At 46.2% G+C, this 238,387-nt stretch overlaps 5 protein-coding genes, 1 long non-coding RNA gene and 1 pseudogene across 17 annotated transcripts; 5 read left to right on the top strand and 2 right to left on the bottom strand.

Moving 5' to 3' along the window:
* Positions 1 to 28,205: 28,205 nt before the first annotated feature.
* Positions 28,206 to 96,551, bottom strand: LOC140385682 (phosphatidylserine synthase 1-like). 5 transcript variants are annotated; one of them, XM_072468085.1, is made up of 14 exons: positions 96,318 to 96,551; positions 95,860 to 95,951; positions 95,690 to 95,734; positions 92,621 to 92,745; positions 90,330 to 90,488; positions 76,689 to 76,840; positions 70,408 to 70,549; positions 64,463 to 64,575; positions 57,748 to 57,813; positions 51,312 to 51,411; positions 44,585 to 44,653; positions 41,420 to 41,498; positions 30,649 to 30,738; positions 28,206 to 29,632 (listed from the first exon to the last, which is right to left on the bottom strand). In XM_072468085.1, exons 1-13 carry the CDS (start codon positions 96,494 to 96,496, stop codon positions 30,695 to 30,697), a joined length of 1,365 nt encoding a protein of 454 aa, XP_072324186.1. In that variant the 5' UTR covers positions 96,497 to 96,551; the 3' UTR covers positions 28,206 to 29,632; positions 30,649 to 30,694. The 5 variants fall into 5 exon arrangements, 3 of the variants coding, with proteins under 3 accessions (XP_072324186.1, XP_072324185.1, XP_072324187.1); XM_072468084.1 differs by lacking the exon at positions 30,649 to 30,738 and having other exon boundaries at positions 96,318 to 96,547; XM_072468086.1 differs by lacking the exon at positions 30,649 to 30,738 and having other exon boundaries at positions 95,885 to 95,951; positions 96,318 to 96,476.
* Positions 96,552 to 96,893: 342 nt separating this feature from the next.
* On the top strand, positions 96,894 to 124,987 carry mterf3 (mitochondrial transcription termination factor 3). 7 transcript variants are annotated; one of them, XM_072468094.1, is made up of 8 exons: positions 96,894 to 97,033; positions 105,786 to 106,135; positions 109,744 to 109,896; positions 112,774 to 112,963; positions 116,493 to 116,640; positions 119,996 to 120,067; positions 122,384 to 122,545; positions 123,461 to 124,987. In XM_072468094.1, exons 2-8 carry the CDS (start codon positions 105,790 to 105,792, stop codon positions 123,653 to 123,655), a joined length of 1,266 nt encoding a protein of 421 aa, XP_072324195.1. In that variant the 5' UTR covers positions 96,894 to 97,033; positions 105,786 to 105,789; the 3' UTR covers positions 123,656 to 124,987. The 7 variants fall into 7 exon arrangements, with proteins under 7 accessions (XP_072324195.1, XP_072324188.1, XP_072324193.1 ...); XM_072468087.1 differs by lacking the exon at positions 96,894 to 97,033 and adding an exon at positions 100,372 to 100,415; XM_072468092.1 differs by lacking the exon at positions 96,894 to 97,033 and adding an exon at positions 100,518 to 100,616.
* Positions 101,614 to 103,556, top strand: LOC140385681 (jerky protein homolog). The gene has a single exon (XM_072468083.1). It carries the CDS (start codon positions 101,769 to 101,771, stop codon positions 103,554 to 103,556), a length of 1,788 nt encoding a protein of 595 aa, XP_072324184.1. The 5' UTR covers positions 101,614 to 101,768.
* Positions 112,958 to 141,781, bottom strand: LOC140385685 (uncharacterized). Of its 2 annotated transcripts, none has more exons than XR_011933420.1 (3): positions 141,720 to 141,781; positions 115,568 to 115,624; positions 112,958 to 113,261 (listed from the first exon to the last, which is right to left on the bottom strand). It is a non-coding gene; the product is annotated as an uncharacterized lncRNA (long non-coding RNA). The 2 variants fall into 2 exon arrangements; XR_011933419.1 differs by lacking the exon at positions 141,720 to 141,781 and adding an exon at positions 141,574 to 141,706.
* A 156-nt stretch (positions 141,782 to 141,937) lies between these two features.
* Positions 141,938 to 152,523, top strand: uqcrb (ubiquinol-cytochrome c reductase binding protein). The gene is made up of 4 exons (XM_072468082.1): positions 141,938 to 142,065; positions 147,313 to 147,384; positions 150,701 to 150,867; positions 151,562 to 152,523. The coding sequence occupies exons 1-4, from the start codon at positions 142,047 to 142,049 to the stop codon at positions 151,637 to 151,639; spliced, it is 336 nt and encodes a 111-aa protein (XP_072324183.1). The 5' UTR covers positions 141,938 to 142,046; the 3' UTR covers positions 151,640 to 152,523.
* A 38,314-nt stretch (positions 152,524 to 190,837) lies between these two features.
* LOC140385679 (growth/differentiation factor 6-A-like) lies at positions 190,838 to 201,800 on the top strand. The gene is made up of 2 exons (XM_072468081.1): positions 190,838 to 191,314; positions 200,126 to 201,800. The coding sequence occupies exons 1-2, from the start codon at positions 190,954 to 190,956 to the stop codon at positions 200,998 to 201,000; spliced, it is 1,236 nt and encodes a 411-aa protein (XP_072324182.1). The 5' UTR covers positions 190,838 to 190,953; the 3' UTR covers positions 201,001 to 201,800.
* Positions 201,801 to 206,260: 4,460 nt separating this feature from the next.
* Positions 206,261 to 217,432, top strand: LOC140385952 (histone H4-like; annotated as a pseudogene).
* The last annotated feature ends 20,955 nt before the right edge of the window (positions 217,433 to 238,387 follow it).

The following is a 238,387-nucleotide window of genomic DNA, read 5'->3' as shown; positions in this document are numbered from 1 at the left end:
TATTTTATTGAATCATTAACTGTTTAAACATACTCAGACTGTGGGTTAATACGACACTAGCTTTAACTAAAGACCTTTGCCTTGTCCTAACCAGTCGATGCACTCAGTACATGGTGAATGTCTGTGTTGCAGGATGTGAGCTCTGTCCTCCTAGCTAGCTGCAACTCGAATGAGCGGGAACTCTGATGCCCCCTGGCTTTATAGTGCGTGTGCTCTCACTGGTGATTGGCTGCGGTGTTGTGTGTGTTGATTGGTCCCACTGTGTGTCCATCAGTGTGTGGCTGCACCATGATATACTGGTGTATATTATGACAGTGAGGTTTAGGAAGGCAATTGCAGAGTTTAATTGAGCAATTGAACCAAGGATGTGCACAAGAGGCTATATTCATAAATTGAGACTACAACACGGAGGTGGCATTTTTGCCACTGTAGATTGTGGTAAAAGGTCATTGATCTGAAACATTAACCGTTTCTCTCTCCACCGGTGTTGCCAGACCTACTGAGTATTTCCATCATTTTCTATTTTTATTTCAGATTTCCAGCCTCCATGTTCTTGTGGTGTAGAAGCATTTTTGTTAGTTATAGAAAGATCTTACTGAAATCTTTTTAGACCTCTAGGAATGTGTTCAAGGTCATAATATAATGTATACCGGTTGATGTGCTAGTTTTTATATCACGCACACAGCCAGCATGCACACACCACACAATTAAACAACATTACGTAAATCAAAATTGTATCTCTTAACGCAGTGGCACTGCTTAATGAGTGTTCTGGACATAGTGGTAATATGCAACTTTGGCCTGCAGCACTTGCTCTTCCAGAGGATCCCTCTTCAAATACTAATTAGCCTTCCTTAGCTTAGAAAATCAGATAAGGGAAAAGTTGGGGTAAATTATAGGAAAACAACTGGCTTTGGAATCTGGCTGATCCTAAGAGTTAGCAGAAAAATATTGCACACCCCAACATTGATATGCCCCGCCTTTCTAAAGATGAAAAATACCAAAATTGTAAGTTTAAAAAATTATCCTGACAAAGATACAAGTAAACTGCTTTAATACATCATTTGCGGTTTTCTTAATAACTGTCATTCACTTTTAAAATAACAATTTAGCACTCTGCAATGAAACATAAGAAATAGGAGGAGTAGGCCATTAAGCCCTTTGAGCCCACTCCACCATTCATGAGATCACGGGTGTAAATAAGAATGTAAATGTTGCCACAGGACTCATAGGCAGCTCCCCCCATTTGAGAGCTGACTGGTGGTGATTTAACCTGAGGATCACTACACCTCAGGCGAGGTGCAAGGTTGAGAAGATGGGACCTTCATGAATAACCTCAGCTGGTATGGGATTGAACCTGCTGTGGTGATCTTATACTTCAATATCATTTTCCTGTACCATCCCCGTATCCCTTGATATTTTGAATATCTAGAAATCTATCGATTTCTAGCTTTGAACATACTCAACAACCAAGCCTCTACAGTCCTCAGGGCCAGAGAATTCCAAAGATTCAAGACCCTCTGAATGAAAAAATTCCCCCTCATCTCAGTCCTAAATAGCCTGCCCATTATTATGATACTGTGTCCCCTGGTTCTAGATTCCACAAGGCAGATGGCAAGCAGCATTAATGAAAAAACTGGAATGTGAACTGCCAAAGAGTATGCAATATAGATTATTCTTGGCATTATTTAAACAAACACTATAGCTGGGATAGTGCACTCTATGGTAGAATTACTAATAGCCTGTCTGCAATAAAATTTAAATTAAAAATGTGCAAAACTTCTGCTACTTAAAGGAAGCAACAGTGTAAATAATTGGAACTGCTCCTGGAGTTTGACTGAACTGCTAAGTTCGAGCTATGCTAACTGAGTTTGCACATTTCCAGCAGACTTGCCTACTTTTGTTGTGATAAATAAGATGCAATGGTGGTATGACCGAGGGCCTGATTTAAATATTAATAAAGGACAAACTTTCCTAACCATTTAAAATTAAATCTATGAAATGAAATTAGCACAATGGTTAGCATTGTAGCTTTGCAGTGTCAGGGACCCGGGTTCGATTCCCGTCTTGGGTCGCTCTCTGTGCGGAGTCTGCACGCTCTTCCCATGTCTGCGTGGGCTTCCTCCGGATGCACCGGTTTCCGCCCACAAGCCCTGAAAGATGTGCTGTTAGATGAATTGGACACTGTGAATGCTACCTCAGTGTGCCTGAACAGGTGCCATTGTGTGGTGACTAGGGGATTTTCACAGAAACTTCATTGCAGTGTTAATGTAAGCCTACTTGTGACACTAATAAAAATTACTATTATTGAAATGAAATCCTGAGTAAGAATGACGTCTGATAACAGTTCCATGTGTATTAAATTGGTTAATAGGTTATCAGTGTGAACATTGAGCTCAGGAGATTTGCAGAGACAGATTTTGAAATAATTGGATAAAGTGCTTCAATTGTGATGGAAAAACTATGAAGCACCTCAACCCAAAAATGTTACCAGAATCAGCAGGTTGTCTGGCTGTTTCGTACCTGCTCTTTAGTTGACACTCTTGGTTGAAATTATAAACGGGTCATGATACTTTAACTTCTTCTGTTTGTGAAACTTTTTTAAACATAGTGAGCATGATTTTCATCTCCCATAAAAGTCAGGAATAGGTGCAGGAATCGTCAAAATTGAAGCTGAATAACCATAAATGTCCCCCTCAAAAAGAGCCCACACAAACTTGCTTTGAGCAGGCAAAAGTTTGGGTTGCTACCCCACATGTACCAGCTGTAACATTGGGGTCACCATCGACAGACCTAGGGGAAATTTGTTTTTAACATTACATATTTTCATCAGATTGGGCGGGAATATTTTTCAGTGTAGTGTGAATGGTTATGTGTTTTATTAACAGCTTTACTACATTTTTAGAGATCTATTTTTATCAAGGCCATTTCAAAGCCTTTCTACTACTACTACATGGCTGGTAAGGGGTAGAGGATACTAGGTAACTGGCTATGGAAGATACATTTTTAAACATTTGATCACGGGATGTGGGTGTTGCTGGCTGGGCCAGCATTTATTGCCCATGCCTGAGGGCAATCGAGAGTCAACCACATTGCTATGGTTCTGGAGTCACAAGTAGGCCAAACCAGGTAAGGATGACAGATTTCTTTCCCTAAAGGATATTAGTGAACCAATTGGTTTTTTACAACAATCGACAAAGGTTTCATGGTCATCTTTAGACTTTTAGTTCCAAATCTTTTTATTGAATTCAAATTTCACCATCTGCCATGGTGGGATTCAAACCCGGGTCCCCAGAAAATGACTCTGGGGGGGGCGATTCTCCAAGCCCCGTGCCGGGCCAGAGAATCGCCACAACCGCGCCATGACGCCCTGATGCCGCCCCGAGGTGCGGAGAATCGGCGCCATTTGCGCCAACGCGTTTGACGCGGCGCCAGCCGCGGGCCCATTTGCCACCGGGAAGGGAGGCTGGAGTGGCGTGAACCGGTCCAGCGCCGTGCTGGCACCCTGTGGGGAACAGAATCGGTTGTACCCAGGCCCGTTTCGTGCCGTCGTGATACACGACGGCGTTCACAGTGGCACGAACACTTGGTCTCCATTTTGGAGAATCGCCCCCAGGGTCTCTGGATTAGTAGTCGAGCCACTACAACACTGCCTTCCCATGGAGACATGGAGGGAGCATGAGGGAGCATGAAAGAGTTTTGGAGTGTTGGGGTGCATGGGAGGCCAAGGGCATATGCGAGGATATGGGAATATGAGGGATATGGAGGGGAAAATGGGGTGAGTGTAGGGTGAGGCGTAAAGGCTAAGGGGCATAAGTTAACATGGTTAAAGGATGGTCACGACTGGGAGTTAAATATCCGAGGGTATCAAACTTTTCGGAAGGACAGAGTGGATGGTAAGGGAGGTGGTGTAGCTCTGTTATTTAAGGATGACATCCGGGCAACAGTAAGGGATAACATCGGTGCTATGGAGGATAAGGTTGAATCCATTTGGGTGGAAATCAGGAATAGTAAGGCGAAAAAGTCACTGATAGGAGTAATCTATAGGCCACCAAATAGTAACATTATGGTGGTGCAGGCAATAAACAAAGAAATAACAGATGCATGTAGAAATGGTACAGCAGTTATCATACGGGATTTTAATCTACATGTTGATTGGTTTAACTAGGTCGGTCAAGGCAGCCTTGAGGAGGAGTTTATAGAATGTATCCGCGATAGTTTCCGAGAACAGTATGTAATGGAACCTATGAGGGAACAAGCGGTCCTAGATCTGGTCCTGTGTAATGAGACAGGATTGATTCAGGATCTCATAGTTAGGGATCCTCTCGGAAGGAGCGATCACAATATGGTGGAATTTAAAATTCAGATGGAGGGTGAGAAGGTAAAATCAAGGACTAGTGTTTTGTGCTTAAACAAAGGAGATTACAATGGGATGAGAGAAGAACTAGCTAAGGTACACTGAGAGCAAAGACTTTATAGTGAAACAGTTGAGGAACAGTGGAGAACCTTCCAAATGATTTTTCACAGTGCTCAGCAAAGGTTTAGACCAACAAAAAGGAAGGATGGTAAAAAGAGGGAAAATCGACCGTGGATATCTAAGGAAGTAAGGGAGAGTATCAAATTGAAGGAAAAAACATACAAAGTAGCAAAGATCAGTGGGAGACAAGAGGACTGGGAAATCTTTAGGGGGCAACAGAAAGCTACTAAAAAAGCTATAAAGAAGAGTAAGATAGATTATGAGAGTAAACTTGCTCAGAATATAAAAACAGATAGTAAAAGTTTCTACAAATACATAAAACAAAAAAGAGTGGCTAAGGTAAATATTGGTCCTTTAGAGGATGAGAAGGGAGATTTAATAATGGGAGATGAGGAAATGGCTGAGGAACTGAACAAGTTTTTTGGGTCGGTCTTCACAGTGGAAGACACAAATAACATGCCAGTGACTGATGGAAATGAGGCTATGACAGGTGAGGACCTTGAGAGGATTGTTATCACCAAGGAGTGATGGGCAAGCTAATGGGGCTAAAGGTAGACAAGTCTCCTGGACCTGATGGAATGCATCCCGGAGTGCTAAAAGAGATGGCTAGGGAAATTGCAAATGCACTAGTGATAATTTACCAAAATTCACTAGACTCTGGGGTAGTCCCGGCGGATTGGAAATTAGCAAACGTGACACCACTGTTTAAAAAAGGAGGTAGGCAGAAAGCGGGTAATTATAGGCCAGTGAGCTTAACTTCGGTAGTAGGGAAGATGCTGGAATCTATCATCAAGGAAGAAATAGCGAGGCACCTGGATGGAAATTGTCCCATTGGACAGGCGCAGCATGGGTTCATAAAGGGCAGGTCGTGCCTAACTAATTTAGTGGAATGTTTTGAGGACATTAACAGTGCGGTAGATAATGGGGAGCCAATGGATGTGGTATATCTGGATTTCCAGAAAGCCTTTGACAAGGTGCCACACAAAAGGTTGTTGCAGAAGATAAAGATGCATGGCATTAAGGGGAAAGTAGTAGCATGGATAGAGGATTGGTTAATTAATAGAAAGCAAAGAGTGGGGATTAATGGGTGTTTCTCTGGTTGGCAATCAGTAGCTAGTGGTGTCCCTCAGGGATCAGTGTTGGGCCCACAACTGTTCACAATTTACATAGATGATTTGGAGTTGGGGACCAAGGGCAATGTGTCCAAGTTTGCAGATGACACTAAGATAAGTGGTAAAGCAAAAAGTGCAGAGGATACTGGAAGTCTGCAGAGGGATTTGGATAGGCTAAGTGAATGGGCTAGGGTCTGGCAGATGGAATACAATGTTGACAAATGTGAGGTTATCTATTTTGGTAGGAATAACAGCAAAAGGGATTATTATTTAAACGATAAAATATTAAAACATGCTGCTGTGCAGAGAGACCTGGGTGTGCTAGTGCATGAGTCGCAAAAAGTTGGTTTTCAGGTGCAACAGGTGATTAAGAAGGCAAATGGAATTTTGTCCTTCATTGCTAGAGGGATGGAGTTTAAGACTAGGGAGGTTCTGCTGCAATTGTATAAGGTGTTAGTGAGGCCACACCTGGAGTATTGTGTTCAGTTTTGGTCTCCTTACTTGAGAAAGGGCGTACTGGCACTGGAGGGTGTGCAGAGGAGATTCACTAGGTTAATCCCAGAGCTGCAGGGGTTGGATTACGAGGAGAGGTTCAGTAGACTGGGACTGTACTCGTTGGAATTTAGAAGGATGAGGGGGGATCTTATAGAAACATATAAGATTATGAAGGGAATAGATAGGATAGATGCGGGCAGGTTGTTTCCACTGGCGGATGAAAGCAGAACTAGGGGGCATAGCCTCAAAATAAGGGGAAGTAGATTTAGGACTGAGTTTAGGAGGAACTTCTTCATCCAAAGGGTTGTGAATCTATGGAATTCCTTGCCCAGTGAAGCAGTAGAGGCTCATTCATTAAATGTTTTTAAGATAAAGATAGATAGGTTTTTGAAGAATAAAGGGATTAAGGGTTATGGTGTTCAGGCCGGAAAGTGGAGCTGAGTCCACAAAAGATCAGCCATGATCTCATTGAATGGTGGAGCAGGCTCGAGGGGCCAGATGGCCTACTCCTGCTCCTAGTTCTTATAAGAACGATGTGGAGAGCTGACCCAAGAATCTGAAGACTGAAGTGGGTTTTACAACCATGAAACTATAATCGATTTTTATAAAAAAGAAACAGATGACTAATGCCCTTTAGGAAATGAAATCTACCATCCTTACCTGGTTTGGTTTATTTGTGACTCCAGATCCACAGCAATGTAACTGACTCTTACCTGCCCTCTGGAATGGCCTAGCAAGGCACTCAGTTCAAGGGCAAAAATTGCCGGCCTTGCCAGCAATGCTTACATCTCATGAAACAATCAAGAAAACATTAAAGCCAGAAGATCAAACAGGCTTCGTCAAGGGCAGGCAGCTCGCAAGTAATATAAGATGGCTGTTGAATGTGGTGTTGAATCTGTCGGGGCTCTGGTACCAGAGGTGGTGGTGTCCATGGATGCGGAGAAGGCTTTTGATCGGGTGGAGTGGCGGTACTTGTTCGAGGTTTTGGGAAGGTTTGGATTTGGGCCGAGATTTGTGGCATGGGTGCGGTTGTTGCATGTGGCACCAAGGGCGAGGGTGAGGATGAATGATATGAGCTCACAAAGCTTTGACTTACACAGGGGTACGAGGCAGGGGTGCCCGCTGTCACCGCTGTTGTTTGCGCTGGCCATAGAGCCATTGGCGATGGCTCTCAGGGGGTTGGCAGAGTGGCAGGGGATAATGAGGGGACAGAAAGAGCATCGGGTGTCGCTCAATGCCGCTGCCCTCTTGCGGTATGTTTCGGATCCGTTGGAGAGTATGGGAAGGATTATGGGCCTGCTGGGGAGGTTTGGAGGATTCTCAGGCTACAAGCTGAAGGTAAGGAAGAGCGAGGTATTCCCGGTGAATGAGCTGGCACAGCGGGCTAATTTAGGGGGGATGCCATTTACGGTAGCGAGGGAAAGGTTTAGGTATTTGGAGATTCAGGTAGCGGAGGAATGGAAGGGGCTCCATAAGTGGAACTTATCGAAGCAGGTGGAGGAGGCTAGGGAGGATCTTAAGAGGAACACTTAAGGTCCAAGTGGTGAAAATGAATATTGTGCAGAGGTTCTTGTTTATCTTTCAAGCTCTCCTGATCTTTATACAAAAGGACTTTTTTCAGAAAGGGGACATGATCATTTCTGACTTTGTCTGGGTGCTGAGGGTGGGGAGGACCCTGCTACAGAGGCAGGAAGAGGGCTGGCGTTGCCGCACTTGCTTCATTATTATTAGGTGGCGAATGTGGACAAGGTGTGGCAGTGGTGGGAAGGAGAAGGGGTAGAGTGGGTTCGGATGGAGGAGGACTCTTGTAAGGGGTCTAGTTTGAGGCCTATGGTGATGGCAGCTTTGCCAATGGCTCCAGATAGGTATTCAAGGAGCCCGGTGGTGCAGTCCACAGTGAAGATATGGAATCAGCTGAGGAGGCATTTTAGGGTGTGTCCGATCATTGGCGCGCATATGCAGTGCGGCTGCATTTTTTTTACATGTTCGTGGCCATTTTGAAGGCCGCTTGCAGCCGGCGTTATTAACAGCCGGCTGCTGCAGCTGTTGCGCGCTGATTTGCGCGATCGGGAACGCCGCGACGGATGGCTCCGCGACCCTCCCGACACCCGCCCACGACCCCGAGTTTGACAATGCCTGAATTAAGGAAATCCTCCTACCGCCAGTCTCTTCTTATTAGCAGCAGATGAGCCCTCTCCCACGTCAGGAGACATCAGGTGAACCCTGGTAACCACCCTGAGAGCTCAGATGGGAACGCTTTGGCCATAAGAAACAATGGAGGCCCTAGCAGCAAAGGCATTGTCTGCCCTGAATGCCCCTGGCACCCTCAGACCTCATTTGACCATAAAACTACACCCATAACCACGCAGTGATCATGGCCAATCCGCCTAACCTGCACACATTTGGAATGTGGGAAGGAAACTGGAGCACCTGGAGGAAACCCACACAGATACGGGGAGAATGTGAAAAATCCATACAAGGCGGGACTTGGGTCTCTGGCGCTGTGAGGCAATGGTGCTAACCACTGTGCCACTCTGTCCTGTTGTGGTAAATTAACTGGATGCATGAGAAGTATTGCAGGAATTGTACAGGTGGAATACCAATGAATATAATTTGAGCTGTAGATGAACAGGTCCAGACAAGGTAGTTTGAGAACAATGGCTGCAAACTCTAACACCCCTCCATCATTGTGGAAAATTTCAACCATTGGATTTATCACAAGCAAATATAGTGACATGTATATGATTATTTGTTATTTTTTTTGAAAATATGTTTATTAAGAATTTTTAACAGAATTTTCAACCATATAAACAACCCCCCCCCCCCCCCCCGCCCCCCCCCGGGTAACAAAAAGGAAGAAGAAACTCGCATAGCAAGACATAAACATGGCAAATCAATATGATACAGAACCTTGTACATTGGATTCCTCCCATACACATCAGTTTTCCGGATCGTTTATGTATTTTCTTGCTCAGATGCCCCCCCCGAAGAACCCCCCTTCCCTATCCCTCCCTCTTCCCCCCCCCCCCAGAAAGAGATATCCCCCCCTCCCCCCCCCCACCCACCTGGTTTGCTGCTGCTGTCGACTGAACTCCATCTAACGCTCCGCGAGATAGTCTAGGAACGGTTGCCACCGCCTGGGGAACCCCTGCACAGACCCTCTCACGGCAAACTTTATCCTTTCCAACTTGAGAAACCCTGCCATATCATTTATCCAGGCTTCCACACTGGGGGGCTTCGCCTCCTTCCACACTAACAAGATCCTTCGCCGGGCTATCAGGAACGCAAAAGCCAGAATGCCGGTCTCTTTCGCCTCCTGCACTCCCGGCTCGTCCGCCACTCCAAATAGTGCTAGCTCCCAACTTGGCTTGACCTGGACTTTCACCACCTTAGATACTGTTCTCGCAACTCCCCTCCAGAACCCCTCCAGTGCCGGGCGTGACCAAAGCACATGGACATGGTTCGCCGGGCTTCCTGAGCACCTCCCACATCTGTCCTCCACCCCAAAGAATCTACTCAGCCTCGCCCCCGTCATATGCGCTCTGTGAACAACCTTAAATTGTATCAGGCTAAGCCTGGCACACGAGGAAGAGGAATTAACCCTACTTCGGGCATCAGCCCATAGACCCTCCTCAATCTCCTCCCCCAGCTCCTTCTCCCATTTACCCTTCAGCTCCTCTACCAGAGCCTCCCCTTCTTCTTTCATCTCCTGGTATATCACCGACACCTTGCCCTCTCCAACCCATACGCCCAAAATCATCCTGTCTTGAATCCCCTGTGCCGGGAGCAGCGGAAATTCCCTCACCTGCCGCCTCACAAATGCCCTCACTTGCATGTACCTGAAAGCATTTCCCGGGGGGAGTCCGAATTTCTCCTCCAGCGCCCCTAAGCTCGCAAACGTCCCATCGATGAACAGGTCCCCCATTCTTCTAATCCCTGCCCGATGCCAGCTCTGAAACCCCCTGTCCATCCTTCCTGGGACGCTTTGGCCATAAGAAACCGGTGGTTATCTCTGATCGGGGACCACACCGAGGCTCCCATCGCACCCCTGTGTCGTCTCCACTGCCCCCCGATCTTTAGCGTTGCCGCCACCACCGGACTCGTGGTGTATCTTGTCAGCGAGAGCGGCAGCGGTGCCATCACCAGCGCCCCCAGGCTCGTTCCTTTGCAGGACGCCATCTCCAATCTCTTCCATGCCGCCCCCTCTCCCTCCATCACCCACTTACGGATCATCGCCACATTGGCTGCCCAATAGTAGCCACTCAGATTCGGCAACGCCAGCCCTCCTCTATCTCTGCTACGTTCCAGGAACCCCCTCCTTACCCTCGGGGTCTTACTCGCCCACACAAATCCCATAATGCTCCTGCTTACCCTCTTAAAGAAGGCCTTGGTAATCACAATTGGGAGGCATTGGAATACAAAAAGAAACCTCGGGAGGACCACCATTTTAATCGACTGTACCCTACCCGCTAGCGAGAGTGGCAACATGTCCCACCTTTTAAAGTCCTCCTCCATCTGTTCCACCAGCCGCGTCAAATTAAGTTTGTTCAGTGCCCCCCAGCTCCTAGCTACCTGGATCCCCAAGTATCGAAAGCTCCTTTCCGTCCTCCTCAGCGGTAGGGCGTCTATCCCTCTTCCCTGATCCCCCGGATGCACCACAAAGAGCTCGCTCTTTCCCTTATTGAGCTTATAGCCCGAGAAGTCTCCAAACTCCCTTAGGGTCTGCATGACTTCAACCATCCCCTCCACTGGATCCGCCACATACAGCAACAGGTCATCTGCGTACAGCGATACTCGATGCTCCTCTCCCCCTCGGACCACCCCCCTCCATTTCCCCGACTCCCTTAACACCATGGCCAAAAGTTCAATTGCTAATGCAAACAGCAGGGGGGTCAGGGGGCACCCCTGCCTCGTCCCTCGGTACAGCCGGAAATACTCTGACCTCCGCCGGTTCGTGACCACACTCGCCACCGGGGCTTTATACAGGAGCTTATCTCAACTAATAAACCCTCCCCCGAACCCAAACCTCCTCAACACGTCCCAGAGATATTCCCACTCTACTCGGTCAAAGGCATTCTCCGCGTCCATGGCTGCCACTATCTCCGCCTCTCCCTCCACTGATGGCATCATAATCACATTCAGCAGCCTCCGCACATTGGTATTTAGCTGCCTGCCTTTTACAAACCCCGTCTGGTCCTCGTGAATCACCCCCGGGACACAGTCCTCAATCCTCGTAGCTAACACTTTTGCCAGCAACTTAGCATCTATGTTGAGGAGCGAGATCGGCCGATACCACCCACATTGCAGCGGGTCCTTATCCCGCTTCAGGATCAAAGAGATCGTCGCCTCCGACGTTGTCGGGGGCAGGGTCCCCCCCCCCCCCCCCCCCCCCCCCCCTTGCCTCATTGAAAGTCCTTACCAGCAACGGGGCTAACAGGTCTACGTACTTTCTATCGAACTCCACCGGGAACCCATCCGGTCCCGGGGCCTTCCCTGCCTGCATGCTCCCCAGTCCTGTAACCAGCTCCTCTACCCCAATTGGCGCCCCCAAACCAGCCACCTCCTGCTCCTCCACCCTCGGGAACCTCAGTTGGTCCAAGACTCATCGCATCCCCTCTTCTCCCCCTGGGGGCTGGGACCTATACAGCTCCTCGTAGAAGGCCTTGAATGCCTCATTCACTTTCACCGCACTCCGCACCGTAGTTCCCCTTCCATCCTTGACTCCACCTATTTCCCTCTCTGCCATCCTCTTACGGAGCTGATGTGCCAGCATCTGGCTCGCCTTCTCCCCATATTCGTACATCGCCCCCTGTGCCTTTCTCCACTGTGCCTCTGCCTTCCCTGTGGTCAACAGGTCGAATTCCGTCTGGAGACTTCGCCTCTCCCTGAGTAGTCCCTCATCAGGGGCCTCGGCATATCTCCTGTCCACTCTTAAAATCTCCTCCACTAACCTCTCTCTTTCCCTACTGTGGTGATACACCACTGTACTTCCCTAGCATTGTACATAGTTATATAATAGTTGTGTGTAACGTGGCCCTGTAATCCTGTGTATTGTACTGTGTATTATCCTGTAGCTCTGTAGAGGTTCGGTCACCTGTATGTAACCTGACCTGGCCACGGAGAGCTCCGCCTTGGCCACTCCCCCGGGAGTTAGGTATAAGACCCAGCTTCTGAGAACCTGACCCATTTTGTCTGGGGTCGTCTGTGTCGGGTAAGCTTCCAATGTAGTGTATTAAAGCCTTGGTTAAAGTCTCACATGTCTTTGTGGTTCTTGACGCTTGGTGCATCAATTTAATACACTACAGTTATAATGGAGGCTGCTCTGAAACCCGACAAGCTCTCGCTCGACACCCACGCTCCACGCGCGGATCACCTTTTCAACTGCTGGCTCCGATGTTTCGAGGCCTACCTGGAAGCATCCTCCGCCTTTGCCAAAATGGACGCTGACCGACTCAACCTCCTGTGCTCACGGCTCGGTTACGGGCTTTTCGACCTCATCACGGGAACAACGACCTACGCCGATGCCATCATGAAGCTCAAAAGCCGGTATGCACGAACTGTTAACTCTATTTACGCCCGCCACTGCCTCGCCGCCCGGCACCAGCAGCCGGGTGAACCCCTATCCGTGTTCGTTCGGGACCTCCGTGCCCTCGCGCTCACCTGCAACGCGCCAGCAGTCTCCGCTGAGCAGAACACTGAGGCCCTGGCGCTCGATGCCTTTGTAGCCGGTATCGCTTCCGTCCCAATTCGCCAATTCCTACTGGCACAAACTACCCTGAGTCTGGACGCGGCAGTCACTATGGCAGAGGCCCAACAGGCGGCCTATGACAATAATGCGTCCTACACGCCTGCCCAAACTTCCGATGCACCTGCCCACGTTCCCTATGTGGCCGCTACCTCCCTGCCACCCGCCCAGCAACAACCCCTGCAAGTCACGGCCCACCCAGCCACACCAGCAGTAAAAATAATGCCTGGGCCCCAGTGTTACTTTTGTGGCCAGGCAAAACACCCCAGGAAACGCTGCCCTGCTAGAGATACTACCTGTTCAGCCTGTGGCAAGAAAGGCCATTCTGCAAACGTCTGCCGCTCCACCGCTGCCTCGGGGTCCAACACCGCGGCATGCTACTCCTGGGTGCCGCCATCCTCTGTTCCCGGCTCGCTATTCGACACGTACGACGCATGGGCACCGCCATCTTTGATTATCCCCGGCCCGGCTTCCTTCACTTCCGGTCCGCCGCACGTCACTTCCGGTCCGCCGCCGATCGTCGCTTCCTGGTCCGCCCCGCCGCCGATCGTCACTTTCGGACCTGCGCACTCGACCGAAATGCTGCAAACAACTGAGATGCAGCCAACGACAGCAACCTGGCCTCCAACAGCAGCCTACGACGCCGGGGCGCCGCCACCTTCTTCCGCAGGCCGCTCCCCGGATCCGGCACCCTTCTCCAACAGCTCCACCATCGCATCCATCGTCCTCGACCAGGACCGACCGCATCAGCTCGCCGGATCCACCATGGAGGTTCAGGTAAATTGTTTCACTGTTACCTGCCTCTTCGACAGCGGCAGCACGGAGAGCTTCCTCCACCCGGACACCGTGCGCCGCTGCTCCCTCAAGGTACTACCCACGCGCAGGCATATTTCCATGGCCTCCAACTCCCAGTCGGCCGAGGTTTCGGGCTACTGCGTCGTCACCCTCTCAGTGAACGACGCGGTGTTCCAGGATTTCAAATTCATGATCCTCCCTCACCTCTGCGCCGCCGCGATCCTTGGCCTGGACTTCCAATGCCACCTGCGCAGCCTCACCTTGCATTTTAACGGCCCCCTCCCCCCCCTCACGGTCTCCAACCCCCAGTTCTTCCCTGATCCCCCCCCGGGTCCCACCTGTAGTCTCTCCACGCTCAGGATCCCTCCCCATTCACTGTTTGCTAATCTCACCCCCGACTGCAAGCCCGTAGCTACTAAAAGTCGGCGTTACAGTTTCGGGGACCACCAATTCATTCGAGCGGAGATTAAGCGCCTTCTCTCGGAAAAGATCATTGCTCACAGCACCAGCCCCTGGCGAGCCCAAGTGGTGGTAGTCAAGTCTAGCGAGAAACACCGCATGGTCATTGACTACAGTCAGACCATCAACCGCTACACGCTGCTTGATGCGTATCCCCTCCCCCGCATATCTGACATGGTCAACCGGATTGCACAGTACCGGGTGTTCTCCACCATAGACTTGAAATCCGCCTACCACCAGCTCCCTATCCGCCCGGAGGACCGTAACTTCACGGCCTTCGAGGCGGACGGCCGCCTCTACCGCTTTCTTAGGGTACCCTTTGGCATCACCAATGGAGCTCGGTCTTCCAGCGGGAGATGGACCGAATGGTGGACCAGAACAGACTGCGGGCTACCTTCCCGTATCTGGACAACGTCACCATCTGCGGCCACAACCAGCAGGACCATGACATCAACCTCACTAAATTCCTCCAAACTGCCAAACACCTCAATCTCACGTACAACGAGGCAAAATGTGTTTTCGGCACCACCCGCCTCGCCATACTCGGCTACGTGGTGGAGAACGGTGTCATCGGCCCCAATCCCGACCGTCTGCGCCCCCTTCTCGAACTCCCCATTCCCACCTGCCCCAAAGAACTGAGGCGATGCCTCGGGTTCTTTGCCTACTATGCCCAGTGTGTGCCCGAGTATGCTGACAAGGCCCGACCCCTCCTCCGTTCCCCCTCATTCCCCCTCCCGCCCGAGGCCTGCCAGGCCTTCCACCTCCTAAAAACCGCTATCGCCAAAGCCGCCATGCATGCGGTAGACGAGTCTGCACCATTCCAAGTCGAGAGCGATGCCTCCGACTTTGCCCTGGGTGCCACCCTCAACCAGGCGGGCAGGCCCATCGCCTTCTTTTCCCGCACACTCCAAGGCCCCGAGATCCGCCACTCCTCTGTTGAGAAGGAGGCTCAGGCCATAGTGGAAGCCGTCCGGCACTGGAGGCACTACCTGGCCGGAAATCCATTTACCCTCGTTACTGACCAACGATCAGTTGCGTTCATGTTCGACAACAAACAACGAGGTAAAATCAAAAATGATAAGATATTACGGTGGAGGATCGAACTCTCCACCTACAATTATAGTATCTTACACCGGCCAGGTAAGCTCCATGATCCTCCTGATGCCCTGTCCCGTAGTACTTGTGCCCCGCAACCTCCACCCCGCTCCCTCTCTGCTCCCGTCGATCCCTCGGCCTGTTACTACTCCCCCCCCCTTGCCGACTAGCCATCTCCTATTTTAGGCCAGTCCCGTGCCTGCGTCTACCGCACCCTCCAGTCCCCCAGACGGGGAACCCCCGCCCCGACCACCTCTTCCATTTTCAGTTCCCCCTCGGCCATTGCAGCAGCAATCCTATTGTCCCCCCCTCTCACCACCTCCCCACCCCCCCTCCCCGCTAGATCCAAATCTAGCTCTTTTGCTCCCCCATAATACTTCCGTAAGTCAGCTGACTCCTGCTGACCCCGGCCACCCCCCCGCCTACTCGTTGACCCCCCCACCCCCCGTGTGGAAATCCCTCCTCATCCTTGCGCTCCTCCCTCCCCCCACCTCCCTAGCGCGGGAAAAATCCCGTGCTTTCCCAAGCCAGCTCCGCCCCCTGTGGCGCAGCTCCTGTTGCGGCCTTATCCTAATTCCCCCATCCCCGAGTCTCACCTCCCTCCAGTACCGACGCCCACATTCCTCACTGTCCCCCCATCAAAAACTCTTCCCCCATCCCCATCCATCGTCCCACCCGTGAAACATTCTTTACCCATACTTACAACCCTGTATACAGTCAACATCTCCCCCACTACCACATCCCCTTAGTTCGAGTCCAATTTTTCCGTTTGGATAAAGATCCAAGCCTCTTCTGGCGTTTCGAAATAGTGGTGGCTGCAGCATTCCGAATCTCACCCTTTTTTTATGCAGCACCGCCTTGGCCCGATTGAAACCAGCTCTCCTTTTTGCCAGCTCTGCGCTCCAGTCCTGATAAACTCGGATCACCGCATTCTCCCATCTACTGCTCCGCTCTTTCTTGGCCCATCTCAGGACACTCTCTCTGTCCGCGAAACGATGGAACCTCGCCACTATTGCCCTTGGCAGCTCACCAGCCTTGGGTCTCCTCGCCAGGACCCGGTGAGCCCCTTCTAGCTCCAGGGGGCTCGGAGAGGCCTCCGCCCCCATCAGCGAATGGAGCATCGTGCTCACATACACCCCAGCATCAGCCTCCTCCACTCCTTCGGGGAGACCTAGAATCCGGAGGTTCTTTCTCCGCGACCTGTTCTCCAGGACTTCGAATCTCTCGGCCCACCGCTTGTGCAGCACCTCGTGCGCCTCCATCTTCACCGCCAGGCCCAAGATCTCGTCCTCGTTCTCATTAGTTTTTTCCTTCACCTCTGGGAGCTCTACCGCCTGGGCCTTCTGGGTCGCCTTCAGCCCCTCGATCGCCAACAACATTGGCGCCAGCACCTCCTTTTTAAGCTCCTCCACGCAGCGCCTGAGAAACTCCTGCTGGTCCGGCCCCCATGCTGCTCGATCTCCGCTCTCCGCCATCTTGTTTTCTCCCCCTCGTTTCTGCCGCTGCTCCAAAGCTTCTTTTTCTGTCCCTCCACTTCTAGTCCCCTCCATACACGACGGAAGGGGGACCCTACTTCACCTTCCCACACGGGATTCGATCAAAAACGTTCCGTTGGGGCTCCTCCGGAGAGCCCAAAAGTCCGTTCTAGCGGGAGCTGCCGAAATGTGCGGCTTAGCTCCGCATCGCCGCAACCGGAAGTCCACGTATATGACTATTAACCATAGAGAGTAAACTGTTAATCAATAGGAGATTGTGTTTTACAATTACCATGCTCGTGTTCCCCAATTTGGCTGCAAAATCTACGGTCAGTTGTTGATATCCTCAATGTTTCAGTTTTGTCCTTGAAAACATAGTAGAGATGATAACAAGCCTCAAGGATCGGAACATGCAAACAATTCACAGTGAGCCAACCCTGGACTCTTACAGTTTTACTGAACATTTATTCACACCAATTACCATTTGCTTCCACAGAGACTGTGGAGAGGAAATGCAAGATGCACTCAGCTTCCACGGCTTTAGAACAATAACTTCTCTCATTTTATATTACCATTGTTACAAAGCATAAATTTATTTTATGTTACTGCCCCCTTTTCTTAATTCCACCGTACTCCAAAGCAAAAAATTTAAATAAGTAGAAGGTAGCAGAATAAAACTAATTGTAAACATATGAAATGGTTCAAGAAACAACTTTTGAGCAGTTATATTTTGCTGAGGTAATATGTTTCCAAGGAGCTGTTGGAATGAGCTTGAAATAAGCAGAGTGCTGTATCTACATTAACAGCAGGCCAGTGGTGTGCAGCATATGATGTGGAATTAGCCGGTGGTTAATGAGGGAGGTAAAGAATGCAGAAGAAAAAGATTAGAATTGTATTCTCCCCTGATGGATTTTATGTTTACCTGGAAGGTTGTATTTTGGAACGCATAGCTTTTTATTAATGACAAATGTCATGGCAGAGTTAAAGTAGACTATGTTGCTGACACGTTTCAAATACTTTTCCAGTAATGGCATTTATTTCAGCGGGCGATTTTTAAAATCATTGTCAAGGCTTCAGCACCCCCTAAAGGTTTGGCAAGGAATGTCAATGTGAAACATTGGACGCATTAAAAACACAAACATATTGGGTGGGATTCTCCACTCCCGCGCCGAAGTGGCCGCGCCGTCGTGAATGCCGTCGAGGTTCACGACGGCGGGAAACGGCCCCGATCCCGAACGATTCAGGCCCTGACAATGGGCTAGGATCGGGGCCGTGTCATCTACACGCGCCAGGCCTTGTCGCCCGCGTAAAGGCGGCGCCGCATAGATGACGCGGCCGGCGCCGCATAACTGGCGTCATCCACGCATGCGCGGGTTGGCCGGCGCCAACACGCGCATGCGTGGTTGCCGTCCTCTCTAAGTCCGCCCCGCAAGAAGATGGCGGACGGATCTTGCGGGGCCGCGGAAGGAAGGAGGTCCTCCTTCAGAGAGGACAGCCCGACGATCGGTGGGTACCGATCGTGGGCCACCCCCCATTTGAGGCACCCCCCGGTACAGGAGCCCCCCCCCCCCCCCCCCCCGCAGGCCGCCCCCCCCAGCGTTCACGCACTGTTCACGACGGCAGCGACCAGGTGTGGACGGCGCCAGGGGAACCCGCCGTTTTGGCCTGGCCGCTCGGCCCATCCGGGCCTGAGAATAGCGGGGGTGCCGGAGAATCGCCATTTTGGGTGTCTCCGGCCTGCGGCCCGCGGAACTCGACCGGGCCATTCCCGCCGCTTGGTAGAATCGCGGGAGGGCGTCGGACCGGCGTCCTCGGAAATTTTGACGGCCCAGGCGATTCTCCCAACCGGCGTGGGAGTGGAGAATCTCGCCCATTGATTTTCTGTTCGATATTCGTGTGTAAAGAAACCTTAATTATTTAAAATAACTTTCCTTATTATCAGTGATTTCAAATTTCTCATTGGAGCATGACGATAACATTCACCTCCACTGACCCCTTCAGCTAATTTTCACTCCCGGGGCTGGATTCTCCGTTTCAGCGGCTAAGTGCCGGCTCCAACAGAGAATTGACGGGCGCTTTACAATGCCAAAATTGGCGGCAAACCTTCAGCAATTCCGTGACTGGTGAGGGGATGACAGCAGCGCCACGTAAAGCCCCCGGTTTTACCTGCCGATACGGATGCTGAATGGCTGGGTCCATGGCCGCGCATGCGCGTCGCTGCCGTACAACATTACGCTGGCTGTGTGCGGCCCAGCCTGCCAAAACAGCCCCTCTGTAATCCCCTCGCCACACCCAGACCACCCCTCACCAGTAGTCCCTCCACCCCCACCAGTCCCCCCAGCCCCCGCTGAAGCCCCCCCCCCCCCCTGTCAGCGGAACAGCTCGACACACCCCTGACTGGCAGCGCTGGACAAAGTCCGCAGCCGCCATGCCAGGTGGCCCATCGGGAGCGGAACATCGGGAGGGGGGGGCCTCAGCTGCCGTCCTGAGGCACACGCCTCGAGTATGCCGTTTTTGAGGGGGCGGAGCATCGGAAAAACGGCACCGTCCCCGATTCAGGCGTAAAAATGGATTCTCCGGCTGATCGCCGAATACGATTTTGGTGCCGGCGGTCGGAGAATCCTGCCCCCTATCTTTCCAGTTCTCTCGAGTTCAGGGCCACGGGGAGTTGGGAGAGCGAGGAGCACCGTGGGTGTGCTCGCAAATATTTAAGCAGATGCATGGCAGAGCAGCCACAGAGGGAAGCAAACGGCACAAATACATACCTGTTCCATGTGGAAACACTGGCAATATTGTCATGCCCTGGATGAACACACGCACAGGAAGTGTCACCAGCTAAAAGAGGTGGAGCTGCAAAGCTTGAACAGCTGGCATCATTGCAGTGCATCTGTGAGGCTGAGATAGCCCGTTTCTAGAGGTGGTCACCCGCAGCTTTGGAGTGTTCAGGCATCGATGGAATGGGTGCCTGCTAGAAAGTAAAGCAGAACCAAGCACGTTGTGCTGCCATCCCGAGTGCATCTTACTCTCGATCGGATTTTCACTAAAGGATGTCACTGAGTAGCTATCGAACAATCTGAGGGGGAAGCCAGTGGTCGTGGTATATTTCAATATGACCGACATGGGGGTAGAAGGAGGGATTTATACTGCATGAGAAGAGACTGCCAATTGGTTGGCAAGTGGACTCAGAAACTTCAGAGAGTCGTGAACACCGCCCAGTCCATCACACAAACCTGCCTCCCATCAATTGACTCTATCTACACCTCCCGCTGCCTGAGGAAAGCAGGCAGCATAATCAAAGACTCCTCCCACCCGGCATACTCATTCTTCCAACTTATTCCATCGGGCAGGAGGTATACACACAAACAGATTCAAAAACAGCTTCTTCCCCGCTGTTACCAGATTCCTAAATGACCCTCTTACGGGCTGACCTGGTTATTACTACACTCCTGTATGTTTCACCCGATGCCGGTGTCTATGTATGTACATTGTGTACCTTGTGTTGCCCTATTACGTATTTTCTTTTCATGTACTAAATGGTCTGTTTGAGCTGCTCGCAGAAAAATACTTTTCACTGTACCTCGGTACATGTGACAATAAACAAATCCAATAAACAAATGCAATCCAATCCAAATCCATTGCCATTGGGAATGCACCAATTAACAAAGCTTGGCAGTAAACTGTAAGTCATGATTTCAATAAAATGTAAAATGAAAATATTTCTATTCTACCCTACACCTTTAAATCCATGACGACTGCTTCATTAAAGTCTCATGTCAATGGAAGACATACAATGGATGTGGCAGCATCCGAAGAAACTTTTTACAAATGTTATACTTTTCATTAATCTCTTCTATGAGATTTAATATACGTATCATCAACCACACCTGCGTCTTTCAGTAGGATCTTCAATCAGTGACAAGGCGAGTGAGCAGATTGTCTGCGTAAATTTGCTTTTTGGATTGGATTGGATTTGTTTATTTTTTAAAAAAAATATTTATTAAGGTATTTGAAAGTTTTTATAATAATAACAATAACAATGACATAAACATGGCATAATAAACATTTCACCCCATCCCAATCTTCACACACCCCAACCATAAAACAACAAACCGGCCCTCTCCCCCTTCCCCCCCACCCTTGGAATACTGCATCTGCTGACATTTTAATTTTCCCCGAGAAAGTCGACGAACGGCTGCCACCTCCGGGTGAACCCAACCTCTTAAGATGAACTTTATTTTCTCGAGACTGAGAAACCCAGCCATGTCACTAACCCAGGTCTCTACACTCGGGGGCTTCGAGTCCCTCCACATTAACAAGATCCGTCTCCGGGCTACCAGGGAGGCAAAGGCCAAGATGTCAGCCTCTTTCACCCCCTGAACTCCCGGATCTTCCGACACTCCAAAGATCGTCACCTCCGGACTTGGCACCACCCGTGTTTTTAGTACCGTGGACATTGCCTTAGCGAAACCATGCCAAAACCCTCTAAGCTTCAGGCATGCTCAAAACATGTGGACATGATTTGCTGGGCTTCCCGCACACCTCGAACACCTGTCCTCTACCCCGAAAAACTTGCTTATCCTAGCCGCTGTCATGTGTGCCCGGTGGACTACCTTAAATTGTATCAGACTAAGCTTGGCACATGATGAGGATGTATTAACCCTGCTTAGGGCATCCGCCCACAGACCCGCCTCTATCTCTCCTCCTAGCTCGTCTTCCCACCTGCCCTCAAGCTCCTCCACCGGAGTTTCCTCCGCCTCCGAAAGCTCCTGGTAAATATCTGAAACCTTCCCCTCTCCCACCCAGGTACTGGAGACTACTCTATCCTGTATCCCCCATGGCGGCAGCAGCGGGAAGGCTGGAACCTGCTTTCTCAGGAAGTCTCGCACCTGCAAATACCTAAACCCATTCGCTGCTGGCAATTTAAATTTATCCTCCACAGCTTTCAAGCTGGGAAAGCTCCCGTCTATAAATAGATCCCCCATTCTTCTAATTCCTGCCCTTTGCCACCTCCGGAACCCGCCATCCAGCCTACCCGGTACAAACCGATGATTATTATAAATCGGGGTCCAAACCAATGCTCCCTCCACTCTCTTATATCTCCTCCATTGCTCCCAGATTCTCAGAGCCGCCATTACCACCGGACCTGTGGAGTATCGGGCCGGCGAGAATGGAAGAGATGCCATTATCAGTGCTCCCAAACTTGTGTCTTTGCATGACGCCGCCTCCATCCGCTCCCACACTGCCCACTCCCCACTTCCTAATCATGGCTATATTAGCCGGCCAGTAGTAATTGCAGAAGTTTGGCAGCGCCAACCCACCCTCCCCCCGACTGCGCTCCAGCAACACTTTCTTCACTCGCGGGGTTTTACTCGCCCACACAAAGCCCGAAATAATCTTATTCACCCGCTTGAAAAAGGCCTTTGGGATGAAGATGGGGTGACGCTGAAAGACAAACAGAAATCTGGGGAGGACCGTCATTTTCACGGTCTGTACCCTCCCCGCCAATGATAGTGGGAGCATGTCCCATCTCTTCAATTCCCCTTTCATTTGTTCTACCAGCTGGGATAGGTTTAACTTGTGCAGTGCCTCCCATTCCCTGGATTCCCAGATATCGAAAGCGCTTTCCTACCATTCTAAGCGGCAGCTCTCCCAGTCTCTTCTCCTGTCCTCTTGCCTGGATCTCGAACATCTCGCTTTTCCCCATGTTCAATTTATACCCCGAAAACTTGCCAAATTCCCTCAGGATTCGCATTACTTCCCCTATCCCCTCCAACGGGTCTGAAATATACAAGAGCAGGTCATCTGCGTAAAGCGAGACCCGGTGCTCCACCCACCCACCCCCCGAAGCAGCCCTTTCCAGTTCCTAGAGGCCCTTAACGCCATGATCAATGGCTCTATGGCCAGAACAAACAGTAGCGGAGAGAGGAGTCACCCTTGCCTCAGTGTAGTTTAAAATACCCCAACCTCAGCCGGTTCGTACGCACGCTCGCAGGCGCCTGATAGAGCAACCGCACCCAGTCAATAAAGCCCTCACCAAACCCAAACCTTCCCAGCGCCTCCCACAGGTAATTCCACTCCACCCGGTCAAAAGTCTTCTCCATATCCATCGCTACCACCCCCTCCACCTCCTCTCCTTCTGAGGGCATCATAATAACATTTAAAAGCCTTTGAACATTGGCCTTGAGTTGCCTGCCCTTTACAAATCCCGTCTGGTCTTCCCCTATCACCCCGGGACACAGTCCTCTATCCTTGTGGCCAGTATCTTAGCCAGCAATTTGGCGTCCACATTTGGTAGAGAAATTGGCCTGTATGACCCTCATTGCTCCGGATCCTTCTCCCGTTTCAGGATCAATGAAATCGAGGCCTGTGACATTGTAGGGGGAGGTCTCCCTTCTCTCTTGCTTCATTAAATGTCCTCACCAGCAGTGGGCTCAATATCTCTGAAAACTTCTTACAGAATTCCACCGGATAGCCGTCAGGTCCCTGGGCCTTGCCCGACTGCATGCCCTCCAGCCCCTCGATTATTTCCTCAATCTCAATTGGAACTCTCAGCCCTTCCACCAGATCCTCATCTACTCTCGGAAACCTCAACAGATCAAAAAACTGCCTCATCCCCTTCACCCCAGCCGGGGGTTCCGACTCATATAATTTACTATAAAAGTCCTTAAACACCTCATTCACCCCCATTGGATCCAGGACAGTATTCCCGCCTCTATTCTTTACTTTCCCTATCTCCCTGGCTGCCTCTCTTTTCCTGACCTGGTGCGCTAACATTCTGCTTGCCTTGTCCCCGTACTCATAAATCGTCCCCCTTGCCTTCCTCACTGTTCCACCTCTTTCCCTGTAGTCAACAGCCCAAACTCATCCTGAAACCTCCGCCGCTCCCTCAGTAGCCCCGCCTCCAAGTATCTCCTGTCCACCTGGAGTATCTCTGTCACTAACCTATCCCTCTCAGCCCATTCCGCCTTTTCTCTGTGGGCCCGGATCAAGATTAATTCCCGTCTGACCACTGCCTTCAAAGCTTCCCAAACCGTTGCTGCAGAGATCTCCCCCATATCATTTTTTTCCAGGTAGTTCTGGATGGACTTGTTAACCCGCCCACAGATCGCTTTGTCCGCTAGCAACCCCACATCCAGTCTTCCCAGCGGGCATTGCCCTCTCTCCACACTAACCCGTAGATCCACCCAGTGTGGGGCATGATCTGACACTGTGATTGGCGAGTACTCAGCATCCACCATCCCCGGTATTAGCGCCCTGCTCAGAACAAAAAGGTCGATGCGAGAGTATACCTTGTGGACATGTGAGAAAAAAGAAAACTCCTTCACCCCTGGCCGTGCAAACCTCCATGCGTCTACTCCTCCCATCTGTTCCATAAACCTCTTCAATTCCTTTGCTGCGGCCAGCCTCCTCCCTGTCCTGGATTTTGACCGGTCCAATTCTGGATCAATGACTGGTGTTAAAATCTCCTCCCATAATCAGGTTATGTGACTCTAAGTCTGGGATCTTACCTAACACCCGCCTCATAAATTCCACATCGTTCCAATTCGGAGCATATATGTTCACGAGTACCATCCGCACCCCCTCCAGCTTCCCACTTACCATTATGTACCTACCCCACTTGTCTGACTCGATTCTCCCTGCCTCGAATGCCAGTCGTTTGCTGATCAAGATCGCTACCCCCCTGGTGTTTGAGTCCAGCCCTGAGTGGAATACTTGGCCAACCCACCCCTTTCTCAACCTTGTCTGGTCTATAACCTTTAGGTGTGTCTCGTGTAGCATTGCCACGTCTGCCTTCAGCTCCCTCAAATGCACAAACACGCGAGCCCTCTTGACCGGCCCATTCAACCCTCTGATGTTCCATGTAATCAGCCTGGTCGGGGAGCTCTAACCAGCTCCCTGCAAGACAAAGGTAACTTTAGCCATCAAAACAGCCCCTTATTACACATAACACTACTGATACTTATACAGCCCAGCACAACAAATCGCCACGACAGTACTCTTCAAGGCTTCAGTGTCTTTTAGTTCGCCTCCAGCCCCTCCAGCCTTTTTTCTTTAATAAAAGTCCATACTTCGTCTGGTGTTTCGAAGTAGAAGTCCTGTTCCTCATGTATGACCCACAGACGGGCTGGGTACAACATCCCGAACTTCACCCCCTTCTTAAAGAGGGCCATTTTTGCCCAATTAACCCAGCTTGCCTCTTGGCCAAATCCGCGCCCAGGTCCTGATAAATGCACAGCTCACAATTCTCCCCCTTGCTGCTCCGTTCCTTCTTGGCCCACCGCAGAAAGTGTTTGTTATCCAGAAATCGGTGAAAGTGTAGCACCACTGCTCTCGGAGGCTCGTTCGCTCAGGGCTTCTTCGCAAGGGCTCTGTGCGCTCTATCCACGTCCAGGGGCCGAGGGAACGCCTCAGCCCCCATCAACGTCTCCAACATGTCCGTCACATAAGCCCTCGTATCCGATCCCTCACTGCCTTCAGGGAAGCCGACAAGTCTAAGATTCTGCCTCCTGGACCTGTTCTCCACGTCCTCCAGCTTCTCCTGCATTCTTTTCTGGCGCTCGTTCATCATCTCCACCTTGATCTACAGCACGGTTATGTATTCCTCGTGCTCGATTGGATTTGTTTATTGTCACGTGTACTGAGGTACAGTGAAAAGTATTTTTCTGCAAGCAGCTCAACCAGATCATTTACTACATGAAAAATAAAATAAAATACATAATAGGGCAACACAAGGTACACAATGTAAATACCTAGACACCTGCATCAGGTAAAGCACAAGAGAAGATAAAAGAGAAAGGTTAGTGGTAGTGTTTGTGTTTTAATTAAAATTTAAGAGATTAGTACAATTATAGACGTAAAAAGAGGATCTATTTGAGAGAGCTCAGAGACTCGCCACGCTCCAACGCCATCTTGAGTTCTCTCAAGTTCTTACCATCTGATTCCATTGACCATTCCAATTAGAAATGTTGAGTTTTGTCAAGGGAATGTAATAATGCATGTATTGGGTAAAATGAAAATCTACATGTAATGTTCCTTGTATTGTCCTCCAAGATAGCCAAAAATCATAGTGTTTACAACGAACATTAAGCTACATATTTAAACCAAAGCTGGTTTATTTTACACTACTTGAAATGGTTCGCACACGCTACTGAGTAACAGCTAACAAAATAATAGTACTGAATCTATGTTACAGTAATTAATTATCTCTCTCTAATACAACCAACACTCTAACTCAACCTCACAATATCCTTCTCCATCAGCTTCTCCCAGAATGCTGAGATGCAGCCTTTTACAAGACTACTCAGTGATGCCATCTAGTGTTGATATACATGAACATCATCTTGTTAACCCTTTACTCTCCTTAGATTATACTTATCATTACACTACAGGTTTCCAAAAACAATTGGTTTATCATGTTCCATGTCTGTTATGGAAGGAGGGAGATTAATTTAAATAGCTCTGAATTTACCCCTCACCACCCATTCGTAAACAGAAAGGTGTTTTTGATTTCTCCTTTTAGAAGTGGTGACGTATTTTCCACAACACTTCAGTCTTGAAGTGATCCAATCCTCTGTTAATAACCCCACAGCAAACTTGAGATCAGGTAAAATAAGGTGGTTGTTAGCTGTTACTCAGTAGCGTGTGCGAACCATTTCAAGTAGTGTAAAATAAACCAGCTTTGGTTTAAATATGTAGCTTAATGTTCGTTGTAAACACTATGATTTTTGGCTATCTTGGAGGACAATACAAGGAACACCCTCACAAAACACAGGAAAGAGTTTTGCAACATCCAAATACTTTTGCATTCAAACAATAAAGGAGAGATAAGGGACAGAAAGCGGTATAGGGCAATACCACAATAAAGGTAAGAATTATGGTTTCACAGGAGTCCAGAGTCAAGAACCAGTCTAATGGTGTATTCCTTCAGGTTAACAGGCTGACACTGTATCAGAGTGATGTCTTTCCAGGAGGGAGGCCTTCCATGATGGAAGAAGGCACATAGCGATGAATTAGTCATATAGGTACCGATGCAGGAGTTTGGATGTTTCCAGTACTCCACTATCAAGAAAGATCAGAAAATCTCCCCCTTGATGAAGCCTTTGTCCATTTCAAAAATATGAATTTTTGTTTAAAGTAACATATATGGATATTTTTCTCCCTCGCTTCGGGATAAGAAAGTTTCATTTGTGCTTTTTCATGAAAGGTTTGCTCAGCAGCTATAGTATTGCACTGCAGACTAAATTTGTACTGATAAAGTGGCATGGAATCACGCTTTTCAGTGACCTCAGTGAGCGGTCATCACCAAACTTGAAATAAGAACTTTCATACTCCCTGATCTTCCTTTGATTACGGAGTGTATCTAAATAACATTTTAACCTATCTGTTCCACACATTGCCGAGAAGCAACCACGATCCAACACGGCACAGTTAAACAAATCTGCAACTAATACACTCATTACTGGATTAAAACATCTTGTGACTTGCACAATTCCCTCAGACTGATCATTATCATTACCTTCAGCTTCTGAATTGTGTGTGTCGTGCTCCACTTCAAAAACGCTGCCTTGGGCAGTTCATTACATATTGATATTTTGTGACACATCAATTCCCTGTTAATTGTGCCCAAGTATTCCTCGAATTAATTCATCTATTATTGCTACTCCCATACTGCTTTCTTCCATATCTGCGAGAAATGCCTTCCTCCTCATTATGTCTGACTGTACCTCTTCTGTTGTACTGACACCCATGTCCTGTATCTGAACACTGCAATCTTGCAAAACAATCACTGTTTTGGTCCTCACTTTCACCTCATTAATAGCCCGGAGATGAGTTCTGCTTGGGTGGAGGTCCCCTACTCCACCCAATACCTCGGCTTGGTTGGGGAGGCCTAATGTCTTTTTTACATTTGAAGAAGATTAAGTACACCATTTGAGGGTCATAGAAGCGTTCTACCCAAGATGGCAACCATTAATTTCTTTTTTAAGGAGCTAGTCGCCATCAACTGTTAGGGTGTTTAGGTGTTAAGTTAATATCTGCTTTTGCTTGGTTTTTTTTTTGTGTCACTTTGGTTGTATTGTACAATTGTGTTTGGTTGTATTGTACAATTGTGTTTATGATGAAAATGTTTGAGTCAACATATTTTAGAAAAAAATTATTGTGAGCAATGCACCAGAAGATCTACTTCCATATAGAACACTGAGAAAGGCAATGACAAATCAGCCAGCACTTAAAAGAATTAAAATAGTACATAATTCTCATCCATTGCTGCGCTATATGCATGTTTGAAGGTCATGCTTTGAGAGAAGCCCCAGCTCAGGGCAGCTTCCCAGTTAAGTTGGAGAAAGTCTCTTTTAACAGGAGGAATTGTGTAATACAATTTTTGAATCATCTGCGGGCGATTGTCATTGACAGCACAAGTGTCCCTCCTCTTCCTCCAAATCACGCACAATCATGAAAACATAATAGATTAGGCAACTTTAAAGACACCTTTAAATCGTTCATCAATTTGAATGCAAAATACAAAAAAAAAAATCACACATAAAGAGAACATGTTTTATTCCTCAAGTGTTTTATTGGAGCCACTGTCTATTTTTGTTAGTATCACAAATGTAACATTTTCCTGAGAAAAGACAGTCACAGTTTTCTTAAGAAATTTCATTTTATGACAAAGATTCACCATACAAGTAACACTGTGCATACTGCAGCAAATGAACAGTGTTGGGCTTTTGATAGTGTACTGTATCACCCAGTAATTCAAAAGTACACATGGTCTCAGATACAGATGATCATTTTATAAACAGATTCTGCATTATCCTGCATTTCACCAAATCAATCTAGTGTAGGATTATTCTCACTGCATATAAAACTTACAAAGGGATTGACCTAAAAACAAAAAAATAATCATCCGTACTCCACTTGGAGGAACAGTTTTATATCTCATTTTGCTTAGGATGGCAAGTTAACTTCATCCATGTCTTACTCTCATGAAAGATGGAGCAAGAATAACATTTATTTCATTCCCTTCAAAATAGTGACAAGATTGTACACTGGAATATATCAATTATTGAACACTAACACACAAAACTGACCAAGGATTTCTCCTTCTAACTGGATTGAAATGTACAGCAGTAATTGATTTGCATTGCACCCCTCTCTCAATTTTGTGTATATAATTTCTATTGGATAAAAATAGGGGAAATGTTCAAGAATTAGAAGAAATCATTTGGAGAAAAAAAATCAATCTGGAACTAAAGATTTTGAGTAGTTGGCAAGGGTTGTACCTTCATAAACCAAGCAGTATTAAGCAATTTTGGTCAATGAAAATTGGAATTGGTCACAACAGCAATTTGTACAATCAATATGTACACGTGAAACATGCTCTATGCAAAACAGTATGATTTTAATATATGGCAAATGTACAGAATAATAATGTTGCAGCAGATACTGGTCAGAAAGTGCATTAAGCATTTGCTTTACTAAATATTGCTCGTGAACTTTACATGCAAACTAAATAGAGGTCAATGTTTAGTTAACGTATTCAGTTACAGTAACTCAAAAAAAAAACTTCTGCAAAAACTTTAAATGTTTTTTTTAATAAAAATACAAAAAGACTGCCAGCATTTCTTCCTTACATTTCAAACCATTTTAAAAAAATGCAAGATCTAATGTGGAAACATGTTATGTAAGCTTATATGAATTGTTATCTGTAGCAAAACAGTGAAACTGCTTAGTCTTCAAGCACTGGCCCTTGGCTACTGAAACAATCGATTATTCCAGAGAGTCTTTTCCTTGTGCTTGTTGGCATCCAAATGTTTTTGGATCCAGCTCCAAATTTCCTTGTGCAAGGCGGTCTCCTGCCTGAAACCACCTTATTTCCTGCCAAGACCATTACTCACTTTACTTTTAGCAAAGACTTTTTTCCGTTTTGTTACACCCTTGTCTGCTGCTTTCAGGTGCAAGGCCTCAGAGTTTCCATCGCCTAGTTAAAGAAAAAAAAAGTGTTATGATTCTGTGGGGGGAAAAAAGGAAGATTACCTTTTGCCAAACTTGCATTACTCACTTTGCTTTGTAAGTGTACGAAGCATAAATATTTAAAAACTTGGAAGATTATACTTCTGTTCATAGTACTGTATTTAACTCAAGTTAATTGCTCATTCTACCCATCTTAAGTTATCAATAAAATTAAACAAACCTTGATCAGTTAAAGATCCATTCAAAAACAGAAAACCAATTTATTTACCGCCTTGATTTGCATAAATATACAGGTAGTAAGACTTAGGAGCAGAAGTAGGCCATTCGGCCCATCGAGTCTTATCCGCCATTCAATGAGATCGTGACTGATCTGATGATAATTCTCAACTCCATTTTCCTGCCATAACCCGAGGTTCCCTTACCGATTAAAAATCTGTCTATCTCAGCCTTCAACATACTTAGCAACCCAGCATCTAAATTTTTTTTAAAAAAAATCTTTATTGTTACAAGTAGGCTTACATTAATGCTGCAATAAAGTTACTGTGAAAAGCCCCATCCGGCACCTGTTCGGGTACACAGAGAGAATTCAGAATGACCAATTCACCTAACATGCACGTCTTTCAGGACTTGTGGGAGGAAACCGGAGCACCCGGAGGAAACCCACACATACACGGGAGAATATGCAGACTCCGCACAGACAGTGACCCAAGCTGGGAATCGAACCTGGGACCTTGGTGCTGTGAACCCACAGTGCTACCGCTCTGCCTACAGCTCTCGGTGGTAAAGAATTCCAAAGATTCACTACCGTTTGAGAGAAGTTCCTCCTCGTCTGTCTTCAATGGATAATCCCTTACTCTGAGATTCTGCTCTCTGGTCCTAGACTCCCACAAGGGAAAGCAACCTCCCAGTATCTACCTTGTCAAGCCTCCTATAAATAATATAGGTCTCAATAAGGTCGCCTCTCATTCTTGTAAACTCCAATGAGCACAGGTCTAACCTATTCTCAAGAAAATCTCTCCATACCCGGATCAACCTAGTCAATCTTCTCCAGATTGCCTCCAATGCCAGCTTATCTTTCCTTCGATAAGAGAACCACAAGAAAGGTCAAGAAAGCTATTAGGAATAAAAATAACAGTTAACTTACTCCTGGCACTCTCAATTTAAACTAACAATAGTTTAAAATCAGAAATTGGGAAGTGTCCATTATCACGGTCTTTGAATGTTTACATTTCTAATTCAAACATTTTGTGGGCGGCACAGTGGTTAGCACTTCTGCCTATGGCGCCGATGACCTAGGTTCGATCTTGGCCCCGGGTCACTGTCCACATGGAGTTTGCACATTCTCCCCGAGTCTGCGTGGGTCTCACCCCCCACAACCCAAAGATGTGCAGGTTAGGTGGAGTGGCCACGCTAAATTGCCCCTTAATTGGTAAAAAAATAATTGGGTACACTTAAATTTTTTTTTTTTAAAAAGCTTTTTGTATGAAATTATTGAGAAATACCCCAAATTCCTCTTTACAATATAGTTGTAACTGTGCCATTTGTTAGGAAACAAAGGTCCTTTTAAGGGATTTATATTTGTGTTGGTAAATATTAGAAATAAGGTATAGTTCTAAGTGAGTTTAATTTAATATTTCTGATGTTTCTGTGCCTAGAGGGATAAAACCTATAGTTAGATTCTTGTATGTATGGGGTTGGTTAAGCTCCAACTGTGTTTCTATTGTACTTAGAGAGGGCTCAGCATGAAAAATAAATACAAGGCATAAGCATGTGGGTGTTGCTTAGCAATTGAGCCTTGTACGTTAGAGAAGCTTTTAAGTTCAGCCAAGTTGATTGCAGTTGAAATATATAGTGAGAGAGAAGGCAGCTCTGCTAGAAGCAGTTGGGTTAGGAGGCTAGAGAGGGAACATCTCTTTCAGCTTTGCCAGAAGAAATGTCATACCATGGAGTAATGGTGAAGAAAACAAGGGCAGAGATCTGAAGAGCAGCTAGTTAAGGAAACTAGCGAAATGATGAGAAGTTTACAAGATGTCAGAGGTTAAAGGTACGAGAACAGAGGGCTGTCCAGTAAATACAGACAGAACTGAAGGAAAGGCTGAGACGCCAGAAAGATATCCGAAGTAATTTTTAGGTTTGAGAGATTTTACGACCGCCTATGGAACAAGAATTGAAATAATTATGAAAATCAGTGGCTGAGGCCAGAATTCTCTGGCCGTTCGCTGGTGGCGGGATCCTCTGGTCCCGCCGGCAGTGCACCCCTGCCTGCGGGTTACCCGGCGACGTGGAGTAGCTTCAATGGGAGCAGTGAATCATGCCGCAAGCGAACAGCGTGCCGCCACTCCCTGCCATGAAACACAAGGCTGGGAGGTTGAAGAATCCCACCCTGGATCTCAGAGTTTGTGTGGAAGGTAAGACAAAGGGCAGGATTACCGACCACCCCACCGCGTGTTTTTCAGCGGCGAGGGTAACTTGCCAGCGGGATCTAGAGCTGGATTTCTTGTTGACAGCACCCCTCCTCGCCGGGAAACCCATGCGCTGGCGTGGGATTGGTGAAGTGTTTTGATTATCAAATGACATCGCTGGCACTTTCAAAGGTGGTCTCCTTCCATCAAGATTTAAAAAGGATTAAAAGTTTTTGTTCTACTTTTTCTTTTTGTCTCTCAGCTCTCTTACTCTCAACTCTCTCCCTCTTTATTGCACTTTCTTTACATGATTTTGGATCAAAGTATTCAAACTTGTACTTCCAGATTTAGACACTATTTGGCTCAATAAGGATCCTTCTATCCGATTGATTGAAAAGACACTTGTTCTAGATACCCCGAAGAGGATACTGCACTGAAATTAATCTCTGGTAAGTGGCTGCGTAAAGTCCAGGACAGTTGGAAGCCTACCATTTGTTCACTTTTGACTACAGGGCCATTTAGTCCATTTGGCTGGGTTGTATTTGAACCAGTTCCCAGAGGTAAAAGATTAGAGTCCAACCCATTGAAGCTCCCGGTCAAACTGCAATTTCTGTTTCTGAACTCAGTATATGTTAAAACAAAATTACTTTAGTAATTGCGCAGGTCCAAGAGACACAGCTAGAGTGAGACACATCCAGAGTGGGGAATTTGAGACGTGGTAATTTGGTGCAGTGAGGTAATTCGGTGCAGAGTGGGAGAAGGTGCTTTGTCCCTACTGTTTTGTTCTCTCTCTTTCTTCGGGCCTAGTTTCGGGAGCCGTTCGGAGGAGGAGGAGCAGTCTCTGTGTGAGTATAAAAACCTTATGGTAACTTCCTGTTTTCCACTTTTTTTTCTTCAAAAGTGACATCAGAGGGAAGCTGTGATCTGATTGGTTGATAGCAAATCTGCCCCAAATTTAAAAAAACACAGCTAAACTCGTAAACTTAAATTAAACTAATTAATTAATTAGAGATGGCCGGTCAGGTGATGTGCTTGAGCTGCTTGATGTGGGAGCTGGCAGATCCCATTGCGAGCTGCAGCGACCACATCTGCAGTAAATGTTGGCTGCTCGAAGAGCTCCGGCTCAGAGTTGATGAGCTGGAGTCTGAGCTTCAAACACTGAGGCACATCCGGGAGGGGGAGACTTACCTGGACACTGTTTCAGGAGGCAGTCACGCCTGTCAGAGTAAGTAGTTTAAATCCTGCCAGTGGCCAGGGACAGCAGGGTGTGACTGCAAGTCAGGCAGGTAAAGGGAACCAGCAGTCAGGAACTCAGGAGCCTCAGCCCTTGACCCTGTCCAACTGGTACGAGGCACTTGCTCCCTGTGTGGATGGTGAACAGGGCTTCAGGAAGGATGAGTCAGCTGACCAAGGCACCATGGTTCAGCAAGCCATTCAAGGGGAGGGTGTAAATAGGCAAGTTGTAGTTGTAGGGGATTCTATAATCAGGGGGATAGATAGTATCCTTTGTGAGCAGGATAAAGAGTCCCGCATGGTATGTTGCCTGCCCGGTGCTAGGGTGCAGGACATCTCTGACTGGCTTGAAAGGATACTGGAGAGGGAGGATCCAGTTGTTGTGGTCCATGTCGGTACCAACAACATAGGCAAGTCTATGAAAGAGGACTTGTTTAGAGATTATAAAGAGCTAGGATTCAAATTAAAAAACAGGTCCTCAAGGGTCATAATCTCCGGATTACTGCCCGAGCCATGTGCAAATTGGCATAGGGAGGCAAGAATAAGGGAAGTTAACACGTGGCTGAAAGAGTGGTGTGGGAAAGAGGGGTTCCTTTTCATGGGACACTGGCATCAGTTTTGGGACAGGGGGGACCTATACCGTTGGGATGGTCTCCACCTGAACTGAGCTAGGACCAGTGTTCTGGCGAAAAGAGTAAATAGGGTGGTCAATAGGACTTTAAACTAGAGATTGGGGGCGGGGGGGGAGGGAAAGTCAGGGAACCAAGAGGTGAAGTAATCAATGGGAAGCGTAGCTGCTTAGGAATACAAAAAAAGCACGAAAAGACAGAACTCAGGAGAGGTTACGATAGTCCCCATCTCACAAAATATGACAAGTGTATGGAAAGGCTCAATAAACCAAGGTCCACCACACTAAGAAAACAAAAAGGGACGGCCAATAGAGAATTAAAGGTGCTATATTTAAATGTGCGCAGTGTACGGAACAAGGTAGATGAGCTTATGGCCCAGATTGTGACTGGCAGGTATGATGTGGTAGGCATCATAGAGACGTGGTTGCAGGGGGTTCAGGACTGGCATTTAAACATCCAGGGATTCACAACCTATCGAAAAATCAGAGAGGTGGGCAGAGGGGGTGGGGTTGCCTTGTTAATTAGGAATGAAATTAAATCAATAGCACTAAACGACATAGGGTCAGATGATGTGGAGTCTGTGTGGGTAGAGTTGAGGAACCACAAAGGCAAAAAAACCATAATGGGAGTTATGTACAGGCCTCCTAACAGTGGTCAGGACCAGGGGCACAAAATGCACCACGAAATAGAAAGGGCATGTCAGAAAGGCAAGGTCACAGTGATCATGGGGGACTTCAATATGCAGGTGGACTGGGTAAATAATGCTGCCAGTGGACCCAAAGAAAGGGAATTCATTGAATGTTTACAGGAGGGCTTTTTGGAACAGCTTGTGATGGAACCCACGAGGGAACAGGCCATTCTGAACTTAGTGTTATGGAATGAGCCAGACTTGATAAAAGATCTTAAAGTAAGGGAACACTTAGGAGGCAGTGATCATAATATGGTAGAATTCAGTCTGCAATTTGAAAGAAAGAAGGTAGAATCAGATGTAGAAGGTGTTACAGTTAAATAAAGGTAACTACAGGGGCATGAGGGAGGAACTGACGAAAATCGACTGGGAGCAGAGCCTAGTGGGAAAGACAGTAGAACAGCAATGGCAGGAGTTTCTGGGAGTAATTGAGGACACAGTACAGAATTTCATCCCAAAGAAAAGAAAGGTTATCAGAGGGGGGGATTAGGCAGCCATGGCTGACAAAGGACGTCAGGGAATGCATCAAAGCAAAAGAGAAAGCCTTAAATGTGGCAAAGAGTAGTGGGAAGTCAGAAGATTGGGAAGGCTACAAAAACAAACAGAGGATAACAAAGAGAGAAATAAGGAAAGAGAGGATCAAATATGAAGGTAGGCTACCCAGTAACATTAGGAATGATAGTAAAAGTTTCTTTAAATACATTAAAAACAAACGGGAGGTAAAAGTAGACATTGGGCCGCTCCAAAATGACGCTGGTAATCTAGTGATGGGAGACAAAGAAATAGCTGAGGAACTAAATAAGTACTTTGCGTCAGTCTTCATAGTAGAAGACATGAGTAATATCCCAACAATTTAGGAGAGTCAGGGGGCAGAGTTGAATATGGTAGTCATCACAAAGGAGAAAGTGCTAGAGAAACTAAGGGGTCTAAAAATTGATAAATCTCTGGGCCCAGATGGGCTACATCCTAGAGTTCTAAAGGAGATAGCTGAAGAAATAGTGGAGGTGTTAGTTATGATCTTTCAAAAGTCACTGGAGTCAGGGAAAGTCCCAGAGGATTGGAAAATCGTTGCTGTAACCCCCCTGTTCAAGAAGGGAACAAGAAAAAAGATGGAAAATTATAGGCCAATTAGCCTAACCTCGGTTGTTGGCAAGATTCTAGAATCCATCGTTAAGGATGAGATTTCTGAATTCTTGGAAGTGCAGGGTCGGATTAGGACAAGTCAGCATGGATTTAGTAAGGGGAGGTCGTGCCTGACAAACCTGTTAGAGTTCTTTGAAGAGATAACAAATAGGTTAGACCAAGGAGAGCCAACGGATGTTATCTATCTTGACTTCCAAAAGGCCTTTGATAAGGTGCCTCACGGGAGACTGCTGAGTAAAATAAGGGTCCATGGTATTCGAGGCAAGGTACTAACATGGATTGATGATTGGCTGTCAGACAGAAGGCAGAGAGTTGGGATAAAAGGTTCTTTTTTGGAATGGCAACCAGTGACGAGTGGTGTCCCGCAGGGTTCCGTGTTGGGGCCACAGCTGTTCTCTTTATATATTAACGATCCAGAATACGGGACTGGGGGCATTCTGGCTAAGGTTGCCGATGTTACAAAGATAGGTGGAGGGGCAGGTAGTATTGAGGAGGTGGGGAGGCTGCAGAAAGATTTAGACAGTTTAGGAGAGTGGTCCAAGAAATGACTGATGAAATTCAACGTGGGCAAGTGCGTGGTCTTGCACTTTGGAAAAAAGAATAGAGGCATGGAATATTTTCTAAACGGTGACAAAATTCATAATGCTGAAGTGCAAAGGGACTTGGGAGTTCTAGTCCAGGATTCTCTAAAGGTAAACTTGCAGGTTGAGTCCGTAATTAAGAAAGCAAATGCAATGTTGTCATTTATCTCAAGAGGCTTGTAATATAAAAGCAGGGATGTACTTCTGAAGCTTTATAAAGCACTAGTTAGGCCCCATTTAGAATACAGTGAGCAATTTTGGGCCCCACATCTCAGGAAGGAGATACTGGCACTGGAGCGGGTCCAGCGGAGATTCACACGGATGATCCCAGGAATGGTAGGCCTAACATACGATGAACGTCTGAGGATCCTGGAATTATATTCATTGGAGTTTAGGAAGTTGAGGGAAGATCTAATAGAAACTTACAAGATAATGAATGGCTTAGATAGGGTGGACATAGGGAAGTTGTTTCCATTAGCAGGGGAGACTAGGACCCAGGCCAGGCACAACCTTAGAATAAAAGGGAGTCACTTTAGAACAGAGATGAGGAGAAATTTCTTCAGCCAGAGAGTGGTGGGTCTGTGGAATTCATTGCCACAGAGGGTGGTGGAGGCCGGGACGTTGAGTGTCTTTAAGACAGAAGTTGATAAATTCTTGATTTCTCAAGGAATTAAGGGCTATGGAGAGAGAGTGGGTAAATGGAGTTGAAATCAGCCATGATTGAATGGTGGAGTGGACTCGATGGGCCGAATGGCCTTACTTCCGCTCCTATGTCTTATGATCTTAAATATACGTAAAATTTATTTGCAGCAAATATGGACATCTCAGGGCGGCACAGTGGTTAGCATTGCTGCCTCATGGCGCCGAGGTCCCAGGTTCGATCCCGGCTCTGGGTCACCGTCCGTGTGGAGTTTGCACATTCTCCCCGTGCTTGCATGGGTTTCGCCCCCACAACCCAAAGATATGCAGGGTAGGTGGATTGGCCATGCTAAATTGCCCTTTAATTGGAAAAAACGAATTGGGTACTTTAAATTTATTTTTAAAGATATGTACATCTCAATTTGTCAAGTCATTGAGAAGAAGCCTCCAAAACTCCAGATCACAGAAGGTTGATGTATCCCTCCCCATTTTTCACTTTAAACCCCTTCAATTTGTGACAAAAGAAAGTTTATTGCAAAAGCAAATTAAGCACAAATTGTGCAGAGTAAGCAAAATGACAAATGAGGAACAACTTGCTCACCTTTGGAGACGGGGTTCATAATGAGAGAGAGAGAGAGAGAGAGAGAGAGAGAGAGCGCGAGAGGAATTATAATTTGGGGGTGAGAGGTTGGGAATTTTCCAGCCGACCTCACCAGCAGGAATGTCCAATTCGCCGAAAGCAAACTCCTGTCGCATGTTGCGGGGGGTGAATGCAATGGGAAATCCCATCGACCGGGGCAAGACGAGGAGATCCCACCATTGGCCAATGGCAGGCTGCCTCCTGTCGCCGAGAATCATGCAGCAGAATATCCGCCCTTCACATTTTCACAGTAACTTCATTACGGTGTTAACGTAAGCCTACTTGTGACGAAAATAAAGAGTATTATACTGTATGCCTTTAGCCTTACTTGGCACGTGTGTAGCATTTCTGTTTTCAGATTACTTCTCACCAGTTTGCACTGACATGCACTTGTCCAAATGTCAATTATTCGGGACTTCCTAGTCTAAAGTAAGCCAAATTGGATTTCTCTACCATAACTGTGCCCTTTAACTCACCTTTCAAGCAAGTGCAATACCTCTTACAATGTCAGACTAATCACTAATTACAAATCTCCCATTTATACTCTCTTACAAGATTTTCCTTACTGTAATTTGTCCAATTATAGTAATTAAAATACATACATGCTGAATAATTATAAGATTTTAAATTATCCCTTTTTGAAAAAATGTTATTCATATTTACAGCAGCATTAGTCAAATCCTTAGTGTTATGGTTGAGTCTGGTGTCCCCCAAGGATCTATTCTTGGTAACCTCCAATTTCTAATTTACATCCTGCCCCTGAGCAATATCATCAGAAACACATCTATTTCCACATGTACAACACCCAACATATGTCACCACCACCTCTCTCAACCCCTCTGCCATCTCCAAATAATCAAACTGCACCAAATCCCGTTCACCCATCACTCTGGTGTATGTTGTTCCCGGTTAAACAATGCTTTGGTATTAGAATTCGTATCACCTGCCCATTTCGGAAATCTCCTCCATCTGGGACATCTCCAGCCCTATTGTCTTGCTGATTGAGGGGTTAGAGGGGGCAGTGGTGGTGCTCAGTTCAGTAATGTTGGTTAATCACATAGTTATATCAGAGCTTAACATTTCCAGGGTAAGTATCTGGGAAAGCCCTATGTATCCGGTAGATCAGTGTAAGAAGCATTCACGGAAAGTTAGCCCATTGGAAGTTTAAATTTTCCGGGTAATGCAGCGCCTGTGTGTGCACCAAGACTTTAGCTCGGCTGCAATGCGCATTACAGACATCAGTCCTGATTTCACCACTTGAGACAGACATCGGAAGATTCAGGCCTATACAACGCACTGAACTAAATATATTTGCAACCGGGTCAATAGTCACCAGTGGGCTCGTCACTGACAGGAAGTGGAGAAATATGGTCACCGAAGCTCAATTTTGTCCTATGAAAGTCATTTTTCTTTGTAAATTACTCCTGGCAGCAAGCCAGAATGTAGATAAAAGCTTTAAAATTAGATTTCAGCAAAAAGTACAGAAAAGACAGATTTAGTAGAAAATAAAATTAATTGAAGGCTTAAACATTAAAATTTGTACAGAAGTGTTTAGTTCAGTAATAAAATTACTCTTCATATTTATGCAGCTGGGTGTTTTAATTTAACACTACAATGATGGGAACACTTAAGAAACTAACTGGGAATGATGAAAGGTCTAAAGTTTAAAATGGCAGTCTCAAATATGAATTAAAAATTGCACTTTTTACTTTAAAGGCAATGCTTCATATGTTTTGTCTTTATACATCAACTGTGGCAGGAGGCAGTCATCGAGCCCCTCATAATCTTGCTCTAGTCCAACTAACAGGAAATTTACTCTAGATGGATCCAATGGTGACTTGATGGTTTTGCTGCTTCTTGTGAGGAGGTGCACTTACATAGAACATACAGTGCAGAAGGAGGACATTCGGCCCATCGAGTCTGCACCGACCCACTTAAGCCCTCACTTCCACCCTATCCCCGTAACCCAATAACCCCTCCTAACCTTTTTGGACACCAAGGGCAATTTATCATGGCCAATCCACCTAACCTGCACGTCTTTGGACTGTGGGAGGATACCGGAGCACCCGGAGGAAACCCATTCACACACGGGGAGAACGTGCAGACTCCGCACAGACAGTGACCCAGCGGGGAATCAAACCTGGGATCTTGGCGCCGTGAAGCCACAGTGCTAATCACTTGTGCTACCGTGCTGCCCCACGGCCAAAATAAGGTAAACGAAGATACACTGTAAATGAACCCAATGTCGTTATTACATAGTATGCCTCTGCTTAACTGCTTTTATTGCTTTGATGCACAGTAAATGCTGTATCAAAAAGAACAAGGGGGTGTTCTCCGAGCCCCGCGCCGGGCCGGAGAATCGCCGCAACCGTGCCACGACGCCCCGAAGCCAGTGCGCGATTCTCTGAGGTGCGGAGGTTTGCGCCAGTGCGTTTTGGGCCGCCGATTCTCCGGCCCGGATGGGCAGAGCGGTCGCACAGATACGACAGAGTCCCGTCGGCGACGTTCACCCTTGGTCGCTGCTGGCGGGAACTCTGCGCGAAGGGCCGGGTGGCGGCCTGTGGGGCGGGGAAAAGCGATCCTTCACCGGGGGGGGGGTCCTCAGATGTGGTCTGGCCCGCGATCGGGGCCGGCCTCTCCCCCCCCCTCCCCCGGGCCTACTTTCCTGCATGGTCTGCCCCTGAACACCGACACCATGTTGAGTCGGGGCTGGCGCGCAGAAGTCCCCCACGCATGCGCAGGTTGGTGTGGCCCATCTGCACATGCGCGGGTTGGCGCGGCGCCCATTTGGCACCAGGGAGGGAGGCTGGAGCGGTGTGAACCACTCCAGCACCGTGCTGGCCCCCTGTGGGGGATAGAGTCAGTTGTCCCCATGCACGTTTCGCGCTGTCGTGAAACGCGACGGCGCAAACACTGGTGCTCCATTTTGGAGAATCGTCCCCCAAGTCTTCTTGAATTTAAGTGTGTTCCTCTCAGGTTTTTGTGAAAACATCAGCCAAGAAAGCTTTGTAAAACATGGATTTTAAAACAAAAGTGGACAGATTTGTTTACTGGAGAAAATGGTCACTATTGTTCGGAGTTTAACAAGTGACTAACCCACATTTTGTGGTCAGCAGAAAAGCTCACCATTTAGCCTACTAAAAGATCCAAATATCTAATGATCTCTGTGGCCATTTGAGAGTTTGAATCTGGCACCTCGTCAACGGTGATATCATCAAGCAGGGTAAGCAGCCAATCGTTTTGCAGTATTATCACAGACAGCAAAACAAGAAGAAAAATCCACTGATTTTTTTTGTTTTACAGGGAACAAAATATATCTTTACGATACGTACATGGGATTAGGGTAGAAGCTGAAATTACCAAACAACTTTAAAATTTACTTTCATCATAATGGAGCAATGCAGTATCCTACAGATATAAAATTAGTTTCTCAAGATCACAGAGCAATTTTTAAACATAGTATGCTGTTAAAAAAACAATTGCATCTTAATCAACAATGTATAGTTTTCCAAGGGTTTTTACAGTAAGACTAATGGTATTAAGGACAGGCTCTTAACAATTCAGTGATTTCTACTTGACTGCAGTCTGGCGGGGCTGTCGAACCTCAACAGTATCTCCCATGGAGAAAGCGTTGAATCACTGACAGTAAATTCAGAATGCCCAGGTTTAATTGCACAGGTTTGGACTGTTTTGCGGTGATGACTACCAGAATAAATCTGGGCTCTCATAAGTAGGTTGACAGCAGACAACAAAATAACCTTGGTCCTAAGTAACCTGTAGTTAGTTAGCTTCTCCCTAATAACTAACAACCTAGGAAGAGAACAGCGTTTTCCACAAACCTTTAGCATTTGTGTCAGAATGTACTGGTGAGGAATCAGTACTGCTGATTGTCTCTTCGTTTTCACATTCAGAAAGGGTCTGAAACAAAGAAAACATCAAGTAGTAAAGTCAGTATAAAAGGAGTCCTGCTCGGTAACGTAAAGCATTATTGGTGTTGGTACTTTGCAACTTTGCAAGCAAGCGCAGGAAAACTCTGGCTGACCAGTCATCTCCAGGAGTGTGATTACTTGGCAACTACAGAACAAAAACAGGCCAATTGGCCCAACTGCTATGTGCATGTTCATGTCCCCAGAGTGCTTCCTCTCACCCTATTTACACCCTATTTAATCTAACTCTTAGCAGCTTATCAAAAACAAACAAGAGCTGAAGTAAAACACAATTAATTACAATATCATGGGCCAAACTTTAGAATTACCCCCCCCCCACCCCCCCGACTAGTCTCTTGTGGGTTCTGATGGATTCTGCAGCAAAAACTCTTTTGCACCTCAGCCAAGAACAATTCTTCACATGGGCTCCTTCACTATGGCTACATTTCCCTTTCTGGCATCATTTACATAACAATGATTACTGACTTCAGACAGACTCAAATGGAAACAGCTTGTTGGCATCTCATTATCTGTCACCTCATTGAACAGAACCTCAGGTGATCTAGAGAGCAGAATAGTTGTGGAAGAGGAGAACTGCTGAGGAAGTATACTACATTACAGTCGGTTAAACATTTACATATTTTACACATTTCAGTGATGTGGAGCTTTCATCACAAAAGCAAGGCCAATACACCTGTCTGCAAGATGCAAAAGTACCAGAAAAGCTCTGTGGGCGGTCACAGAACATCTCTAATGCAGCCTGATATAATGAATCCTCTTCTTCCTTCCAAGTAAGGAACTGAGTGAAAACAGGGAATGACAAACCAGTTAAATCTGATATTAGTCATCAGGAAAGTGCCAAAATCTATTCTTAAGGGGGTGGTAACAAAGAAACTTAGAAAAGCATGACATTATTAGGCAGTCAACTTGGATTTTATTAAGGGGCGGCGTGGTGGCGCAGTGGTTAGCACTGCTGCATCACGGCGCCGAGGACCCAGGTTCGATCCCAGCCCCGGGTCACTGTCAGTGTGGAGTTTGCACATTCTCCCTGTGTCTGCATGAGTCTGACCCCCACAACCCAAAGACGTGCAGGGGAGGTAGATTGGCCACACTAAATTGCACCAATAGAGGGAAAAAAATTAATAGGGTACTTTAAATTTATTTTTTTTAAACTTGGATTTAATGAAAGAAAACATGTTTGACAAAGCAACTAGCAGTGTAGATAAAGGGAAACAAAGTACTTTGCCTATTCGGATCTTCAAAAGGTATTCAATAAAGTGCTACACAAAGGATGTTGCACAAGGTAATGGGCGGGATTCTCCATCCCACCACACCAGTTTTCTGGTGCGGCGCACCCCCGCCAGCAGCGGGATTCTCCATCCCGCCAACCGACCAATGGGGTTTCTCATTGTGGGCAGCCCCACTCCGTCGGGAAATCCCTGGGCATGGATGCGCTGGCAGGGCAACGGGGAATTCTGACAGCGAAGAATCTAGGTCTCATGGGATTAGGGTAATATATTAGCATGGATAGAAGATCGGTTAAAGGACAGTACAGAGGGAAGAAATAAAGAAGTCAATATTAGGTTGGCAGGCTAGTGCGGTGCCGAGATCAGTGTTGAGCCTCGGCTATTTACAATCTATTTTAATAACTCTGATGAAGGAGCAGATTGTAAAGCGTCTCAGTTTTCTGAGGTCACAGGGCAATCCCAAAGGGAGGTTAGAGCACTTGGAGAGGCAGGGAAGAGGTTGGGGGCCTGGAAAGAAGGGTGAAGGTTGAGGGCAGTGGTTGGTGGACAGGTGGGAGAGTGTTAAGGAATGGGTTAAGAGATATTCCAATTAGATGTCTCATTGATATATAGTATCCATTAATTGGCACACATGTAAAGGGGTTGCAGGTGGCATTTGTTTGGTGTGGTGTGGTGATAGAGTTTTGTATAGAGTGTGTTCGAGGAAAATAAAGGTGTTTGGGAAAGAAGCAGAATTCTGGACTCTTTACTCAACAGCAGCCAAAAACTAACTTGGGGGGGGGGGGGGGGGGAAAGATGAGTACCTAACTGTTGCGGCTTCCCAGGTTGGTACCCTGGATTGGGCAAGTAGGTGTAAAGACACTCATCTCCTGGACTTTGCAAGCCCTGGATGTTGCTGCTGGGTCTGGATGTTGCTGCTGTGTTTTCCAAGGTTCGGGAACACCAGCCATTGACAGTTAAAGAGAAACGTCAATTAAAGCTGGATGGGAGGTTGGAGGCTGGCTTGCGTCAGATTCCAAAATTTAAGTCTTTGACCCAAGCCATTTTTGCAGTTCAGGATTAACCAGGCGTATGGCTTACTCTCCCCACTTCCTAGGTCTTATGTTCTTATGTCAGTTAAGCGGGTGACCCTCTCCAATTTATATCAACAAAGGTTCATTACAATCTAAATGGCAAGAGGAAAAAATAATAATTAAGTTTAGATGTTAAGGAATGACTGAAGTACGTTCTTCTTCATATTGCTGTATCCTTTTTAAGATTTCCTGATTTCATACTAGCTATCCTGAATGCCTTTTGCTTGGCATCCTGTATAACAAAGATTGGCATTCAAGCCTGACACCTCCTCGTATTAATATTAAAAACAAGCATCTCGGAGGCTGGCACTTCCAATAGCACTGGTACCGTGCCGACCACAAAAGAGAGGGGACAAAAAACACTTTCTGGCAAGGAGGAACGTACGCTTATTTTTTCAAGCTCGTCCAGTGTTGCCAGAGAAGGCAGTGGAAAATATTATTCTGCTGGTGTGAGGCTCTTTGTGCAAGCCAAGAATCACAGCGGAGGAGCAGAAACCCTGTTGACTATTCACCTTACTAGCCCAGGGGCATGAAGTTAAACTCGAGCATCGCCTGCAGCTGGCTTGGCAGTGATCAGTAAACTGAGAACAGATTGGGGATTAAGCCAGGAATCGTGCTCACTTCAACGGTTACATACATACGACATCCTAAACCCAAATATCCTCTTTGCATATAATGTAATCTTCATCACATGAAGCTTCGTTATTTGCAACATAACAAAGCTTAAAGGCGAGTGAACTTGCTGTTCAAAAATTCACCTGTTCACGTAGTCCAATATGTTCAGCAAACCATACCATCACCGCAAGACAAAGGAAGGTAATGAAAGCCTAAAATGACAAAAGGTCTAATTAGGTGATCCAAAGGCCTCACATACAACCTAACAAAACAAAACGCGGTTATCATCCAATAAGTCCGAATTCATTTTTGACACTTCACAAAACCGATGCAAGACCACAAAATTATATCTCTAGATGGAGAATAGGTGATCAGCAAACGGGATTGACCAAGGAGCTTTCTCAATTCTATGGCTGTGTACAGCACTTGTAGCAATAAGGCCCTGCTCATGCTGATTATAGGCATGATTGAAAGTCTTTGGTCAACTTGGAATAAGGCATATCCAGGGACCTTTAGATGACCTATCTAAACAAAAGTTTACAAAGTGCAAAAAAAAGGAACTTGTAACTAAACAAAACGACACCTGTAACCACAATGTCTGAATATTGGAAAACCAACGTCTGAAGGATCGACCTGTGGTTAGAAGAATGAGGTAATTTGGCCATTGTGCTCTTGGAATGGACATGACCCCTTCCATGGAACACGTACACAGTAAGGTACAAGAGGAATAAATACGCAGTTCTTGACTCATTTCTTTTAGCGTAACCTAGGTCCAACCTCGGACATACAACATCCTGAGTGAAGGACTCAGCGAACAGAAGGGACCTCCGAAGAAGAACTTGGCCAGTTCTGATAAGGTAATACCTACAAATTGTGATCATTTGTACAGCATAAGATTTGAATACAGTATATTTGATTGAGTTTAGTGAATAAAATTGTGTTGAATCATAAGTTCAGTGTAGAGTTTGTTTGATACGTAACTGTTTGACCTCTTGTAACAGTACAGAGGCCAGGAGGCTCAACACACTTCTTTAAAATGTTTTTTTTAATATCACTTCTCCCCTTTAAAAAATATACAATTGAATCGAATAAGTTAATCTGGTCCATATACACAATGAAAGTGATCTAACCATCAAACCAAGCACATTTTCAGAGACTTATCAGTAACAAAATAATTTTTAGGGAAATAACAAAACCAGTCAGCCTCTCTATTCAGTAAAGATGCCAGGGACAAAACCTGCTTGAAACAGGATCTTGCCTTTTCTCTGCATAGTTGCTCACTGACCTGTTGTGCCTATCTTGACATTTCTACTTTTATATATGATTTCCAGCTTCTGGAGATTTCTGTTTTGCTTTGTATTTATTTCACTTAGTGAACTCGGCAAATATTTTCCTTTGCTTATTACAAGAACAAAATAACACACTTTTAATACAAGGGCAGGAAGGTCATGCTGGAACTGTATAAAATGCTGGTTAGGCCACAACTAGATTATTGTGCGCAGTACTGGTCACCACATTTATAAGGATGTGACTGCAGTGGAGAGAGTGCACCTACCAGGATGCTGCCTGAGCTGGAGGGTTTGAGCTAGGAGGAGAGATTGGATAAGCTGGGGCTGGTTTCCTCAGAGCAGCGAAGGTTGAGAGGGAACCTGGTAGAAGTGTATAAGATTATGGGGTAATAGATAGGGTGGATAGGAAGGCACATGTTCCATTAATAGAGGGGCCAATGACTAGGAACATAGATTTAAAGTAAGTGGTAGAAGATTAAGAGGGGAGTTGAGAAGATTTTTTCCACCCAGAGGGTGATGAGAGTCTGGAACTCACTGCCTGAAAGGCTGGTTAAAAGGCTGAAACTCTCATAACATTCAACAAGTATTTAGATATTCACTTGTGCTGCCATAACCTCCAGGGCTATGGGTCAAGCCCTGGAAAATGGGAATAGTGTAGTCAAATCTTTGTTGTCCGGCACAGACATGATGGGCAGAATGGTCTCCTTCTGTGCTGTAAACATCTATGAATCTATTAAAATGTTGAGCACTTCGAATCCTCTAGGCCGAATTATTTAATTTTTTTTAAATGGTGGCATCGAGTAAAGCACAAAGTTTAAAATTAAAGCTAAACTGCCGACAATACATTTAATGTTTTCACCTTTTAGATCCAATACCAAAATGTTATTTTCATACATTTGTTTCTCCTAATATTCTCTCCCCTCATTATCCATGCTTCTGGATGCCTTGAGCCTTCTGTTTGGTAATTATTGGAATGTGCAGGGATTGAAGCATCCAGAGGGGGTATTCCTAGGCACTTAAGGTAGCTGGGGCAGAGAGGGCTGCCATGTGTGAATGCCTTGTGCATCTAGGGCGAAATGCAAACCATCATGCATATAATCGGCAAGTGGCCCAATGTGTTTCAGTGGCACTCTCACTGCCCTTCACTAGGCTGATGAGGAGGCTGCCAACTAGCTGAAGAATTTCAAATTTGACGTCTAGCTGTTCATCAGTGCATATGATAGTCATAGAATCACATAATCCCAGCAGTGCAGAAGGTGGCCTTTCAACCCATCGAGTCTGCACAGACCCTCTGAGCTAGCACTTTAACTAGGCCTAATCTCCCCCCCCACACGCACCCAATCATCCCTGTAACCCCATAATCCCACCTAACCTTTGGAATTAAGGGACAATTTAGCATGGCCCATCCGCCTAACCCACGCATCTTTGGACTGTAGGAGGAAACCGGAGCACCCGGAGCAAACCTACGCAGACACAGGGAGAATGTGCAAACTTCACACAGTCACCCAAGGTTGGAAATGAACTCGGGTCTCTGGTGCTAACCACTGTGCCACCATACTTCCCATATAATAGCAGTAATAGCAAAGTGCTGAGGAATACAGCACTGCTTCTTCTGCAACAGTGCAAGCGATGGCCCCATTTAGTACATGGCAGCACGGTGCACAGTGGTAAGGTGGGGTTACTGAGTTATGAGGAGAGGGTGAGGGTATTGCCCTAGGTAGTGTATTCTTTCGGAGGGTCGGTGCAGACTCGATGGGCCGAATGGCCCTCCTTCTGCACTGTAGAGATTCTATGATTCTATACAACCTACTTTGGATTTGATTTGATACGTCACATGTACCAAGGTATAGTGGAAAGTATTGTTCTGCATACAGTCCAGACAGATCGTTCCATACATGAAAAAACATAGGACATACATAAATACACAATGTAAATACATAGACACAGGCATCGGGTGAAGCATACGGAGTGCAGTACTACTCAGCAGAGAAGGTGTGTGAAGAGATCAGTTCAGTCCATAAGAGGGCCATTTAAGGAGACTTGTAACAGCAGGGGAGAAGCGGTTTTTGAATCTGAATAGTGCTGGTCTTGGACTTTATATCTCCTGCCTGATGGAAGCCCATTGATGCCGACAATGGCGTGCACGATACTTCGCTTCCTAAAGTCAATAACGAGCTCCTTATTTTTGCTGACACTGAGGGAGAGAATATTGTCGTTACACCATGCCACTAGGTTCTCTATCTCCGTCCTGTACTCGGACTCATCATTGTTCGAGATCCGACCCACTACAGTCATGTCACCAGCAATCTTGTAGATGTAGTTGGAGCCAAACTTTGCCATACAGTCGAGTGTGTATAAGTAGTATACTAGGGGACAAAGTGTGAAGCTCTGTAGGACCCCGATATTGAAGACTATCGTGGAGAAGTTGTTTATCCTTACTGATTGTAGTCTATGGGTCAGAAGTCAAGGATCCAGTTGCAGAGGGAGGAGCCAAGTCCTAGGTTTTGGTGCTTTGATATGAGCTTGGCTGGGATTATGGTGTTGAAGGCGGAGCTGTAGTCAATGAATAGGAATCGGACGTAGGAGTCCTTGTTGTCAAGATGCTCCATGGAGGAGTATTGAGCCAGGGAGATAGTGTCTGCTGTGGACAGATTGTGGCGGTACGCGAATTGCAGTGGATCTAGGCATTCTGGGAGTATGGAGTTGACATGCCTCATGACCAAACTCTCAAAGCACTTCATAATCATAGACGCCAAGAACGGTAGTCATTGAGGCATTGTTGCCTGGTTCTTCTTTGGCATCGGTATGGTGGTGGTCTTCTTGAAGCAGGTGAGAACCTCAGAACGGAGTAGAGAGAGATTGAAGATGTCCGCGAACACATCCGCCAATTGGTCCGTGCAGGATCCGAGTGCATGACCATGGACTCCGTCAGGACCCATTGCTTTCCGAGTGATCACTTTCAAGAAGGCCGATCTGACTTCAGAAGCTGTGTCGGTAGGTATGGGTGTGTCCAAGGTTGCTGGGGCAGTTGACAGCGGATTGATGGTTTTCTGCTTGAAACGAGCATAGAATGCATTGAGTTCATCGTGGAGGGGGGTGCTTCTGCGGGAGATTCTACTCGGCTATGCTTTGTAGCCCATTATGTTGTTTAAGCCTTACCGTAACCGACGAGAGTCCATGTCGTTAGTCTGTGACTCTAGCTTAGTCTGGTATTGTCTCTTGGCTTTGTGGAGGTCGTACCTGGATTTCTTGTCTAGGTCAGGGTTGCCGGTCTTGAACGCCTCAAACCTGGCCTTCAAGTGGGGAGTGAATCTCCCAATTAAACCATGGTTTCCAGTTGGGGAACGTACGTACTATCTTCTTTGACATCCAATCCTCTACACACTTGCTGATGAAGTCTGTGACGGTGGTGGCATACTCGTTTAGGTTGGCCGCTGAGTTCATGAATGTGGACCAGTCCACTAACTCCAAGCAGCCACGTAGGAGCTCTTTTGTTGCCTCGGACCAGCACTGCATGATCTTCTCAACAGATTCTCCCCCTTAAACAAATCCAATCCAGTTTCTGCTCATGGTCTGATTTTCTGAAGTGCGGTCGGGAGATGGATCGGTAGGCACCCTTGATGTTTGTATAGCAGTGGTCGAGGATGTCAGCGCCTTTGGTGGGACAGGAGATGCATTGGTGGAATTTTGGCAGTACTCTCAAGGTTGACCTGGTTGAAGTCCCCAGCCACGATGAACAAAGCCTCCGGGTATTCTGTTTCACTGTTATTTATAGCGGTGTACAATTCATCAAGCGCCTTCTTCACTTCTGCCTGGGGCGGGATGTAAACCACTGTGAAGATGGCAGAAGTGAAGTCCCGTGGAAAGTAGTATGGGCGGCACTTCACAGTCAGGTATTCCAGTTCCGGGGAGCAGTAGTTCGCCAGGGTCACCACGTCACAGCACAGGAGGAGTTGATGATGATATTAATGCAATGTCATCAATAAAAACAAAATACCAAGTCAGGTTGAACATTGGCCATGACTAGTGTTTGCTTCTCAAAAGCTATCTCCATGTCTTGACACAACTGTTGTTCAGCACCAGCAACACATTAAGTCAAAGAAAAGTATGTTTAAATGAATAATTCTATTTTAAAAAAAAACTACAGGCGCCTGGATTTTTCCCAAACAACGGGAGAGCGAGTCAGAGGGAAAAAGGTTAAAAAACCCTGCTCGTTCAGGCTGAAACTGAGCCATAAACAAGAAAAAATATTATTCAGTATAGATCAGAAAAATGAACGGTATTTAGTACAAAACATTGTAAAATGCAAACTTTGCCAGCTTGTCACAAATTCCTAAAATAATAAAATCACATCCTGCCCCACCCCACCCAATGAGGTATTTTCAACATTTATTAAAGATTGCAGGGAATGATTATTCTTCCCGTGGTAGACCAATGCCATGGAGTTATAAAATTCCAGTTTCTCTATTGGCAACAAACTGATTCTTGAGTTAAGCTCAGCTACATAAATATTGGTCCAAAATCGTAAAAAAGTGCACTAAAAGAAATCCAATTCCACAAAAACCCAAATTTCCCTCAATCATATTAAATGGCAAGTGATTCTGCTCCTTCTGCCCCCACATTGAAATAGGATCCGAATTAGGACTTAACACATCATTCATCCAATCACAAACAGCCAAATATTAGGAACGACTTAATGACTTTTACTCATCGGGAATTTTAAGAACAAACTCCATCTTCTTCCAACTGGTTCTCAAGAGGCGGGCTAGTTATTTGGAAATACTAATGAGGCTGCCTTTCAGATTCAACAGCTGTGTGCTGGGTTTCCCATGGGCTCAGTAAAGGCTCAGCTGAAGAGAGGCAGAGTCCGGTGGGCAAGTGCCTTTTTAGCAGCTGGTAGGGCAGGAGTGCTTCCACACTGTTCACAAACTAGTCTGCTTCTAACCTATCAACCCATCTGTCTGCTGGCTGGGACACAGAAAAAAGTATTTGCGGAGGTGCTGCCAGAAGGCAGAACTCCCCGATTACCAATAATAATAATATATAACAATAATAATAATTGTTATTGTGTCACAAGTAGGTTTACATTAACTCTGCAATGAAGTTACTGTGAAAATCCCCTAGTTGCCACACTCAGGCACCCGTTCGGGTACACAGGGAGAATTCAGAATGTCCAATTCGCCTAACTTCTTTCAGAACTGGTGGGAGGAAACCAGCACACCCGGAGGAAACCACACAAATACGCGGAGAAAGTGCAGACTCTGCACAGACAGTGACCCAAGCCGGGAATCAAACCCTGGTCCCTGGCGCTGTGAAGAATCAGTGCTAACCACTGTGCTGCCATGCCGCCATACTTCCCCACTGCTATGACACCCCACACTGTATATATCAGGGCCTTAGTTACCAGTCCTGGCTGAAAGTAGAATGTAAGATCTTGTTGGGACATGTGATTAATGAGAAATTTACCAGAACAGCACAGTGGTCAGCACTGCTGCCTCACAGCACCAGGGACCCGGGTTCAATTCCGGCCTCAGGCCTCTGTGTGGAGTTTGATTTTAACAACAGCATTGAAATTTCTTACCATGCAAATGAACCAAAGGATGACGTACAATCCCAGAGTTTTGGAGAACAAATCTTGACCAGACTTGATGCACACTATTGCTTCCAGAAAGGAAATGGCACTGTTAACATTTTTTAAAAGAAAAGTTAGACAGATCTCGTCAATTCAGTCCGCGTCACAGCCAGGTCCACAGCCTCATTCCTTTAGGATTAGTTTGAAGCTTTCTGGGCATCACAAAATGCATTCAATAAAAATAAATTTTAATAATCTTTTATTGTCACAAGTAGGCATACATTAACACTGCAATGAAGTTACTGTGAAAAGCCCCTCGGCGCCACATCCCAGCGCCTGTTTGGATACACAGGGAGAATTCAGAATGTCCAATTCACCTAACAGCACGTCTTTTGGGACTTGTGGGAGGAAACCGGAGCACCCGGAGGAAACCCACGCAGACACAGGGAGAACGTGCAGACTCCGCACAGACAGTGACCCAAGCCGGGAATCGAACCTGGGACCCTGGAGCTATGAAGCAACAGTGCTACCCACTGTGATGCCGTCCTGCCCTTGAAATTACTTCAAGCGAAGCCGTTTGATGTAACAGATTTCACTTGAATTGTTTATGGTGAGTAGATTTTGTAAAGGCGGTGTGGGATAGTTGGGTGAGCCTGGAAGCGGGAAACTACACAAGGAAGTAGAGGGTCAGAAGGATTTGGAGATTAGGCGAACTAGTATGTAGGTGTCAGCTGTGGCTCAATTGGTAACACTCTCACACAATGTACCCTCTCAGTGCATAGGCGCTTTGGTAAAGTGCGCAGCCACTTTCATTTTGCATGGCTGAATTACTTGGGCATAGCCTGTGCAGGAGCTTTTGGGTTGCCGTGCACCCGAGTTCTTCAGAGACAAAATTGCTCTTACCACCAAGTTGCAAGATCTTAGGTACCAGCACACTCCACGACTTGAGCACCAAAACCCAGTACAGACCAAGTATTGCGCTATTGGAGATGGCCCTCATCTTTCAGATGAATGTTGAACCGAGTTCCCTGGTCTTTCATTGTGAAAGCAAAAAATCCCATGACACTACTTCAAAGAAGAGCAGGTAGATACTCCCATTGTCCATGCCAACATTTTATCCATCAACTGAACAAGTTCTCTGGTTATTATGAATGTGTTCTTTGTAGGGAGCCTGCTGCTGCATTTTCTATATTACAACTTCAAAAGCACTTCATTGGGTGTAAAGCACTTTGGGATGTTCTGTGGCCACGAAAGTCACTACAGAAATGCATGACTTTCTTTTTTTGGTTCACTTTATACACTAGTCCTGTGTTGACACTATTCACAATAAGACTGGGTGCAAGCTGGGGGTAAACACAGAGAATGTTGGAAATACCTGTGGGTCAGGTAGTATATGTGGAGAGAGAAACAAGAGTTGATACTTCAGAATGATAACCTTGCATCAGAACTGGGGGTGTTCAGACATAACAGTTTTTAAAAGAAGGCAAACTGGGAGGGTGGGAAATAGCCAATGGAAATGTCTATGAAAGGGTGGAATGCAGGAAAGATTAAATAACCAAAGGGATGATGGTGAAAGGCAAAGAGAGATGGTTATGGAGCAAATGAAGGAAAGACAAGATGTGTTTAGAGATGTAAATGGGGAACTCTCACTATTAACAGCTGCTGTACAAGCAAAATGACAGTATTGCTAAACTCTATGTTGCGGGAGGCTTCCCGGTATGTGAAGAGAAAAAGATTGGTAAAGACAAACGTAGGCCTTTTATCAGTCAGAAACAGGGGGATTTATAACGGAGAACAAAGAAATGGCTGACCACCTAAACACATACTTTGGTTCAATCTTCACGCAGGCGGACACAAATAATGTACCAGAAATGTTGGAGAACACAGGGTTTAGTAAGAGGGAGGAACTGAAGGATATCAGTATTAGTAGGGAAATTGATGGAATTGAAAGCTGATAAATCTTCAGGGCCTGATAATCTACATCCCAGAGTACTTGAGGAAGTGGCCCTGGAAATAATGGATGCATTGTCGGTTATCTCCAAGATTCTACAGACTCTGGAACAGTTCCTACAGATTGGAGGGTAGCTAACGTAACCCCACTATTTAAAGAGAGGTAGAGGGTGTCATGATATGCAGACATGCACATAATGAGATACAGACAGGCAGCTAATGTGCACAGAGAACAGGACATAACCAATCAGCAGGCAGAACACTTGGGGGTGGTTTCCTACTAGAAAAGGCACGAGGCACTCACACTCCGCCTCTTTCCACGAGGGATATCTACAGAGTGAGTCCGGTGCATATATCACGTAACGCATATAGCACGTGGCTAACAGCTAGTCTGGTTCAGTCAGACAGCGAGATCACACTTAGGTTAGCAGAGAGTTGAACTCACAGTGAACGGTGCTAACTGTGTGACAGGTTCAATGAATCAAATTGAATTAACTTCAAGGTCTGGAGTCTATTTCAGTCATAGCTGCATCCAGTTGCAGCCCGTGTTATCTCAGTGTGCTTAACACGACAGAGGGAAAACAAGGAATTACAGACCAGTCAGCCTGACGTCGGTAGTGGGGAAAATGCTAGAGTCCCTTATAAAAGATTTACCAGCAGAAAACAGTGGCAGGACCGGACAGTCAGCATGGATTTACAACAGGCAAACATGGTGACAAATCTACTGGAATTCTTCGAAGATGTGATGAGTAAACTTGGGGGGGGGGGCAGTGGATGAGGTTTATTTACAAAGGCTTCTGACAAGGTCCTACATAAGAGATTAGCGTGTAAAATTAAAACGCAAGAGATTGGGATAGTGCACCGAAACGGATAGAAATCTGGCTGTCAGATAGGACACAGAGTAGGAATTAATGGGTCTTTTTCAAAATGGCAGGCAGTGACTAGTGGGGTACCACAGGGATCGGTGCTGAACCCCAGCTATTCACAATATGTATTAATGATTTATATGAGGAAACTAAATGTAATATCTCCAAATTTGCAGATGACACAAGCTGGGTGGGAGGGCGAGCTGTGAGGAGGATGCAGAGATGTTTCAATATGATTTGGCCAAGTTGAGTGAATGTGCAAATGTATGGCAGATGCAGTATAATGTGGATAAATGAGAGGTTATCCACTTTGGTAGCAAAAATAGGAAGGCAGATTATCGGAATTGCTACAGATTGAAGGAGTGGTGTAGCCACCTGGGTTGGCCACTTCCCGACTTAAAATGGAGAACCGTAAAGACTGAAGGGAAATTCAGCCAACACAGGCAAAGGCTAGCAAATACAGAAATCATGTGTATTGAAACCTGTAAGAAACCAGACAGCACTGAAACCAGCAGCCATCTGCACAGTAATGAGCAATTCCAATTGCAACAGTTAAGGTGAAGAAAGCCAAGTCAGACTCCTCGGCGCCAGCAGGAGCCAAGACAAAGGAAGGCCAACGGACATTTAGCCCAGCGATCAGGGAACAACTTCAGTATTGGAGAAATCGATCCAAATGATCGGAACGCAGACCAATAATTTGGAACCAGGTACGGGGTCCGCCCCGAAGGATGGGAAGCTCCAGGGGACTATGAAGTAAAGCCCCCAAGTTCAAATCGTCCTTCTTGACAGGGTCACTCAGCAACGAGAAGCAACCCGAGAGTGAACTGTCCAGCGGCCACCAACCAAGTAAGTCTCAAGTCAACGCTCGCTACGAGATAGGCGCTCCTAGTTACCAGTCCATACCAGCTTTTGAATCCGGCAGACACAGGACCTGAACGAAAGGCCATTTGTTCCCCTGACCTGGTGAGCCAGTCCGAAGCTAAGTATAGGCCTTTTAGTGATATGAATAGTCTAGAAAGTAGAGTTTGTGCATGAGTAGCGATTTACTGTGTATAATAAATGTGTTTTGATCTGAATCTTACTAATTGGTGTGTTGAGTTATTGATCATTACTTGAACTTGAACCTCGTGGCGGTATCAATGATACCTGGCGACTCTAGAGCAAAGGTTAAACAAACAGAGCAAATTACGAATTAAGAGCCAACCAAAAGTTAGCAACAGGGGAATGTGCAACAAGACTAGAGTGCCCTTGTACACCAATCGCTGAAAGTAAGTATGCAGGTGCAGCAGACGGTAAATAAGGGAAATGGTATGCTGGCCTTCATAGCGAGAGGATTAGAGTACAGGAGCAGGGATGTCTTACTGCAATTATACAGGGCCTTGGTGAGACCACACCTGGAATATTGTGTGCAGTTTTCATCTCCTTATCTGAGGAAGGATGCTCTTGCTCGGGAGGGAGTGCAGTGAAGGGTTACCAGACTGATTCTTGGGATGGCAGGATTGATGTACAAAGAGAGGTTGAGTTGGTTAGGATTATATTCGCTGGAGTTCAGAAGAATAAGGGGGGGTGCTCATAGAAACCTACAAGATTCTAACAGGACTAGACTGGGGTAGATGCAGGAAGGATATCCCCGAAGGTTGGGGGAGTCCAGAACCAGAGGTCACAGTCTACGGATATGGGGTAAACCATATAGGACTGAGATAAGGAGAAATTTCTTCACCCAGCTTGGTGAGCATATGGAATTCGCTATCACAGACGCAGTTGAGGCTAAAACATTGTATGTTTTCAAGCAGGAGTTAGATATAGCTTTTAGGGTAAAAGGGAACAAAGGATATGGGGGGGAAAGCGGGAACAGGATACGGAGTTGGATGATCAGCCATGATCATAATAAATTGCGGAGCAGACTCGATGGGCCCAATGGCATACTCCTGCTCCTATTTTCTATGTTTAAGTACTGAATCAATCAATTAGGTCCTGTTCCTTGATTTGATGCTGAAGTGAAGTCACTGTTGTGATGTAGAACATACAGTAGCCAAATTGCACTCAGCAACGTCCCACAAATAGCAATGTGATGATGACCAGCTAATCTGCTATGTTGGGTGATAGATAAATACTGGCCACAATAGCAGGGAGAACTCACCAGCTCTTCTTCAAAATAGTACCAGGGGATCTTTCATGTGCACCCAAGACAGGCTCAATGTATTATCTGGAAGACCAGTGCAGCACTCCCTCATTAAATCACTGTGGTGTCAGTCTAGATGTTGTTCTTAAGGTCGTGAAGTAGGGCTTAGACCCAAGGTGGCTCAGAGGTGACAGCACCACCACCGAGTCATTTCTGACACCTTAAAGTAATAAATCTATAAATCTGCATTTCTCTCTATGTTACATTATTAAACACACTATACAACACAATGGAAGCACTAAAGTAAGGTATAATTGTACTGCTGAAAGTTCACTTGAAAGCGAAAAACAAAGTTTAAAAATTGGGGATCGCTAACATCCTGGTCACCAAAATGTTTTGGAAATTCATGACGAACATACTGGGAATCATCAAGAACATTTGTGCTAGAGACGAATAAATTGCTTTGGCTTTTGACAATATCATTTAATTTGAAGAATCAACGTCCTCATTAAAATAAACTGTTTAACATTTTTATTTGTGGTAGCGAAAGGGGAAGCAAACAAATCAAAATAACTTCAGTTTAACTGTCGAGATGCTGATCTCAATAATGTAAGAATATCTCTTCGAACACAAGAAAACTGTGCTATGTTCTACAGTGTAGATGGGCTTTAGAGTGGTTTCACAGGTCGGCGCAACATCGAGAGCCGAAGGGCCTGTACTGCACTGTAATGTTCTATGTTCTAACTGTGAATAAGTTCCCAGTCTCCTTAATACTCTAAGCTCCCATGGAAGTTTCTGAATGTATTTTGAACAACTCTGAAGATTTTCACTATATTTCCCTGCTTCAGTTAAAGAAATTATCCGGATCCATTTGCTTAATCAAGGATTAGATTAACTATGCCTTTTAATATCTACCCCCACTTTTCAGTTCTATGAAGTGGAATTAGATACATCTCACAATGTTCTCGTCAGCAGCAATAATTCTACTGATTTCACAGGTTGATTATTGCAGAATGTTTTTAAACTTTTAAATAAAATATATAAATGATTAAAATACCAGCTATTGTACAGTTGCGCTCTGTGACTACTTACTTACAAAATGATTTCTCTCCCTCTTCAGGCCATGCAGGTCTTAGAAAGAAATCAAGTCATATGTTCAACATAACGTACATAATCAACCACCAGAGGGCACCCAAACTTATTTGGGTGGGTTAATCTTTAGTTCTCAATCTCTGCATTTCTACAGCTTTGGCCTAGTTGACATCAGTGCCCACACCGGTTCCTGATCTTTCAAATAACATGACAGGTAAGTGGTAGGCTTCGAGCAAGAATAAAAAGACCTCCTACTCACTTTCTGGGAGCTAACTGAATTGGACTGAATCAGCAATTCAATGTAAAGGTCATGTAGCTGATTAGCAGGAACATCTGATTTTACGTTTAGTCAATTGAAGTGTTAAATAACATAAAATTAACACAGCCGAGGAAAGAAGAAAAAAAGCACACTCACCCAAAAACCCAACACTGTGTCCCTACTCTTTTACACTGAGCATCAGTGAGATAAGCATAATACTGCCTGTAAAAAAAAAACATTGAACGATTACTTTATTCCCAAGAGTTCCACAAAATGCAAAGTACACATCACATCCATTTTTGCAAGTTAACCATCAACTTGTTATCAAAGGGACTGTTGAATGGCAAGTCAACACCAAATAACTCATGAGCATAAAGGAGCAGATTCTAGAGTGAGTTTTACTGCACAGAGAGAGGCTCTTCAGCCCATCGTGTCGTGCCCATCAAGCACCTACCCACTCTCATCCCATTTTCTAGCACTTGGTTCATAGCCTTGTATGCAATGGCAGAGAGTTCCATATTCCCACCATCCTCTGGGTGAAAACGTTGTTCCTCGCATCCCCTCTCAACTTCCTGCCCATTACCTTAAATCTATCCCCCCTGGTTATTGACCCCTCCACTAAGGGGAAATGTTTCTTCCTATCCACGCTATGTATGCCCCTCATAATTTTATACACCTCAATCAGGTCTCCCCTCCCAGCCTTCTCTGCTCCCAGAAAAACAACCCCAGCCTATCCAATCTCTCTTCATAGCCGAAACGCTCCAGCCCAGGAAACATCCTGGTGAATCTCCTCTGCTCCCTCTCCAGCGCAATCATATTCTTCCTATAGTGTGGGGACCAGAACTGCACACAGTACTCCAGCTGTGGGCTAATCAGTGTTTTACGTCACTCCATCATAACCTCTCTGCTTTTATATTCTATGCCTCGACTAATAAAGGCAAGTATCCCATAGGCCTTCTTAATCACCTATCTATCTTTCCTGCTGCCTTCAGGGATCATGGACGTGACCCCAAGGTCCCTCTAATCCTCTGTGCTTCCTCGGTGTATTCCCTTGCCTTGTTAGTCTTCTCAAAATGCATCACCTCAACACTTTTCAGGGTTAAATTCCATTTGCCAGTGTTCTGTCGATCTAACCAGCCTGACTATAATGTCCTGTAATCGAAGGCTTTTCTCACTATTTACCACACTGCCAGCTTTTTCACCATCTACAAAATTACTGAGCATACCATCTACATTCATGTCCAAAACATTTGTGTACACTACAAACAGCAAGGGCCCCAGCAGCGATCCCTGCGGAATGCCACAGGAAAAAAGGTTTCAGTACCAAAACCAGTTTTTGATCCAATCGAACAAATTGCCCTGGATTCCATGGGTTCCTATCTTCTTGACCAGTCCCCCATCCGAGAAAGTCTGACTGATGTCCATGTAGCCTGCATCAACTGCACTACCCTCGTCTACACAGTTACCTCTTCGAAAAAGTCAGTCAAATTTGTAAGACATGATCTCTCTTTGACAAAGCCATGCTGATTATCCTTGATTAATTCTTGCCTCCCCAAGTGGAGATTAATTCTGTCCATCAGAATTTTTTTCAATAGTTTCCCTCCCATCAGTTAGCCTCATTGGCCTGTAATTTCCTGGTTTGTCTCCATCACCTTTCTTGAATAATGGCATCATAAAAAAGGGAGCCTTTGCAATCGCTTGCCTCCCACAGCAACTTTGGAAACATCTCATCTGGGCCTGGGTGTTTATCCATTTTTAGGCTTGTTAAAACTATTAATACCTCTTCCCTCTCAATGTTAATTTGTTCATATGCATCACAGTCCTCCTCCCTGCTTTCTATACCTACATCATCCTTCTCCATAGTGAACTTCACCAACGTCTTCCCGCTCAACTCACAGATTGCCACGGAGGCCTTTAATGGGCCCTACTCTTTCCCTGGTCATCCACTTGCCCTTAATATACTTCGAAAACACCTTTGGATTTTCTTTTATTTTACCCACCGGTGTATTTTCATGTTCCCTCTTCACTCTCCTAAGTAGCACCCTGTGCTTTCTGTACTCCTCTAGGGCTTCTGCTGTTTTGAGCCCTTGGTATCTGCCATAAGCCTCCCTTTTTTTCCTTATCCTGTTCAACGGCTATCCATAATCAGAATTTTCTATCTAACACAGTGCTAAGAATAATGTTCTTCCAACTTTGATTATGAATAGAATAGTTGACGCATGACTCTCGGTTCAACAGGCTACCTCGTGATCCAGCAAACAATTGGGAATTGAGATAGAAGAGGAAAGGAGTGTCCAGTTGGGCAAAGTTCAAGTTCATCTACAACCTGCTGCAAGATAAGCAATTGAACAACATGAAGGATTGCAAAGTCAGGGGCAGTAGTGGGCAGGTAGAACTGGTGTCATCCACAATATCTAGGAACTGATTCCCTGGTTATGGATGAATACTGCATTTATTTATTTATTTTTAATGGAAAAAAGGCTGGGGCGCTGACAGTGATTGAGGCAGGGGCAGAGGGGAGGAAACACCAGTGTTGAAGCTGTGCTGGTTTTGAGAAAGAGTCACCCAGACTCGAAATGTTAGCTCCCTTTTCTCTCCACAGAAGCAGTCAGACCTGTTGAGATTGTCCAGTATTTTCTATTTTTGTGCTGGCTAGACTTGGATGGGCAACAATGGAGGTGTGCGAGGACAATGCTGAGGAGGCAGATCCCATAATCAAATGTTTCAGTTAAAAGAGGCAGTATGTACCATAGTTACAGAGGATGTCACTGGTGACTGTAATGAGAGTTTTGTGAATAGGGAAATAGGAGTGGGGATTTCAGGAGAAACAGTCAGAAAGCTAGCCTTTGACGCTTAGCCACGAATCACAGAATTGTTGCATCACAGGAGACCGCTCGAACAGTCATGTCCCCGAATGAGCAATGCGCCCAATGCCATTCCCCTCGTCTTCTCCCTGCAGTCCTGTACATTCCTTTTCAGATAATAATCCAATTCCCTCTTCAATGCCTTGACAGACGAGTTCTCCACTCCATTCTCAGGCAGCACATTGCAGATCTTAACCATTCGCTGCGTGAAAACGTTTTTCCTCACGTCTCCGTTGCTTCTTTTGCAAATTATCTTCAATCTGTGCCCTCTCATTCTTGATCCATCCACCATGGGGAAAAAATATTTTCCCCAATCTACTCTGTCCAGATCCTTCATGAGTTTGAACACCTCTATAAAATCTCCTCTCAATGTTCTCCAAGGAAAACAGTTCCAACTTCGTCATAAAGGTCGACAGCACAGAAAAGGCCTTTCGGTCCATTGCATCTGTGCCATCAAAAACAACCGCCCAAGTATTCTAATCCCATTTTCCAGCACTTGGCCCATAGCCTTGTATGCCTTGACATTGCAAATGCAAATCTAAATACTTCTTACTTCTCCAATCTATGCTGCTGAAGTTTCTCATCCCTGGAAACATTAGGGTGAATCTTTTCCACAGAATCCTTACAGTGCAAAAGGAGGCCATGAGGCCCAGCAAGTCTGCACCGGCCCTCCGAAAGTTCATCCTGCCTAAGCCAACTCCACTGCCCTATCCCCAAATAACACCTAACCTGCACATCTTTGGACTGTGGGAGGAAGCTTGAGACGCCGGAGGAAATCCACACAAACACGGGGAGAACGTGCAAACTCCACTCACAGTCATCCAAGGCTGGAATCGAACCCGGATCCCTGGTGCTGTGAAGCAGTGGTGCTAACAGCAGGGAATCGAGAGATCGGGGCACCATTTAAAAATGAAGGTGTTTGATAGCGGGACCATTGTAACGCTAAGGAAACACCCCACTAAACCCGCCCACAACGGGACTGTTTTTTCCTGGTTAAATCACATCCAAAGTCAATTGACAAGAAAGTCAAGGTATAGGGGAGTAGTTGAGGCCACAATCAAATCAGCCATGATCTTATTAAATAGTGGAACAGATGCAAGAGCGCAAATGGCCTAAACTCCTGCTCCTAATTCATACGTTAAATGTACTTTTTGCTGATGTCACCATCATCAATAATGCACCGTTACCTTTGTAAGGTTCTCTGTTCCTTCAGGACACACTGTCCTCACTTTTAACCTAACCGGTACTCTGTTTTACAACCTCGTCATTTTTCTTACTGCTTTTTTGACTTGGCAAAATATAATAGGGAATAAGGAAATTGCAGACACTTTAAACAAAAACTACGGCTGGAATTTTTCAACCCTTCAGACCAGTAGGATTTTTTTGTCCCGCCAACATGAACGGGGATTTCAACGGTTTGCCGCACCACCGCAGATTCCCCTGTACCGTGGGGCTGGAAAATTATGGCCCATGTGTGTGTCTTCACAGAAGATAAAGAAAACATTCTGGAACCTGTGGGGAATCAAGATTCTAATGAGAACGTAAATTAATTCTTATTGGTAATGAAAGAGAAATTAATGAGTCTGAAAACTGACACATTCTCTGGATCTGGTGGTCTGAACTGAAGGGTTTTAGAGGAGAAAACGCGAGGTCATAACTGCACATTTAGAAAATCATAATAGGATTAGCCTGCGTCAACATGGAAGGGAAATGGTGTTTGACAAGGGGAACTACAAGGGCAACTAGTGGATGTGGTATTTGGATTTTCAAAGCGCATTCAATAAGGTGCCATACAAGAGGTTATTACACAAAATTTGTGCTCATGGCATGGCGGCAATGTATTCACATGGATTGAGAATTAATTACTGACAGGAAGCAAAGAGTCAAAATAAATGGGCCATTGTTTTAGGGGTTGGCAGGCTGTAATCAACAGGGTATCACAAGGATAAATACTTGGGTCTCAACTCTTTTCAATATGCATCAATAAGATGGATGAAGGAAATAAGTGTAGGTTGCCAAGTTTGCTGACACTAAAAACTTAGGTCGGAAAATAAGCTGCGAGGGAGACTCAGGAGGCATATGGGCAGGTCAAGTGAGCAGACAAGAACATGGCCAATGGAATGTAACATGTGGAAGTGTGAGCTTATTTGCTTTGAGTATATTTTAAATAATGATAGGTTGGGAAATGTTGCTATTCCGAGGGACTTGGGCATCTTTGTACACGAATTACAGAAAGCGAACATGTAGATACAGCAAGTTTTAGTTGGCTTTAATTATAAGGAGTCTGAAGTATCAGAGTCAGTCTTACTTCAATCATATAGAGCTCTGAATAGATCACACTTTGAGTACTCTACAAAGTTTTAGTCTCCTTACTCAAGGAAAAGATATATTTGCCTTGGAGGGAGTACAACAAAGGTTCACTAGATTGATTCCTGGGATGAGGGGATTGTCCTACGAGTTATTGTGCAGGGTCTATATTCCCCTAGAATTTAGAAGAATGAGGTGGTGATATAATGGAAACATAGAGAATTCTTAAGGGGCTTGTTAGGGTAGACACAGGGAGAAAGCTACCCCTGGCTGGGAATCTCAAACTTGGGGATCACAGTTTCAGAATAAGTGGTCAACCATTTAGCACTGGGATGATGAAGGTTTTCTGCATTCATAGGAATCTGCATCTTTGGAATTCTCCACAACAGAAAGCTGTGGATGCTCAATCTATTCAAGACAGATTTTTGGTCACTCAAGGAATTAAAGGATATTCAAATACTATAGGAAATGAATAATCGCTTCTTGTCACAAGTAGGCTTCAATGATGTTACTGTGAAAAGCACCTAGTCGCCACATTCCGGTGCCTGTTCGGGGAGGCCGGTACGGGAATTGAACCCGCGCTGCTGATTAATTTCACATTTACTGATATTACATTGGCTTTAGTATGTGCTGGTACTGGTCAGGACCACAAATCTAAATCCACCACAACGGCAACAGGGTAGGTACCATTTGACCCAAAGGTTCACGGTCATAGTGTTGGCTCCATCACTGTGTCAGACAAGAACATGATAGCACTTAATTCTGCCGGCCAGTCTCCAATCCTGCTATCTACTCAGCTCAGCCCAGTTTGGCCTCCACAGCCTTCTGCGGCCAAGAGGTCCACAGATTCACCACCCTCTGGTTGAAGAAATTCCCCCTCATTTCTGTTTTAAAGGATTGTTCCTTTAGTCTGAGGTTGTGTCCCCTGCTTCTAGTTTTTCCTACAAGTGAAAACGCTCTCTCCACGTTCACTCTATCCACTCCTCGCAGTATTCAATAAGATCACCCCTCATCCTTCTAAACTCCAGCGAGTGCAGACCCAGAGTCCTCAACTGTTCCTCATAGAATCCCTGCAGTGCAGACAGAATGAGGCCATTTGGCCCATCAAATCTGAACCCTACCTAGGCTCACGCCCCCCACCCCATCCCTGTAACCCAACCCAACCTTTTGGATACTAAAAGACAATTTGGCATGGCCAATCCACCTAACCTGCTCAACTTTGGGCTGTGGGAAGAAACCGGAGCACCCGGAGGACATCCACGTAGACACAGGGAGAACGTGCAAACTCCCCACAGACAATCATCCAAGGTCAGAATCGAACCTGGGTTGCTGGTGCTGTGAGGCAGCAATGCTAACCACTGTGCTTTATGAGTTCTACTTTTAAATATGGCGAGACACAAAGTGGAGTAAATCACTAAAGGGACATAAATGAGGTCGAGAATATGTGGAGATAACAGTTAAAAGGCAGAATGAACAAAATAAAGAGTGAGAAATAAACAGGGAAAGAGAGATGGCATGTAAAGATGAAGAGGAAAGGCTAAGAGAAAAAGGTGGAAGACAAGTTGAAAGACAGACGGGAGAACAACAAACTATCAGCAGCAGCCAGAAATCAGAAAATAAACCATTTATTTTTATTCATGAGCAAAATACCACAGCAAATCAACAAGGATGTGTAAATACAAGTGATAAAGTTGCTTTACCGTACAGTTGGAGCTGTGATCACACCAATGAAGAGAATTCTACCGTAACTCAGCACATGGCCCGCTTGAAACACAAAGATGTGTTTCAAGAAAAAGGTGTTCAGTTCAGTCAACTAAATTTAAAAAAAACACAAACGAATGAATTCCAATAATGCTTTAGTTTTCTTAACATTACGAGAAAATGTAAATAATTGCACTGTACTGTGTGGAGATTTTAAAAACAGGTCAAATGTTTCACAACAGAAACATACTTGCATGACTTTTCGCAAGCTTCACCATGGATTGTCTATGGACCACATTACATAACTTGCTAAAATATTCAATAAAAGTGTCCAAGGTTTTCAAATGACAATTGGCAAGATATTTGTATAAGCTCTCTGATCAAATATCGTCGGGGGGGCACAAAACACAACACAAAACCAGTAATGATATAGAATCATAGAATCCCTACAGTGTAGAAGGAAGCCATTCGACCCATCGTGTCCACACTGACCCTCTGAAAGAGCACACTAGACCCACTCCCCCACCCTACCCCTGTAATCCCATATCCCCACCTAACCGTTGGACGCCAAGGGACAATTTAGAATGGCAAATCCACTTAACCTGCACATCTTTGGATTGAGAGAGGAACCAGGAGCACCCAGAGCAGACACGGGGAGAACTCCACACAAGTCACCTAAAGGTTGGAATTGAACCCGGGTACACCGGATAATATCTCATACTACATAAGACAATTCTCAACAACTGAATAATATAACAATAATAAGGAATGATAGAACCTTAGAAGGACAATGAAAAGGGGATGAACTTGCAAAAGAGGCAATAACCACATTTGCAAGAGATGATCTAATCCAATTAGAAACAGTGTAAAGATAGGAACTTCACCATTGAAAACTTAATAGTGTTGAAATCCTCAATTCAAGCTTCTACTTAGAGCCAATTGACTTTTTAAAAAAATAAACATTTTATTGAGGTATTTTTTGGTTTGACAACAACAACAAAATAAACAATGTACATGAATCTATAAACATAGTGCAAAAGCCATCTTCCTCCCTTACAGGTCCCACCTTTATTAACCCCCTACTGTAATCTAAACTAACCCGCCCCCCTTTCTGCTGACGATAATTTTCTGCAAAGAAGTCGACGAACGGTTTCCACCTCCGGGCGAACCCTAACAGTGACCCTCTCAAGGCGAACTTGATTTTCTCCAGACAGAGAAAGTGAGCCATGTCCGATAGCCAGGTCACCGTCTTCGGGGGCTTTGTGTCCCTCCAAGCTAATAATATCCATCTCCGGGCTACCAGGGAAGCAAACGCCAGAACATCTGCCTCTTTATCCTCCTGGATTCGCGGATCTTCCGACACCCCGAAAATCGCCACCTCTGGACTCGGTGCACCCTTGTTTTTAACACCGTGGACATGACATCTGCAAACCCCTGCCAGAATTCCCTAAGTTTTGGACATGTCCAGAACATGTGGACATGGTTCACTGGCCCTCCCACACACTTTGCACACCTGTCTTCTACCCCAAAGAACCTGCTCATCCGGGCCACTGTCATGTGAGCCCGGTGAACGACCTTGAATTGTATCAGGCTCAGCCTGGCACATGTTGTGGACGCGTTGACTCCACTCAACGCATCCGCCCATAGACCATCCTCTATCTCTCCTCCCAACTCCTCTTCCTAGTTGCGCTTCAGCTCCTCAGTCTGCATCGTCTCCGACTCCATACGTTCCTTGTAAATGTCAGAGACCCTCCCTTCTCCCACCCACCCTCTGGAAACTACCCCGTCCTGAATCCTCCTTGGTGGTAGGAGCGGGAAGGTTAAAACTTGCCGACGTAGGAAGCCCCGCACTTGCAGGTACCTGAATTTGTTTCCCCTCGCCAATCCAAATTTCTCCTCCAGCTCCGTCAAGCTAGGAAAGCTCCCCTCTTTAAATATATCCCCTATCCTCTCAATCCCTGCTCTCTTCCATCCTTCCCGGGGCAAACCGGTGTTTATTACAGATTGGAAATGAAACCGATGCTCCCTCTGCTCCCACAGGTCTCCTCCATTGCCCCCAGACTCTCACGGCCGCCATCACCATGGGACTGGTGGGGTATTGTGCCGGCGGGAACGTCAGAGGCGCCGTTATCAGCGCCCCTAGGCTGGTGCCCTTACATGAAGCCGCCTCCACACGCTCCCATGCCGACCCACCCCCCACCACCCACCACCCACTTCCTGATCATGGCTATATTCGCCGCCCAATAGTAGTTACTGAAGTTTGGCAGCACCAGCCCTCCCACTCCCTGGCTCTGCTCAAACATCCCCTTCTTTACTTGCGGGGTCTTGCCCGCCCATACAAAGCCAGTGATCACTTTGTTGACCCGTTTAAAAAAGGACCGCGGAATAAAGATGGGGAGACACAAACACAAACAAGAATCTCGGGAGGACCGTCATCTTCTCCGTCTGCACCCTCACTGGGACCTAGTGAGAATGGGAGCGGGTCCTACCTCCGAAAATCGTCCTTCATTTGGTCCACTATTCGGGCCAGATTTAGTTTGTGCAGCCGTTCCCATTCCTGCGCCCCTTGGATGCCTAGGTACCGAAAGCTACCCCCTACCACTCTGAACGGCAGCTCCCCCAGTCGCCTCTCCTGCCCCCTTGCTGGACCGCAAACATCTCACTTTTCCCCATATTTAGTTTGTACCCTGAGAACCGGCCAAATTCCCCCAGAATCCTCATGATTCTTACATCCCCTCTACTGGGTCCGATACATACAGGAGCAGGTCGTCTGCATAAAGCAAGACTCTTGTGTTCCCCCCCCCCCCCTCAAGCCCCTTGAGGCTCTCAGTGCAATTGCCAGCGGCTCTATGGATAACGCGAACAGTGGGGAGAGGGGGCATCACTGTCTTGTCGCCCGATGCAGCCTAAAATAGATCGATGTTGTCCTATGCATCCGTATGCTCGCCACAGGTGCCTGATACAGCAACCTGACAGTCAATTAAGCCCCGCCCAAATCCGAACCGTCTCAGTATCTCCCACAGATATTCCCATTCTACTCTATCAAAGGTCTTCTCTGCGTCCATTGCGACCACTACCTCCACCTCCCTACCCTCTGGGGGCATCATGATCACGTGTATTAGCCTTCTTACATTGGCCACCAACTGTCTTCCCTTAATAATCCCCGTCTGGTCCTCCCCAATAACGTCCGGAATACAATCCTCAATCCTAGAGGACAAAATTTTGGCCAGCAGTTTTGCGTCCACATTCAATAGGGATATCGGATAGGAATAGGACCCACACAGCTCCTGGTTCTTGTCCCGCTTCAGGATCAGCAAAATTGTGGCCTGTGACATTGTCGGCGGAAGCACCCCGCTCTCCCTTGCCTCACTGAACGTCCTCAACCACGGCCCCAATATTCCAGAGAACTCCACTGGGTACCCATCCGGCCCCGGGGCTTTACCCGAGTGCATGGCCTTCAGACCCTCCGCTATCTCTTCCATCCCAATCGGGGTCCCCAGCCCTTCTACCAGCTCCCCGTCCCATCTGACATTTCTAATCTTAACTGAGGAGAGGTGTCTTTCTAAGCAGGCAACTTACTGCGCAGAGCATTTAAGGTAACATTTTACTTTTGATTTTGATGGATACAGTAGCTTTATAGAGGTTTAACTTTTGGATTCTATGAGAACTAAGATTATGTTTCCCATGTTTGTCTAATCTTTCATGTTGCAATGTGCTTAGCCTACTTAAAGTATATGGCATGTTCAGATGTGAATTAATCACAAGAGCATCTTTTTAAGCCTGGGATCGCTTATAATAAGCCACTGGAGGTCAGTGAGCACAGGGGTGATAGGGGAGCAACACTTGTTGCAAGTTAAGACACTGGCAACAGTGTTTTGGATGACCTCAAGTTTACAGAGAGTAGAAAGTGGGAGACCAGGCAGCAGCGAGTTGGAAGTAGTCCTGACCATGGGCAACAAAGATATCAGCAGCAAATGACCCGAGAAAGGGGTCAACGAGTAGCATATGCGTGGTTTACATGTAAATCTTTCATTAGCTCTACAATTAACTCAATATTAAAAATAACCAGCGAAACTGAATAAGACCATATCTTTCCGAATTATCGTATGAACAGTCATTCCCAGTACTGCAAATGGGAAATGAAATGTGCTGCCGAAGAGGGTCGCTATCCTCACCTCAGTATAGAATCTACATTGAAAGTTGTGCATGTTTTGAAAGTACCGCTTTTCCTCTTCCCCAGCACCCTCAATTTAAAATTCAATCAATTCTTACTTGTCGAAAGATACTTCAATTATTGCTTCATTATTCCACCAGTTCAAGGCTACACATTCAGCAGAGAGCTGCTCAGTGGAATGGCAGTCAGAATTGCCATAGAGAACAACATAGGCTCACACACTTACAGTCCCAAGCACCAACCGGTGACCAAAATAGTAAATATCAGCAGAATGCTCAACAAATTTGTGCAATTCTCGTATCATGAGTTATAGTAAAGCAAAGTCGCCATAGTCCCAGATGACCATAGGCTGCTTTCCTCTGAGGGGGAGAGCTGACTGGTGGTGATTTAACCTGAGGGTCACCATACCTGAGCTGAGGGGGCAGGTTGAGAAGGTTGAATAACTTGAGGCGGTACGGGAATTGAACCCATGCTGTTGGTCTCACTCTGCATCATGAACCAGCTGTCCAGCCAACTGAGCTAAACCGGCCCCAGAGTTGTAGAAGTCAACAAAAAACAGCCTTCATAGCCATTATAGTTGCAGTCAACTGGTATGAGTTCCCAGGATGTTGGCTGAGTAGTGATGGCCAAAATGAAAATACTTATGGGGGTTACATATTTGTAGCTACTGTAAGATGGAAAGAGACTGGAGTGCAGGTCATAACGTAGACCAACCAAACTACTGGCATTGATTGAAAGGTGCTTTCTCATTCCCATTCCTCTCCTTGTATTATGTAATAGGCGTATAGAATCATTGAATTTACAGTGCTGAAGGAGGCCATTCAGCCCATCGAGTCTGCACCGGCCCTTGGAAAGAGCAGCCTACCCAAGTCCATACCTCCATCCCATCCCCACAACCCAGTAACCCCACTTAACTTTTTTGGACACCAAAGGCAATTGAGCATGGCCAATCCACCCAACCCGCACATCCCCGGACAGTGGGAGGAAACCGGAACACCCGGAGGAAACACACGCAGACACGGGGAGAACGTGCAGACTGCACACAGACATCGACCCAAGCCGGAAATCGAACCCGGGACCCCGGAGCCGCGAAGCAACCGTGCCAACCACTATGCCACAGAGTAGAGATGGAAAAGAACATAGATTGACGTGGTAAGTGGTGAATGTAATTTCTGACACAGTCAGAACAAAGGGACAGCACAACCAATGAAACACGACAAAGATCATTCGGCCAACTAAAATAATTTTAAAATGGTAATGCGAACCAGGCAATGAACAAAAGAAGGACAGTTTGAGAGCATCTCAATCTATTGCTATTGTAGAGCACAGCATGCGTGAGGCACTAACAATGGAAAAAGTGCAGAGCATTCATTCTGCATTCAAGTCACTCAGTTAAGTATTGGACGCACTGTAATACGTCAGTGCCCTGCTGCTAACCTAGTCACATGCAGCCCCACACTTTCACAACACCCAACCAACCCCATAATTTGGAAATCACCATGATTGCACAAACTATACTAAAACATCAGTTCAGTTTGACAATAACTGGCTAGCAACATAACAGCAAATCAAATTACAAATTGGTTGCAGAAATGCAAAGTGCAAAACAGGCGCTAGCAGCCATCTAAACAGCAGGGTGCACAATGGGTGGCTGATCTATTATTGCACATTTTACACCCTCGCCAAAGATGAATGCTCCACCCAATAAGTTACAAAGAAGTATCTTTATCAGATGAGAACTCATACATGCTTTCCAGATTTATTATTTACCTGCCAGATAATTAGGAAGAGGTAAATTCCAGCCACCCTCTGAAAGGAAGATTTTGGATCAAACCAGCGAACATACGTCCAACTGGCCGGAGTAAATTGCAGCACTGCTCGTTTCAGCTTTCCACTGGTAGTGTGAATTGCCCTGATAGAAACACATTTTATTAGTGTGGGTTTGACACAAAGCAGAAAGCCCTTCCATTCCCCAAAACAAAAATGCATTTTAACTTATTGCAAACCATTCTAAATAGCATCAATTGCAGTAGTTTTAATGCCAAGTGACCAAACTTGCAGGAAAGGTCACAATGAAAAACAAGTGTAAGGGAACTTTTAGGCTACAGCAATTTCAGCATATTACAAAGGTTGAGAAGGATGAGAATGGAACTAGGGAAAATAAGCACCAAACAATTATTGAAAAACAAAAAAAAGGCATAGACAGCAGTGGGAATCATTTAAAACGGTGACAAATAGACAAGAAAGAACTCCCACAAGTCCCGAAAGACGTGCTATTAGGTAATTTGAACATTCTGAATTCTCCTTGCGTGTACGTGGAATGTGGTAACTAGGGGCTTTTTACAGTAACTTCATTGCGTGTTAATGGAAGCCTACTTGTGACAATAAAGATTATTATTAGTCCAACACTTTGCTGATGATTGAGTGTAGACTGACGAGACGGTAGTTGGCTGTATTGGATTTGTCCTGTTTCTTGTGTACAGTAAATAACTGGGCAATTTTCCACATTGCTTGGTGGATGCCAGTGATGTAGCTGTACTATCAGCTTGGCTAGGGATGTGGCAACTTCTGGAGCACAAGTCTTTAGGTCTATTGCTGGAATATTGTCAGGGCCCATAGACTTTGCAGTATCCCTGGCCTTCAGCCATTTCCTGATGTCACGTGGAATGAATCGAATTGGCTGAAGACTGACGTCTGTGATGTTGGGGACCTCAGGAGGAGGCAGAGATGGGTCATTGACTTGGTACTTCTGGCTGAAGATTGTTGCGAATGCCTCAGCCTCGTCTTTTGCGTAGATGTGCTGGGCTCCTCAATCATTGAGGATGGGGATATTTGTGGAGCCTTGTTTAATTGTCCACAACCATTCACAGTTGGATGTGGCAGGACTGTTGAGCTTAGATCTGACCCATCGGTTGTGGGATTGCTCAGCTGTCTATTACTTGTTGCTCATGTGGTTTGGCACACATGTAGTCCTGTGTTGCAGCTTCACCAGGTTAGCACCTCATTTTTAGGTATGCCTGGTGTTGCTCCTGGAACGCCCTTCTGCACTCTTCATTGAAACAGGGTTGATCCCTGGCTTGGTGGTAATGGTGGAGTAGGGGATATGCTGGGCCATGAGGTTGCAGATTGTGGTTAAGTACATTTCTGCTGCTGCTGATGGCCCATAGCCCAGCTTTGTTGCTAGATGGGTTAAAAATCTATCCGATTTAGCACGGTGGTAGTGCCACACAACACGATGAAGGGTATCCTCAATATGAAGATGGGACTTTGTCTCTACAAGGACTGTGCGGTAGTTACTCCTACCGATACTGTGATGGACAGATGCATCTGCAGCACACAGGTTGGTGAGGGTGATGTTAAGTATGTTTTTCCCTCATGTTGGCCCCCTCACCGACTGCCAGTCCCAGTTGAGCAGCTACATCCTTTAGGACCTGGCCAGCTCGGTCTTTGGTGGTACTACCGAGCCACTCATGGTGATGGACATTGAAGTCCCCTATCCAGAGCACATTCTGTGCCCTTGCCACCCTCAATGCTTCCTCCAAGTGGTGTTCAACATGGAGGAGGAGTGATTCATCAGCTGACGGGGGATCGTATGTGGTACTCAATAGAATGATTCCTTGCCCATGTTTGACCAAGTGCCATGAGACTTCATGGGGTCCAGAGTTCATGTTGAAGACTCCTAGAGCAACTCCCTCCCGACTGCACACCAATGTGTCGCCACCTCTGCTGAGTCTGTCTTGCTGGTGAGACAGGTCATACCGAGGAACGGTGAAAGTGGTGTCTGGGACATTGTCTGTAAGATATGATTCTGAGATCATGATCATGTCAGGCTGTTGCTTGACTAGTCTGTGAGATAGCTCTCCTAATTGTGGCCCCAGTTGTTAATAAGGAGGACTTTGCACAGTCAACAGGGCTGGGTTTGTCGTTGTCACATCCGGTGCCTTGATCGACGCCGGGTGGTCCGTCCGCTTTCTTTCCTTTGTTTTCTTCACAGCAGTTGAATACAACTGAGGGGCTTCGTGGGCCATTTCAGAGAGCATTTAAGAGTCAACCACACTGCTTTAGACCATAGAACATAGAAGCGCAGTACAGGCCCTTCGGCCATCGATGTTGCGTTGACCTGTGAAACCACTCTAAAGCCCATCTACACTATTCCCTTATCGTCCATATGTCTTTCCAACAACCATTTGAATGCCCTTAGTGTTGGCGGGTTCACTACTGTTGCAGGCAGGGCATTCCACGCCCTTACTACTCTCGGAGTAAAGAACCTACCTCTGTCATCTGTCCTATATCTATCTCCCCTCAATTTAAAGGTATGTCCCTTTGTGCTAGACATCATCATCTGAGGAAAAAAGCTCTCTCTGTCCACCCTATCCAATCCTCTGATCATCTTCTATGCCTCAATTAAGTCACCTCTTAACCTTCTTCGCTCTAACGAAAACAGCCTCAAGTCCGTCAGCCTTTCCTCATAAGATCTTCCCTCCATACCAGTCAATATTCTGGTAAATCTCCTCTGCACCCTTTCCAATGCTTCCACATCCTTCCTATAATGCGGCAACCAGAATTGCACGCAATACTCCAAATGCAGCCGCACCAGTTTTGTACAGCTGCAACATGACCTCATGGCTCCGAAACTCAATCCCTCTACCAATAAAGGCTAACACACCATACGCCTTCTTAACAACCCTCTCAACCTGGGTGGCAACTTTCAGGGATCTATGTACATGGACACCGAGATCTCTCTGCTCATCCACACTGCCAAGAATCTTACCATTAACCCAGTACTCTGTCTTCCTGTTACTCCTTCCAAAATGAATCACCTCACACTTTTCTGCATTAAACTCCATTTGCCACCTCTCAGCCCAGCGCTGCAGCTTATCTATGTCCCTCTGTAACTTGTAACATCCTTCCGCACTGTCCACAACTCCACCGACTTTAGTGTCATCTGCAAATTTACTCACCCATCCTTCTACGCCCTCCTCCAGGTCATTTATAAAAATGACAAACAGCAGTGGCCCCAAAACAGATCCTTGTGGTACACCACTATTAACTGGACTCCAGTCTGAACATTTCCCATCAACCACCACCCTTTGTCTTCTTCCAGCTAGCCAATTTCTGATCCAAACTGCTAAATCCCCCTAAATCCCATGCCTCCGTATTTTCTGCAGTAGCCTACCATGGGGAACCTTATCAAACGCTTCACTGAAATCCATATACACCACATCAACTGCTTTACCCTCATCCACCTGTTTGGTCACCTTCTCAAAGAACTCTATAAGGTTTGGGAGGCACGACCTACCCTTCACAAAACCGTGTTGACTATCTCGAATCAAATTATTCCTTTCCAGATGATTATACACCCGATCTCTTATGAACCTTTCCAAGATTTTTCCCACAACAGAAGTAAGGCTCACTGGTTTATAGATACCGGGGCTGTCTCTACTCCCCTTCTTGAACAAGGGGACAACATTTGCTATCCTCCAGTCTTCTGGCACTATTCCTGTAGACAAAGATGACTTAAAGATCAAAGCCAAAGGCTCAGCAATCTCCTCCCCAGCTTCCCAGAGAATCCTAGGATAAATCCCATCCGGCCCTAGGGACTTAACTATTTTCACACTTTCCAGAATTGCTAACACCTCCTCCTTATGAACCTCAAGCCCTTCTAGTCTAGTAGCCTGAATCTCAGTATTCTCCTCGACAACATTGTCTTTTTCCTGTGTGAATACTGACAAAAAATATTCATTTAGCACCTCTCCTATCTCCTCGGACTCCAAGCATAACTTCCCGCTACTGTCCTTGACTGGCCCTACTCTTACCCTAGTCATTCTTTTATTCCTGACATATCTATAGAAAGCTTTAGGGTTATCCTTGATCCTACCTGCCAAAAACTTCTCATGTCCCCTCCTGGCTCTTCTTAGCTCTCTCTTTAGGTCCTTCCCAGCTAACTTGTAACTCTCGAGCGCCCTAACTGAACCTTCATGTCTCATCTTTACATAAGCCTCCTTCTTCCTCTTGACAAGTGTTTCGACTGCTTTAGTAAACCACGGATCCCTTGCTCGACCACTTCCTCCCTGCCAGACAGGTACATACTTATCAAGGACACGCAGTAGCTGTTCCTTGAACAAGCTCCACATTTCCATTGTGCCCATCCCCTGCAGTTTTCCTCTCCATCCGATGCATCCTAAGTCTTGCCTCATCGCATCCATAATTGCCTTTCCCCCAGATATAACTCTTGCCCTGCGGTATATACCTATCCCTTTTCCATCAGTAAAGTAAACGTAATTGAATTGTGGTCACTATCACCAAAGTGCTCACCTACCTCCAAATCGAACACCTGTCCTGGTTCATTACCCAGTACCAAATCCAATATGGCCTCGCCTCTCGTTGCCCTATCTACATACTGTGTCAGGAAACCCTCCTGCACACATTGGACAAAAACGGACCCATCTAATGTACTCTAACTATAGCGTTTCCAGTCAATATTTGGAAAGTTAAAGTCCCCCATAGCAACTACCCTGTTGCTTTCGCTCCTATCCAGAATCATCTTTGCAATCCTTTCCTCTACATCTCTGGAACTTTTCGGAGGCCTATAGAAAACCCCTAACAGGGTGACCTCTCCTTTCCTGTTTCTAACCTCAGCCCAGACTACCTCAGTAGACGAGTCCTCATCAAACGTCCTTTCTGCCACCGTAATACTGTCCTTGACTAACAATGCCACCCCTCTCCCTCTTTTACCACCTTCCATGAGCTTACTGAAATATCTAAACCCCGGCACCTGCAACAACCATCCCTGTCCCTGCTCTATCCATGTCTCCGAAATGGCCACAACATCGAAGTCCCAGGTACCAACCCATGCCGCAAGTTCACCCACCTTATTCCGGATGCTCCTGGCATTGAAGAAGACGCACTTTAAACCACCTTCCTGCCGGTACACTCCTGCAACTTTGAAACCTTACTCATGACCTCACTACTCTCAACCTCCTGTATACTGGAGCTACAATTCAGGTTCCCCAGCCCCTGCTGAACTAGTTTAAACCCTCCCGAAGAGCATTCGCAAATTTCCCCCCCCAGGATATTGGTAACCCTCTGGTCCAGGTGTAGACCCTCCCGTTTGTAGAGATCCCACCGACCCCAGAATGAGCCCCAATTATCCATAAATCTGAAACCCTCCCTCCTGCACCATCCCTGTAAGGGTGGCAGGTTTCCTTCCCTCAAGGACATCTGGTGAACCAGTTATATATTTACAACCATCCACAATGGCTTTTTATAGTCTTCATTAGACTTTTTGTTATTGAGTTTAAATTCCACCATCTGTGGTGGTGGGATTCAAATCCAGAGCATTACCTTGGGTCTCTGAATTACTGGTCCAGCGACATTACCAATGTGCCATCCACACTATGAATAGTACTGTTCTCCACAGTAGAAAAAGGATAGTGCATCAATCGATAAGGTGCAAAATGATTTAGTAGAACGATATCAGAATTGGGATACTGTGAATTGGACGTTCTGAATTCTCCGTGTACCCGAGCAGGCGCCGTAGAGTGGCGACTCGGGGACTTTCACAGTAACTTCATTGCAGCCTACTTTTGACAATAAAAATAAAGGTTAAGATTTCACAGCTTGGTGCTCTTTTCTTTAAAAAAAAAACTAAGAAATGACTTGATGGAGGTCTTTTAAATTATGGAAGGGCTTGATCAGGTAAAGATAGAGAAGGTATTTCTGCTTGCGGGAAAGAGAACTGGGGGCACAAGTAGGAGGCAGTAACTAAGAGATGCAGCAGGAAGTTCAGGAAAAATGTATTTACCCAGAGAGTGGTTGGCACATAAAACTCACAATTAAAAGGAGTAGCTGAGGTGAATAGCACAGATTCTTTGAAGGGAAGTTAGATAAGTACATGACATGAAAGAATAGAAAGATATGTTAATAGGGTTCGATGAAGAAATGTGGGAGGATGCTCATGTGGAGTATAAACACCAGCACTGAACTGTGGGCTGAATAATGTGCTGTTAACACGCTGTAATGTGCAACAAATGACAACCAAGGACACTTACTTAAAACTTCCCCAGTGATAGGTTCTCATTTCCAAGAAGCGGCAGACCACCATACCAAGCCAAATACCACCGCCATTGCAGAGCAGAATGTCAAGAATGACCTGATCCCACCAGCATTCAGCAAAATTGGGCAACAGATGCATGAAGAACAGCTAAAGGAAGATAAACAAAAAATAAAATTACATGACACAATGAGCAGGGAAATCAATTTTCATTTATGGCAGTTAAACAGTTGAAGGCTTTAAACATGGGAGCAGAGGAAATAGAACTGGAGTAGGCCATTCGGCCCTTTGAGCCTGCTCTGCCATTCGATATGACCATGGCCTGATCTTTATGTGATGTCTATTCCACTTCCTCGTCTTCCCCATAACCCTCAACTCCCTGGTCTATCAAAAGTCGAACACAGCCTTCAATAAATTCAAAGCCTCAGGTGCTCTCTCGGGAAAGAGGATTCCAGACTAACTACCCTCAGAGAGCGTTTTACCCCCTCTCATCTTAGTCTTAAATTATAAAATCAGACTGGTCAAGTAGAAGGCAAAACTGATTTACAGTATGAAATATGAAAGTATAATATTTACTCTTTCAAAATAACCTATCACACACAAACACAAAACCACAGACAAAAATAAAATAAAGGAATTCTGCCCAAAAGATTATAAAACCAATGGTTCAGGAGTAAAAGGCCAGATGGTGGAGTTTGTGAACTGGTGTCTGGGTTATATGGTTGATCGCTCAGCCCTGCCTGTGAAAGAATTGATAACTCTTGCACTGGGCGGACTTCACAGAAAACATGCAGTCGGTCGAATTCAGAACGCAAGAGTGACTTTGGAAACTTGCATTCACTTTCTGCTTTTGGCTGGGGCTGGAGTTCAGGTGTTGTCTTCTTTACCTCGGCAACTGATCCTTCTTTTCACCCCAAAGCAAAACCAGCCTGCCAGCTCTTAAACACAATTTTCCAAACATGTTTTTTTCCCTCAGAAACATAAACAACGGTGACTCTCTTGTAAACAGTCCACCAAGGTTAAGATGATCCCAGGTTTTTAAAAACTCCTTGATGACCTTTTCTTGTAAAGTGCTGTCTTTTCCAGGATCAGCAGCAACCAGTGTCCTTGCATCAACCCTTTATGGTACAGTGCCTTTTAAAAACACATTCTTCCAGAATATTATATGTCCTTGAAGATCACAGAAAATACAGTGCAGAAGAGGCCCTTCGGCCCATCAAGGCTGCATCAGCACATGAAAAACACTTGATCTGCCTACCTAATCCCATTTACCAGCACTTGGTCCATAGCCTCAAATGTTATGATGTGCTACGTGCTCATCCAGGTACTTTTAAAGGATATGAGGCAACCCGCCTCTACCACCCTCCCAGGCAGTGCATTGCAGGCGGTCACCACCCGCTGGATACAAAGGTCTTTCCTCACATCCCACCAAACCTCTGTCCTTCATCTTGAACTTGCATCCCGTGACTGAACCTTCAACTAAGGGGAACAGCTGCTCCCTGTCCACGCCCCTCATAACCTTGTACACCTCAATCAGGTCACCCCCCAGTCTTCTCTGCTCCAGTGAAAACAACCCACGTCTCACCATCCTCTCTTCATAACTTAAATGTTCTATTCCAGGCAACATCCTGGGGAATCTCCCCTGTACTCCTTCCTGTGCAATCATATCCTTACTATAATGTGGTGACCAGAATTGCAGTCCATGACCAAATGCATCAAGATCTGGACAATATCCAGGCTTGGGCTGACCAGTGGCAAGTTACATTTGTGCCACACAAGTGCCAGGCAATGACCATCTCCTACAAGAAAGGATCTAACCACCGCCCCTTGACATTCAACAGCATTATCATCGCTGAACCCCCCACAATCAACATCCTGGGGGTTACCATTCATCAGAAACTGAACTCGGCTAACCATATTAATACTGTGGCTACCAGGGCAGGTCAAAGGCTACAAATCCTACGGCAAGTAACTCACCTTCCTGACCCCTGACCCCCGCCCCCCCCCCCCCCCCACCCCCACCCCAAAGCCTGTCCACCATCCACAAGACACATGTCAGGGGTGCAATGGAATACTCTCCATTTTCCTGGATGAGTGCAGTTCTAACAACACTCATGAAGTTCGACACCATCCAGGACAAAGCAGCCCACTTGATTGCTACCCCTTCCACAAACCCATGCTCCATCACTGACGAACAGTGGCAGCCGTGTGTACCATCTACAAGATGCACTGCAGTAACTCACCAAGTTTCCTTAGACAGCACCTTCCAAACCCATGACCACTACCATCTAGAAGGACAAGAGCAGCAGATATCTGGATACCCCAGAGGTTCCCCTCCAAGTCACTCACCACCCTGACTTGGAAATATATCGCCGTTCCTTCATGGTCGCTGGGGCAACATCCTGGATTCCTTCCCCAACAGCACGGTTGGTGTACCTACACCTCAAGGATTGCACCAGTTCAAGAAGGCCACTCACCACCACCTTCTGAAGGGCAACCAGGAATGGACAATAAACGCTGGCCTAACCAGCAATGCCCACATCCCACAAATGAATTTTTTAAAAAAACATTGCACACAATACTCCAGATGTGGCCTCACCAAAGTTCTATATAACTCCAACATGACCTCCATGTTTTTGTAATCAATGCCTCGATTGATAATGGCAAGTGTCCCATGTGCCTTTTTCACCACCCTATATATATATATATATATATATATATATATTTATTTATTTTTAAATTGTTTTTATTAAAGCTTTTTTCAAACAGAATTTTTACATAACCAATAACAGAAAAATAAACGATAAATATTTAACAAAACTAGGTGGCTGTTATCATTATACAAAAAGAAAACATACATTAAATAGACAGTTCCCCCTCCTGAGCCCCCCCCCCCCCCCCGATTGCTGCTGCTGCTGACATTTTACCGCTCCCCTAGAAAGTCAAGGAAAGGTTGCCACCGCCGGGAGAACCCCAGCAAGGACCCTCTCAAGGCAAACTTTATTCGCTCCAGGCTGAGGAATCCAGCCATGTCACTAACCCAGGTCTCCACGCTCGGGTGTTTCGAGTCCCTCCACATTAGCAAGATCCGTCTCCGGGCTACCAGGGAGGCAAAGGCCAGTCCCTCGGCCTCTTTCGCTTCCTGCACTCCCGGATCCTCTGACACCCCAAATATCGCTATTGTTGGACTCTGCTTCACCCACGTGTCCAAAATCCTGGACATAGCCCTCGCAAAGCCCTGCCAGAATTCTTTTGAGCGCCGGGCATGCCCAGAACATATGGACATGGTTCGTCGGACTCCCTGAACACCTCGCACACCTATCCTCCACCCCAAAGACTTGCTCATTCTCGCCATCGTCATGTGAGCCCGTGTACCACCTTAAACGGAATTAAGCTGACCCTGGCACATGATGAGGAAGAATTCACCCTGCCCAGGGCATGAACCCACAGGCCCTCATCTAGCTCCTCCTCCCACTTGCCCTTCAGTTCCTCCACTGAGGCTTCCTCCACCTCCTGCAGCTCCTGATATATGTCCGACACCTTCCCCTCTCCTACCCAGATGCCAGACACCACCCTGTCCTGTATCCTTCGAGGGAGTAGCAACGGAAATGTTCCCACCTGTTTTTTGAGAAAGTCGCAGACTTGGAGGTATCTGAAGGCATTTCCCCAGGGTAGGCTGAACTTCTCCTCCAGCGCCTTCAAGCTAGAGAAAGTCCCCTCTATAAACAGGTCTCCTATCCTCCTAATACCTGCCCAATGCCAGCCTTGAAACCCCCGTCTATCTTGCCCGGAGCAAATCTATGGTTGTTCTGTATCAGGGTCCAAAGTGAGGCCCCCTCCTCCTTCCTGTGCCTCCTCCACTGACCCCAGACCCTCAGTGCCGCCGTCACCACTGGGCTGGTGGTGTCTCATGCCGGCGAGAACGGCAGCGGTGCCGTTACCAGTGCCCCTAGGCTTGTGCCTTTGCATGACGCCGCATCTAGCCGCCCCCTGCTCCATTACCCATTTCCTAATCATGGCCACATTAGCCGCCCAATAGTAGCTACAGAAGTTCAGCAGTGCCTACCCTCCCCCCCGGCCGTGCTCCAAAAACAGTCTTTTAACTCGCGGGGTCTTGTTTGCCCACACAAATCCCGTGATAATCCTGTTCACCCGCTTGAAGAAGGATTTGGGGGTGAAGATGGGAAGGCACTGGAAAACGAACAGGAATCTGGGGAGAACCGTCATCTTCACAGTCTGCACCCTTCCCGCCAGGGAAAGCGGGAGCATGTCCCACCTTTTAAAGTCTCCCTCCAACTGCTCTACAAGCCAAGATAGATAGATTGAGCCTGTGTAGGGCATCCCAGTTCTTAGCCACCTGTATACCTAGGTAACGAAAGCTTCTCTCCACCATCTTGAGCGGGAGATCCCCCAGTCTCTCCTCCTGACCCCTAGCGTGGATTACAAACAGCTCACTTTTCCCCACGTTCAACTTGTACCCCGAGAAGCTCCCAAAGTCCCTTTGGATCCGCATGACCTCCCCCATCCCCTCTAGCGGGTCCGAAATATACAATAGCAGGCCGACCGCGTAGAGGGAAACCCGGTGCTCCTCCCCCCGAACCAGCCCCCTCCAGTTCCTTGAAGTCCTCAGCGCTATGGCCAACAGCTCAATTGCCAGGGCAAATTGCCAGGGGTGCCTTGTCCCTCGGTGCAGCCTAAAATACTCCGACCGTAGCCGGTTCGTGGACACACTTGCTACGGGGGCCTGATACAGTAGTTTGACCCACCCTATGAATCCCTCACCAAATCCAAACCTACCTAACACTTCCCACAGGTACTCCATTCCACCCGGTCAAAGGCTTTCTCTGCATCCATTGCAGCCACTACTTCTGCGTCCCCTCCTTCTGAGGGCATCATGATAATGTTTAGGAGCCTCCTCACATGTGTGTCCAATTGCCTGCCCTTGACGAAACCCATCTGATCCTCATCAATCACTCCCGGGACACAGTCCTCTATTCTGGTAGCCAGAATTTTTGCCAACAGTTTGGCATTAACATTCAGGAGCGATATCGGCCTGTCGGACCCACATTGAAGTGGATCCTTCTCCCTCTTCAAAATGAGCGAGATCAATGCCTGCGACATCATCGGGGGGAGGGTTCCTCTCTCCTTTGTCTCGTTAAGGGTTCTTAGCAGGAGTGGGCTCAGTAGCTCCAAGAATTTCTTATAAAATTCTACAGGGAAGCTGTCAGGACTCGGGGCCTTGCCCGACTGCATACTTGCTAGGCCCTTAACTACCTCCTCCAACTCAATCGAGGCCCCCAGACTCTCCACCAGATCTTCGTCCACCCTTGGGAACCTCAATTGATCCATAAATTGCTTCATCCCTTCCCCTCCCCTCGGGGATTCAGACTTGTACAGTTTACAATAAAACTCCTTGAAGACTTCATTGATCTTCTCTGGGCTCAAGACCGTATTACCTTCCTTATCCCTCACTCCCCCGATCTCCCTGGCTGCCTCTCTCCTGCGAAGTTGGGTGCGCCAGCATCCTACTTGCTTTCTCCCCATACTCGTAGACTGCCCCTTTCACCTTCCTCAGCTGTGACTCCGCCTTCCCAGTGGTCAACAAATCGAACTCCGCCTGTAATCTCCGGCATTCCTTCAGCAGCCCCTCCTCGGGGTCTCCGCGTACTGCCTATCTACTCCAAGTATCTCTCCCACCAGCCTCTCCCTCTCCGCGCTCTCTCTCTGTGGGACCCAACAGAAAATAACTCCCCTCTGATAACCGCCTTCATAGCCTCCCCTTCATAGCCTCCCAAACTGTTGTTGCGGTTACCTCCCCCGTGTCATTTGTTATCACACAGTTTTGGATGCTCCTCCTTATCCGCCCACATACCGCTTCATCCGCTAGCGGCCCCACATCCAGTCTCCAGAGAGGGCGCTGCCCTCGCTCTGCCCCCAGTCGCAAGACCACCCAGTGCGGGGCATTGTCCGAGACCGCAATGGCCGAATACTCGATCCCCTTCACCCTCGGGATTAATGCCCTGCTCAACACAAAAAAAGTCAATCCGCGAGTAGACTTTGTGGACGTGGGAGAAAAAGGAGAACTCCTTCGCCCTTGGTCGTGCAAATCTCCATGGGTCCACGCCCCCCCCATCTGATCCATTAACTCCCACAGGGCTTTGGGCACCGTCAATTTCTTTCCTGACCTGGACTTAGACCGGTCCAGTGCAGAATCCAGAACAGTGTTAAAGTGCCCCCCCCCCCCCAATGATCAAGTTACTTGAGTCCAAGTCCGGGATTGTACCCAACATACGCCTCATGAATTCCACGTCATCCCAGTTCGGGGCATAAACGTTCACCACCACCACCCGGGCCCCCTGCAGCTTGCCACTCACCATTACGTACCTGCCCCCCCTTGTCCGCCACAATACTCCCTGCCTCGAATGCCACCCGTTTACTAACCAGAATTGCCACCCCTCTGGTCTTTGAGTCTAGCCCCAAATGGAACACCTGGCCCACCCATTCCCTCCTTAACCTCGTGTGGTCAGCGAGTTTTAAGTACGTCTCCTGTAGCATGGCCACGTCCGCTGTTAATCCCTTTAAATGCAAGCACATGCGGGCCCTCTTGACCGGCCCGTTCAGACCCCTCACATTCCACGTGATCAGCCTGGACGGGGGGGGGGGGGGGGGGGGGGGGGGGGGGTTGACCCCCCCCCTCCCCGCCGACTAGCCATCTCCCTTTCTCGGCCAGCCACCTGCCCGCGCTCCCCGCTCGCTCCAGCCTTCCCGCCGGAGGCCTCCCCACCCGACTCTCCATCCGTCCCCAACAGTTGGCTCCCCTTCAGTCAACAAAGCAGCACCCCTTCCACCCCCCCAAGCCAAGCCAAGCCCCCGCTTAGCACTGATTTCCCCCTCATTACGCTTCCGTAAGTCAGCTGACCCCGGCCACTCCCGCCTCTATCTCCAAACTTACTATTGTCTCCTCCTTCGGGCCCCCAACCCCCCCTCCCCCACAGGGTAAGAGGGCAAGAGCCATCCAGATTCTTCCCGTGCAATGAAAAACACAACCCGGGCGTTACCCCGCCCCGAGAGAAACACAAAAAAAAAGGGACAAAACCCAGAAAAAGAAAAGCGAACAACTTAAATTCTACTACCAATCTTACATCAGGCCAACAACCGGTTACATATCCCCGCCAGAGCGTTTCACCCACGTGCAGCTGCCCCTTAGTTCGAGTCCAGCTTTTCATGCTTAATAAATGTCCACGCCTCGTCCGGCGTATCAAAGAAATGATGCCTGTCCTGGTGCGTTACCCAAAGTCTCGCTGGATGCAGGAGCCCGAACTTCACCCCTTTGCTGTGGAGGACTGCCTTAGCCCGGTTGAATCCCGCATGCCTCTTAGCCAGTTCAGCTTCCAAGTCCTGGTATATGCGAATCTCGCCGTTCTCCCACTTACTGCTTCACTCCGTCTTTGCCCAACGCAAGACAAGCTCCCTGTCTATGAAGTGGTGGAACCTTATCACCATCGCCCTCGGTGGTTCGCTCGCCCTATTCTTCCTCACGAGGACTCTATGCGCCCCGTCCAGTTCCACGGGGAAGGCCCCCGCGCCCATCAGCGTCCCCAGCATTGTAGTCACATACGTGCTCGCATCCGCTCCCTCCGCACCTTCAGGGAGGCCCAGAATCCACAGGTTGTTACTCCTAGATCTATATTCGAGGTCATCCAGTCTCTCCTGCCATCTCTTGTGCAGGGCCTCGTGCGCCTCCACTCTGACCGCCAGGCCCAGGATCTCATCCTCATTATCAGATACCTTCCTCTCCACTTCTTTAAAATCGCCTTCTCCTGCACCTTCTGAGTCTCCACCATCTTTTCCATGGAGGCCTTCATAGGGGCCAGCATCTCCGTCTTCAGTTCTGCGAAGCAGCTTCTCAGAAACTCTTGCTGCTCTCCTTCGACCACTGGGCCCACACTGCTTGGTCCGCGCCGGCCGCCATTTTGTCCTCCCCGACATGCTCCGCTCGCTTCCCCGCAATCGCTCTTTTAACGGTCCCGTTCCTGGTTCCCTCCATACAGCAGTGGGGGGGGGGGGGGGGGGGGGGGGGGGAAGAACCTCTCCAGCGTCCTTTGCCACGCCGGGAATCAAAGTGCCGTTGCCGCTCCGTTTCAAGGCCTGAAACTCCGATGCCGGCGGGAGCTGCCGTGTGCGCGACCTATTCGGACATGGCCGCTACCGGAAGTCCTTTTCACCACCCTATTTACCTACCCTCCCACCTTCAAAGCTTTATGAACAAACACGCCAAGGTCCCTTTGTTCCTTGGAACTTCCCAGTGTTATGCCATTCATTGAATACTTCAGTGTCAAATTTCTCTTTCCAAAGTGCATCACATCACACTTTTCAGGGTTAAATTCCATCTGACACTTACCTTCCCATTTGACCATCCAGTCTATATCTTCTTGTAACCCAAGGCACTCAACCTCAGTGTTACCCACCTGGCAAATCTTTGCGTCATCCTCAAACGTTCTGATCCTACCCCCCCCCCCCCCCAACAGTTATCTGTCATTTATATAAATGGCAAATACACAGATCTCTGTGGTACGCCACTGGACACGGGCTTCCAGTCACTAAAGCAGCCAGATGCCATCTCCCTCGGTCTCCTAAAACTAAGCCAATTTTGAATCCACCTCATCACGTTACCCTGTATTCCATGTGCCTTTGCCTTCTTTATAAGTCTCCCATGTGGGACCTTGTCAAAGGCTTTGCTGAAATCCATATAAACTGCATCAGCCACACTATCATCGTCTACACATTTGTTCATCTCCTAAAAAAATTCTAACAAATTTATTACGCATGAACTCCCTCTGACAAAGCCATGCTGACCATCCCTGATCAAACCTGGTCTCTTCAAGTGGCAATATTCTCTACTTCAGAATTTTCTCCAATTGTTGCCCCTACCACTGACGCAAGACTCATTGGTCTGTAGTTCCCTGGCTCATTTCTACAACCCTTCTTAAATAGTGGAATACATTAGCTGTTCTCCAGTCCTCTGGCATCTCCCTCCGTGGCCAGAGAGGAATGAAAAATTTGGGTCAGAGCCTCTGCAATCCCCTCCCTCGCCTCCCACAGCAGACTGGAGCACAATTCAACGGACTTGGAAATTTGTCCACTTTTAAGACGACCAACGCCTCCAATACTTTGTCACTCCCTGTGTCAATTTGCTCAAGAACCTCACAGTTCTTTGCCCAAGTTCCATACCTACATCCTCATTCTCTTGGGTGGCGACAGATGTGAAGTATTTTTGGTGATTTATGAGTTTATGACAGTACCTCTCTCGGTTTCATTGCCAAATTTAACTACCATTATCAAAGTCATTTACGCTCAGTCCCTTTGTCAAAGTCATTTATATAGATTGTAAATAGTTGAGGCCCTGGCACTGAATCCTGTGGCACTGCACTAGTTACAGCTTGCCAACCCAAACATGCAGCTTTTCTGATCCTGGGGATTGGCAACCTTTAGTTCTGATGGATTTCCCAACACCGTTTCTCTGGTGACAAGCTCCTTCTTAAGTAGCTTCCCTCTCTCTCACCTCTTGATTTTCAAGTATCTTTAGGTGGGGTTTCTATGTCTTCTACAGTGAATATAGACACAAAACACCTGTTCTGCCATTTCCTTGTTTTCCTTTATCAATTCCCAAGATTCATTTGCTAGAGGGCCAACATTAGCTTTAGTTACTATGGGGCAGCACGGTGGCACAGTGGTTAGCACTGTGCCAGGGACCTGGGTTCATTCCAGTCTTGGGACACTGTCTGTGTGGAGTTTGCACGGATTTCCTTCGGGTGCTCTGGTTTCCTCACACAGTACAAAGGCGTGTACGTTAGCTGGATTAGCCATGATAAATTGTCTCTCAGTATCCAGGGATGTACAGGTTAGGTTATGGGGATAGAATGCGGGTGGGGGCCTAGGTATGGTGCTCTTTCAGAGGGTCGGTGCAGACTCGATGGGCAGAATGGCCTTCTTCTGCACTATAGGAGTTCTTTGATTTTACCATTTAAATACTTGTAGAAACTCTTGCCATTTGTTTTTGTATTCCTAGCTTACATTCTCTCAATATCTCTATTATTTTTAGTAATTTTTTGGTAGTATTTAAAATCTATTCAATCTTGTGACCTGCCATTATTCATTGCAGATTTGTAGTGTTTCTTTTAATTTGATACAATCCCTCACCTTCTTATTTAGCCACGGATGGTGCATCTTTCTCAAAGAATCTCTTTCTCATAGCGATAAATCTATGTCGAGTTATTAAACATCTCTTTGATAAGTCTGCCACAACATCTGTACTGACACGCTTTTTAACATAATTTCCAAGTTTATATTAGCCAGCTCTACCCCAAACTTCGCCCCTTCAAACTGAATGGAACATTAAATTCTATCATTCTATAACTGCTGTTACCTGGAGGCTTCTTTGCCATGAGGTTATTAATTAAACTAGTCTCAATACACATTACCAGGCCTAGAACAGCCTGGTTGGCTCCAGAATGTAATGCTCCCAGAAATGTTCCTGAATATATTTAAGGAACTTGTTTTCACAGTTACACTGCCAATCTGATTCACTCAATCTACATGCAGATTGAAGTCACCCATGGTTATTGTGGACCTTTCTTGCATGCCCCATTTATTTTGTATACTTTGTCTTACAGTGCAAATACTGTTAATGGCCTATAAACCACTCCCACAAGTGACCTTACCTTTCCTATTTCTTATCTTTCCAAATGGTTAACTTGCAAGCATGTCTCTGTTATGGCTGTAGGTCATACACATTTATTTCTACGCTGCGTCTGCTGCCAATGGCAGTTCTGTTTTACTCTGTATCGTTATTGCATGTACTGGAGTGAACAGCGGCCAGGAGCAGCAATACTTATCAAACAGTTATTAAAGGCGGTGATTAAAAATGCCCCACCTTCTCAGAGCCGGTGGAGCAAGGGGAAGAATGGATCCGGGAATTGGGATAGGGAGGGAGAGGAGGCTTCTGATCCACCCGGTGACGGCACATTTCCGGATTGCAACCTCCATATCGTTCATTTACAGCTCCAACAGGTTGAACCATTTCCTGATCCTGAAGCCCCAGGGCTGCAAACGCAGGATGTGGAAGTTGTAATCCGGAACTGCAGCTGTCACCACATGGATCAGGAGCCTCCCCGCCATCCTCATCCCAATCCTTGCAAACTGCTGGGAGGTGGCGGCCTTGGCTGCCCACCTGACGGTGGGGGGGGGGGGGGGGGGGGGGGGCACAGACACTGGGTGAACAGCTTCAAAATCTGAATAAGATCCAACAGCACTGTGTCTCCTTCAAATTACTCCACTGACAGATATCTGTGGTCATCTTGCATTGGCAGTAAACACAGTATTATTTCTATCTGTGCTAACAGCTCATCTATTTTGTTACAAATGCTGCACATATTCAGATACAAAGTCTTTAACATGGTCTTTTTACTATTTTTGAAATCACTGGCCTTATCTATTGGTGCTCTAAAATTCTAACGCAAGCCTTCCCTTTCTGCCACACTCTGCTCACCATTATCGAGATTGACACTCTGCTCTATTACCTCATTGTTTCCCTGATTTATAGCACCTCCTCTTACATAATCCCTCCCTCCACTATTTAGTTTAAAGCCCTCTCAACCCCCCTAGTCATAACACTTGTCGCAACACTGGCCTTAGCACGGTTCAGGTGAAGACTGGTCTCTCAACGATACAGATCCCACTTTATTCAGTTCTGGTGCCAGTGCCCCATGCATCAAATCCCATTTCTCCCACACTAGTCCTGGAGTTACGTATTCATCTCTCTAACGCATTTACCCAGACAGAATAGTATACATATCTCGTGATTACACCAGAATTTTCAAATAGGCGTGGAAAGAGAGCAACTATAAATCCCTTCACAGCCTCAAGGTTCCCGAGGCTGGTCATTAAGTGGTTACTTTGTCCTCCCCAATCTCTCACTGAAAAGTAACTATTCCTGCAGCATGAAAAACAGTTTAAGTGAATAAATGGGATCTTGCCAACATTGCCTATATCTTGAGAACAAATTTAAAAACCTGTACCCCAAGAACAAATTTAAAAACCTGTACCCCAAGTACATGTTATTCCATTACTCAATTCTGACAGAAAAATTGGATTAATTGCCACAGATAATACAAGGTTGAAGATTAATACTTACTGCAGGTCAAGAAACAATAGCTTTAGCAGGAAATGCAGAGCCACATAATACTCTCCAGGAAATAGCTCTCAGTCTTTCACTATGTGTTTGGTGATCAACTGTAATGTTGCCAGGACAATGTCTATTGCTCCTGTAACTCACCTGTAAACTCAACAACTACTATAGCCCATACTGGATTTAACTTTCTTCACAAAACGTAGTATGAAATAGAGTGCGAGCAGTATTCAAAGAAGCAAAACTAAATAGGGGTTTCAGAAATACTGCACATTATTCCTTATGATACGTTCCCACCACTTACATTGTTTTTAAAAACTTGATTTTCTCTCTCTCTCTCTATTGAGATGTGGGTGTCATTGGCAAAGCCAGAACTTGTTGCTCATCTCTTTGAGATTTGTAAATTCAACTGTTTTTTCTAATTTTCTTTTTAAACCATGCCAGGTTTCACTCCAACCTCCGAGCATACACTTACAGTAGGAGACTAGATTGCAATCAGGAACAGGGGCCGGAACTTTCCGGCTGTTCATTCCGCTGGGATATTTTGATCTTGTCAATGGCACACCCCCGCTCGGGGTTTCCTGGCGATCAGGGGGCATTCAATGGGAAACCCCATTGAACCCTTCGGGAACCTTGAAACCAGAAGATCCCACTTCTAGCCAATGGCAGGCCACCTCCACTGCAGTGGATTGCACAGAAATATTGTCCAAGGACTTTGATTTTACCCTTCCCCCGCCTATTGTGTGTTACAATTGTGTTCAATAACTGCAGTCCTGGTTGAAACCAGATTAATCAACACATATTGGGACGTGAACCTAGATCATTTCTCAACATATTCTACCTATTCAATGCTCAATCTTTAGATTTAATTCTTGTGGAAATCAAAATAGTATAACATGTGCCAACTGTCTGCCAGCCATATGGTTTTGAATAAGAACAGAAAATTCACCGTCACTTTGTTCCTTAGTTTGACAGTATGAAAGATGTTAATATCTTGGGACTGCAAGGAGGCGCAGTAGATGGCACTGCTGCCTCAAGGCGCTGAGGACCCGGGTTCGATCCCGGCCCTGGGTCACTGTCCGTGTGGAGTTTGCACATTCTTCCAGTGTTTGCATGGGTCTCACCCCCACAACCCAAAGATGTGCACAGTAGGCAGATTGGCCATGCTAAATTACCCCTTACTTGGCAAAAAAAAGAATTGGGTACTTTAAATTTATTTAATAAAAAAGATGTTAATATCTTACTTGTATTCTGTACCCTTCCTTACACAAAATGACCGAGTTGAGATGTCAATCTGTAGAGTCGCTCCACACCAGCGTGTTCATTTTTTTTGAAAGAACACAGCATTGCTCGCAATTGCTTCAGAAGCTTATGGAGGTATTGCCATCTGTAATTTGGTTTGTCCAATTTTAATAATTTACATTTGCAGTTATGACTCTGTTAATGACGTACCTCAGTTAACTCCCAAGTGATGCTAATGGTCCAGCAGAGCCCATAGCTACGTATAAGTAACGCTTTCATAGCCCAGCCCCAGAAATGTCCAAATGCAAAGATGTCAAAATGGCTAAGAATCCTCTCCCACGTGATGACATGGCAGTTGACTGCATATTCCTATTAAAAACAAGACATTAAAAGTTTAATCTTTCAAGTTAATCCTGATAAAAGACTGACATAAATAATTGGCTTATCCAGCACTCTTCACATATCATTTTAAGATCAGGGAAGAACGTTTTTGTCGCAGTGAAGCAGCCCACTAGCTAAAGCAGGAACAGTTATATCAAACATGAATGACATAAAAGGAATGATTACTTTATCTAGATTTCGGTTTATGTGGTTTGAAATCAGTTAACCAACCAACATAATAACCAAGTTAGCAACATTGCTGAGCTATTGTTACACACAGGTATCCAAACTAAACTAAAATGTTTTCAAAAGAACAATCTTATTGAACACCACACCAACTTCCTAAGATAAAAGTTTCAGTCAGTGTCCACTTCAAATAAGAACATTCTTCTGGCATCAATTACACAATCTAACACCGCAGTTTTCAAATAAGCATTTTGTTAAAAGCCATCCAACGTTTATTCATCAGGACAAAGTTTTTTTCCCTCCCCTCATCATGGAGAATGTAAACTTTCAGAAAACATGTAATGTAATTGATGTGCAGGGCATCTAAGGGATAGGGCATCTCTTGACCTGATGTATGTATATACAGCATTGCAACTGCATGGGACAGACTGATCATTTCCTATATGCATATGTAAAATGAACCAAGTAAAATGAACCAAGCAACCACAGAGAAAGACAGGAGTTGAATACCAACTTTAGAACAATAGACTTTCATTGTTTTTTTCTAAGCCATACCCTGTCTCTCCAATCAGAACAAAAACAACATTCATACTTTGCCATAAAAACTTTCATGCTTGATTGAGCCAACAAAAAGTGACTGCTGCAAAAACCATTTGCTTTCCTCACATCAATAATGCAGCTTTAGCTTTTTCCCTAAAATGACAATGGTAAAGGTCGGGGAAGCTGATCCAAAATGGGAAGAAAACACAAATTTAAAATATTAGCTGTGGCCAAGTTGAACTTGAGGTCTACTTGCTGGGAATTAACTTACGGTACAACTAACCAGTAATCTTAACCAAGTATTTCCAGAAAATTACTCTTTTGAAGGTTACTTATTTACAACAGAATAAGTAGGCCTCTAATTCCAAACTGTGCAAAATCCTTCTAGGCTTCTTATTAATAATGTCAAGATTTGCATATTAGATTTACAAACTTGACTTTTAATCTATTCATAGGAATGTGGACGTTGTTGGCTCGGCCTTCATTATTGCCTATCCTGACTGCCCTTGAGAAGGTGGGTGGTGAGCTGTCTTCTTGAACCGCTGCAATCCATGCAGTGTAAGTTATAAACCATTAAAGAATAATTAAGATGAACTATTTAAAATGGTTTAGCTTGCAATAATTGTTTTTAAAATTTAGAGTTCCCAATTTTTTATCTTTTTCTAATTTTAGGGGCAATTTAGCATTGCCAATCCACCTAACCTGCACATGTTTGGGTTGTAGGGGTTAAACCCACGCAGACATGGGGAGACTGTGCAAACTCCACACAGACAGTGACCCAGGGCCGGGAGTCTAAACCGGGTCCTCATCGCCGCAGTCCCAGTGCTAACCACTGCGCCACATGCCGTTGCTAGCTTGCAATAATTAACAATACTTGTAATTGTGATTACAAGTTTGAACTGGGTGTTACCATTTGTGTATCTCAGGCCATAACTGCACACCAATGTTCACTTATTAAACTGAGTTAAACAACTCCAGAAGATTTATTTTGCATAGGGCCGATTTGTCATTGATTTGATTTCCTGCAAAACAACATCATCAACTCTACTCGCCCATGAAGTAATATCATGACCACTTGAGAATTGAGCTTCGGATCAACTGAAACTATAAAACATGTGATGTTTACAAAAATAAGACAAGTCAAGACATTTCAGTGAAATTGAAGACAAATAACATCACGAATGTTCAAAATACAGTTGGATACTGTAAATAGGTGCATTATGAATTTAAATGGGGCAATGGTTTGAATGCATTCTAGACTTGTCTCCATATCTTAAAGACAATAAGGAACAACCAATAGAATGAAAACAAAAGTTCCAGGCTTTTAATCTTCATGAAAGTATTGCCACAACACAGACAATGTGATACTCTAGCGATATTAATGCTGTACATACCATCACATCTGCTTCACGAGTGGCATAACGTAGATTAGGGTCCAGCCAATACATAACAGATTTCACTTGTTCAAAATTCAGGAACAGCAGAAACACCAAAAAAAGGAAATACAGCACGCTGAGGCCTGGAGTATTACATAAAATAAAGCAAAAGGCATGGTAAACATTACATTGGCCAAGCTTCAGGGGAGATCATCACGTTGATTTGTGCACTGAACTTTTAGTAAATGCAATTAATGGGCCCTCTTATCTACCAAAGAACAAAATAGTTTAGTGAAAGGAAACGTTTCTGGATTTTCATGAAAAAAAACTGTCAATAGGGGAATTTTGAGCTATTTAATGACCACATAACTTTTTTTTTTAAATTTGTTCTTGGGATGTGGGCGTTGCTGGCTGGCCAGCATTTGTTGCCCATCCGTAAGTGCCCTTGATCTTGCCCATCGCCAAGTTCCCTTGAACGAAGTGGTTTGCTGGGCCACATCAACAGGGAAGTTAAGAGTCAACTACACTGCTGTGGATCTGGAGTCACATGTAGGCCAGACCAGGTAAGAATGGCAGAGTTCCTTCCCTGAAGGACATGAGTGAACCAGATGGGTTTTTATGACAATCGGCAATGGTTTTATGGTCAACATTAGACTTTTAATCCTTGATTTTTATTGAATTCAAATTTCACTATCTGCTGTGGTGGGATTCGAACCCTGGGCCCCACAGCATTACCCTGGGTCTCTGGATTACTCGCCCAGTGGCAATACAACAACGCCACGGACTCCCCACCAATATTTTTTTAATTACAAAAAGACTATTGCAAATTTTCTAACAAGCAATAGCTCAGAAGTAGAATTAAGTTTCACAATTGGAATCACCCGGTTTGCAGATGAGATGTACATTTGGGACATTTTGCCCAATATTTTCACATGACATGGCCATTCAAAGTTGTTTTCAGCTGCAGGTTACAGGACAGATTGATGCAAAAATTGGATAGACATCGGTACTCATCAGTGGAGAGGCCAAGAACCAAGCATGACACCAACAGTATGTGTGCCATAAGAAATCATTTTGCTTAAAGACGGAGATGTTAAATAATGCTCTTTAGGCTTGCTCAGATTGATATAAAGGTTTGCATGGTGTTATTTAAAGAGGAGTGGCAAAGTTTTCAGAGTACCTTTGACAAAATTCCTCCCTCACCTGAAGCCATCAAAATTATGATCTGGTCATTTACTTCATACTATTTATGGAACCTTGCTAGCTACATGTAAATTTGTTGTGCAATAAAACCTAGATCTTTGAATCATCTGCCAATATATACCTATGTGACTTAGAGTCTCATTTACACTCGAGTGACGTGCTTTGGGATGTTTTATTATGTTAAAGGCACTGTGTAAATACAAGTTGTTCTAAATGCTTTGGAATTCAAAGTTCTGAGGGCTTTCGTCAAGGTAAAACTATTTTCCACCAATCAGTAAGTTGGTAACTCAAGGGCATCAACTGAAATTCACTGCCAGAATACAAAGGGATTACTTGGGGAACACTTTTAAGCAGAGAACTGATATAACACAGAATAACCAAGCAGAATCCAAAATCTATTTTTTTTTTTTTAAAAAGGGAAGGGCATTAGTATTTTACAAAGCAGAACTTTAATGGGGAAAGAACGGGAGTTGGGGTGGAACTAATCAGGTAGTTCTTGAGAGCCAGTTCAAGTACGATGACCAAATGGAGGTCCTTTTTGCACAAAATAATTCTACAATAGTAACTACACTTCAATCACACTTCTATGAAGCACTTTAGCACATCCTGAGGATGTGAAATGCACAGCATAAATATATATTTTTTTATATTTAGAAACATTCTGATTGCAGCTTTGAAGCCAGACAAAACAGTGATGCCTTTTGTCAAAATGTCTTGGTCTTCATTGCAATGTTGTTAGATGGACCAAGTTAAAAGCTATTGTAATTATAAGCAGTTTGTCAGTTTAATTACTGTCAGACAATGAAGCATTTGTCTAGTCTAGTGCACATTGATTAACTGAGAAATGTACATCCTTGCCTCCTGGCCAACAATCAGGTGGAACCAATGCCAGGCTGATTTTCATTCGTTGAAATTACAAGATGGTACTTGGTAACTCTTTTTTGTGTTTAAGGACACGCAATAAAATGATTCAACTCACGTTGAATTGAATCAAAACACTTGCATGTAAGATCACACCAAAAAAGCTCATCACAGCGAACGAAACCCTTCAGCTCATTGGATAATCTCTCCTAATGCCAATGGGGGGGGGGGGGGATGAATAGCCCAATCGGGATCTGCACACTCTGCCACAGGTTTAGCAGATGATGTTTGATGAGGCGGGTGGGGGAGACCAGCACAGGCATGTTGGACTGAACAGTGCACTGTGCTGTATGATGCCACAATACTGGAATTTAGATTAAAGGCCTGTAATGGAGCTTAGTTTCTAGAACAACAACTTTCTAATTCAGGTGAGGCACCAATCAATCAGATCCAACTTTTGCTACAGACATTCACAATTTATTCATGGGGAAAATCAAACCAGCAACCTATGGCTAGTCATTCAGATTATCATAGAATTTACAGTGCAGAAGGATCGAGTCAGCCCATCGAGTCTGCACCGGCTCTTGGAAACAGCACCCTACCCAAGGTCAACACCTCCACCCTATCCCCATAACCAAGTAACCCCACCCAACATTAAGGGCAATTTTGGACACTAAGGGCAATTTATCATGGCCAATCCACCTAACCTGCACATCTTTGGACTGTGGGAGGAAACCCGAGCACCCGGAGAAAACCCACGCACACACGGGGAAGACGTGCAGACTCCGCACAGATAGCGACCCAAGCCAGTATCGAACATGGGACCCTGGAGCTGTGAAGCAATTGCGCTATCCACAATGCTACTGTGCTTCCATTCTACTTGCCAACTTTTCAAAAGCAATCACCCAATACTTTTCAGCCAAAATACTAATCCAATTGCTGGAGGAAAGAAATCCAAGTCCCAAATATCAGGAAAAACTTCAACAAATGCATAGTTTAGAATAAACAGGCTTTTGAGCTCACCAAAAACCATCCTCCATATTGCTGGATGTGGTCGGGTGAAAGGACCTGTAAAATTGAAATAAAAATCCTTAAACAATGTATCTTTAGATAAATAAATTGTTTCAGAATATGTAAAATAATATGCAAGAATTGTGATAAATCGCAATTCTCGCTAGTAACAAACAACTTACCATTAGGAAATGCTAAAACACTTACAATTAGAAAGAAGAACACCACAGAAAGAACGCCCTTCCATATATTATCTTCCGGACTTGTATCATCCCTAGATTTTAAAACAAAGGTAACATGTTGGGGATTTTTATTACAGGATTTAAGTCCAATCGAAAGCATTTGGGAAACGCATGAGTTTATTAGACACAAATTTTTACGGAGCAATAAAATTTCACAATCCACCCGCACTGATATGCGAGACAAAGTGGAAGGAGGTTTATTCAGAAGGAAAAATCGACTTAGAATCGAAACCGGGCAAGGAAGTTTACAAAAGTGATACGTTATAGCATAGGCCTAGCAGCAGAATCTCTGGAAAGCCAGCCTGGTACTCATGCCCTGATGTGAAAAGAGAGCAGCTGATTGAGAGAGAGAGAGAGAGAGAGAGCAGGCAAGGGGAGAGCTGGGCGCAGCCAGCTACCTGGTAAAGGCGAAATACATGACACTGATGATAGTGAAAGTGAGCAGAGTGATGGTGTGAGGCTTGTAGAAGAAGTCTATGGTGATATCCTCCACTTGCTGCTCGTTGATCATGCGGAAATGCAGTTTATAATTCACATCGTTCTTGCTGATTGTCCGACTGCCTATTCCGGACACCATGGCTGCAGCGCTCCACCCGACAAGTAGCGGCAGCCAGCAAGCGCCCAGAGAGAGACAGAACACTCCAACGTCAACCAGTCTGAGACAGACAGAGGGGGGGAATAACTAACCCTCAAATACAAAACCACCTCCTCCGGGCAACACTGGCAGGACATTGATCAGAGACACAACACCTAATCTTTTACATATAAGGTGGGATATTTTGAAATTGGGAGATGTTGTCCATTAATCGAAAAGAAAGATGTGTGAATAGCACTCCCTTGTTGTTGGTGGTGGACTATTCCATTCAGGCAGCAGCTACATTTTAGAACGTCCTTGGAGCACGTGGGGAGGGGGAGTATCGACAGAGAAAAAAGACAGCTGATAGAGAGAGGAATAGCTGAGAGAGAAATAGAGAGATAAATAGCTGACACAGAGAAAAATAGCTGATAGAGGGAGAGAGAGATACCTGATAGATGAGAAAAATAACTGACAACAAGAAGGAGAGAAATACTTTCCCAACCCAGCCTTGAGTCTGTCAGGAGAGGGGGGAAACAGGTAAGCAAGAGAAATAGCGAATACACTGAGTGAGAGTAAGCTGAGAGATATGTTGGAATCCTATCTACAATCTGCCAGGTGAGAGAAACAGCTGAGAGAGGAATGGGGGTGGGGGGCTGCCCCTGCCCCTGCCCCTGCCCCGGCTGCTCTGATCAGCAGAGTGAAGGTGCTGATGGATAAACCCTCCCCAGCCCAGTATCCTCTGATCAGCAGAGTGAATGAGCTGATGGATAGAGGGGTAAACCCTCCCCAGCCCAGTCTGCTCTGATCAGCAGAGTGAGTGAAGGAGCTGATGGATAGAGGGGTAAACCCTCCCCAGCCAAGTCTGCTCTGATCAGCAGAGTGAAGGAGCTGATGGATAGAGGGGTAAACCCTCCCCAGCCAAGTCTGCTCTGATCAGCAGAGTGAGTGAAGGAGCTGATGGATAGAGGGGTAAACCCTCCCCAGCCCAGTCTGCTCTGATCAGCAGAGTGAAGGAGCTGATGGATAGAGGGGTAAACCCTCCCCAGCCCAGTCTGCTCTGATCAGCAGAGTGAGTGAAGGAGCTGATGGATAGAGGGGTAAACACTCCCCAGCCAAGTCTGCTCTGATCAGCAGAGTGAGTGAAGGAGCTGATGGATAGAGGGGTAAACCCTCCCCAGCCCAGTCTGCTCTGATCAGCAGAGTGAGTGAAGGAGCTGATGGATAGAGGGGTAAACCCTCCCCAGCCCAGTCTGCTCTGATCAGCAGAGTGAGTGAAGGAGCTGATGGATAGAGGGGTAAACCCTCCCCAGCCCAGTCTGCTCTGATCAGCAGAGTGAGTGAAGGAGCTGATGGATAGAGGGGTAAACCCTCCCCAGCCAAGTCTGCTGTGATCAGCAGAGTGAAGGAGCTGATGGATAGAGGGGTAAACCCTCCCCAGCCAAGTCTGCTCTGATCAGCAGAGTGAGTGAAGGAGCTGATGGATAGAGGGGTAAACCCTCCCCAGCCAAGACTGCTCTGATCAGCAGAGTGAAGGAACTGATGGATAGAGGGGTAAACCCTCCCCAGCCAAGTCTGCTCTGATCAGCAGAGTGAAGAAGCTGATGGATAGAGGGGTAAACCCTCCCCAGCCAAGTCTGCTCTGATCAGCAGAGTGAGTGAAGGAGCTGACGGATAGAGTGGTAAACCCTCCCCAGCCAAGTCTGCTCTGATCAGCAGAGTGAAGGAGCTGATGGATAGAGGGGTAAAACCTCCCCAGCCAAGACTGCTCTGATCAGCAGAGTGAAGGAGCTGATGGATAGAGGGGTAAACCCTCCCCAGCCAAGTCTGCTCTGATCAGCAGAGTGAGTGAAGGAGCTGATGGATAGAGGGGTAAACCCTCCCCAGCCCAGTCTGCTCTGATCAGCAGAGTGAGTGAAGGAGCTGATGGATAGAGGGGTAAACCCTCCCCAGCGAAGACTGCTCTGATCAGCAGAGTGAAGGAGCTGATGGATAGAGGGGTAAACCCTCCCCAGCCAAGTCTGCTCTGATCAGCAGAGTGAGTGAAGGAGCTGATGGATAGAGGGGTAAACCCTCCCCAGCCCAGTCTGCTCTGATCAGCAGATTGAGTGAAGGAGCTGATGGATAGAGGGGTAAAACCTCCCCAGCCAAGACTGCTCTGATCAGCAGAGTGAAGGAGCTGATGGATAGAGGGGTAAACCCTCCCCAGCGAAGACTGCTCTGATCAGCAGAGTGAAGGAGCTGATGGATAAAGGGGTAAACCCTCCCCAGCCAAGTCTGCTCTGATCAGCAGAGTGAGTGAAGGAGCTGATGGATAGAGGGGTAAACCCTCCCCAGCCCAGTCTGCTCTGATCAGCAGAGTGAAGGAGCTGATGGATAGAGGGGTAACCCTTCCCCAGCCAAGTCTGCTCTGATCAGCAGAGTGAGTGAAGGAGCTGATGGATAGAGGGGTAAACCCTCCCCAGCCAAGTCTGCTGTGATCAGCAGAGTGAAGGAGCTGATGGATAGAGGGGTAAACCCTCCCCAGCCAAGTCTGCTCTGATCAGCAGAGTGAGTGAAGGAGCTGATGGATAGAGGGGTAAACCCTCCCCAGCCAAGACTGCTCTGATCAGCAGAGTGAAGGAACTGATGGATAGAGGGGTAAACCCTCCCCAGCCAAGTCTGCTCTGATCAGCAGAGTGAAGAAGCTGATGGATAGAGGGGTAAACCCTCCCCAGCCAAGTCTGCTCTGATCAGCAGAGTGAGTGAAGGATTGACGGATAGAGGGGTAAACCCTCCCCAGCCAAGTCTGCTCTGATCAGCAGAGTGAAGGAGCTGATGGATAGAGGGGTAAAACCTCCCCAGCCAAGACTGCTCTGATCAGCAGAGTGAAGGAGCTGATGGATAGAGGGGTAAACCCTCCCCAGCCAAGTCTGCTCTGATCAGCAGAGTGAGTGAAGGAGCTGATGGATAGAGGGGTAAACCCTCCCCAGCCCAGTCTGCTCTGATCAGCAGAGTGAGTGAAGGAGCTGATGGATAGAGGGGTAAACCCTCCCCAGCGAAGACTGCTCTGATCAGCAGAGTGAAGGAGCTGATGGATAGAGGGGTAAACCCTCCCCAGCCAAGTCTGCTCTGATCAGCAGAGTGAGTGAAGGAGCTGATGGATAGAGGGGTAAACCCTCCCCAGCCCAGTCTGCTCTGATCAGCAGATTGAGTGAAGGAGCTGATGGATAGAGGGGTAAAACCTCCCCAGCCAAGACTGCTCTGATCAGCAGAGTGAAGGAGCTGATGGATAGAGGGGTAAACCCTCCCCAGCGAAGACTGCTCTGATCAGCAGAGTGAAGGAGCTGATGGATAGAGGGGTAAACCCTCCCCAGCCAAGTCTGCTCTGATCAGCAGAGTGAGTGAAGGAGCTGATGGATAGAGGGGTAAACCCTCCCCAGCCCAGTCTGCTCTGATCAGCAGAGTGAAGGAGCTGATGGATAGAGGGGTAACCCTTCCCCAGCCAAGTCTGCTCTGATCAGCAGAGTGAGTGAAGGAGCTGATGGATAGAGGGGTAAACCCTCCCCAGCCCAGTCTGCTCTGATCAGCAGAGTGAAGGAGCTGATGGATAGAGGGGTAAACCCTCCCCAGCCCAGTCTGCTCTGATCAGCAGAGTGAAGGAGCTGATGGATAGAGGGGTAAACCCTCCCCAGCCCAGTCTGCTCTGATCAGCAGAGTGAAGGAGCTGATGGATAGAGGGGTAAACCCTCCCCTGCCCAGTCTGCTCTGATCAGCAGCAGTACCGAGGGGGAAGATCTCGAGCCTGTATTTTTATTTTATTTGGAGACCGTCCCTATTCTCGGCTCAGCCGCAGATCACTCCCCATGACCCTTGAGACATTGCCACTGGGTTTAAAAACGAATCTTCGCCTGATGTCGATGAGTGCATTCTGCCTGCTGAGGTACTGGCTTGTCGCGAACCCTGGGTTTGGGTGAGGCTGCGCTGTAAACACTTGGAGTTTTGTGTAAACAGTGAGCAATTTAATATGGGAGCGGCCAGTGCTGGCTGAGGAAGGGGCAGTCTGTGCGGTCCGCTGCTGTTTATCTTCCCCGGAGCAGAGTGCACACATTGCTGCGTGTGCTTCCCGGTCGGAATCATTAAGGTGGGTACCCGGAGCGTGTTCGATGACATTGTCGGAGAGGATTCGCCTCAATACCCAGTTATTCTGACTGGGTCTTTACTCCTTGGTACCATTCTGGAACATCTCTTCCCGCTCTCACAGACCTTCGTTTCCTTCCCCAAGCCCGCTGCTCAGAAATGGGCATAATACTCCAGATTTAGGCCAGTCAGGCTTGGCAAAGGCCTAGCAGCAAACTTATTTCCTGTTCTCGGGCCGGGGATCCCGAGTGCCTCTTTAAACAGACTTCTCGACCCACTGCGCCCCTTTAAGGACCTGTTTTTGTTCCTACACCGCTTTTAGAATAGCCCCATTTCATTTATATTGACTCTCGCACATCCTACCAGCATTGTACGTAGCCATTTACGACACAGAAGGAGGCCATTTGGCCCATCGAGTATATGCTTGCGCTCCGCAGAGCAAACCAGTCAATCTCCCCGCTCCATCACAAGCCCTGAAAGCCCTTTATGTGTCCATCTGATTTCCTTTTGAAATGATTGATTGTGTTTACCATCCTCGTGCAGCATTTGACTTTCACCACCCTTGTGTAGCATAATAAAGGAGCTCTTCACTTTTGCACTGCATCTATTGCTCAAAGTCTGTGTTCCCTAGTCCTTGTCTACCTTACCTAAACTGTAATAATCTTGTACACCTATTAACTTCCTTAACCTCTGTTCTACGGAGAGCAACCCCAGCTCCTCCAGCCTAACCTTGCAGTTAAAATCCCTCATCCCTGGAATTATTCAAGTAAATTACCTCTGCTTCTTCTCAAGGACACTTGCATCCTTTCTAAAGTGTGGTGACCAGAACTGTACACAACATGCTGTAACCTCTCCAGTCCCGAAATCTATTGTTTTGAAAGACCGCTTGTCCGGAAATCTTTTCCGCAAACCCGGGCAACTCACCGACTCGCCACTCGGCTGTTCGGGTGCTGCAACAAATCGAGAAGGCATTGCCTCACCTAATGTACGGAGGCACGGGAATTTGTGAGCTGAGTTACTTTGTCATCTCATGCTGTTTTTCCCATGTTACACAGTCAGTTTTCACTTGCCATTTGCTACCCTCTGTTGCAGAGGTGCTTTTGAGTGGACCTAAGTATTTCCAGGGTATAGTTTTTTTTAAGTTAAAACTGTCACCATGACATCTAAGAAAAATGCAACAAAACGTAAACATGTCACACTGACAATATCGGAAAAGGTAGAAATCATAAAGAAACTAGATAAGGGTGCTTCGGTGAAAAGTTTGTGTGAGGTGTATGGTGTGGGTCTTTCAACAATTTACGACATCAGGAAACAACGTGAAAAACTGTTTAAATTCTGTGCAGAAAGTGACACAGTTGAAGGAATTAGTGAGCGTAGAACACTGCATAGTGCTAAATCTGCTGACCATGATGGTGTGCTGTATGAATGGTTCCGACAGCATCGTAGGAAGGGGCTCCCTGTTTCAGGGACAATGCTTATGGAAAAGGCGAAAGAATTTCATACCGATTTGAGAATTAGTTCTGCCTGTGAGTACTCCCAAGGTTGGTTGCAAAAGTTCAAACATAGGCATGGGATTCACCTAAAAGCTACTGGCAAACAGCTTCTTGCTGATAGAAAGGCTGTTGAATGTTATGTAACTGAGTTTGCGAAGTTGATGAAGGATGAGGCTCTTAGCCTCGAGCAGATATATAATGCGGACGAGACGGATGTTTTCTGGAGGTGCTTGCCACGAAACACGCTTGCTGGTGCAGAGGAGGCAGTGATACGCAATCGCAAAGAGTCAAAAGAAAGGCTCACAGTGCTCACATGTGCAAATGCTGCTGGAACACACAAGTGTAAACTCTTGGCTGTTGGTAAAAGTGCTAAACCTTGTGCTTTAAAAGGGGTGAAAATCATGCCGGTGCTTTACGAGGCCAACAAATGGTCATGCGTCACTCAGGATATCGTGAGTAACTGGTTCCATCATCATTTTGTCCCCGAGGCGCGTGCACACACTCAAAAGATTGGGTTAGCTGCAGACTGCAAAATTGTGCTTCTTTTGGACAGTTATTCAGCTCACCCCCCTGTAGAACAATTAGATGCTGACAATGTCTTCCCTACATATTTACCCACTAGTTGCACATCTTTAATTCAACCAATGGACCAGGGAATTACTAAAGCAATGAAAAGCCACTACAGGAACAGTTTTTTGCGTCGTCTTGTGAACAGCTACAATACTGGTGGTGTTGATGCTTTTAAGAAGGCCGTCAATATCGAAGATGCTATTTTGTGTTTGGCAAATGCTTGGAACGGTGTCACTAGGAGAACCTTGCAAAATGCGTGGCATAAGTTGTGTCCTGCAAGTATGCTTAATGATGAGGATGCAGTGGAAAACATTGAAGGCTTTAATGTAAACAAGGCAAAGGCAGCTGATCTCTTGCGTTATGCCAAGCAAATGCAAAGTGTTGATTTAGACAAGCAAGATATTGTGACGTGGCTAAACGGTGAAGATGCTGCTCCAGGTGTGCAGCAAGCAACAGATTCAGAGATAATCGAGGGAGTTTTAGAGCCCCAGTCTGAGGATATTGACAACCGCAACAAAGAAGATAATTTTTCTAACGAGATTAATGTGGAGGAGGGGATAAATCTAGCCTCCCGCTTCATTCGCTTTCTAGAGCAACAAAGTTTTATAAGCCATCAAGATGTAATGCATGTGCACCGAATCCAAGAGAAATTAATAAAGAAGCAGCTAAACCACAAGAAACGAATGAGGTTGCAACAAATGTTTGATGAAGTTGGAAAATCCTGTGCAGGCACACTGTCAAAACCACCCAGTCCAATCCCATCAACCAGCAGACTGAATGAAACAAAGGAACCAGAATTAACTGCCCTTGCTGTTAATTATCAGCCGCTTTCTTCCATGCCCCTTCAAACTATTAGTGAAAGAAAGCAGTGTATGGAATAGCCTGTTCCCTCAAAGTCATTGGTAGAATTTTGGTACAGTATCTGGGAGGGGAAATGTGGAAAATACAATATTTGGACAAGTGAAACATTTAATTATTGCTTTATAACATTTTATCAATGTTTATGTTTCAGGTAAGTATTTGAATCTACAGTATTTTCTGATCACACACTTGTGGTTAGGCATTCTAATGTCATTCTATCTTCCAGAAAGTTCGGAAATCCAGAAAAGGCTTGATCCCAAGCATTCCGGACTGGAAAGGTTATAGTGTACTCTAGTTGTGGCCTAACCAGAGCTTTATAAATGTTCAGCAGAATTTCCCTGCTTTTTTACTCAATGCCTCTATTTTATGAAGTTCAGGATCCCACATGCTTTGCTAACCGCAGTCTCAATGTGTCCTGGCACCTTCAAAGATATATATACGTGCACCCTCGGGCCCATTTATTCCTGTACACTATTTAGAAATGTGCCATTAAGTCTATTCCTTCTTCCTATCCTGCCAAAATGTATCACCTCACCGTTTTATATATTAAATTCCATCTGCCAATTGTTTTCTCATTTTGCTAGTCTATCTAAGTCCTGAAGTGGTATGATCCTCATTGTTTGTTATCAAACTTGGAGGTGTGGCAGTGGCAAATTTCTAAACTTTACTCTGTATTCCAATATCTTAGTAATTTATAGAAAGCAAAAATAATAGTGGTCCTAGCACTGACCTTTTGGGGAAAACCACTATTGACCATTATCCAGTCTGAAAAATGACCATTTACCACAACTCACCGTTATTTTCTGTCCATAAACTAATTTTTTATTCAAGTGGACGCTGACTGTATGGAGTTTGCACGTTCTCCCCGTGTCTGTGCGGGGTTCCTCCGGGTACTCCAGTTTGCTCCCACAGTCCCAAGATGTGCAGGTTAAGTGGATTGACCATGCTAAATTGTCCCTTAGTGTCCAAAGGTTAGGTGGGGTTACTGTGTTACGGGGATAGGGTGGTGGCGTGGGCTTGGGTCGGGTGCTCTTTCCAAGGGCTTGTGCAGACTTGATGGGCCACATGGCCACCTTCTGCACTGTAAATTCTATGACTGCCCTATAACTTTTCTGAATTAAATATATCAGAGAATCCTGTGGTCTTAACACTGACCCCTGGGCAAACATCATTGCATACTCCCCTCCCGCCTGGAAGAACAGTTGTTTACCAGGACTCTACTTTCTTTTCCTTTGCCAATTTTGTGTACATGCAACTGCTGTCGCTTTATTCCCATGGGCTTCAATATTGCTAACATGTCTATAATGTGGTACTTTATTGTGCATTTTGAAAATCCATTTATATCAGCTGCATTACCGTTATCAACCCTGTCTGTTACTACATCAAGGAACTTAACAAAGTTAGTCAAACACGATTTGCCTTAAACAAATCTGTGTGGACATTTGTTTATTAATCTACTTGTTTCCAAGTGCCAACTCATTTTGTTTTATTTTTGTCTAGTCTTGTCATCAAATGCATTATGTGGCCTTCAGTTGTTGGCTTCATCCTTTTCCACAATTTTAAACAGGGATGTAATATTTCCAAGTCTCCTATCCTCTGGCACCACCCCCATATACAAAGAAGATTGGAAGATTGTGGCCAGTATCTCCTGTAATTTCTAGTAAAGCTTCCATCACTAATCTAGGGGCCAGCAGAACATCCTCCTCCGACGAGATCTCCTGCAACCCCCTCCCAACAATCTATACTCCCTCCTCCGCTCCCCCATGTACCTGTCGGATTCAATGGACCACAGCTGTGGCTGCTAGCCCTTCCGCAGAGAGATGGCTCATCCATGCTGATGGCTTTTTTGAGGTTAAGGAAACACTGATTAAAATGTGCATCAATGTCTCCTAACTGCATAGGCAGCTCCCACCCTTGACAGGAGTGGAGCGCCTTCTATTGGCCCTCCAGCCTTGGAAGCTTGTCTGCGGTCGGTAATTGGATGGTGAATGGACACACTGGCCACTTGTTAAAAATTGTGTTGGCCATCAGGGTCATATCATCAGGGATGTTGTGCGGGGACCTGAAATTATATCCACTCCAGGGTCGTGACCTCAGAAAATCCATTTCATATTTTGCTTTACTGTTTCAAATCTGTAAGTATTCAAAGGGGCAATGTTTTGAAACATTTAAAATTGTCTTTTAACATCTTTACCAAACATTTTATGGATTAAACTTGATGTTTACTTATCAAAATTTGTTGTTTACAGGATCATGGTAAATGGAACAAAAATGTCATCACTGTGCCATCGCATTTGTTACCGTTGGTCTTCATTGAGAATCACTGGACTGGTTTTCTCTTCAAAGCAAGAAACAAAGGTGTTGCCTAAAGCATCATACAGTCTTCGATCTTGGTCTGGTTTCAATACACATCCGTGCCTCTTAACTCAAAAACTCTGGAGGTTGGAAAATCCAAACTTGAATTCTTCAGCAGCAGACTCACCACCAAGTAAGGAAGATGGCACTGCAAGGTTCACAGAAAGCAGTATTTTGCTAAACACAAACCAAAACCTTGGCAAAACAGAACCATCTAGACTAGCCATAGACGTACAACCTGTGGGTAAGCAGATAGAAAAGCTGTATTTTTTGTCTTTTATAGTAACAAAAAATGTCGCTTGCATTTGATTTTAACCAACCGTCAGCTGGCTCCTGAACTCTGGAATTCTCTTCCAAAATCCATGTATTTTTCTTTTGTCTTCCATTTATCAAGTCTGTCTTCTGGCTCAGTGTCAAACCTTATCTGATAGCACTCCTATAAAACTCCTTGAAATATCTTATCCTGCTAAAGATGCTGTGTAACTGCTTCTTGTCAATGAGGCAACCTTTGGTTATCCATAATGAACTGGGAGTACAATTCAATTGTCTTCTGGTGCCTTGCCCAAATATCAGTTCTTTTTAAAAAAATAAGCCTTTCTGTTGAATATCCACGGACTGCTTGATTAACTGAGGCCATTGCAGCTGGGTATAACCCTCTTCTCACCTGGGATCTGTGCATGTGTTACTATCACTTCTGTATGGTCGTGATGTGGCTAAGTCCAAAGCAGAGACTGAACCTGTGCAGTTCAACACATACGAGAGGGCAGTTTTACAGATACATAAAATTTATATCGTAATACCTGCAGTGTCTCTGATTTATGTGAATGAGTGATGCATCATATAGTACTTTTACCCATTGAGCTGGAAGAATCGTGCATCTGCTGGTTCCAGTCATGTTCAACAGAGCTATGTACTTCAGTTAAAAGAACTTCCTGGTGACATCATCTGGCTGCAGGTCGAGAACAAATGTCAGAAAAGCCATAAGAAAAAGAAAACCAAGCTCTAGGCTTTATTTCTAGAGGAATAGAATTGAAAAATTGGGAAGTTATGCCTAACCTGTATCAAACCCTTGGTTAGATCAGACTTTGAGTACCGCATGCAGTTATGGTCACCATGTTATATGAAGAAACTATACAAAAACAATTTAGCACCTTTTAAAGTAGTAAAACATCCCAGGATGCTTCACAAAAGCATTACGGATGTAGAATGATTCCAGGAGACGTAAGGGAATATTAGGTCATCGTAGAATCCCTAAAGTGCAGAAGGGGGCCACTCGGCCCATTGAGTCTGCATCAACCCTTCGAAAGACCACCCTGCCCAGGCCCAATGCCCTGCACTATTCCTGCAACCCCATCCTAAAGGACAATATAGCATGGCCAATCCACCTAACCTGCACATCTTTTGGACTTTGGGAGGAAACCAACACATACATGGGACAATGTGCAAACTCCACACAGTCAGCCAAAGTCAGAATCAAACCCGGGTCCCTGACGCTGTGAGACAGCAGTGCTAACCACTGTGCCACCCGGTGAGATGAGCAAAAGCTTGGTCAAAGAAGTAGGTTTTAAGTGGTGTCTTATAGGAGGAAAGTGAGGTGGAGAGCACTGAAAAGAGTGAGAGAAGGTTTACAAGGATGATGCCGGAAATATGTGAGTATAAGTATGAGGAAAGGACCGACAGGCTAGGTCTCTTATCTCTTGAAAAACAAAACCAGAGGTATTTAAAATTCCTGAAGGTTTTAATAGAGTGGAGACAGAGAGAAAGTTTTCTCTTGTGTAGAAGAAGACAACTATAGGCCATCAATATAAGATAGTCACCAAGAAATCCAGTAGGTGATTCAGGAGAAATTTCTTTACTCAAAGACTGATGAGAATGTGGAACTCGCTACCACAGGGAATTGGTTGAAATGAATAGTGTACATGTATTAAGGCGAAACTGGAAAGCATATGAGCGAAAAGGGATTAGAGGTGATATGATTCATGATAGACTTAGATGGGGAAAGGAGAGGAGGCTCAAATGAAGCATAAACATTGGCTTGGGCTGAATGGCCCGTATATATTATGGCAGGATTTTTCAAGTCTAAGGTCACGACCTGCGGGTGGGTCATGGGCGGGTGTCGGGAGAGTCATGGAGTGATCAGTCATGGCCCTTCCGATTGCGAGAGAAGCACCCAACAGCCGCGGCCAGCTTTTACATTGAGAATGCCGTCCGCGTCTGCCAGCAGCCCAGCATTTTGCCTTGCTGCACCTATTTTATCCAATGGGTGATTAGCTTTCCTAATGTCACATCGAACGTCTAATTGTTCAGTTGACCAATAGGAGGAGGCGGGGCGGTACTTCCAGCAGTGGGACTGGTGGAGCTCGGGGCCTGTGATGGACACGGAGAGCGGCCGAGTGAGGTTTGTGTGAGGGGCGAGAATGGCGGGTCACAATGCTGGCAGTCAGCACCAGTTCACTGGCTTCCACAAGTACTTCAATGCCCACACCATCACAGAGAGAAGGAAGTATGTGATAGCTACATAAACAGGGATTACAGCAAATTGTTTGTTCTTAAGATCCAAGAAGCAGGCACCAGCAGTAATCACAGAAATTAAATTGTGTGGTTCTCCTTTGGGGCAGGGCAAGTGGAATTTAAGCACCAGCATGTGAAACCTGTGTGAATGTTTGAAACCTTGGCTATCATGTCACTGTAATGGTGTATTATAAGTTATCAGTCTTCACAAATAAAACTCATGGGACACAATGTGAAGTTTAAAGAAAAGAGAATGGCGTCCATAAGCATGCCCCCTCAGGCAGATCCAGCAGTGTACAGGCCCGTTGCCCAGCAGGACAGAATGCCACCTCCTGACGTCAGCGTGCTATCCCAGTACCGTCTTGTCTAAACGCCAGCACGCTGTCCCAGTACTGCCACCTGTCATCAGCATGCTGTCCCAGGACCAGATTTCTTCCTAAAAACGCCAGTCTTCGCACCAGAAGGGGTGAGAGAGCAGGTCACACGACCGGCATGTACACTGATGTCACGCGCTCCGTGCTTTGGCCGCAAAATCCTGAACGAGTAATTCCTCCATTTTGTAGCTACCAGCAATCAAGCAACAGGAGTGTGTGAAGATAAATCAGTTTATAATAAGGAAGAGAGAACCAGAGACACAAATAGGCCAGGATCTCACAACTGAATTTGCTGGAGAGAGCTTTTCAGGAGACTCCACGGCAGGACAAAGTGCTGGTGTGAGCTTCAGGCCCTCTGATGAACAACCCATTAAGAAGGAGCTGAAATCGGAAACATATCTGTAGAAAGATGATTTCTTGAGGTATGGCTTTATTAATTGTGCCATTACAAATCAGGATGCAATGACCATGTGCGTTATGTCCAGGGAAGTACTGGCAAATGAAAGATTAAACCCTCAACTTCAAAAGCATTTAAAGACTAAGCATGGCGAGTTTGAGGACAATCATCTTGATTTGTTTCAAAGGATGCAGTGAAAACTTAAATCATCAGCTGAAGCCCTTAGCAGAAATGTAACATTGAACGACAAAGCAAGTGAGATCGTGAGGAGCAAGCAGGCTCACCTGTCGCAAGGTAAGCAAAAAAGTCAGTCGCGAAGTTTGGAGAACGTGGGTCGCGAAGACTGGCTGGCCGGCGTGGGTCGCAAAGATTAGCTGGTCGGAGTGGGTCCCGAAGGAAGGCCGGTTGGTAAAAATGGGTCCCAGGCAAAAAAGTTTGAAAAATACTGTCCTATGGAATCTAATGTATGTGGAGAGAGAAACAGAGTTCACGCTTCAGCGAGAAAACCTTTCATCAGTTGCTCTGGAATTGTAATCTTTGGCTAATTTAGTATTTTTATTTAAATCCCAGCATTAGATGATGCCCCACACCCTTCTCTGTTTGAAGAAATATCTGAAGAAGAAGCTTTACGAATTGAGGCAAGTCCTCCACTACCTCCAACCTCTTTTACCCTGCGTGACTATGTTGACCAGTCTGAAACTCTAACCAAGTTGGTGCTGCTGGGTATGTAACAATTCTTTTAAAATAATTCCAGCATCTTGGACATAGATGTAGCCGGCCATTCTAGCTGACTGTTACTCACGTGTATATGACACATGTATATGTACACAAGCTTCACAGTTTTCTTTGAAGTTTAGTGCTATTTAAGAATTGAATCACTGTGGGCTACAAACATGCAAAAATGATAGAAAGGGAAAGGACATTTAGTCCATTGAGCTTTTCCAATACAGCGTGGTTTTAAGAATTTTATGTTCAAATATTATGATTAAGTGGTTCCACCTATCAGTAACTCCTAGAAATAAAAACAGTCCAGAGGACTGGGTGACACAGTGGTTAGCACTGCTGCCTACGGCACGGAGGACCCAGGTTCTATCCCGGTCCCGGTTCACTGTCTGTCTGTGTGGAGTTTGCACATTCTCCCTGTGTCTGCGTGGGTTTCGCCCCCACAACCCAAAGATGTGCAGGTTAGGTGGATAGGCCATAGTTAAAGAAATAGGAAATAGTTCAAGAAATGAAGTAAGATGATTCTGGAATAAATTGCCCAAATCGGCATCTATGTTTAAGGTAATTGCTATCGTTAATGTTCTGTCCTCTTTCTGTCTGGATTGGGTCATAATAATTAGTTCATTTTATTCGATAGAAATGGCTGTCCATCAAATTTTGATATGGGGTGACTGTGATATCCCGTTCCCGCCATACTTTATCAGTTCTCATGAACACTGAACTAGGAACGTTGCCCAGATTTACATACTATGAATGTGTCTGTCTGGAGTTATAATCTGATCATTCTCATGCTATTCAGCAGTTTTCACTGTTTGAACGGTCTTACCTTAGTGAACCATTGTAATTCTGAAGCACTTTAATAAGCCATTTTGATTTTGAACCATTTCTTCCTTTTAAACCTATTATATATTAAAAGCTAGATTTCTATCACGGGGTCAGTTGGGTGATTGGGGGTGTCAGTTGTGGATATTTTTAACCTGTCTAACATTTCCTGGGTAACGACCCAGGCGGGTACTGTCGAACCTTTGAAGTCTCTGACTGTAACAGAGTCTGAGACTTTAGTGGAGGATCCCAGAGAACGGGGGAATTCACGAATGAAAGTTGAAATCTCTCCGGAAATTTCCAGGTAGATCCATGCGTCAGGAATTCCACGGGGTCTTGACGTGCATCTTCATATGTCCAGTGTTCAATGATCCAGAGGCCTGAAAATTTGGTGCAATATTATTTTAATGGACTTCCTCTGACCTTTTTCAGTGCCTCAAAATTTTCCATTATGTGATGGGACCAAAACCGGACACAAAATTCTAAATGAAGCCTAATCACATTCTTGTGTAAGGATATTATAGTGATCTTTGTTCAACATTAGGCTATCTGTGCAATATATCCCAGTACTTCATTAGCCTTTATTAAAACCTGGTGGTACAGATCATAAACTTTGAGAGACCCATGGGGAAAATTGAAATCGGAAACATTGTACACTCATATTTTCTCTTTTGCTATTCTTCTCATATTAATAATTTCCTCATCTCCTACCTCACCTGGTTTTAATTTGCCGGGTAGATGCCAGTGTTGTAGCTATGCTTGTGGTGTGGCAAGTTCTGGAGCACAAGTCTTTGGTACTATTACCGGAATATTGTGAGGGCCCATAGCCTTTGCATGTCCAGTGCCTCAATGTGAAGATGAGACTTTGTCTCCACAAGGACTGTGCAATGGTCACTTCTACCGATACTGTCATGGACAGATGCATCTGCAGCAGGCAGATTGGTGAGGATGAAGTCCAGTATGTTTTTCCCTCTTATTAGTTCCTTCACCACCTTCCCCGTCCCCGTCTAGCAGTTATGTCCTTTAGGACCCAGCCAGATCAGTCTTTGGTGGTACTACCGAGCCACTCTTGACATTGGTACCCAGCCCAGAGCATATTCTGCACCCTTGGCACCACAGTGCTTTGTCCAAGTGGTGTTCAACATGGAGGAGTAATGATTAATCAGCTGATGGTGGCCGGTACGTGGTAATCAGCAGGAGGTTTCCTTACTCATGTTTAAACTGAAGCCGTGGGACTTCATGGGATGTTGAACACTCCCAGGGCAACTCCCTCCTGACAGTATACCATTGTGCCATCAGCTCTGCTGGGTCTGTCCTGCCGGTGAGACATACCCTGGAATAGTGATAATGGTGTCTGGGACATTATCTGTAAGGTATGATTCTGTGAGTGTGACTATGTCAGGCTGTTGATTAACTAGTCTGTGAGACAGCTCTCCTAACTTTGGTACAAGCCCCTAGATGTTAGTAAGGAGGATTTTGCAGGGTCGGTCGGGCTAGTTTTGCCGTTGCCGTTTCAGGAGCCTGGTTGTTCTTCCGGTTCCATTCATTTTTTGTGTTTTCGTTGTGGTTGAATACAACTTGAGTAGCTTGCTAGGCCATTTCAGAGGACATTTAAGAGTCAAACACATTGCTGTGGATCTGGAACACATGTAAGCCAGACCAGGTAAGGATGGCAGATTTCCTTCTCTAAAGGATATTCATGAACCAGATGGGTTTTTACGACAATCGACCATGGTTTCATGGTCATCATTCGACTTATAATTCCAGATATTTTATTAAGTTTAAGTTCCATCACCCATCCATGATGGGATTCAAACCTGGGTTCCCAGATCACTATCCTACTGCCTCCCCTCATTCTCTCAACTTCCATATATGCATAAATCAGTGTTTGGATTCTGGGATCAGTGATATTGTTCTGTGCAAAAATACATGGTTAACATGTATAAAACCAAAACAACTTAATTTTCTGACTAATTGTCATAGCCAGAAAATAAAGAAATAGCTGTTTGACATTGTGCACGATTAATGCATTTTGCTTTTAATCATATCTTACAGGTATGGATCTGTCTAAATTAAAAATGCGACCGAATGTGGCCAATATGCTCTTACGGTTGGATTTTGACAGAGATATAAAAGGGCGACTTCTATTCCTAAAGGATGTGGGAGTAGACGATCAACTGCTTGGAGCATTCCTCACTAGAAACCCTTTCATTTTGACTGAAGACATAGAGAATCTACAGATGAGGTAAAGAAAAGGATCGGATGATCTATAAAGATAGCCCAAGGAGTGTCAAGAAACTGATGAGATCTGCAAGTAGAAATGGGATGGGACTTTTCCCATGCCCCGCGGCGTGTTTTGTGGCGGCGCAGGTGGCTCACCATTGGCCACAGTCGGATTTTCTGGTCCCGCCACTGTCAACAGAGTTCCCCACTGTATGCCCCCCGCCGCCGCCGGGTAACCCACTGGGAATTCGCCGTCGGCAGGACTGGAAGATCATGAGGCGGGAATGGTAGTAAAATTCCAGCCCATGAGGAAAACAAATCTGGAAACATAAAGCAGAACATTAAAACATTCTTCTAGTCTGGCAGGAGTAAACAATGGGGAAAATGAGGTATTGGCTCATTAAATTACAATGGCAAAGTGGTGTCAAACAATAGGAAAAGAAAACTGAGGTATTTAATTATTGATTTTAAATGCTTACAGAACAAAGAGGTGGAAGAAATGGAAGACTTGAGCTATAATTTAAAGGTGAATATAGGTTGACATAGAGTTATAGAGTAATTAAGGCAGTTGAGAAGGCTATTTAGCTTCTTGAGTCCATGCCTACTCTCTGTGGAGCAACCCGACCAGTCCCATTCTCCTGAAGACATAGAGAATATAGACCTGCAAGTTTATTTCCCTCAAGTACCCATCCAATTTCCTTTCAAAATCATTGATCATGTCTGCTTCCACCACCCCCATAGGCATTGCATTCCAGATCATTACCTCTTGCTACATAATTCATCTTGCTACACTCTCCCTCACATTCATCCTGTATCCCTGGCCCAAAACCTAAAAACTGCATCCTTGTTATTATTGGCTGATGGCAACAGTATATTTTTTTGTCTGTCTTTTCGCAACCTGTTGTAATCTTTACATCTCTTTCAAACCTCTCCTTTGCTCCAAATAAAACAGCTTCTCCAACCTAACCTTTGTAGCTCTCATTTGGAATCATTCTGGTAAATTCCCCTATCCCCAGGAGCCCTATGCCCCCTTCCAGACCCCCCCTCCCTTCCAGACCACCAGCCTTCACCCCCCCCCCCCAACTTCTCAAAGGCCCCTACCTACCTGGCTCTGCACTCCCACACCCCCCAGGTGCTGTTACGCCTGGTCCATGTTTGTGTGGACCAGTACTAAACAGCGCCTAGGCAAGGCTTCCCAGGCACTGCCTTTTGAGTCCCGGGCACTGGTGAATCCTGCATCGGGTATTTAAATGAAGGCGAGATCTAGATCGTGCCCGGAGGGGGGGGGGGGGGGGGGGGGGGGTCGCGTCGGTGACTTGCGATCAGCCCGGCGTTGGTCCGATTTTGGGCTCGCGGGGGATTCACCTGTTGCATCCATATCTGGGCTGGGCACAACAGGGTCACAAAATCGTACCCACTATTTCTGCAGCTACCTCTTTTAAAAACCTAGGTGCAGGTCATCTTGGGCACTTCTTCCCTTTAATTTCTCGAGTACTAATAGTGTGTGCTGCTGAGACCGTCATCCAAGCAGTTGTTATCTGCAGATTGATCTAATGCAGTGACCTCCTGTTCCAATTACATCCTTCACATTGTAAACATTGGCACAAGCAAAGTTAGTATCTTCTCATATGCCAAGCTCTGATCACCTGTCACCCTGAACCTCTGACTTCCTTGAGTCCCAGTCACCAATGCCTCAAATTTAAAATGATCTTTTGTTTAATTTCCTCCATTGTTTTACCCCTCCCTATCTCTGTGGCCTTCTCTAATACCATAAACCCTAATAAACTCTTGGTTCTTCTGAATCCAGACTCTTAAGCATTCCGTCTGCCTATACTAACCTTTGGCTACTATGTCTTTAGCTATCAGGAATTCCCTCGTTAAACCTTTCCACCTCCATTTACTCCTCTTAAGAGCCCCTTAAAGCTTGCGTTTGAGCGAGTTTTTTCTCTTCCTTAAATCTCTCTCTTTTTAAATTATTCTTTCACGGGATGTGGGCATCGTTGGCTGGGCCAGTATTTTTGTTGGCCATGCCTAATTGCTCTTGAGAAGGTGGGTGGTGAGCCACTTTCTTGAACTGCTGCAGTACCTGTAGTATAAGTACACCCACGGTGCTAATAGGGAGTGAGTTGCAGAATTTTGACCCACTGACAGTGAAAGAATGGTAATTAGAGGCTGGAATTCTCTGACCATTTGCTGATGGCGGGATTCTTCGGTTCCACCAGCAGTCGCAGGCTTCCCAGCAGCGTGGGGTTGCTTCAATGAGAATTTCCATTGACAGCGGTGGGAGCAGAGAATTCCACTGCCGGCTGCTGAGAAACACGCAGCTGGGAGGCTGGAGAATCCCGCCTCTATTTCCAAGTCAGGATTGTTTGTAGCTTGGAGCGAACTTGCAGGTGGTGGTGTTCCCATGTATCGTGAGGGGAGGTGGCGTCATAGCGGTATTGTCACTGGACTAGTAAACCAGAGACCCAGAGTAATGCTCAGGTTCAAATCCCGCCACTGCAGATGTTGAAATTTGAATTCAATAAAAATTTGGAATTAAAAGTCCAATGACCATGAAAGTGTTGTCGTAAAAATCCACCTGGTTCACTAATGTCCTTAAGGGAAAGAAATCTGTCGTCCTTACCTGGTCTGACCTACATTTGACTCCAGATTCTCAGCAATGTGGCTGACTCGCACTTATCTGTGTCGAAGAGAGAAGAAGGTTAAGAGGTGACTTAATTGAGGCATACAAGATGATCAGAGGATTGGATAGGGTGGACAGTGAGAGCCTTTTTCCTCGGATGGTGATGTCTAGCACGAGGGGACATAGCTTTAAACGAGGGGAGATAGATATAGGACAGATGTCAGAGGTAGGTTCTTTACTCAGAGAGTAGTAAGGGTGTGGAATGCCCTGCCTACAACAGAAGTGGACTCGCCAACACTAAGGGCATTCAAATGGTCATTGGATAGACATATGGACGATAAGGGAATAGTGTAGATGGGCTTTAGATTGGTTTCACAGGTCGGCGCAACATCGAGGGCCGAAGGGCCTGTACTGCGCTGTAATGTTCTATGTTCTATGAATGACTTAATTTGACGATTATTTAGCCATTCTACAAGTGTATGAATTTCCTCCTATAATTTGTTTCAGTCCTCCTCTGTGTTGCCTATTTTGAATGTTATCACCCTCCGTGTCTCCCCCACCCCAATTTGTTATCGTCCCAAAATTTAGAAATGGGGTTTTTGATTCCAAAGTAATTCTTCATGCAAATTGTGAACAGCAGTGGTCTCGGACTGATTTTTTGTCTTTCGGCTACTTTAAATAACTACCCCTTTTTCCCACTCGCTGTTTTCTGCATTGAATCTAGCTAGCAATGCATTTTGCCAGTTCTCCCACTACATATTATTGAACCTTATTCATTCGTCATTGTACTAACTAATTAGATATATATTATGTTCTCCAATATCTTAAGAAGTCCAAATATGGATGCAAAACATAGCGAATATTTGGTGAAGTATTGGTTTTAAGTCTTTTAATTCAACATGCATGGTTTTTCATTTTATTTTAGAATACAGTACCTACAGTCGAAAAAATTCAGCAAAGAAGCCATTTCAAGGATGGTGTCAAGAGCCCCTTATTTGTTAAACTTCAGTGTGGAAAGACTGGACAATAGATTGGGGTTCTACCAGAAAGAACTGGGGCTAAATGTGCAAAAGGTAATGCTGTTATGAATTCAATTCTGTGGAATGTGGAGTTCTGATGCAGCTGCATGTGGTGAGACCTGACATTGTGGGATGAGGAGACCTTCTATAACTGCTGTCTTTGTATGCCAGCCATAGTCCCAGAATAATTCAACCTCCGTGCCACTTATGATGTCTTTGATCATTACCATTAGTCATCGATGTTAAGCATGGCGTGAGACTGTTAATTGGAATGGCCAATTAATGGGGAGTCTGGATTTTAAAGTGGTTCTTAATTACTTTGGCATTTAAAAGAAGAAAACCTTGTACTTGGCACCTTACCATGTTTCAAAGTAGTTCATGAATTGCTTTGAAGTGCAGCCATTTTTATGCACAACAAAGATACCACAAAGAACAATGTGATGGATGATTAATTAATGCAGTTTTGGTGGAATGGAGAGATTGACCAGGTAAAATTGACCAGTTGAAATAAAATATTTCCCCACTGTTCACAAATTGCATCATGGAATCTTTAAAATCCACCTAAATCATTGAGCCAATGGACTGCCCTTAGTTTAACACCTCACTGAAGAGTGGCACCCCACTGGACTGCCAGTTTAGATGTGTGCTTCAGTTCTGGAATATACCTTGTACTGTCAACTTTCTGACTCCAGTGTTATATATTGAATCTAACTATAGCTACAACAAGTAAGTTACATACAAAAAATGTATATGTTCACCTTCGAGCTACCAGTTCACTTGTGATGTGAATAGCTGGCATTGTATGAGGACAAAATTACTCGGCCTCTGGAGAGATTGATTCACAGACAGACAGACAGTTCCCTTCTCCACTGGTTCCTGATGCTTGTTTTTTTTTAACAGGTTCCTGCTGAAATTCTGTTAAATACCCTTGGTGTAACATTTATTAATCTACACAAAAATATCTAACTTCAGTTGTTGAACTGCCACCTGAAATCACCTGCGTGGGTGAAAGACATGCTGAGACTTCTCTCTCTTTCCCTCTCCTTGAAGTGAAATGCATCTGGCTAAAAAGGTTACCAGCACATTTTCTGCCATCACCATTCTTCATGCATGTGAAGAACCTAGGGCAAATATTAGGGGGGGCGGTAGCGTAGTGGTAATGTCACTGTACTAAAGTCATAGAGTTTTACAGCACAAAAAGAGGCCCTTCAGCCCATCAAGTCTGTACCTATCCATTCTCTTTTTTTCCAGCACTTGGTCCATAGCCTTGTAAGCTATGACATTTCAAGTGCTCATCTAAATGCTTCTTAAATGTTGAGTGTCCCCGCCTCCACCACCCTTTCAGGCAGTGAGTTCCAGATTCCCACCACCCTCTGGGTGAAAAAGCTTTCCCTCCAATTCCCCCTAAATCTCCTGCCCATTACCTTAAATCTATGCCATCTGGTTATTGACCCTCCAAGTAAGCGGAAACGTTTCTTCCTATCTACCCTCTGTCCTTCAGAATTTTGGACACCTCAATCAGGTCCCCCTTCAGCCTTCTATGCTCTAAGGAGAACACGCAACCTAAACAGCCTCTCTTCATAGCTGAAACGCTCCACCAGGCAACATCTTGCTGAATCTCCTCTGCATCCGTAGGTTAGGCAGCATCTGTGGAGTTTTTTCAGAACTGGAAAAAATAAAGATGTAACCCATTTTAAGCACGCAGTGGCAGGGAAAAGGGGTTTACCATTAACAATAAACTGAACTGGACCAGCCACCTAGATACCATGGCTACAAGAGCAGGTCATAGGCTAGGAATCTTGTGGCGAGTAACTCATCTCTTGACTCCCAAAAGCATGTCCAAAATCTACAAGGTACGAGTCAGAAATATGATGGAATACTCTCCAAAGAGCCTGGATGGGTGCAGCTCCAAAACAGTCGAGAAGCTCAACTCTTATCGAGGACAAAGCAGCCCGCTTGATTGGCATCCCTTCCACAAACATTTACTCCTTCCACCACTGACGTACTGTGGCCGCAGTGTGTACCGTCGACAAGATGCACTGTAAGATTCATCAAGGATCCTTAGGCAGCACCTTCCAAACCCATGGCCATCTAGGACAAGGGCAGCAGACACATGGGAACACCACCACCTGAAAGTTCCCCTCCAAGACACTCACCATCCTGGCTTGGAAATATATCACCGTTCCTTCACCGTCGCTAAGTCAAAATCCTGGAATTCCCTCCCTAAAAGCACTGTGTACCTACATCACATGGACTGCAGCGGTTCAAGAAGGCAGTTTGCCACCTTCTTAATGGCAATTAGGGTTGGGCAACAAATGCTGACCTAGCCAGCGACACCCACATCCACCAGACTTAAAAATAAATGAAATAAAAGGGAAGGTCTGTGATAGAGTGAAGGTAAAAGAGATTAAATGACAAACTGGAAGACAGTTCAAAGCAAAAGGTGAAATAAAGGAACAAAGGATAAGTCTAGAGCAGATGTAAATGTGAAGCACAGATACGCCACCACCAACTGCCATTGGAAAAAATGGGGATTGAAGTTATGATCTGAAATTATTGAACTCAACATTGAGTTCAGAACACAATAAAATGTCTAAACTGAAAGTGAAATACTGATACCTGAACAAGCTTCATTGGAACATTGTAGGAGACAGATGATGAGGGATCAGACTGGGAGTCTGCCAGAACTGTTGGTGATGATTGCGTTTCTATCTCCACAGATGCTGCGTAATGAAGTATTTTCACCATTTTCAGTTATTTTAAATTGCTGGCATGCACGGTACTTTGTTTTTGTATTGCTTAATTCAGTGTAGTTCAGACTTCAGCAGAGCCTCTCGTCGGGCTGGTTTAGCTCAGTGGGCTAGACAGCTGGTTTGTGATGCAGAACAAGGCCAGCAGCGCGGGTTTAATTCCTGTACCGGCTGAGAATTCTGAATTCTCCCTCCGTGTACCCGAACAGGCGCCGGAATGTGGCGACTAGGGGCTTTTCACAGTAACTTCATACTTGTGACAATAGAAGATTATTATTATTATATAGATAACATTGGAGTAAAAACAAAAAATGCAGGAAACATTCAGCGGGTGTTTTAGTCGAGTAATTTTGAGTGAATTGATTTGACCAAATTAGGGATGATCTAGAGCAAGACACAAGTGATCTTATTGGCCATTAATTCTAGACGAAAGAAAACTACTGGAAATGCACAGCAGATCTTTCTCCACCAGACTTAAAAATAAATGATGGATTTCTACTCAACATTAACCTTTCACCAGATTGGGTTCTGATGATGGGGCTTGACCTCAAATGCTATCATCTCTCTGTTTTCAGAGAAGGTCAGCTTCTGTTAATATTTGCAGTTACTTTCTCTTTGTATCTTGAGTTATAATTTTAGTCTCTCTTATTTTCTGCTAGACTCGTGATCTGGTTACCCGACTTCCCAGATTGTTAACTGGCAGCTTGGAGCCGGTCAAAGAAAATCTCAAAGTAGGTGAAACAGTGATATTTTTCCTGAAAAGTATATATAGGACGCAAAGTATCTTTGTCAAAGTCCCACATAAAAGTGTGTGATCCTTTGAGGAAGTCACTTAGCCATTTCACCCCTCAAACCTGTTCTGCTATTCAGTGGGGTTGTGACTGATCTTTCTTTGTTTAACAGAAACCTAGAAATCGCAGACTTAAAAATCAGCAGTTGTTCCAGCGTTAACTGACATTGCAGGAGAGTTCCAAACTTCTGTCAACCTTTCTGTGTGGAAGTGTTTCCGTCCTTTACTACTGGAACACCTGGCTCTAAATTCAATGCTACGTCTACTAGAAATAGATTCCCCAATTAATTGAAATAGTGTAAATGGATAAATTATTTGTTCCGTGCTCTGTTGTCATGCTTTTCCTGAACCTTGCAGAGGTAAATATTAATGCTTTTCTTCCACCATTTAATTTGTTTTCGATCATTTAAGCACTTGTGCCTTTGTTGGGCAGCCCTGCCTTTTCCTTTCCACCCTGTAGCTTAGCCACTTGGCTTTTTCAAATGTTAAAATCTCTCTGACGCATGCACTCTCTGTCACGTGTGCGCTCTCTCCCTCACTACCCAACTATCTTATTCCCCAGCCAGTTACTCTACAGGTCAGCCCTTTGTTTACTCCCTGCAGCACTGTGCCTTCTAGCTGCAGCTCCCATTGTCATCTCAGGATCCACATGCTCCTGTGGTGTATTAAGTATAGCAGTCAGAGTTTTTACTCTTGCCTGTGGACTCTGAAGTTGTTCAGTTCCACAGCCATGGCTGTTTTTTATGTAGATGAGAAATTTTGTGGCGTGTAATCCCGCATCCAGGAATCCATAATCCACATGGCACTGGTCATATTTGCTGTGGATTTTCAGTTGCTGGCTTCTTCTCCCAGCTTCCACAGTACTAAATGGAATGCCCCATTTCCCACAACCTTGGACGCATCGGGAACTGCTGCCGCTGTCCTGTCCTGTTCACCCGTCAGTCATTTGCTGATGGAAAAATAATCGGGTGACTCCTCACCAATAACAGCGTTCAGTTTGGGTTCTGCCAGAACCATTTTGCTGCTGACCACATCTAATATGGATGCAAGAGCTGCATTCTGGAACAGTGAGAGTATCTATGATTGACATCAAGACTGCATTTAACAGAGTATGACAACAATGATCCCAACTAAACTTGAGGTAACTGGTAAAGGCCTGAGTGGCTAGAATAAAACTTAATGTGCAAGACGATGTTTATGTTTTTGGAGGCCAACCCCAGGGCATTGCTGCTAGTGTTCCTCAGGGCAAAATCCTTATCCCAACTTAATTCAGCTGCTTCACTGATAACCTCTGCCATAAAGTCAGGGGTGAGACTGTCCACCAATTAAACTGTGGTGTAGGCACTCCATTCACAACTCCTCCAATAATGGAACAACCTATGGCAAAACCTGGAAAACATCCAGGGTTAGTCTGACAATTGGCAAATAACATTTATGCCAATATCTCTCCCACTATCTTCAATGGCAATTGCCAAGGCCGCACCATCAACATATTCCAGCCAAGAGATGATGGTTACTCTGTGACAAATGATCCTTTAGTTGCTTTCCAAAACCTGCAAAGTTTAAGTAAGAAACAATGCCCTTTTTTCAAGAAGTTTGACACTGTAACACATTTCATTTCATTAGTGCCTGTGCCAGGACAGAGCAGTAACACTATCTGCAAGTTTCTCTCCAAATCACACCACCCTGCTGTGGACATTATCACATTTCCTTCATTGATGTCTTATAATACTGGAAGTCCCTAACATAAATCATTTTGGAAACACCAGCACCACAAGATATGCAGACATTTAAGGAGAAATATTGTCAGTACAAATAGGATTTGGTGATTTAAAACAGCCATGCTAACCTCGTTGTGTCCTGGAAAATAAAAATTAAGCTTACAAGGGATGTTTCCATTATAAAATGTGAATGTTGGTATTTTTAATGGAAATAGTTGGCAAGGAATGGGTTCCAAATAATTACTGTTTCAAAAATATTTGATGCACAGTCCCCTTCTTATTTAGAAGGAAAGCAAGTCTGTTATTTCCAGTTACATGTATTAAAATAGAAAATGCAGGAAATACTCAGCAGGTATTTCCAGCATTTTCTGTTTGGTTGCAGATTTCCAACATCCACGGTATTCTGTTTGTAGACCAAAATGGAACGTATTTAGCTTTGACTATTATCTAATGGCGGCAGTGGCTGGATTTCCATCTAGTTATGTCAAGTTTATGATTGCAAACCTCTCCCTCAGGTAATTATTTTGGTTTTCCAGGTTTGCCGGATTGAGTTGGGATTTCGTGAAAATGAAATCCAGCACATGGTAACTAATGTCCCCAAACTCCTCCTGGCTAGTAAGAAAAAAGTGACTAGATTATTTGATTACTTGCACAATACTATGGGTATCCCCCACCACCTGATTACAAAATTTCCTCAGGTAAATATAACTGCTTATTTCACCTTTTTATATTAAATGTACCATATCCTAATCTTAACAATGTTCAAATTAATGCATGATCTTTATTGGGAATGTTTCTTACTGGCATGTCAATATTGACTCCCTTTTTCTACAATAAGAGATTATTTTAAAATTAAAACCGCATTATCACAAAATGTTTCCATTGGATTGTGCCAGACAGGATTCACAATTAGTTACCCTATACAGTGTCTCATTTGCTGAGACTCTGCAATATGACTGTCCATGCTGACGATAAAGGTTTCATAATGTTTTAGTTTACAAAACTGTAGTGTTGGAGTGCATGAAGAAATTAGCAATCTGCCCTAAAATAACCTACCATTATTGGGGAAACTAACCGTTTTCAAGGGGCAGTCACCTGGTAGAACTTTGAGATGTTTTTGTTTGTTCACTGCATCTTTCGTTGGGATATGTGTTTGCATGCCAGCCTTGTTTTCGAGATCGTCTGTGTGATCAACATTCCCTCTTTGTTTGGACTTGTGTGTAATATTGATTCAGGAATTATTTTTATTCCCTTTTCTTTCCTCCTCCACCGTTATCTGCTCCAACTTCCTTCAAAGCAGTTGGAAAGACAAACAAAAACTCTCCATTCCCTCAGGATGGGGGAAGAGTTGCCCTCTATCATTAACATTACATCATCGCCAGTGGTATCAGCACTTAAAAGTTTTCAACAAAATATTTTATGTACTAAATTTAACATGGATGGCTTTTCTTGTCTTTTAGGGACTGTTGAGCTGAAGCCCTAATTATTATTCTTTTGATGGGTACTAACTTTTTGACTTGAATGTGCGTTTATGTTATCTAAAAACAGTCTTATAACTGTGTATATTGAAAATGAACTTGCTACACCTAATAGAGAATTTTGTCTTCCCCTAGGTTTTTAATGGAAAGTTTCTGAGAATTAAAGACAGACATTTGTTTCTTGAACACTTGGGAAGAGCCCAATATGATCCAACTCAACCGAACTATATCTCACTGGATAAACTGGTTGCAACACCTGATGATGTATTCTGTGTAGAGATAGCAAAAGGCACATTGCTGGACTTTGAGGCATTTCAAAAGACCCTTTAAATTATTTTAGAAAAGTTTCACTATGCACTGATGCAGAGTGGTGAACATTTTTCCTGTACATCCCATAACTACATAAACTACTACCTGACTGGTTGTAGTTTGCTCAGTGGCAATGGCAAAGCTATCTGGCAATAAATAAAGAATAACATTTAACCGCAGTACTTATATTTTTTAATTCTTTCACCAGATGTGGGCATCTCTTGCTGATTGCCCTGGAGAAGATGGTGGTGAGTTGCCTTCTTGAACCACTGCGGCTTGTAGAACATACATAGAGCATAGAACATACAGTGCAGAAGGAGGCCATTCGGCCCATCAGGTCTGCACCGACCCACTTAAGACCTCACTTCCACCCTATTCCCATAACCCAATAACCCCTCCTAACCTTTTTGGTCACTAAGGGCAATTTATCATGGCCAATGCACCTAACCTGGACTGTGGGAGGAAACCGGAGCACCCGCAGGAAACCCACGCAACCATGGGGAGAACGTGCAAACTCCGCACAGACAGTGATCCGGCAGGGAATCAAACCTGGGACCCAGGCGCTGTGAAGCCACTGTGCTATCCACTTGTGCTACCGTGCTGCCCTATGTAGCTATTGTGTGATGTAGGTACACCCACACTGCTGTTAAGAAGGAATACGTCTCTTGAGTGTGACTGTTAATTTTGGATGTGGTTAATATGCTGTGAACCAATCCTCACCGGAATGGATTTAACCTTCCTAGCATGAATTTGTGTTGTCAGTGATTGCCAGAAAGCTGCCACCTTTATTCCCCCTTTTATTAATAGGATTGAATCCAGGTCCTGGAGGTGAATATGCCACACATTTGCTCAGAATATTTTAATGCCAACTGGACTAAGGATTTCCCATTATGATGTTGAAAATTATGTAAATTCTTTTGAGTACCACCATGTTAAGATGCAATAAGTTTATTGATGCAAACATTCATCCTTGTGAAACTATGCAATATTGCTTGACTTAGAGCCATGCTTAGAATAACCCTGAATGAAGATGGACTGTAAATGTACAAGTATTATTCTAAATCCTGAGTTTTGTATATTTCTGACTTGGAATCAATCCATCAAGCTATTGCTGGAAGTACACAGCAACTCTCCCAGGATCTGGATGTAGATTGTGACAGACCTACTGTGTTTCTGCAGTTGCTGCTTTTATTTCAGAGTGAGCTTTTAAGGTTTTTACTCATGGGGAAAACACAGTAGTTTATTCGTGTCTGTGTGATCTCACTCCCACAATCCAAAGATGTGCAGGATTGGCTGGGCTAAATTGCCGCTTATTTGGAAAAAGTTAAAAAAAATAAACTACTGTGATAGAAATGTTATCGTAAGATCACTTCCGATGGTGGCCATGAACTGAGCAGTCGCACAAAAGCTGGCTCTTGTGCAACATCTTCGACTAAGGCCTTTCAACCCCAGCACACGGGCACCAAAAGTACCTACAAACCCCCAGCCTAATCCCCTTCAACCGCACTGCCAAGTAAGATGGGAAAAGCCTACAAAGACAAGGGGAGGGAAGCCTCCGCCTCTGAGCCGGCAGCCACACATGGGGCCACGGAACCGGAGAGGGCTGGCACTGTAGAGCTCCCAGCACAGACCCAGGAGCTGATGGACTTCATTGCCTCTGAGCTCCAGGGACACAGGGAGGAGATGAGAAGAGACCTCCTGGCAGCCGTTGAAACGGCAGTGGAAGTCGTGATGGTGTGGAATCCATAATAAAATGTTCCTTAGCCAAGGATGTGGGTCTGCAGAGACAATGTTGGATGTAGCCGAAACAAAAATGTACTCTCTGTAAACTGCAGTAACCACCCCCAGGACAGGTGAGGAGGTAACATATGAAATGAATGAATGAAATGAATATCTCTTATTGTCACGAGTAGGCTTCAATGAAGTTACTGTGAAAAGACCCTAGTCGCCACATTCCGACAAAGGAGTGAAAATACTCTGGGTCCACATACCCTATTGGCTAGAAATGCTGTCCTTTCATTGGTTTAAAATGGAAGTTTGTGATATTACTGGTGTGTTGACATGCAAATAAGGGATTAGACTGCGACTGTAAACCTGTTGGTTGAAAATATTATAAGTATTACTGCTTCGCTGGATTCAGGAGAACATCGCAGTGAATCTCATTGTGTTCTTGTGTACAAGCCAACAAAGTTTGATTTGAAGAGTACTCACCATGCCTACTTGTTAATTTCCACAAAGGCCTCAATGAGGGAGGCAATGGCCAATATGGAGCGGAGGCTAGAGACCCAGGAGACGACGACAAGAGACCTCGAGAAGGCCATCACGGACCAAGGGGATCGGATCGTGGGGCTCAAGGGCGAGTGGTAAGCCTGGTCAGAACCCAGAAAGGGCTGAAAACAAAGTCAACAACCAGGAGAACAGGTCGTGTCAGCAAAATTTGAGAAACGTAGGAACGGAGGGGAGAAACCCCACACAGTATGTAGCAGTGATGCTCGGGAAGCTTCGCCAAGCCCCCAGAGGCAGACAGCACCCACAGGTCGCTTCAGCAACGGCCTAGATCGGAGAACCACCGCGGGTGATGATAGTGAGGCTCCACAGGTACCAGGACAAAGAGGTTGGAGAAGAGCATGAGAAGGTGCAAATGGGAAGGACGTTCCATCCGTTTGTACCAAGATATTGGGGCAGACCTGGACAAGCGCCAGGCCGAATTTAACAGTGCCAAATCCACCCCGTACAAAAGTGGGGTGTGGTTTGGCATGCCCTATCCTGTCGCCAAGCTATGGGTTATGTGTCAGCGTAAGGAACATTATCCAGAGGAAGCCAACAAGTTTGTCCAGTAAAACAGACTGAGCAAATAACATTAGAGGGCAATGGTCAGAATGCGGGCTGCAAATGGGCGGCATGGTAGCACATGGTTAGCACTGTTGCTTCACAGCGCCAGGGTCCCAGGTTCTGGAGCACCCGGAGGAAACCCACGCAGACACAGGGAGAACATGCAGACTTCACACAGACAGTGAGCCAAGCTGGGAATCGAACCTGGGACCATGACGCTCTGAAGCAACATTGCTAACCACTGCTACTGGGAAGGGAGAATAAAAGAACACCATATTATTTAAATAGACAAAAACTGGGGAAAGCTGCGGCGGGGGGGGGGGGGGGGGGGGGGGCGGACTTGTGAAAGAAACACAGAAAGCTAGCACAAAGGTTATACATTTATACAATTATAAACATTTATGTGTACATGCATATCACCACATCTCCCTTCCTTTGAAAGCATCAATATTTACAAACAGCTGTTTTTTTTAGTGCTGTGATATGCATGATAGCTTCAAACATGTTACGCACATTTTGTTACAAGTTCAGTCTGTCAGGCTTGTGCCTTAATCTGGTCGACCTCCTGAATGCAGGCTGAATTTGAGAGTGTGTGCCACCCTCATCTGTTGTTGGTGTACTTGTTCCACATTCCTTGCTGCGGATGCATCGTTGATCATTGGCTCTGATGGGTTGTCTGTATCTTCTTCATTTTTGCTGGATTCAGTACGAAAGGCCGTGCAACTTTCAGTAATGCTCGCAATACTGATCCATCCTCGGTGATCACCAAAACGACTGTGGACCTGCCTGTCGCAAATTTACCCATCCATTGCCACTGGCATCCTCAATTCTGATGGTGTGCCCTGGCTGCAGTGGCTGGAATTTCCTTGTGGACTTATCATATGTCTCTTTCTGCTTCGTCTTTTGAAGAAGCAATTTCCTCTTTAGCCGTTGATCTACGGGGAGATCCTCCATGGATGGCAGGGTCGTTCATAGCTGCCTGTTCATGAGCCGCTGTGCTGGCAACAGTCCATTGACGAGTGGCGCCGAATGGTAATTCAGAATCGGCAAGTAGATATCTTCCCGGCTAGCAATGGCCTTCTTTAGCAGCTGCTTGACCATGTGCACACCCTTTTCCACCTTCCCATTCGACTGATGATATAAAGGGCTAGAGGTGATGTGCCTTGCAAATTCAGTCCATTCCTGATTCTTAAAGCATGGCCCATTGTCCGACATGACAATGGATGGTATACCATGTCAGGCAAAAATCACTTTGGCATTTTGTATGACACATGGGCAGTCGGGTTCACTGAGATATTTGACTACCTTGGCTGTTTCTGCCGTTATCAAGCGCAGCTTCTCATCGGAGACCGGGAGTGATGCAGCGACGAGATTAACATGCAGTTGGAAAGCATCCTCATCCAGGCGTATCTCATTGATGCCCGTGGCTCAAAAGAGTGTGACAGCGACTTCAAGGTGCTTGCCTAGCATGTTAATGAGGTCAAAGTAGTAGCGCTAGAGTTTCATCATTGGATACAAGTGGCCTGTGGTCAGTCTCAACTGGAAACAACGGCAGCCCATATAGACAGTCATGGAATTTCTCTAGACCGTGACTCGCCCAAGGCATTCCTTTTTGATCTGCGCATACCTGCGTTCCATGTTGGCCATTGTCCTCGCGCGCATGCCACCGGCAGCCCTGCCGTCTGCAACCTGTTGCAGAAGCACTGCTCCAAGGCCATCCTGGGTCGCATCAGTCGAAGTCTTGTCTTTTTTGGAGGGTCAAAGAAAGCAAGGACTGGCGCCGTCGTCAGTGAGGTATGCAGCGCTTGCCACTCTTGCTCATGTTTATGAGACCACTGAAATACTATGTCCTTTGTTATGGAGACTCGCAGCTGGGTCGTCTTGGAGGCCAGGTTGGGAATGAATTTGCCCACAAATTTGATCATCCTCAGTATGCGTAAAACGCCTTTCTTGTCTGTGGGTCTTGGCATCGTCAGAATGGCTTTAATCTTTTCATCATCTGGCTGCACACCTTTTGCCGAGAGCCTGTCCCCCCCAAAAGAGTGATGGTACCGACTCCGATTTGGCATTTCATCTGATTGAGCTTTGTTGCTAACTTTTGGTTGGTGCAATTGGCTCTGTTTCATAAATTTTATAAGGGCCACGAAGAATCTAGCACGAGTTTTAAGGATACAAAGTAATACATTTATTTACAATAACATATATATATATATATATATATAAAACAGCAGCAGCAACTTCCCTTGCTGCACACTCCTTCCTCCTGGTTCCAAACTGGCCAGCTTTATTTCTACAAGGGGTTTACTAATGGTTTCTCCGCCCCCCTCATTGGGGAAGCTCATACTCCCACAGGATTGTGGGATTGTCATTAGTCCCCAGCCAATGGTAAGCAGGCAGGTTATAACATTTCCCCCCCCCCCCCCCCCAAAGTCCAAGGAATCCACCGAAGACCCTGGCGAAGGAGGGCGTCGGACTCGTTTTGCCGCAGGCCGGACACCATTTGCACGCGGCACTGGATCAGGCGGCGTGTAACGAGACTGAGACCGGTGCTTCCGTGATGAAGGGCGTAACGGTTGTACATCCACGGCCCGTGGACCCGAGGATTCCCACTCTGATGCGTCCTGTGTCTCCATCTCGGAGTCAGAGTCTGCTGCCTCCGTCATGTCAGCGTCTCTATCTCCATTCGGTTCTGTAACGACCTGCGCAGGCTTTGAGTGAGGCACCAGAGGAAGATTGTGAGGACTACCTTCCATTGTCTCTGGTCTCTGCGGCTGTAGAAATGAGCTCCGGGGGCGGGGAATCTTTGGAGGGGATAGTCCTCTGGACCGAACGTGGTCTACATGTTTGCGCTGGAGATGACCCTGGGCTTGCACCTGGTAAGATATAGGGCCCGTTTGGCAAAAGATTACACCAGGAACCCACTGGGCACCGCCAGCAAAATTCCGAACGAACACTGGGTCACCGGGCGCAAACTGCCGAATCGGCCGATGCCGAGAAAATCCCTGTCCCTGCCGTTCTTGTGTGCGACGTACATTTGCGCCAATGTCCGGGAAAACCATACTAAGGCGGGTGCGAAGTCTGCGGCCCATTAGGAGTTCTGCGGGAGCTACCCCAGTCGCCGCATGGGGGGTGGTCCTATACGTAAACAAAAAGCGAGCCAGTCTCATGTCCACTGATCCGGAGGACTGCTTATTTAGACCTCTTTTGAATGTCTGCACGGCGCGCTCTGCCAACCCAGTTGAAGCCGGGTGGTAAGGGGCAGTGCGGATATGGCGTTCATCTTTATGAATCTCGCAAACTCCTCACTCGTGAATGGAGTGCCGTTATCCGTGACCAGCACCTCGGGGAGGCCATGCGCACTAAAAGACAAACGCATCTTTTCAATTGTTGCGCAGGACGTTGTCCCCTACATCTTATGCACCTCTAGCCATTTAGACTGGGCGTCGATTAATAGAAGGAACATGGATCCTTGAAAAGGGCCTGCGAAATCTGCATGCAAGCGCGCCCAAGGCCGCCCTGGCCATTCCCAGTGATGTAGGGGCGCGGCCGGTGGAAGCTTCTGACGCTCCTGGCAAATGGAGCAGTTTTGGGCCACCTTCTGAATGTCGGTGTCGAGGCCTGGCCACCAGACATAACTCCGGGCCAACATTTTCATTTTGGTCACACCTGGATGCCCATTGTGCAAGTCTCTTAGTATCAGCTCCTGGCCTTTTTCCGGGACAATCACACGCGTCCCCCACAAGAGGATGCCGTCTTCCACGCTGAATTCTGACAGCTTGGAGGAAAATGCCCGCATCTTGCCTGGGAGCGGTCTGTGCTGCCCACCATACAGGACTATGTGCCGTACCTTTGACAGGACTGTCTCCGTCTGGGTCCACTCACGGATCTGTGATGCCGTGACAGGCAAGGTGTCCATAAAATTTAGGGTTGCAACCACCTCACCGGTCATGGGGGTTGACAAGGGGCCGGTCGATAAAGGCAATCGGCTCAGTGCGTCGGCATTTGCTATCTGGTTTCTGGTTTGTGCTCCAGAGAATACTCGTGTGCAGCAAGCAACAAAGCCCAGCACTGGATCCGTGCGGAATCAATGGACGGTATTGGCTTATCCTCTCTGAAAAGTCCCAACAGAGGCTTATGATCAGTCACGATAGTGAAATGGCGGCCATACACGTACTGGTGGAAGCGTTTCACCGCAAAAACCACTGCCAGGCCCTCCTTTTCGATCTGCGCGTACTTTTTCTCCGCTGCAGTCAATGTGCGGGAGGTGAAAGCTATCGGTCACTCGGCCCCGTTCTCCATCTTGTGGGACAGGACGGCCCCAATACCATACGGGGATGCATCACATGTGACGAGCAAAGGCTTTCCAGGATCATAGTGGGTTAGTAACCCAGACAACGACAATTGTTGCTTTACGCGCTGGAAAGCAGTTTCTTGCGGCTGACCCCAAACCCAGGTGTGATTTTTCTTCAGCAGAAGGTGCAACGGGGCCAGCGTAATTGCCAGATTGGGGAGGAACTTCCCGTAATAGTTTACGAGACCGAGGAAAGAACGAAGATGCGAAATGTCAGTCGGGGCGGGGGCCTGTTGAATCGCACGCACCTTCTCTGCGACGAGGTGCAAACCTTCGCGGTCCACCCGATAACCTCGGTAGACTACTTCCTTTGCCTGAAATACGCACTTTGTGCGACGTAAATGGACTCCAGCCTCCGAAAAGCGTCTAAGGACAGCCTCCAGATTTTTCAAATGTTCCTGCTCCGACATCCCTGTAATCAAAACGTCATCTAAGTAGACAGCGACACGTGATAAACTTCTCAAAATGCCCTCCATAACACGTTGAAAAATAGCGCAGGCAGAGGATACTCCAAAGGGCAACCGTGTATATTCATACAGGCCCCCCTGTATATTACTCGTTACATATGGTTGGGAGGCAAGGTCCAGCTCCAACTGTAGGTAGGCGTGACTCATATCTAATTTTGTGAACGAGAGTCCGCCTGCAAGCTTCGCGTAGAGATCCTCTATGCGAGGCATTGGATATCGGTCGAGTCGGGAAGCCGTATTCACTGCGAGTTTATAGTCGCCACACAAGCGAACTGTGGCATCTGGCTTCATTACAGGTACAATTGGTCCTGCCCAGTCAGCAAAACGGACGGGCCTGATAATACCCAAACTCTCCAAACGAGTGAGCTCCCCTTCTACCTTCTCGAGCAAGGCGTAAGGCACCGGGCGTGCCCGGAAATAGCGCGGCGTGGCTCCTGGTTAGACTTGGATATGGGCTACGGCCGCTTTTATTTTCCCCAAACCGGGCTGGAATACATCTGGGTATCGTCTTAGCACCTCAGTTCCCGTACCAGCCTCCCCGAACAGGCACCGGAATGTGGCAACTAGGGGCTTTTCACAGTAACTTCATTGAAGCCTACTTGTGACAAGCGATTTTCATTTCAGTCAACCCTCCGGAAACTGTTTGGAGGATGTGCTGCCATTGCAACTGCAAATGGCGCAACCAGTCCCGACCCAACAGGCTGGGCCCCTGGCCGCGCACCACGATAAGTGGGAAACGCCCCTCCTGGCGTCCATAAACCACAGGGGTCATTGTAGTTCCTGCAATGTCCAGTGGTTCCCCCGTGTAGGTGGCCAGCCTGGCCTGTGAGTCGGTTAATATAAGGGTCTGTATACCCTGCTTGATGCGGTCGAATGTCCTCTGGGCGATCACGGAGACCGCTGCGCCAGTGTCCAACTCCATCTCAAGCGGGTGACCATTGACCCATACTGTCACCTTAATGGGGGCCACACGGGGAGCTGCCACACAATGCAGCTGCAGGCAGTCGTCCTCCGTCTCCACGTCCTCAGGAGTAGTCGCCGCAGGTTCATCCACATGGAAGGTACGGCCGCTGGGTTGGTCCCAGTTTCGGTCGGAACGGCGGCGCCTCTGGCGCCCCCAGGGCCGGCGTCCGCGACGGGGTCGGCGCCTACAAGTCTGACACGGACATGGCACCTCATCCATTGGTTCTGGAGAAGGCTCCCTTCGGGGAGGAATGTCCGACGGCCACTGGCGTCGGTCCGGAAGTCGCCTCGCCCAAGGTACCGCAGGAGTGCGGGGGGACGTTTTCGGACGGAAGGGGTTGCGCCCCAAGGCATGCACTTCCATTCCCTGTAGCTCCTGCACTCCTCGTTCTGCGCCCTCTCGGGACAATACTATTTGAATGGCCTGTTGAAAAGTCAATGTTGGCTCAGCTAACAACTTTCTCTGGGTGGCCGCATTGTTAATACCGCAAATCAAGCGGTCGCGTAACATTTCTGACAAGGTCTCACCATAGTCACAGTACTCCGCAATCCTGCGTAGCCTGGATAGAAACTTGGCAAGGGATTCTCCAGGGGTCCTCTCAGCGGTATTAAACCGGTAACGCTGGACTATCGTGGACGGGGTTGGGTTAAAATGTTGCCCCACTATATTCGCAAGTTCATCAAACGTTTTGGTGTCCGGCGCAACTGGGTACGTAAGGCTCCTAATCACCCCAAACATATGCGGGCCACAGGCGGTGAGCAATATGACCACCTGGCGCTCGTTTTCGGTGATATTGTTTGCCCGGAAATAGTAACGCATTCGTTGTGCGTACTGGTTCCAGCTTTCCAGCGCAGCATCAAAAACATCCAAACTTCCGTACAGAGGCAAGGTATAATAGAAAAGAACTTCCAACCTGTATCCATCAAAAATCCAGGGAGGTGGCTTCAGCAGTGGAAACAGCTATTCACTTTAACCCTCGTCGCTAGTTTTGTAAGGGCCACGAAGAATCCAGCACGAGTTTTAAGGATACAAAGTAATAACATTTATTTACAATAACATATATATATATATATATATAACAGCAGCAACTTCCCTTGCTGCACACTCCTTCCTCCTGGTTCCAAACTGGCCAGCTTTATTTATACTTGGAGTTTACTAATGGTTTCTCCGCCCCCCTCATTAGGGAAGCTCATACTCCCACAGGATTGTGGGATTGTCATTAGTCCCCAGCCAATGGTAAGCAGGCAGGTTATAACAATAACCTTGGCTCTAGAATCGCCAGGTATCTTTATGATACCACCACGAGGTTCAAGTTCAAGTAATGATCAATAACTCAACACACCAATTAGTAAGATCCAAATCAATACACAGTAAATCACTACTCATGCATAAACTCTACTTTCTAGGCTATTTCTATAACTAACAGGCCTATAATTAGCTTTGGACTGGCCCACCAGGTCAGGGGAAGAAATGGCCTTTTGTTCGAGTTCTGAGTCTGCAGGATTCAAAAACTGGTATAGACTGGTAGGTAGGAGCGCCTATCTTGTAGCGAGCGTTGACTTGAGACTTACTTTGGAGGCCGCCGGACAGGTCACTGTCAAGGGTTGCTTCGCGTTGCTGAGTGACCCTGTCAAGAAGGACGATTTGAACTTGGGGGCTTTAATTTATAGTCCCCAGGGGCTTCCCGCCCTTCGGGGCGGACCCTGTACCTGGCTTCAAGTGATTGGACTTTGTTCCAATCGCTTGGTTCGACTTCTCCAATACTGGAGCTGTTCCCTGATCGTTGGGCGGTCTTTAAGTGTCCGTTAACCTCTTTTGTGTTGGCTCCTGCTGGCTTGGCCTTGTTTACCTCAATGTTTTGATTGTTCCCGGGGATCGCTCATTACTATGTAGATGGCTGCTACATTACTGTGCAGATGGCTGCTTGTATCGATGCTGTCTGGGTTTCTGCAGAGTCTAATACACAGTAAACTTGCACCTGCTAGTTTTTGCCTGTGTTGACTGAATTTCCCTTCAGCATTTGCGGTTCTCCATTTTAAGTCGGGAAGTGGCCAACTCAGGTGGCTACAGCTTGAGATCATATTGATTTACTCTTTGAAGGACTCGAAGAAGACTTTCATCATGCTCCTCCCTTGTGGACACCCAGATTATGATGTTGTCGACATAAATGCGGACATCTGGTAATCCCTCCACTATGTGTTACATGGCACGATGAAAATTTTTAGACTCCAAAATTATGCCTAATGGCATTCGCAGGAAGCAGTAACACCCGAAGGGTGTGTTGAACGCACACAAGCGTGTGCTCACTTCATCAAGCTTAAGCTGCCAGAAACCGTGCGACGCATCCAGCTTGCTGAAACAGGTCAGTCCATCCATCTTACACGCTATTTCCTCCCTCTTCGGGATGGGGTAATGCTCCCTTTTTATATTCAGGTTGAGATCCTTGGGGTCCATGCACATCCTGAGGTTGCCATTCCTCTTTATTATGCACACCATGAAGTTGACCCAGTCAGTAGGCTCCTGTAAGCACCTGATGACTCCCAGCGCCATCATTCTGAGCAACTCTGCCTTCAGCTTGTCCTTCAGCGGAGCAGGCACACGTCTGGGCGCGTGCACGACTGGCTTCATATTTCCTTTAAAGTGGATAGAATATGCAAAAGGCAGAGTGCAAATCCTTGAAATACCTCCGGATGGTCCTTCATGATTGCTGCACTGGATATATATCGGCAGGGTGCTATGCTTTTTGCAGTGTACACCCACACCTGCTTAACGAGCCCAAGCTCTTGACATGCCTCCACTCCAATGAGCGTTTTGTGCTCCGTCTCCACTATGGGACTTGTGGGAGGAAACCGGAGCACCCGGAGGAATCCCACACAGACACGGGGAGAACATGCAGACTCTGCACAATGACCCAAGCCAGGAATCGAACCTGGGACCCTGGCCCTCTGAAGTAACAGTGCGAACCATTGTGCTACCGTTTTGCCCAGGATAGTGCCGATCTAAGTAATTTATCACCTCATTGTAGCTCCTGCTTTTCTCTTCGCTATCAAAAAGAAAGGTATTGTTGATCTCGATTGCTGGGGGACCTGTTAATGTGAACAGCTACGCAATACGCCTCTCGTCAGGCTGTGCCTGAAGGCCAAAGGCAAAAACATTGAGTCTAAACTGTTGTTTGAAAACGTGCCAGATTTTGTCTACGTTACCCAGACTTGGAGCTGGTGGGGTGCTTCACCGTTGTTTGTTTTGTTGAGTCGCAAATATCCATAGTTCACCAGGTCAGCAGAGATTTCTTCTTTTTCGCTCTTCAGCGTACTTCACCTCCTCTTCTGTTGTTCCCTTTAGATGTTCTAAACTTCTGGTACCATGTTGTGTTCTATGGTCTCAACGTTGATACTCATAGAATATGTAGATATTATCAGAGACTCCAGGCTTTGCCTTCTTCCAGACCCTTCCATCAGGCAGAAGATACAGAAGGAACAGCTTCTTCCCCACAGTTACTAGACTCAACGACTCTCCTTCGGCTTGATCTGTTCCCTGTAAGAACATGGCGTCCATGGCGTCCTCTGCTACACTTGATCATGTATTTGCTTTGTTTGGGCCCTTGTTCATTGTTTGTTGATGTACCATTTGCCAATGTACTTTGTCGATTATTCATTTTTTGTCTACTATGTACGTACTGTGTACGTTCCCTTGGCTGCAAAAAAATACTTTTCACTGTGTTTTGGTCTTTGTGACAATAAATCAAATCATCAAATATTTAACTGGAACAAATGATTTATTGTCAAATGCGTGGAAAGGCAACTAACGCTATTATATACAGCAAGGTTACTCGAATTCCTTGGGAGCTACTTTAAGTGCAGCTGTTGTGTTGTACGTGCTACCAATTTATGGGTCAGTCCATCATGTGATAGACTTCTGATGCCACCTGCTAGCCGAGGTCATACCAATGGTTACATGTGCTGATATGCAACTTTATACATTTATACAAAATGTATATTTAAAACTGAGATAGATAGGTAGATTCTTGATCAGTAAGAGAATCAAGAGTTATGGCAAAAGAGCAAGAAAGTGGACGTGCAAATGTTGGATCAGCCATGATCCTACATGGCCAGGGAACCACAAAGAATATCAGTGTTCTGCAAATCAAATACCTGGTCAAAGACAATGATGCTACTTGGCGTTATGGACTTTATTTTCTTTGTACTTATTTTTTTCTTTGATGTCTTTGTCATGATATGCACATAATGAGATACAGACAGGCAGTGACAGACACCCAGTACAGCCAATCAACACACAGGATAGAACACAAAAATCACCAGGCAGATTACTAGAGGGGGTGTTTCCCACTGCAAAACACACGAGGCATCAGCACTCTGCCTCTTTCCACTGGTGACAACTGTAGTGACAGTCAGGGTGTATATATATCAGTTAGCACCTTCTACACGTGGCTCAGAGCTAGTCTGGTCTAGTTAGTTATAGTTGGTACGCTTAGATTAGTAGAGTGTCAACCCACAGCGAACTGTGTGCACTGCTCAGCAAGTTCAATTAAGCGTATTGAACTTACATCAAAGTTTGGTGTCTACTTTCAAGTACAACTGCATCCAGTTACAGTCTGTGTTACCCCAGGGTGAACAACACGACATGGTACAAGGAGTCTACTTTAAGTGGTTTACCTCGAGTGGTTCCGTGACGACCAGGAAGTGCTTTCCAGCGGCATGAAGATCCAGGCCCCTCCACAGCTCCCGATCTCAGGCAATCTCGGCGCCAACTGGCGGGTCTTCAAGCAGAGGTTCCTTCTCTACATTGAGGCCTCAGGCCTCGAGGATGCGTCCGATGCCAAAAAGATCGTGCTGCTCCTACCAACTGCGGGGGACCAAGCCATCCAGATTTTCAACTCACGAGGACAAGAGCAAATTCAAGACCATTTTAGCGAAGTTCGACAGTCACTGTGAAGTCGAAACAAACGAGAGCTTTGAGCGCTATGTCTTCCAGCAATGCTTTCAGGGTAAGGATGAACCTTTCCAATCCTTCCTAACTCATCTCCGTATATTAGCACAGTCCTGCAATTATGGTGACACCGCTGATTCCATCATCAAGGGATCAGATTGTGTTTGGGGTGCACTCCGATTCTTTGCGTAAGCAACTCGTCAAAATTAAACACATGACCCTGCCAGTCTCAATTGAGACGTGTAAAGAGAAATCGGTACTCCTGTTTCAAATCGGCAAAACATGAACAACTTGCCTCCCACGAGGCAGAGATTGTACAGGCCATCGCCCGGATGCAGTGCCTCAGTATCGATGAAGGCGGCCATTTCACGCGCTTTTCCCGGGGCCTCACGCATGAGCAACACGAACGGGAGAACGAAGCGGCTGAAGACCAAACTGCGCAGGTGCGAACGTCGGCTGACCGCACTGTGCATGTGCGATGACGCACGGAGCGTACTGACGTCAAAGTCATGACGTGCCCGAACTGCGGCACCGCCACTTAAAGTGGCAATGCCCTGCAAAAGGCAGGCGATGTTTAAATTGTGGGAAGTCTGGACATTATGCAGCCTTGTGCAGGTCTGCACCACCAGTCAAGGGCCAGCGATCCCACTTCCAACGCAAGCGCGTTCGATGTGTACAGCAACGTCTACTGGATTCTGATCCTGGTAGCACTACGGATCCAGTGGACGACTGCCTGGAGTCCCCATATCGTGTGGGCATCATCACTACATGTGAATATGCCTCCTCAAATTGAGCAAGACGCCTATCTATCCTCAATGTGGATTCTGCGACGAATGGAGTGCTGTCATACAATGTAAATCAATGCAGCATCCAGTTCAAGCTGAACACTGGTGCTTCTGCCAATCTCATCTCTCAAGCTGATTTTGGCCGCATTAAAAAGCAAACCAAAATTCTTCCGCCAGCCTGCCAGCTCCTCGATTATAATGGCAATGCCATAACTGCACTAGGATCTTGTCATTTATTTGTCTCCAACAAGACCATCAATGCCACACTGCGATTCGAAATCGTCAAGGCTGATAAGGCATCCCTGCTTGGTGCCCATGCATGCAAGCTACTCAACCTCGTACAGCAAGTCCATGCCATGTCTTCTTCTTCCAATGTGGATCTTCAGGCTGACATTGATGACATCCTTGCGCAATACGCGGATGTGTTTAGTGGAATGGCCATACTGCTACAAGATCTTACTCAGGCCTGATGCCACGCCTGTAATCCATGCACCACCCCGGGTGCCGGCTACTCTGAAGGAACGTTTAAAGGCACAGCTATAGGAGCTCCAAGACCAGGGCATCATCTCCAAAGTGACGGAACCGACTGACTGGGTCAGCTCGATGGTCTGTGTGAGAAGCCCTCAGGAGAGTTGTGGATATGCATAGATCCCAAAGATCTTAACCGGAACATAATGCGGGAACACTACCCGATCCCGAAGCGGGCGGAACTGACCAGTGAGATGGCACATGCCAAATTCTGCACTAAGCTAGATGCATCGCGTGGTTTCTGGCAGACACAACTGGACGAGTCCAGCAGGAAGCTCTGCACGTTCAACACACCATTTGGCAGGTACTGTTATAACCATATGCCGTTCGGTATTATTTCAGCCTCTGAAATCTTCCACAGGATCATGGAGCAGATGATGGAGGGCATTGAGGGTGTGCGTGTCTACGTAGATGATGTAATCATATGGTCCATGACCCCCAAGGAACACATTTCTCATCTCAAACAAGTCTTTCGACATGTCCATGCAAACGGCCTCAAGCTGAACAAGGCCAAGTGCTCCTTTGGCATGTCATCCATCAAGTTCTTGGGCGACCAAATATCCCAGCAGAGTGTGCGACCAGATTCGGACAAAGTTAAGGCTATTAACGCCATGAAGACCCCGGAAGACAAAAAGGCAGTACCCTGCTTCCTCGGCATGGTGAACCTCTTGGGAAAATTCATTCCCAACCTGGCCTCACACACCACGGCTCTCTGGTGAAGAAGTCCACTGCATTCCAGCGGCTACCCAAACATCAAGCAGAGTGGCTCGAGCTAAAGGCAAAGTTCACCACTGCTCCGGTACTCGCGTTTTTTGACCCGGACAGGGAAACAAAAGTCTCCACGGACACAAGCCAGGACGGCATTGGTGCGGTGCTCCTCCAGAAGGATGACTCCTCGTCCTGGGCTCCAGTTGCTTCTGCGTCAAGGACCATGACTCCTACTGAACAGAGGCATGCCCAGATAGAAAAAGAGTGCCTGGGCCTCCTAACCGGCATTGTAAAGTTCCATGACTACGTCTACGGTCTAATAACCATCACAGAGGAGACTGACCACACATCCTTGGTCCATATCATTCATATGGACTTGAATGACATCACGCCCAGGCTTCAGCGCATTCTCCTTCGACTCCGAAGGTATGATTTTGAGTTAGTATACACACCAGGCAAGGAGCTGATAACTGCAGCTGCCCTGTCCCGCTCCATCACCTCGCCCTGTGAACAGGTTGACTTCATCCGCCAAATTGAGGCACAGGTGCAACTGTGTGCCAGCAACCTCCCGGCCTCAGATGAAAGAGTGATCAGCATTCGTGAAGAGACTGCCAAGGACCCTCTTCTGCAGCGTGTAATGCACCACCTCCCAAATGGCTGGCAAAAAGGGCAATGCCCTCAGTTCTTTAATGTGAAGGACGACCTGACAGTCGTCGAGGGGATCCTCCTCAAGCTAGATCGTATCGTTATTCCTCGCAGCCTGCAGAGCTTAGTGCTTAAACAAATCCACTAGGGACACCTAGGTGTCGAAAGGTGTAGGCGCAGGGCCCGGCAGGCTGTCTATTGGCCTGGGATCAACCAGGACATATCCAACATGGTCCGCAATTGTGTGACCTGCAGCGTTTCCAGCCTGCTCAGGCAAAAGAAACACTCCAGGAACACGAGATTGAGACCTCTACGTAGTCCAAGGTGGGAATCGACCTTTTTCACACCAATGGGCGTGACTATGTGCTCATCATAGATTACTTCTCAAATTACCTGGAAGTTGTGAAGCTGTCAGACCTCACATCAAGGACAGTCATCAAGGCCTGCAAGGAGACATTTGCCAGGCATGGTATTCCACTCACTGTCATTAGTGACAATGTTCCTTGCTTCCACAGCCAAGAGTGGTCCAATTTCGCCATGTCGTACCAATTCAAACACATTTCCTCAAGCCCACACTACCCGCAGTCCAATGGGAAGGTCGAGAAAGGGGTCCATATAGTGAAGCAACTGCTCTGCAAGGCTGCAGACTCTGCTTCCGACTTCAACCTTGCACTGCTGGCGTACAGGGCAACCCCTCTGTCCACCGGTATGTCGCTGGCTCAACTCCTCCTTAATAGAGACCTGCGGACGACTGTTCCAGCCATACACTACCAGACCTGGATCACTTCCCAGTGCTGCAAAAGGTGCAGCAACTCAGGAACCGGCAAAAGCTGACGTACGATGCTCATGCTACCAATTTGCCTGTGCTGTCTCCGGAAGATGCTGTTCGGATCAAGCTACATGATGGAGGCTGGTCAGCTCCAGCAGATCGTTTGTGGTTCGTATGGCTGATGGCTCCATTGTCAGGTGCAACAGAAGGGCACTGCGCAAACTTGCTTGCCCACCACCAAATCTTACTTTTCCAGATATTGTTATGCCTCCTCCGGACACCTCGCACCACGAGGCCACCAATCTGGCAGCAATCCCGCTTGTCAAGGCGCCGTCGTCCCCACCTCCACCTCTCAGGCAGTCGACAAGGATCCGACGCAAGCCCCAAGGATTGGACTTATAGACATTTATCTTGTAAATTTTGTTCTGTATCTGCACGCTAGACACCTCTCAAGTATATATTCATTCACTCACCATTTAATGTAGTTATACATGTACATACAGTTGCATATGCACCATGCCGACAAATTTTTATTAAAGGGGGGGATGTCATGATATGCACTCATGCACATAATGAGATACAGACAGGCAGTGACAGACACTCAGTACAGCCAATCAACACACAGGACAGAACACAACCAATCACCAGGCAGAAAACTAGAGGGGGGTTTCCCACTATAAAACACATGAGGCATCAGCACTCTGCCTCTTTCCACTGGTGACAACTGTAGTGACAGTCAGGGTGTATATATCAGCACCTTCTACACGTGGCTCAGAGCTAGTCTGGTCTAGTTAGTTATAGTTGGTACGCTTAGATTAGTAGAGTGTCAACCCACAGTGAACTGTGTGCACTGCTCAGCAAGTTCAATAAAGCGTATTGAACTTACATCACAGTTTAGTGTCTACTTTCAAGTACAACTGCATCCAGTTGCAGTCCGTGTTACCTGAGGGTGAACAACACGACAGTTGTTCGTGGCCCGAGGACTGCTCCATCTGCGAATTTCACCGTATTCCCCAAAGTAACACTGCAGCCAACCTGAGACTTTGGGGGGTGGGGGGGAAATCACGAATTATAAAGTCTGCATTGTACCATTGCAGGATGTGGTGCTTCCACTGCCAGCATGCACCACCTTATCCTCACCGAGCGCAGACTCTGCAATCAACACAGGCACGTGCACCTCCGGCTTATGTATCTAGGCTACGTGCACGCTCACGCGCTATTTGTGACTCTCGCGCGATTCGTGGTTACTCACGCGTACGCAGACGGGACCAAGACTATCCTGCACACCCGCGCGGGGACGCGCACGCATGCACGCACGGCATCTTTATGTGTCTGCCCTCCGCACCTCCCCCCCCCCCTGCGGATTATTCGGGACACTGAATACCGCGCAGCCGCACTAACCTCCTGGGCAGGAAGATGGCGGCGAGAGCCCCAGGTGAGAGCTGCTGGGTGTTATAAGCCGCCTCCTAGGCGAGGGCGAAGGGGAGGGAGAGGCCGGACGTGATAAAGCCGTTATAATGGCTCCTGCTTGCTTCTTGTGACAGTGTACCGCCCAGCTGTTCATGGGTGGCGCCTCGGCCTTGGGTTGTCCTTGAAAGGGATGTGGGGCGATTATCCCGCCGGCCATCAGAGTGAGTGACTCCCACTCGGGGCTGAGCTCCTGCCCGGGCTCCTGACTAACTCCAGCGGCAGGACAGGTTCCCGCCCTGAGGCCTGTGACTCTCTGACATTGGGAAAGGAAAGGAAACTTGCCTTGATATCGAGCTCAAGGTGACCCAGGAGAAGAATCCTTGATGGGAGACCGTGCGGTTGGTCGTGCGTGTGCTGCCTCTTTGGGAATACCCCCCCCCCCCCCCCCACCTTTGTGTTTTATAGTTTCACTTTCCTGGTCGAGATGAAGATAATTGAATTCTCCCATTATAACTGCTCTGTAGTCCTCACATCTCTGTAATTTTCCTGGAAAGATGCTCTTCTAATTCCTTGAAAACTATTTGGTAGCCCATGGTATACACCCTGATGGGTCATCCTGCCTTTGACTTCCAACTGTATCATCCTTCTCCATTACTATAATCGTTTATGTGGGGTGGCACAGTAGCACTGCTGGCCCACAGCACCAGGGACCCAGGTTTGATTCTGACCTTGGGTCATTGTGTGGAGTTTGCACATTCACCCCATGTCTGTGTGGGTTGCCTCTGGGTGCGTTGGTCCGTTCCCCCCCCCCCCCCCCCAAGACCGAAGATGTGCAGGTTAGGGGCTTTTCACAACTTTATTTAAGCTACTTGTGACAATAAGCGATTATTATTATAGGTGGATTGGCCATGCTAAATATCCCCTTAGTGTCCAGGGTGGGATTATGGGAATATAGTCTGGGATTGGGCCGAGGTAGGGTGATCTATCAGAGGGTCAGTGCAGACTCGATGGGCCAAATGGCCTCATTCTGCACTGTAGGGATTTTGGGATCAATACTGTCATCCCATTTCCTGTTTCCTTCCTTTTCTTTCCTAAATACCTTGTAGCCAGGAGTATTAAGTTCTCAATCATTCCCTTATTTGAGCCAGGTCTCTGTCATTGTCACTCTATTGAAGTTCTATGTTAATTCTTCTGATCTGACTTTCTATGCACATTGCTCAGGCAGGAATCCAGAGGTGAATTTAGCAATTCTGTAGTTGAATTCTGTTTTAACGACACCATGTATTCCCTAATAGATGGTGTCACCATGGGATCCCCTCTAGCCCCACTCCAAACATCTTTGTTGGTTTCCATGAGAAACGCAACTTCGATGGAATGACACCTAACCTCCTATTCCTTGCATATTTCCAATAAGTAGATGATACGTTTGCTATATTTGAATCAAGAACTGCATGTAAGAACATCTTATGCACTTCATCCTGCACTTAAAGTCACCTTTAAAATGGAGCCGTCAAAACAAGCTCCCTTTCCTCAATGAGCTAGTTAAGAAATCTGCCCAGGATTCTTTATTGTTTCCTGCAAGCCTACCCTCATTGGGCAAAATATGCATTGGCATTCCTGCAGTTCCAAATACCATAAGATTGGCCTTGTAAGCAACTTTGTAAACAGAGCTCAAGCCATTTGCTCACTGTACAAGCTTGATGCTGAAATAAGCCATGCTGCAGGATAATGGCACCTTGATCAGATCATCGTTCACTTTATAACATTGTTGACTCATGAATGGGCCTAAGATTGCTACTTTCAGACCTGAAAAGTGCCCAGTCTACCTCATTACCTGGAAGGGTTAGGTGTCTCAAAGATTGGAACAATAGGTGAAACTAGCATGTTGTCAGTATGCAGTAGCAACACGGGTAGTATTTTCCACTAACAATGCTGCCATCAAGTCGAAAAGATATCCTGCCTGTCACACAAATGAGCAATGTGGTATAGGAATTTCAATGCCAGTATGGTATCAGGTATATAGGCTGTACGCGGGGCAGATCGTACCAAACAGCACGAGCCTTCACTCTGCTCCCTTACAGTCACACACTGGGTTTCCTGAACCTCTGTGTTATGAGTGTGTTCTATATAAAAGTATTAAATTGCTTTCCCTAATGCTTTGGGGGTATTTATAAATCACTTTCCAGCTCAATGAATGAGTTAGAGTGATTGAAGGTAGAGCTGTTTCCTGGATTGTGATAACTTCGAATACTAATGTCTCACACCCTTGTTAGGATATTGGACCAGACCCCGACATTTGATAGCAAATCGGACTAGAACCCCAAACATTTTTAAAAATTTTGTAAAACTGTTTTCTTGTGTTTCTAATTATTTCATTTGTAATTGAATTTTAGCTAATTTTAATGTTTCAGATTGTGTCTCTGGCAAAGTTAAATGCTGAGCTATCGCTTCAATTATCTCCACCTTCCTCACCCCCCTTCAGGTAAAGTCAACTGCAATTTGACTGCCAAATCCAAAAGCTTTGTTTTAACCACCCTTTGTAAACCAACCAAAGTGATCTCTTCCACACCCGGGAAACTCTTTGCCACTGAAAGAGCCATTTTACCAGTCACTCCCTGTTTAAACTGACAAGAGTATCAATACCTGAAATAAAGCACCAGTTCCTCACACACGCTGTCTTTATATTCAATAATCCAAACCAAATTAGGAATGATACTTTTTAATCCCGATAAAGAGCCCCAATTTTGTTAGGACACTGGACCAAACCCTAATATTTGTTAGGATACCAGACAAAACCCAAACAATTAAAAAAAAAAAAAAAATTAAAACTGGGAGGAATGGATACTTAACCCCAGGAGTGATTCTCTGGCCAATAGGTATCTTTTATGTTAATACAAACTTTAATTTAAACACATAATTAACCACATTAACATCAAAGAAAATAACTGCAATTATCAGTTAAATTCTTCTTAAATACAAGGAAAGACCTAAACTTATTATCTATACCTGCTACTAACTCCAATTAAGCAACCCAATACAGTTCAAATGCCACTTATAAATTAAGTTAACAAACCGATTACCTGCTTGGTTGTGTATACACTCTGGGAGAGAGCGACCCTTTCATGAGCAGAACCAGTACACTTCAGCTCAACCAAGCAGCATTTGGCAAAACTGCTATTCAACTTAAAATCCTTCTGTCTTGTCAGACTCAAATTCTATGTCAATCGCCAAAACTACAGACAGATCTGGCCCCTCCCATAATTGCATATCTGTATTCCATTAAGATATCACATGACCTGCTTAGCTAGGACTAAATATGTTGCCTCATAAATTATGTACTCTCTAGGAAATATCCAGTAATCATAATGATCCATTAGTCCTCTATGTGTAAACAAGTAAATCGTTAGAATCAATCATGACCACCTTTTATGACTTCTTAATTACAGCTTTAGCAGACACACAATCTGGATACATTTAACCTAGGTTCTTTAACATTACTGCAACAAATATATACCTTTGCCCAGGTTTTTAATAACATTACTGCCATAAATATAATATAACAATTTCTACATTCATCACGCCTTCCCTCAATCTTACAAGTAATAGCCCGTGGCTTTTTAACCTTATGAAAAATATGAGGCTTGCATCGAAATAGACCCTCACAAAGTGAGTGAAGTACTTCAGAAATGTAGTCATAGTTGTGAGGTAGGAAACATAGCAAGCTGTCACAAACACGAATATGATAGTGGCCAGGTAATTTTTTTAAATTCATTTATGGGATGTATGTGTCACTGGCTGGGCCAGCATTCATTGCCCATCCCGAGGGCATTTACGGGTTGACCACATTGCTCTGGATCTGGAGTCACATGCAAGCCAGATTGGGTCAGGATGCCAGATTTCACTCCCTAAATTACATTAGTGAACCAGATGGGTTTTTATGACAATGGTTTCAGGGTCATCATTAGACTTTTTTAATGATGTTTTATTGAATTCAAATTTCACCAACTACCATGGTGGGATTCAAACCCAGGTGCCCAGAGCATTACCCTGGATTTCTGGGTTACTCGTCCAGCGACAATACCACTCCGCCACTTCCTCCTCCGTTAGTTCAGAGGTAAATGGTGCCGAGGTGGAGATGGTTGACAACTTCAAATTCCTAGGTGTGCACATCACCAACAGTCTGTCCTGGTCCACCCACGTCGACGCTACGACCGAGAAAACACCACAGTGCCTACACTTCCTGAGGAAACTAAGGAAATTCAGTATGTCCACATTGACTCGTAACCAATTTTTACAGAAGAACCAATAAAAACATCTTATCTGGCAGCATCACAGCCTGCCCTGCCCAAGGCTGCAAGAAACTTCAGAGATTTGTGAACACAGCCTAGTCCATCGCACAAAGCTGTCTCCCATGCATTGACTGTCTACACCTCCCACTGCCTTGGGAAAGCAGGCAGCATAATCAAAGCATAATCCCACCCGGATTATTCCCTCTTCCATCGGGCAGAAGATACAAAAGCCTGAGAACAAGCAACTAACAAGTTCAAAAACAGCTTCTTCCCACTGTTACCAGACTCCTGATTGACCCTCTTCGGATTGAACTGAAATCTCTGTGCATCTTCTCTACTGTTGTAGCACTATACTCCATATGCTTCACCTGATGTTTATGTATTAACATTTTGTATTTATCGGATGTCCTGTGCTTTACATGTATAGAACGATCTGCCTGGACTGTACGCAGAACAATATTTTTCACTGTACCTTGGTGCATGTGACAATAAATCTAAATACTGGTAAGGGTGGTGAGAAGAACTCATCTCTTTTCAAAATAGTACCTTCGGATCGTTTATGCCAAGTTCAGAAATCCATCATGGCTTCGGTTTGACATCACAAACAAAGTATTAGCCTTGAGTGGGGGCTTAAACTCACAGTTATCTGGCTGAGACCAGAGTGAGCTGAGCCATGGCTGACCCCTAAATTCATTTTATATTAAAACCTTTGAGCATAACTCATTCCCAGATAACTTGTATGAAAAAATGTGATCAGAAATTCCAAACCAACAGCAATAAATGCTGCCTTTCTAGTATTCCTCAAAGCCCAAGAACAATGTTTTTTAAAAGTGCCCTGGCTCAATGATTTTCTTCCAGTGAGTATTTTTATGTAACTGAGTTTTTCTGTGTACACTGATTTTAAATCAGAAAATTTGGTTGTCTAGTTTGGACTTTTTCTTCTGTAAGAGAGTTATGTGTTTTGTATATTTTCCTTCCCCTAGCCAAAGCAACAAGCAGTTTGCTTCAAAGCCTTCAAAAGTGGTACTATAACGCTGCAGGGTTCAACAAATATGGTAAGTTTTAGTTTATATTCCTATTGACTTTTTCCATATTTTCTTTCATTCTCAGGTTATAGGCATCACTGGTATGGAAAATATTTATTGCCCATCTCTAATTAACTTTTAGAAACTGGAGGTGAGCCACCTTCTTGAACCCATTCAGTTAACACTGCCACAATGCTGTTAAGTAACAGGTTCTAACATAATTGGCCCGGTGATGATACAAGTCCAAGACAAGTTGGTGTGTGACTTGAATTAAAACAAGGTGTGTGTTTTCAATCACCTGCTCACCTGGAGATTGCAGGTTTAGGAGGTGCTGATGAAGACTGGGCAAGTTCTGTCGTGAATCTTCTAGATAATAAATACTGCAAATATTTTAGACTATAAGATATCGGAGCAGAATTAGGCCATTCGGCCCATCGAGCATGCTCTGCCATTCAATCTTGGCTGATAAGTTTCTCATTCCCATTCTCCTACCTTCTCCCCATAATCCCTGATCCCCTTAATCAAGAACCTATGTATCGCTGTTTTAAAGACACTCAGTGATTTGGCCTCCGCAGCCTTTCGCGGCAATGACTTCCACAGATTCACCACCCTCTGCCTGAAGAAATTCCTCCTCATCTCCGTTTTAAAGGATTGTCCCTTCAGTCTGAAGCTGTGCCCTCAGGTTCTAGTGTTTCCTACGAGTGGAAACATCCTCTCCACATCCATTCTACCTAGGCATCTCTGTATCCTGTAAGTTTCCATAAGATTCCCCCCTCATCCTTCTAAACTCCAACGTGTACAGACCCAGAGTTCACAACCGCCCCCCTTGACACTCACATACCAGCACATGGCTTCGGTGGGGGAAAGAGCATCACAGCAAAATCTGATTCAGAACGCAACAGTCCACCACTAGCCACCCCCCAAAAAATCATTTGTATCCCATTTCCTAACCCAATGAGTACTCCATTCCGAAGTTCCCATCTTCTTCAAGAAGACCATCGTTATACCGGTGTCATACCAACATGCCTCAACGACAAGTCCAGTGGCCTTGACATTGTCATTTATGAAATGCTTTGAGACGTTGGTCATGAGACACATCAACTCCATTCTCGCATAATGCCTTGATCCACTGCAATTCGCATACCGCCACAACCGGTCCACAGCAGACGTCATCTCCTTGGCCCTACACTCACCCTGGAACATCTCAACCAAAAGGACTCATATGTAAGACTCCTATTCATTGACTACAGCTCCTCCTTCAACACCATTATCCCAGCCAAGCTTGTATCAAAGCTCCAAAATCTAGGTCTTCGCTCGTTACTCTACAACTGGATCCTCTACTTTCTGACACATAGACCACAATCAGTAAGGGTAAACAACAACACCTCCTCCAGGATAATCCTCAATACCAGGGGCCCCGCCAGGCTGCTTACTTAGCCCCCTACTATACTCCCTACACATAAGTGACTGGCAAGATTTGGCTCCAATCCATCTACACGTTTGCTGATGACTGTCGTGGGTCAGGTCTAGAGCAATGATGAGACAGAGTACAGGAGGGAGGTAGAGAACCTAGTGGTGTGGTGTAACGACAACAGTCTCTCCCTCAACGTCAGCAAAACCTAAGAACTGGTCATTGACTTCAGGAAGAGAAGTATCGTACACACCCCTGTCTGCATCAATAGAGATGGGTATAGTTGACAGCTTCAAATTCCTAAATGTACACATCACCAACAATCTGCCCTGGTCCACCCATGTCGACGCTACGACCAAGAAAGTGCAACAGCACCTACATTTCCTCTGGAAACTAAGGAAATTTGGCATCTCCACATTGACTCTTACCAATTTTTACAGATGCAACATAGAAAGCATCCTATCTGGCTGCATCACAACCTGGTATGGCAATTGCCCGGCCCAAGACTAAGAAACTACAGAGAGTCGTGAACACAGCCCAGTCCATCACTGGAACCTGCCTCCCATCCATTGACTCTTGTCTACAGGTTCGCCTCTCATCCATGTCCCACTGTCTTGGGAAAGCGGGCAGCATAATCAAAGACCCCACGCAGCTAGGTTATTCTCTCTTCCGACTTCTTCCGTCGGGCAGGAGATTCAAAAGTCTGAGAACACGCACCAACAGGTTCAAAAACCGCTTCTTCCCTGCTGTTACCAGACTCCTGAATGACCCTCTTATGGACTGAACTGATTTTGTTACATCTTCTCCACTGAAAAGTACTACGCTTTGTATGCTCACCCGATGCCTGTACCTATGTATTACATGCATGTCCTATCTTTTTCCTGTATGGAATGATCTGACTGGACTGTACGCAGAACAATTATTTTCGCTGTACCTCGGTACACATGACAAATCAAATTGAATTCAATTCATTCCTGAGGTCATTCTTTTGAACCCCCTCTGGACCCTTTCCAAGGCCAGCACATCCTTCCTTAGATACGGGGCCCCAAACTACTCACAGTACTCCAAATGGGATCTGACCAGAGCCTTCTACAGCCTCAGAAGTACATCCCTGCTCTTGTATTCTAGCTCTCTCGACATGAATGCTAACATTGCATTTACCCTTCTAACTGCCGAATGAACCGGCACTTAAGAGAATCTTGAACTTGGACTCGTAAGCACCTATGTATTTCAGATTTCCGAAGCCTTTTCCCATTTAGAAAGTAGTCAATGCCTCCATTCTTCTTACCAAAGTGCATATCCTCACACTTTCCACATTGTATTCCATCTGCCACTTCTTTGCCCAATCTCCTAGCCCATCCAAGTCCTTCTGCAGCTCACCTGCTTCCTCAATACTATCTGTCCCTCTGTATATCTTTGTATATCTGTATTCACTGAATTCAAATTCTAAAACTGCCATCATATGATTTGAAATTGCATTCTTTGGTTAGTAACTCACTAACAAATGTATATATATATATACACAAATATATACACAAATCGTATAAATCAAGTGCACAAAGTATCTTTTTGAGAAAACATTTGTTGCCTCTTCCTTTTTGTTTGCTAACCCCTTTGTGGATGATATGGTTTCCAACCTATGTTTTTTAAGCATCACTCACCAGCACCACAAACTAATTAAAGTAAAACAAAGTCTGCTACTTGAAATAGTCTGCCGGAAACCTGCCACGTCAACGGCAAAATACAACGTTTAAACGTGATTTATCCAGTTTCTGCATATGGTCTGCTTTCATCATGCATTATCCTTCCTGGTCTTGCAGATCAATTCTGCTTCATTATGGGTGCTTTCTGGTTTTAAAGAAATTACATTCAGGAAATTACATTATCTGAATTGATCACGAATGAGATAAGTACTTTAAGTATTTGTGTTTCCAGGACTTGTGCGAGATGACATATTACACGAAGATGATGACGTGAAAGAGGCTGTGAGAAGGTTGCCTGAAAACCTTTACAATGATAGAAATTTCCGCATCAAACGAGCTTTGGATTTGAGCATGAAGCATCAAATCCTTCCAACGGAAATGTGGACAAAATTTGAGCAGGTAATTTGCTGACATCTGTAGAAGAGGAAATGTTTACTGCAGTAGGGTTTCCTTCCCAGTCCCTCCATCCACCCCACTGATGTTTTTGGGTCTTCCCAGCCATGCAGTTCCCTCAACAGTTAGCTTTAACCCAGAGAGCTGCCAAACGCCTCAAGCTTGTTGCTTTGATATGCACATGAGCAATAAAGACTGATTTACCTACCTTGGGTTTTTTCTTTGTATCAAGGCAGGAACTCCTCGCTGGATTTCTTTACATAGAATGTATAGCATAGAAACAGGCCATTAGGCCCAGGGACTTATTTTGTAAACAGGTGTTTCTGCTCTATAAGAACATTCTTCCACCCCTTTACATTTCATGTAGTCCATTCAGCATCATTTCTTATTCATAGCTAATTTCCCCTTAAATGCTATTTGCTTAAACCATTCCTTGTAGCAGGTTCCACTTTCTAGCCATTTCCCGACTACAGAGATTCTCCTAAATTCCCTAATGTACTTAGAATGTATATTCATAACACACAGTTTTGGTCTTTCCTTCAAGTCAAAACATCTTCCCAACCTTTACCTTATCAAGTTTTTCTTACTAAGCATCCCTTAAAAGAATAAAGAAAACAGTTATTTATATAAATATATTGATATGAAAAATGTCACACTTAGAATGGGTTGAATAGAACCATTTTGGTTTTTTTTGTTGCAGGATGTGCGCTACCTAGAACCATACCTTAAAGAAGTTATCACCGAACGAAAAGAAAAAGAAGAATGGGATAAGAAGTGATTTGCTGATTTCATTTTTGACTTGGTACTTGATTCTCTGTTAATATCTAGCCATGCAAATTTAAAACTTATTCCTTCGTTATTGACTTTTGTCAGCAGCCAGGATAACAGATTCCCTTCTTGAAAGAATAAATTGTGCTGTAAAACTATATGAATGCAATTTGTTTTGTTCGAGTTCAGAATGATTTAAAAGTCATTTCCGGATTATTTCTGTCAGGGATGCTCTTACTCATGTAATTGTGTAGATTTAAAAATAAATTGAAAGTGAAGTTCTGCCCTCATACGCTTGACTGGTAGGAAAGAAAACCGCTTTCAGAAATCAAACTTGGATTACATTGCATATTAGTATCTATTCATCTCAAAAAATAATGAACTATTCAAGACCATTTTTAATGAAAAAGTGCAATTTGAATTTGTAGCCAAGTTACACTTGTGAAATCATGCTGTAACTCTTTGGCATGGAATTTGTAGGGGTTTTGAAGACAAACCATTCTGTGTTTGCCATCATTGCTCCTCTGAATCTGATTGCAACTTCCCGATTTGATGCAAACGCAGATTAACACAGACATCCTGAAGTTGTGGGCTGTCATTCACTCCCTACCACAGGTAGAGCTGTGGGCCCAGTCTTCCTGCCCCCAAGCCAACAAAATCAATTTTTTGAACCATCAGATAAATGGATGGAAAATTATCGGCTTGGCTGTGCATTATTTCCTGATTTATTCTAAAAATCCTCTAAACACACTTCATTTTCTGGGAGTAGAAAAGCAGCACAGTCACAACTGCTGCTGAGTATAGACATCTGTGAGGTGTTCTTGGGAAATGTTAAATTCACACAGCAAATATTACGATGTGTCATCATGTTGAAATAAAGCTTTTATAGTTTAATTGCCACTGTTATTTCAGTATTTTGGTGAAAGCAAAAATGTCTCATCCCCATGCTTAATGCAGAGGTTGCGAGGAAATTCCACAAATTGCTCAACGTACAGATGTAAACACGGCAGCACGTACGATTGCTTCACAGCGCCAGGGCCCCAGGTTCGATTTCCGGCTTGGGTCACTGTCTGTGTGGAGTCTGCATGTTCTCCCCATGTCTGCATGGGTTTCCTCCGGGTGCTCTGGTTTCCTCCCACAAGTCATGAAAGACGTGCTTGTTAGGTGAATTGGACATTGAGTTCTCCCTCAATGTACCCGAACAGGTGCCGGAGTGTGGTGACTAGGGGCTTTTCACATTAACTTCATGCAGTGTAAATGTAAGCCTATTTGTGACAATAATAAAATTATTATATAAAAGCTGTGTCCTGTTTGAAAAGAAAATCCAATCAAAGATTTCAAAAACTTAAAAGGTATTCAAATGCAGCTCAATCAGTGAATTATGCTGTTGTGAAGTTTGTATTTAAAGCTTGCTTTGGCATTTGTCGATTTTCTATGAAGTTTCTAGTTAATTTTTCAAAAAGCATTTTGAGTGAATCAACAAAAGGCGTGGAGTTGAGCCTTCATATGCAGTTGGACAGGTGTACTTTTCTGTAATTTTATAGTTATGCAACATAAGCACAGTTACTGTGTATGATGCTGGTGCGGTTCAGGCCAGCACTCTGATTTTAAATTAGACCCCCATTCTGACATGACAGTGCAGAGAATGCTCATGTAGTGTAATATATAATAATCTTTATTGTCACAAGTAGGCTTACATCAACACTGCAATGAAGTTACTGTGAAAAGCCCTGTGAATATATGGTCATCATTAATATATTCTGTGAATATATGGTCATCATGGGTCCAATGATGGCATATTTGCAATAACTTGGAAAATTGTGCCTCCAGAGCAGAGGCTCGCTATGCTTGAGGAGTGATTGACTACCCTCTGCAACATCTGAGAATTTCCTGCACCACAGCCCAGGGTGTGATCACGAAGAGACAGTGCTCAATTGTTTGATATACAAGCTTTGAGTAGAAAGAAGTAGGTGATCATCTGCGAGGGCAGCAGATGAACAGTACTTTATGAAAACAACAGTTCTGGTTTACTTTCATGGAGCCACAGTACAGAAGCACTCTTCATTCCAATTTTTTCGATGTTAGTGTTTTTAATCCATATGAATTTCATAGGCACTGAGGACCTGGGTTTGATCCTGCACCCGAGTTACTGTCCATGTGGAGTTTACACATTCTCCCTGTGTCTGTGTGGGTCTCATCCACAAGCCAAAGATGTGCAGGGTAGATGGATTGGCCATGCTAAATTGCCCCTTAATTGGGAAAAAAAATGAATTATGTACTTTAAATTTTAAAAAATATATATTTTTTCAAGCCTTCAGGGGGCATCTCTCCTGGTAGGGTGCTGCACAGAACCTTAAACTCTCCAATTGGCTCTCCCATCGGGACAACGGCAGGTTCCTGGAAGCTGCTTCTTAATTTGGTGCCTTCGGTAAGATCATACAAGCTGGCAATCTTCAGAAAGCATTGGAACCAGGACCTGGAAATGGTCACGGCCTGTGTTTAAAAACTGACGTTGCCCAATGTGTTACATACGAAGAACTTTAGCGAGCTGTACAGAACGATACACAAAATTATGAATGGTTAAAATAGTGTTGTGATTTAAATGTCACTCATTGAGATAACTCTCAGCAGTGTTCTAATCCCTGCCTCGGATTGTGGCAGATAAAATCATAGAATTGATGACCTCTTGCCACTCCTGGTGGCATCACCTTCTGTAAGATACTTAAACATATTGATTTGGTTGTGTATTGTCATTGCATTTCATTGATGCCCCTACTTTCCCTATGAGCGTTTGGCATTTTCACATCCTACGCCATTTTTCTTCCTTTGCACGCATCCCAGGCTGTAATAATAAAGTCTAACAAGTGAATATAAGAAACGTGAATATGTCAGCTTGACATTGCAGATAGGCGGTGCACACATGACCATTGTATGGAGACCTGGGAGTTATGTCATCCAACAGCTTTCATCCAGCCTGAAAAGATTGTGTTCTCTGCTTCTCACACGGCACTTTTCATTGAAGAATCAAGGAAAGTCTGCAGCTTCTCACCAGAAATTGAAAGTCTGCAGCTTCTCATCAGAAATTGATTACATTAGCTAGGTGACGCAGGCATCTAAGTATATTCTATTACTAAACGGTCAGAAGTATTTTCTTTCATTCAGGTTTTTGCCATGGGTCAAACTCTTGCCATTGTCCAGCACTAACTGATGAGCCTTTATGAGCATCAATGAAAAACAACTTGCAAACAAAATAAAACATGTTAATCTGTAGCAAAATCATAGGGGCTACCTGAAAATGGAAGCCTGCACAACTCTGGTTTGCAACCGATCAAAGTATAGCTTACAGTGGATAAATTAGGTGTAAGTAACTACATTGGACTCCATAGATATTGACCTGAGAATGGTAACTGCAAGTTAAATACATCCTAGTTCATCTCAGCAGGGAGAAGGTTAAAAACACACAAATATCAGACAAAATGGCTATGGATGTGCTTAAAATAAACTATGAAATGGGACTGAGATCATAGAATCGTAGAATTTACAGTGCAGAAGCAGTCTGTTCGGCCCATCGAGTCCGCACCGGTCCCCGGAAAGAGCACCCTACCTAAGCCCGTAACCCAGTAACCTCAGTCAACCTTTTTGGACACTAAGGCAATTTAGCATGCTAATCCACTTAACCTGCACATATTTGGACATAGATGAATAAACCTTAAACATTTTTATGTTACTAAATGTAAAAGGGATTCCTGAACTCTGGATACTGTCTAGAACTTCAATTTTGAAAAAAATAGGTTGAGATATTTGTTGTAATACTCTTTATATAGAAAATTTCTGAAGACATCTGAGAGATTTAACAGGCAAAATGATTCCTCTGTGAAGGAATATCTCATTGGATTTTGATTCTGGAACTCAAGTGAACCAATATTTCCTTGGTGGTTTCCTACTGTAAAACATATCCTTCTCTTTACTGTCAGAGTGTGGGGGCAACATTGCAACCCTCCTTTCGTGTTTTGAAAGTGCTAATCCTTTTTAGCTTATCCTAGCTCAAGTTTGCTGTGAGGTTATTAATATAAAACTGGATCACTAAAAAATCGAGAGTTTGGGAAACATGCCACAATTTATAAAGAGGGAAACAAAAACACCTTCCTGGTAATAATAATAATCTTTATCTTTATCTTTATTATTGTCACAAGTAGGCTTACATTAACACTGCAGTGAAGTTACTGTGAAAAGCTCCTCGTTGCCAGACACCGACGCCTGTTCGGGTACAGAGAGAGAGAATTCAGAATGTCCAAATTACCTAACAGCACGTCTTTCGGGACTTGTGGGAGGAAACCGGAGCACCTGGAGGGAACCCACGCAGACACGGGAAGAATGTGCAGACTGCACAGACAGTGATCCAAGCCTGGAATCAAACCTGGGACCCTGGCACTGCAAAGCGAAAGTGCTAACCACTGTGCTACCCTGCACAATGGAGGGGTGTTGAGAGGAGAAATTAGTGCTGTTTAAATTACTCCCCCCCCCCCCCCCCCAATTTCACTGTATCGGGAGTCATTGTGATCATCACATGCAAAACCTATTGTGTCCTCTTTTGGAAAAACATAACTTGTTAAAGGAGAATCAACATGAATTCAGGAAAGGAGGTCACATTTAACTAGCCCGCTGGACTTTTTTTTAACATAACTAACATAATGGATAGGGGTCCTGCTGCTGATCCTGTATATATGAATTCTCAGAATGGTTACGCTAAAATTTCACATTGATTAGTGACAACGTTTAGAAATCATGGAATAGAGTGCAAAGTACAGCTGGACAGAAAACTAAGGGTAGCTATGAATGGAAACTTTTCAGGCAAGAAAGAATGGAATATCCCAGGTGCTGGCCATGAAATTTTATTTTTTATATATGTGGTATTAATGGCTTGGCTGAAGATGTAACAAGCAAAATTTCAAAGTTTTCAAATTATGCCAAAACAGATTACAGTGCAAATAAGGAAGAACAATGCAACTACATTCATAGCAATGTAGATTTAAGTGGCAGGTGCATTTCTCAAGGTGAATAAATGTAAAATAATTAATCAGGAGCAAGAAAGTACATGAGAGAGTGTTTTTAAGGAAATGGTGTACAGCATATTAATAAGTTAAAAAAATCTGTTAAAGCTGATAAATATATGAAATCAGCAACAAGGTGTTTATTGGAATATTTTTTTACAGGGATCGAGTAAAAATCAAAACTGGAATTATTATTTCTGCATAAGAGTTGTTTGGGCACCATCTGGAGTATCCAGTGCACTTCAGGTTAACTCATATTCTATGCCTAAAAATGTGAAGAGATGTGCAAGAAATGTATTCTGTAAAGCAGAAATTTTAAATTATCTGAAAAGGTTAACAAAATGGGCTGTTCTTAAAAAATATATTTTGAGGTAGACTGATGATTTTTTTTCAAGATAACAAACAGAATAATTTGACAAATTGGTGTTGAATGCTTTAAATCCCAAAGAATACAAGCTTGTAAACAAAGTTAGGAGGATAGAGGAAAGTCATTTTTAGTTAAATGCGGGCTAGTTAAATGTGATTCCTTTTACCTAAATGGTATTAGAGTCATTGAATAGACAATCAGAAAAGAACAATGATGTAGGTTGAAAAAGGATTAAGTTAAGAAAAAAGTATGCTCTTTGCAAGTATTGTAGAATACAGCAAAAATAAACAGGTAGCTAGGGTCAGAAATGTTTTCTTGTTCCTAAACGAAATATATTTAAATTACAAAACAGAAAGTGTAGAAAAATAAATTAAGGTTTTGGAGGAAGGTTTTTTATCACATTGGGAGTGTAACCAATTTAGAATACCAATTTCTGTAGATGTACCATAGAAAGCATCCTAACTGGCTGCATCACAGCCTGGTATGGCAACTGCTCGGCCCAGGGCCGTACAAAACTACAGAGAGGAGGGAACAGCCCAGTCCATCACACAAACCCGCCTCCCATGAAATGAAGTGAAATGAAAATTGCTTATTGTCACGAGTAGGCTTCAATGAAGTTACTGTGAAAAGCCCCTAGTCGCCACATTCCAGCACCTGTTCGGGGAGGCTAGTACAGGAATTGAACCATGCTACTGGCCTGCCTGGGTCTGCTTTAAAAGCCAGCGATTTAGCCCAGTGAGCTAAACCAGCCCCTGACTCTATCTACATTTCCCGCTGTCTTGGGAAAGTGGGCAGCATAATCAAAGACCCCTCCCACCCGGGCTATTCTCTCTTCCAACCTCTTCCATCAGGCAGTAGATACAAAAGTTTGAGAATACACACCAATAAGTTCAAAAACAGCTTCTTCCCTGCTTTTACCAGGCTCCTGAATGATCCTCTGAACTGATCTTATGGACTGACTGATCTTCCTACAAACCTTCTCTACAGTTGTAGCACTATATCCCCCATATTTCACCTGCTGCTTATGTTCATGCATTTTCATTATGTATCCTCATGTATTTATGATATGTTCTATGTTTTCAAGTAAAGAGCGATCTGCCTGGACTGTGCGCAGAACAATGCTTTTCACTATACCTCGGTACACGTGACAATCTACATCTAATTAAACCCTTTTAACAGGACCAACAGCTAAAAATGCAAACACTGGGGAAAGCTCCGTTGTCTGTGTTATTAAATCATAAATTGTTGTATAAAGAAACATTTGTGACTTGGTTACATTACAGTTCCCACAAAAGAAGTCTCCATTAGATCCAAGGTGCTAAACAAAGTGTAAAAGTGGGGATACAGCGTGTGCTAGGCATGCTTTGCCCACAAGGTGTCGCTAGAAGCATTTAGAAAATATGTGCTTTTGAGCCAGTTGTCAATTGAACAGGGCAAAAACAAAGCAAAAGTGTAGCGAAAGTACAATTTATGGAAATAAAGAAATAACTAGGACAATGCATTTGCAGCTTGATGCTGCTTTGAATTTCACAGACCTGGGAATCAATGGAAAGTAGTTTGTTCGTTTCAAGAGCGAAGCGGAACATTCGAATGAAAAGCAACATCAGGTCCAACAGAAAGATCGCATTCTCTCCATTCCCTTCTTGAAACAGGTACGGCGAAATTCTGCTGCAGAAGAATCCAATTGTTGTTTATGAGACCCACGTAGAATGACCACATCGATGTCATAAAATACTAACCGAGATCTTGATTTTTAAAAAAATGATTATATCAATACGAAGCTTCTGCAGGGCTTCAGTTCAGCTGTACGTTCAACTACGTTCAACTGAAGGTAGCATCCATTTATTCAGGAAAAGTAATGACATTGGTATATAAACAAAAATAGTGGAAATAAAGTAAAATGGTGCAATCCCAAAATGAAAAATAAAAGAACGTAATGTTTATCACAAAATAAGAAAATGAACTTCGAAAGCTCGAAAATAAATCCTAAAAATAGAAGTGGCTGCAAATCACAAAATCACCAGCATAACATAATAACGGCACAAAATATTGAAATAATTCTATACAACTGTGTATATAGTAGCAATGTTGTCTCAGTGTTTGCTTCGTGGGATGGGCAAGTTCAACTTCCACTCCAAAGGCTTGAGTTAGCCATAATCGAGGCTGAAACTCCAGTACAATACTGAGGGAGTACTGCAGTGTAGGAAATGCCATCTCTTGAGTAACACGTTAAACCAAGGTCCGGCTGCCCACTCAGGATCTCATGGTACTTTTCAAAGAAAAGGAGTAAAATTCACCCTGTGTCCTGACCAATATTTATCTCTCAACCAACACGGCAGCATGGTAGCATTGTGGATAGCACAATTGCTTCACAGCTCCAGGGTCCTAGCTTCGATTCCGGCTTGGGTCACTGTCTGTGCAGAGTCTGCACATCCTCCCTGTGTGTGCGTGGGTTTCCTCCGGGTGCTCCGGTTTCCTCCCACAGTCCAAAGATGTGCAGCTTAGGTGGATAGGCCATGATGGATTGCCCTTAGTGTCCAAAATTGCCCTTCGTGTTGGGTGGGGTTACTGGGTTATGGGGATAGGGTGGAGGTGTTGACCTTGGGTAGGGTGCTCTTTCCAAGAGCCGGTGCAGACTCGATGGGCCGAATGGCCTCCTTCTGCACTGTAAATTCTATGAACATCACTAGGAAAGCAGATTATCAGCGAGCCCGTTGCGCCCGTCGTGGATTCAGGTGTAACCTGGGCTCTGCGCCAGGCACCAGGTTGCCGATCGCCAGTCACCTGAGTCGCTCCGCCAGGCGCAATCTGGATCTCGACTTTGCTTGGCAACTTGAATATGTAAATGAGCCTTACGCCTCATCTAAATATCCAGCTCCCAGGACACATCAGCTGTGCTGAGAGACCTCGCCAGGGCCCCGTTTAGTACTGGCCCACATAAATGTGGACCAGCATAACAGCACCTGGGGGTTCTCCCAGGCCATTGGAGACCGCCAGGTGGTCAGGGGCAGGGCAGGGTGGCATTCTGGAACTGCCTGCCTGGCAGACTGGCAGTGCCACCTGGGCACCCTATCTGTGTCACTCTGACACTGCCAGAGTCCCAGGGGAACTGCCAACTTGGGTGTCCAGGTGCCATGTTGGTACTGTCAGGCTCAGGTAGAGCAAAGGTTCCTAGTGTCTCCCCAAGGTTGGGTTTGGGGGGGGGGGGAGTTCAAAAAAGATCGGGGAGGCTGCCGGACAAATGGCGCCCCGAACTGCGAGGAACCTTTCCTGTTGGAGAGCTGAAGCTCGGTAGTGTGGCCTAAGTGTGGCCTCTGCGCTGAGAAACTCTCCAAGGCCAAAGAAAACCAGAAAAGTGCCGTTAAATCGCGAGTTATTTCTCAGCGCTGCAGCCGCCAGAACCGCCCAGCTAAACGCACCATTTTGCGGACGTTAACTTGAGTCAGCTGAATCGTGCCCTAGATCATTATCTCATTACAGTTTGCGGCATGTTAATGTGTGCAATTTGGCTGCTATGTTCCCTTACATCGAACAATGACTTCTAAAGTATATCATTGACTGTAAATAGGTTGTGAGTACAATAAAGTTCTTTATTTCTATATTATATGTCATACTGCTTAAGAAAACAGATCAGTAAAATGTGTTGTCAACCAAGAAATGATTAAGTGCAACATAAAGTGTTGTACAAATAAAATAGACTGATTCAAAATTCTGCTTGAAACAAATTGAGCAAAATATTATGTTATAAATAGCATGACACAGCTTAATAAGAAGTCACGGTATGAAGGATATAATTCTGACGATATTTTAAAATCTGCATAAATAAGATAGAGCCATGTACAATGCTGTATTTGAATAAAAAAAGGAAAGGTGTAATAACTAAATATTGTCTTCAAGAAATTGAATGCTTTAATACAAAAAAACGAACAAGATAAAATAGCATCAAAATAGTAACGTATTCAACAAAATAATGAAATGCTAAAATACTGCATTAAAACAAAATAAAGTAAAATTGAATAAAAGAAACATTATGCAAATTAAAAATGAAATTGTAATTTAACTGTAAATTCTAAAATTAAGTGTACAGAATAAACATAATTAGTCAAATATAGTTAAAGTATTATGATGTAAAATAAACGTAGAAGATAGTATAATGCTGAGGTGCTATAAAAATAAGTTAATGTGATATTAAAAAAGGTAAAATCGATATCATTCTACGGCACCAGATAAACTAACACAACACAATAAATAAAATCTAAATGAAAAAACAGAGGAATGCTGACGTGCTGTATAAAATAAAGTAGGAGAATCATACCAAAATATGCTATGAAATTTAATAGCTGAGTGTTGGAATACAAAATACAGTGTAACAAATTAGAATAAAATTAAATTAAGTGTTATATGAATGAAGCATATAAAATAAACTAAGTCATGTAATTTGCAACACCATAAAAACAGTTAAATATTACAAAACAGAAAATGGTACGGAACTTGATAGTTTGTTCAAAGCCATAAAACCAAATGAAGCCCAAAACACTCATGAACCCAAAGAGCAAGTTAGCCGGAAGGCCCAACATATTTCAGTGGTTTAGTTTTTCATAAATGATTTAGTCCAGTCAGATGGTCTACAGTATTGATATCAACAAATATGTTAAACCTTCATACTCAACCTGCTCTTTGGATTTTTTAGTTTGTGCCTGATGTCACTCAGTATTTTGGCTTTGAATAAACCATCAAGTCCCATACCATGTCCTCTGATTTATAATATATTTCTGTTTTTTTGGTGTTGTGAATGATAGGAAATATAGGTAATTGTGTAGATGGGAGGAGTAGAATTACCAATTAAGGAGATGGAGCCCATTAAGGTGTGGAAGGAAATTCTTACATGCAGCTGCAGATTCAAATAATAATAACAATAAACTTTATTATTGTCACAAGTGAAAATCCCCTAGTCGCCACACTATGTTCGGGTACACTGAGGGCGATTTCAGAATGTCCAATTCACCTAACAAGCACGTCTTTCGCGACTTGTGGGAAGAAACCGGAGCACCGGGAGGAAACCCACGCAGTCATGGGGAGAACATGCAGGCTCCACACAGCAGTGGCCCAAGCCAGGAATGGGACCCGGGTCCCTGCAGCTGTGAAGCAACAATGCTAATCACTGTATTGTGTCGCCCATACAGCAAACATCCTAAATTTGAAAGGGATAGGATGTTAGAGGTCATGCCATTGAAGCTGACTTTCTTGTGATGAAAATGTAAGTGAGACCTGGGCGTAGAGGAGATATCATGGCCAGAGCATCTATTTGGGCATACATAGTGTCATTGAAACTGAATTCAACTTAATGAGTTGCTAAGTTTATAAGATAACACATACAGATTCAGCTAATGGCAGCACATGTAGATTGTTCTGATATTGTGAGCAACACAAATATTCACTTGCCAACCAATTAGCATCCTTTTCTCCTGCAGTATAAATCATTCTTCCCTTTGAAATTTGGCATTCTTGTGATTCTATCCTGATGAGTGCAAGATGAAAAGCTTTGGCAACAACTCTCTTTTTTCAGAAGTGAAAACATATTTAAGATGGAAGTATGCTGATAGCAGTTGTTAAGTGGTAGAATGTATCAATACAAAAATTATACTAAAGGCACAGTCGTTCTAATGGGGGATCTTAACTTCCTTATAGAATGGAATAAACAGAAAAACTGATGTCCGGAACATAGTAAGTTTATTGAGTGTGTCCAGGATAGTTTTCTGCAACCAACAGGAGAGTAGGCATCCAACACATTTCTCCCTTTCTTCAGCTCTGAAGAAGGGTCTTACGGACGCAAAACATTAACTCTGTTTTCCCGCCACACAGATGCTGCCAGACTTGTTGAGTTTTTCCAGCATTCTCTGTTTTTGTTTCAGATTCCAGCATCCACAGTATTTTGCTTTTATTATATAAGAGGGTAGGTATGTTTGATTTATTAATAAACAATGTGCCAGATGTAGTAAGCAGCATAACATTGAGTTGACATTAAACAATTGAATTCAATAGTGCATTTGAAAGGGAAAATGGAGAATAGATTTTGGTACGGCCGACTTCAATAGGATAAGCCAGTGACTGTCCACTGTTACCTGGACAAAACAACTGAAAATCAATGGAAGATGTTCAAAAACATAATTAAATGTGATGCAGGATTAATTTATGCCCCTAGGAGGGAGGAGCTCCACTCCTCCAAATAAAAACAGCCATGGATGACTAGAGAGGTCATATAACTAAATACAAAAGCATGTAACAAAGCACATTACATGGCAAATGGGTTAAATACAATGAGAAGCAAAGGGTGAGTGACAAAACAGTTAGAAAAGGAAGTATGAAAAAATCTTGGAAGGGATATCAAAATGCACTTAAAAGGGAAAAAAGAGGTTGGTTCAGAACAATACGTAACTCTTAAAATCTGCCAGTGGAATGAAAATCGGGACTACATCCCAAAGAAACAATTATTGAATTAGGGACAGGGACTCATCAAAATTAACAATAAGCAAACTAACAATACTGAAAGATATACACTTAGAAGTACCAAATCCTGAGGGCTATAGAGGTTTGGTCCCAAGGCTTTAAATATTGCAGATCCCCTAGCTATGATTAGCCAGCATTCTCTTGTTTCAGGAATCCATTAGATTGGAAGGTTGCACAGGTCACTGTGCTATTTAAGGAAGGTGAGAGAGGAAATCAAGGGACTTGTAGACCAGTTAACACTACATCGGTTGTCAGGAAATTACTGGACTCTACAATTAAGGATGAAGTGACTAAGTACCTTGAAATTTTCCAGTTGGTCAGAGAGAGGCAGAATGGATTTGAAAAGTATAGATCGCATCTGAAGAACCTGACTGAATTTTTTGAAGAAGTGTCTAAAGAAGTGTAGAGGGGAATGTCTATGGGTATTCTTTATATTGACTTCCAGAAGGAAGGCATTCAATAAAGTCCCTCATGAGAGACTGCTGGCTAATGTTGAAGCTCATGAATTGAAGGAAATTCTTGAACTGATTTTGAGATTGGCTGGGTAGTAGGAAACAAAGAGTAGGTGTAGGGGGAATGCACTCAAATTGGCAGATGTGACATGGTATCCCACTGGGATCTGAATCAGATCCTCAACTATTCATTGTATTTATTACCAACTTATATCCATGTTTGCTGTTGCCACAAGGAGAGGTGGTTTTGTAGGCAGTGTACAGTAGTTGGAAGCAAAACAGCATAGATATCTATAGATTAAGTAAATGCATAGAACAGTGGCAAATTAATTTCAATATGGGCAAATGTGAGGTCATCCTCTTTTGACAGAAATAGTGAAATGGCAAAAGATGTGAAGGTACAAGGTGAATTTTGTGATCCATGTGTATAAACATGAGCATAGAACAGAAAAAGTGAAAAGTACTAATGGAATGCTGGGCTTTATAGCTTGAGACTCAGAATACATGGGGGTAGAGCAATACAAAGCCCTGGTTAGACCACACCTCGTATACGTAAGTTAGCTGCAAGCACCATAAGTGAAGGATAAATTGGACTCGGAGGGGTGCAGTGTAGGTTTATTGAAATGATACCTGGACTCCAGGGTTGAATTATAAGGGGAAATTATGCAAGATATGGTTATATTCGCTGGAATTGGTAAGGTTAAGGGGTCATTTAATTGAAGTTTTCAAGATATTAAGAGGAGCTGATAGAATAGTTGAAGATAAATAATTTCTACTGGTTAGGCTATCTAGAACTAGGGGACATGCCCCAAAAATTAGAACCAGGCATTTCAGGAGTGAACTTAGGAAACATTTTCAGACACAAAATGTGGTAGAGTTTGGAGTCCTCTTCCGCATGTGGTAGATGATGCTGGATCAAATATATGTTTTTAAAAGCGACATTGATGGATATCTGTTAACTAAATGTATTAAAGGATATTATGCAAAGGCAGATATACAGAGTTAGACCATGAGTCTAAATGACCTACTCCTGTTCCTATGATACCTTATATTATATCACATCCTACATTATAACAGTGTCGAAATTTCAAAATTATTTTATTGACTCTAAAGCACTTTGAGATGTCCAGTGGTTGTGGATAGTAGCATATAAATGCAAGTCTTCTTTTATTTTTATTTTACCTCACTGAGGTTACAGTTTTAACCAGTTTATTATTTTAAATAATGAAAAGGCATTATTATATGGGGAATTAATGTGCATAGAAAATGATTTCCCATTGCGCAGTTGCTAGTCTTTGAAATTGTCACAAAGCAGTTAATGCATTCATTGTATGTGTATGTGGTACATGGTTGAAAGCACCTTTCATGGACAATAAATCATAACTACCTCACATACCTGTTACTTCTGTAGGTGTGGCTGTGATAGGAATTTTCAGTGTTTAAGATGTCATTTACTTGTCTACAGCTTATGTTACATACAATAGCTACTAATTTACAGTGAGAGTATATTACGTTGTTATTGTGCAAACCTGCCACTGGATTCTCACAAATCACCCTAAATATTTTCAAATAAATCTTTTCATCTGCTATTTTTTCCTGTGACTGAAGTTTCTAATGTTCAAAATAAGGGTTTAAATAAAATAGGACATTAAAATTGCTTAACAAAATAATGATTTCATTTATCCACTGAATTGTGTTTTCGGTCTTTTACTATGTTTTTAACCCCAAATTGTCAGTCTCACCCTAAAGCTTGGTCTTGGACTTGTTATTGTTGCCACTTCTGTGTCTCTTGTGAATTCAATTTGGATTCTGTCTTCCATATAGAGATAGCCAAATATCCTGGGATACATCAAGTACTATTCAGTCAGCTGCACTCATGGACGATTGCAGCAGTTTCTGTTCAGGACTTTATCAAGGTAATGAGAGGAACTATTTCAAATTCATTGGCTAGTAAGTCCCTCAGAATGGCAGATTGCAAAGCCCCTATCTCACCTAACCTTCCTCACTCAGGCTGTGTGAGGCAGACCGTGGCAAACCTTGTGGCAAACCGTGCACTGGGCTGCGCCAAAGTGGAGTAATGGGTCCGGAGAGGTAAAAGAACTAGGGGGGGGGGGGGGCGAGTAGGATTGGACCAGAGAGAGGGGAGGGGGAAAACCCTTTGTCCAAAATTAGATGTGATTCCATGATTGAACAACATTTGCTAAATAATTTTCAATGTGCTACAAATTAATCTGCCAACCAATTTAAGATTGTCAGTCAGGCTCGCAGTGTGGTGCATATGTGTGTACTGGAAGCTACATATATTAACACACAGGGCCCTGTTCTTTGCAGACAGAAAGAACATGTACACACATTGCACCTGTTTCAGCTAAGCAAAATAAGTGACAGCCATTCACTGACTCATTCCTCAGGGCAATGACTTGACTAATCAGGGTCAACCTGCCTGATTTAAATTTCAAACAATTGTTGGCAGTTCAATGTCATCATCAACTGGTGAATTCTCCATGGCACCACCCCTGCCAATCAGAGTCCACTTGCCAACCAATCAGCGCTCTCTTCTCATACAGTATAAATTGTCGATCCCTCTCAAGTTGGTATTCTTGCCAAGAGAGTTCAAGTTGACGTGTCTCTTATTTCAGCAATAAACACCTCTTCACACAAAGGAGCAGTAGATGTTAGTTGAATTCATCATTTAAAACTGTGACGGGTAGATTTATGTGAAGCAAATATATTTTGCAGTCAAAACGGGCGAATGAAATCGGGATAAAGATCTGCCATGACCTCATTGGCTTGAGGGGGGTGGGGGACAACAAGCTCGAGAAGCTGAATAAGCTTTTCCTGTTCCTGTGTTCCTCTTGCGTTGTTTTAACTTTAGGATCCAATCCAAATGGCATTCACATGGCTCCCCTGCTAATGTTGGTATTTAAATAGCGACATTGCAGGGGAGGCACTGAACTCCAACCCCCAGTGTTATACAATGTGAAACCTGACCTGCGGGAGGCAGAGGACAGACCTGGTCATTTGTGGCTCTTGGCTGGGTGGAGGGTGGGAGGGAGAGTTATTGAAGGTACGTGACCCCCCCCCCCCCCCCCCCCACACACACACACACAACCCGCAGCTAAAATTCGATTTCTTCTGACACTTTGTGGCACAGTGTCCCAGTGATTTGAAGCTGGGTGCTTTCAATACTGTACCAGGTTCTCTCTGCCGGCCAGTGTACCCAAGCGTTACGGCGTCACCATTGAGACACTGTGACAATATTGTCTGTAGACTGAGACCACTTTAAACCCAGCCAATTTTTAGACGGGCTGTGGAGCATTATCTGTGTGGCCCGACTTAGTGAGCTCGGAAACGATTAATTTTCACCCTGCTTGCTACACTCAGGAGTCAGATCCGACCTATTCCAGAGGATACGTTTCATGTTATTTGGAATGGGTGTAATGTTACTGTGCGAAGGTCTGGAGAATTGAAACTGAACAGGCCAGTCAATGTATTTTTCCGCCTGAACTTAGTGAAAGATGGAAGCTGTAAGGGTGACGCGAAGGCCGCGTTTCTACATAGTGTGGAGAGTGTGTGCCTGATGGAGGTCATTATGTAAGATGATGAATATTAATATACAAGTACTGACTGAGTGCCAAAACATTTGCCAAAGGATTATAGAAGTTCTATTTCTAAACATAACTTCTGTAATCCTTTGGCAAATAATTTGGCACTCGGCCAAAGCGTGTATATTAATATACACTATGAATACATTACAGTACTCAGCTACTGTGTGCTCAGTTTTGTTGATAACTATTTGATTTGACTATTACAATTGATGGTAATATGCAAACCAGGCAACGCTCATGGTTCTCACTGTTTGCAGTCTTGCCAATGTTCCAGGCCTCTAACTTCAACCGAATAGTTAGTTTCAGTGCCAGAAATGACTTATGACCCACCCGCATTGCACTGTTCCACACCCCATGGCCCTTTCCAATCCTTCTGTACATTCCATCAATCTGCACACTCCGGCACACCCAGTCTTCGGGGAGCCAGAATGTCCTGAACCGCTGTTCGGCTTACAGCTGGTACGGAATGAAGCCTTTGTTTTTATCAAAGGGAACTTTCGTCCGAGGAAGGTCTTATTTTTTTACATCGCAGATGGTGAGGCCAACATATTTACTTTTAACTTCAAAATGATGTCTGCTGCTTTCGGACGAGTTCGGCGTCTTTAAGTGAAGGGGTGACATTGGGGCTCGAATATTAGCATGAGAGCCAGTTAACTTTCAGCGCTTTTGGTAAGTACTGAAAGTGGGTCGACAGCGCGTCCGAGTATTGGGGCCGCTTGTATATTTGTACAGAAATGCGTGTGTGAGTGTTTATGTGATACAAATCCGACACGGATGTGTCTTCCACCTGCCCATTCGGTCAATGCATCATCTGTACAGGCATGTTTAACATGTGTGCGGGTCTATATGTCAAATATACTTTCATTGCTCAATGGCTATCAACCAATGTTGTGTACCTTAACTCAAGCATGATAAACATGTTGCACAAATGATCAAGAATAAATGTTCTTGAAACGGAGAGAATCCAACTTTTCCCAGATGGTGGATGTGTCACTACTAAAAATGCATGACTACAAGGATATACGTTGTTGGCGATTGGCTGAGTTCGTGTGTGACAGTGATGGCGGAAGTGTTGTGCTGAAGAAATGCCTGCAGTTTAAGAGCAGTGCAGTGTCCAGTCACTGACCTGGGGAAGTGTTCGAGACAGTTAGTTCTATTACAGAGAAACCGTCCCGTGCGACTAGACCCCCAAACTCTTTCACCTCAAATAATGTAATTCAGTTTCAATGTTGCCTGCGTGCTTGTGTGATCATATAAACACTATCTACGCCTGGGTTTGGGGCAGCTTCCTTTACCAGCCAAGATAACTATGTAATAAGTGGATCAGGTTAAACGGTTAGATTTTGTTTTGTTAATTTCACACAGATTATCTACAGTGTATCGCCTCCACTAAAAGTTACTTCTAAAGTACACTCGTGTCCATTTCACTCTGTACTCTGAGGCCTTTTCTCAGAAACTACACACGTAGGAAAGAAAATCAAGAGACTATTTATTTTTAACATAGGAAAGTAGAATGCTTTCCTAATTGACTGCAAAAAAAATTTCATTTTAGCTTAAGCTATTTAGTTTGAGAGAAGTTACAAATTAATATTGTTAGGCCATTGTTGGAATTCTGTTATTATCAGCGGTTCTGGATACCTCATGATAGAGGGAGACAAAGGACAGTTTAAGAAGCAGAATAGTACGACACTTGAGGGCAACGGCTAGATGTTGGCAGCTATCAAGGACCCTGAAGGTTGGGGAGCCATAGTGGCGGGTGTTGTAAAACGTGATATCTGAAGAGAGAGAGATTCTAACCATTCGGCGGCGCAGCTAAAATTTACTACCTTTACGGGGGGGAGGGGGGCGTCAGAGTTATGACAAAAAGCCGCCTCTTTCACCAGAACAGAAAGGTTTGAAGAGAATGTGTCGAAGGCTGTTTTCAAACTGATGCAAAGATCCGCGACAGCAAATAGTGCAAGATGCTTCCCACTGGTTGAGTTTTGGCAACACTGACAGAAAAATATGCCGGAAAAACGGCAGCGGGAGTTGGAAACAAAAGTCTTCCCAACCAGGGGTTTCTAACAGAAAAATGTTTCACCACACAGTTGAGTATTGAACATGTAATATGTGTGGAAAGAGGGTAAAGGCAATGGCATTAGAGTCGCCGCTGCATCAGGCACCTGGCATTGTGCATTCCTGCGTTTCCCCATAACTATGATAGAATCTCACAGCAGAAAATGAACACGATTCCGTCCATCGTGCTTGTGCTGCCTCTTTGAAAGAACGGCCCTAATTATTAATGTTCTTGTCCAAAATCTGGCAAAGTCCAATCAGAGCTAGAAATACATCTCTCGTGTAAAAGCCCATCGCCACGAGTCCCAGTTGATCAGCTTGCATTGGTTATTTTACATTCAACATGTTCGAAGCTCCATCCAGCAAGATACTAAGTGAAGGGCTGTGCCTAAACGCTTTGTGCTGCTAATGGGTGGACTGGTTGGCAGACTAATTACAGACCTCACTCTAAACATGTGAAGGGAGCGAGGGAGCATGCTGCTGGAGTGCGGTATCAAATTTAGATGTTTGTTTAAACCTTCAGGTTTCACCTCCTGTTCACCAGGAGGCTCCCTATGCAGACAGGGGACTGGACAGAATGTTTTTAACGGGTGGAAGCAGCAGTCTGAACAGCCGAAATATTGAAAACACAAATGGTAACGAGCAGATTACCTGGCAACCACCTCCGTGACCAACTGCTAAACTGGGAACTGAGAATATAATTTGTAACCAGCCCTAATAATTCAGGTACAGCCAGGTTAGAGACTCCATTCATAGATTAGGCACAACCAGGTTAGAATCCATTCATAGATCAAACACGGCCAGGTTAGAGCCTATTCATAGATCATTCACGGCTGTGTCGTGTCGAACTGCACAGAAACCAATCCGGCTATGTGAGTTCCCAATTGTTCTTCGAACTGGAATGTGTCAAGGTGAAGTCTAGCAGCAGCGCCCGAGAGGTTGATTATAAAATACAGATCGGACAATAAGAAACAAAAAATCAGAAATGGAAGGAGGTCCCAGAAATTGGCAGCAGGGGACAGTAGGAAAAGAAATACCTTTCTTCAAATATTCTAGTACGTGTGTATTTCCATATTTCATGATATTATTAAAATCTGTTGGGAAAATGATTGGAACTCACCTGATGTCTTTCAGTTTGCAAGACCGCAGTTTTGAAAGTGTTGAAGCCTGACTATTTGCAATACCAGAGTCTGTTGCAATTTCAATATTTGTATAGTATCTCCGGGCCTAGGTTTCCACACCGGATTTAATGCTGTCCCGTCACACACATGCACACGTACCTATCCTGCACCAAACTCTGCAGTGCAAGGGCAGAATAAAGTGTGTGTCTGAGCAGTGCCCTGGGGCTGGATTCTCCGACCCCACGCCGGGTCGGAGAATCACCGGGAGCTGTCGGGAATCCCGCCCCCGCCGTGTCCGAAGTCTCCGCCACCAGAGATTCGGCGGGGGCGGGAATCGCGCATCAGCGGGGGCGGGAATCGCGCCAGCGTGGATTAAACCACCTTTTGAACGGCGGGACAAGGCAGCGCGGGCGGGCTCCGGGGTCCTGGAGAGGGGCGGGGGCGATCTGGCCCCGGGGGGTGCCCCCACGATGGCCTGGCCCGCGATCAGGCCCACCGATCCGCGGGCGGGCCTGTGCGGTGGGGGCGGCCCGACGCTGGAGTGGTTCCCGCCACTCCATTACGCCGGAACCCCCCGCCCCGCCGGATAGGGGAGAATCCCGCCCTGATCTCATTCTGCAGACCTGGGGTGGGATTCTCCAAGCCCCCGCCGGGTCGGAAAATCAACAGGGGTGGGGGGGGGGGGGGGGCGGCATGAATCCAACACACACTGGCCGCCGAATTCTCCGGCAACGTAAATTCGGCGGGGGCGGGAATCGTGCCACGCCGGTCGGCGGGCCTGCCCCCCTGGCGATTCTCTGGCCCGCGATGGGCCGCTGCTGTCATGCCAGTCCCGCTGACGTGAATCAAACCACCTACCTTATCGGCAGGACTGGCGGCGCGGGCGGGTTCCAGGGTCCTGGGGTGGGCATGGGGCGATCTGGCCCCGGGGGGTGCCCCCATGGTGGCCTGGCCCGCGATTGGGGCCCACCAATCAGCGGGCGGGCCTGTGCCGTGGGGGCACTCTTTTCCCTCGGCCTCGGCCACAGCCTTCACCATGGCCGACGTGGAAGAGATCCCCCCCCGCGCATGCGCGGTGATGACATCAGCAAGCGATGACGCTCCCGCGCATGCGCGGACTCGCGCCGGCCGGCAGAGTCTTTTCGGCCCCGGCTGCGTGGCACCAAAGGCCTTACACGCCAGCCGGTGGAGCGGAAACCACTCCGGCGCGGGCCTAGCCCCTCAAGGCCCCTAAAGGTGCAGAGAAATCCGCACCTTTGGGGCGGCCCAACGCTGGAGTGGTTCCCGACACACCATCCCGCCAGGACCCCCCGCCCCGCCGGATAGGGGAGAATCCCGCCCCTGCTTCGAAAGGGGGAAATGAGGGCCGGGATTCTCCGAAATCCAGGTAAAGTGTTGACACCGGCGTCAAAACCGGCGCGAGCGATGCTGGCGTCAACGGGCCTCCAGGCCCAGTCATTCTCCCCTTCCTCGGGGGCTAGCATGACGCTGGAGTGCTGTGCACTGCTCCGGCGCCGAAAGCCAGCCCTACACGGCCTGCGCTGGTCCACGCATGCGCGCCGCGGCTGTCTCTGCACCAGCCCCATGGCAACATGGCGGAGCCCTACAAGGGCCGGCGCGGAGGACCAAAGCCCCCCCCCCCCCCACCCCACAATGAGCGCGCCCGCCGATCGGTTGCTCCCAAACACGAGCCTGGCCACCGTGGAGCCCCCCCCCCCCCTGTCAGCTGCCCCCCCCCCTCCCCACAAGGACAGAGAATTGCCCCGGGGGCCGCTTTCAACGGCCCCTGACCGGCGCCGCGGTGACCGTGTCGCGGCGATTAGCTGGGCAATCGGCGGTCCGGCGTCGGAGCGGCATGGCGGAATTCGCATCCCACTTCCCCCGATTCTCCGACCCGGCGCGGGCTCGGAGAATCCCGCCCAAGATTCCCACCGTCAGCAGAACGATGTTGACGCCAATGTTACTGAACAACTTGACAAATATGTGTTTAAAAACATTAAAAAGATGTTATTTACTCCTTTGGTTTATTAAGTTGGGTTTGGAGTGACAGGGCGTTTTCTTATCTTCATTAACAGTGAGTTGATATTTGAAGCGATCTCGGTTTCCTTGGTGAAGGTCAGAGGACCAGCAAAATCTGCGCACTGAAAATCCAGGAGAGCAAATCTCTTTATACCAGGCACTGAGTTGTCCTGTTCTGGATCACAGGATCAGAGACTGGGAAGAGGCACGAGGAGTTTGTGCGTTGGAATACGAGGCTATTTCTCCTGGAGAGCGTGAATACCAACAGGCAAATTCACATCAAATGATGGCAAGTTGCCGTCACATTGTGGGGCGGATATATGCATCTCCATGGGCTCCGTTTGGTGTGTTGCCTGCTTCATGGAGGTTCGTTTAGCTGTTCTATTTCAATGTACTCAAAATGGTTCAGAAATTGCTAATTCAAATACTCTGCAAATAAAGTGCAATTTTTTAAAATCTGAGTTAAATATTATCGCCTTCTCACATCCTCACTCACACCAGGAGCTGGTGTCGCCCCCCCTCCCCCCCGTGCCTCTTTCAGCCCACACCGTGGGAGGTCGGAATCGAGACAGATTCACATCCGTCTCAGTATCAGACCCAGTCACTCCCACGTCCTGTCAAAGAGCAGTACCCAGGCTGTGTCCTACGTCTCAGTTTCCCAGCAACTGGCATTGCAGCCACCATAGACACGGGGTGGCCGTGGAAAGGAGGATACAAGGCAAGTCGGGTCTCCAGGCCCACCGAGGAACGATAGCCAGCCGGTTACCGGCAGGTGTTATCGAGCCTGAACTGAAGCCGCGTGTGGACCTGAGGGCACCATTCTGACTTTCCAAGATCTTGGGCGCGATTCTCCGCTCCCGCGACTACGTGCCCACGCCGGCGCGAAACGGCCCCGATTCCGACCGATTCAGGGCCCGAAAATGGGCTAGGAGCAGGGCCGCGAGAAACTCGGGGGGGGGGGGCGTGTCGCGAAAGCCGCGTCGTCACCACGCGACCCCCGAATGACGCGGCGCTGCATCATAAATGGCGCGATCCGCACACAGAGGACCCCGAGGAGAAGAGAGAATGGCCAGCACGACTGGCTGACGACTTTAAATAGCAGGTGTGAATGGCGACGGCGTGAACTGGGGTCACGCCGTCGGTACTTCGGCCCATCCGGGCCTGAGAATACCGGGGGTGGCGGAGAATTGCCATTTTGGGTGTCTCGGGCGATTCTCCGGCCTGCGCCGCGCGGAACCTGACGGGGCCGTTCTCGCCGCTTGGGTGAATCGCGGGAGGGCGTCGGACCGGCATTGCGGGAAAATCTGGTGACCCAGGCGATTCTCCCAACTGGTGCAGGAGCGGAGAATCGCGCCCCTTGTGTCTGTATCCAGCACTGAACTGGGATTGTCTCCTTGTCAGTTTCAGCGGCCAGACCGCTCATTCAGACATCTTCATTGAACAGAAATCCAACGCCGGTAATTTCATCGTCGTTCTTAAGTAATCCCACAGATAAAGACGACGATTCAATTTGTTCAAACTGCAGGTTTGATGGGAATATGGGGTGAACAGAAAACACAGCTTTCTGCGGATTTGAGCCTTTTGGCCATTTCCACTATTTACATCATAAGAGCGGGTCACAGTTGCGACAGCGTTTATGGTGGAAGACACTAATAACATGCCAAAAATAATTAATCAAGGGGCAGGATTGGAGGGGGGGGGGTGCAAATAAGTACTAAAATCACCAAGCAAAATGTACTAGGGAAAGTAATGGGGCTAAAGGCCGATAAATCCCCTGGACCTGATGGATTGCATCCCAGGATATTATGGGTGGCATGGTAGCACAGTGGTTAGCACTGTTGCTTCACAGCACCAGGGTCCCAGGTTCGATTCAGAGTTTGGCTCACTGTGTGGAGTTTGCACGTTCTCCCCATGTCTGCGTGGGTTTATTCTGGGTGCTCCCGTTTCCTCCCACAAATCCAAAAGCTTGTTAAGTGAATTGGACATTCTGAATTCTCTCTCAGTGTATCCGAACAGGCAGCGGAGTGTGATGACTAGGGGCTTATCACAGTAACTTCATTGCAGTGTTAATGTAAGCCTACTTGTGACACTAATAAAGATTATAAAGCGATTAACTGCAGAGATAGTGTAAGCACTGGTGGTAATCTTCCAATAATCCTTAAATTCTGGAAAAGTCCCAGGGGTTTGGAAAAATGCCAATGCAACACCTTTATTCCAAAAAGGAGGGAGACACAAAGCAAGTAACCATAAGCCAGTTAGCTTAACCTCTGTCATTGGGGAAATGTTAGAGTCCATTATAAAGAATATAATAGCAGATTATTGATAAATGCATAATATAATCAAGCAGAGTCAGCATGGCTTTACGAAGGGGAAATCATGCCTGACAAATTTATTAGAATTCTTTGGGGTGGTAGTGAGCAGGATAGATGAAATGTAGCCATTAGATGTAATATCGATGAATTTCCCAAAAGCATTCGAAACTGTACCACACAAAATGCTACATAGTAAGATACTGCCCATAGTGTTGGGGGTAGTTTTTTTTAGCATGAATAGAGGATTAGCTAACTGAGAGAAGGCAGAGAGTTGGGATAAGAAGGGCATTTTCAGATGGCAATCTATAACTACTGGAGTGTCATAGGGATCTGTTCTGGTGGCCACAATTATTTACAATATATATTAAAGACTTGGACGAGGGAAGTAAATGCGCTGTTCCCAAGATTGCGGATGACACAAAAAGATCTGAGAAGGCAAGTGGTGAGGATGACACAAATAACCTACAGAAGGCTATAGACAGGTAAGGTGAGTGGGCAAAAACTTGGCTGATGCAATATAATGTGGGAAAATGTGAAGTTATGCACTTTGGTAGGAAGAATAAAGGAGCTGAATAATATTTAAATGGAGAATGACTGCAGAAACTGCAGCACAGAGGGATTTGGGGGTCATCGTACATAAATCACAAAAAGCTAGCATGCAAGTTCAGCAGGTAATTGGGAAGGCAAATGGAATGTTGGCCTTTATTTTATAATAATAATAATAGTTATTGCCGTCACAAGCAGACTTACAATAACACTGCAATTAAGTTACTGTGAAAAGCCCGTAGTCACCACATTCCGGCACAGAGTACACAGGGGGAGAATTCAGAATGTCCAATTCACCTAAGAATCACATCTTTCGGGACTTGTGGGAGGAAACCAGAGCACCCAAAGGAAACCCACGCAGACACGTGGAAAGCAAGCAGAGGGCAACCTCACTGACTGCCATATTTACAGTAGGTAAAAAAAGGCAACACTGCTTTTCACCATTTACATGATGCCCCAGATGACAACATCCATAAACATGAAGTCAATGACTAGAAAGTATCTAATGTGATCCAGTTCAACCACTCCATTCACCATTTCAACCTTCCTAGTTCCCACCCCCTACCACTGCTCCTGTGGTGTTTGGCAGCTGCACCAACATCCAGTCTTGGAGGAGCTACAATTCCCTCCAGTTAACCACTGGGAAAACCTAAACCATTACCGTTGGTACCCACCGTAATGCCTGTATGCATGCGACCGACTTCACCCCTTCCTGAATTCTGTACCATTCCCATCTTTGACCCTTTCTAAGCCCTCATGCACCAACCTTCCACTTCCAGATCCGATTTACCACAGAAAGAATACTACGAGATTCACCAAAATAGAATCAGCTCAAACTGTAGCTGGCTTCCCATTTGTGTCAACGCAAACAAAGCTTTGCAGAAATATCCTATCCCACACTTTCTCCTTCTCATTCATTTTCCTTCTCCTTTATTAGTTTCCAGTTCCTCCAATGCCTCAAGTTTCAAGTTCATACTCTGATGTTTAAATCCCAACATGTTCTTTACCCCTCCTGGAATTAATTAAGGAGAGTCATTATGGATTTGTAAAAGACAGATTGTGTTTGACTATCTGATTGATTTTTTGATTAAGTTAACAGAGAAGGTTGATGAAGGGAAGACAGTGGATATGGTCTATATGAATTTAAGAATGTGTGTGACAAAATACCACATAAAAGGCTGGTTAGAAAACTTGTGTCTTGTGGAATAGGAGGGACAGTGTCAGCTTGGATTTTTTAAAAATGGCTTAAGGACAGAAAACAATGAGTCATGTTAAATGATAATTTGTCATGCTGGGAGATGATAGGTTGTAGAATTCCCCAAGGGCAAGATCCACTGCTTTTTGATACATGAATGATTTGGACATTTGAACCCAGAGTAAAATTTCAAAATTTATTGATGATATCACGCTTGGGGTCTGGCAAATAGTTAGGATTATACCAATCAACTGCAACAAGACATAGATAGATTAACAGAATTAGTAGATAAGTGGCAGATGGAATTTAGTACAGAAATGTGTGAAGCAATGCATTTTGGCGGAAGGGATGGGGAGGGTTGCAGTTCTAAAGAGAGCTCAGGTACAGAAGGACCAGGGAGTTCATGTGCATAAAGCTTTGAAAGTGGCAGGAGATATTGAGAAAGTAGCTAACAAAGCAGTTGTGATGAAGTGCTTCATAAATAGAGGCACTGAGTACAAAAGCCAGACCGTATTGCCACTAGTTCTGGTCAGCACAGTTTAGGAAGGATATGAAGGCTCTTGAGAGTTTGCAGAGAGGTTTAACAAGAATGGTTCCAGGGTTGAGGGAATTTAACTACATTGTTATGTTGGAGAAGTTGGCATTGTTTCCCTTGAAGAAGAGGCACTTGACAGAGGGGTGAGGTGGGTGCAAGAACAGATAGAGTGTACAAGATTGTGATAGGTTGAGTTAAGGTAGACAAAGAAAAGTTCCTCCCATTAGCAATGATGCAAGGACTAAGGGCGGCCGACTACAGGTTTTGGGAAAGAGGTATGGTGGAGATATGAGGAAGAGAGTAGCAATTATCTGGAACTTGCTGCCTAGGAGGTTGGTGGAAGCAGAGATGATCAATGATTTCTTTTTTTAATCTGAAAAAAAATTTAGAGTACTTTTTTCCAATTAAAGGCCAATTCACCTGCCATGTACATCTTTGGATTGTGGGGATGAGACCCATACAGACACAGGAAGAATGTGCAAACTCCACACGGCCAGTGACCCGGGGATGGGATCGAACCTGGGTTCTTGGCACTGTGAGGCAGCAGTGCCATCTACTGCGCCACCGTGCCACCCATGATCAGTGATTTAAAAGGGAATTGGATGGGCACTTGAGGGAAATATACTTGCAGCATTGCATGGGAATGGGACTGATTGCATTGCTCCCCGGAGTGCAGCATGAATTCGATAGATCTCCTTCTGTGCCATGGCTCTATAATCTGCTCCTTGTGCCCTACCTGGCAACAAATCTCATTTACCCACTGGTCATGTGCACATTGGTTTATGCTGGCTGCCAGTTAATCAGCGAAGCAATCTCATGTACAATACAAACTGATAAACTGATGTTGAAAGAAGAAAAATCTTGCATTTGTTGTATACCTTTCTCATCCTAAGGCTCTCCCAAAGTTCTTCACAGCTAAGGAATTGCTTTTGAAATGGAGTTACTGGTACTTTGTGACAAACGTAGCAGCTGATTTATGCCTAGCAATAATAGGAATGGCCAGTTCATCTGTTCTACTGGGACTGGTTGAATGATAATAGTTGGCAAATCAACTTCTTGTTTTACTGCAAAAGTGTCATGGGATCTTTTGTGTACACACAAATGGGCCAACAGAGCTGCAGTTTAATGTCTCATCTTAAAATGGTATATCAGACAAGGCAGCATGTTGTCAGTATTGCACATGTGTCAGCCAAGATGCTTAAGCCCTGGGTAGAGATGAACCCTTAGCTTCTGATGCAGAGAGTAGCGTGCTACCACTCTAGCACGCTTATTTTTTAAAAAATTCTTTCCAATTAAGTTGATTCTGTACTAATCTTGTGCTACAGTAATACAGAAACTATTTTGCAGTGACACAAGATTAGCAATATAATTAAGACCATAAGACATAGAAGCAGAATTAGGCCACTTGGCCCATCGAGTCTGCTCCATCATTCAATCATGGCTGATAGTTTTTCATCCCCATTCTCTTGCCTTCTCCCCATAACCCCTGATCCCCTTATTAATCAAGAACCTATATATCTGTCTTTAAGACACTCAGTAAATTGGCCTCCACAGCCTTCTGCGGCAAAGAGTTCCACAGATTCACCACCCTCTGGCTGAAGAAATTCTTCCTCATGCCCGTTTTAAAGGATTGTCCCTTTAATCTGAGATGGTGTCCTCTGGTTCTAGTTTTTCCTACAAGTGGAAACATCCTCTCCACATCCACTCTATCCAGGCCTCGCAGTATCTTGTACGTTTCAATAAGATCCCCTCTCATCCTTCTAAACTCCAACGAGTACAGACCCAGAGTCCTCAAACGTTCCTCATACAACAAGTTCCTCATTCCAGGGATCATTCTTGTGAACTTCCTCGGGATCCTTTCCACGTCCAACACATCCTTCCTTAGATATGGGGCCCAAAACTGCTCACAATACTCCAAATGGGGTCTGACCAGAGCCTTATACAGCCTCAGAAGTACATCCCTGGTCTTGTATTCTAGCCCTCTTGACACGAATGCTAACATTGCATTTGCCTTCTTAACTGCCGACTGAATCTGCACATTAACCTTAAGAGAATCGTGAACAAGGACTCCCAAGTCCCTTTGTGCTTCTGTTTTCTGAAGCATTTCTCCATTTAGAAAATAGTCTATGCCTAGATTCCTCCTGCCAGAGTGCATAACCTCACACTTTTCCACATTGTATTTCATTTGCCACTTTATTGCCCACTCTCCTAGCTTGTCCAAATCCTTCTGCAGCCCCTTTGCTTCCTCAATATTACCTGTCCCACTACAGATCTTTGTATCATCTGCAAACTTAGCAACAGTGTCTTCAGTACCTTCTTCCAGATCATTAATGTATGTTGTAAAAAGTTGTGGTCCCAGGACAGACCCCTGAGGCACACCACTAGTCACTGGTTGCCATCCTGAAAAGGACCCCTTTGTCCCCACTCTTTTCCTTCTGCCAGTCAGCCAATCCTCTGTCCATGCCAGGATCTTACCCTGAACACCATGAGCTCTTAACTTATTTAACAGTCTCCTATACGGCACCTCGTCTAAGGCCTTCTGGAAATCTAAATAAATCATGTCCACTGGTTCTCCTTTGTCTAACTTGCTTGTTACCTCCTCAAAGAACTCTAACAGATTTGTCAGACACGACCTCCCTTTGACAAAGCCGTGCTGACTCAGTCCTAGTTTACCATGCACTTCCAAGTACTTCGCAATCTCATCTTTAATAACAGATTCTAAAATCTTACCAATGACCAATATCAGGCTAACCGGCCTATAATTTCCCGTCTTCTGCCTCCCTCCTTTCTTAAACAGTGGTGTTACATTCGCCACCTTCCAGGCCTCTGGGACCCTTCTTGCCTCCAATGATTCCTGAAAGATCATCACTAATACGTCCACAATTTCCTCAGCTATCTCTTTTAGGACCCTGGGGTGTAGTCCATCCGGTCCAGGTGACTTATCCACCTTCAGACCTTTCAGTTTCCCCAGAACCTTCTCTTTAGTAATGGTCACTGCACTCACCTCTGACTCCTGGTTCTCCTGGAGCTCTGGCATCCCACTGGTGTCTTCCACCGTGAAGACTGATGCAAAGTAACTATTCAGTTCATCTGCCATTTCTTTGTTTCCTATTATTACTTCTCCAGCCACATTTTCTCGTGGTCCAACGTCAATTTTTAGCTCTCTCTTACCTTTTATATATTGAAAAAATCTCTTCCTATCTTCCTTTATATTACTAGCTAGCTTGCACTCTACTTCATCTTCTCCCCCCTTATTGCGTTTTTAGTTGTCCTCTGCTCGCTTTTAAAGGTTTCCCAATCCTCTGGTTTCCCACTAATACTCGCCACTTGGTATGCTTTTTCCTTAGCCTTTATGCTGTCCTTGACATCCCTCGTCAGCCATGGATGCCTTGTCCTCCCCTTATCATGTTTCCTTCTCCTTGGGATGAATTTCTGTTGTGCCTCCGTAATAACCCCCAAAAACTCCTGCCATTGCTGTTCCACTGTCTTCCCTGCTAGGCTCCTTCTCCAATCAACTCTGGCCAGCTCCTCCCTCATGACTTTGTAGTTACCCTTATTTAATTATAATACCGTTACATCTGATTGCAGCTTCTCCCTCTTAAACTGCAGGGTAAATTCTATCATATTGTGGTCACTGCTCCCTAAGGGTTCCTTCACCTTAAGTTCCCTAATTAAGTCTGCCTCATTACACATCACCAAATCCAGAATTGCCTGCTCCCTAGTAGGCTCTGTCACAAGCTGCTCCAAAAAAACATTTCTTAGACATTCCACATTCTTGGGATCCATTCCCAACCTGATTTTCCCAGTCCACCTGCATAGCGAAGTCCCCCATGATTATTGTAATATTGCCTTTTTTACATGCCTTTTCTATCTCCTGATTTATTTTCTGCCCCATAACCTGATTACTGCTAGGGGGCTTGTACATAACTCCCATCAAGGTCATTTTACCTTTGCGATTCCTCAACTCTACCCACAGAGATTCTATGCCTTCTGATCCTATATCGCTCCTTGCTATCGATTTAACTTCATTCCTTACTAACAATCCAACCCCGCCCCCTTTACCCATCTACCTGTCCTTTCGAGAGGACATATATCCTTGGATATTTAGATCCCAGCCCTGATCCCCTTGCAGCCATGTCTCTGTGATGCCCACAACATCGTACCGGCCAATTTCAATGTGCGCAACAAGCTGATTTACCTTGTTCCGTATACTGCGTGAATTTAGGTACAACACCCTCAATCCTGCATTGGCCACCTCCCTTTTCACACTCTCCTCAGTCACTGTACCCTGTACTGTGGCCCTTTTTGAATTTTAACTATGGCTTCTCTGCCTTACACTTTCCCCCTTACTGCTTTTTGTTTCCCGTTTTACTTCCCCCCGACTTCCTACATCGGGTCCCATCCCCCTGCCACATTAGTTTAAACCCTCCCCAACAGCTCGAGCAAACACCCCCCGCTAGGACATCGGTTCCAGTCCTGTCCAAGTGCAGACCGTCCGGTTTGTACTGGTCCCACCTCCCCCAGAACCTGTCCCAATGCCCCGGGAATTTGAATCCCTCCCTCTTGCACCATCTCTCGAGCCACGCATTCATCATATCTATCCTGACATTCCTACTCTGACGAGCTCTTGGCACTGGTAGCAATCCTGAGATTACTATCTTTGAGGTCCTACTTTTTAGTTTAACTCCTAAGTCCCTTAAACCTTTACAGCATTTCAGAACAGCAAAACCTATATTCTCCTCAAGAGAAGATAGAGAGAGTCAGCAAGCCTCCCTAAAAATGATTATGTTTAAGGTTGCATTGATTTGAACTGAAATGATGGTATTCTCTACTTCATAGATGGCTGAATTTAGATCTATTTTATTTCTGTTAACGTATTTTTAGGTGTTATGCACAGCAAACAGACCCGAGCCACACTGTCAGGTTTATTTCACACTATGCACAGAGGCAGAAGTGTTCTGTTTACCAGGGGCGAAATTCTCCCCAAATGGCGCGATGTCCGCCGACTGGCTCCCAAAACGGCGCCAATCAGACGGGCATCGCGCCGCCCCAAAGGTGCGGAATGCTCCGCATCTTTGGGGGCCGAGCCCCAACATTGAGGGGCTAGGCTGACGCCGGAGGGATTTCCGCCCCGCCAGCTGGCGGAAACGGCCTTTGTTGCCCCGCCAGCTGGCGCGGAAATGACATATCGGGGCAGCGCATGCGCGGGAGCGTCAGCGGCCGCTGACAGTTTCCCGCGCATGCGCAGTGGAGGGAGTCTCTTCCGCCTCCGCCATGGTGGAGACCGTGGTGGAGGCGGAAGGGAAAGAGTGCCCCCACGGCACAGGCCCGCCCGCGGATCGGCAGGCCAGGCCACCGTGGGGGCACCCCCCGGGGCCAGATCGCCCCCCCCCAGGACCCCGGAGCCCGCCCGCGCCGCCTTGTCCCGCCGTTCAAAAGGTGGTTTAATCCATGCCGGCGGGGCAGGCAATTTATCGGCGGGACTTCGGCCCATCCGGGCCGGAGAATCCAGCAGGGGGGGCCCGCCAACCGGCGCGGCCCGATTCCCGCCCCCGCCGAATATCCGGTACTGGAGACTTCGGCAACCGGCGGGGGCGGGATTCACGGCAGCCCCCGGCGATTCTCCAACCCGGTGGGGGGTCGGAGAATGACGCCCATGGTCTTTAAATGTTAATATTTAGCTGAAATCAATGAGAGGGCTAACATTAATATTGTTAAAATAAGTTTAGACATATGCCAGAAGCCAGTTATACCACAAGTTTGACTAATATGAAATGTTTCCAAGATGTGGTTTCACAACTCTTGGAATTAATGCTGTTTTAATTGAAATATGAATCTGCTCCTTAAGTTTTAATACTGCTTTTGTGTCAATTCACTTAAAAAAAAGCTTAACTGGCTGTAAAATATTTTGGGGGACACTGTGAGGTCATGAAGGCACTACATAAATGCAAGTTCTTCATTTCATTTATTTCCAATAAATATATATAACGGTTAAGTTTAATAGCTTAGTTAAGAAATATATCAGAAAAATTATTGCATGATTTTTGACACAAAACAATTTATCTTTACCTGCCATGTATAAAGAATTCTAATGTGCTCCAAAAATTAACTTGGGACTAATTTTAGAAAATAATAGCTTGACATTTTGGCAGTGGAATGGATTTCCACTCTGGGCAGGGAGCAAGTGTATTCATTGTTGTGTTTCTTTCAGTTGATATAGCATTCCCCACTGACTAGGTGTAATCTCCATTCATTCATAACAAGGAGGTCACAACATTACACATCAAATGGATTTACTGGTATTAACATTATTTATGAGAGATTCATGAGTTTTTAGTTTCCCAAGAAGAGGGTCAATTGCCCAATATCAAACAAAAAGTCAGCAAATGTATTTGCCTGTGTTCCAGAAATTGTTATTGTGTTCTAAGTAAGTCAATAAGGAAGAACTGCTGTATGCCATATCACTATAAACCTGCTGAGTATGACTAATTATTTCAACTGCATGATACAGTCCAGGCCAAGTTGATTCTGCTTTCTGGCTGGATTGTAGCTTACTGGTGTCAAAATTCTAGTTTTTACCAATTTTATTGAAAAGGTGATGTGAGAGTGTAGGTAGAAACTACCAATGAACCATTCGTCCATCTTTAGCATTTCTATGACCATTCCTATCTCTCCATAAATAGCAAAATATTTTGTAAAAGATTTCAATTTTTAAACCTCAGTTTTGCTAAACTGTGTACTGAGGATATTGCACAGAACTCTGAAGCATCATGGTTAAATTACAAGGTGCCAATCTTGCAATAGGTGACATATCATTCGTGAATTTAATGAAGATGATTTTGAGGTATCAAGCAGACATTTATAGAAGCCAAGGGGTTATGCATAGATTCACTCTGTTGGCTAGAAATTAGATATAATCTGTACTGTGAGGCAAGAGTTTTAAAAAATAAAAAGTGATTAGGCTAACTATTAAATCAATGGTTGTTCCATACAACTTTGAACACAACAGGGATCATCACCAATTAATTATGGGTGCTTGATCCACATGCAAAACAGAGTGACTTAAAGCTGATCAATGAATTGGCACTGTGATTCAGATACAACTCCCAAATTGTAAAAATATTATCTATAACGTAGTTCAGCAAAGGCGAACCAAGGGAGTGATTAAGAAGGGGAAAATACAATATGAAAGTAAGCTAGCAGGCAACATAGAAACTGATTATAAAAGTTTCTAGAGACATGTAAAGAGAAAAAGATTGACAAAAAACAATGTAGGCCCCCGACAGTCAGAAACGGGGAATTCACACCTGGCGTATTGTATGCCGTTTTAGTGCCCTTATCTCCGGAAGGATGTTCTTGCTAGGGAGGGAGTGCAGTGAAGGTTTACCAGACTGATTCATGGGATGGCGGAAATGTCATATGAGAAAAGACTAAGTCGGTTAGGATTATATTCATTGAAGTTTAGAAGAGTGAGGGGGGATCTCATAGAAACTTATAAAATTCTAACAGGATTAGAGAGGGTAGAGTCAGAAAGAATGTCCCAGATGGTGGGGGAGTCCAGAATCATGGGTTATAGTTTGTGGATAAGGGATAAACCATTTAGGACTGAGGAGAGTAGAACTTTCTTCGCCCAGAGAGTGGTGAATCTGTGAATTTGGTGCCACAGAAAATAGTTGAGGCCAAAACATTGTGTAATTTCAAGAAGGAATTAAATATAGCTCTTGGGGCTAAAGGGATCAAGGGATATGGGGGGAAGGCGGGATCAGGGTATTGAACTTGATGATCAGCCATGATCATTTAAAAAAAAACTATTTTTATTAAGGCATTTATAAATAAACATCAAATAAAACCGCAACCAAGATAAAAAAATATAACCAAAAGATAACCAACAGGAGAACCCAGCATAACTCAATAAATAGCCAACAACCGCAGCCCTCCCTCCCTACCATACCCCCCACCCTCTCTGCCTCCACTTTTCCTTGTTAACCCTAAACCCCCCCACCTCTCTCAAAACCCCAACTTCGGAGATTCTGAGTCCCTCCACCCCAACAGGATCCATCTCTGGGCTACCAGAGAAGCAAAGGCCAGAACTTCGGCCTCACTCACCGCCTGGACTCCCAGGTCGTCCGACACTCCAAACATTGCCAATTCTGGTCTTGGGACCACCTTCACCCTCAGCTCCCCTGACATCACGTCAGCGAACCCCCGGCAGGCCTAAAACATATGAACATGATTTGCGGGGCCCCCAGCACACCGCCCATATCTATCCTTCACCCCTTCAAAGAAACAGCCATGACCATAGCGAATGACGGAGAAGGCTTGAAGTGACCCAGGGCTGGGATCAAACATGGGACCTCGGTGCTGTGACGCAGCAGTGCTAACCTATGCGCCACCATCTGTGAATCCAGATGAATCCAAATGAATTTTGCAAGCAATTTCATTACTTTTGTTTCAGTGGTCCTAATTCAGAGCAAATTCAATTACCTGATTCTGAAAGAAATTAACTGCTGCCTAGTGAAAGGAAGTTTTGAATTAATTCCCATAAAAGTCAATGTAATTTGACGTTGAATTGCCTGTTTACATTTATGGAGAGATGGGAAGACATACTGTTAACAGTAGAAAATTCCACTCCCTTCTTTTGGGGGAAGATGTTTTTTTAAGGCATTTGCAGTATGGGATTCTAGTGCTCATTTTTCTAACTCAGAAAAATGAAAGCAGTCAAGCCCTATTAAAAGCAGGGGGTGGGTAAAGAACAGGTAACGATCAAATTTGCTGAATGTTACTATAAGGACGCAGCTAATGAAGTTAATAATCTGTGAACAGATTCCTTTCACAACACCGGAGCTCACTTTTCGTTCACTTGCACGCTCTTGTCCACCACTGTTCCCCCCAGGTACTCTCTCATTCAGCTTTGGCAGCTGCTACACCTGTCCATTCATTTCTCCCCAGCCAACTGTCCAAGGCCAAACAATTTATGTATGAGATAATGATTGAAATTGATTCCTAATACATTGCTCATCATGCAATGTGCCGTGCAACAAGATGAGCAAGTTGCAGTCGACCCTGTTTTACATTTTAGCATGGCTTCTCCTTTCTTTGGTACTTTGGACAGCATTGTGGATAGCACAATTGCTTCACAGCTCCAGGGTCCCAGGTTCGATTCCGGCTTGGGTCACTGTCTGTGCGGAGTCTGCACATCCTCCCCGTGTGTGCGTGGGTTTCCTCCGGGTGCTCCGGTTTCCTCCCACAGTCCAAAGATGTGCAGGTTAGGTGGATTGGCCATGATAAATTGGCATTAGTGTCCAAAATTGCCCTTAGTGTTGGGTGGGGTTACTGGGTAATGGGGATAGGGTGGAGCTGTTGACCTTAGGTGGGGTGCTCTTTCCAAGAGCCGGTGCAGACTCGATGGGCCGAATGGCCTCCTTCTGCACTGTAAATTCTATGAAATTCATCTACCCATCACATTTTCCACCCAACATTCCATCTTCGACTTGCTACACTGTCCAACACGAGCTCAATGCAAACTCATAAAGAGCCTCCCAACTTTTTCCATGGCAATCTAAAGCCTGACCACTGAATTTAATTATTGTAGGTCTTTGCTATCTTGCCCATCTTTGAGCTGAACTCTCCCATTTGCATTCTACTTGACTTCCTTCTGTTTTTGATACGGTTTACATTTTAAATTTACAATTTGAAATCAAAATTCAGCCGATGACACAAATGCTAAAATAGTGCGAATAATTACAGCAGTCAGTCTAAAAATCGTTGCAGAAATAAATATGAAAGGGATATGCAGATAGGGCAAACCTCTGTACGCCGTCAGAGCAGCATTCCCATTCACATTCATTCTTGACAAGTTGGCCAGTTATTGGAAATCTAATTGCTCCCATATACACAAGTGATAGTTATTTACTGCTAGTTATTTGCTAGTTATTAAGCAGCGACAATGAAGCCTACTCACATAACCAGTAGAACGACAAGAAATGACCGATTTACATCAAATGCTCGTTGATTTTGTACTGATTTTTTTTATTGCATTGGAACATATATTTTAAAAATCCAAATCAAAATATAACATCACAAATCAGGAACAATGAACCATATTATGATGGAAAAATTCCCAGCGTCAAAGCTATCCCCTTTATGTGACGTCCATTCTAATGGAGGGAAGTCAGCGCTGTCCCTGTTTAGTCTGAACATATGCCATGCCTTTGCAATGCTCTCGGCTGTTCTTTAGCCTTTTTCTAGTCTATCTGCAAGCTTCAAAGGACCAGAAATAAAATGCTGGCCTTTTAAAAGGTCGCGATTGCTGATGTATCATAATCGCCGACTGCTTTTCCATATCACAACAGGAATCGTATTCAAAATCAGAACTTCTTGCAATTTACTTAATTGCTTTAATTTTAACAAAGAAACGAGCAGTATTTCTTCTAAAGAAATTTTGGGAAACAGTGGCTATAATTTCCTTAAAATCACCATCTTTACATGTGCTGCCTGATTGCCTGAGTACAATATTTTCGCCATCGTCTTTGGTTAATTGTATAATTTCCCCTAATTGAAGGTAAGTGCAGTACATTTCCACCAGATTTACTGAGCGGGTATCAATATACACCCATTCCTGATCATTTGGGCCGTTTTTCTATTAAAAAAATATCGAATTATTCATTAATTAATGTTAAACTCCATAAGAGCATAGAAAAATGGAAATTTGGTGACAAAGGTTAAAAGATTAGATAATAAGTAATGCAGATCTGCTACCTAGATTGTGACAGCTTTCTCTACTATTTTTTCTAAAAGAGCAAGTGTCTTGTTGACGGGTGAACTGCAGTAATCTGCCACCGTTACGGTAACTAGTGTGGGGGAATCGATAGAAATGCGGTAAAACAACACAGTTACCGCAACAAATAAAGTCACCATTGGTTTCAACGCCCATTCAGTGGATTTCGGATGTTAAATCAGCACCAGGGTTGGATGTAAATGGCAGGGCCGGACTATGGTATTCACTTACAGTATGTGATTCACTAGTGCTGAGTACTGCCACCAGATGGGGGAGTCGTTTAATGTTTTAGGCATTGTCAACTCTACCTTTACACGCAACAACCTAGAACTGAGCGCGCAGCGGTCAGCTGGGAAACATAAACGTGGTAATCAAGAATAATTCCGTGTGCGAATTATTCTGCACTTAAACTGCTGCTCGAACTTCGTAATTTACATTTGTACCAAATTGGAAACCTTCTCGAACAATGAAGCTGGTTTAGATATAAACTGTGCTCGAAGTGCGTTTACAGTTCATTATTAAAAGCTATTAGTGACTGCAGATCATATTTCATTTAACCAAAGGCGCTTGCCGTTTATAGTAATTGCATTTATGTTTGATTTTCCCACATTGATGTAATTTGCTCACAAACTTATAGAATTTTCTTGCACCGAAGTTAGTTTGATATTCGCCTTTAAACTTAAAATACGAAGATTCCAGTAATGCATCTGCACGTAACACTGGTCATTTCATATTTACATTGGAGGGAGCATCTTACTGGAGAGAATATAGAGACCTATCCATTCAAATAGATCACCGTGTGTTCACCGGCTGCTGGTGCCTATTTGTTGGTTTGTTATTAGGTCATGGTGTAGCTTATAGTAAATCCATATTTTACAGCACCATAGATATTTGCAATGTGGAATGGGGAAAATCCATTATTTGGACCTTGATTTTGTCCTGTGTTTATTCCGCGAGCGAGCTCGCTTTAAAAACATCTGGCTCAGGCAGCGCAGTCTTCTTTACAACAGATTTGCTCCTGACATGGTTAACATTTCCCGGGGAGAGTGGGCACGGGGTTGCGTTATTATTGGGAGTTGATGAGTGATCGGAGTGGGGTGGTGGGGAGACTCAGATTTATCTGATTGTGCTGCCTCTTGGTGAGGGAGTGTGGGGTAGGTGAGTGAGCGAGGGACTGGTGAGGGAAGAAGTGGTGGGCTGGTGAGGGTATGTAATGGAGTGAGGGGCTGGTGAGAGGGCGTGGGAGTGAGGGGCTGATGAGTGTGGGTGAGTGAATGAGGGGCTGGGAGAGGGTGTGGGTGAGGGAGTGATGAGCTGGTGAGGGGTGAGGGAATGAGGGCTGATGAGTGTGGGTGAGTGAATGAGGGGCTGGGAGAGGGTGTGGGTGAGGGAGTGATGAGCTGGTGAGGGGTGAGGGAATGAGGGCTGATGAGTGTGGGTGAGGTAATGAGGGGCTGATGAGTGCGGGTGAGGTAATGAGGGGCCGATAAGTGCGGGTGAGGTAATGAGGGGCTGATAAGTGCGGGTGAGGTAATGAGGGGCTGATAAGTGCGGGTGAGGTAATGAGGGGCTGATGAGTGTGGGTGAGGGAGTGAGGAGCTGGTGAAGGGGTGAGGGAGTGTGAGGGGTGAGGAAGTGTGGGGGAACAAGGGGCTGTGAGGGTGTGTGGTTTGGCGATGGTTGAGGGGGATGAGATGAGAGTGTGGGGTGTGGGGAGTGAGGGGGTAGGGGTCTGAGGGTGTGTGGGTAGGGCTGTGGGTGGTGTGGGGAGGAATGTGGGGGTGAGGGGGTAGGGGTGTGTGGGGTGTGGGTGATCTGGGGTCAGGGGTGTGGGGGTGAGGGGTTGGGGTGTGGGTGTAGATGTGGGAGGGGTGTGGGGGCGTGGCGGTGTGGAGGTAGGAGTGTGGAGGGGTAGGGATGTGGGGGGTAGGGGTTTGGGGTGTAGGGATGTGGGGTAGGGGTGTGGGGGATAGGGGTGAAGTTGCAGAGGTGAGGGGTGTGGGGTATGGTGTGGGGGTGTGAGGCGGTAGGAGTGTGGTAGTAGGTGTGGGGGTTGGGGTGTGGGGCAGGGGTGTGGGGTGTGTGGGGGTAGGGGTGTAGGGGTAGGGGTGGTGTGGCGAGGAGTGTGGGGGTGAGTAGTAGGAGTGTGGGGGTGAGAGGGTAGGGGTGTGGGTTAGATGTGTGGAGGTGAGGCGTATGGGGATAGGGATGTGAGGGGTATGGGAGTGTGGGGGAAGAGGTATGGGGGTGAGAGGGTAGGGTGTGGAGGTAGGGGTGTGGGGGTAGGGATGTGGGAGGTGAGTGGGTAGGGGTGTGGAGAGAGGGGTGTGAGGGTAGGGGTATGGGGGTGTGGGGATAGGGTCTGGGGGGTGAGGGGTAGGGGTATGGGGGTGTGATGGTGAGTTGAAGGGGACTCCTCCCCAACCCCCTGCCACAAAATAGCCCCCAGGACCATTCCCCGCCCCCTGGTGGCGGGGGGAGGGCAGTGCTCGGCCTCTCCACCAATGAGCGAGTGGTCTGGGCCGGGCGCTGTGTGAGTGGCGGCTGGGCTGGGCTCTGAGTGTGAGGGGCAGTGGGTGGTGGGGCGGGCGGCCGGCCGGGCGGGCGGGAGGGACAGAGAGAGAGGGAGGGAGTGAGGGGAGAGAGAGAGTGGCTGAGCTCTCAAGCGAGGCGTCCTGAGACTGAAAAGAAGGAGTTTCCGATCCCCCCTCCCCTCGCCCGGATATTCCAGCTGAAGGATCCGCGCTGCCGAGCGGAGCGGGCTGAGATTCCGCCGGGGATGGATCCGCTCCGAGCCGCTGCCTTGTTCCTGTGCTCGGTCACCTGCTGCTGGTGGGATTTGCAGCGCGTGGAGCCGGCAGCCGTGTCGCTGTCCCGGGCTGGCGGCGCCTCCTCCTCCGGGACAGCTCTGGGCGGCGCGGCGCTGCGGGCGGCTGGCAATGTGAGGGAGCTGCTGCTGCTCAGGGAGAGAGCTGAGCGGGCTGCCAGGGGGCGGCGGACCCGCACTGCCACCCCTCACCACTACATGATGGCAATGTACAGGACATACTCTGCAGCCCAGAAACTTGGAATAAATGCCAGTCTCCTCCGCGCCACAAAGTCTGCCAACACCATCACAAGTTTCGTGGACAGAGCGGAAGGTTGGTCCTCAACACATCTCCATTCTCTTGTATTTAAAAAAAAACATTGCAACCGGCTTATACCCACGGGCTCGGGCTATCGTCTGCTTTCCCTCTCACCCCCCCCCCCCCCCCGCCTCCTTATGTTCTTTGTACATTTTCAGATCGAAAATGCCTTTGCATTGTTATGTTGAAAGCAGATTCTGTCTGCAAGCTATCTGTGTGCAACGGGTTCTGAGCATCTGGCATCGGGTTAGGGTTACTCAGCAGGGAAGAGAGCGATTGCTGGCAATTGCTTGCAGTTTCACCTTTGCAAGGAATAAATCTGAGGCCAGAATGTTGGAAAGTTCGGGGGGGGGGGGGGGGGGGTATTACCTCTAGAAACACTTATTGCGTTCGGTTAAACGTGCAGCATTAGAACATAACAGCCCCCAGACAAATGCCACCGGTATTTGATTCAACATAATGCGGGGATCCCCCTGGCTAACCCGGTGTTCAAAATATTTTGAAAAATACTTCGAAACACAACCTTAAAAAAAACAGGGCTCTAAGCAGCTCAACACAGACATTTACTGGTGCCACTTGTCAGTGAAGTTGCTCTTGCATTGTAGCAGTTGATGTATGTTTTTCTCGGCACTTACCTCCTGCATTCATTCAGTTTTTTTTTAAAAAGGTGGCTTTAAAATAACTAAACCCATTACGGCCGCCCCAAGATCACTTTTATCTTCATTTTCGTTAAAACCGAAACCTGTGCATTGACCTGTTGGAGGATTGGAAGAATCAGCCATAGAGTCGATTCCACGGGTATTACGTTCATGGGAAGTGTAAATAAACCTAGTATTTCATAAAGCTGATTACTGGGTAGAATTGTACCAGCTCTGTAATCGGGTTCCAGTTAACGACAACATTTCTCTATGTCACCCCCACAACTCCTGTGACAACGTGGGCAGGCCGCGCAAGTTTAATCCCCTCAGAATGAGTTCAATGGAGGGATGTTTGTGAGCCTGGGCTGACGGTTTGCTCCTGACTAATAGCATGCCAATTAATGTTAGGTCTGAATGGCTGTTGTAAGTTCTGGCCTTGCTCCTGGTCTCCGTAAAATCCCCCCCCCCCCCCCCCACACACACACAAGGAGCTACCCTGATCTCTCAGTGTTAAACTGCAGTCAAACACAGATAGCCTCACCGCGTTCATTGAAAGCAGTGGGACTGGTTTGGGGCTGAGCAGAGATTATGTGAATCACCTTCATCTATTTCAGGGTGATTTTGAATATTGTGTTCCTGAAGTTGGGATGGGGTGGTGGGGATTGTGGGCACCAGGCACTTGGCCCTGGAGATTTTCAATGTGGGTTAGCCAGCAGCTCCAGTCATCAGTTGTGAGCCGGAGAACACACCTGTACTGTCAGCTTAGCCGGCTCGTTTCGCAATAAGACACACACAAAAGCACTTGTGCCCAGGAGTAACGGTAAGCATTCTGGGTTAACATATGATTTGAAATGCCTGCCTATCTGTTGGAGCACCTGAGCGGAAGTCTGCAGCCACGGGGGTGGGGGGACATCAGTTGATCAGGGCACTTCCACCTGAGGGTTTGAGAGGACAGGTTTTATTGAAGCTATATAACATTCTTTCCAAACATCTTTCAGCAGTTTAAATCAATTGCTGTTTTATTTTGGCTTAGCAATAATGCTCCCCCCGTGTTGTGTGATTTAAAACGAGCAGGGATGTTGCACTCTGAGAAAAGCAGCAATTCCACAGTCTGGCTCCAACAGAAACTGGACCAGGAAATGTGTCTTGGGGTGTTAGCCGACAAAGCAGCGCTGAGACAGGCCCGGCATCTTGATTTGGGCGAGACTAAACCCAGAAAGCAAAGATTGCAATTTTTAAAAACTACGGGCGGAATTGTGAGGACGGATTGTTGCACTTGATCTCGTCTGGTTGGTCTTTATTTTTGTTTAAATCCGTTGCGGAAAGGTTAACGTCAAAAGCAACGCGCCTGGGCTCAGAAACATCCCTGGGTGAAATCTGCGCGGCCTGCCCGCACTGTCACAGCAGTTGTGGCGGTGACCTGTTGAGAAATGTGCCGTTAACTGGAACCCGATTACAGAGCTGCTCAGAGCCCTCAGCCTCTTCACAATTCTACCCAGTAATCAGCTTTGCAAAATATTTGGGTTGATTTACACAAAATTCCTTCAGCATCATAAATGCGATGCCTCCTTCAAGTGCAGGAAGTAAGTTTGTCATTCTGCTGCCGCCCGGGGTCGAACTTGGTGAGAGTTTGTGGGCGCGGGCCTGCTTTGTGTCAGCAGAGGCAGTGGCTGGAGTAAGAGCCTCAGTCTCCTCGCTGATGTGATTTGATGTGTCACCGCTATGACCCTGCGCTGGACCTTCTGAGGGTTGCTTAGCATAAAGACAGTGATTTGAGTATTTGAACTCAATGATCTAATTGAGTGTTCATGTCACAACATATCAAATATTGTCTGTTCTCCCTTAATGAACTGGCCCAGCCAATGGCACATCACCAAAAAACTCAACAGAACTTCCGTTCCCCTTGAAGTGGTTATTTATTTTACTAGTCACCACCCTCCGCAATCGCTACTCTGCTGGGCATTAATTGGCGAATGTGAATTCCGCCGCTCTCTCGCTCTCTTGAACTTAGCTGAGTTATTTTTCTGTTAGCAGCCACGGAGCTTCTTTAACAAAACAACAACACTTACAGTACAGTTTGTAACCGACCGTTTTTGTTCTAACCCAGGACTCCCACCGCCAGTTATAGAGTCATAGAAAATAGGTTAATGAACTAGAGGACATTAACAACAAAAAACAGGCAGCAGAGTACAAGGGTGGAGAGGTATGCGATATTCATCGTTCGTTACGGTCGCAAGATCAGACAGGAACGAGTTGAATGCAGCAAAATTACTTTTGGCACATGAAGTAACTCATTAAAACGCAGATGGTACGCGCTGGCCTCGGGACCCCCAGCATTACAGCTTTCCAGGGTAAAACATGACAATTAGGGAAAGGAATTAAAGAAAATACGGCAGGTTTAACCCGCAGCACCCAGCCACGATTTTCTTTTAAAGGCAAAGGATAATTTTTCCACCAGTCTCATTATAAACACTCGTGGTAACTATTCTACACCCGTGTGTCACTGTGTGTGTATGTCACTGTATGTGTGTCACTGTGTGTGTGTGTCACTGTATGTGTGTCACTGTGTGTATCCCTATGTGTGTGTCACTGTATGCGTGCCACTGTGTGTGTGTGTGTGCCACTGTGTGTGTCTCTGTATGTGTCACTGTGTGTGTGTCCCTGTGTGTGTCAGTGTGTATATGTGTATGTCACTTTGTGCGTGTGTGTCACGGTGTATGTGTCACTGTGTGTGTCACTGTGTGTGTGTGTGTCACTCACGGTGTGTGTTATGTCTGTGTAAGTATGGTACATAATTTAATCTACTATTGCATTTTTTGAAGTAGAAATAATGATTTTGCTCAGAGAACCGCATCTGTCTGTTTGAGGTTAAATACATCATTAGTTGGATTTGAAATCCTTTATTTGCTCCAGGTTTAATTTCCAGTGTGACAGACAGTAAAGCTGGGCATAATGCGCGGCTGCGAAACGACAAGGACCTGGAAAAGCGGGCAACCTTTCCACAATCACGGACATTGTATTTTATCCACACGAGCGAAACTCTCTTGTCTAAGCAGTTACCTCGGAGTGGGTCGGACTGAGCGCAGTTTACAAACGTTAAGAAGCAGGGGAAATGAAATATAAGCAGCAAAGTATTTTAATGGATGGAAGGGGAATTGGAAACTGTTAATTATTTGGTGACCTTGTATTCGATTTGTTTGAGAGGCATATAAAACACTAATGTGGAACAGACGCTTAAAGGAACTGCCCAAACAGAAGGTTCCAATCTAAGTTTAATATTACCCAGTGTTCAGGGACAGTGAAGGAACAGGGGATATCAAAACGATTAGGGGGATCGGCAGAGGAACATGTTCTCTGACCAAGTCGAAACGTGAACCTGAGGTAAGAAAGGTCCTTGACGTGCATTGTGCAAACATTTAAGATGTGTGTTTTATGGAAACGCTGCCGATACGGAAGAAACTAATGCTCGACTGAAGATTAATAGGTGATTCTTTTTGGGGGAGCTTGACTTCCAAACCCGCATTCGGAGTGTTTAATTTTAACTGCATTTATTTTCTGGTCTTTATCAGTTTGGAATAAGCGATGGTAATGTGAATCTCGTTGAGCCGATTTCTGATGTTTAAAATAAATGAGTAACCTAGCAATTTGAAATCAAATTACTCCAGTTCCGAACTTCAGAATCTCCTTCCGTGTTTACGCAGGTTTATATTTTTGCGGGTTAAAAAAAAATTGTTTCGCTGACTGTTCGAATTGAATCTCTGCCCATCCTGTTGTTTGTTAGCATCATTCATTCTGTTGACACTCCGGGACCAGAATCGATGTTGGCACAGTGCAAATTGGTTTCTGTTTTAAATTAGACCGCTTCCGTACTGGATGTACAATAATACAGAGGCCAGAGCCAATCTCAAGAAGAAGCCATTTCAGCGCTCTATGCTGTAGAGGAAACGGAGTATTGCAGACACAGGGGCAGCATGAGATAAAGGAAAACGGATTGGAACGGGTAGACTTGCGGAAAGAAGCAGCGACAAGTATATATGCAGAGAGAGGCAAGTGGGCAGGGCAATAAATCAAACAGGAATTGTTTCTTTTAGTTTCACGGTGATTTTAGACGCAGTGAGAAGCACATTTTCAGGCTGTTGCCCACTCTCCATGATCTGAAAGTAAATCTTACCCTGAAGTCCAGTCCTGTAGTAGCAAATTAACTGGACAAAGGCTGGTGCTGTGCGTCCTGCCTGCTGTATCTATGTTCAAACAGATTCATTTGGAATTTTAATTCAGTGTTTCTTTCTCTTCGAAAGAAGACAAAAGAAAAGATAAGATGGTGAGCGGCAGACTGGGATATGGAGCACATGTCTGCACCACTTTGTGATCCTGCTCAAAGTTTGTGGATGGGATTGAATGTAGTTAGCGGGCGAAGAGGGTGGCAGCAGCCACGGGACCGAGTTCTCCCTAACATGGCAACATGGCACGTTTGACGTGAATCGTCTGGCTCTACCTACACCAATACTTAAACTATTAATGTGCGCGGTGCAAAGATTTGCAGCCACGGGAAGTTTTCCGAGCAATTCGACAACGCTTAAATCTATCTATATATCTGTATATACACGCTTAAATCCATATATACTATAATATATGTATACACGCTTAAATCTATATATACTATAATATATATACACACGCTTAAGTCTATATTTACTATAATATATATATACACACACTTAAATCTATATATACTATAATATATGTAACACGCTTAAATCTATATATACTATAATATATATATACACACTTAAATCTATATATACTATATATAGGTATATAAATCCTAAAGGCAGTCGCTATGTTTTCTTTGGGTTTTTGCAAATTCACTATGTCTTGAGCTACAGGAATATTCGTGAACAACTAACATATTCATGTGCAGGGAGTATTTTATATAATACTTAGTTCAAAAACTATCCCTGTCGAGAAGGGAGATAGTACTTAAAAATAATAAAAGATCCGAAATCCCAGCTGTCCAATATGGATCTATGATCATTCTCCAATCGCTCAGATGTATTCTTTTTCTAGATTGAAGATACCCGATCACATTTTTTCGTAGATTTTGGAGTGATACATTTATTCAGTTGTGGATAAATTGGGACCATATTAAAAAGGGCCACGGTTTGAAATCAGCAAAAAGCCTGGGGTTGGCCGCAATACAGCCGTCTGGTCCCACCCTCCCCGGCTCCTTTTCCAAACCCAGCCTTTCTCCCCATTCCAGAGAGTTTGGAACACGTTTGGCAAAGGGCGGTGAGAACATTCCTGCCCAAGTTGCTGCTTTATCTGGGAGGGGAGGAGGGGAGGGGGGTCCTCAGAAGCCAGGTGGGGTTTTCTGACGTGAATATCATCCTGAGATTTTACTGTGTTTTTTCCAGCAAATATACACAAGGCACTTTGACAACATTATTACAGGGCCCGGGTTTAACGAAAGATTTATTCCTGGGTCGTGTCAAACAATAGCACATTCTCCCACGTCCTGTCTCACCTGCGAGCTACCTGTCGGTACGACTGTGGACCTTTCTTCATATAAAATATCTGTAACATTCCAGGACAGGGGTCATTCTCTTTTTAAAAAAATTAATGTTTTCTTTCTGCTACGTGCCAAAATTGCTGTAGTGAAGACTGCCTGATTTATGCACGTTCACGGTTAGGCGGCACCATCTGAATGAACAGCTCAACCCGTTCATTCAGTAAACCTTCATCAGGCAGCGGTCTGGGAAACCTTGAGAGAGAGAGAAAACAGTGCTCTAACACCACGGCCTGGCACCATTTGCCCATTAAATATCCTGTAAATTGTATCGGTGATTATTGCATTTAGAAGAGTGTTGATTTTAAACCATACTGACAAAGTGAGGAACTGGACCAATATGAAGGTAAATGGACAATATTACAATACCAGGCGGTCTGGTCTACTCCACAGGTCTTTTACATTAAAATCACGATGCTTAACGCACAGGCCGTGAGTGAAAAGAGTGTAAAAATGCACTCCTAATCAAAGTGTGTCCATTGGAGCCAAGAGCATGGGATAGCTCATCTGGTTCGAATCTGTTCAAATCGGCAGAGTTCGGCCTGTGTGGTAGAGTTTGGTTGTTTTCTGGAAAAGAAAGCTCCCAGACAATTCCCCAGTCGGACACAGGAGCGCACAGTCAATAAGGATTCTTTCATGTCCTACATTGTATTGGGATGTCTGCTCCAACTGAACCCACCTGCCAGCTGGGATCAGTGTTAGGACAAAGCACAGGTTTGGTCAAATGACTTCATCATCTAAGTTGAATACACACACATGCCTTTCACATTCCCCATACAAGATGAACGGTAAATTGTGAATAAAAGGTCGAAAATCGGCGACTAGCATTTGTACGTGAACAAGAAAAGGAGTATATTTATTGAGGGAAAGGCATCCGTGTAAGCATTCTGCTGTTGTGTGATCGCCGCTCGGACAATATAGCGCATTAAAACTGCCCTTCATAAACATCTGCACACTAGGCAGACACTCCCGCTTCTTTCAAATGGAGTCGGAAATGAAGGATTCGATTATTTAAAGGCACATGTTTGATTTTCGACATCACTCGGTGTTTAGCACTCAATGCCCTTCCTCCCCGCAACTGCTCCCCCAGCAAACACACACACACGCACAGGAATGGACTGAACACCATCAATTCATCCACATTTTGGAGCTTGCAGGCCAAAAACATTTTTCCGCTTGTTGGATACCGATTAACTCGATCAGCCCACATGTAACCAACTAAACGGCGACTGATATTTCCGACTGGTCGGGGTTAAGCAGTGGTTTCTCTTGGGAATTGTGACTGTTTTTGTACACACACTTACAAAGGGTAGTAAACACATCGCTATAAATGTGCACGGTTGCAGATATATTATTGAGGCCGCACCTTCGCTAAAATGTGTAAGGCAAAGGCTAATATGGATGACCCCTGTATACTAGATTGATTGTACTTTTCATAGCTGTGGTCGCAAGACCTTTTTGTTATTTAAAAGCGTTAACTGTGATCAGCTCAATTGCTCTTAGCAATGGAGATCATTCAAAACGTCCGTGTATGAGAGCTGTTTTAATAATTACTCCAGCAGGTTATTGGGACAAGGATTTATTGCAAACTTTCTGAGGTCGTCTACCAAATCGATGACCCATTGGATAAAACACTCAGTCTCCGAAATGTCAACGCAATATGATAAGACAAAAAATAAAATCTAACACAGAGTCCCTAAACTTCCACCGGGAAAGGACAGGGAGAGTGTACACATACTGGCTTCTTGCGTTCGTGCCCAATAGGCTGAAATATTAATCATTGATTGGGAACTGCAGGTTTAACCCCTCCCAATCCCCAAATAAAAAATAAGACATAAAACAGCTTAAAGACACTAAGTGTAAGCACGTCTCTTTAAATCAAAGCAGTATTCAGGTTTTAGTTTCCTAGTCTGTTGTCATGTTTAATTTGTATTGTGTGTTTGGGGCAAGTCCCGAGGAAGTTATTTCGGGTTGCACCTGTCCCAACGTGGCTCCGAATCATTCCAAATGATTCTGCTAAAAACAACCACGCTGGGATCCGAATTAAAACGGCGGTCTGTGCGTTTACACCCATCACCAGTTCCTGCCAGTCGGCAGAAACTGGCAGCTACTGTGAAAGTAACTTTCAATCTTATTTGCATGCAGCCGAGTTAGAAGTTTGGGCTGCCAAGGATGTCAGCGATTGCTATCTGTCTAATGAGCAGACACTGGGGCCGAGGCAGCAGCTTTTAACATCTTGAAGCCGACTTGCTTTGAAATAAGTGAGGCAAAACGAGGCGGTAGACTGTCTGGTGACTGGACAATAAGCAGCTTTTCCAGAGGGAAGGAGCGTGTTGTGGAGCTCAATGTGAAACTGGAATGATCATTCGGTGCAGGGAAGGTAGCTTTCTCAGCCAGTTGAATCTTTCAGTGATTTTTTAAAATCTTATAGAATCATAAGTTAAGATTTCACCTTCTTTCTGCAGTACGGCATCTCAATTAGTAGAATAGTCTCTGCAGCCACTTTTGAAAGTGCATATATGTGTATATATATATATAGAAACTCGGTTTGATCATGAACCATTTCCAATTGATCTAGTTTATGTCCTACCTTTTAATATGTTTGCACTTTTTCTCCTACAGATCATCTTTTGCATTCGCATTTAAGAAGACAAAAATACTTGTTTGATGTCGCGACCTTGTCGGACAAAGAGGAATTAGTCGGGGCTGAGCTGAGGTTACTGAGAAAGACGCCGGAGGAGTTTGGCAAGACACTGCCAGGTCTGTACGACATCAAACTGTACTCCTGTTTGACCGAGGGGCAGTCACCCGAATTACTGCGGTCCACAACGCTGCATATTGCCCAGCCGGACACCCAGGGCTGGCAGGTTTTTGACCTGTGGGGGATGCTGAAGCTGCTGCACTCGGCCCAGCTCTGTTTCGAATTGAGGGTGACGTGCAGGAGAAGCGGGGTGGACATCGACCTGAGGCAGGCGGGCTTTGGCCGGGAGGGGCGAGCAGCTGAGGAGAGAGCGCTGCTGGTGGTGTACACTCGGACTGAGAAAAGGGAAAGCCTCTTCAGCGAGATGAAGGGGGAGGCCGAGCGCTCCCAGGAGGGGGGCAGGCGCCACTTCAAAGGGCGCAGGAAAAGGAGAACCGCCTTCTCCAACCGCCACGGCAAGCGGCACGGCAAGAAGTCCAAGTCCCGCTGCAGCAAGAAGCCCCTGCACGTGAACTTCAAAGAGCTGGGCTGGGATGACTGGATAATCGCGCCCCTCGATTATGAAGCCTATCACTGCGAAGGGGTGTGTGACTTCCCGCTCAGATCGCACCTGGAGCCCACCAACCACGCCATCATCCAGACCCTCATGAACTCCATGGACCCCCACTCTACCCCTCCCAGCTGCTGTGTCCCCACCAAGCTTAGTCCCATCAGCATTCTGTACATCGACGCAGGCAACAACGTTGTCTACAAACAGTACGAGGACATGGTGGTGGAGTCCTGCGGCTGCAGGTAGCAAATTGCCCCCCTCCCTATGCCGGAGGCGGGGAACCTACCGCCTGTAGATTTGGCGACACCACGGAGGAGGCTGGTCGCTTGGAGGAGCAGAGCCGGCTGTTTAAAAACCTACTCAGATATCTGGGTTCTCACATCAGCCCTCTCGAATAAAACATCAGGGGAAGAGAGAGGGATACACTCCAGAATGTTCTCTGTAATTTATTCATATAACAGCCATTTAGTGGATATGACACCGATATTGTAATACACTACCTGCAATGACCTGTAAGGCGGTATGTAACTAACCCCTCTGCAGCCAGATTGTTCACACACTATAAGGTGTCACATTACAAGCAATAAGGGGGCTAAATAACTATAGGTCTCCGTTCATTCAGAGGAGCAGAGAGAACAGAAAGTCCTTCAAATTGGTGCAGAACAGCCATTCATCAGAGGATGGTTCCGGCCACACCACAGAAACTGGAGGCAGGGCAATTCTTCGGGGAAAATCCTCCCGGACGTCAACTCCCGCATGTTTATTCCTTCAATGGGAGGTTTAGTCAGCGTCAGCCTAGAGAGGGATTTCCCCGGTATTTCAGGGAAAGGCAGAAGTGTAAGTTACCGCTGCTGAATGGCGATCCAGTCCTCAGGCTGGTGTCTGTTGCAATTGTCCCCACCAACAGCCTTCAGATCAGTGACAGCACAATCACCACCCTCCTCCCCTCTCCTCCACTCCCCTCCTCTCCTCCCCTCTCCTCCACTCCCCTCCACTCTCCTCCCCTCTCCCCTCTCCTCCCCTCTCCTCCCCTCCCCTCTCCTCCCCTCCCCTCCCCTCTCCTCCCCTCCCCTCTCCTCCACTCCCCTCCCCTCCCCCTCCTCTCCTTCACTCCCCTCCCCTCCCTCCCCTCTCCTCTCCTCCACTCCCCTCCCCTCATCTCCCCACCCCTCTCCTCCCCTCTCCTCCCCTCCCCTCCCCTCTCCTCCTCCCCTCCCCTCCCCTCTCCTCCACTCCCCTCCTCCCCTCCCCTCCCCTCTCCTCCCCTCCCCTCCCCTTTCCTCTCCACTCCCCTCCCCTCCCCTCTCCTCTCCACTCCCCTCCCCTCTCCTCCACTCCCCTCCTCCCCTCCCCTCCCCTCTCCTCCCCTCCCCTCCCCTTTCCTCTCCCCCCCTCTCCTCTCCACTCCCCTCCCCTCTCCTCCCCTCCCCTCTCCTCTCCACTCCCCTCCCCTCTCCTCTCCCCTCCCCTCCCCTCTCCTCCCCTCCCCTCCCCTCTCCACTCCCCTCCCCTCCCCTCTCCTCTCCACTCCCCTCCCCTCTCCTCTCCTCCCCTCCCCTCCCCTCATCTCCCTACCCCTCCACTTCCCTCCCCTCCTCTCCACTCCTCTCCCCTCCCCTCATCTCCCCACCCCTCCACTTCCCTCCTCTCTCCTCCACTCCTTTCCCCTCCTCTCTTCCCGCCCCTCCCCTCCTATCCCCTCCCCTCCACTCCTCTCTCCCCTCCAATCTTCTCCACTCCTCTCCCCTCCCTCCTCTCCCCTCCCCTCCAGTCCTCTCGCCTCCTCTCCCCTCCCTCCCCCGCCTCCTCGCCCCTCCTCCCCTCTACTCTCCCCACCTCTACCCCCCCCCCCCTTCGCCTCTGCCCTCCTTTCCCCTCCCTCCCTCGCCTCCTTGCTGTGAGATGGCAGCAGTCGGGGTTGGGCCTAGTGGAGGAGGATGATGCTCGGTCAGTCTGCAGCGATTATCACAGAGTGTGTACACAGACTGACACCTGTTCAAACTGAACCAGTTTAGTCTAGGGGACTTTCATCGGCTGGCACGGGGACAGTAATGGGACCTGCGAACAGAGGGCAAATCTCGAAGAAAGTTTCCGTCCACCCCCCCCCCCCCCTTCACCTCCCCCTTCCCCCTCTCACCTCGCCGCAAATTATCGGTTGATCTCGATTGCCTTCTTAAAGGTGCAGGCAATCTCCCAGACGCACACACACATACAGACACGCAGACAGGTACAGACACACACACGCACATACAGACACACACACACAGACACATAAACACACATACACACACACATACAGACACACGCACACATACAGGCACACGCACAGAATACAGGCACGCACACATAGAAACATACACATACATACACACACATACAGACACAAACACAGACACATAAACACACATACACACATACAGACACATACAGACACAAGCACACATGCACAGGCACATACACAGACATACACACACACAGGCACCGACACATACACACAAAGACACACATACAGACATAGGCACATACACACACGCAGACATACTGGCACACAGACACACACACATACAGACACACACATACAGGCACACACATGCACACACAGACACACACCCATACAGACACACACGCACATACAGACACATACATACACACAGGCACACACAAACACACACATACACAGTCACAGACACACACATACAGACACACAGAGGCATATACACAGACACACAGACACATACACAAACACATACAACACACAGCACACACAGACACAGCATGCACAGACACACAAACACTTACAACACAGACATACACACAAACACAGACATACAAAGACACACAACACACACAGACATGCACAGTCACAGACACAGTCACAGACTCACAAAGGTACACAACACACACAGTCACAGACCCAACAGTCACAGACACACAGCGCCAGTTCATGAAAGGAGACAATGACTCCGGTCCCCCAGGTTTCTTGCTGAAAGAATGCCCTTTTTGCTTCTGACATTCCGACAAGATTACCAGCGAGAAAGAGCCGACGGCCAAAAAGGAATTGTTGCAGATTGTAATTACATCAATGGTGGAATTCAAAATGCCTGGTGTGATTAAAAACTACGAGGGGAGAGATGGTGGGTGGGGAGGTGACACAATCGGGGAATGACCAAGCTGTCCTTGATAAAGGGACAGGCAGACAATGGGTCGGTGGCATCGCACCAGCTCTAGACAATACAGTATTTACAAATTTGGGTTGGAAACAAGCAAACTCTTATACAAATAGTTACCTTCCGCCGGCGATCGCAACGGGAAAACATTTGGAGAGCCTTGCTTTGCTTGAATTAGGATTTTTTAAAAAACAAGTGCACTTCTGCCCATTAGTAAAGCTTTGCTCAGTTGAATCACCACTTGCTTGGTAACCCCCAAGGGACCACATTGCAAACTGTAAATTGGCCGGATTGCAAGATCCCGCAAGTAGGAGGCGGGGAAATAATCGACCCCCCCCCCCCAACCCGTGTAAAAAATGCACATTAGCTTTGATGCACTGTTGTTCATATGTTGTGTTGTACATATTTGTGTATTTAAACGAGACTTTAATGTGCAAAATGGAGAAGTTAACAATTACAATAAGTATAAAAAAAGATAATGTATAGATCTTTGTATGCACTCTGAACTTTGTGATATTTCTAATATTTTTTAAAAGAATGATATTTGAGTTGTACAGGGTTTTAAACGCCAATCAAACATTGTCTGACATCCCCAAGGTTGTAATTGTCCTAAAATAATGTGTTTATTTCTTTTTATACCGAGGGTGGAGTGAGATCTTTCAATGCCTACCTCACATTATATTACAATGCTCAGAATTTCATGGAATCCTGACAAATTCACTTCAATCTTTTCGGATAATCTGGCGTACATAGTTGTTTTTTTTATTGGCTATATTCTCACTATTGCTGTATCATTAAATTTTAATTTGACCAATTTGTTTGTCATTTCTGGGTTCATTTCGAAGGTCTAAATGAAAAAAAAAAGTACAGATACCAGCATTTGGGTGGGACCAATGCATTTGCCTTGCTCAGCACGCTTTCGAACCGCTAGATATCTAGCTGTCTGTGCCAGTCACGGAACCAGACTTAGCAATCAATGTAATGTTTTTAAAATTATCGTCTATTCTGCTGTTTTTATATATATTTTCAATGTGATGCTTGTAACGTGGTGTATATTCAGTTATTTCGATGTTACATAAATTCGCTGCCACTTGTAAATCGGCCTGCAAAGAATGTCTGCAATGGGAATATATTGGGGGTGGAGGGGGGGGGGGAACCAGTGGTTGAATTATTTACTTGAAAGGTTTGTGGGCATAAACCGATGTATAAGGGTGCATTTACATAGCAGCTCTCCGTCTGGGACTGCACAAGTTTTAACGACAAGTTTTGGTCCCTGCGAGGCAGAATTTAGATCTCCACAAATGCTGTCAGACCTGCAGAGATTGTCCAGCACTTTCTGTTTTTGATCCAGATCCATTGCTTGGCTCCTAACTGGCTGGACCTAGACCTTTCGAATAGAACTTTAGGAGACAATTTTGTCTTTGATGGATACAGTCACATAGTGAGCTCCTTTTTTGGATTAATATCAGACAGATTTACCAAATGTCCCGGTGGTCCAACATGGCCACCTTTGCAAACCAGGTATGACACCAGAGTGGATTTACCCACCATCCGGCGTCAGGCTGAAGTGGTGTGGGTTAACTCCTCCAAGTCGTTTCACTCTGCTTAGTTTGAGAATCAGGGCATGCCCCGAGTTTGGGTTTGCCGTGAGAATTAAGCATGAGTGGAAACAACATTCATTTTGCATCAATATTTAACTCGCAATATAAATGCACCCTAAGGTTGTTTTCATTCAAACTATTCCTCGGTACACCAAGGCATTGAATCTTTCCACACCTCCTACCCAATAATTACACCAAAATGCCTTTAAGAAATACGATTTATAAAATTAGTAAAGGTAAATAAAGTTCAAATAATTACAATGTTAAGAAAATAGAGGTCAAAAAAGGAAATTTTGGATCAAAGGGTTAGATCTCCTGTTTATAAATTTAAAATGATATCAGGGACAATCAGAAACTTTAACAGATGGAACGCACAATACACACAAATGTTGAGGTTCTGGAACCCAGGGTGGCCTATTGGATTAGACACTGAACTTTCACCTCTGGGCTCAAACCCAGACTATTGGGTAAAAGTCTTCTCTGTCTGCTGGGTATTAAACGACCCACATAAGCTTGTTAATTTTTGTTTGCTGTATTCCTGGAGGTTCAATCCCATAGCACTTTATCACATGGCATTGTCTGAACTTACACATAAGGAGTGGCCATGATGGGCAGCTGTCATCTACGGAATTGTACCTCAGTGAAAGTAGTGCCATGCCAACCATCCTTCAGTGGCAATCAGTGCCAGGGGAACAATCGTAAGCCAGTAAAATGCAGTGGCAGAATAACTGTGCCACAATGACGATTGATGCTAAGGAAACAGAAAGTGTCAGCACCCAGGGCAGTGTAGAACAGTGTGTGCACCAGGCTAACTGTACCAAAGTGAGATTTGGTGACAAGAAAACCATGCACAAGTGAGAGTTCATGCTCGGGGAACTGTGCCCAATTGAAAGTTAAAACTTTTGGCCAAGGAGGAGTACAAATTGGGAAAAAGGGCAAAAAATAAAAATGCTTTTGAGAAGGGAGGTTATTACACTGAAAGGAGGGACACCCCTTTACATTCTGGGCAATTTACACATATGATTTCCTTTTACGAGGTGTTGTGGTGCTAACCTTTCTGGTGCATGATTGAAAGCATTTGTAGTATTTTCCAGGAGCTGAGTGTTGCTGATTCAGATTCCTTCCTGTTTCACCTAGATTGAATAGTTGTCTTTAAACTTTGGGTGAAAAAGCAACCCCAGGAATCCTCTTTGGTCCCCAAACCATAGGTAGGGTCTGCACTGCATTGGTGAGGTTCAGAAATGGCCTGTTGATGCACAATCCAACCAGTCTCACCTGGCAAGTGACGAAGTAGAGCTACATCCCAGTGTTGACACATAGGAGGACCACAAGAGTTTCCACTTCCTGCAGGCAGAGCTGCAGAGAGCCTTCAAGATGAAAGGCCACAGATTCAGACTGCAAATAACAAGTACCTTTCTCTTGAGTTCCTAATAAGAGTGTTCTGGGAATCAATTATCCATTCCGGGAGGTTTGGCAATCCAATGTGAAAAAAGTCCAACAATGTGCAAGGTGAGTGGATTGGCCATGCCAAATTGCCCCTTAGTGTCCAAAGACTAGGTGGGGTTACGGGGATAGGGTGGTGGGTTGGGCCTAGGTAGGATGCACTTTTGGAAGGTCAGTGCAGACTCAATGGTTGCACTTTTGGAAGGTCAGTGCAGACTCAATAGTCTGAATAGCTTCTTCTGCACTATAGGGATTCTATTCTAATTCTAATTCTAAACAGCAGTAACAACTTATATTTATATGGCACCTCTCAGGTAGTGAAACATCCCAAGGCACTTAACAGGCATGCTACAAAGCAAAATTCGACACTGAGCCACATGGGGAGACATTAGGGCAGATGATCAAAGAGGCAGCTATTAAGGAATCTCTTAAAGGAGAAATGAGAGTTTTCGAGATGGAGAGATTTAGGGAGGGAATTCTAGAGCTTAGTGATGTGGCATCTGAAGGTATGGCTACCAGTTGGGTGGAGTGATTAAAGTGGATTTGCAGAATAAGACAAAATTGGAGCAGAGTTATCTCAGAGGGTTGTAAGGTTGGAGAAGATGACAGAAATAGAGAAGGGTGAGGCCATGGAGGGTTTTAAAAACAAGGATAAGAATTTTAAAATTGAGGCATTGCTTAACCATGAACTTAATGTGGTTCTGCGAATATAGAATTGATGGATGAACAGAACTTAATAATAATCTTTATTAGTGTCACAAGTAGGCTCACATTAACACTGCAATGAAGTTACTGTGAAAAGCCCCTACTCGCCAGATTCCGGCGCATGTTCAGGTTTACGGAGGGAGAATTCAGAATGTCCAAATTACCTAACAGCATGTCTTTTGGGACTTGTGGGAGGAAACCGGAGCACCTGGAGGAAACCTACACAGGCACAGGGAGAATGTGCAGACTCCACACAGACAGAGACCCATGCCGGGAATCGAACCTGGGACCCTGGCGCTGTGAAGCAATTGTGCTAATCACTGTGCTACCGTATTGCCCACGAACCCGGTGTGAACTAGAACACAGGCTGTAGAGCTTTTGATGACCTCAGGTTTAGGTAGGGGTGAATGTGAGAGGGTGGCAAGGAGTGTGCTGGAATGGCCATGTCTAACGGGTAAGAAAGGTACGGATGAGTGGTTCATGCAATAGAGCTGAGAGGTAGGCATGGAGTTGGCTGATACTATGGAAGTGGAAATGGGTATAGTCTTAGTAAAGGGGCACATATAAGGCCAGAAGTTTATCGCAAGACCAAATATAACCAGTTCCTTGTGGGCTTAGCAAACATCACAAAACTAACTTGGCATTAGCTGGCAATTTCAATTGGAGAGATGGCAGGATGAGTGATGCCACATAAGTGCAGTAGGGGGTGCTGTTCTGAAGGGTGGGTCATTATTGGGCCAGCAAGAAACCTTTACTATACATCTGGCTGCACTATACCTGATTAGTACTTTGGGTGCCCCTAATTTTGAAGCATTTCACACCAGGATTGTTCAGCTTGAGCACAAATCCGTGGAGAAAAAACAATATTTGCTGGGGGTTTTATGATTATCAGAGATGGTGTTTTTCAGCACTAAATAAATTGTCTCACTTTATTCCTTTCTGTCTTAAAGAGTGATTCAATTGGAGTGAAGTTCCACAGGTGCTGCAGCTTTACATAAGATCAATCAAATCGCCATTCTTCATTTATGAGCCTGGAGAGTGAGGCTCCACAGTGGGAAATGTAACAGAAATCCTGTCTCTGTGATCCAGTGACAATGAGGAAGATTGTACCACCCTCAACTCTGTCTTGGCAAAGGGAAGCACGGAATGAAAATGGGCCTGGGACATCCAAAGTACAGCACCACTTTATACTGAAAAATTGTGATGTGCCTATCAACATTTGCAATATGTGACTTATAATCTGCACTAATTACATTCTAATAATTGATTTTTTTTTATTTTATCCATCGGGAAGACTTGCTGAAGCTTTCTGGAATGTAAGAATTGTAGCATTTTAAAACATGTATTTCCAATACAGAATGTTAATTTAGTTGCTTAAACGCATGTGACCATTTCAATCCTTATAATAATTTTGATGTATTTTTGAATTGGTAATTTGTAGCGAGGGCATTGTTGAACAACTCCTAATTTTCATATTGTAGAGGTTAAATAATTTGCAATGTTGGAAATTTGGAATGACTGTAGAAAATGCTGATATTACAGAGTGGAATGAGAAAGGAAAACATCTTGACTGGTGATTCTAAGGAAAACTTAGACGTAAAGTCTTTAAGCCATCTTCCACTGTTGTTCCGTAGGACCTTCCTTTATTTAAGCACAGGAATAAATCTAAATTAGCTTTGATAAAACTTTAAGGTGATAAATGTTCATATTGAAATTTGTTCATTTAGGCCAATGGAGACACGGTGGCCCAGTGGTAAACACTGCTGCCTCACAGCATCAGGGACCTGGGTTCGATTTTGGCCTGACTGTGTGGAGTTTACACTTTCTCCCCGTGTTTGCATGGGTTTCTTCCGGGTGCTCCGGTTTCCTCCCACAGTCCAAAGATGTGCAAGTTAGGTTGATTGGCCATGCTAAATTGTCCCTTAGTGTCCAGAGATGTGCAGGTTAGGTGGGGTTACGGAGACAGGATGGGGGATTGGGCCTAGGAAGGGTGCTCTTTCAGAGGATTGGTGCAGAACCGATGGGCCGAATGGCTTCCTTCTGCACTGTATGGATCCTAAGTGTTGCAAAACATTGCTATATTTGCTCAGCTCCAAATCTATTCAAACTGTTGGATTTACAGTTCTTTGCACAGTGTTCAAGCTTTAGATATTGTATAATCCTAACTGTTAATTAGATGGCATGCATGGCTGCTGTAAGGGGTTGAGGGCAGTGGGAGGTGGTTGGTGTTGTTGGCATGGGAGTGTGTGAATGAGAATCATGTGCTAAAACAAATGTCTACTTTCTCTCCAGGATTTATCTGAACAAATATTAACATTTGTTGTCAAATAGCACAGTTTTTAAAATTAAAAATTTCAATTCTGTGTCAGCACCTTGACATTAAATAAACTTGTCAGCAGAAAATGTTTCAATTCCATTCTGTTATGCAAAAAAACAACCAATATACTAAAGGTTGAAAGCTCTGGATGGAAACGATTCATTTGCACTTACTGTCTATTCTTTTGTTTATTCAGTTAAAATGACATTCTTTACCAGATACCAGACCATCATTAACGGATTCTTGTCTTCCTGCCAATGACTATAGTAGGTTTATTACATCTTTGATGAATGAGTATGATCTTTTGAACTGTATAGCACTTTACTTGTTATCAGCAAACAGGTTTAATTTCAGAAATTAGTGTCTTTAACAACCTCAATATAAAATCAGATGCTCAATACAAGTTTTTAGTATCTAATTGAAAAATGGCCGGAGCTCATTACGAAAGCATCATAACTACACAGCTAGAAAAGACTCTATATACTGTAGATTTTATATTTTGCATGGAAAGAGAGCAGATTGTAATAAATTCTGGTGTTGGAGTGAACAATGCAACTTGAACCTGTTGGTAATATGAGCCACAATACTTGCAACCAATTTCTTAAATCTGGATACTATAAATGTTATTGCATGAAGGAATGAAACAAACATTCTCCATCAATTGACTACAGCCCATCTTTGAAACAGTTACGTTCAATACATAGTCAAAACCTAAAGTGAGGAAGCAATGGTCTGGAAATCACTTCCAACTTATACACGTTGGCGTTTTATGCATTACGACTTAGAATGAGCAGGTAAAGCAAAATTAGAGGGAATTGGAGCTTTTGTTTTGGTTCAATGCAGTAGATATTGTAATTAAAAAAAATAAAATTATTTGTTCATCGGTTGTGAGAACTGATGGTATTGCCAATGAGGGCAGCATGGTGGCACAGTGGTTAGCACTGCTGCCTCACAGCGCCAGTGACCAAGGTTTAATTCCAGCCTTGGGTGACTGTCTGTGCGGAGTTTGCACTTTCTCCTCGTGCTCCTGTGTCTGGCTGGTTTCCTCCTTGAGCTCCGGTTTCCTCCCACAGTCCAAAGATGTGCAGGTTAGGTGGATTGACTGTGCTAAAATTTCCCCTTAGTGTTCAGGGATGTGCAGGTTAGATGCGGTTATGGGGATAGGGTGTGGGCCCAGGTGGGGTGCTCTTTTGGAGGGTCAGTGCAGACTTGATGGGCCGAATAGCCTCCTTCTGCACTGTAGAGATTCTAAGATTTTATGATTTATTACCCATGTACCTGAAAGCATTTCCCGGGGGTAGCCCAAACTTATCCTCCAGTGCCCCTAGGCTCGCAAACGTCCCATAAATGAACAGGTCCCCCATTCTTCTAAGCCCTGCCCGATAATCTACATGTTGATTGATTTAACCAGGTTGGTCAACGCAGCCTTGAGGAGGAGTTTATAGAATGTATCCACGATAGTTTCCTAGAACAGTATGTAATGGAACCTATGAGGGAACATGCGGTCCTAGATCTGGTCCTGTGTAATGAGACAGGATTGATTCAGGATCTCATAGTTAGGGATTCTCTCGGAAGGAGCGATCACAATATGGTGGAATTTAAAATACAGATGGAGGGTGGGAAGGTAAAATCAAGCACTAGTGTTTTGTGCTTAAACAAAGGAGATTACAATGGGATGAGAGAAGAACTATCTAAGGTACACTGGGAGCAAATACTTTATAGTGAAACAGTTGAGGAACAGTGGAGAACGTTCCAAATGATTTTTCACAGTGCTCAGCAAAGGTTTATACCAACAAAAAGGAAGGACGGTAAAAAGAGGGAAAATCAACCATGGATATCTAAGGAAATAAGGGAGAGTATCAAATTGAAGGAAAAAACATACAAAGTAGCAAAGATCAGTGGGAGACTAGAGGACTGGGAAATCTTTAGGGGGCAACAGAAAGCTACTAAAAAAGCTATACAGAAGAGTAAGATAGATTATGAGAGTAAACTTGCTCAGAATATAAAAACAGATAGTAAAAGTTTCTACAAATACATAAAACAAAAAAGAGTGGCTAAGGTAAATATTGGTCCTTTAGAGGATGAGAAGGGAGGTTTAATAATGGGAGATGAGGAAATGGCTGAGGAACTGAACAGGTTTTCTGTGTCGGTCTTCACAGTGGAAGACACAAATAACATGCCAGTGACTGATGGAAATGAGGCTATGACAGGTGAGGACCTTGAGAGGATTGTTATCACCAAGGAGGTAGTGATAGGCAAGCTAATGGGGCTAAAGGTAGACAAGTCTCCTGGACCTGATGGAATGCATCACAGAGTGCTAAAAGAGATGGCTCGGGAAATTGCAAATGCACTAGTGATAATTTACCAAAATTCACTAGACTCTGGGGTGGTCCCGGCGGATTGGAAATTAGCAAACGTGACACCACTGTTTAAAAAAGGAGGTAGGCAGAAAGCAGGTAATTATAGGCCAGTGAGCTTAACTTCGGCAGTAGGGAAGATGCTGGAATCTATCATCAAGGAAGAAATAGCGAGGCATCTGGATGGAAATTGTCCCATTGGGCAGACGCAGCATGGGTTCATAAAGAGCAGGTCGTGCTTAACTAATTTAGTGGAATTTTTTGAGGACATTAACAGTGCGATAGATAACGGGGAGCCAATGGATGTGGTATATCTGGATTTCCAGAAAGCCTTGGACAAGGTGCCACACAAAAGGTTGTTGCAGAAGATAAAGATGCATGGCATTAAGGGGAAAGTAGTAGCATGGATAGAGGATTGGTTAATTAATAGAAAGCAAAGAGTGGGGATTAATGGATGTTTCTCTGGTTGGCAATCAGTAGCTAGTGGTGTCCCTCAGGGATCAGTGTTGGGCCCACAACTTTTCACAATTTACATAGATGATTTGGAGTTGGGGACCAAGGGCAATGTGTCCAAGTTTGCAGACGACACTAACATAAGTGGTAAAGCAAAAAGTGCAGAGGATACTGGATGTCTGCAGAGGGATTTGGATAGGCTAAGTGAATGGGCTAGGGTCTGGCAGATGGAATACAACGTTGACAAATGTGAGGTTATCCATTTTGGTAGGAATAACAGCAAAAGGGATTATTATTTAAATGATAAAATATTAAAACATGCTGCTGTACAGAGAGACCTGGGTGTGCTAGTGCATGAGTCGCAAAAAGTTGGTTTACAGGTGCAACAGGTGGTAAATAGGACAAATGGAATTTTGTCCTTCATTGCTAGAGGGATGGAGTTTAAGACTAGGGAGGTTATGCTGCAATTGTATAAGGCATTAGTGAGGCCACACCTGGAATATTGTGTTCAGTTTTGGTCTCCTTACTTGAGAAAGGATGTACTGGCACTGGAGGGTGTGCAGAGGAGATTCACTCGGTTAATCCCAGAGCTGGAGGGGTTGGATTACGAGGAGAGGTTTAGTAGACTGGGACTGTACTCGTTGGAATTTAGAAGGATGAGGGGGCATCTTATAGAAACATATAAGATTATGAAGGGAATAGATAGGATAGATGCGGGCAGGTTGTTTCCACTGATTTAGGACTGAGTTTAGGAGGAACCTCTTCACCCAAATGGTTGTGAATCTATGGAATTCCTTGCCCAGTGAAGCAGTAGATGCTCCTTCATTAAATGTTTTTAAGATAAAGATAGATAGGTTTTTGAAGAATAAAGGGATTAAGGGTTATGGTGTTCGGGCCGGAAAGTGGAGCTGAGTCCACAAAAGATCAGCCATGATCTCATTGAATGGTGGAGCAGGCTCGAGGGGCCAGATGTTCCTAGTTCTTATAATCTTATACCAGCTCTGAAACCCCCCGTCCATCCTCCCTGGGATAAACCGATGGTTGTCTCTGATTGGGGACCACACCGAGGCTCCCATCGCACCCCTATGTCGTCTCCACTGCCCCCAGATCTTTAGCGTTGCCGCCACCACCGGACTCGTGGTGTACCTTGTCGGCGAGAGCGCCAGCACTGTGCCATCACCAGCGCCCCCAGGCTCGTTCTTATGCAGGACGCCATTTCCAACCTCTTCCATGCCGCCCCCTCTCCTTCCATCACCCACTTACGGATCATCGCCACATTGGCTGCCCAGTAGTAGCCACCCAGATTCGGCAACGCCAACCCTCCTCTCTCCCTACTGCACTCCAGAAACCCCCTCCTTACCCTCGGGGTCTTATTCGCCCACACAAACCCCATAATGCTCCTGCCTACCCTCTTCAAAAAGGCCTTGGGGATCACGATTATAAGGCACTGGAACACAAAAAGAAACCTCGGGAGGACCACCATCTTGACCGACTGCACTCTACCCGCGAGCGAGAGCGGCAACATGTCCCATCATTTGAAGTCCTCCTCCATCTGCTCCACCAGCCTCGTCAAATTAAGTTTATGTAGGGCCCCCCAACTCCTAGCTATTTGGATCCCCAAGTACTGAAAGCTCCTTTCCGCCCTCCTCAACGGTAGATCGTCTATCCCCCTTTCCTGGTCTCCTGACTGTACTACAAAGAGCTCACTCTTCCCTACATTGAGCTTATAGTCCGAAAAATCCCCAAACTCCCTTAGAGTCTGCATGACCTCCACCATCCCCTCCACTGGATCCGCCACATACAACAACAGGTTGTCTGTGTAAAGCGACACTCGATGCTCCTATCCCCCTCGGACCACCCCCCTCCATTTCCTAGACTCCCTTAATGACATGGCCAAGGGTTCAATTGCTAATGCAAACAACAGCGGGGACAGGGGGCACCCCTGCCTCGTCCCAGCTCCGCCGATTTGTAACCACACTCGCCACCGGGGCTCTATATAGGAGCTTAACCCAGCTAATGAATCCTCCCCTGAACCCAAACCTCTGCAGCACGTACCAAAGGTACTCCCACTCTACTTGGTCAAAGGCCTTCTCCGCGTCCATAGCCGCCACTATCTCCGCCTCTCCCTCCACCTATGGCATCATTATCACGTTTAGGAGCCGACGCAAATTGGTGTTTAGCTGCCTGCCCTTTACAAATCCCGTCTGGTCCTCGTGAATCACCCCCGGGACACAGTCCTCGATCCTCGTAGCCAGCACTTTTGCCAGCAACTTAGCATCCACGTTGAGGAGCGAGATCGGCCTGTACGACCCACATTGCAGTGGGTCCTTATCCCGCTTCAGGATCAAAGAGATCGTCGCCTCCGACATTGTCGGGGGCAGGGTCCCCCCCTCCCTTGCCTCATTGAAAGTCCTCACCAGCAACGGGGCTAACAGGTCTACGTACTTCCTATAGAACTCAACCGGGAGCCCATCCCTGCCTGCATACTCCCCAGACCTTTACTCAGCTCCTCCAACCCAATTGGTGCCCCCAAACCAGCCACCTCCTGCTCCTCCACCCTCGGGAACCTCAGTTGGTCCAAGAATCGTCGCATCCCCTCTTCCCCCGCTGGGGGCTGGGATCTGTACAGCGCCTCATAGAAGGCCTTGAATGCCTCGTTTACTTTCATCGCACTCCGCACCGTAGCTCCCCTTCCATCCTTGACTCCACCTATCTCCCTCGCTGCCATCCTCTTACGGAGCTGGTGTGCCAGCATCCGGCTTGCCTTCTCCCCATACTCATACGTCGCCCCCTGCGCTTTCCTCCACTGTGCCTCTGCCTTCCCTGTGGTCAACAGGTCGAACTCCGTCTGGAGATTTCGCCTTTCCCTAAGTAGTCCCTCTTCAGGGGCCTCTGCGTATCTCCTGTCCACTCTTAAAATCTCCCCCACTAACCTCTCCCTTTCCCTGCCCTCTCACTTCTCCCTATGAGCCCTGATGGAGATTAACTCTCCCCTGACCACCGCCTTCAGCGCCTCACATACTACCCCCACCTGCACCTCCCCGTTGTCGTTGGCCTCCAAGTACCTTTCAATGCACCCCCTCACCGTCCCGCACACCGCCTCATCTGCCAGCAGTCCCACATCCAACCGCCACAACGGGCGTTGGTCCCTCTCCTCTCCCAACTCCAGTTCCACCCAGTGCGGGGCGTGATCTGAAATGGCTGTGGCCAAATACTCCGTTCCCTCCACTTTCGGGATCAGTGCCCTGCCCAGAACAAAAAAATCTATCCGGGAGTAGGCTTTGTGCACGTGGGAAAAAAAAGAAAATTCCCTGGACTGCGGCCTGGCAAACCTCCACGGATCCACTCCCCCCATCTGGTCCATAAACCCCTGAAGCACCTTGGCTGTAGCCAGCCTCTTTCCGGTCCTAGATCTGGAGTGATCCAGTGCTGTGTCCAACACCGTATTAAAATCCCCACCCATTATCAAGCTTCCTACCTCCAGGTCTGGAATGCGCCCCAACATCCGTTTCATGAATCCAGCATCATCCCAGTTCGGGGCGTATACATTTACCAATACCACCCACGTCCCCTGCAACCTACCGCTCACCATCACGTAACGACCTCCATTGTCCACTACAATATTCTTGACCTCAAACGACACCCGCTTCCCCACCAATATTGCCACCCCTCTGTTCTTCGCATCCAGCCCCGAATGGAATACCTGTTCTACCCATCCCTTTCTTAACCTGACCTGGTCTGCCACCTTCAAATGTGTCTCCTGGAGCATGACCACGTCTGCCTTCAGTCCCTTTAAGTGCGCAAACACTCGGGCCCTCTTTACCGGCCCATTCAGGCCCCTCACATTCCACGTTATCAGCCGGATTGGGGGGCCTCCACCCCCCCCCCCCCCCCCCACCCACCCCAGCCGACTAGCCATCACCTTTTCTAGGCCAGTCCCATTTCCGCGCCACCCTCACCCTCCAGTCCCCCAGACGGGGGACCGCCACCCCGACCACCTCTTCTGTGTCCAATTTCCCCTCGGTCAGTGCAGCAGCAACCCTATTTCTGCACCCCCCACCCCCCCCCCCCCCGCCCCCCCGCTAGACCCGAGTCTAGCTCCTTTGCTCCCCCCATAACTCTCCCGTAAGTCAGCTGACTCCTGCTGACCCCGGCTTCCCCCGCCATCCCATTTAACTGCCAGTGCCTCTTTCTCAGTAGTGATATACAATAGTTCAGTTTATGTGAGGGCACTCAAAGCCAAATAGACAGGTATTCTCTCAACGTTCTTTTGCAGTTGGATGAAAACAGCTCTGAGGCCAGTGGAGGAAGTGCTGGCAGCAGCAGTGATTTGTCTGGCAGAGAAAAAGGAGGCAAAGGATTGGGAAAAGGCTGAGCAAAGCAGCACTGCAAAGTGCTTCATGACAACATCCTGGGTATCACAAAACTAGCCATCCACCCCCGACTGGCTCACCATGGCAGGGCCAAGTGGATCTCGGGCTTGATCTACAAGGAGACCCGCGAGGTGCTGAAGTTTCCCCGGAGAATGTGATCAGGGATGCGGTCACCTACACCAAGTGCAAGAGGGTCACTGCTATGGATATGGTGTATACTCAGAAACGCCAGGACGGCACCCTCTATGAATTCAGTGGCTGAACAAATTGACCAAATTCTGGCAACAGTAGATAATGTGGGATCATAGTGCAGCAAGACTAGTCGGTTTTAATGAATTGAAAGGCTTTGATTTGTTCTGAGCCCCAGAATCATTATTGGCCCATCTGCACAAAGTCTCTCAAGGGTTTCGTGAGTTTGGCCAAGTTAGGGATTAATGTTCCCAATCAGTTTACCATCCCAAAGAAACATTGAATGCCAGTGATGCAATTCAGCTGGGAAACTCAGCAATGGCTTTTGTTTTCCATGGATTGACTAATGCCATGCCATTGGATCCTGTGTCCTGGGAATTTTATGTTGGTCCCGGCAAGCTCTCACTTGTCGTTCAGCATTGGGCCTGAGAGGCTTGAGGACCTCTCTTTCTGCATGGTCATGTTCTGCACTTGTAGAGCCATGTATGAGGTGGCAGATTACACCTTGTTTGCCCTCAAGGATTGTTAACATGGTATGTTGGACATGGTCTCAGGGGCAGAAAAACAGCCTAAAGGGAAGCTGTTAAAGCAAAATTTACCAAAGGAGGTGATAAAGGTTGTCAGGAGTCTATATTGTTTGTCAAGTGGTATTTGCCAAAACCCACTGAGCTGAGTAAAACAGATGCTATTGGTGAGCTTGGACAAACTGCCATCTACTGACACCATTGGGTGGACTTCCCTGTGTATGGCTTTGTTAAGCTGCATAAGATCCATATGAATCTTCAGGTGGCCATTAGGCTTGAGAAAGGTGATGAGACAAGAATAACCAGGGTTTGGCTGTAACAGAGTGTAGCGCACAAAGACTCCGAGAGACGAATAGAGTGAAGTCGATGAGGCTTTATTAAGCGTGACTGTTTCCCCCGCAGTTCGGTAGTAGACTGCCTGCGGGGGAGGACTCCAGGTACTTATACTCCGCCTTCAGGGCGGAGCTAGAGGTCAACGTCCAACCAGGACCCGGGATCTGTCAGCCAATGACATCATGGCTGCACAGTCCCACATGACCCCTAATGCATACTACCACATTCACCCCTTGTTAAAAATGAACCCGGCGGGGTGATGCTTCGCATGGTGGTAAGGGTTTACAAGGCTGGACCTGGGAGGAAAGCTTTCACATGTTATAACAGTATGTACAAGGTTTTTTTTTTTTGGTTCAAACTATTTACAGTAATCGTCAGAAAAAGACAAAAAGTTCTCGTTAAAGTCCACATTGTACTGTTAGATCGACGCCACGAGTCGGTCGGACGGTCTGGTCGTCCGTGTCGATCGCCTCGGCCCCGGTGGTGGTGGTGCTTGTTCCGGTGTTGTCTTCTCCGGGAGCCTTACGGTTTCAGCTTGGGCTTTATTCCTGGTCGGGCCTGGGAGGAGGACTGATCCTCCTGGGAAGGGGGTGGTCGCGGGGTGCGGCGGTGGCAGGAAGGGGGGGGGTTGGGTGATTGGTGTCGGGGGGGTGTGTGTGTTGCCGGCGGGCGCCAGATCTCGCAGAGAGACCGTGTCCTGTCGGCCGTCGGGGTACTCCACGTAGGCGTACTGCGGGTTCGCGTGAAGGAGGTGAACCCTTTCGACCAACGGGTCCAACTTGTGCGCCCGCACGTGCTTTCGGAGCAAGATGGGTCCTGGGGCCGCCAGCCAGGTCGGCAGCGACGTTCCAGAGGAGGACTTCCTGGGGAAGACAAGGAGGCGCTCATGAGGCGTTTGATTAGTGCTAGTACACAGTAGTGACCGGATGGAGTGGAGGGCGTCCGGAAGGACCTCCTGCCACCGGGAAACTGGGAGGTCCCTGGACCGTAGGGCCAGTAGGACGGTCTTCCAGACCGTGCCGTTCTCCCTTTCTACTTGCCCGTTCCCCCGGGGGTTGTAGCTGGCCGTCCTGCTCGAGGCTATCCCGTTGCTGAGTAGGAACTGCCGCAGCTCGTCACTCATGAAAGAGGACCCCCTGTCGCTGTGGACGTATGCGGGGCAACCGAACAGTGTGAATATGGTGTTCAGGGCTTTAATGACTGTGGCCGCGGTCATGTCAGAACAGGGGAAGGCGAATGGGAAGCGGGAGTGCTCATCCACCACATTAAGGAAGTATATGTTGCGGTCGGTGGAGGGGAGGGGTCCTTTGAAATCCAGACTAAGGCGTTCAAAGGGACGGGAAGCCTTAATCAGGTGCGCACCATCCGGCCTGAAAAAATGCGGTTTGCACTCTGCGCAGATGTGGCAGTTCCTTGTGACTGTACGGACCTCCTCTAAGGAGTATGGGAGGTTGCGGGACTTGATAAAGTGGAAAAACCGAGTGACCCCCGGGTGGCAGAGGTCCTCGTGGAGGGTTTGGAGGCGGTTAATTTGTGCGTTGGCACATGTGCCGCGGGATAGGGCATCGGACGGCTCGTTCAGCTTTCCTGGACGATACAAGATCTCGTAGTTGAAGGTGGAGAGCTCGATCCTCCACCTTAAGATCTTGTCGTTTTTGATTTTGCCCCGCTGTGCATTATCGAACATGAAGGCTACCGACCGTTGGTCTGTGAGGAGAGTGAATCTCCTGCCGGCCAGGTAATGCCTCCAATGTCGCACAGCTTCCACTATGGCTTGGGCTTCCTTTTCTACTGAAGAGTGGCGGATTTCTGAGGCGTGGAGGGTTCGGGAGAAAAAGGCCACGGGTCTGCCCGCTTGGTTAAGGGTGGCCGCTAGAGCTACATCGGAGGCGTCGCTCTCGACCTGGAAGGGGAGGGACTTGTCGATGGCGCGCATCGTGGCCTTTGCGATATCCGCTTTGATGCGGCTGAAGGCCTGGCAAGCCTCTATCGACAGAGGGAAGGTCGTGGTCTGTATTAGAGGGCGGGCCTTGTCTGCGTACTGGGGGACCCACTGGGCGTAGTATGAAAAGAACCCCAGGCAGCGTTTCAGGGCTTTTGAGCAGTGCGGGAGGGGAAATTCCATGAGGGCACGCATACGTTCGGGATCGGGGCCTATTATCCCATTGCGCACTACGTAGCCCAGGATGGCTAGCCGGTTGGTGCTAAAAACGCACTTGTCCTCGTTGTACGTGAGGTTCAAGGCCTTAGCGGTCTGGAGGAATTTTTGGAGGTTGGCGTCGTGGTCCTGCTGGTCGTGGCCGCAGATGGTTACATTGTCGAGATACGGGAACGTGGCCCGCAACCCGTGTTGATCAACCATTCGGTCCATCTCTCGTTGGAAGACCGAGGCCCCGTTTGTGACGCCAAATGGGACCCTTAGGAAATGGTATAATCGCCCGTCTGCCTCGAAGGCTGTGTACTTGCGGTCACTTGGGCGGATGGGGTGCTGATGGTAGGCGGACTTGAGGTCCACGGTGGAGAAGACTTTATATTGGGCAATCCGATTGACCATGTCGGATATGCGGGGGAGAGGGTACGCGTCTAGTTGTGTGTACCTGTTGATGGTCTGGCTATAGTCTATGACCATCCTTTGCTTCTCCCCTGTCTTCACTACTACCACCTGTGCTCTCCAGGGACTATTGCTGGCCTGGATTATGCCTTCCTTTAGTAGCCGCTGGACTTCGGACCGAATGAAGGTCCGGTCCTGGGCGCTGTACCGTCTGCTCCTAGTGGCGACGGGTTTGCAATCCGGGGTGAGGTTCGCAAACAAGGACGGGGGTTTCACCTTGAGGGTTGCGAGGCCGCAGATAATGAGTGGGGGTATTGGGCCGCCGAATTTGAAGGTAAGGCTCTGCAGATTGCAGTAGATCCCAGTAATGTGGGGGCGCAGAGTTGGGGAAGGACGTGGAGCCTGTAGTTTTTGAACTCCCTCCCCTGCACCGTTAGGGTAACTACGCAGAAACGTTTGATTTGTACGGAGTGGGATCCTGCAGCTAGGGAAATCTTTTGTGCGCTGGGATGGGTGGTCAAAGAACAGCGTCTTACCGTGTCGGGGTGGATAAAGCTCTCCGTGCTCCCCGAGTCGACTAGGCATGGTGTCTCGTGCCCGTTTATCAGCACCGTTGTCGTCGTCGTCTGGAGTGTCCGGGGCCGAGCTTGGTCCAGCGTTATTGAAGCGAGACGTGGTTGTAGTAGTTGAGCATCTTCTTCGAACCCCGTGGAGCCGTCGACACTGGGGTCCGTTGTTGCCGTCCAAGATGGCGTCGGGGATGAACAAAATGGCTGCCCCCATGCATCGCACATGGCTGGGGGGTCACAAGATGGCGGCTGGGGTGGACAAAATGGCCGCCCCATGCTTCGTACTGGTCTGGGGTGATCCAAGATGGCGGCGCCCTTCCTCCCCTCGTGGTGGCCGGGACCCAAAATGGCGGCGTCTGCGGGTCGCACATGGGGCGCTGGGGGGGGGTTGGGGAGCGTTAGGAACGCGCGGGGCTCCCTCATCTCTGGGGACAGCGGTGGTCGGGACCCAAATTGGTAGCGCCGGCGGTTCATACGTGGGGCGCGCGGGGGGGGGGGGGTTGGGGGGCGTTAGAGACGCGCAGAACTCCCTCTTCTCCGTGGAGAGCGGTGGTCGGGACCCAAAGTGGTAGCGCCGGCGGGTCATACATGGGGTGCGGGGGGGGGTTGGGGAGCATAAGCGGCGTGCAGGGCTCCCTGTTCTCCCGGGACCGCGGTGGTCGGTGTGGTGTTGGGTGTTCTAACACACAGAAGAGCCAACACAGTTGCATATGGTACAACACTTGTTTATTTAAACTCACTATTTACAACTTGGTCTTTGCACTCTGCACGTGGGGGGCTCCCTGCTTGTGGTGTTTCAACAGCTCTTTCATGCTTCCTTCTCCCCAGACCTACTGACCTCCAGGTGTCGTGCTCGTGCTTTTTATGTGGTTGGTGTTCTTGTCTGTGATTGGTTGTGGTGTTGTGTACTCTGATTTGCCTGTTAGTGTGTCCATCATGATGTGTGTGTTTGAATATCATGACATCCCCCCTTTTTACAAAGATATGTGCCTACGTGGTAATAAATATGATCGTGACGTGAGTGCATCTAAGAGTGTGTGTGTGTCGTGTGCAGCATGTGTCTATGACGGAACTATGTACATGGGGCGATGTCGAGTGCGTCACATGAATCCAGTTGTACCATAACATAACAGAAATGCGAACGAGAGAAGAAGAAAAAAAATTTTGAACAGTTGTCCAGTCAGACGACATCTGGAACGATAAACAACAACAGGTTATCATGTAAAATTGTCCAACTTATTAAACATATGAACTGTATTATAAGTCCATTCTAATGGGTTTGCGACGAATTCGGGTTGACCGCCTTAAGGGTGGATCAAGAACCACCGGCTGCTGTGCAGGCATGGCCATGGGTGGCGATGGAAAGGGCGTGATGTGCGGCAGCTCCACAAAGTCATCCTCGGAAGCCTGTTGAGGATCTGGCGTGTTGTGTGGCTGTGAACGTGGAAGTCGGCGAAGGGCGCGCCGATTGCGGCGACGCACGGAACCATCCGGCATGCGAACCAGGAACGAGCGGGGAGCCACTTGTCGGAGGACTTCGGCCGGTGCTGACCAGCCACCATACGGTTGATGGACGCGTACTTTGTCTCCGGAGGACAGGGGGGGCAGGTCCGTCGCTCGTGTGTCGTACCGACCTTTCTGGCGATCACGCTGCAGTTGCATGTCCCGAAGAACCGCCTCATGGTCTGTTGTCGGTGCCAGGACGGAAGGTACCGTCGTCCTGAGGGAGCGACCCATTAGTAGCTGCGCTGGCGAGAGGCCCGTGGATAACGGGGCCGATCGATAGGCCAGCAAGGCAAGGTTAAAGTCCGATCCGGCATCAGCCGCCTTGCACAGGAGCCGCTTTGCGATGTGGACACCCTTTTCAGCCTTCCCGTTCGATTGTGGATGCAGAGGGCTGGATGTCACATGAGTGAAACCATATGCTGCGGCAAAGGACGACCATTCACGGCTGGCAAAACAAGGTCCATTGTCTGACATGACAGTCCTTGGAATGCCATGGCGAGCAAACGTTTCCTTGCAGGCCCCAATGACTGCGGACGACGTCAGATCATGGAGAGGCATGACTTCCGGGTAGTTTGAGAAGTAGTCTATAATAACAATGTAATCTCTGCCGAGCGCGTGAAATAGGTCAACACCCACCTTCGCCCAGGGGGACGTCACCATCTCGTGTGGTAGAAGTGTTTCCGGAGGTTGCGCCGGCTGAAACCTCTGACAGGTTGTGCAGTTGAGCACCATGTTGGCTATGTCTTCATTAATACCCGGCCAATATACCGCCGCCCGGGCCCTTCGTCTGCATTTTTCGACACCCAAGTGGCCTTCGTGTAGTTGACGAAGAATCATCTGGCGCACACTGTGTGGAATGACGATCCTATGCGATTTCATAAGGACCCCGTCTATATTGGTGAGATCATCTCGCACATTGTAAAACTGGGGGCACTGCCCTTTTAGCCACCCTTCCGTCATGTGGCGCATCACTCGCTGCAGCAGAGGGTCAGTCGCCGTCTCTGCGCGTATGTGGGCCAGACAAGGATCATCAGCTGGCATATTTGCTGCTGTCAGAGTCACGTGTGCCTCAATTTGACGCACGAACCCCTCCGCATCTGGTGGTGTGCTCACTGCTCGGGAAAGAGTGTCCGCCACTATGAGTTCCTTCCCCGGAGTGTAGATCAGTTCAAAATCGTACCTCCTGAGTTTGAGTAAGATGCGCTGGAGGCGAGGAGTCATGTCGTTCAGGTCTTTGTTAATGATGTTGACCAGGGGGCGGTGGTCAGTTTCGACCGTGAATCGTGGCAGGCCATACACATAGTCGTGGAACTTGTCCAGTCCAGTTAACAAGCCCAGGCATTCTTTTTCGATTTGCGCGTAGCGCTGTTCGGTAGGGGTCATGGCTCGTGAGGCATACGCAACCGGGGCCCATGATGACGTGCTGTCTTTTTGCAGGAGTACCGCTCCAATACCAGATTGGCTGGCGTCTGTTGAGATCTTTGTAGGGCGAGTCGCGTCAAAGAAGGCCAGCACTGGTGCCGTGACCAGTTTGTGCTTGAGCTCCTCCCATTCCTGCTGATGCGACTGGTGCCAGTTGAATTCCGTCGATTTTTTTACGAGATGGCGCATGTTTGTTGTATGAGAAGCCAGGTTGGGAATGAACTTCCCAAGGAAGTTGACCATGCCCAGGAATCTTAAGACAGCCTTCTTGTCAGCCGGTCGTGGCATGGCTGTGATGGCGCTAACCTTGTCTGCATCGGGACGGACCCCGGACCTTGAGATGTGGTCCCCGAGGAATTTCAGCTCCGTCTGGCCGAAAGCACACTTCGCACGGTTGAGACGCAGGCCATTTTGCCGTATGCGGGTGAAGACACGTCGAAGACGATGCATGTGTTCCTGCGGAGTGGTGGACCAAATGATGATATCGTCCACATATACACGTACCCCTTCGATGCCTTCCATCATCTGCTCCATAATGCGGTGGAATACTTCAGATGCCGAAATGATGCCGAATGGCATCCGGTTGTAGCAGAATCTGCCAAAAGGGGTGTTGAATGTGCATAGTCTTCGGCTGGCCGGGTCCAGTTGGATCTGCCAGAATCCTTTGGACGCATCCAATTTAGTGAATATGTTGGCTCGCGCCATCTCGCTGGTGAGGTCTTCTCGTTTTGGGATGGGATAGTGTTCCCGCATGATGTTGTTGTTCAGATCTTTTGGATCTATACATATACGGAGCTCGCCAGAGGGCTTCTTTACACAGACCATGGAGCTGACCCATGGCGTGGGCTCCGTGACCTTGGATAGGACCCCTTGGTCCTGAAGAATCTGCAGTTGTGCCTTGAGGCGGTCTTTGAGAGGCGCAGGAACCCTGCGAGGTGCGTGAACAACAGGGATGGCGTCCGGTCTGAGTCGAATCTTGTACGTGTGTGGCAATGTCCCCATGCCTTCAAAAACCTCCTGGTTGTGAGCGAGGAGGGAATGGAGATTCGCGTGGAACTCAGCATCCGGGAAGTCGGATATCTCATCTGGAGAGAGAGACATGATGCGCTGTACCAGGTGAAGGACCTTACACGCTTGTGCGCCCAGTAACGAGTCCTTTGATGAGCCCACAACTTCGAAGGGGAGTGTGGCCGTGTGCCTCTTGTGAGTCACCTGTAGCTGGCAAGATCCTACGGACGGGATAACGTTCCCGTTATAGTCAACCATCTTAAGCCGGGATGGTGTGATGAGTGGTTTGACCTTCATGGCCTGGACTGCAGAGTAAGCAATCAGGTTGGCGGATGCGCCGGTGTCCAGACGGAAGGCGACGCGCGATCGGTTGACCGTCAGGGTGGCACACCACTCATCGTCTGGATTGATGGCATTGACCTTGTTGACATCAATGACGGCAACTCTGAAGTCATCCTGGTCATCTGCATCACTTAACTGGAAGTCTTGATGCGTGGGCTGGACGGTCCTGACTCGTGTGCGAGGTTGTCGAGGATGCGCCGGATCCATGGGTTGAGCCGCACGACAGCGGGCTGCGTAGTGGCCTATCATGGCACATCTGTTGCACTGTTGGTATTTTGCAGGACATTGCCCTTTTAAGTGTAGACCTCCACACTTGCTGCACGTCATGACGTCACGGCGTTCGTTGCGCCACTGCGCATGCGCAGTGCGATCTTGCGGTGGGCGCGCCTGCGCAGTGCGTCCCTCGTTGTGGCCGTTATTCTTGGCGCGCACCTGCGCGGGAGACCGCGAAAAGCGCGGGAAGCGGCCGCTGTCGTCCGGGCCGTGGGGCGGGAAGAAATCGACGGCCTGGATGCGTTCAACGTCGTGGGCGGCCTGGCTTGCCGATTCGACGGCTGGGGACCCCCTCCGTGCCAACTCGGACGCCTGAAATCGGGCAAAACGGCAGGCAGCATTTTCATGGAGGACACAGGCTTCCACAGCAGACGCTAAGGTGAGGCTCTTTATTTTAAGAAGCTGCTGGCGTAGGCCACTGGAGGCAACGCCAAAAACAATCTGGTCCCTGATCATGGACTCTGTGGTGGTGCCGTAACCGCAGGACTGCGCTAGAATCCGGAGGTGCGTCAAAAAGGGTTGAAAAAGCTCCTCCTTACCTTGCAGGCGTTGCTGAAAGATGTATCTTTCGAAAGTTTCGTTTACTTCAGTTTGAAAGTGCTGGTCCATGTTGAGGATGACCGTGTCATATTTGGCCTGGTTTTCGCCTTCCTCGAACACCAGTGAATTAAAGACATCATTTGGGTGGGGGCCTGCGTAGAAGAGGAGCATTGCAATCTTCGAATCATCCGAGACATTCTGTTTTTCGGTGGCACGGATGTACAGGTCAAATCGCTGCCTGTAGAGCTTCCAGTTGGTGCCTAGGTTCCCCGTGACTTGCATCGGCTGCGGTTTGCCGGTGTGGTCCATGTCCAGAATGGCAGGTTGGTAGGCAGGTATCGATCCACTCCTGTACCATGTGGTGTTGGGTGTTCTAACACACAGAAGAGCCAACACAGTTGCATATGGTACAACACTTGTTTATTTAAACTCACTATTTACAACTTGGTCTTTGCACTCTGCACGTGGGGGGCTCCCTGCTTGTGGTGTTTCAACAGCTCTTTCATGCTTCCTTCTCCCCAGACCTACTGACCTCCAGGTGTCGTGCTCGTGCTTTTTATGTGGTTGGTGTTCTTGTCTGTGATTGGTTGTGGTGTTGTGTACTCTGATTTGCCTGTTAGTGTGTCCATCATGATGTGTGTGTTTGAATATCATGACAGTCGGGACCCAGAGTGGCTGCGCCTGCGGGTCGTGCATGGGGCGCTGGGGGGAGCGTAAGCAGCGTGCAGGGCTCCCTGGTCTCCCGGGACAGCGGCGACCTCGCGGGACCGGCACACAACCGCGAAATGGCCCTTTTTCCCGCAGCTCTTGCAGATCGCTGCGCGGGCCGGGCAGCGCTGCCGGGGGTGTTTCGCCTGGCCGCAGAAATAGCAGCGGGCGCCCCCGGTGCGACTTGGCGTTTGGACTGCGCAAGCCTGTGGGGTGTCCGGGGGGGGGGGGGGGTTTGTCGCGACGGGTACATACGGAGCCCAATGGGCTGCCGCGCGGTCGGGGCCGTAGGCGCGGGTATTTCGCGCGGCCACGTCTAGGGAGGCTGCTAGGGCCCGTGCCTCTGAGAGTCCTAGCGACTCTTTTTCTAGAAGTCTTTGGCGGATTTGGGAGGAGTTCATACCTGCCACAAAAGCATCGCGCATTAACATGTCCGTGTGTTCAATTGCGTTCACCGACGGGCAGCTGCAGGCTCGTCCCAAAATTAGTAGTGCGGCGTAGAATTCATCTATCGATTCTCCGGGACTTTGCCGTCTCGTTGCGAGCTGATAGCGAGCGTAGATCTGGTTTACTGGGCGGACATAGAGACTTTTCAGTGCTGCGAACGCCGTCTGGAAATCCTCTGCGTCTTCGATGAAAGAGAAAATCTCCGTGCTTAACCTCGAGTGCAGGACCTGTAGTTTTTGGTCTTCTGTGACCCGGCCGGTGGCCGTTCTGAGGTAGGCCTCGAAACAAGTCTGCCAATGCTTGAAAGCTGCTGCCGCGTTCACTGTGTGGGGGCTGATCCTCAGGCATTCCGGGATGATCCTGAGCTCCAGAGTCCTTTTTAGGCACGCTTAATAAATTGTAGCGCACAAAGACTCCGAGAGACAAATAGAGTGAAGTCGATGAGGCTTTATTAAGCGTGACTGTTTCCCCCGCAGTTCGGTAGTAGACTGCCTGCGGGGGAGGACTCCAGGTACTTATACTCCGCCTTCAGGGCGGAGCTGGAGGTCAACGTCCAACCAGGACCGGGATCTGTCAGCCAATGACATCATGGCTGCACAGTCCCACATGAACCCTAATGCATACTACCACACAGAGGAAATAATATGGCTGAGTAATGTATGGTCAAGTTCCTCCAAAACTTCAGAAATATGGGGTATGATACCCTCCTAGGGATGAACTGGCACACTGGCACACCCTGCGCGAGCAGAAAAAAATGGTATTCAATTTTCAGCTTCGCCAGCCATTGGGAAATGTTATGGAAATTCCTGGTGAAATGTGGCCCAGATGTCCGATGAAAGAATCTCATCAACGTTCTTATAATGCCTAACTGTACACATACATTCCTGTGAAGTAGGGAAATTCTCTGGTTGCGAATGACATAAAGGGGCTCTGTGACCTGGTGACCCCTATGTCATAGTGACAATGCCCATGTGACAACCCTTAACATGTAGGTTTACGGCTGAAGAGCAATTGTGTGGTGCAATGCAAGGTTATCAGCTACTATAGGTACCCTGTGTCGTATTAATCACCCTGGGGTAACACGGACTGCAACTGCATGCAATTGTACTTGAAAGTAGACTCCAAACTTTGGTGTTGGTTCAATACGCTTAATTGAACTTGTTAAGCAGTGCACACAGTTCGCTGTGGGTTTGACACTCTGCTAACCTAAGCGTGCTTACTATAACTAACTAGACCAGACTAGCTCTGAGCCACATGCAGAAGGTGCTAACTGATATATACACCCCGACTGTCACTACAGTTGTCACCATTGGAAAGAGGCAGAGTGCTGATGCCTTGTGTGTTTTATAGTGGGAGACCACCTTCTTGTGTTCTGCCTGGTGATTGGTTGTGTTCTGTCCTGTGTGTTGATTGGCTGTACTGGGTGTCTGTCACTGCCTGTCTGTATCTCATTATGTGCATCAGTGCATATCATGAGACCCTGCACCTGTGTTGAGTTTGAAGCATGTTGGGAACCATCTGACCTCAAAATTGACAGGCCAGAATTCTGGCAATGCTGGCAACTTTTGCCTAGGAAGTGTGAGATAGGTGTTATTTTCTGGTGGTGTCGTCATTGGTCTGTCTGTTGGAGATTCTAACTGAGCAGAAGCACTGGAAATGTCCTGTCCTGTCACATCTAAAAATACCCAGAGCCCTTGTTGGGCAAACTTGCCATTTGTGTTATCATCTTACGCCACAGCGCAGACATTTCAAAATGGCGGTGGACTGATTTCCTGCCTGTTCTACCATTTTGGTGGGCTTTGGCACGGGCAGATTTATTGAGATTGGGGCTGCCAGCCAAGTGGTCTTTTTCAGCATGTGCTGCTGGACTGAATTCACTTAATTGGGACAGGCTGACTGAGAAAGTGCTATGTAGAGGCCTGCTGTCAGCAAGGGCTAGTTACTTAGGCCAAAGTGGTCAGGAATAAGTGAACAACCCCATCTGAGGCCTGGGAGGCATGGGTATCAAAGATCCGATTTATGTCCAGTCCCACAAAAGAAGGAAAAACATTGACTTGATTGGTTGTGTGTGAGTGAACAGACTTCAGACTGATCAGAACTGCTGAAAATGTCACGGCAGGTCATCCAACAGAAATTTCTGTGTAGGCCTTTGAGGCATGAAAATGGGTGGGGGTAAGGGCTGTGGTTGCTCTTGCACTGTTCCATTGCTACCTGCCTGTAGTGAGTGTGTTGTCGAAATGCCTGATGAGGTTTCATGCTGAGCCAGGATCATTGTCCTTTTTTGGACCTTGGGTGTTTGGCGTATGGCTCCAACAATGCACTAAATTGGTGCTACTGTGCGAGGATTCTAGCAAGGAAGAGCTGTAGACGTATCAGGGTATTCACTTAAAGCTAGATTATTTAAACTAGTTACAGTGTACATAGTGAGTTTTCCTCTGCCTGTAGACTGTGGGTGCGGATCACACCTCCTTTGAGCTGAATCTCTGTGCCCATCCATTCTGACCGATGGAGCCATGTCGTGGTGAAGGCTGATAGCAGAAAAGTGTAACCCGAGGTGAGTGAAGCCAAAACAGGTGAGCTGACTTCCAAGAAGTTGCCAATCACCTGTCAAGCAGTGATATCACTCCTTGAGAAGGAGTGCTGCGAGTAGCAGCCTCTCACCTGGCCAGGGATGGAGCTCTTCAATTTCACTGAGCAAAGGCTTCCCAGCCTGTCAGGTCCACTGAAGTAGCATTTCCTGCTGCCCTCTCACCTCAGTGATCCTGGTGAATTGCTGGCAGTTTAGGTAGTTGATCCGCTGCCTGTTAAAATCAGAATGTTTGGTTAAAATAGAACTTCATTTATTTAAATACTTAAATGCCTTTTCCAACAGCTGGGGAGGAGGGGTTAGGGTGGGGGTTGGTGATGGCGAGGGTGGGGTAGTCAGAGGGTGGTGGAGAGGGGAGTGGGAGGGAAAGGGAAAATCTTCCTGGCTTGAATCTCCAATGAACTGCTTGGTCTGCTCATCAGCTGTCAGGCAGAGCTGATCAGAGTGTGAAGGCCACTTAAAAGTTTAAACAGTTCAGACAAGAATAATGAATTTGAACAGAGGACTGCCTGAGATCACCATGCCAAGAGTGATCCCCAAATTGGAGGAGGGTCCTGGGGTCAACACCTTACCCACCCAACCCCCCCAGAATCCTTGAGAGACCCTCCCTCTGCAACCTGGCAGCGGCAGAGGGGCACATGAGCTAACCTCCAAGACTCCCTTCAGACCCAAATGCGCCAGGCTAGGATGTCACTGCTGGGGTGTCAGTGCTGTGATGCCAGGGGCCATTACACCGTTGGCATTGTCAGGGGGTGGGGCCGAGGGAGGGGCCTGAAGCAGATGTGGCTGAGGGGAGCAGGGGGGTGGGGATGGCACGGGAGATGCCGAGAGGTAGCCAGGGGGATAAATTCACCCTCATATGTACACGGTGTGTGTGGGCGAGTGACGTGTTATTCCTGTGGTGGGGGGGACAATGCCCCTCTTTGATGAGGGGTTGGGGGTACTCCCCTGGTCAGCAGGGGCGGGGTCAATATTTGTCTATCTCTGGACACTCGAATTGGGGTCCCCATTCAAAATGATGGCCCAAGACTGGGAGACCAGCGTGCTCTCCGCTATGCATAATTTTGCACAGTAAAAGTGTCAGAATGCCACCTTGGCGACAATCCTAGCACCAGCGGAACACAGTCCCGATTCTCCACAGGCGGGATCACTTAATATCTGAACGAGAGAATATAACTCCACCTCTCATTCTTCTAAACTCCAATGGATACAGGCCCCGCCTGTTCAACCCTTCCTCATAAGAAAACTCCCTCATCCCAAGAATGAGTCGAGTGAACCTCTTCTGAACTGCTTCTGACGTAATTCTGTCCTTTTTTAAAATAAGGATACCAAAAATGTACACAGTACGCTAGATATGGTCTCACCAATGACCTGAACAATGTAGCAAAACAACTTTTATTTCCTTTGCAATAAGCAACAATCAATTTGACTTCCTATTCACTTGCTTTACCTGCATACTAACATTTTGTGATTCATATACCAGGACATTCAGATATCCCTGTACCTCAACAGTTCAATAATCTCTCTCCATTTAAATATTATGCTGCTTTTTTATTCTTCCTTCCAAAGTTGACAAGTTAATATTTCCCCACATTCTATTCAATCTGCCAAATTTTGTTCACTCATTAAACCTGGGCTGGATTCTCTGATTGTCCTTACACCGTGGCATTTTAAGCCTGAAAATTTGGCAAAAAATGGCCACCGATCCTCCTCTGCGCTGCCGGGGCTAGCAGACCGGCAGCGCAGAGCACCCTGCTCTAGCTGCCGATACGGCCTGGAGAATGGCCGGGTGGGTGGCCACGCATGTACACGGCGGCAGGCTGAACCAGCCGTGCCGAGCAACATGGCGCCAGCCGCTCGCGGACCCGGCCTGCAAAATAGTGGCCCTTCTTTGGCTGGCTTGCAAGCCCCAGACAGCCCCCCAACAGTGCCCCCAGCCCCTGATAAAGTCCCCCCTGCCCGCGGATTGGCCCTCCCCTAACTGTGGCGGCGCGTCAGTGACTGTGTCACATCACCCAGTGACTGTGCCACATCCCTCCGTGACTGTGCCATGTCCATCAGTGACTGTGCTATACCACTCAGGCACTATGCCAGGTCCCTCTGTGTCTGGTTCAGGTCAGCCAGCACCTGGCCAATGCTCTTGATGCTAGCTATTGCCCGTTATGATTGGGCCACGCTTTGGAGTGCCACAGCACTGTCCCTGTGGTCCTGGTACATGGCTGCCTGTGGCATGGCAGCACAGAACATGTGCCTCAGCCACCGCCCGCACACTGTGCTCCAGGCCTTGGAAAGCCTGACCCATGGACATGACCCTCGCAAGCAAGGCCTCCACCACAGACGCCACCCATGGGGAGTTGGCCTGGGTGGCATGCATGGTCGACAGCGTCTCCTGCACCCGCAGACAGTTGGATTCCTCCAACTGCTCCTGCAGGCGCTGGATGTGTTGCTGACACCCCCTCCTTCTCTGTCCATGACTCTGTGACTACATCTCCAACATTGATGGGACTGCCCTTTCCAGAAGCTCTAGACCTGTCTGGATGGCAGCTAGTCCCAGGTTGGGCCACCCTTTGACTGTCTGCCACCTTGAGAGTTCCTCCCTCTACCTGATGCAGCACTGCATTTGTGTAGTACGCACCAGATAACCCCACGCACTCACCTCCTCTGCCACCTCCGCGGCCCGGAAGTACTGTCTGCATTTCATTATATACCCAGATGACCGATTCTCTGGGGCCTGAGCGATTCTATGGCCCGGATAGGCCGATTTCTCGATGGCGTGGTTCTAATCTCCTTTTAAAAATCGTGGAGCAGGCGTGTTGGCTGAGGCGGCTGTGAGAGGAGGTAGAGAATATGTATTGAGAAGTTTTTAAACAGAAAAAGGAGTTAATACTAGTAAACGTGAATCTAGACCCTCACTGATTCATCCACATGAGGGTCTCCCACTGATTCACCACATGAGGGTCTCTCACTGATTCATCCACCTGAGGGTCTCTCACTGATTCACCCACATGAGGGTCTCTCACTGATTCACCCACACGAGGGTCACTCACTGATTCTCTAAGGGACAATGGAAATCCTCCCTGTTTTTCTAGAGAAGGAAAAGCATCCAAAGACTGATCACCATCTCTTGTAAAGACAAAAGAACATAATAGCTATCTCATCTGAAAGACTCTGTGTGTATAATTGCCTCATTTGACGACTAGTGGATTCTGGTGGAATAGACAGAGGAGGGGGTTGCTGAGAGAACTGCCCAGTGCCTGCCTGGCTGCATCTGCCCTGCTAGTCTGTCTGTGCATGTGAGCGCTGTGCCAAAAAGCAGCTGGAAGCACAATGAAGGTGTGTGATACTGTACCTGAAGCAGTGCCCCTGGAAAAAGGAAATAACCATCTTTTGCTGGAATATCTAAAAACTCTCTCTCTGACTGTGGAAGTCAACCAGCCAGCAAAAAAACGATCACAGCTGAAAAAAGAACTAAAATATCTCTACTAAACCACAGAACACCTGAATCGAAGAATTGACTACTTGCCTGCAGAGATTAACTATATTGGAATCAATTTGTAACAGCTATCCATGTCATCATCTACACCTCGCAAGCCAAGGACTGTTCCGTCTAATGCTTTACTTATACCTACCTACTATTCGACTCATTTCTTACTTCTTATCCATATGAATGTAGATGCATGAGTTTTACCATTTATCCTTACCCTTTTAGTAGTTAATAAACCTACTCATTTTAACTCAAGAAGCCTTGTTAAATGGCCTCCTTTTTAAACTTGAGTCTGGAAAAGGTATCCAAGTGAAAGGGAACATTGTTAGATTAAACCTTGTTTCTACCAGCAGAGGGTGGGGTGAATGAAGACATGGAGCCAATCATCTCACCTCACTAGGGTCTGTAGCAGTTTGGGGGTATCCCAGCAGGACGGTGATAAATCGAAGGGTCTTGCCTGGATCCTGGGGCTGATCGTAACTCCAGCAAACCCCTTTTACGTGTGAAAGAAGACACATTTTTGCAGAGAGTTGAGGCTGAGATACTGAGATGCTGAGGACAAGCAGCTGAAGCTGTTGACTCTTGCTTTTTCTCCACCCTTCCTGGGATGCTGTGAGTCCTATTAGCTGATTGAGACCAAGCAGGGGGATACATAGTCTGAACAGGGACCACTTAAAACAGAAATTCTGCTCAACTCCACTGTCTCCAGAGGAACAACCAAATTGACTAGATCGAAACATCAGGACCACTGAAGGAGTGCCCACCCAACAGAGTCACCGGGCCACTGACCCATGTGCTCCTTTTACTTAAGGATTCTAATTTGATCAACCCATGCTTCCTCAGTCTGTCATCTGTATTTGTGTGTGTGGGCCCTTTGAGTGTGTGCCTGTGCATGGCAGTCGGTGTGTGTTTTATTGTTATTTTGCACACTGGGGTAAGTACACCTCTAAGTAAATCTCTTTCTTTGCTAAGCTTAAGAAAACCTTTCTGATTTGTTATTTTGTAATCATGGCGTATAAACCATTGCACACTTAGAGAATTGGCAAGTACATCCTTCTAGATTAATAAAAACCTGTTACAATTGAAAGAGTGGGGAAAAGGGGAGTCTTTCACCCCCTCCTCACCTGGTTGCAACAGGCACCGTGGATTAGTTTACTACATTAAGGTACTAGGTAGTGCCCTGTTCCACAACGTTATGGATTTGCAGTCAGCACTTCATATATGAAGAAATAAAAACAAAAGGCTACAAAAAGATGGCCACATGAAAATCTCTTGACTTCTCTTGTGGAGTGAATTCCTTCCCTGGTCTCAAGAGGGAACAAAAGGAACTTTCCAGACTGATATTGACTCATTGCCTTTTCCTGAAACGAATTCAAAAGGTAATTTCAAATTAAACGGGTCATTCAGATACAAAGAGACTGGCTGTCTCAAACTCGCAATGAGTGAAATCAACACATCAGCCCTTTTTGGAAAAATGATTTTGAACTTTCACATGGTGAAGAAGCCATTTTGTGGGCCACTATAGAAGGTCAACAAGAAACTACTCAGAGATAGATTTCACTGGAAGTCATTCAGCTTAAGTTTTCCAAGCAAATGTGGTAATAAACAGCAATACCTTTACGCTGGGAGATTCCTAACAAAGAGAAGAGGAGGGATCCTCTGACAGGCAACGCTGAACTGACAGGCAACGCTGAAATCGGGAAACGCGATTGGGCAGAGAATCGGTTTTGGCGGCAAAATTGTGGCGGCCGCTGGTTTCACGCCAAATTGCAATTCTCTGGCACCTCGACAGCGGCATTAATCCATTCCAGAATGTATGTACAGTAAACGCCGTTGGCATATCAATAGTGGGCCTGACCTGGTATTCTCCGGGGCCTCCACGATGCTCTGCCTCCACTGGGGCGAATTCCCGACTGGGAGAGTCACCTGTGCTTTTAAAAATAGTGAAATAGGCGCCGTGGCTGATGAGGGAGAGAGAAGGGGTAAGGAAAGGAAAGATCCAACGTCGCCATAGTTTGCTGATAGTTGTCCCGCTGGCCAGGGAGCTACTGCCAGGGCCGGGGGAAGTAGCGGGGGTGGCCAGGAGGTTGGCTATGGGGTCGGGATGGATGGAAATGGAGCATCATTGCTGCAGCCTGCAAGGCAGACATGCAGTCGTGCATGCCCACTGTGAACGTAGGGCCACAGGTTGTATGGGTGTCTTGCCAGGGCACCCCCTAGGTGCTCTCTGGCCCAGCCGACCCATCAGAGGGATGGGTGCACTCCAGTGCAACCAGTGCCATGTTGACTGGGATGAGTGTGTGTGGGGAGTGTAATGTGTATATGCAGTTGTAGCTTGTCAGCCTCCCAATTGTCAATCACAGACCTGGTAACTCCCGCACCGTTTCTCATTGGAATCAATTGTGTTCCATATGGCGGCAGTGCTAGCCCCTCCATGGTCACTGAATCTGTCCAAGTGCGGCGTTGGTTTGCTGTCGTGGAAGTCTACAAATCCTGCCCGGCATCAATACTTAGGGCAGGCTTCTCTGGCCGCATTCGGCAGCAACCGGAGAATCCTACCAGAGGTCAATGGAGTTCTCCATTGTCTGCCTTTCGCCTGTGGAGTTCTTGCAGCGGGCGGGGCAGAAGAAATCGTAATTTCTTTCTCTCAGGTGTATTTAAGCTTTGTGTGAGCGATAGTGTGGGCGAGTTGAGTGAGTGATCATTTTCAAACCTTCGGGGCAAGTGTCTGCTAATAAATGACCTTCCTTGCTTTTAAATTCACAATGAGCTTGCTGCTGGAATGATTTAATTTGGACAATCACTCTGAGGATAAGAAAACACACAGCCCTCACATACAAATCACACTGATTATGGCAGTAAGAAAACACCATAAATTCTGTCTGTGTTAATAGATACATGTTATACGCTGGGGAGAACACTCCATGAAAAGGAGACAACGTGAGTGGCACAGTAACTTTACTAGGAATAAGCTTTTTGCATATTTAGGACCTTATTTAGAGTACAAGGCCATCGGGGTATTCCGTGGCATGTAAGAAACAAAGAAGAAGAATGAAGTTACATTTATATTGTGCTGTTTACGTCGTTAGGATATCCCCAAATGTTTATTAGCCAATTAGTTTTGAAGTGTGGTCACTATTCGGTAGATAAACACGGCAGCCAATTGGTACAGCAAGATTGCACAAATGACACTAATGAGCAATTAAATAGCTTTGGTGTTGGCAGAAAGCTAAATGTTGGCCAGGTCAAGCCCCCTACACTTCTTAAAACAGAGCCCTGAAATCCTTTATAGCCACATCAACACCAGCTGGATCTTGTTTTAATAGCATTTCCAACAATGTAACATTCCCTCAGAGTGACAATGAAGTGCTAGCCTAAGATGTGCACTCAGTTCCTTGGATTGAAACTTGAACTCACAAATGTCTGACTTAGAGAGAAGAGAAACACTAAACCAGGGTGACAGGTAAGGTTTTTATTTCCTCCATGTGCAAGTGGTATCGGATTACAGGGCCAGAATGATGTAATTTAAAAAATTATTTTTATGGCTGGGGAAGCAGTTATACAAAGTTAACCATCTATTCAATGGCTTCAGTTGATGCAATGTGAATGGCTGTGATGCCACCAGGAATGGATGTCTTAGGGCAGAAAATCAGTATTGGGACGATGGTCTGACTTGGATGGCCACAGTCACAATTTGAGTTGTTCCTCATGTTCCATTTGTGGAGCAAATGGCCAAATCTACCCTGGCCCATCCTCAAGTGATTGAGAGTTGTTCAGATATTCCATGGAAGGTTGAATCCAAGGGACTTCATTTGGGTCAGTTCCCAGGTTGCGGTTGGTGATGTTTGCAGTCAACCAGGAGGTGTGCCATCGAGAGGTGGTGCTGTCAGTTTGCAGGGATGGGAACAGCAATCTTCAGATGGCCCTCCTGTTATAGTATATTTTCCAACCTGAAGGCATGCAAACTAATGCTGTCAAGAAGGTAACCGAACCCTAGCCACTGAGCTCCATATCCAAACAGTAAAAACCCACTGGAAGATGTCAATTAATTTATGATACCCGATCAGCATCATGAAGGAGTAAGTGCGCAGCATGACTGGTTGCTGGTGGATGAAGGCTTCTCATTGTCACCCCGGCTCATTACATCATTTCTTTTTTTAGAAAATATTTTATTGAGGCATTTATAATTTTAACAATTTTTAAACATCATGTTTCAACAAGAACCAAACAATATAACCCCCCCCCCCCCCACACCTTCTGCCGTTCCTTTAGCAGCCCCGCCTCCGGGGCCTCCGTGTACGTCCTGTCAACTGTTGCCTTTTCTTTTACTCTTTTCCAATTATGGCAATCAGTGAGTGTGCCTTTCTTTCTGTGTTATCTATGTCTTAATGCTTAGAGTCGGCAGGTATCGAATGATACCACCACAAGTTTCAACCGGCTATCGATCAAAGAGCCAAACACCAGTTAGTTAGTTCAAGGTCAAGGGTACTTTATTTACACACAATTAGTCATGCAACATAAACACTACTAGTTAACTACACCTATCAACTAAGACAACCTGTACTTAACTTCGGGCACCCGGCGTAGGTCAAAAAACAGTGGCCGCTGTTCAATTCTGGATCTATCGGGTTCGAAGGAGTAACTGCAGCTCAGCTGGGCTCATCCGTCTGGTAGCGAGCGTTGAACTTGGACTTGCTTCTGGTGTTGCTGCAATTGGCGATGGCCGTGACCGGG

Source organism: Scyliorhinus torazame, chromosome 11, assembly GCF_047496885.1.
Source record: "Scyliorhinus torazame isolate Kashiwa2021f chromosome 11, sScyTor2.1, whole genome shotgun sequence".
Taxonomy (NCBI): Eukaryota; Metazoa; Chordata; class Chondrichthyes; order Carcharhiniformes; family Scyliorhinidae; genus Scyliorhinus; species Scyliorhinus torazame.
Note: the sequence above shows the minus strand (reverse complement) of the source record. Positions and strands in the feature narration are given on the sequence as shown.

Bases quoted from the DNA above. Each gene is read 5' to 3' on its own strand.
- mterf3 (XM_072468087.1), top strand. From the start codon at position 100,387: ATGTCGATGAGTGCATTCTGCCTGCTGAG. The intron at 100,416-105,785 runs GTACTGGCTTGT...TGTTGTTTACAG, and splicing joins AGTGCATTCTGCCTGCTGAG to GATCATGGTAAATGGAACAA. The intron at 106,136-109,743 runs GTAAGCAGATAG...TTTAAATCCCAG, and splicing joins CATAGACGTACAACCTGTGG to CATTAGATGATGCCCCACAC.
- LOC140385682 (XM_072468084.1), bottom strand. From the start codon at position 96,496: ATGGTGTCCGGAATAGGCAGTCGGACAATCAGCAAGAACGATGTGAAT. The intron at 76,841-90,329 runs GTACGTCATTAA...ATCTTCCTTTAG, and splicing joins TCACTTGGGAGTTAACTGAG to CTGTTCTTCATGCATCTGTT. The intron at 51,412-57,747 runs GTGAGTGTGCTT...AAATGTTAACAG, and splicing joins ACACAGTGTTGGGTTTTTGG to TGCCATTTCCTTTCTGGAAG.
- LOC140385681 (XM_072468083.1), top strand. From the start codon at position 101,769: ATGACATCTAAGAAAAATGCAACAAAACGTAAACATGTCACACTGACA.
- uqcrb (XM_072468082.1), top strand. The intron at 147,385-150,700 runs GTAAGTTTTAGT...TTGTGTTTCCAG, and splicing joins TGCAGGGTTCAACAAATATG to GACTTGTGCGAGATGACATA. The intron at 150,868-151,561 runs GTAATTTGCTGA...TTTTTGTTGCAG, and splicing joins TGTGGACAAAATTTGAGCAG to GATGTGCGCTACCTAGAACC.
- LOC140385679 (XM_072468081.1), top strand. From the start codon at position 190,954: ATGGATCCGCTCCGAGCCGCTGCCTTGTTCCTGTGCTCGGTCACCTGC. The intron at 191,315-200,125 runs GTTGGTCCTCAA...TTTCTCCTACAG, and splicing joins TTTCGTGGACAGAGCGGAAG to ATCATCTTTTGCATTCGCAT.